A 212,503-nucleotide genomic window follows, 5' to 3' on the forward strand; every position below is an offset into this window, starting at 1 on the left:
ATAGGAAATCACACTCGTTGAAGCAGTAAGAGCGTTACAGCACCAGCCCCAATTTTGTCACATGAACAACGTACGGCTTCGAGCTGTTTCTGGCAGCAAAGGCAGCACAAATCATGCTCCTAGCAAACCATTCGGTTTACCAACTAAAATCAATCAGTCAAACCATACTGGCATGTCAAAGGGTGTTGATCTCATGCATGCACTGCGGTATACTGATGCATGTTCATATGGACTTAGGTGCACTCGTATGTTTGTAAGTATGTATATACAGTGGGACTTACCTCAACTTCGTTCAATTTAAAATGTCATATATCCATATAAATTGCATTCGAATAATTTAGTTATAATTTCAATCCTATACCCTGAAGATGGGGTAAGGTCTGAGGACAACTTTTAAAATATGAAAATATTTTTTAAGCATAACCCTGAAAACGGCACACGGGTTTCATTCACGCAAACAATTATTACTAGTTGGAGTTTCGTTGCGATCTTCTATAAGTTATTGGCACATACTCTGAAATTGGGCTCCAAAACTGCCCACGTATAAATACGTAAATATTCATACGACACCACATGCGCAACTATTCAATAGCTGACCGTGCATTATCATTCTTGGGAACCAACAGAAGTCACCTGTCAAGCAACGTGGCTTCGTAGAATAAGTAGAAGTAAGAAACATATTTTAGTTTCGTTAATAAGTTGCTTTGAGTGAATAAAGAAGCTTCTGCTTCCAAAAAAATATTATTTGTTTAGTTCCTCAATAGAGAAACCCATAACTTATATAATCAATATTTGTGTGAAACTTATCAAACTTCTTACCTTCGCATTATAAAGCCACGCATACTAAATATGTATTTGTGGTTCTATTGCTCGCGGCGTCGATTTCTAGCTCATATCTGCTGGCTGTAGTTTGCGTTTACATTTCCTCTCGAGTATCGGAACATCTAAATCTCCGTGTAAACCAAATTATAAATCAATTGAACCATCGCATTTTTAAACCAATATTCTAGCTTTCCTGACCAACTAAATAAAAGTTTTAAAATACTTTTATTCAGATTTCATTAAGTTCTTTCTTTCTCCGATCAGTTCAACATTTAGATCTTTAACAAACTCTTACCTCTTACGACACGTCGCCGAACACAAAAATATCCATTCATGCGAGAGTGGAGAGCTTATTATTATTAAAAACATTTCATCTTTTTGATAAGAGAGTTGACGTTTCAACAGGTTTCAGTGGCTGGCAGACTTTATTTACACCATCACCACATACGAAACCTATTAGACTTCTCACCCTTTTACAGCGAAAACCGTTACTAAACGAATACAGAAGTGTCTAAGTTCGGGCGAAATCAAAATTTATTATCTCTAAAAACGAAAATGTATCTATGAGCCAATTTACATGATAACTTTTCATCTTGGGTGGCAAAAAGTGTAGAAAAGTCAACGGCGGGCTAGACATACATGCACCGTCAGCGAAATCGAGGGATTTTTTTGACACTTGGATTTTCGAAGACTTTTTTTAAAGAGAATGTGCAAAAAACCCAGGGTGAAAAATCATCGGGTTAATTTACTCTATCTATGTGCACTAATAGCTATGTCCACATTGACTTGCTATTGTGTTTTGAAGCTAATCTTTCCTGGAAGGTTCTTTCTACCTTTATTGCATAAACTTACAAAAAAGGCGTACCTGCAAGCCGAAATGTGTTAAAACATCAGAAAACTAATTTTCAAACTGCAACAAATTAAAAGTAACTCAACCGATTGGAGAATTATTTTCTGTTATCAAGCTTTGAATATTTACTATAATGCCCGAATTCTGTAAGCGAATCTCATCTCAAGTCACTAAAATTGAGATTATAAATTAGTGACTCTTTTTGTGACTTGAGACGATTTTGCTATTCAGTAAAGGAAAGTCACAAGAATTTCACCAAATATCATGGTGAAAATAAATAGAGACAGTCAGCTGATGGCACGTATCCGCTAGAGATGGTTGAGCGAAAATTCACTTATCGATTCCATATGTAATCTAATTTTTTAAACTCATTTAACAAGCGAAATTCTTCATCAAAAACATAAAGAATATGAATGATACTAAGCTCATACAAAATAACCTTTTACCTGAATCGGTTTATCAACAATTCAATTGAGACAAACAAAATTAATAATCGATAAATGTTGAATTGCATCTCTATATACATTCCGTTGAAATGAACGAGCTGGGAATTCCGCTCAAACTTGTCAAGTGGTTTGAGATCTTGAATAAGTTCCCAGCAGAAGGATTTCGGGAATCTAAAAAACCTCCTGAAAACGTCTTCTTCCAGAAGGAATGGGTTTTCCGTGCTGCGTAAACTTGCCGGAATCCGTCTACGCATATTTGTAAAACGTCAATAAATACACAATTATTCGTATGCTTAAGAAATTTTTACCCAAAACATATTACTTCGCTTCATTTTCGCGCTTTTTTTGCAATATATATTGTATATAATAATTAACCCATATTTTTCGTTTTGTGAGCTGCTCAGAAGTAGATCACTAATTAGTGACTTTTTTTTTTGAGACTAATGACGTGAGATTGCTTACTGAATTGCAACTAGTCTCAAAATCAAATTTCACCACGAAAAGTCTCAATTAGTGACTTGAGACTGCTTACAGAATTCGGGCATTAGCGTAGCTTTTCTGATTACTTGTTGACAATTTATTTGTTGTTGACAATCAACAGCAGGCAAATTACAAGCAAATAATATTCGTTTTGCACAAGAAACTCTACAAATTATCAATAATTTAGAAAGAAGTTGTTTATTTGTAACAAAGAGCTTCCACGCGTTACTTCTCAAATATTACAAACGAAAAGATTTCACTTCAAAATTAATTTTATTGTAACTATAAAATGTCAGCTGGAAGCCGTCCCAATAGTGTTTCCTATCTCCGTCGCAATTGTTTTTAACTGACCGAATTTTCTGACGGAAGTAGATCAGCTCATCACCAACCGACAACCCATTACCCGCGGACCCGCTGCAACTCTGCCACAGGTCTTACTTTAATTGTAAAGCAACGTATGCCAAGATTGGAGTTTAGTTTAATTCGACTGTAAATAAGGAACACAAGAATATTTTTCAATAATTTTTTTTATTCGAAAGAGTAATCCTTGCTATTAAGCAATGACTATAATTTCAATTAAATGGCTTTTACCCAATTTTTGAGCACATTTCCGCGAGCTTCGGCCCTTCTCTCATCAATATCATCTTCAACTCCTATTTCGTATCTGCATAGTTGGCGTAACATTTACTTTAAACGGCGCCTAACAAAAATTAGTCTTAAAATGTCTCATTGTATCATTACGCACGGGTATAAAAATTCCGAAATGGTGAAGTCGTACACCACAAGCGGACAAGTTGCAAATTTGAGATAACTTCGATGAATCCTATTGTTTTCTAATACTTTTTTGGCTCAATAAAATTCAGTTTCGCGTAAAAAGTACAACATTTTGAGTAGTTGCTTCTCAATTAAGGGGTAACACCACTGTACACGCGTAAAATAAACACGATTTTTAATGATTTTTTTTGTATAGAAGGAAAGGAGAAACAATCACTCTGATTTGGGAAGTTATTACTTATATACTAAAATACAAAACTACAAAGTTTGATCGAAAAATTTTACAAAATGGCGGCATTGGAGACATTTTTGTAATGTGGTTTCTCTTGAAGGAGCTCCGCGACACGCAGCACAGAGGGTGCAAATTTTAATCTGGAGCAAAGAAACATTTTTTTTCTTAATCTAGATAAGAATAGCTAGAGAAACACGTAGGGGATTTAAAAAATATTTATTTTTGTGGAATTAGCAAGCATTTGAAGGAAAAAACTCTATTTTGGACTAAAAAAACGGCACTTAAATAATTATAACAATCGTTTAAATTAATCTATCGAAAATCCCCTACGCTCTTCTCTTAAGAAGGTTATTATACAGACGTAGTGAAAAACCTGATTAAAAATATTTAAAATTGTTTAAGTTATGCTGCGTGCCAATTTCAGAAAACGTGTTTTGAGAAAAACGCGTTTAAAGTTTAGAAATTTGGAGAAGTCGTTAGGTAGCAGTCACTAACGCTTGGTTAAAAGCTTAAAATCTTTATGAAATAGACTTCGGTAACGTATAAAACTTTTTGTTCTGTATTTTAAAAGGTTCAAAGAATTTTTTAAGCTTATAAAAAAAAATCAATTTTTTGAAATTTATACAGTGGCGTTACCCCTTAAGTCACCCTGCTGTACTTTTGTATAAGTATACATAATTACATATGTTCCGTAAGTTGCAATGTTTGCATTAAGAATTAGATATGATGATAAATGTGATAGTTGCTGTGAGTGCTCTATTTTGGTTTAATAACCGTTATGGGAAATAAAGTGAGAAATATTAAAGCACTACTAAACTACTCATACAAGAAATTGTCTTCACTTTGCACTCATTTTTACTCTATGCCCTGAAATGACTGATGACATTGTGAGCTATTTTAGGAATGACATCAAAGTGGCAAGCAGCCATAGTAATACAGACAGACATCGACACTTTGCTCGGAATTCACCTTACTCGCCTATCCTCCAGTTGCGCTGTTCATTGCATTTTCTGGGCTTGCTCTGGTGTCCTTGTAAATTGCGCACTTATTCAACTATGGTATACTGGCATTGCGGCTACATGGTTAATGGCATACGACCGAACGTGCTAAACAGCAAGTATGCTTCCTTAGAGCTGCAAGTGTTTGTGCATACGATTTGTTTGCATGTATATATGTATGTACTTAAATACATGCATTGGACGCGTAAGCTCAAGTGTATGCACATATTTATTTATTGAAGCTGAAAGTTACTGCATAAAGTGTAAAATTGGAAATTGATTTCTGCCATGCAGCTGACAGTAGTTCTAATGATATTTTCATAGCAATACAAGTAACTGGGGAAGGACTACAACACACAGTGCCTCAAGGTAATTTCTGTGATTATTCGAGATTAAAATAGTCTGCATTTAAGTACTTATATTTGTTAACTGGCGAATTCAAGTAGACTGGGGCGGCGCAATAAAGAGGTAGTAAGACTTACGAGGGATTGTTGCTTCATTGTGCTACCAATTGTTCGGTCTATTGTTACTGCGTGTGGTCATTTCTAATAATTTCTGGAGAAGTGTGAGTCTCTTTATCACTCTAGTATGAGTCTAGACCGAAGGAACATCGAGAGTAACGAGAACGGATGAACCTCCTATGTTCGGACCCTCATTAAGCTCGACCGAAATGGTGGAAGTTCCTTTCAGCCGGATTAAGATGGACTATTACAGCATTGCAAATGGCGGGACTAATGGAAGGTCTAGGCACATGTGCCATGTCCATGTCCATGCTGACGTACGGACAGCGCAGATTGACCGCAGTCCTCACAGGACATAGTAAGATAGGGCAGCGTGTAAGGAGGTTTAACGTAACACATAACAATATATACCGCAGTTGTAGACAAATGGGGAAGAAGGAAGCTCATATCCACTATTTATGCATTTGTTCAGCTTTATCAAGAGCATAATTACGTGCTTTTGGCAAAACATTCTTAAACACCATTAACGAAATTTCAGGCGTGGAACCATTAAATCAATCAATGAGACGATGCCAAGGTCAAAGGTTGCACAGGAATACCGGGACGCCCTAAATGATATTCGTGTCGTACTTAAGGTCAGCCTTACTTAGGAGATATTGAGGGAAGCCATAAAGCCGTTAAGCTAACCAGGAAAGGGACCACTCTTCCACTGCTTAGTGATAGAAGTATCATTGGGATACCTATCTCCACGAGCAAACTAATAATTAAAAATAACATTATCCAAGAGGTCAATATTCCATGGGGAGATGAAGACACATGAACAAGTGAGTTGGTCGTATAGACCGATTGGTAAGTACATATATAGAGAAAGGTCTATAAGAAAATACTAAGTAGAAAATACACTTTTTTGAAATCTACATGGTTGGTATAATATACATATATATATTATATATGTATATATATATTGTATATGGGCTGATTGCTCTACTTCTGATTACTTGGAAGTAATATTTTTGAAACTATGTTAAGATGTTTTTGCGTTTTGTAAAAAGTTCAATGAATGTTATTGAAATTTCTCAAATTGAGTATACAGGAACAAAGGGATTATATACTATAGGTCGTATTATACCAACCGTGGCCGCCGTAGCAGAATGGGTTGGTGCGTGATTACCATTCGGAATTCACAGAGAGAACGTAGGTTCGAGTCTCGTTGAAACACCAAAATTAAGAAACACATTTTTCTAATAGCGGTCGCCCCTCGGCAGGTAACGGCAAAACTCCCAAGAAAATATCTGCCGTTCGGCTTGAAACTGTAGGTCCCCCATTTGTCGAACAACATCAAGAGCAATCAACCTCATAGCCGCGTGTTTTGCTATGGAAAAAAACAAAGCACTTTACGAAAAGTAATGGAACTAAATTTCATTAAAACAAAAAGAGAATTTATTAAAAAATCCAGTTTATGAAAATTGTTTTCGTATAGTTAAGTATAATTCAAACTTTCTTGATATTTTATTTTAAGCTTACTTATATTTAGTAAAATTAAGAAGCTTTAATATCCTAAAAAAATTCTCGTCGTTTTTGAGCACACAGTTTTTTGGTTGAAAACTCATTATTGTTTTTTGTTTTGAAAATTTTGCAAATTAATAAGAGAAACGATCTGTAACACTGTGTGAGAGAGAACTAAAACGAGAGAGTCAAAATAGTCAGATGTTTGGTTAGGTTAATATGCACATGTGCATGTCACAGAGAATGTGAAGATCCCGATACCCAATCGTTGACGACGGAATTGTCGTTCCGCTACCCGACCATGACGAGGTGAGAATAGCGATATCGCGTCTAAGGAACAACAAAGTCGCGGGCGCCGACGGACTGCCGGCTGAGCTATTCAAACATGGCGGCGAGGGACTGGTAAGGTGCATGCATCAGCTTCTATGCAAATAAAGCTTGCCTGCCGATTGGAATTTAAATGTGCTCTGCCCAATCCATAAGAAAGGCGATCCTGCAATCTGTGCCAATTACCGCGGGATTAGTCTTCTAAATATCGCCTATAAGGTTCTAGCGAGCGTATTGTGTGAAAGGCTCAAGCCCACCGTCAACCAACTGATTGGACCTTATCAGTGTGGCTTTAGACCTGGAAAGTCGACCATCGACCAAATATTTACAATTCGCCAAATCTGGGAAAAGGCCCATGAAAGGAAAATCGACACATACCTTCTTCTCGTCGATTTCGATAGTGCACTCCACAGTACAACAAGGAGTTAACTGTATGCCACGATGTCTGAATTTGGTATCCCCGCAAACCTAATACAGCTTTGCACGAAGACGTTGCTCAACACCAGCAGCGCCGTCAGAATTGGGAAGGACCTCTCCGACCCGTTTGACACTAAACGAGGTTTTAGACAGGGTGACTCGCTGTCGTGTGACTTTTTTAACCGGATATTGAAGAGGATCGTACGAGCCACATAATTAAGTTCGCTCAGGCACAATTTTATGTAAGAGCGTACCATTATTGGCGTATGCTGATGATATTGACATCAACGGCCTTAAGAACCGCGCTGTTAGTTTTGCCTTCTCCAAAATGGATAAAGAGGCAAAGCGAATGGGTCTGGTGGTGAACTAAGTGCCTCCGGTCATCAAAGAAACAGTCAGCGCACTCGCGTATCGGCACCCACGTCACTGTCGACTCTTATTTGTTCGAGGTTGTAAAAGACTTCGCATATTTGGGAACCAGCATTGACACCAATAACAAGGTCAGCCTTGAAATCCAATGTAGAATCTCTCTTACCAACAAGTGCTACTTTGGACTAAGTAGGCAATTGAGTAGTAAAGTCCTCTCTCGACGAACGAAAATAACACTCCACAATACTCTCATCATGCCCGTCCTAACGTATGGCGCAGAAGTGTGGACGATGACAACATCCGATGAAGCGACGCTTGGAGTGTTTGAGAGAAAGATTCTGCGTAAAATTTTTGGACCTTTGCACGTTGGCAACGGTGAATATCGCAGGCGATGGAACGATGAGCTGTATGAGATTGACGACGACATAGACATAGAGGAGCGAATAAAGACCCAGCGGCTACGTTGGCTGGGTGATGTCGTCCGATTGGATACAAACGCTCCGGCTCTGAAAGTATTCGATGTGGTACCAGCTGGTGGTAGCAGAGGAAGAGAAAGGTCTCCTCTGCGTTGCAAAGATCAGGTGGAGAAGGACTTGACTTCATTTGGTGTGTTCAATTGGCGCCGGTTAGCACGAGAAAGAAACGACTGGCGCGCTTTGTTAAACTCGGCCAAAATCGTAAGCGGTTATCGCGCCAATTAAGAAGAAGAAGAATGTGGACAAGGAAGATAATAGAAAAAAGAATAGAAATAACTAAATTTCTCTAGATGTCAAAAAATTTAAGCAAAGCTTTACAATTACGTCAGCTTAACACCTGATGTCAAATTTACCGAGAATCTGGGAGATGCGCAACGTTCTGTATATGTACTATCAATCAACCTCTTTCCAAAAAATGTTAACCCAGTTGCTTGACAAAAATTTGTGCATAAGTTTGCGAGGTTTGCTAATAAACAATATACATGGCAGTCTCATACAGTGTGTCAAAGTTCTCAGATTATAAGCTTTCAGGACCCATTGGGCTCAGTAATTAAAGGCAATCAACCATCAGTTGAACCATCAACTGAACGTCACATTTGACCGGAAAATCATTTTTATTGAGGAGTACCATTTTCATCCGGATGGCTAACAAATTAGCTGCTTAAGAGGATGAAAGAAAGTGATTATCGTCTGTATTATGCGGGCGAGCAGTTTAGATTTATAATTTTATAATTTAATTTGGATGACTATAATTTTATTTAGATGACCATCGTCCGATCTCTATATGAGAAAGAGTCAAAAAGGCTTAGGAATTTGCATCACCAGGAGGCGCTACTGTAAACCTAGCTGAGGTAGCGACATTAATAAAATAATATATTATCATAAATAATAGGGTGTCTTTCAAAAGGGACGGTTAGATGTCAGTAGCGAATAATTCATAGGCGGTACCTTTTTTTATATTATCTTCAAGGAGATATATGTATAATTTTACGCGATAGAACAAGGCGTTAAAATCATTGAAACTTATTATAAAACTTGTCGGTCTTTAAGAACAAAATATCGCGAAATTCGTAATGTGTTGGTGGAAATAATCGAGTGACTGAGTCGAAAATTCTAAATAAGGCGAAAAAATTTGAAGAAACTGAATCGGCATTTGCAGCATCTAGGCGCTTCTTTTGAAAGATCCTTTTTAAATAAAAAGAACGTATGCCCTTTTATTTTTATATTACGTGGGCTGTTCTGCCGTTAAAGTAAAGTATATGGGAAAGAGTAGTGAGCAACAAATAATAAAACAGCAGGCAGAGAAATCAAGGATATATTTTTCTTATTGCGTTACCTACTTATCTTGCTTGGTGGAGTTTTACGATCAACGAAAACCCACAGAAATGGTAATTTTTTTTTAATCTTCCTTCTACCGTGTAAGTTTTCATAGTAGTAGAAAATGATTGACAAATTTAATTACTGCAGAGTTATAGTAAATATTTCGAAGTTTTATAGAAAAAATATTGGGTAGTCGAAAAAGTCTTTTCGTATTTCTAATCAAACTTCAACTCATTTTTTTTATATTTATATTGAACTTTATTAAACCAAATATGTACCAGTTTGGTATTTGCCTATTTGTTGAGAGCGTCGATATATCGATGTTGAAAGTTGTTCAGCAACATTTTGCCATTTTTCTTCTAGAGACATTATTCCATCAGTGTAAAACTTTTGTGTTTTCTCGGCGAAAAACTGCGACAAGTAATTTTCACAGGCTTCTCTTGAAGCCAACTTTACTCCATTAAGGGAGCTCTGCATTAACCGAAACAAATGGTAGTCCGATGGTGCAAGGTCAGGGATATATGGTGGATGCATCAAAACTTCCCAGCCAAGCTCTCCCAGTTTTTGCCGAGTCATCAAAGATGTGTGTGGCCTAGCGTTGTCCTGATGGAAGACGACGCCCTTTTTGCTGATCAGTTTTGACCGTTTTTTTTTTTCGATTGCTTGTTTCAATCTCATCAGTTGTTGACAGTAAAGTGTAGAATAAATCGTTCGAGCAGGCTGGAGCAGCTCATAGTGGATGATTCCTTTCCAATCCCACCAAACACTCAGCATAACCTTTCGAGGCGTCAATCCTGGCTTTGCGACCATTTGTTGAGCTTCACCACCCTTGCACCATGATTTTTTCGCACATTATTGTCGTATTTGATCCACTTTTCGTCTCCTGTTACCACTCGCTTCAGAAATGGTTCGATTTCATTTCGTTACAGCAAAGAATCGCAGATGTGAATTCAGTCCATTAAATTTTTCATATACAATTCATGTGGTACCCAAACATCGAGCTTCTTTTTGTAAAGCCTTTTTTGAATGGTTCAAAACCGTTTGATGATGAATGTTTAGTGCCTTGGCGATGTCATGGCAGCTTATGTGACGGTCCTGGTCAATCTTTTCCATAATTTCATCGACTTTTTCAACGATAGGTCGACCGGAGCGCGGTGCATCTTTCACAACGAAATTTCCAGAACGGAAACGAGCGAACCATTGTTGTGCTACACGAACTGATACAGCATCGTTTCCGTAAACTTCACAAATTTCATTGGTAGCTTGCGTGGCATTCTTCCCTTTTTAATACAAAAATTTCAAAATATAGCGAATTTCTTCATTATTTTCACTCATTTTTGAACAGCTTTAACTTTTTTTCAAATTCTCCGAATTTAATTTTTTTTTTTTTTTGTTAAATGAAGCTTAAAATATCACCTTTCTAACATCATATGATATGACACAATGTGATTGGTAGCACTGGAGATAGATGACTCCAACGACATCTATTGACAAAATACGAAAAGACTTTTTCGACTACCCAATATCACTCCAATCAGTTAAGTCAATTTAATTTGTTGCAGTTTGAAAATCAGTTTTATAATTTCTTAGCTCATTTAGGCGTATAGGCAAGCTTCTAGGTAAGTTTATGCAATTTATGTAAAGATTGAACACTCCTAAAACTCAATGCTAATCAAATGATGTTGTGCGTAATTATTAGTGCGCACAGATAATTTGTGACTTCATTTTATAAGAATGTCCCTATTAAATTCATAAAGAAGAATCTAGTAACAATAAATTTCTCCCAAGTTTTTCTATGCATTAATTGCTTGTATGACTGACGTCCGCTCAAAACTTCGAAATTGTCAAATACAAAAAATAAAATACCTACTATTTGTTGCTACTGTTTGTTATTTAATTAAATTTTAATGTATGTACATAATGAATATTTCAAAACCAACGACATTTAATAATTTTCATTGCATAGCCAAAGAAGTCAAATAACAAATTTATAATTTGGTGAAACTATTTCATTTTACAAAAAAAACAAAAACAGTCTAGTGCAGGAAAATACTGATTGAGCACATACATATTTTATGCTTACTGCATCCTGCTAATTTCACTGCTCTACTTTATTTCTATTCTTTCTTTCTATTCAAATTTTTACGCCTTTCACCTGCTCAATTAAGTTCTTCAGCATCCGGCCTAAAGCGCAAGGCGTATGAGACATTTTATGATCTAGTGCGTGTGTGTGTGTTCTTTAAGATGGTTAACCTTGTATAAGTGACACCAACATTTCGTATTCGTATCTGCGATAAAAAATTGTGATAAAAATATCTCGGCGCTTACTCGCACGAACCGCTTCAGCAGCCGAGACACACTGTTGGTATAAATCCATGTCTGTGTACGGCATCCAGGAACCTTCATACCTATACTTGAATAGTTAGGTCAAACTAAACTTACCACTGTGTTGACTAAATGGTCACTAGAGGGGACTACACAAATTCAACTTCATGCTTTTACTCAGCGGTGACGTTGCTTGAGTGAGTGCAAATGTTTTCGAGTGCTTTTTTGAGTGATTTACGTATGGCTGCATCCTTCACAGCTCTCGATGAAGCAGCAGCGTTTAAGGATAAATGCTATAAAAATTACCGTTTTGTGTTTAAATGAAAACGCAATCTTCATTTTTTTATGCACTAACTATTTTCATTATGGTGAAATGATTAAGGGGTAACACCACTCTACACGCGTAAAATAAACACGATTTTTAAAGAATTTTTTTGTATAGAAAGAAAGGGAAAACAATCACTCTGATTTGGGAAGTTATTACTTATATACTAAAATACAAAACTACAAAGTTTGATCGAAAAATTTTACAAAATGGCGGCATTGGAGACATTTTTGTAATGTGGTTTCTCTTGAAGGAGCTCCGCGGCACGCAGCACAGAGGGTGCAAATTTTAATCTGGAACAAGGAAAATTTTTTTTTTCTTAATCTAGATAAGAATAGCTAGAGAAACACGTAGGGGATTTAAAAAATATTTATTTTTGTGGAATTAGCAAGCATTTGAAGGAAAAAACTCTATTTTGGACTAAAAAAAACGGCACTTACATAATTATAACAATCGTTTAAATTAATCTATCGAAAATCCCCTACGCTCTTCTCTTAAGAAGGTTATTATACAGACGTAGTGAAAAACCTGATTAAAAATATTTATAATTGTTTGAGTTATGCTGCGTGCCAATTTCAGAAAACGTGTTTTGAGAAAAACGCGTTTAAAGTTTGCAAATTTGGAGAAATCGTTAGGTAGCAGTCACTAACGCGTGGTTAAAAGCTTAAAATATTTATGAAATAAACTTCGGTAATGTATAAATCTTTTTGTTCTGTATTTTAAAAGGTTCAAAGAATTGTTTAAGCTTATAAAAAAAAAATTTATTTTTTGAAATTTCTACAGTGGTGTTACCCCTTAAACTTTCTGAAATGGTTAAACATTACACAACACACTGGCTGTGCTATAGCACGCGTAAAAATAGTGTTTAGTTCTTTCTATTTCTTTTATTTATTACTGGTATCGGTAGTTGTCTTAAATCTTCCAGGTTCTTACTCTTTGTGGATGACTTTAATTTTTCAAATAGGATTACCTGCGCGCCTGACGCACTTGTCACGCAACATGGAGTCTTAGATAATATTTTTCATTCAATATTAAGGAAAGGGTTCATATGTCTTTTTCTAAAACTTCCAATCCTATGCATTCTTTTTACTGTATTTCCAATGTCCAGCTCACCGCAGTTCAAGACGTGTTCCAATATTCCCAATAAAGTCTCACTCAATAAAAAATAAAATTATTTTGTTCTGTAAAGGTGAATGTCTGTACGTTGTCCGCGCATCACTACGAAACGACAGCACCAAATGGCGTAAAAATTTGTATACATTAATATTTTCCCCCAATGAAGGTTATAGACATGTTTTTATGATGGAACTCCCTTCCCACAGCCCCCAGGCCGCGCCACCTCTCTCATTCGTCACTAATAATCGAATATTTGCTTAAATTTAATCTAAAAAATCTCAGTTTTTCCCATTTCCCACTATTTATAGCACACTCTAGACTTCATAATCCACATAAGCTGTTCAACTATGACCCAAATGCAAAGTTCAAGAACGGTTTGAGATAGAAAATTAATAATAATTTTGCTTGATATTCTTCTGATTTGTTGTTTTGATTTTATACAACGAGACATAGCAACGGATGCCGGGTATTGTTTGGTTTATTAATAAAAAAATATTTTCTATGAAATTATTGTTTGTTATTCTTTTATATACATACGTATCCTAAATCTCTCAAAACTACTCCTACGCGAGCGGGGCCGCGGGTTAAAGCTAGTAAAATATAAAATCTCAAAACAAAAAAATTAAGTTTTGGATGAAGGGATTATTATACTCTCAGATTATTTTTGGTAACTTACTGCTTTTTTTCTTATCCGATCTGCAAGACTATTATAGACTTTGTCAGCCGTAAATGCCTCAGTTAAAATTTAATCGAATCAGTTAAATTCACGCCATTCACAAGAATATCCAGTCCTTATTGGGGGGGAATCTTTCATAAAAATCTTGACAATTAATACTTTGAATTTAATTTAAACTAGTTTTCAATGAATATATAGTTCACTGTTCAACAAAGGTCATATGAATAAGACTTTGTACAAATTCCCATCAAAATTCATCAAGCTTTCCAAAATTTTGATCAGAGTTTTCAAAAACTCTTGAGTATGCCTTCTATAGCCCCTCTATGTTAATTCGTTATAATAAAGTGAATATATGAAGTCTCACAAAAGTCGCTTTCATTTTTGAAAATGTATTACTTGTTTCTGTCATACTTATTAAATATTCAGACGAAATTATTTAGCAGCCGTGGCCGAAAGTATCAGGCACTCCATTATACCTATATTAAGGGGGGAGCCTGGTTTATGAGGTCTAAAAATTGCATCTCTTTCCGATTTTTTTTTTTAAGGAAAACATTAATTTAGCACTGCAAAGTTTTTTCTATCCTTTAATGAACATTTAAAAAGTATAAAAAATTTTTGTACGGGTTAAAATAAGTTGAAAAAAATGTTTAACATAGAAATTAGTAGAGCGCTGCAACGCTGCAGTTTCCAACTGGCGTACGAGATACAGCTCGTAATTATTATCTAAAGCGAAAAATTCAAATGGGTTTCTAATTATCATGATTTTTTATTCTAGATGAACTAAGAAAACTGAGAGAAATTCCAAAATTTCAACTTTTTGGAGGTTTTAAAGAAAAAAATGCCTTTCTATCTTTTATCTATTTTGTTAGTTCAAATAGAAGAGAATTTAATACTGAAGGGAACAAGCTATGATTTATTTCAAAAGGTTCATTAGTTTTTTTTCATTCATGTACGCCAATTCAAAGAAATCATAAAAATGAAAAGTCAAGAAAAGAAGATAAAGTTTGTACTATAGCTGTCCGGTCACAGCGTAACTACCTAACGCTCGCATACCTTTGGCTTTGTATCTACGGAAATATTGAGAATTAGGCTCTGTAACTTTGTGTGAATATTCTGAAATATATTTGGAATCACTTAAAATGAAAAAAAAAATTGATTTTTTTTACCTTACAAACCAGGCTCCCACCTTAATTACTGAATTTTTCGTTTGATGTTTTATTAATAAATCAGTACATATAAAAGGAATTAGTGATAAAAACATTAATAATTAGTTAGACCCTTTTGATTGGATAACAGCAGCAACGCTTCGGTTGGTTGTAACAACAGTAAGTAAGTGGCGCTCTACTCGTGAATTAAAGCATTTTTCAGGGCTATTTGCGATGGTATACTGTGTTCCTTTATTTTACCTTTCAAAATAGCCCGCATTTGCCCTATGGCTGGCCAATCTAACACAACATGTTATTGACTATAAACAAACATTGTCTTGTTGGAATTGCACTTTATCTAAATTAGTATCGCGGAAAAGGTACCTTATCGCAGCCAAAAGTACAGTTTCTAATGCATTTATGCTCTTTTGACTGTTCATGCGACCCTCGCAAATGAACATTTCTCTGACACCATAAGTAGCCATGCAGCCCCAAACAATAATGCTGCCTCCTCCATGCTTGACAGTGGATACCACGCAATCCGGATGGTATTCCTCGCCAACCCGTCGCCTCACGAACATCACATCAGGTGTTCCACATACCTGTAGGCGAGGAAAAAAATGAATAATGAATGAAAAAGATTTATGTTATTTCCTTGAATTGGACCAGGGTAAGAAGCTATAGTGGTTGATATTTTAAAATCATGCAAACTAAGCCTTTCTCGAAGTTCGGTTCATCAGAGAACACAACATTCCACCAATCCTCGTTCGTTCGTTACTAAACAATATATTTAAGAAGCTCGTGTTAAAGTTTGAGACTTATTGGTTTAACCGTTTTCGAGTAATGTTGGTCACCGACTTTGAAAGCACCATTTTGAGAAGAACGCGTTTAAAGTTTGAAAAGCACTATCAAGCACTGAAACGTCTTTAAAAATTTGCGTGTAATTTCGAAAATATTCACCGGAACCATATTAAATGCTCTGAGTGTAAATATACATATGTACATTAAGAAAAAAAATCGATTTTTTGAAAATTCTAACTGTATATAACCCCTTAAAGTAAAAATAAAAAAATCTGGTTATAAAATTCCTATCTCATTCAATTTTCATTTAGCGTTGAAGCAAGAGTCTGAAGCGGCTCAAAGCTTCCCTTGATTTTAAACAATTTTGTTTTCTGTTTTGCTGACGTGTTGCGGCTTTTCGTCGGTATCAAAAAAAATGTATAATACATTCGCTAAATAGAGAAAGCGCGTAACACAGTCAGGAAAAAGAATTAGTGCAAGTCCACGGGAGCTGTGAACTCCTAAAACTTTTTCACTTTGTTAGACTAAAATAAAAGAGCTATAAAACTGCATACCCAGAAATTTTTTTAGAAATTCTGACTAAAAAATTAAAATTGAACTTTTGCCGAATACAATAATTGATATCAATAAGTACATAAATAAATAGTCACATAGAACCCCACATTACTTACAATTTTGAAGCAGAGTGTAGATATAAGAGAGACTTCTGCTAAATTAAAAAATAATTATAACAAACCTTCATATTTTAAAGCAGTAATGCTAACGAGGCACATACAGGTATTTGAAAGATCTACGGGGTCAAAAGTCCATTTAACAAAACAATAAATACATTTACAATACTGAGGTACCTGACCCTTCCGAGAACAAAAGCCAGCCCCTCCCGCGCAAGTAGAATTAAGAAAGTCAGGAAAACGAGATGCTTCGAATGTGCTAAAAGAAATCATTACTTCGCCAACTCGCGCAACCAAATATAAAAAGGCCTATTATCGAACAAAGTCATCAAAAGATAAAATTTGCCCCTTATCTGTCCAGGAAGCAATGCAAATGTTCATCGATGCAGATCTAACACGAGACCAATACGAGACAATAAGAAGAACAAATAAGAAATTCTTTCCTTGTTATAGTCTTTTACAAAAAGAAAAAAAGAAGTGTTATCCGCCACCAGAATCTTGCACTGTAAATAGTACAGGTGCGGAAGCCGAATTGCAACCTTTGGTCTTATCGAACCGTTAGACGATTATCGGACTACCTGGAAGAGGTACTAACAACATTGAAGGTCCAAGAATGTGAGACGCTTAAATTAATTTGTAAATGGGGTTGCGACGGGTCCCAACAGACTCAGTTCAAACAAAAGATTGAAAATGATACGGATTCAGATACGAACATTTTTCAAAGCTGCTTTGTTCCTGTAAAATTAGTATGCGGCCAAAACATGGAAAAGACTATATGAGAAAATCCAACACCATCTTCTCCTCGATTTTGTCGGCCTATAAGATTTAAATTTGTCAAAGAGACTACTGATGTAACGGAGCAAGAAATTAATCACGTCAATAATCAGATAAACAGTCTGGTTGCAACAGAATTTAACTTGAGTGGCAAAAATTATTCAGTGAAACACGAATTTATAATGACAATGGTTGACGGAAAGGTCTGTAATGCTGCCACAGGAACCACATCAACCAGTCGTTGCTACATTTGCGGCACAACCTCAAAGGATTTCAACAATTTGGATAAAACAATAGATGTTAATTTCGAGGCTATTCAATTCGGCCTTTCGGTACTACATGCCAGGATAAGAATATTTGAGAGCATTCTCCATTTGGCTTATAAGTTGCCAGTAAAAAAATGTAGAGCAAGAAAAACAGAAACTGAAAAAAGCCTCGAGAAAGAGAGAAAACAAGAGATCCAGAACAGGTTTCGCCAAGAAACGGGATTGTTAATAGATATGCCAAAGGCGAATTTCGGTAATACCAATGACGGTAACACAAGCCGAAGATTTTTCGACAATCCTCAATTAGCAACCGATATAACAGGCATCAGCTACGAATTAATATATAGACTGAAAGTTATTCTAGAAACAATTTCTAGTGGTCATAAAATTTTTTTTATTTTTTATTTATTTATTTAAAAGAGTAACAGTTATTAATAACTCTTCCACTTACGAAATAAGCACTGGCTACCGGGGCCTTCGGCTTATGGTATCTTAATTAGAGTAATAATATAAGTAAGTAACTATACAAGAGGATGGGAGAGAGGAGTTGAGGGAGTATTAAAAGATTAGTGGGTAGTGTGAGTTTGACCGGGGTATAATTTTATATATGTATATCTAGTTTTCGCAAAGAGTTAAAGATTTAATTTAGTTAGTTTAATTAATTAATTAATTTATTTATTTTTTGTTGGAAGGCATGTGTGTAGGATATATCGGCTTGATGCCAGTAGGGTTGTACTTTTTGTAGTGGTGTTGATAATTAAACCATTGCCTACAGTAGCATCCTGAAGAGATTTTTGTACTCTAGTATCAGCGCATTCGTTGCCTTGTTTTCCGGCATGACCCGGAACCCACATGATCCTTATGGAATTTTTATTTAATGCGATATTATTTCGGATTTCAGTGATTATTGGAGTTTCGTTAGAATGGTTCAATATAGCGTCAATTACGGATTTACTATCGCTGCAAATAATGAATTTTTCGCCTTTGTTGGAGGTATAAACTACCGCTTCAAGCAATGCAGCTGCTTCCGCTGTGAATACTAAGCAGTAGGAAGGTAAAGCCCCGACTGAGATTGTGACACCAAGCTGGTTTGTGACTGCAAACGATGTACTGGTGTCTGTTTTAGATCCATCGGTATAAACGAACTCCCATTCGTTTCTTAAAGGAGCAATGATTTCATTAAAATGTTGGACGTATTCATTAGAGGAGGTGGACTCTTTGGGCAATTTCAGCAAATCCTGAAAAATATGATATTTAAGCAACAGAAACTGCTCGATTATATGTGCATCTTTATCCGTGGCATCCCATGACACCCACAATGCACAAAATACTTATTCATGGAGCTGTTATAATAAAGAGTGCTTTGTTACCAATTGGCCAGCTCTCTGAAGAGGCTGCAGAAGCCCGAAATAAGCATTTCCGCTCTTACCGGCTAGATTTTGCCCGAAAATTTACTAGAGAAAATTGCAACAGGGATATTTTTAACCGCCTCCTTTTAAGTTCGGACCCCTTAATGAGCTCTAGGAGGCAAATAAAAAGAAGAAAGTCCCAATCATTTCTGCCAGAAACATTGGAAATGCTCATGCCTGCCGATCCAAACCTAGAATTTTCTTCACGTAGCGATGAAGAAAATCTAGATAATACCATTTGATTGGATGCTTTTTTAATTGTTTATATTTTTTTATGTTTGATCTTGTAAATCTTTCTTCATTCTCATATTATATTTCATTCAATAAATGTTTTAAGTTCATTATTTTAGTTGGTTTTATTCAGAAACATCCATTAGCACACGTTAAACCCAAAAGATACTGTTGGCCCCTTAGATTGTTCAAATACCCCTATGTGCGAGGGCTTAAAACATAAAACTATAAATTCGGTTAGTTCCGATAAAATGGATTCGACTGTAGTGGAAACCGTTTACAAATTTGTCTTTGTTTCTCCTGCGATTCTAATCGAATTTAATGACCAAAGTTGATACAAAAAGACTCTTGTCCCATTTTCTGGCATAAGTCATTATGATGAAAAATATGTTTGAGTTATTTTTTCGTTCCAAATGAAACATATTTGGCTAAAAAATGGTCCCCAATCGAACAAACTAATCTAATATAGCCATTTACATAACTATGGGCGGAAATTCGAGTACCACTCATGAATAAATCTGACAGCTACACGCACTTCTTTTTCATTCTACCCTTCTGCTCTTTTAATTCGCAAGTGTGCTTGATTTAATTTAAGAATTTCTACTTTATCGTTGGTTTCTTTTATGTTTGCGGCTTAACTTCCACTTATTTCAAGCGTAAAACGAAAAGTGGCTATTGCGGATATGCCTTTGGCAGCCGACACCAGAATCTCTCAAGCGGCAAATTTGCTCTTGTAAGTTATTTTCATAAAAAATATTGATCTAGGTGAGATTTTCTACGAAATGCACTAACAATTATAAACAAACATACCTTTTACTTGTTTCTATGTACAGGGTGGCGCACGAATCGTGCTACAAAAACAAAACGTAATAACTTTTTTTCTGTGTGAGTAATCGGCTTTTTTTTTTTATTTTGCAGATTAGTATTTAGATTTACAAAAAATGGAGGCTTGGGATACCGAAAAGAAGATTTGGATAGTGCAGCGGTACCATGCTTTGCAGTCCATCATTTCCGTCCAAAGGGAATTTAGGCGGGAGTTTGGCGGCACTCCCTCGAGCAGATGGACCGTTATGAGGCTGGTGAACATGTTTGCTGAATCTGGAAGCATCGCACGCAGACCGTACCATCGAGATCCCCATGTTCGGGTCGAAGCCACAATCGCGGCTGTAGCATCGTCAATTCAGGCAAATCCAAGAGTTTCGACTCGTAACTTGTCGGCGCAAATTGGAGTTAGCAGACGGTCATTGCAGCGGATAGTTCATGATGACTTAAACTTGTTTCCGTACAAAGTTCAAATCACAAGCAAATTAAACCCTCTGGATTTGCCTATTCGCCTGGAATTTTGCCAAAAAATTATTGAAATGGCCGCAGAAGACAACAACTTCATAAATTGCTTGTTTATGTCTGATGAGGACCATTTAGATCTAAACGGCAATGTAAACAAGCAAAATTGCTGTATAAATTATGGTTTTATTAAAACACCAATTTGTTTTTGATGCAATTTTTATTAACCTTGCTATGCAAGGGCAGCCGTAACGCTGAGCGAGTTAACATAAACTAAACTAAATCGGTGACTGCACCTGAATACCTAACTTTGAAATTTAGCTATTGCATGTTGCATGTGGACAACGCGTGACTTAAAGTTGCTGATAGAGCGTCTGCCGTATGTTGGTGATATCGGCTTACGCTCGCTGCTTGAACGTGGGATCGCTGCCTAACTGCCTGCTGCATTGCATGCTCTGCGGATATGGTGGATATTGTTACATTTATTGTTGGTGTTGTTGTCATGAGCCAAAAATTATTATGTGTTAACTTATATGCATTTAAACTATGGCACATGGTATTCATATGTCACTCATCGGAGTCATGTGTTAACTGCCCCCCTCGTAAATTTAGGCCGTCCTCGGCCGCTTTTATAATCTTTGCTGCTATCTCATCTCTTTTTATCTTATCCTTTTTTACTTTGGTTGCTTTGTATTTTTTGATTACAAAGATTATGGCAACAACGATGACTATGATAATTAGTATTGATCCTCCCTGAATTGAACGAGTTTGAATGTCGTCATGTAATTTTTCAATGTATCCAAGATTCTTCAAATTGATTCTGTGTAGGTACGGTAAGCTTAAAATCTCCAAATCTTCCGTCAAATTCACAAACTGGGTTGAAGGAACTCCTGGGTAGAGTGTTGCTATTGCCTTTTCGTTGACAAAAGTCGTACCGTTTACGTGAATTGTTTTATCAAAAGTTATTAAAAAGGTGCCAGATATCGTGACTGATGAATTGTCTGCTTCTTGAACTTCAACAGTTTGGTCATTTATTATAATTACCCCATTGTCTACCTCGGCAACTGGTTCGAGTTGGTTGAATGTAGTTTTACATGTAGCCTTGTGATTGTTAAACAGTTGTTGCACACACGTCGCATCTAATTTTACTCTACAAAATTTAGCTGTTAGTGCCGTCGTGCAATTTGTGACAGGAATGGTTGAGTCTCCACAGTCCGCAACTTTATTAGTTTCTAAAAATATTGTCCTTTGATTGTGTGCCACTGGAAACACCCTAACTAAACTGCATAGTTTTTTTATTCTTGGAAACTTAATTATAAAGTAAATTAATTCATTATTTTGAAACATTTTCAACTTAGAATTACTTATAATATCACTTATACTAACATTTGCAGCGAGCTCAGTGATTAATATTTTTGAAATTTCTTTTGTGTCAAGAATAATAGGATTTACTATATTTACTTTCCCTAAAACTATAGAATAAATTATATTCTCTAAGTCAGTTATAACTGCCCTGTTTCTTGCCGTCAATAATCCGAATAAATTCCCTGTATCTATTTTACTTTCCTTGGTAGTTCTTAAAATTTGGTTGACTGTATCAGTGAGTTGGTTAATTTGTACTTGTATCTTTGTATTAATAGTGAATTGACGTTCATTAGATTCAATGAGCGCTTTTTCTCTGAATTTTACCTCATTGAAGTCGTCAAAATCCGGGGTTCCGCCTATGTATTTGAGTGCTGTACCAATTAAATTTATACTTCGTGCATGTCTATGATGAATCTGAAGTGTGTCCATCAGTCTGAGTATGTGTTCCATGTCCGATTGAAGAATTTGTTTCATATGAGATTGAGGGAAAACGTGAAGTATTTTTTTTGTTCCCTCTACAACATTACGGTAAGTAGTAAGGTTTGTACAATGTGTCATGTAGTCAAAATGTTCCCAAATTGCAGCTTTCCCGTCCGATATCGGTATATAGTTTGATTTTGAAAAGTCCGTTATTTTACCGTGTAACCCCTGAATTAAAAGTAGTATAAAAAATCTGAAATATAAAAAAAACTTATTACCTCAGGTTGCCTTTGTGGACCTTCCTATTATCTATTAGAACGGTGGATCCTAAATCCTTCTGTACCGTTTTTTCTATAAAAACTTTGGAAAACTTATTGCCTATTCTTTTATTAGTCTTAACATAGACTTTATCTCCTGGATTGAAAAATCGTGTCACTTTATCCTTATTATGTGTTTCCAACTTATTTTCCTGAGCTTTTATTAATTTCGCCTTAATTTCAGTTTTAAGCCACGTTGGCATTGAAGAAATTAACTCAATCGGTTTCCATCCAGTCACTGAATGAATGGACCTGTTGTACTTTGAAGTGGCAAGGAGTACTAACTCATCAGTGTCATTTATTGCCTGCTCTATTTTAGCGCACCTAGCAATTTCTGTAAGAGTACTATGGAATCTTTCCACTTGTCCATTTGTTTTGCTATGGAAAGGAGGGGTTGTAAAAACGTCCGCTCCGAAATGATCTTTTAGAAGAGACCTAACGGTCTGAGAGTTGAGAGATTTTTCATTATCAAATGTTATATTTTTTGTATTTTCGAAACAATTAAGAATCTGTAATAAAGCCTGTTTAACGTCAACAATGGCCCTGGATTTAATTGGAATAACAACGGCAAATTTCGAAAATTTGTCTACACAAGTTAAAAAATAGTGTTTATCAGTAGAATAAATATCCATATGTAACATTTCCCCATGTCGAGATGGCACTGGGGTCTTTCCCATTTCAGGATTAACTGGATGTCGTTGATACTTGGCTTCTTTACAAATTTTACAGTTCAATATAATTTCTTTTAACTTTTTTCGCATGCTTGGGAAATAGTAGTCATTCAAGACTTGTTTTAAGTTTTCCCGGACAGAGCGGTGAGCTCTAGTGTGCTCCGTTATTAAAATTTCATTCTGGTCATCCTCATTAAAAATATCATCTACTCTTTTCGTAGTATACCGAAATTTTACTGATGGAAATTTCCTTACAATTTCATTTTGAATTTTGCCCAAGGTCAGTAAATCGCAATGAATAGCATTTACAACGTCAGGATTAATGCATTCCCCAACTATCTCTATAAGATCCTGCAATGTTTTAAATGTGATTAAATGTCTTATCCTGGATTTGAAAATAATTTTTGTAACTTTTGTTGAAGTATTCCCTTTTTCTAGGATTATTTGATTCCGAAATGAATTCACTGGGTTTTCAACCGTTGGAATTACTTCCGATAAAGATTCTTCGCTATGCATCGTGACGGATGTAGAATCTTCGGAATGTTCTATAGCATTTAAGTGTTGCCGGGACAACGCATCGGCAACAAGATTGTCTTTCCCGGGTTTATAAAAAAAATTTGGAGAAAATTCTTCGACAAACGCTCTCCAACGCTTAATCTTTGTATTTGGATTTTTGTCCGAAACAGCAAAGGTTAAGGGCTGATGGTCTGTAAAAATATTCAAATGCCTTACTCCATACAAATAATTTCGGAGTTTTTGAAGGGCCCATACAATTGCTAACAGTTCCCTTTCATTGGTTGCGTAATTTTCTTCGCTGGATGATAACGTCCTGGAAATCATAGTGATTGGTCTACCTCCCTGCGATAAGACTGCTCCAACAGCATGTGCTGATGCATCTGTCGTTAGATCAAAAGGTTTACTATAATTTGGATAAAGAAGAAGCACGTCCTCCGAGGACAAAATCTTCTTTACTTTTTCAAAAGACAACAATGCGTCGTTATCCAGTTTAATTTTAACATTTTTTGATTGATTAGCCCTTATGTGGCCATTTTCTCCTCTTAAATATTTCGTGAGGGGTTTTACTATAGAAGCATAATCCTTAATGAATCTTCTATAGTAGCCTGATAATCCTAAAAATGATCGTAGACCACAAAGCGTACTAGGAATTTGATAATTGATTATATCATTGACTTTATCAGGACATGTTTTGATGCCTTCTTTTGAAACAATGAAGCCTAAAAATTCAACTTCCTCTCTTACAAATTTAGATTTTTCTGCTGAAACCCGCATATTTGCTTCATAAAGTCTCGTAAGGACTCTTTCTATGTCTTTATAGTGTTGCTCCTTGCTGCTAGAAAAAATAATCACATCGTCAATGTAGACGTGACAGCATTTTCCTATTTCTGCTCTTAAAATATCATCAATCGCCCTTTGAAAAATTCCTGGAGCATTTTTTAATCCAAAGGGAAGCCTACAAAACTCGTACTTCCCGTTGTTCACTGAAAATGCGGTTTTTTCCCTATCCTTTTCTGCAAGCTTGATCTGGTGAAATCCAGATTTCAAGTCAAGAGTTGTAAAAAAAACTGATTTCCCCATATTTGCCAAAATGACAGAAGTGTCCGGAATGGGATATTTATCAGAAATTGTTTTCCCATTCAATTTCCTAAAATCAACTACCATGCGCATTTTCTTTTGTCCATTGTCGTCGAATCCCTTTTTATCAACGACCCAAATAGGGTTATTATAGGGTGATCGAGAGGGACGAATGATTCCATCTCGGAGTAAATTCGAAATTTCTTCATTTATAAATTTTGAAGCTGCCATTGGATATGGATACGACTTGGAATACACCGGTTGGCTATCCACAGTTCTTATTGTGCCAACTACGTTCGTATTAAACGGCAATGCTTCATTCGGGTTCGCAAAAGCCTTTGAGTGTCTTTTTAAAATAAGTGAAATCATATCACTATCATCTGATTTAACTGTAGGATTTCCACTTAATATTACACTATTCACATCCTTGCAGTTGTAATATCTTATTTTTTCCTGACCACTTTCGTAATGTAAAATTCCTGTTTTTAAATTCAATTTTGCCTCAATTTCTTTCATAAAATCAAATCCTATTATACCGTCAAATGTTTTTAAATCAGGAAGGAGGTAAAAAACCGAGTTCCTTCCGAAAATATTCACTACACATTTCTCATTTATTTCGGCGGTGCCATGAATTGACTGTACCTTAAACGGTTTATCAATTTTTTTAATCCCTTTTAAATTTTCATCATATTTTATGTAATTCTTCCCCGCGCCTGTATCAATTAAAAACTTTATTGGTCGCCCTGCCAGCTCCCTGCTTACATATGGCAGGAGCGACTTCCTCCTAAAAAATTTATTTCCTCAAAAAACTCGCTTTGTATTTTATTTTCAGAATAATTTCCTTCATCGAGATTCTGGTTTAGATGATTTATCCTCTGAATTTTAGGTAAGAGCGATTGCCTATCGCTTTCACGCTGTCTTTTGTGTGCTTCCCCTCGTAAATTCTGCTGGTTATTACTGGTCAATGGTCTCTGAAACGGTTGACGAGTTCTGGAGGAGTCCTGCGGTGACCTCCAATTTGGGTTGTACCTAGTCCTCTGTCCGAAGTTTGAAATGGAAGGGTCGACATCCATTGGGGTTGCCCTATTTTGATTTTGCCTGTTAGGTTGCGTATAATGTGGGGAGTATTTCGGCACATATGACCTTCCGTTGTTATGTCCTGACTGAATTTCACCCCTGTTATTGAAAGAATTCGCGAATGAATACCGGGCATGATTTGCCTCCAACTCCTGTGCTAGTGCTAAGGCGCTGGGCATATCTGCGGGCTGCGATGAAAACATTATATCGCTCATAGGCCTACGCAAACCTGATATAAACACCCTCAGAGCGTCCTGCCTATATTTTTGGCATAGTGACCTAATCAGCTCATTGTTACCCTCGTGTGACATTATTGTTTTATTTATTATCAGCGTTAACTTCTTTTCTACCTCATCATAAAAATCAGCAATAGAAAATTTTCCCTGGCGTAGAGTCGACATTTCTTGTTCAATTAAATAAACTGGCCTTTTGTCCGCATATGTGAAGTCCAGACGTGCTAAAATTGCCTTAAAATTAAGAACGGTATTGAATGACGATAACACTTGATCAGCAGAACCGACAATTTTGTTTCTAATTATCGCTACAGCTTGGTAGTGCTTAGAGCTACCGTCGAAACTTTCAAAGAGTTTATAAGCTGCAAATGCTGCTTGCCTCCAGCTAACATACCGCGTCCTGTCGCCATTAAATTCAGGCAGCGACTTTACGATTTCTAGGGACTCTTCACATCGCACAGTTTGATCAATTATTACTGGTTGATATTCTTCAACCCTAGTCGGGGTTTCTAGGATCCTAAGCCTATCAGTTAGTTGTCCTATCGTTGCTTCAAACGAAGCTCTAGTCCTTTCTGTAGCAGCTGAAACTGCGGCTGTCACTATTATTCTCAACTGATCCTCGTTCATTTTAATATTTATCACTGAGCACTTGACAGAAATTTCTTTTAGAAACGCTATTAGCTTAAAATAATTCTCACAAAAAATTTTAGGGAATCCTTGCTTATGCAAGTTTTAATTTCACAACAATTTCTAAATTATTTTAATTTCAAAACAATTTCTAAATTATTTTAATTTCACAACAATTTTTACGGAATCCTTTTCTATCAAAATTTTAATTTCACAACAATTTCTAAATTATTTTAATTTCACAACAATTTTTACGGAATCCTTTTCTATCAAAATTTTAATTTCACAACAATTTCTAAATTATTTTAATTTCACAATAATTTCTAAATTATTTTAATTTCACAACAATTTCTAAATTATTTTCACAACAATTTTTACGGAATCCTTTTCTATCAAAATTTTAATTTCACAATAATTTCTAAATTATTTTAATTTCACAATAATTTCTAAATTATTTTAATTTCACAACAATTTCTAAATTATTTTCACAACAATTTTTACGGAATCCTTTTCTATCAAAATTTTAATTTCACAACAATTTCTAAATTATTTTCACATAATTTTTTAGAACTCCTTTCTAATCAAAATTTTAATTCACAAATACTCGTTAAATTAATACAAAAATTCTTAACAACTAATTTTCACTTGATTTAACTTACATTGCAATCATTTCTGCAGCCGTGCAGGTTTCTTTCGTTGGGCTTGGTTGTTCTTCCACGTTGGGCTTGGTTGTTCTTCCACGTTGGGCTTGGTTGTTCTTCCACGTTGGGCTTGGTTGTTCTTCCACGTTGGGCGCCAATTATGGTTTTATTAAAACACCAATTTGTTTTTGATGCAATTTTTATTAACCTTGCTATGCAAGGGCAGCCGTAACGCTGAGCGAGTTAACATAAACTAAACTAAATCGGTGACTGCACCTGAATACCTAACTTTGAAATTTAGCTATTGCATGTTGCATGTGGACAACGCGTGACTTAAAGTTGCTGATAGAGCGTCTGCCGTATGTTGGTGATATCGGCTTACGCTCGCTGCTTGAACGTGGGATCGCTGCCTAACTGCCTGCTGCATTGCATGCTCTGCGGATATGGTGGATATTGTTACATTTATTGTTGGTGTTGTTGTCATGAGCCAAAAATTATTATGTGTTAACTTATATGCATTTAAACTATGGCACATGGTATTCATATGTCACTCATCGGAGTCATGTGTTAACTTATATGGAGTCAATCAAATCCGCAAATACTCCATGAGATGGAACTGCACCCAGAACGAGTCACAGTGTGGTGCGCAGTTTCATCAAGGTGCATTGTCGGGCCATACTTCTTCGAAGAAAATGGTGTAACAGCGACTGTAAATGGGGACCGTTATTTAAACATGTTGAAGGAGTTTTTTTATCCAGAACTGCGGCGAAGACGTGTCCCTTTTATCAGCATTTGGTTCCAGCAAGATGGAGCAACTGCACATATAGCCAGACCGGTTATGGAGGAGCTCCAACGAAAATTTAGAAATAAATTGATATCCAGAAATTCCACTTTCCGCTGACCTCACTGCACCAGATTTTTTTTTATGGGGTTATCTCAAACAAGAGGTGTATAAAACAAAACCAAGTAATTTGACTGAATTGAAGCAGTCCATCACAACAATAATTGAGGCGATCCCGACTTCAACCCTTCAGTGCGCAATGAACAATTTTCTCATCAGGTGTCGCATATGCGTGAATGAGCATGGAGGTCATTTACGTTCTATTATTTTCAAAACTACAATAATTAGTTACGTAAAATTATTATATACAATAAAAAAACAAAAAGTTAAATACATTGATTAGAAAAAAAGTTATTACGTTTTGTTTTTGTAGCACGATTCGTGCGCCACCCTGTATTTGAAAATTTACGATGATCTGTTGTTTTAACCATGAAATTGTGGTTTTCCTGTCCAGAAGTAAAATAACAGCGTAACAATAGAACTCTTTGTGTTAATATCGCTACAATAAAATGCAAGGAAAATTTTATATTCAATACTTTTTATACGCAATACTTTTTTATGAAATAAGTGTTCATATATAAGTGTTCTTCAGACTTTTCAGAAGCTCCAAGGAATTGAAGTTGTTTTATTTTAAATAATATTTTAGTAATATAACATGCTAGCCTGTAATTTATTTTAATGCATTCACTAAATTTTCTCTCTTAAGGGGGGACCCTCATTTAGACGGTCGAAAAATGCATCATTTTTGGGAATTTTTTTCTCAGGTAAAATAACTTCAAACGTTTTGTAATTCATAAAGTACTTTAATAAATGTCTTGACTGTCTACAAAAATTTTCGGAGAAGAAAAAAAACATTTTAAGTATGGAAATATACACCTCGTCCATGGCACCTCATTCTATCTGTGTACATTCTAGCGCTCTGAATTTTTTTCTGAAATAAAAAAACCAAATTTTTTTTAAAACTTTAGGATAATACCTTCGATGTGACATTTTGATTTAAAAAAAAAATGTCGAAATTGATATTTTTTACCCAGTTTTATGTTAAAAGTGATTTTTCATGCATAAAAATTGACTTTAAAATTACAAAAAAATATGAAAATCTTTTTTTTTAAAAAAACACTTAATGTCACATTGAAAACAATTTAATTATCTTTAAAATGAGCTATTGTAAAGCCTGATTGGTGCAATACAGCGTTCTCAATTGTGTACACAAAATCGAAAAATGATGTTTCGAGAAAAACGCGTTTAAAGTTTTGGATACAGGCGATCAGGCCACCCGTCGCGTCCTGTTAAAAATTTTGTCACTCCTTCAAAAATACAGATATCGACTTGAAATTTTGAAAGTATATTCTTAAATAGTTGTAGAATAGATTAAAATTATTTCCAAAAAATCGATTTTTTTGACCCGATAAATGAGGGTCCCCCCTTAATCTCTTAGAGAAAGTCAAGTAAGTAGTAGTGGTGGTAACTGCATTAGTGAGGTAACGGCATTAGTGATACTATGTAGTAGAAGTACGAAATTTATTTGCCTCTTGGAACTTTTTAATTATTGGCCTTATTTGTTACACATACCATTTTCTTATATGGAGGAGCGAATTCAAATGAATTTTGAGTTGTACACTACACACTAAAAGTTGACGTAGCGTATACGTAGTAAACTTTAAAGCTGCTCAAATGAAACGAAATGTATTAGAATTATGGGCGCATAGTCAAAGTCCTGAGTTACATCACACTTTAGATAATAGTCAATATATACCATATAGATAAAGTCAATTTTTTTTAAGTATAACACAGTCAGTTAAGTGTCCTGCTCTACCTACTTGCAATACCTTGCGATACTGTCAAATATAGTATATGTGTAGTGCAAATTAGTTACTCGTTACGATTGGCAATTAGCAAATGAGCTGAACAGCGATGCCACTGCTAAAGCGTACTGGAGAGCACTCCAATAAGTTGCATGCCAATTTGCATTGTGGTAATAAAATTAATCCTTTGAGAAAAGTTTTTTTTTAATAAAACTTTTAAATCTCCACTGCTTTCTATTGAAACTTAAAACTATCTGGTGCAATTCAGATAGAATAATCTTTTAAATGCCACTCAATGCATAGAGTTTGCAAGAGCTCTACCTACAGTGTTGCTATACCAGCTCGCATAAAAATTTGCAGAGATATTATTAGTCGTGCCTTTATAATTTGAATTTATTGCCCTAATCAATTTAAATCTTTTTTTTTTTACTTTACAAGCGTATGTCCAATGCAAATCTGAGTTATTTTATTCTCAAGCGAATAATTTCTATCTTATCTACCCTTTTTAATACTGCTATTTTAAAGAAAAAATTTCGGAACATCGATTTCTTACATATTTCTTAAAATATAAATCCAAAAAATGTATGATTTTGCTAAAGAAAATTCACTTTTTGAACAATTAAAATAATTTGCAAAAGTTGGATTTTTTTTTTAATTAGGTAAAGCCAAAGATAGAAAATCGAAGCGCCTTTAATTTTTTTTTTTTTTTTTTTGTTTGTTAATGGAAAATCAGAAATGTTTTTCTTTAATCCAATACCGTTAGTTGACGATATATATAATTGGCGCTTACACTCTTTTTGGGTATTTGGCCAAGCTCCTCCTCCTATTTTTGACGTGCGTCTTGATGCTGTTCCACAAATGGAGGGACCTATAGTTTCAAGGCAACTCTGACCGGCAGCTTTTTCGTGGCAGAAATACCCTCGGAGGTTTGTAATTACCGAGCGGTGACCGGCATTAGAAGAAAATATTTCTTCATTTTGGTGTTTCACGGAGTTTTGAACCTACGTCTTCCGAATGGTAGTGCCACTAAGCTAATTATGCCACTTATCAATAACTCTGAGGTACTTGTCAGGATACCTAGTAGAATAAGTTTACAGTCAAATATAATGATTCAAATTAGGCTCTAATAGCACAAAATCAAATTAACGTTAAATAAAGGGTTTTCCAATAAGAGGTGTTATTTTGATATTCAAAGAAAAATGCTATTTTTTAATGTTTATTTCATAAAAACAGGAAGGTATGCCGTTAATAGTGGAAAATAACATGAGGCAAATGACCACCACGACCACGCTTACAGGACAATATCATTTTCATAAAATTTTCCATAACCAAATTGCAAAGTTGCTGCCCTATGCCCTCGATAGCCTCACGAATTCCATCTGTAAGGTCTTGAGCGCCGTATTGTTGAAAGTAAACGTTGTCCAGATCAACACCATCCAGTTCCGGCCATAAAAAATCGTTAGCGCAATCCTATTCAAAATAACATCTGTTATTGGAAAACCCTTTATATTCTTGAGGCGCGTAGATTCATTGGCGACCGTCGAGTTCATCGTTTGTTCATTCACTGCCGTTGACGATTCAAAAATATGTTGACAACCGTTTATAGTGGCCATGTATGGATGTCATGTAGGGATGCCATGTGTTTGCATACTGTAAAATGGATCCAGTATCTTTGAATAAAGTGAATATAGCTTAAGCCATGCCAGGCCCTACGTATATGGGTCAGTATTTATCATATTTCTGTTTGGCGCACTACTTGATTTCTGCCTTGAATATTGTTTGTTTGCCAGGAATTGTATTTTCATGAAGAAACTTCTAACGTGGAAGACACCTACTTATTTATTTGAAGTTGCTGCAATATGTCTACATGCATTGGCGAATGTTTTTCAAGTAACATTAACTTTCAATAATATTAGCTTTTCAATATAAATTCGTTTCCTAGAGTTTAATCTTTTTGTAAAAAAAAAATAAAAAGAAACACAATTATCTGTCACATGCCAATACATACATACATACATACATACATACATACAGACATAGTTGGAATAAGTAGTCCATTTGGCTCTTATGAATTATGCAAACGCCTTGCTTTTTTGAGGATTTCCAAGCAACCGCAAACGTTTATTGACACGAAAAAGCGTAGTTTAAGATTATGCAAATTAAGCAATTTGCCTTAGCATAAATGTTAATAACATAAATGAGTTTTAAAGTACATTCTGAATGCAAACAGGTTTTTTGCAAACTTCATAAAATGCACCATGAGGGGAAAATATCCAAATCAGTAGGACGCCAAATAAAGGTATGCTAAGAAGAATATCCAGAATTTATGGAAACAACTCTTTTTATTGCACATATTTACTTTATTGCAGAAGTATGTATGGAGTGTGGACATGCAAATGGTATTTGCGTACATATTTGTGTGGCGTATATGCATAAAAAGTATATTATATGGACTCACTGAAATCACCTATGGGCAAAAAGTAAGGTGAATTTGGTTGTAAAATGAAAAATATTTATTTATTGTTGTAAATCAATTCCATCCCCTTCAAAATAATCCCGTCTTGATGAAATACACTTATGCTAACGATTTTTCCAACCACCGAAACATGTCAAATAGTCCATTTCCGGTATAGCCATCAGCACCTTCTTCGATTCAGCTTTTATCTCCTCAATCGACTCGAACTCGAAACGCGTTCCCCGGAGTGGTATCTTGAGTTTTGGGAATAGCCAGAAGTCACACGGAGCCAAATCAGGCGAATACGGTGGTTGCGGAACGATATGCGTGGAATTTTTGGCGAAATGGTCACGAAGAACGAGTGCAGTGTGAGACGGTGCATTATCGTGATGCAAAAACTAAGAGTTGTTGGCCCATAATTCTGGTCTTTTTAAACGAATTGCTTCACGTAAACGACGCAATACGCTTAAATAATATTCCTTATTAACAGTTTGGCCAAGTGGAAGGAATTCATAGTGTACCACACCACGAAAATCGATAAAAACTGTCATCATGACCTTTATTTTTGAACGACTTTGACGTGCTCTTCTCGGTCTGGCCTCGCCTTTAGCACGATATTCGCTTGATTGCTCGGTTGTTTCAGGGTCGTAAGCATAAATCCAAGTCTCATCTCTCGTAATGATGCATTTGAGCTCGTTCTGATAGTCTGAAAGCATTGTTTCACACACATCAACGCGACGACTTTTTTCCAAGAAATTGAGAGTTTTCGGTAATAAACGAGATTTGACTTTTCGTAGGCCCAAATGGTCTTTCAAAATGATTTTCACAGATCTTTCTGATATTCCAATCATACTCGTATCAGTAAGGTCTTTAACAGTCAATCGACGATTTCTGACCACTAACTTCTTCACTTTATTGACGTGTTGGTCATCTGTTGACGTCGATGGTCGTCCGGAGCGCTCCAAGTCATTAACACGTTCTCGACCCTCTTTGAAGTCTTTGAACCACTTATAAACATTTTTCTGCGACATGGTCGAATCACCAAATGCCTTCTGCAACATGCTAAACGTTTCCGCAGCCGAAATTTAATTCCGCAAACAAAATTTAATGGCACTTTTCTGCTCAATCAAATCAGACATTGTAAAAATCGAAAAATGCACTCTTGGTCGTTTGGTAAACACAAGCATAAATATATTACTGATAATGACATTCACATGAAAGTTGGCCCAGATGTTATTAACAGTGCTGCCAACTCATGAAAAAAATAACTAGAGCGAAATTTTAATTCCGCGAAGTTTGACAAATAAATTCTCCTTACTTTTTGCCCACAGAGTATCTGTACATGGCTGTATAATTAGTGCGTTCACCCTTTTTGGGTGTTTGGCCGAGCTCCTCCTCCTATTTGTGCCGTGCTTCTTGATGTTGTTCCACAAATGGAGAGACCTACAGTTGCAAGCCGACTCCGAACGGCAGATATTTTTTTATGAGGAGCTTTTTCATGGCAGAAATACACTCGGAGGTTTACCATTGTCTGCCGAGGGGCGACCGCTATTAGAAAAATGTTTTTCTTAATTTTTGGGTTTTCACCGTGATTCGAACCTACGTTCTCTCTATGAATTCCGAATGGTAGTCACGCACCAACCCAACCGCTACGGCGCACACTGGGGATTTTGCGGAAAAAAGTCAAATTTGCAACATACCACCTACGCAATGTTTAATGGTATTTCTAAATTCCAGAATAGAACCAACAATAAAATCAAAAAGAATTACTAAACTCCGACTTACAGTTTTTTTTTTATAGATATGTCAAAAGTATAATTTTTTTATAGTATTGAACTGACCAAGAAAAAACTTCAAAGCCCAAGGTGGTTTTTTTTCTTTTTGCTTGAGCCGACTTCCAATTTTTTATTTTTCATTTAGGGTACGATATTTTTATATATTTTAGCCGGAAGAACAAAGGCTGTAAAGCATTTGATTATCTATTTATAATTAATTTTACGAAAAAAAAAAAATCATATTCCTTCATATTCTTGGATCTGCAAGTTGAGCTACATTTACCTACGGTCAGAAACTAGTATCAACGTGTTGCTTAATAACGTCTCTTTCAGTTTTAATCAATTGCAGGTGCCACCAGGCGCCACTGATTATTTTTTGGCAATGATAATAACTAAACGCTTTCTAGTGTGTGCATAATGATAACGAAACACTTTTAATTTTGTTTTGACATTTTGAGGGTAATTCAGAATTATGAACTTACATGTATCCTGTGCGTAAATATTTGCTGGCTTATATTAATAAAAAAAAAAAAATTTATGAATTAAATTTTTTTTTAATTTTTTAAAAAAATAGTTTTTAGACATGTTCTTTTCATACACAAATATATACAACTTCGTTAGTAGTAAAAATGTAAATATTTTTTGGGATGTATACTTTTTTCCGCATCTCTGTACAAAAATCTCCAGTGTGCGGCGGCCGCCGTTGTATAACTATATGGATTCAAAATCCTTATTTGTCTTTAAAAAAATTATTTCTGCATACTTTACTTTCTTTTTAAGAACGAATTCTATCACAGTGCGTTGCTCCAAATGACGAGAATTTACAGTTTTCATTAACATGGTGTTATTTCTTCTTATAGAAATCAATGTCAATGAGTCCCACTATTAATGATATCATTATCGGGGAGGTGAGTTATCGCTAGGTATCTTAAGTCGTAGAATCATTAGCCGCTCCTCGTAGTTTCTTACGTATAGGAATATAACTAAGGTATATTGAAAAGCAAGAGAGTAACTCTCTCCTACACATACATAGTCTCCAACTGCGCTCTCCGATACCGTACGATGTTACGAAACCTACTTTACCAATGCTCATATTGTGTTTGGAAAGCTTCTATAAAATTTTTTAAGCATTGTTTATTGAGAATCAGGCAGAATTTTTCTGCTAACTACCGAACAGTGAGAGAATAAGTGATGTTTAAATAAAGTCTCCTCTACTTCAGCACATCTGTAGCTTCGACAGTTATACGAGTATCATGCAATAACTCTCAATGTGTAAAAATACTTGTAAAAAAAGTATTCTTCTACTAAGGTCAAAGAAGATGATCATTTGCATTTTAACACTTTTTTGACCGATCACAAGCTAACTCGTGTACTTACATTAGCTAATTCAATTAAAAGTTACATAAAGCGTAATGTCACCTTCAAATTGTCATGTGGTGTGTTCCGATGTGATATATGCAACGTGACATATGGCTCACTACAGATATCTGGTTGAAAGCATTCCGAACTTTTTATCTCACCTAATATGTTTTATTTTTATTGGCGCGACGTCTATATACAGGTACATGTGTATCCCTACTACAAATACATATTTTCTTGTTTATATACATATGTGCATGTGTGTAATTTGGCTCTTAAAAGTAATGAGAAATAGCGAAGCTGAGTGAATGCTTTAAAGGTTTTGATTATCGCTTACACGAACAACCTTCAGTCTTCCTTTCACATCAAATTCTTAATCAATCACTTGAAAAAATAAATTACTAATCGAAACGAAGGGTGGCAAGAGAGAGCAAATTCGAAGTGCAACAGAAGCCAGCAATAATGGGCGGAGAAATGATGAAGCCCGTTTATGTTACTTCAGCGAATTAGTGCTTTATTGAGTACTCAGGTTTACATTATGTGTTTTAAGCGAGGGAAGTTATCGCTCAGCAATAAAAACCAATCGCAACATTAAAACATATTGCGTTTCTCCCCATTTGTAATACAATTTGTCATTTCTGCAAGACAAGAAGAAAATGGTTATATGGGTAATTGGGAATAATAAATGTTATTTCATTGTTTGTTGATTGAATATTTAATACGGAATATAAGTTAACAGTATATATTCAAAGCTTAAAGTGTATTGAGCAATCAAGCAAATATATTTAACATACCAATGAACAGTAAAATTATTCAGAAAAAATTTCACTTACAAGTGATGTTATGTTTATCATCACGATGATCATCAAATTAATTTTTTAAAGGGAATTAAAATTTCAAAGGACTAAATTTTCAGTAAATGAAATTAATACGTCCATAAGTGGTGAAAAACCATTATTGAACTCTCTGCCTATGAAATAAATTACCCCCAATGGATAGTATAAAAAATCTATATTTGAATATATAAAAAATCTATATTAATGAATCAATATTGCTCAATATATGGAATTACAAGTACAGGTGGGCCGTGTAAAATTTACTTTTTGAATCGGCTATAAAAAAAAAAACTAATCAAGATTTCTTCAAACTTTTTTTTTATTTTGAAGATTGGACATAGTCATTTATGAATGAAAAATAATATCGTTCAAATGACTGCCACGACTGGCTTTACAGTAGGCCATTCGATCAACCCAATTTTTAAGCACATTTTCGATTGTTTGGGCTCCAATTTCATGAATGGCAACTTCGATTTCGTGTTTTAAAGCATCAATCGTCTCTTGATGGTTCGCATAGCATTTGTCCTTAACGGCTTCCCACAAAAAATAGTCCAACGGGCTTAAATCACAACTCCGAGGTGGCCAATTGATATCGGAATTTCGACTGATTATTCGGTTTTCAAAAACGGTAGCCAAAAGTTCGAGTGTAACTTTGGCAGTGTGACAAGTTGCACCGTCCTGTTGAAACCAAATGTCGTCCATGTTATCCTCTTCAATTTTTGGAAACAACTCGTTGAGCATGTCGCGGTAACGCTCGCCATTTATTGTAACCGCGGCTCCTCGCTCATTTTCGAAAAAAAATGGCCCGATGATGCCGCCAGACCAAAAACCGCACCAAACAGCGATTCGTTATGGATGCATTTGCTTCTCTACAGTAACGTGTGGATTTTCTGAGCTCCAAATCCGACAGTTTTGCTTATTGACGTAGCCACCGATGTAAAAATCAGAAAAGAAGAAGAAGACTCACCACTTTGGAAATAGGTTTTCAATATTTACCAATTTTGTTCAAGCGTATAGCGTCCCATTTCGTAAATGTCAAACCTTTAAGTAAATTATGAACACATTTGACATGTCATTTGTGTTACCATTCTCAAAAAAATAGGTGGTTCAAAAAGCAAACTCTATATGGCCCACCCTGTATTTGCTTAATTTAACGGTTACAAAACTTATTTGTAAAACTAGAAAATATAGTTTGTTTTAAAGAATTGATGCAACTAATCTATGTCTCAGGATGGACTTTTTTTATAATACGAAAATAAGAAATATGAAGCTTATTATGTTTGATTCAAATTTTAAATCTTCTTGGTAAATCAATGGGTATAACTTTCTTAGTCTATGCGGGTCCATGTATTTTTCAGATCAGAAGCTATTGTAATATATCCACTTTTTACCAAACAGTTCTGACTTTTTTCGCAAGATGTTGTATATATTTTAATTATGTAATATAATGCTTTTGAAATAACCAAGTCCAATATTGATGACGGTTGGTAACATCCTCAACCTAAAATGTCTGAATAAATGGACTGTCGGAGACAGTTGCAAGTTGTCTACAAATGCCATATTGTGCAATTGTGATTATTTGAACTTTTTTTGAATAAAAATGCACATAACAGCTGTGAGTTCGCATGCCAATAACAATTTATTTATGTGAATTTCAATAATCATTTTACTACTATTTGGGCATGATTCAATTATGAAAGGTTTACTCATTTGTCACATTAAAATTTTGACACTCCCTTACAAAAGGTTGCATTTAAGAAGGTAAATAAATTGGAATCAATTAAATCATGTTTGGTAAAAATGGTTGTAAAAAATGGAAACAAACTATGAACGGTTTAAAAAATATTTTTTTTTAATATTTGAAAGTAAATAACATATTTTAATGACAATGTAAATATAAATATTTCATATATGTACATATTTATGTGTAAAAATATAGTTATACAAATAGAAGTTATTAGCAAAAAGAGCCAAAAGTGATATTAAAACAAGAAATAGTTTACCTTCATCCAAGATTATATTCTGTGAATTAATTTTCAAATTTAAAACCGATCGCGAAGTTTCAAAGTTTCGCTAATATAAAGCTATTATAATGCACAATCAAAATAGGGCCATAATAAATTCTTTCATAGAAGAAAGAATGAAAAATGAATTCATTATAAATTAATTTAATTGAGTAAAAAAACAACTGCTAAATATTTTTTTAATTAGCATATATTGGTGTACAATAACAGAAGCAGTCTACTCTTCACATGGTTTGCTGTTGGCTGGCGCTACTGTCTCACATTTTCGATCCCAGACAGTCAACAATGTAGCTATGGATTTAATCACAGCTTGGATATCGAGTTTAGGTGTCCTGCTGGACATAACTTCAGACTTGGACCATCAATTTGAGCGCAGACTGTTCCAGAATTTCTTCAGTGCCTGGCATTCGACACCTACGGACTACGAATGTGAAATCCAGGCTTTGCTTACAAGCCAGATATTGGTACCTCAGCAACCGAGTTGGTCTATGGAACCGCCTTACGGTTACCATCATAGTTATTCACAAATTGTAGCTGTCCGAGGAATGAAATAGCAGCATACCAAAAAACACCACTTATATATTCAAACGTGTGACCAGGCCAGTGCTACTGTCATTGGCGGCGTTAATAAAGGATTATACAGGGTTCTTCAACAACATTAAAAATACCCAGCAAAGAACATTGGCGATAACCCGGTGAAAGTGCCTTTCGACCGATTGAGGCTCCATACTAAGAACTAAAACCACATATAAAACACACGACCAGAATGCAACCTTGAAATATCTTGCATTCTTCTTTACATTGTAGTGTTTTGCCTTAGCGAAATAGGAAAATAAATGTTTACTATATCTCCTGTTTCAACTGAACCACATCTATTTTATAACAAATTCTCTTCAGTTATTTGTAATACATTTGTGGGTGCTTTTAAGCTCGTGGTTAGTCGAAGGGAGAGAAAGGCAGTTACATACAAGGGAACCGGGTATTTTGCTCACCTACATATGTACCCACTTTTCCAATACGTATATTTGTGCTTCTATTACTAACAAAACTTTCACCACAACGATTTGGTTTTAAGGCAAGTAACAAGTAAAAAGTTTATTTCCAATCAGAGGCTACTTATTTGTGCCACAGAAATCTCAAAGTTAAACCACTAAATAGTGTCCACACACCAACAGTACGAGTGGCATATCCTAATTGAGTAATTTCGATTACTTATTGATTGCTCTAGCCAGTGACATATTGATTGAGTGCGGCAAGCATTGAGTAAAACATACACGCGTACTTATATCACAAATTTTAGTTTAGCTTATACACATTTCCGAATTGCCGAAAATTAAAATCAGCGCTTAAGATAAATTAAAGGCATAACAGTAGATTTCCAACTCAATCCCATATCTTCTCAAACGTTGATCGAATAGCTTCAAGAGCTGCATCATTTGGATCTTAAACGGGTGCATACCAAAATCATTTAACCCCGCCTTCGAATAGCTGTAATTGGGTTGTTGTTATTGGAACAGCATAAGCATTCCCCGTACAATTTCGGGGAATGCTGTTGGAGTGACAATCCTTGTGCGGATAACGTAGAACCGACTGCCGTCGGAAAGATATTATTACAGAGGTCATTGGTCATACCTTCTGATGTCTAATTTAATACTTTTCTCAATATTTCTTTCATCTGTAGATCCACTATTGAAAGCAGTTCTCAAAATTACATTTTTGTATCTTCTTAAGTTATGCATTCACCACATTAATTATCTCCGCATTGCTACCGAAGACTTTTCTTGCACAAATTTTCTTAATTTATTGAAGCAACCAGAAATCACAAGCTACCAAATATGGCCAATTTGTCGTCCGCCGAATTTATTATTGCTTTGTAAAAAGTAGCCGCGCAGTTCGCCCTTTTTATTCTAATGTCGTAATAAATTTTCTAACACATTTGGTAAGCAGTTTTCGACATACTGTTTGACGATTGCTGCCTACTACCAGCTATAATTTTTACTCTAGTGAAGTACACCAAGATCACCTCTTTCGTTACTGACTTTTACTATCTGACTTTAACGGATGGATGGATCACAGGAAGCAAGCTTCCTACTCGTACCATGTGCTGTTATTTAGTTTCCGGATCATTATCATTATCCGGTATGAATTATCATGGCCTCTTTCCGCAACAACAATAACTGATCACATCGCCAGACAGGTGATCACACAACACATGCGCATCCACGATTTCAACATATTGATTACTTATATATAATTGGTGGTTAAACCTTTTTTAGGTGTTTGACCGAGCTCCTCCTCCTAATTGTGGCGTGCGTTTTTCATGTTGTTTCATTTTTTATAAGGAATTTTTCATGACAGAAATACACTCGGAGTTTTGTCATTGCCTGCCAAGGGACGACCGATATTACAAACAACTTTTTCTTAATTTTTGTGTTTCACGGGGGTTCGAACCAACGTACTCTGAATTTCGAATGGTAGTCACGCACCAAGCCATTCGGCTACGCCTACCCAGTAATATTGGGGCAGCCCTGGCAGAATATTTAGTAATATTTAAGTGAAAAATTATTTATTTCTGAACATGCAATGCCCACTGTTCGAGAGTGAAATAAAAGCTGTAAAAAAACATCTGACATGGCAGCATGTAAAAGCAAACGCAGGGAACAAAACGGAGTGGAAAAATTTTACGTTGGCCTTATGCCCAGCAACGGAGCTCAAGGAACTATGATGATGACAGATCACCTAGAAGGTTAAGTAAGGGTGAACGCTCTACGGATAAGATAATTATTTTGCCGCATTTAATCTTATATATAAAATAAAGTCAACTTTTTGTGTGTGTTCGCTAACCGGCCGTGTCTTTGCACCGAATTAAACCAAACTTACACACATTGTTAAGTAGGTATTGAAGATGGTTTACGTATAGTTTGGATGTCTATTGGTGGATAGGGCTCGAGATATAGGTCAAAACGTGGACCCGGGTAACCTTCCTATGTGTATGTACAATATGGATATCAACTGGAAGCTGTTGGTGAATGCTTTAGTACAGGGTATTTTTCATGCCGCTCCGTGACTGGGGTCTCGAGATATAGGTCAAAACGTGGACCCGGGTAACCTTTGGTTGTGTATGTACAATGTGGGCATCAAATGAAAGCTGTCGATAAGTGCTTTAATTGGCAAATTCAAGAATGAAGACGTTCTAATACCGAGAATTCCAATGATTCCACCTGAATTGCCATTTGAATTCAAGCGTTTGCAACTGCACATTCGTTTAGCATTTGCAATAACTATCAATAAATCACAAGGGCAAACTTTAGAAATATGCGGGATGAATTTAGAAGAACCAGTATTCACCCATGGTCAACAATACGTTGGCTGTTCACGTGTTGGGAAGCCAACAACATTATATATTTACTCAAAAACAAATAGAAAAACAAAAAATATTGTTTATGCCAAAGCGCTTGAATAAAGAATAAAGAAATAAATAATATGAAAACCATATCTTTTCTGTTCTAAACCATATCTATTCTATTTTAGTGTGCCCAGCGAAGCGGGCGGGGCTTGCTAGTTTCTTTATATATAAAGCCGAGTTTTGTAAAAAAAAATGTAAATGAGGTAGGCCATATCTTTTTGCGATATTAACGTTTGAAATTAGTTTGGAGAGTCCATAAATATATTTTTCCAAAATGCAATCATTTGTTTCGGTTTTCAAGAACTCTTTAAAAGGAGTAATAAGCAGTTACTCATAAGCACGCCAGTAGATATGTCAGGTGATACAAAATATCTTATGAAAGTGCCACATAAAGGAAAACTCAGTAACGCAGACATGAAAATCTTCTGCCGATCCTCAATCCCTCGCAGGAAGAAAATGAGTGGCAATATCAGTGGTAATATTGCTTATTTATACTTAATCAACATGTTTTTTTTTATTAATTTATTTTATTATTGTATTTAAAAACGTTATTATTTAAAAACGTTAACAAAACCTATAATCATTCGTTCCCCCCATAGGAAAGCTTCTAATTATGTTAATGTTTCTATCGGAAATTAAATACATGTACTAAATACGCATATGAATTTATTTATGTTTTCATAAAGAAAGGTTTCCTACAACTGTATACTACCATAATAATGTATAACTCTCTCAAATACATAAAGGTTACGGCCACAGTAGTCGACTGATGGCCAATGGCAACCTTTCAAGCGAATTTCTGTTATGAAAAGCTTCAAATGAAAACCATTTGCCGTTCGGAGGTGGCATAAAAGTGTGGAGCGCAATGAATTTATAGAGAAAGTCTGCCAAATGGCACACGCGCCTATTACACTGTACAACGAAATTCAACTTTTCTCAAATAATACCTGTCATACACTGTTCTTTAAATTTTATGGATTTACTTCATTTTTACTTTTTGATACCAATATTAAGCCTTATCTTAGAAAGAAACGGCGTATATAATCACCAGATCCTTATCTGAAATATAGAATACATTTAACATTTCGTTTGAATTAATATTAATAATAAAATTGTATCTATAGCGTGCCCAATGACCGACACCTCGACCTACCAGATCGTTTGTGTCCTACTACATGTTTTTTCAGTAGTTAATATCATACTAATCATTCATTTTTCTTCCAAAACATCCCGAACTTCTTTAAATCGTTCAGACAACTCAAAAATCGACGAGCATTTATATAATACATAGATACTTAAAACAATAATGTGATGTCTCCGCTGCCGTTTTACCCAATTTAAAATTCTTTGTTCAATATTAATTTTTCGACCGATGATTCAAAACTACTGTCACGTTAGATTCAATTAATCAGCAACTACTACACCAAATGTTATGAAATTAAGGCACAACATCTATGTACTTATACTTGGAGATGTGGGATCTAAAGATAACGCCGTGGTGGCTTGCAGTGTAAGCGGTTATACTAGGGCGGGTCGATTTAAAAATCGCTCATTGCTCTGTGAAAATTGTATTTTAGGGATCAAAATAAGAAACTTTGCCGAAGGAACCATACCTCTAAAACGAATTCTGATGTCCCCCAATTTCAAAATATCACCATTTTTGGCCTTTTCTTTATTTTTATTTATTTATTGTATAATAATATTTAGTATTTATTTATAGTATAATAATATTATATCTATTTTTGCCATTGAGAAATTTATTTAGTCAGAACATATGTAAATGAAAAAATTAATTTAAGTGAGTTATAGAAAAGAAACTAAAAAGTTCGACCCAAATTGGGGGACATCAGAATTCGTTTTAGAGGTATGGTTCCTTCGGCAAAGTTTCTTATTTTGATCCCTAAAATATGATTTTCACAGAGCAATGGGCGATTTTTTTGCCGCCCCACAAATCGACCCGGCCTAGGTTAAACGGTGCTATTTTGTTTGCCATTTTTAAAGGATATAGGGAATTACAAATTTATACCCATTTATATCTATTTTCCATAAAACTTTTTTAACATATTTTATATCTCGGATTTAAAGATCTTTCAATTTGGTATGACGTTTCGTAATAAGGTTAAGAATATCTTTGACTAACCCTCCTTAAAAATGCAGACGTTAACCTTTAACCAAGGGTCTCTTTTCAAAGATAAGATGTATTTTGCAGTTAAAAGTATATTATCACCATATTACCATAGTTTGGTTACAGGTAGATCCACAGTTTCTAATTTAGTCGTTTTCGCTGAATACTGCATTGCAGCTTTCGATCGAGCAGGGCAACAGGTCGATCGTAAATATACTGACATTTCAAAAGCGTTCGATAAAGTATCGCATTGTAGTGTTTCTCCATCATCGCTTAATATTAAAAAATGTTTTTAACTCTCGTTTTCAAAAATAGCTAATATTATTCCTACTTCTTATAACATTGGCGATAATATACTATATTCTTTTGAAGAAATCAAAGGTCTTCTTAATTATATATACAACATTTTTCTAATAGCGGTCGCCCCTCGGCAGGCAATGGCAAACCTCCGAGTGTATTTCTGCCATGAAAAAGCTCCTCATAAAAATATCTGCCGTTCGGAGTCGGCTTGAAACTGTAGGTCCCTCCATTTGTGGAACAACATCAAGACGCACACCACAAATAGGAGGAGGAGCTCGGCCAAACACCTAACAGAAGTGTACGCGCCAATTATTTATTTTTTTTTTATCCTCTACTCTACTCTGGGTTTTATAAGAAGGAATAGCTCGAACTTTGCAGACCCTTATACTCTTAAGTTACTATTTACAGCATTTGTTCGCTCTACATTAGAATATGCCGCGTTCATTTGAAGGCCTTACCACCAGTTCTCTATCGAAATAATTGAACGAGTTCAAAAAGTTTTCTTAAGTATGCACTTTCTTCTCTAAATTTCTCTGATCCTGTCCCGTCATATAAATCTCGCCTACTTCTAATTAATTTCATACTGCTAGAAAGTACAATAGAAGATCGATTTTGTCGCTGTCTTTTCTGTTTAATATTATCAGGGAGGAGATTGATTGTTTCTCTCTTCGAGAAATGGTTAACTTTTCGGTCCCTACCAGGTCTTTACGGATTAAATATCCGTTCCATTCGAAAAGGTGCAGAACAAATTATGCCTAAAATGCTCCCATTGCTCGCTCTCTTCAGGAACCGAATTAGATCTCGAATACTTGAATTTGACTTTACTTTACGAGGGGTGCCTTTTATATTTCGGGATTTGGCAACCCTGGTGTTGCAATCTGGCAACTGACAGCTGTATCGCAAAGTTTGACATTTTTTGGCTTTTACGTACTCAGAACGTTTTGAAATACCAGCGCTATTTGTGTTGTTTACACTAACTGAAAAGATTCATCTCGATCCAAAAATGGAATTAAATCGTGAACATTTTCGTGCGATTATTTTTTACAACTTAAGACGTGGATTAACTCAGCAACATTGCATGGACCAACTTAATTCATTTTTTGGCGATGAAGCTCCATCAAGGACCAATGTTTATCGATGGTATGGTGAATTCAATAGTGGTCGTAGTTCACTCCAAGACGAATTTCGTGAAGGTCGTCCAAAATCAGTTGTTGTTCCGAAAACCATTGATGCTGTGCGCGAACTGATATTGTAAGATCGTCATGTGACCTATCGTGAGATTGAGACAATCTTAGGCATTAGTTGGACCAGCATACATTCAATATTGCATAAACATTTGACTGTCAAACAAATTTGTTCGCGTTGGATCCCACATAATTTGTCAATCGCTCAAACAAAGGCTCGTGCCGATTGGTCGAAGGAAATGCTCAAAAAATACAATCGCGGGGCTTCGAAACACGTCTATGACATCGTGACAGGTGATGAATCATGAATTTACGCGTATGAGCCCGAAAGTAAACAGCAGTCGACTGTATGGGTGTTTCAAGATGAGCCAAATCCAACAAAAGTTGTTCGCGCACGAAGCACTTCCAAGCAAATGGTCGTCTGTTTTTTCGGAATAACTGGACATGTCGCAACCGTACCACTAGAACAACGCAGAATAGTAAATTCCGAGTGGCACACAACCATTTGTTTGCCAGTTGTCTTCCAAGAAATTAGGAAAACCAATCGCCAAAGACGGATAACTCTTCACCAGAACAATGCGAGCTCTCACACATCGGCTCAAACAACTGCATTTTTGAGCACCCAAAACATCAAATTAATGGGTCATCCGCCGTATAGTCCTGACTTGGCACCGAATGACTTCTTTTTATTCCCGTACGTAAAAAACAAACTGAGAGGTCAACGTTTTTCGACACCTGAAGAAGCAGTTGCGGCACTCAGAATGCATGTTTTGGAGGTACCTCATTCAGAGTGGCAAAAGTGCTTCGACAATTGGTTCAAACGCATGCAAAAGTGTATAGATCTTCATGGAGAATGTTTTAAAAAACAATAAAGTGATTTTCGATGATTAAAATTTGTTTTTGTTCTCTAATCCCGACATATAAAAGGCACCCCTCGTATCTAACCTATGCTTTTGTGCTGAACTAAACCGTTTATTGTAATTTAACTTTTCGATACAAATATTTGTGTAATATGTAGTGAGTAAGAATAATTGTAATTTAACTTTTTTTCTTTTTATTTAATATACTTTTGTTATAAGTACTCAGTAAGGACAAAAGTTTATTGATTTCAGAAATAAATAAATAAAAAGAGTACATTACAGATATTTTGTTTGCCAGATATTTTTCAAATTTTCTTTGTAGTACAGTGCTATTTATACATACAAACGTGTGCTTATGTGGAAGCACTAAACGAACTGTTTCTCGCCCGTCTTCAGCAATAATTATGTGGGTAATGTTAAGAAATGATGTAACTCAATTAATTAATTTCGAGCTTCTCAGATATAGTTGACGTTGGTATTTCAAAAGTTATGGGATGGTGTTGTATATAAGTATATGCACGTATGTATATAACTTGAAGGGTATCGAGTGCCAAGAAGAACTATGCGAAGTTGATTTATGAATGTTAGTGCATAAATTTATTATTTTTGATGAAGTAATGCAATGTTTACATATCAATTATTCAGATTTTATTGATGATAATTGTGTTTATCTCATTACTAGAAAATGTATACATTCGGCGGTTAAACTAAGTAAAATATTTAAAATTTTTATTTTAAAATGTTTAATCTCTATGCCTATTAATTTAATTGTAAGAATCCGCTTTGGGGTAAGTGTTACTTTTCTATATACAATCCACGAGGCCTTAGTTAACGATCGAATTAAACTAAAATGTGTAAATAGGATCGTTACACCGCGAAATCCATTCATCAAAAACTGTATATTGGCTTTTCATGCTTTTTCCAAAAAATCGCTTTCATTTAAAAATCGCATGGAGATATTTTTGAATTGCTAAACACATCTACGACTAAGGAAGGTATAAATAAAAGCAAATATGTACCTACTTCTGATTGCTCTGCAACAACACTTCCATAGCTGCAGGGTATCTAAAGTTATGAAAACAATAACAAATTTAAGCATCTAAATGTCATACTGTTTTATACTTACTTTGCCTTACTCCCATTTAAATAGCCCCAAAGTATATAATTTATTGTCCTCTTGATGTAACAGCTTCAGGCGGATAACTTAAAAGTTGTTTTAAAAGCTCGCAAAAAAACCAACAAAAACGGAAATTAAACGCATTTCAAAAACTAGAGAATGCTTAAGGTCGGTAATATACTTATATGTATGTTTACCCGTATGTATGTATGTATAGAAAATACTCTGTATTCTTTGTTTGTGCTTTGATACAACGAAGCCTGGAAATCTACGAGTATCTTGTTGATTGTATTCGCGCGCGAACACAAAATGAGTTGGGACAGGATATTTACAGCTATGTTCAGAAAAATAGCAGCAACATTGTGAAAGTGAAAGTATTACTTTACAACTTTGAGTAGAATATTAAGCTATAATTTTGATGTAAAAATCGTATATGGAAGGAAATGCTTAACACCTCAGCGAAAAAGAATTGTGAAAAATCATCAAGAGGCGTGAGCCACTTGGGAATGGCACTTTGTTGTACTAATATTGAATGGGATTTCGCATAAAAAGTCGGTTATTCTGATAATTTTTTTTTATTTTGTAGAAGATTCGGATTTTAGTGTTATGTAGCTTTGTTGTTTATAAAAATATAAAAAATCAAATATAAAAAAATAAAGCTTTATAATTCATCACGCGCGTATTATTTTGAATTTATGTGCATGCTGCGCTGTTAGAATACCCTGTAAGATAGGCTCGGAAATTGCTTACTTAATGATCGTTTCCGAACCCATTTTGACCATGTTCGCTGGCAGGCCTTTCAACAACTTGTCCATTCGTATATTTCCCTAGAACCAGTTTGCAAATGGATGGTGACAGTCAGATCCTACTTTTGACGTATTGCATCAGGACAATAACTGACGTTGAGCCTAGTGATAGGTAGGAGGTTTAGTTCGGTACACACTGACGGGGTTAGGCCTTCAAGTTTTCCTCCCCATAAAAAAAAGCATACACATTCTTGGGTGCAATGTTTCTTTTAAATAAAAGCTGTTTAGTTTTTCTCTATGGTCCAAGAGCCTTGGACAGAAGCTATTATAGTTTATATTTTATTTAGACATTTCCAGTCCATCTTTCAACTATCCAACACTGCTGTCAAATACTAAGAAATCCATGTGAATGGTTGTATTTTGCACTCCTTTTTCTGGATGTGTGGGTGTTAAAATTACTCTTAGAAACCGAGACCACAGAAAAACATTCAACCCAACATTATTATAGCCGACAATTTTAATTCTGTATGAAATCAAAAAAAAAAACAAAAAGTTGCATGTTCACTATGAATGTAAATATCGTGGGAACTAATTACAATCATTCGGGAAATAATTGTTTAGTATATTTTTCGGACCTTTAAAGTAAAAAAAGGTCAAAAAACGGTTTTTCATCTGTAAATGTCCGCGCCATTTTGTCAAATTTTGTTTTTAAATCTTGGTTCATATTGAACAAGAACCTGTTTATATTTTTGATTTCAAATACCTGTGAGCCCCGATATCCGTGTCGCCAGGATATGCCTTTTTTTGGAGGACCATTTTTTGAAGGCTCACAAAGCCTTCGTATGGCGAAAAAAAAGTGTAGTTTGTTGGTTTGTTAGTTGTAGTCCAAAAATATAATTGTGAAAATAGAAATAAAAAATCCTTTTTTGTTTCTATTTTACATGCTTTCAAAGAAATACCCAAAAAAGGCCATTTGAAATGAGGCGAGGGCCTGAAGCCATTAGGAAGAGCCACAAGGTGAAGGCCAAAATAAACAAGACTGACATAAAATATAAACGACAGGAGCTTTGTTCTGATAACCTGGAGTTTATTTATCAAAGATAGGCTCATCTGGCCTCGATACACATTTTTGCGCGATCTTAAAGCGAAAATAATGTTTCACGCGATTGATCGGAATGTCCTTCAGGATGTCTGTATAAGCCTTTCGGATGACTTCTACGGACGCAAAACGTTTCCTTGGCCAAATGTTATTTTCCGAATAGATAGAAGTTACAGGGAGCCATATCAGGCGAATCCAGTGAGTGATTGATGGTTAAAATGCGATTTCTAGTCAAAAATCGGTCACAAGAGTGGATCAATGAGATAGTGCATTATTATAAGATGGCGCATAAGCACCAGCTTCCTCCTTCGCGGTATTCCGAATTCGATGCATGCGATGAAAAAAATGCTTCAAAATGCCAAGTTAGAAAATTGCATTGACGGTTGCCCGTTGGCACGAACTCCTTGTGGACAATTCTCCAAACGGGATTCGGAATTCGGCACTTTGACGCTTAGTTTCAAGTTCATCTTGGAAACACCACGTTTCATCACTGATTAGGTATTTCAATGGAGACTTATCGCCGACTTTGTCTTGAAGAATATGGAACGTCTATGCATACTTTATTTAAATTTGCGGCCTTCGTCAGACGGAAATGCTTTAAATCTTGTGTAGTATTAAAAGTGAGGAATTTGTCTACCATGATCATTTTGCAGTCATTAGGGAGATTGAGTTGGGACGCAAGCATTATACAGGATACAAAACCAATTTTTTGGTCTATCGCCCATAATACAAGTATAAATTGAAACCGATTTTACATAGACTTTTTTAATCACATATTGGCAAACTAAGTACAAACATACCACTTATTACGTGTGCATAGTTTTGAAATCTCGCTACGATGATTAAAACTTAAACTTTAAGCTTCCTACTTCTGGCGTGTTAAGGCCAAATCGCTTTTGAGAAAGGACACAATAAGATAGAACTCCATCTGTCTCGCGCTTTTTTAAGAAAGAAATTGTGCAGTTTTCCTTTAACAAGGGTCAAGGGGACACCGATGTCTGAGATGAGGGCAACTGAAAACGGCTCCGATGACCCCTTCCTGGCAATTTCATTTCTCTCTATGTCCTATGCCCTGGAACCCAGATAAAAGAAATGTATCTTGCACGTTCGGGACGTTTGATCTCCTCCAACGGTCCTGATACTCGGTGGCTTACCGAGAAAGAACCACCATTACAAAAAAACGTTTCCTATAATTTGATGTTTCATGTCCACAAGGGACGGACAAAACCACACAAAACCTACTCGTAGCTGAGCTGATGCCTCGTAAAAATGTCAATACCTTAAATTTGGCATTTTCCACTTCACTATCAGCTTTCGTACATTGGAGCTGTAGCAAATTCGTGGACGTATATGCATTAGTACATATGTAAAGGGTATTCCAATAAGAGGTTTTATTTTGATATTCAAAGAAAAATGCTGCTTTTTAATATAAATTATCGGATGTTTATTTCATTATAAAGAGGAAGGTATGCCGTTAATGGTGGAAAATAACATCAGGCAAATGACCACCACGACCACGGACTAACAGAACTATATCCTTTTCATGAAATTTTCCATAACCGAATTGCAAAGTGGCTGCCCAATGCCCTCTAAAGCCTCAGGAATTCCATCTTTGAGGTCTTGAATCGACCCTGAGCTTTTGGCCCCAAAGAAAAATTCACAAGGTGTTAAATCGCAAGATCTCGGTGGCCAATTGTGATCACCTCTTCGAAAGATAACACGGTCTGGAAACTTTTCCCATAAAAGTTCAATGGTTTCGTTGCTTGTGTGGCACTTTGCGCCGTTTTGTTGAAAATGAACGTTGTCCAGATCAATACCATCCGACTTGGGCGGTAAAAAATCTTTGATCATCTCCCGATAGCGATAAATAACACCTGTTATTGGAAAACTCTTTATGTAAATTACGTGGAATTTGAATATGCTATTCACGTACGTGTTCAGATGCAGTTAGCAGGCTACCACAGCTTGGAAAATTGATTGTTCATAAAAGAGCTGTGAGGCCTCATTTTAGCCAAAAGTACAGCGATAAAAAAATATAGCCAAAAACCTTTTCGTATATTGAGTTTAGTAATGTGTGCATCTATTCTAAGATAGAGTGATTCCATGTCACTGTCCATGTCGGACCGATTAGAACATTGTCCATGTCTGACCGTAATTGAGTTACACAGAAAAGCACTTTATTTCATCAGTTTCCCAATCAAGAGGTGATGATAAAATCTCGAAATATTTCTTCCTTTTGAAAATTTCTGAAAAAAGAATTATTCTATGAATAGAACTCTTAAATTTATAGGAAAATTTTAGCGAAACACAATTTGCTCCGATAAGCTTAAACTTATATATTGGGTAGTCGAAAAAGTCTTTTCGTATTTTGTCAATAGATGTCGTTGGAGTCGTCTATCTCCAGTGCTACCAATCACATTGTGTCATATCATATGGTGTTAGAAAGGTGACATTTTAAGCTTCATTTAACCAAAAAAAAAATTAAATTCGGAGAAGTTGAAAAAAAGTTATAGCTGTTCAAAAATGAGTGAAAATAATGAAAAAATTCGCTATATTTTGAAATTTTTGTATGAAAAAGGGAATAATGTCACGCAAGCCACCAATGAAATTTATGAAGTTTACGGAGACGATGTTGTATCAGTTCGTGTAGCACAACAATGGTTCGCTCGCTTCCGTTCTGGAAATTTCGATGTGAAAGATGCACCTCGCTTCGGTCGACCTATCGTTGAAAAAGTCGATGAAATTATGGAAAATATTCACCAGGACCGTCACATAAGCTGCCATGACATCGCCAACACACTAAATATTCATCATCAAACGGTTTTGAACCATTCAAAAAAGGCTGGTTACATAAAGAAGCTCGATGTTTGGGTATCACATGAATTGTCTGTGAAAAATTTAATGGACCGAATTAACATCTGCTATTCTTTGCTGAAACGAAATGAAATCGAACCATTTCTGAAGCGAATGGTAACAGGAGACGAAAAGTGGATCAAATACCACAATAATGTGCGAAAAAGATCATGGTACAAGGGGGGTGAAGCTCAACAAATGGTCGCAAAGCCAGGATTGACGCCTCGAAAGGTTATGCTGAGTGTTTGGTGGGATTGGAAATGAATCATCCACTATGAGCTGCTCCAGCCTGCTCGAACGATTGATTTTACACTTTACTGTCAACAACTGATGAGATTGAAGCAAGCAATCGAAAAAACGGCCACAACTGATCAGCAGAAAGGGTGTCGTCTTCCATCAGGACAACGCTAGGCCACACACATCTTTGATGGCTCGGCAAAAACTGGGAGAGCTTGGTTGGGAAGTTTTGATGCATCCACCATATAGCCCTGACCTTGCACCATCGGACTACCATTTGTTTCGGTCAATGCAAAGCTCCCTTAATGGAGTAAAGTTGGCTTCAAGAGAAGACTGTGAAAATTACTTGTCGCAGTTTTTCGCCGAGAAACCACAGGGCTATAAGGTTCACTTCTAGGTAGAAAACTGCTATATTTTATAATGTTATATAATACAGGGTGGCTGATGAAAGCCGCTACCAAAAAAAAATTGAATAACTTTTTTTCTTTTTAAGTTATCTGTTCCATTTTTGTTTTAATTTGCAGATTGATCTTTAAAATTTATTAAAATGGATAACTGGGACACGCAAACAAGAATTTGGATAGTCCGCCGCTATCACGCACTGGAGTCCGTAGTTTTGGTACAGAGAGGGTACAGGCGGATGTTTGGCGGCGATCCCCCGAGCAGATGGACCATAATGAGACTGGTGAATAATTTTGCTGAGCAAGGAACAGTCGCAAGAAGGCCTTATCATCGAAACCCACCAGTTTGGACGGAGGAAACGATCGCTGCTGTAGCTGCAGCTATACAAAGCAATCCAAGGGTTTCAACAAGAAGCTTATCTGCTCAACTTGGTGTCAGCCGACAGTCTTTGCAAACAATAATGCACAAAGATTTAGACTTATTTCCCTACAAAATTCAAATGGTTAACAAACTGAATGCAGCAGACTTGCCGAATCGCTTGGAATTTTGCCAGAAGATCCTGCAAATGGTGGAAGAAGACCAAAACATGTTAAACTGCGTTTTCATGTCTGATGAGGCCCATTTCGATTTAAACGGCAATGTGAACAAACAAAATTGTCGAATATGGAGTACTTCTAACCCACAGATACTCCACTAGACGGAATTACATCCTCTTCGCGTGACAGTGTGGTGTGCGGTTTCTTCATGCTGTATTGTCGGGCCTTATTTTTTTGAAGAAAATGGTCACACCGTTACGGTTATTGGAGACCGTTATTTGAAAATGCTGAAAGAATTTTTCTATCCAGAACTACGCCGAAAGAGAATTCCTTTCAACTCTGTGTGGTTTCAACAAGATGGGGCAACGTCTCACATAGCCCAGACTGTTATGACAGAGTTGCGACGAAAATTTCCCAATAAACTGATTTCAAGAAACTTCGAATTTCGTTGGCCCCCCAGGTCGCCTGACCTTACTGCACCTGACTTTTTCTTGTGGGGTTTATGTAAACAAGAAGCTTATAAAACAAAGCCAACAAATTTGGATGAACTAAAACAATCCATTCGGGCAACAATTGCGGCTATTCCTGTCGCAACTCTCAAAGCAGCAATGAACAACTTTTTACTAAGATGCCGCACTTGTGTCAACGAGCATGGGGTGCATTTAAATTCAATTATTTTTAAAACTAGTTAAGCTACATTTAATAAAATTTAATGACCTTCAACTTGAAAAAAAAAATAAATGAATTTTATACACTAAAAAAAAAGTTATTTGAGTTTCTTAATGTAGCAAAATTCATCAGCCACCCTGTATTATAAATTTAACTGATATAGTATTTTACGATACCTGAACATCAATATCGATTTCCGTATTTAAATCGAAAATTTCCAGCTTCCCTGCATGGAAGTGTAGACACTGTTGCGGCTTTGAGCTCTCTGGATCAAAACCCGCATGCATTCATAAAACAAAACAATGTACTACAGTTTCGAAGTTGTTTCCTTGTTCAGCAGATAAAATGTAACGCAAGTAGCGATGTATTCGTAGCAGGCAACATGGCATGCAGTGTCAACTAAAGCTCTCCGCTTTTCCATGGTGGTTACAGTGTATACGAGCACGAGTATACTGCTAAAAATAACAGTTTTATTTTAAGATCAAATTTGAATGAAAAACCAGGATGTTTTGGGAGAAATCGCTTATTCTCCCAACTTTAGCCTCAATATGGCATGTGTTGTTCAATCACATTTTCAAGCTTTTCGGCACATCCTAGGGAAACGAAAATTGATATCTCGTGAAAACAATAATGTCACATATTGCGCATGTAGCGTCTCTCACAATATATGTATGTTTATACACCCTACAAGACAGGCGACTATCATATATGCACTCACATTATCATCATCACTATCCTCATCCAACTACACATTTTTGTTCTAGCCATGGGAAAGTTCTGATAGTTTCCCCTTGTCGGTGTGATATTCTATCTCTCTTTTACCAATAGCAATTTCTTATAACTGAAAAATATATCTACCCTGCTCTAAAGGCATACTAAACTCCTCATTGTTGTCATCACAAACTCATCAGCACAAACGAAATTACATTTATATTATTATATTCATTTATTGTTTACAAACTAAGTATTTTAAAATCTTATATTATATATTAACATATTTAAATTTATTCTAATAATATATATATTTTTTTCATTTCTTGTTTACAAACTAAGAATTTTCAAATTTTATATTACATATTTACAGATTTAAGAGAATAAGAGAGTTTATTAAGTAGAAAACGTTACAATATTTATGTTATCGCACAATTTACAGAATATGATATAAATCTTAATTCTACATCATTATATTTATATATTTATCACAGGTTTGGTTTACAGATTTAAAGTTTTTCTATTAATATATATTTTTTGGTTGCATCCATCGAGCTCCTCCTCCTATTTGTGGTCTGCGTCTAGATGTTCTTCCACAAATGGAGCGATCTACAGTTCCAAGCCGACTCCGAACGGCAGATATTTTTTGGCTTAGCAGAAATACACTCGGAGGTTTGCCATTAGAAAAAACTTTTTCTTAATTTTGGTCTTTCACCGAGATTCGAGCCTACTTTCTCTCTGAATTCCGAATGGTAGTCACGCACCAACTCATTCGGCTACGGCGGCCTGAGTCAACCAATATGTATTTAGGTGTATTTTCGATTTTCTTACTAAAAGTTGGGTACCCATCCCATGTTTGCCTCTTGTCACTTTAGCTGTTGTTATTGTTGTTTTGCACTGCTGGCATTTCATGAAGGTTACACAAAGTGTCAAAAGTTTTAATCCTCATTTAACTGCATACACTCGAATGCGTTCGTTATTTGCTTAAACTTATCCAAATACAGTTGTTGATCTATTAATTAAAGTGGTACTTCTCTTGAATGTCCAGGAAGCAAAACGCATACAAATATCGCATATAAATAGAGGCTGATCTTTCAGCTTTCATGCACCTGAAATATTAATAAACTAATTATTAAAATAAGATAATTTAATTTCTCAATTGTAGCGCCGAAATAGTTGAAGCTAAAAGTTTACAATTTCGTTAAAATTAACTAAAGTTAATAAATATTTAATTACTATTAACAAAAGGCGCAACAGAGACGCTTGGAGATTAAGAGATGAACTAATGAATCACATATAAATACAGTAACGTCTACAAGATTCCTCAGAGACTTTCAGGTTGGTGTAATGCCGAGTAACTTAAAAATTAATTACCACTTATCACCATTAAATGTCGATTTATTCAAAAATTCTAGGAAGAAAATGTATAAAACTTTGAAATGCAATGAGGAGGTGCCTTTGGCTAAAAGTAGCTTGTGTCTAATTAAAGAAAAATTTATTCCACGAAAAAAGCGGAGTTAGTTGAAATATATACAAACCAAAATGTAGTAAAAGGCATGGCAGAGACTATCGAAAATAAACAAACAATGCTGCTGTTAGAAGAAAAGAAAATTCTTTAATATTTTGTAATAGTTTTTAAAATAAAGATTTGTATGGGACTAAAGTGTAAGATTCTACTCACATTCTCATGAACACCCAGCATTGGCGCATGATAAACAACTGTCACAGAGAATGTGAAAACATAATTTGCATAATGGACATAATGCAAAAGTGTATTGACTTGCAATAGCATATCTTAAAAAGCAATATAGCTATTTTTGTAATTATTTGTCTGTGTTTCCATTATTGGGAGCAAAATAAAAGAGCCCTCCCTCGTATCATATCGATATTATGAATTTAGAGATGAATCGTGCCTGAACATATTTAGTGCGTCCCTCAAACGGGATGATGACGTGAATATGAACGCTATTCACTATCAGTATTACAAACTTAATTTCGGCCTAAATTTCTTTCACATAACGCAAAGCAGTATCTGGTTGGTTGGTTGGTTAAAGTGGTGATTCTTCCAGAATCCAAATAGCGCTTCCGCGCCATTTTGTTGCCACATCCTCGTTGCCAACTTGTTTAACCGTTTTTACAGCATAACTATATCCAGTCTGTGCGGTTAAGAAACCTTATTAGGTTGTTAACGTCTAAGCCAGATAGTTGTTCGAGATTCTCGAACAGCGGTTGGCCTAGGGTTAACATTCTGTCCTTCCATAGGGCAGGGCATTCACAGAGAAAATGGAAGATTGTCTCCTTTTTCTCTGGTTGTTTGCAACTGTGACAGTATGTATTGTGAGGGATACCCATTTTGGCTGCTTGTTATCCGATAGCCCAAAAGCCAGTTATGACTGCCGTTATGACAACCCATGGGGACTCTGCTCTATCGCGTGCACGTGTTTTCCAGTGGTACAAATCGTTCAAAGAGGGCCGTACATCACGGCCAAAAAACCACGCCAAAGTCGCTCAAAAATTAAGGTTATGCTGACTGTTTTTTTCGATTACGAAGGTATGGTGTACTCGGAGTTCCTTCCGCAAGGCATATCGGTTAACGCTGAATATTATTTAGACGTTTTAAAGCGTTTGCGCGAGAACATTCGTCTTAAAAGGAAGGAATTGTGGGACAACAAGTCATGGTTCTTGCATCACGATAATGCACCAGCTCACACATCACGTCTTGTTCGCGATTATTTGAACAAAAATAATGTTAATATCGTTCCGCAAGCACCGTATTCGCCTGATATGGCTCCATGTGGCTTTTTCCTGTTTCCCAAGCTCAAGTTGCCGCTCCGTGGAAAACATTTTGAGACAATTGAAGTCATAAAAGAGAATTCGAAGAACACACTCGAGCTTGACTTGTTTACAGTAGCACAGAAAACAAACTATGTGACATATCACGCTGAAATTTGCCATGCAAGCTTATAACAGTCCTACCAAAAAACAAGAAATTTATTTTTGCCATATGTCATCCGCGGACCGTTTTATTGATAACGTCTCGTTCATATTTGAGCAGAAGCTATGTACAATGTGTTTACTTTCCATTATTTTTGCACACAGTATCAGTAGTTCTGAGAATTCAAGTTTGAAGCACATATGTATGTATGAGTAGGCATTGTCTGTATGACGACGTTTGCTAGATCAGATTATTAGGAATTTAGTTTCGCAGAAGAAAAGGAATTTAGTTTCCTAGAAGGAAAACAATTTTCATAAAAATAAAATAGTTTTGTTAATTTTTAATCAAATATTAACAAAAATCGATGTTTCCGAACATTGATGTTTTCCCCAGCTGTAGAAATGTATGTATGAGTAGGCATTGTGTTCATATACATTTTTATATGATGACGTTTCCTCAAATACGATCAGTTAGATTAGCAGTCACCAATGCGGTACAGTCACCGATCGTCATCGTCTAACTCATCTAATGCTCGGCCCAGAAAGCGTGCTGTTTCGACATTGTATGGTCCAGAAGCAGAGGGGTGTTAGGTGAGTGGGTTTGAGAGCTCCCGGACATACATGTATGGAATATGTCGGGGTCGATTCTGAATAAGTATGAGTTTAACCTGTTACAATATCAGTGGTGGTGGTTGGACTCCGATAATGGCTTTCGGCGGTCGGAAGCTTAGGAAGGTGGTGAGAGTCTCACTATGAATTTCATTTGATGTTTCTCTATGTACTGTCCAATTCAGCAATAGCAGTCGTGTTTGGTCCTGGATCTCGTCGGTGTAGTCCAAGCTCCGGCTCTAATAAATTTATGCAGGGGTGATTCCTGTGGTGCTTGCTGAGACTGAATTGCTTGCTGATAATTATGCTGTGCTCGTTGACCAGGAGCGTGGAAGCCCAATTGAAAAGGTGTTGCAGGGCAAGCATCATAAGGCATTCCTTGCCTGTTCTGAAAGCAGCATTCTGTCCACTGCAAATCACTAGTAACAGGCAGTGGAAGTGTAATTTAGTACCAACCGGCATTAAATATAATATATATCGTCAGCAATGTCTTTATATTTTTTTGACATGTGCTGCCGGCTAGCGTTTTGAGAAACTTGTTGCAGTTTTGGACCTTAATGGCAACTGCAGTTGTATGCGCCGAGAAGGAGAGCAAACTGTCAAAGGTGACGTCCAAAATTTTGGGGTTGTTAACGATCTATATTATGTGTCCTCGACTTTCACCTTTAACTGCAGTTTGAAATCCTTCATCCAGAGAGTGAAGGAAAGCTGAAGATTCCTCTGTCTGCCTGTCTCTGTATAAACGGAGTCGCCTTTTTGCTTCTCTCCCCTTCTTCCCCGCCTTTCAAAATAGAGTTCATTTGCGTTAAAATCTATGTTCTGGGGTGCCACTTGTTGTGATTACTTTGCACAACTTACGCTTTTGCGCGAAAACCTGGCAGCACTTCACAGTCTGCTGTTGATGAAATAATAAATAGTATCTCAAATTAACGTAGACACAAAAGTCTAGAAGGCTCAGATCACACATCAGAGAAAATGACTCACAGGATTCACCAACTGCTTATTTTTCAAGCTTCGAGTATTGAATGACTAATATTTTGAATCACCTGTAAACTTAACTTTTAAATGAACTTATTACCTTACCCTTATATACATACAATTAGAATTTTCAAAAACCCGATTTATTTTTATTTTATTTTCTTAATGTACATATATTTAAGAATACACACAGAATATTTAATATCATTTGGGTGAATATTTTCGAAGTTACACACAAATTTGCCCGTTTCAGAGGGCTTGAAAGCACAAAGCCGGAGCGCTAGCGCTTACCTGGAACGCCGTCCCTATGCACCTGCCTATTGTAAATGTTCCCTTCTAACGTATTTAGATGATTAAAGCCAAAAAACAATATCACACCCGAAAGGAAAATTTTTATTTTTTTCTCCCAAAACTGGAAAATATTTAAGAGTGGTAGTCAGTATAAGCAGCTAAGCCAAACATTAAATTTGCAGGTTTGTTCATATTTTTTTCTGTAATTTTTTCGTGAAAATGAAGTATTCTAGAGAAATGAGAATATCTCTTAACATACGTAAGTCGAAAACATAAAAGTGCAAAAAATGTGTTTAATCTAAAAACAGCTGAAACGGATGAAAGTAGTTTCTGGCGTTAGCACATGGAAAAAGTGAAGGTTTACTTCCTTGCACGGTGTGACATCATTGATCGGCTACTATTCGGGTAAAATCATTGATATTATGTAAAAAGTGCCTACTTCAAACACTGTGAAGTTTGGAGGAAGAAACTCGATACCGAAGAATGTAATGAATAGTACGCAGAACATAAAAATAGTTGCACTGCAAATTATTATGGTTCCTGTGGGAAAATGGAAGTAGATTCAGTCGTCGAAATGTTCCTATGATCATTTCAAAAATTTGGAGTCATGTACAAAAATTACATCGGAGACGGTGACTCCAAAACGTACTTCGAAATTTTAAATGCTCACCTTACGGTGATCAAGAAGTTGTGAAAAAAGAAAGTATTGGACAGGTAGAAACAAATGGGCACGCGACTCCGAGATTGTCGAAAATGTCGAAACAGTTGAAAACCAAAAAAGGAAAAAAAGAATACAAAACGAAATTCTTGGTGGAAAAGCAAACTTCTGGAAAGATGAACTTCTTTTTTAGTAATTAATCGAAGATTTTTTCTCACCTACAGAAATATTTTTTTTTATAAACAATTTAAGGCCGAAATTTCGAACAAAAATCGATTTTTTTTAGAAACCGCCATTTTGTCAAAAAATTTATTTAGCTTATTCCATCGATTAATAAACTATGTTTTACTGTAATAAACTATGTTGTGTTCGTAAAACCATAACTAAATACAACCAAAGGCAATAATGTTCTCTTCTACGAGGGGTGCCTTTTATATTATATGTCGGGATTAGAGAACAAAAACTAATTTTAATCATCGAAAATCACTTTATTGTTTTTCAAATATTCTTCATGAAGATCTATACACTTTTGCATGTGTTTGAACCAATTGTCGAAGCACTTTTGCCACTCTGAATGAGGAACCTCCAAAACATGCATTCTGAATGCCGCAACCGCTTCTTCAGGTGTCGAAAAACGTTGACCTCTCAGTTTGTTTTTCACGTACGGCAATAAAAAGAAGTCATTTGGTGCCAAGTCAGGACTATGCGGCGGATGACCCATTAATTCGATGATTTGGGTGCTCAAAAATGCAGTTGTTTGAGCCGATGTGTGAGAGCTCGCATCTGGTGAAGAGAGATCCGTCTTTGGCGATTGGTTTTCCTAATTTCTTGGAAGACAAGAAATCGTTGCGTTGTTCTAGTGGTACGGTTGCGACATGTCCAGTTTTTCCAAAAAAACAGGCGACCATTTGCTTGGAAGTGCTTCGTGCGCGAACAACTTTTGTTGGATTTGGCTCATCTTGAAACACCCATACAGTCGACTGCTGTTTACTTTCGAGCTCATACGCGTAAGTCCATAATTCATCACCTGTCACGATGTCATAGACGTGTTTCGAAGCCCCGCGATCGTATTTTTTGAGCATTTCCTTCGACTAATCGACACGAGCCTTTTTTTGAGCGATTGACAAATTGTGTGGGATCCAACGCGAACAAACATTTTTGACAGTCAAATGTTTATGCAATATTGAATGTTGTATGCTGGTCCCACTAATGCCTAAGATTGTCTCAATCTCACGATAGGGCACATGACGATCTTGCAATATCAGTTCGCGCACAGCATCAATGGTTTTCGGAACAACAACTGATTTTGGACGACCTTCACGAAATTCGTCTTGGAGTGAACTACGACCACGATTGAATTCACCATACCATCGATAAACACTGGTCCTTGATGGAGCTTCATCGCCAAAAATTGAATTAAGTTCATCCATGCAATGTTGCTGAGTTAATCCACGTCGAAAGTTGTAAAAAATAATCGCACGAAAATGTTCACGATTTAATTCCATTTTTGGACCAAGATGAATCCTTTAAGTTACTGTAAACAACACAAATAGCGCTGGTATTTCAAAACGTTCTGAGTACGTAAAAGCCAAAAAATGTCAAACTTTGCGATACAGCTGTCAGTTGCCAGATTGCAACACCAGGGTTGCCAAATCCCGAAATATAAAAGGCACCCCTCGTATTAACAGATTGTAATTTAGAATGGAAATAATAAAAAAAAAATTTCTAGATTTAATATTACTTTAACAAAATCTGTTTGGTCTTTAATTTCAGAGAATCCAGTTCAGAGATATCGTGGTCCCCGCAAAACGTTTTTTTGAGAGAGTTCCTTTCCAAATAAATATTTTTACTAATATTAAGTCTTAAAATACGTTTAAAAGATCACTTAAGATGTGTACAAATTTTTAGATCAGTTTATAGTTTTCTCAGAAAAAATTCTGGAAAATTCGCTTTTTTTTTTGGCCTTCTAACTGTATATCCCCTTAAAGCTATCATCAACCACTCTTGTGCAGGCAATGGCTCCCTTCAATTTGTGTGCTGCTTTGTAATATAGGGTGGGCCATGTTAAATTTGCTTTTTGAATCGGCTATAAAAAAAACTAATCAATATTTCCTATTCCACTTGTACACCTTACCAAGCGCATTGATTTGACAATTTTCTACTCAACTGTGCTTATTCGCTGGAAACGGCTTCCTCCGGTGGAGGAGCTAATCAATCAGGATTCAATCATATGTGCTGCATTTGAAGTATTCTTAAATTTTTCCCCCTTTTCCCATTCGAAAATATTATTACCACACTAACAATAAAATTAATTTTATTCTGAAGAAATGGAAAATAATTGCAAATATCGTAAAGAAATATTTTTTAAGCTTAATTTGCGTGTTTATTTCGTACCAGCTGGTGTTGAAACACTAAAATCTGGCAGCGAATTTTCTGAGTTCAAACAAACTCAGGCACAGAACTGTAGGGGAATTCACTAACACACTTTAACCAGAGAATGTTAATGCAATGAGAAGGAGCAAATGTTAAAAGAGCTTTTTTCGAGTTCTAATTTATAGCAGAGAATGTTAATGCAATGAGAAGGTGCAAATGTTACTGTAAGCTTTTTTTAGTACAATTGAGATCTGAAAGATTTGTAATAAGGTCATTTAGCACACCGAGTTTATAGACACCTCACTGACTTTTGCCCACACAAAAATTAGAAACACCACACATCTTTCACCTCAACACACAACACATTTCTCACCTCGACATTAAACCAATTAAATTTGTACTATTTTCGTATTTTTGAAATAATAACCGAATACGTAAAATTTATTACATAATTTTTTTTTTTCAATTACATTAAAAAAAAAACGATTTTAAAAAATAAAATTTATAAAAAAAAGTTTGCACCGGGAATTGAACTCGAGTCTAACATGTGGCGAGGAAAAATAGGCGGTGCGTTTATTTCTTCGACTGCTTATTTTTTGACCATTTTGTTACTTTTGAAATGATAAGCGGATACATAAAATTTATTAAAAATTTTTTTATGATTACATTAAAAAAAAAAATTTTAAAACGAAAAAAAAAAAATTTGCACCGAGAATTGATGCCGAGTCACGTGGGGAGGATAAATACATTAAACTAAATAAATTTTTACTATTTTCGTATTTTTTGAAATAATAAGCGAATACGTAAAATTTATTACATAATTTTTTTTAATTACATAACAAAAAAAAGCAAATTAAAAAAATAAAATTAATAAAAAAAGGTTTGCACTGGGAATTGAAATCGAGTCTAACATGTGGCGAGGAAAAATAGGCGGTGCATTTATTTCTTCGACTGCTTATTTTTTTACCATTTTGTTACTTTTGAAATGATAAGCGGATACATAAAATTTATTAAAAATTTTTTACGATTACATTAAAAAAAAAACACATTTAAAAAAAAAAAAAAAAAAATGGGCGCCGAGAATTGATGCCGAGTCACATGGGGAGGAAATACGCAGTGCGTTTATTTCTGCGCCTGCGTTGTGAACCAAGGTTTTGTGCATGCGCGCGACGCGAATTAATTTTAATAAAGTTCTGAAAGTAATTCATGAAGTTTTTCATTACATACATTCATAAATGAACGTATACTCTATGTATATGTACATAAATGATGGTATATGACAATATACACAATATGTATGTATGTACATGTCAATAGGAGGTATTTGCATTCAGAAAAAAAAACGGTTTAAGATAAATCAACACTTATTTTATATTGTATGTCAATTTATAGTTTATGTATTCGACAGCATTTACATACATATGTAGGTATGTACATTTGTATATGAAAAACAATAATGCACAAGCGCAAGAACATCATCTTCCTTTCATACATATGTACATATGCATGTATGCCCAAATAACCTTGACTTATGTATGTACACAAGTCACAGCACATCACATTCTTACAAGACAAATACACATACGCACTAGCGAGTTTCTTCCTAACAAGTGCAAAAACAATTCTGCTCTATGTATGTATATATACCGACTTTATGTCCTAGCATATATACATACATACATATATACCTACTTGCCTTCTAAACTTCCTACAAAATAATTGTATTCATATGTTACTACATCCATGCACGTTCATACATTCATGCATACATATGTATATGCGCGAGCACAGCGCTCCCTTCTTGCTTCCGTGTACTTTTGTCTTTCACCAGTCGATATTCCTAATATTGTACTTACAAAAACACGATATGTACTTTGATAGACGCAAAAGCAACAGCAAGCGCAACGCCATGGCCGCTTTGCCACCGCACATTCTAAAATGTTCTAGAACACAACAAAAACACATACCTCACATGCGCATGTCGCCCAAAGCTAAAATCTAAGCCTGGCGACTACAAAAATAAAATACATTCGTAGACGCAGTCGCAGCGGCCATGATTCTATCAGCGACTGCGCTGAACAATTTAGAAGAAAACAAAAAGTTCATTCATAAGTTAGAGCTCATATTTCAATTTCATTCATAAAACGAGCCGCCCATATGCCAATTTTCGCGACCATTCGAAAATAGTCAATATTGGAATATTTCGCGTGGAATTATTTGCCAATATTTGATAAATCTTAAATTTTTGTCATGTCGAGTGGCCGCGGCTCCGTATGTATGTATGCACCCTTATATGTATGTAAATATGTCTTCTAACTGTGCGACAGTCGAGAGTTAATGCGACTTCCAGCGAATCACACATTGCTGTCCGCAAAGCTGCAAGTATGTACCTTATGATCAGAAAGTACCGGGAATGTTTAAATTAAACAAAACAGAGTTAAATTTAAGGCAAATTTATATTATCTTCTTCAAAATATGACCCGTCTGAAGCAACACACATGTGCCAACGTTTAACCCAGTCCTCCAAACACCCCCGGCAGGCCGATTTGTATTCTCTTTGATCAGTGCGATGGCGCGTTATCATCATGCAAAATCTGAGAATTGTTTGCTCACATTTCCGGCGGTTTGCAACACACAGCATCTCCAAGGTTTCAAAACGGATAAATAATATTCTCTATTGACTGTCTGGCCCGATGGAAGGTACTCATGGTGGACTATGCCTTGGCAATCGAAGGAAGCAGTCAACATCACCTTCCCGGTTCTTTTTGCTCATAGGGTATACATATCCCATGTGTCAAGTGTGCGCAGAAGCTTGTGTTCTGGGTTTGTTAGAATGGTGGTGGTTTGTGCATATATTTAAACACATATGTGAGTATGCGCGTTAGGCTTCCTGGATGGATATTAGAATATTTTCTCATCAATATGTGTATGTAAGTAGTTCAGATTTGACTGAAGAGATTAAATATAGGAATGCATATTCATATGATTGACTTTATGGCTGTTTTACATATAAATCAATTCAAATGAATAATGTTATATAGAAAATAAATTTCTAAATAACTGGTATTAGAAAAACCTGAATACACTATTTTAAATCAATTTCAATTAAACCAAATATAAAAAATGAAATAAAAATATCGAATAAAAAACTGTGCACAGGATTTGAACCTGAGTCAAACATGAGACTACGTACTGCATATACGACACGTCTTTCACGATTGCGCTAATCTACAATTATTAATGATCTTTTCTAAATCACTCATTTATTCGATTCGCAGTTTTATATGTACATATTCTGCGTTAGTTGAAAGTTTGTATGCGTAATTACAGTAGGTTCTGTTTTTATGCGGCTTTTTTTTATGCGGTTTTGAAATAGTGCGGTTTTTTTTTTAAATTACAAAATGCATGTCGACCTATCGGGAATTGTACATATAAACAAGATTCTAAACCAGCTAAGCAAAAACTCATCACAGATTACATCAGAAATGCTAACCCTACAAGTATGGAACCGCCTGCATAACTATCTAGATCAGACGTGTACATTTCCTAAAGTGACGAAAGTGGGTATTGCCTGATTCTATTTCTGACTTAAATTTATTTTTCGATTCTGACGTTTCTTAAATAAAGATATAATTTTCAAAAATACAATATTTTGTTTATGCGATTTTATTTAATTATTTCAGATTCATGCGGTCTATGGAACGTATCTATAGTTATAATATGGGACTAGTGCCCTTTTTTATGCGATTTTATTACATTATTTCAGATTTATGCGGTTTTAGCATTTGAAACGTATCTATAGTTTTACTATAGAACTAGTAGCTTTTTTTATGCTGTTTTTTTTTATGCTGTTTCTTGCGGAACGTATCTACCGCATAAAAACAGAACCTACTGTATATGAATATGCATCTGTGTATGCGCGTTTGGCTTTCTGGACGGATATTAGAATGATATTTTCTCATCAATATAATTTGGATTTGATGAAATAGATTATAGACATATGTACATATTTTCTGTTTTGATTGATTTATATAAAAATCAGGTCATATCCAGTATGAACTATTTTATACCGAAAAGAAATTTCCATTTATAAAATACAAAAAACAGTATTTTAAAGAAATTTTAATTAAAATAAACTCAAAAATTTTACCAAACTTTCCTGGTTTGAATTGTAAAAAAAAAAAATGTGCAAGAAAAAAAATATGACTTCAGGATTTGAACCTGAATTATATACGTGCCAAAAAACAAAACGAATAATTCCGCCGACTTTAGCTTCTGCACCATAAACTAACTGCCGCGCGGCCTTCTTAATCGCAATTTTATTCGCTTCGATTTCCTTAGTAGTGTGCCGAAAAATCTTATGAACGTCCTCAGTAGTATGGTAAACGCAGAAAATATCTGAATTCTTGGCCTAGCGTGGTAAGTAAATATAGAAACCCTCCACTCGCGTCACTCGCGTGGTAAATATCTGCAATTCCGACCTCTTCGGGAAAGTTGAATTTGAAATGACCTTATTATGAATCTATAAATTAGAACTCGAAAAAAGCTCTTTTAACATTTGCTCCTTCTCATTGCATTAACATTCTCTGCTACAACTGTTTAGATGTGGTTACATCAAACCAGAAAACTGGAATTAGTACGAGGTGTTTTCAAAAAGTATCGCGAATTTTGTGTTATCTCAAAAATTATTTTTTTATTCATTAATATCTATTTTGTCCCCTTCAAAGTAATCCCCATGAGATATTATGCACTTCTGCCAACGTTTTTTCCAATCTTCGAAGCACTTCAACAAATCATTTTTTTATCTTGTTCAGCTCCTCCTTCGATTACGTATTTATCTCGTCAATCGTAGCGTAGCGTCGTCCTTTCATGGGCCTCTTCAGTTTCGGGAACAAGAAAAAGTCACAGGGAGCCAGATCTGGCGAATACGGTGGCTGTGGCAACATTAAAGTGCTGTTTTTGGCCAAAATTCGCGCACAAGCAACGATGTGTGAGTAGGGGCGTTATCGTGATGCAAGAGCCAATTTTTGTTCTTTCACAAATCCGGGCGTTTCTGACGAATTGCTTCGCACAAATTGCGCATAACTTGTAGGTAATATTCCTTATTGACCGTTTTACCCTGTGGCAAGAACTCGTGATGCACAACGCCCCTGCAATCGAAGAAAACGATAAGCAAAACTTTTACATTCGACCGCATTTCGCGCTTTTTTCGGTCTTGCTTCGTGCGGCAGCTTGAACTCGTCGGCATGAGTGAGAGACATCTGTACCAACATGTCGCCACAAAAAAAATCATAATTCGAATATACGTAACCTGCTAAAATTCAAAATTCACGATACTTTTTCAACACACCTCGTATGTGAAATTATGAAAAGATTTCAAAAGAAAGATGTGTTAACGATTTAAGAAAATCATCTGCAGTTGGGAGCCAGTTTATAACTGTAGGCTCCTCGGCCAAACATACTGCTAAATGCTCTTTCAACTTTCTTATTTGAGTTGGCTGTACGATATACTTAATTAACAACACGTTTCGGTTGCTCTTTATTACATTGGGGGAGTAGAGTCACTCAAAACATTAAACTAAGAGTAATTACATACGATTATTATAGTTTTGCGGTGGATGCTCAGCATTGTTGGAGTTGTGACAGTAACAAAACAAGTAGAGATAGCAACAATTACAATCAAGGCGCACATGTGAATTTAAATTACAAAAAAAGTGCGGAAACGCGAGATACCAGTTACTATGAATTTTTTAATTTATATGAAAGTGCAAGTATATCCACATATATAAAAATTAATGCTATATTAAATACAATAAATATTAAGCATAAATGAAATTTAAAACAACTATCAAACATTGCCGGAGTTATAAAATTCAACAGATAAAGCGCTCATCATCGGACTTGAATTTTCCTTTATTAAAAGAATTAAAATGTACAAAAATGCTGCATGTACTTATGCCGTGCTCATCGAGACGAAGACTCTACTTCAAACCCTACTATCAACAACTGACCAGATTAAAGTAGTCGATTGACCAGAGGCGTACAAAATAGGCGGATGAGGATCTTTTTGTGCTCCATCAAGTCAATCATAAGACATACAAATATTTAACAATGCACCAGAAGCTCTGAGAGATTATATATTATATATATGTTCCACAAATGGAGGGACCTACAGTTTTAAGCCGACTCCGAACGGCAGATATTTTTATGAGGAGCTTTTTCATGGCAGAAATACACTCGGAGTTTTGTCATTGCCATCCGAGGGGCGACCGCTATCAGAAAAATGTTTTTCTTAATTTTGGTGTTCCACCGAGATTCGAACTAACGTTCTCTCTGTGAATTCCGATTGGTAGTCACGCACCAACCCATTGAGCTATGGCGGTCGCCGTATGGTATGACTTATATCTCAAAAGATGTTTAGTCCAAATCTGGCGCCTATGACCTTTTTGTGATGATACAAAGCTAGCCTTGAGAGAGTCTTTTTAAAATGGACAGTTCAACTGTTCCTCCAATAGGGCCGGCAATCTTTTCAATCAGAATATTATAATGTTTTCTTTGAAACGGGCAAAAGTTATCGAAAACAACGACGTATATTTCATCTTAATCGGATGATTCTAACTGCATACGTGCATACTCGTATGTATCATACATTCATAGCTTCATCGTGAAAATAAGGCGAAAATGGTGCTCAGCACCTTTTACTTGACCTAACTGTATCTAAGATAGCAGCCGATTGTGTATTACACCACATTGGAAAATAACAAAGACAAAAATATTAATATATTAAAATATATAATGCCATGAAAAACATGAAAAAATTATTGAAACAGTTCCAGAATTCTAACTAAGTCTGAATTTGTATTGCTTTATGCTGGTTCATATTTTGCTTACAACTTCACTCACTTGACTCACTTTGCCCATTTGCGTGTGCTGTTTGTGTGCCCTTATCTCTTCATTAAGCGTCTTTTGTGTCGGTTTGAATACATTTGTACCATTTACGCCTTTTTGTTGTGCCACAGTGCAATGCCAGCAAATGAAATGAGTACACAGAGAGCATAAAACTACAAACGCACAATTGAACAGCTTTAGAGCCACCAAGCCTTTTGTACTACATGGCAGTCGCATATTGAAGGATGTCTTTCATGGCACTAAGTTACGCATGTAACATACGTACATTTCATCGCCTCCCCTTGCCATCCTAAATATGATATCATCGATTAATGCACACCCGTCACGTCGGCTCGGTTACTTCGATGCAAATACTCACCAAAATCTGAACTAACTAACTAACTCTTGCTTAGAAGCCATATATTTTTCCTATAATGTTGAATAATTTCTGCAGTCGACTCGATGAAACTGAGTGCGAACGTAAGATTTTGAGTGGAGGCTGCGCCAACTCGAGTGAAAACAGTTTGACCCATTTGTTCACCATCATTTTCTGTTTGTATGTACAGTGTAGATTTTTTGTATGCACTCAAAAGGTACTCTGCGACACATAAAGCAGCTTGATAGAAGTAAAGCTCACTCAGCCGGCACTCATTTCGTTGCCAGTCAAAGTGTTAAAGTTAATTTATATCAAAGTAATAATTCTAAACACCTTGGTAATTTATGTTGGCACCCCTTGTCTCTATGCAAACGTGTAGCCTGCGGGTGTCGACTCTGCCAACGTCTTACATACTCGACACATTAGAACGGGCGATGACCTATCATCTTGCTACCGATAAGAGTTATAGGCATAACTCGTTGTTAATAAACAAATATGGAAAGTCCATGCAAAAATAAAATATTCTTAATTGTTTGGGGTACATTTTTTATCCTTCGACATAGTCTCCTTTTAGTCTAATACACTGCGTCCAAGGCTTTGTTGATCCCTTCCGAATAATAGGATTTGTCTAAATTTGCAAATCAAAAACAAAAACTAATAGTTTTTGCAATCACCACCATTACCTCGATACGATACCATATGTTGGCCCGGCCAGTAATGCCATCTCTGTGATTTTGAGTGCACTTTTCAAAAGACCCTCGCAACATCTCCCTTTTTATTTGGTTCATTAACAGATATTCCTGAAAAAAGCCACAATGCCTCGCTGTGATTAAATTCTAATTTAAAAGCAAATGCGACGAAACGAATTTTTGAAGAAGGCACTCTCCACTTTCATACATGGTCTGGTACAAAGGCAAAAAAAATTAGATTGGTTATTTAAACAAGGACGAGGGGCATATGAATACTTCCCTCGCCCAGGTTGCTGAGCGACGGTAATGATCGAAGAAAATGTCAAACAAGTCGAAAAGGTATTACTGACTAAGCAAAGAATTCAATTTTCGCACATAGCCGATGATTAACCCCTTGATCGTAGTGTAATGAATCGATTTCAAATAAATAATAAATACAAAAGGTATTAGAGTTTATTTCTACAACAGCAATATTATGCAAAGTGTCTATATCAGAGATATTTAAATTTCGGCTCGTATTGTGACCTTTCTCGCGCATCGGTCTGATCTGTTTACCACGCGTTGACACGTAACACTTGGCCTCGAGTTTCGTCGAGCTAAATGACACGGGAACGGTCAATATTATTATAAGTTACTCGATCAGACACGTCAGTGGTTCATTTCATTGTTCGTTTTGCGAAGAATGCCTTAAAAACTATAGGATTCGCAGAAATTTACCCGTCAGCCTACAGTCCAAACCTAGCGCCCGTTTTTTCTTTCTTCAAATTTAAGAAAGAAGTTACTCGGGCGAAGATTTTCGAGGGTTGAAGTGGCTGTAGAAAACCATTTTGAGCGAGACCTAAAGAATACATTGTGACACGATGTGAATGCCTAATTTACTTGAAGGGGAGTGATAAAAAAAATTAAAAACCTAAACCGTAGTTTTCCATTAGTAATAGCCCTAGATCGCGGAATCTTTTCAGTCTCTCCTCATATAATGAACAAAGTAAATGTTAGTATTAAATAAGCTATAATAATGGAGAGAATCATGCAGCACACTGCAATAACTGCTCTATATATATTATCAGGTGCTTTTTTAGCTTTATAAGAACTATCGGTATCTGCATATATCTATGGTTTGACAACTGCAAATTGGAAACTGTGTTGACATTCCTGTTCAGTAAGTTTTGGCAAATCATCACAAATCGTTTATCGCCAGAACAGCTCGCGAAGTTCATAAAGCACAGAAGTTCGTTATAATCGGTCCTTATTTCTTTTTAAATGAAAAAGTAGCTATCGTTACAAGAGTCGTACTTGAAAAGAGATACAGTGTAGTGCTACCAGAGGCGCAGTTGTGGGGAGACTCAGAAAATGAGCCCGGTAAACACTGTTTTCGCATTTTTACGGATGGCTCCCGGACCGAGCATGGCTCTGGCGTCTACGTGGAATCCAGCGGGACAAAACTGCACTTTGCTCTTTGAATGCATGCATCTGTGTTTCAAGCGGAGGTGTATGCAGTTCAAGAAGCGATGAACTTTGTTGTGGAAAAACGATGGAGAGGCAGATCTATATGTGTCTGCAGCGACAGCCTAGCTGCGCTTATGGCCTTAGACAGCCCTCCAACCACATCAGGGGTAGTTAAGTCCTGTAAATCCAGGCTGAACTATATCGGTAGACATAATAGCTAACATGGGTCCCGGGACACGTGGGTATCGCAGGTAACGAGACCTCTGACTCCTTAGCTAAGATGGGCTCTGAGGCCAACTTCTTTGGCCCAGAGCCCGCTTTGTCACTCCCCTCTGCGGCCATCACGGCCACGGTTAGCAAATGGGTAACTACCACCCACAAGCGAGCTTGGCAGGCTGAGAGAGGCTGCAGATGGACAAAACTGATGTTACCTGTCATGTCCAATCGACTGTCGCAAACCCTTCTGTCATTAGGCAGAGGGGAGTGTAGACGGCTGGTTGGACTGATGACGGGCCACTTTCTGTGGGCAAAGCGCATGGAAAGGTTGGGCATCTCAGACAGTGTACTCTGCCCAGCAAGATCTACTCAAATTTTTTCGGAGATCGGGTAGATTTAAAGAAAATTAAAAGGGATTCCAAGTGTAGTACAATGGACTCAATTAATGTCTGAGTGCTGCACTTGCTAGTTGTCCCGACAAAAAAAAAAAAAAAATTCAAGCTGATTGCAACAAAATAGTAACTAAAGAATTAAATTGTAGACCCAGCGATAAATAACACAATTACATACATATGCACCAATACCGAATATGAACGAAACGGCATAAGTAGATATGCTTAGGAATAATAAATATCAGGCAAGTGGAGGCATAAAAAGAAGGGCAGCGAACTTATCTTACGTTCTAATGAGAAATCATCTAAATAAATAATACTAAACAATAATGACCGAGATTTAAACCCCTGGCATTTTTCTATTACAGAGAAATAACTTATCAAAGCCATACGCTGGGACCTTATCCTACCACCGTAGGACTGGCACAAATAAATTTAATAGCAAAAAGATTTGCAAGTAGCAGAAGTTCGGTTAAGGCAATTTTGGAGCAATTTATTCTTCATAATTTATTAATTAAACTAATAATGCCATAAAACTACCAATTCTAAAGTATTATAATTTCTATTTTGTTTTTTTTTTGTTTGTTTTTTTTTTCTCAGTCAGCGTCTAGCATTCAAGGTGTTTGGTCGTCTTAGGTGCGCTATCGTTGTGTTATTCAGTGCGGGTTGATCCGTTATATTTTTCTTTTCTTTGATTAGCTAAAAGCATTGCGATATTTATTCCTATTAAAATATAAATCTTAGTTTTATTCCGATTTGGTGAGTTTTCTCTCTTCCTAATTGCAATAATGCCCCCCGGGGCAACTGATAACCGGGAGAATCGCTTTGCTTTGCTCGCAAGCGGTACCCCACGCAAGAAAAAGAAATTAAGTAATGGTTCATCACTTAACCTTTTCCCTGAATTACCAAGTGTTACTGTGGCAGATCCTAAGTTTCTGATATTATCCTGCAGTGATGAAAATAAAAAAATGTCAGACTATTCATGTTTTGCCGTCCATAACGCAATTGAACTTATCAGTAAAGAGGTAATATCGATCTCCGAACTCAGAGATGGTAACCTTCTGCTACTGGTAAAGGACAAGAAAACAGCACTCAAATTTTTGTCTACCACGCAATTACAAGGGGTGTGTCGTGTTACATTTTCATTTCATTCTTCACTCAACAACACCAAGGGGACAATCTATGCCCCTTATCTTAATAAAGTATCTGATGAAGAAATTGTGAACGAACTCAGCAGCTAGGGTGTAACTTCTATTTATAAATTCAATAAAATGTTCAATGGAAAACTAACTCCCAGTGGTGTTATCCTACTATCTTTTGATTCTTACAAATTACCTACCAAAATTGATGTGTCATGGCATTCTGTAAAAGTTAGGGAGTACATTCCTAATCCCATGCGGTGCAAACTGTGTCAACTGCTTGGTCACACCACAAAATGGTGCAAGAATCAACCAATATGTGTTGGGTGCGCACTAACCCGTGTAGCACAACAATGCTTCGCTCGCTTCAGTTATGGAAATTTCGATGTGAAAGATGCACCTCGCTCCGGTCGACCTATCGTTGAAAAAGTCGATGAAATTATGGAAAAGATTGACCAGAACCGTCACATAATCATCACATTCATCATCAAACGGATTTGAACCATTTAAAAAAGGCTGGTTACAAAAAGAAGCTCGATGTTTGGGTACCACATGAATTGTCTGTGAAAAATTTAATGGACTGAATTAACATCTGCGATTCTTTGCTGTAACGAAATTAAATCGAACCATTTTGAAGCGAATGGTAACAGGAGACGAAAGGTGGATCAAATACCACAATAATGTGCGAAAAAGATCATGGTGCAAAGGAGGTGAAGCTCAACAAATGGTCGCAAAGCCAGGATTGACGCCTCGAAAGGTTATGCTGTGTGTTTGGTGGGATTGGAAAGGAATCATCCACTATGAGCTGCTCCAGCCTGCTCGAACGATTGATTTTACACTTTGCTGTCAACAACTGATGAGATTGAAGCAAGCAATCGAAAAAAACGGCCACAACTGATCAGCAGAAAGGGCGTCGTCTTCCATCAGGACAACGCTAGGCCACACAGATCTTTGATGACTCAGCAAAAACTGGGAGAGCTTGGCTGGGAAGTTTTGGTGCATCCACCATATACCCCTGACATTGCACCATCGGACTACCATTTGTTTCGGTCAATGCAGAACTCCCTTAATGGAGTAAAGTTGGCTTCAAGAAAAGCCTATGAAAATTACTTGTCGCAGTTTTTCGCCGAGAAATCACAAAAGTTTTACGCTGATGGAATAATGTCTCTAGAAGAAAAATGGTAAAAGGTGGTCGACTAAAATGGTACATATTTGGTTTAATAAAGTTCATTATAAATAAAAAAAAAAGAGTTGAAATTTGATTAGAAATACGAAAAGACTTTTTCGACTACCCAATATTTTCCTTCATTATTTGCAATGTCTTCCCAACGTTAAGCCAAAATTTTTAATTCCCTGCTCAAAAAATTGTTTGTCCTTGGAGCCAAAATACGCTTCGATATCCCTTTCTATAGTTTTTTTTGAGGAGTAGTTCTCGTTACTCATATGGGATTGAAGTCCACGGAAAAGGTGTTAATCACAAGGTGCAATATACAGAGAGTATGTTGGATGCGGCATTAGCTCCCATCCGAGCTCGTTCAGCTTGCCTAATGTTTGCCTTGCGGTATGAGGTCGTGCGTTGTCGTGGTGAAACAAAACTTTGCGTCTATTCACTAAATACGGTCGATTTTTGTTAAGTGCCTCATTCAGGTTTGATAGCTGATGGGAATAATAATCAGCAGTTATCGTCTGGTTTGGATCCAGAAGTTCATAATAAACCATACCGGCCATATCCCACCAAATAGACAGGAGAATCTTTTTGGTGTGAAGGCCATCTCTAGGGGTCGGTTCTGGTGTTTCATCTTTATCTAACCATTGGCGTTTGCGAACAGGATTATTGTAGGGAATCCATTTTTCATCACCAGTAACGATACGGTTCAAAAAACTTTCATTTTCAAGCCGTTGCAGCAGCTGAGAACACACATTCACTCTCTGCTGAAGTTTGGCGACGGAGAGTCTATGCGGAACCCATTTTCCCAGCTTTGAAACCTTTCCCATCTGAACCAGGTGCCTGTGAACTGTTCCAAGCGATGAATTTAACCTCTGAGCTATCATATCGACTGTGAAATTTGGTTCAGTCAAAGACTTCAGGACGACCAGCGCGCGGGGCATCCTCCACGTCGTAGTTACCACTTCGGAATTTTGAAAAAAAACTTTTGCGCAGTCCTTACACTCACGGTATCCTCTCCGTGAACAGTGTCTCGTTCTGCAACAGCAGTTATTGCATTTTTACTACTATTATAAAAAACAATTCAAAATATGCCTCTTATACGCGTTCGAAGATTCCATTTTATTTTTTAACAACTCGTGCTTCTATCCGCCATTAAAATAACTTGTTGAATGCACAATATATCAAAGAAAATATAAATAAATAATTGGCGCGTACACTTCTGCTAGGTGTTTGGCCGAGTTCCTCTTCCTATTTGTGGTGTGCGTCTTGATGTTGTTCCACAAATGAAGGGACCTACAGTTTCAAGCCGTTTCAAGCTCCGAACGGCAGATATTTTTATGAGGAGCTTTTTCATGGCAGAAATACACTCGGAGGTTTGTCATTCCCTGCCGAGGGGCGACCGCTATTAGAAAAATGTTTTGTTTTTATTAATTTTGCTTTCACCGAGATTCGAACCAACGACCTCTCTGTGAATTCCGAATGGTAATCACGCACCAACTCATTCGGCTACGGCGGCCGCCGTTATATTCCGCGCATAATTTTTTGTATACAAAAATCGTAAAAAAGTGAAATTATGGGTAAAATACGCCCGAACTTACGGACTGAGCTAATATTTTGGAAGTACAAGAAAAAGGTAAAGAAAATAAGCCGTTTCGGAAAAAGCTCTGAATGGCAAATGATTTTTTATGAGAAGCTTGTTCTTGGCAGAAATACATTCGGAGATTCGCTTTGCCTACCGAGAGGCGACCGCTGTTATTTGGTGGTTTTGCCCAGTGTAACAGTGATGGTAAATGGTTTTTTGAAAAATCCCTACACAACCCAAAAAAATTCCCTACTTTTCCCTACGCTTACAACAAATTTTCCCTACGAAATTCCCTACATTTTTTTCTCCTGTGTTTACACTATAATGAGGCAATTGCAACGTCAAAATTGAATTGTTTGCTTAAGATTTTTTTAAAATTCCGTACAGAGCTTCTGCAGTGCAATCAGTTCTTATTGGAATTAGATCCAGCAGCTTAACCACAAGCCGCTCGCTTTCCTCGTCGAAAAATCTCATCATGAGACACATATGCTTATTGAGTCCGATGTCTGTGCTCTCTTCGATCATTATGGAAAATTTGTTTACTTTTAATTTTTTAACTAAATTGTTTTTTTCTTCATTTTTCATTCATTTTTTATTATGCTGGTGCACTTCTTTCTTCCAAGCTCAGATTTTTTTATTATTTCGGAATCGGGCACGATTTCTTTTAAGAGTGGGATTAAATGGTCCTACACTTGCAGCGCAACATTATGCTCAGCGTAGAACATGCTAAGTCTTATTTCGAAATTTCTGGAGCCATCGGTTTACTCGCTTTTTCTAAAAAAAGCTGTTTATTTTAGATGTCTTTTTAATTTGGTGAATTTTTGTTTCGGCGTGCTTCTGTAAATCAGACTTGCCACAGCTCAAAACTTTGTCGCACGCAGTGCATTTGCATTTGAATGGATCGTTAGCCACAGCTTCAAACTAGCCACTCAAATTTCGTCGTCAAGCCACTTATTATTGAACTTTTGTTTCCGATACTTGCATTGTTTTTCCTGGTGTTCCTCCGAAGAGTCAGTCGAAGAGCTCATTTCTGTAAAATATATGCATTTTAAATATAAAAAAAGCTAAAACTAAAATAATTGCAAACTTACTTCAAAAGTGAAAAGCACCAGAAAACGTGGAACAACTAACAATTTTCGCGCAAAGAAAAAATCGTGCTAGCGTTAACGAAGTAAAAAAGGCAATGCTGCCGTATTAACGCTTTTAAAAGTATGCTGCCATAAGGAAAAGAAGTCTGGCATGAAATCTTACTGCGGATTTTTATTTTAAATAAATTTTTTTAATTTTACCTCGCTATTTTAAAATTTTTTCTGTCCTTCTTGAAAATTCCCTACATTTACAGAATTTAAAAAAAATCTGTTCTTTTTTTCCCTACACGCACATTTTTCGACAAAAATCCCTACATGTAGGGAATTTTCCCTACATTTACCATCACTGCAGTGTAATAGGTTCGCCAATATTAAGGAAAAATGCTCGTTATTAAGTCAAAGAGCTCGCATCGCTATTTTTATATAATAGTTTTGATTATTTGGTCACTATTGGGTAATCTAAAAATATCATTTTAATCATCAAATCAACTTCATTTAAACAAACCGCTTTTTGAATGGTAAAGCCTATTGCAGTTGAATGTAACAGAGTTAAAATGGTGTTCAGTTTTAAGATCAACTATAAACGTTTTCTTAACTGAAGGAGTATGTCTTAAAAAGAATTAGTTTGTAGCCAGAAAGGCTGAATTTCACAAAGGGCCCAGGCTCGGTTTAGTAAAGCGTGCTTATATAAGAATTCAGTACAAATTTTGCCAATTCCGTAACAGTATCAAATAGTACAATATATAAAAAAAATAACGGTGTACTTTTCACTTATGAATACACTTATCTGACGTTCTGCTCCGCTTTTCAACAAGTATGTTAATTCGATTGCTATTCTAAACTATGCGGATGTTAATCAGGGTGGCGCTACACATTTTACAAAGAAAGAGGTTCACCCATAGGTCTATGTATGTAAGCATGAAGACAATGCACTCAGACATTAAAGAACACTGGCGTTAATATTTGAAAAAAGAGAAAATCCTGTAAACAGAATAACCCATTATTTATGATATTTTAAAAACCTTCATCTGAACTTGGACATGAGCACTTGGCCAGAAGAATAATACAGTTCGTACTATGCTCTGGAGCAGTTGGAGGTGGTATGCTAACTAAAAAAGAAATTTTATTGCCTTTTATTCAAATACTCAAATTCGATAAAATTCACACAATTAGAAACTGCAATTGGCAACCAAGGATGATAGATTTACAAGTTTTGCTCTTTAGCTATGATGAAAAAGAAAATTAGGGGGAAAAAGGGGAACTTCGGCTGCCACGTCACTTGGCGGATTCGGTACCCGCACGATCATTTCACATACATACATTAACACACTCGTCCAATCAGTCGTTGTTCAGGTAGCAACGAAATGTCATTGGTTGATTTTTTTCGTATATCACCAGCACAATCTCAGTTTTTTGTAACATATCTCATCATCTGATTCTGTAAAATTCGCTCAGAGCGGAATAATGGTATGTTGAAGAGCACAATGAGTACCTCAGAAGTTCACATGCATAGGCCATGAGTGATATTCGGTGTGCTGACTCCGTGTCAGTTTCTGCCTTAGTAAATCAACGGTCCGAATTGTGAGATCATATTAAGAACTGTTTTCCTATCAGCACCCGGGAGATGGGCCTATTCTGAGGCATATTCGCATTCGCAAAATTGTATATATTTTAGTTCTTTGTTCTGAAAAGCAATAATTTTTTAATCACATTTTGTACTCATGGGTTAATTTTTAAAGCATTTTCGTTACTGATAATTGCTGTAAAGTTAATTGTGAAACACATGGATGCCATCACGGAACTATTTTGTATTTTTCATTTATTTTATATGCTAAACATTATCTGAGTTGCGACTCTTCAATAATTCACTGCACTTCACAACCTAATACCACTTAAAAGAAATAAAATTCAAAATGGCAGATCCAATAACAAGTTTCAAGCGAATTACATTAAATTTTCGAAAGATCGTCCGCCATATTGGATCAGCCATTTTGAATTTTAAAAAACTAACATCAGATTCGTAATCAGCGACACCAATGTCGAACATTCATAGTTTTTTAAGCATCTGTTGCGCCGTTAAAGAGGGCGTTAAGAAAATGAATTTGCATGTCTAAAAGTCTTAAATTCAAAATAGTATAACTTTTTTTTCATTCATCCTAGAATTCTTTTAAAAAATGGATTTTAAAGCTACAGAGTATTACTTTGCGATTCCGTTGTAGAAAATAAAAAAAAATATTTACCTTACTCAAAAAAAATTCAGGTTCTTAATTGGCCAGGAAACTCACCAGACCTTAATCCAATTGAGAACCTTTAAGAGTCAACAAAGACAGAAATATCGAAAGATAATATTACAAATAAAGAACAACTGAGCGAAAGACTGCAAAATATTTGGAAAAATGACGACCAAATAAAAACAAACTGCTTAAAATGCGTTGAAAGCATACCCAAAAGGATTCCGGTTTTAATTGCTGCACGAAGTGCTCACGCAAAATATTGATTTTTTGATTTTTTTTTTGATATTTTTTTAATAAAAGACTGGTTTGAATATTGTTTTTGTCGTATTATAGAAATTTAATAAACAACATATTAAAAATAGACTATTCTTTGATTATTATCAGTTAAATGGCTGAAACTTGAATTTTTCATAGTGATTCTATTAATTTGAGCACCAACTGTACACTGACTGTTCTTGGATACAAATTTTTAACTTTACCTGTTTTTCCTTCTTTTTTATTTTTGGTTCTGATTCTGGATCAAGGCGCTCGAAATAAGAAAATAATGTTCTCTTCATGTTAGGAGGCGTATTAACAATCACATTAACTACTTGTCAACAAATGCTCGACACAATGTATTCTGCTCGTTGAAAGAAACAAAAGAATAGAAGCATGTTCATGCATGTTTAAAGATAGCCTAGTTATTCACCAAAAAAACTTAGGGAAAAATCACTCGGCGCCGTCATCGCGATTTCGTTGGCGCGCTATTTAAAATTTCGAGTTAAGAGTACACAGGGTGTCGCCGTTACGATAAGGAAAAGCTGCAACGGCTCTTTCATGGTAACTTTCTTGCCGTTATATAGCAACACATGTTGTTAGAGAAAAGCGCAATTAAATATATAATATTATATATAAACACGACCGCTTCGTTTGAAGAACTTTATTGGAGTGAATTGAGTCACAGTAAGCATTAATACAAGAAGAAGAAGTAAAGAAGTTACAAACAGGGTTGATATTTTTTTCGTACTTAAACTATACATGGTTGAATTGCAAGTTGGCTCCAACACATGTTATAATATATTGTATCTTAAATAGGCGTAATTATTTATGAAGGTGTCCCACGATGTATAAAAACCGCCAATTATTCTTGTAATTTTGAATCAAAGTCCTTTACTATTTTTAGAATTTTTTTTACAAGATATCTAGAGCTATTAGTTTTTTCATCGGCTAGTCACCACATGCAGCGCGAATAATGCCATATTTTATTCACGAAATTGATTTTTAATAAAAACACCCTTCTAAAATACCCCGGACCCCCCCTTTATGAAATCCTGGATCCGCCACTGTGGCCAACTTTAGATTTTTTACAGGCTTACCTTATCAAAAATCGACTGCGTTTGCATTTGAATCATATAGGTCCGCCTGTATGAGTAAGAGTGAAGACCAAGTCTAAAGCCCGATGAGATGCATCAACAAGTTGTATGTGAATGCCCGGCTTTAGCGGTATTGTGGACTATTATTTTTTAAGAACTTTTTAGCATACATTAGGTGTTTGAAATGGCCTTGCGTGCGGGCTAGTCATGTGGTATGGTAATGTAAATATCTTCTATAGGGTTTTTTAATAAGAGGTGTTATTTTGATATTCAAAGAAAAATGCTATTTTTTAATATAAATGATCGGATGTTTATTTCATTATAAAGAGGAAGGTATGCCGTTAATAGTGGAAAATAACATCAGGCATGAAATTTCATGAAATTTTTCATGAATTTCCCGAATTCCAATTTTGAGGACTTGAATCGACACTGGTATGTTTGCGTAGACTTTCTCTTTCACGTAGCCCCAAAGAAAAAAGTCACAAGGTGTTAAACTAATGTTTCTAGCACAGCTGAATTCTGTTTATGAACAATTTCTATTTACATATTGATGAGAGTGATGAGTGATGAGAATTCTTTACTTTATGTAAGTAATTTCAGCTTAACTTTGAGCTTTATAAATTCGTTTTTAATTAAAAAATTTTAAAATTGATTGTTTAACATAAGAATCAACACTAACATTAACATAGCACTTATGTATATGTACCATACACACACATAAATCTTGCTTTGTGCTGTATTCCGTATGCATTAACAGCAGTAGAGCGCTCTTATTTGTGATTTGCAGGTGAGCACTGTTGATATGAGAAGGCCCATTCAAAATCTATAAATAAAATTAAAAAAATCGTTAGTACCGTTGTACTAACTTACATATTGTATATGCTTATATATAAGTCTTCTAAGGAATTTTAATTGAAAACAACGTTTATTTTACTTGAAATATGATGAGACCGACATTTATTATGTATTGTGGATATATAGCATACATTACACATATATAAATGACAACGCGTAGGCTAAAATATATGTATATATGTACATACTTTTGTCCTATTTTGCGAAGGAGATTGAAGTTTGAAACATAAATTAATAATGAAACACTTTTTATTAATGAAAACTTCGATCACGTTTATTTATTACAAGAAAATAAAAAAAAATGTGTTTGTAAAGTCCGTGCAAAAACAAACTAAGTAATTGTTTCGGGTAAACCCTTTTTTATTTTTCGACATAGTCTCCTTTTAGGATTATACACTTCGTCCAACGCTGTTCTAATTTGTTGATCCTTTCCGAATAATAGGATTTGTTCAAGTCTGAAAAATCAAGAATGTTTGTTTTTCCCAAATGCCTGAAGTGACACACAGAAACAGAAGTGGTCGTCCTCGTGGCTCGAACCAGTGCAGCTATAAAAGTAAAATCCCCTTAGATCCCCTTCATAATGCGCTTGAAAAAAATTAGACTCGACACATACAATCTGTTTCTTCAGTGTCACGCGGTCAATGGCCAAGAAAATATTCTGTGGAAAGATGCGATAATTTTCTCTGTTGAAGAAGTGTTTAATAAGCAAAACGACAAAATCTTTGCTAAAACTTCTAAAGACGTAAAAAATGTTGTTCTAAGGGTTCATCGGGGCCACCATCCAGCCTCCGTAATGGTTTGGTGCGGAATATTGTGTAATTCTCTTAATTTCTGCGAAAAAGGGGTTAAGACTGAGGCAAAAGTGTAGCAGGGGGATGTCTTAGAAAGAAGGCATGGGGAAACAGTTGAGCAGTACTCTCTTCAGTGAAGAGTGTTGGATCTTCCAGCAAGATTCCGTTCCTGCCCATAAGGCAAACACCACCCAGCAGTGGCTAAAAAACCATATTCCTCGGTTCATAGCAACAGAAGATTGGTCGCCTGGAAGTCCATTGGACTACAGTTTGTGGCCAGAATTGGAAAACATAGCCTATCGAAGACCTCACAAAAATTTGTGCTGAGTCTGAAACAATCTTTGGTTCGAGCAGCGACGTGAATATCTATGAAAACCGTGCGTGCTCTAATAGGTGAATGGCATAATCGTTTGACGGCTTGTGTAAAAGCAAATGGTGACCATTTCAAGTGATTTTTTTTTTTTTTTTATAATTATAGTACTATAATTTCATATCTATAACTTAACTTGTAACAGAACTTATGGCAGGTCTAAGAATGTAGATCGTAACCACCACCTCTGCATTACACTTCGTCATGGTGAGCATATTTTGAAAGGTGCACTACGTAGCAGACCGTTATTCGGCTCTAAGCGAATTTGACAGATATGCTGATGTCACATGGAATGTGTTTCACAAAATTTAGCTTGTACTGATAAAAATCAACACAGCCAAATACAAATGTGCAAAGCTACAAATCGTTTTGTTTAATTAAAATTGATATTTTAATTGATTTTCATTTAAATTTAGTTTAAAACATATAACTTTTCACGATTGGCTAACCACGCAGCAGTATCCGAGCACCATTTTCCAGCTTTGTACATTTGTATTCACCGCATTCGTAAACAAACCAATGGTAAGAGCATTGACTGTGTTGTTTTTTATCAATTTGTGAAATTTTGTGAAACACGTGACGTGTGGGTCCAAAGTTTCCCTAAAAAAAATTTGTTTTCACGTATCGAGCAAACCTTGAAATCTATCATCCTTGACTTCTTCCACCTTCACTTCATCATCGTCAGTCCCTTCGGATATGGTTGTAGCTATTAACAAATAAAAATGCAAAATAAAAGTGCTTAAATTATATAAATTTACACTTAATTTATTTCTCTTCTTTATAACTTATTACTTTCTTTTCTTTAGAAATACTTTTAATAAGCCTATTCTTTTGACGTTTAATAGCTTCGCGCAGTTGCATTTCGGCCGATCCTGAGGTGTCCGAAACTGGAATTGATTCTGAAATAAAATATACACACATCTTTTGTAAATCTCATATTTAAGTATTAGTGTTGGGCAGAATCCATACTTAAGTTAATCGGAAGTACCCGATTTTTAAAAGTGTCGATACTGAGTACGGAAAAGTAATCAACAGTATTCAGTACTAGATATTAATTAAAAAAAAATTGTTTTTTTCCTTGTTTACTTCTCTCGGGAGCAAAAGGCCTCGACAAGACTCAGCCTTGTATTGGTTTCGTTAATCTATTTTGCTTTCTGACAGGGTAGATGATTAGCCTGCCGCTACCAGTCCTAAAGTGTGGGAATGCCTACCTGCCGTTGCTTAGAAACAACGCCTTCTTACTGCTGAGAGCGCCATCTGTGTTTCACATCTTTCTGGCAGAAGAATCGTACAGATGGTTGAGGACTTCGCTAAATTCCGTGTGTCTGCAGTATTACTGCGGTCGCCCGCTTCATCTTGCTGGCACCACTTAGGCAATGTGTGACTGTGTGTTTTTCTTTGTTTTTTGCTTGTTTTAGCGGCCACAATGCAAGTAAGACGCAGACTATTGTGCGGGAGTAAGGATGCAAAGGATAAGTTTTTGGGGGCGAGGAATGGAATTGGAGGATTTTTTTGTGTTGTTTTTTAGAAACAGGGAAAGTAGGTAAATTTGTAGAAGTTTGAGGACCGTGCTCTGGGATGGCAGCCTCGTGCACTTACGCTAGACTACCGAGGCCGGTAAAAAATTTTACTCAGTATGAATTCATTGCGCTCAGTGTCAAGTCCCGAAAAAGCATTCTACTTGTCGTGAGTGAATACTTCTTCTTCTTGAAACGATAAGACGTTTACACAATGCGATAAACGTTAACGCAATTTTCGCCGAGCTTAACAAAGCGCCAGCCATTTCTTTCTCGTTCTAACCGGCAGGTGTGTTCATGTCAGTGAAGCCAAGTCCATCTCCAGCTGATCTTTTCAACTTAGAAAAGGACTTCCTCTTCCTCTGCTATCACCACCTGGTATCAGGTCGAATACTTTTAGAGCCGGAGCGTTTGTATCCATACGGACGACAAGACCTAGCCAACGAAGCCACTGGATCTTTATTCGCTGCACTATGTCTATGTGGTCGTAAAGCTCATACAGTTGATTGTTCTCCTACAATACTCATCGTCACCAACGTACAAAGATCCAAAAATCTCCTACAGAATCTTTCTCTCTCTCTTGTAATGTTTCAAGGGATGCCTCATCGGATGTTGTTCAAGTTTCTGCGTCATACGTTAGAACGGGCATGATGAGAGCTTTGTAGAGTGTTAGTTTTGTTCGTTGAGAAAGGACTTTACTACTAAATTGCCCACTTAGTCCAAAGTAGTACTTGCTGCGAAAAGAGATTCTACGTTGGATTTCAAGGCTGACGTTATCGGTTTTATTGCTGGTTCCTAGATAAACGAAGTCTTTCACAACCTCGAAATCATAACTGTCAACAGTGACGTGGGTGCCGACACGGGAGTGCGCCGACTGTTTGTTTGATCATAGGAGGTCCTTCGTTTTGTCCAAATCTATTCACTGAACTTCTTTACGCAGTTTGGAAAAGGCAGAAGCTTAGTGATGAAACTCAGTGGTGACTTACTTTACTTAAAAGTATATTAACTCGTCTACTCTATTTTGAAATCAGTAATTCTCTACAGTGACTAGCACTTATCGTAAGTTAGCGCAAAGTAATTTTTTTTAGTGTGAAATGTTACCTTGACAACGGGCATAAACTTTAAATTGTCTGATCGATACTTTACGAGATATTTATCACTAAAGTCATCTGCTGAAAAAATAATGGATTTCTTTTCCCCCAAATCTAAGGGGATTGGATACTTTTAAAAACATCCAATTCTGAAAAGAACCGACACCGAAGTACTTGATTCTCAAAAGTACTCGATACTTCCCATCACTAGTAAATATTCAACATAGAGTTTGGTGCAGAACATAGCATTTTGTTGCTTTTGTTTAGCACAACACTATATGCATATGCATACCCAGCAGAGCTCCATAAAAATTTCTAAAAATTTTCAAAGATTTTTTTCCTTGCACTCCATCCACATTGAATCCCATAATTAGTCGGTCCGTTAGGATGCATTTCATAGATTTAAGTACACCAGCTGGTTGCAAAATGATTCTCATTGTTTTAATCTTTAATACAAATAATAAATGGAAAACAATGCTCGTATTAGCAAAAGCACAAATTCGTATTTAGTGTTTACAACTTACATACGAGTCTCTATTGGCTTCATTTATTTCCTCATTTAATTGGGCTAGCTCTTCCTCGGAATTAATGGGGAAATTAAGGCGGAATGGCAGTTCTTCTACTTGCTGACACAGGAGTTGGCCTATCATGACTTTCTGCTCAGCGAGTGCCTCCACTACAACTTTTAACTGGGCTATAATAAAAAAAATTAATTCAATTAATAGAATTTTCTTCTTGGAATGTCTCTGAAAAATCATTATGTACATATGAAAAATCTGTATACTAAATACTTTTTTTTTATTTTGATTCACTGTACTCACTTTTCATGTCCTCGAATTTTTGCGCCATAAAAGGTAAAATTTCTTCTTTGTAGTTAGAGGGCTCTGAAATAAAACGTTTATAATTTTAATAAAATATCATTAATCTTAAAAAATAAACAAATAAAGAAGTGCTAAAATTCAGTCCGAACCGAACTTTCTTTATCCGCACGCGTTTTAGTAAAGTTTACTTTGGGTTGGCTGTTAATTTTTGGAAACAAACGAATTTAAAAGCAAGACGAATTTATTGAAGGTGGTGGCCGTAGACCAACAACAATGTTTTGTACGCTTGATTGTCACGTCAAGGTATTGGCGAAGTAGAAAACAAAAAATTAATTCGCCTTGAAAGAAAAAAACAAATCACCTTTAATAGATTCGCCTTGCTTTAAAGTGAGCGTGACACCGTTCATTTTCCACAATTTTATTTGTTTCTTGTGAGTAATTTTGGTTTATTTATAATCGAGTTATGACGTTTTTGTTCGTTTGAAAATGACGGCTATTTGGGAGATGGACAAGGAGGTAATTCTCCTTGTGTCCCAAGTGTCATTGAAATTTATTAATTTTTGCTCGAGTTAGCACGGACCGACATCGACTACTCTCAACATTTTAAGCCTTTTGGAGCATATAAGTACACTGTAATGGCGTAGTCAGACGGCGGCATTAATCGGGATTACCGGCGCAGTTAATTCTGATTAAAATTGTAATGTAACAGACAGTTGTCTTACGCTAGCCCAACAAGCAAAATACTTAGGAGTAACCCTTGACACTAAACTCAGCTGGAGACCCAATGTGGAATACAGGGTAAAGATAACTAATATAATGGGTGATTTTTTAAGAGCTACAGGAAAGTTTTTCAAAAAAACACACGTAAAATTCAGAAAAATGTATGACAGTTTTATTTAAATCGATAGTACAGTCCATATAATTTAATGTTTTAAAATTATTATGGCCAATTGACACTAAAAAGCTTCCTGACTTAATCGACTTCTGTATTACGAAAAACCTGACTCATGAAAACTGTTGAGTTCAATTTAATATTAGATAAAATACTTTATTGTTTTTCAACTTTTGTTAAATTGTTATAATTTTCTGTGAGTTAAGTAGGTTTTGTTTGTAAAGAAATGTGTATAAATACGGAACATTTTTGTAAAATATAGTGAGAAAAAATTGTAACTTTGTCAATTGAAGCAGCAAGTTTCATTATTTTGGGCAATTGTTGGATACAGGACTCTCCCCGCAGCATTAAGGATAGAGGACTCTCCCCGCAATGGATTTATAGCCGCATACAAGATTCTTCCCGAATTATTTTTCTTCCTGCAACGTTATTGATCCTTCCCGCATCGGTTTCTTCCTGCAACGTTATTGGTCCTTCCCGCATCGATTTCTTCCTGCAACGTTACTGGTCCTTCCCGCATCAATTTCTTCCTGCAACATTATTGGTTCTTCCCGCAACAGATTTGTAGCCGCACACAGGATTCTCCCCGCAACATTTTTGAACAGGATTCTCCCCGCAACATTTTTGGTCCTTCGAGCCGGATATAGTCACTCCGCTTGCCTTTTGCATATACGCATTCGCTTGTGTACATACATACGCGTAGCAAAAGGCGCAACGATTATTAAGAAAATTATTTTTGTGCATTGTGTGTACGTTTGTGCAGCCGTTCCTGCATTTAACATCGCGAAAATTCTAAAAACCCGTCGTTTGCTTTTCTGTCATATTAAAAATGTCGAATTCCACTAAAACGCGCGATTCCGCTCTCAATGCCATTAAACGGTATATGGCAAAAAGTATTGATGAGGCATTCACTATGGATGCAGAAAATATTGCAAGCTACCTTCAGTTATTGAGTGAACAGTGGGTTCGTTTTAACGTTGCTCAAGACGCTGTAGAAATTACGTGTGGTGCCGATGTTATTGAAATTGAAGAAAATGTGCGTATCCAAGCCGAAACTTGGTACTCTACAGCTTCAGCTAACTTTAGCCGCGTGAAAAATTGTCGTACTAATTCGCAAGATAGCTCCACAAAGGCATCTGTGTCCACGGTTATACGTTTACCGAAAATGGAGTTGCCCACATTCTCCGGTGACTCTACAGAATGGATTGGTTTTTTCGACGCGTTTTCTTCGTTAGTTGATAATAACTCTGCTTTAACAGATGGACAAAAGTTGCACTATCTCCGAAGCTGCTTGAAAGGTGACGCGTTGAAAATTATCAGTGGTTTTAAAATATGTGACGCAAATTACGTTGAAGCTTGGGGTCTATTAACATCGCGGTATAAGGTTATTCGTGTAATTGTGGAATCTCATCTTCGCGCGTTGGCTGAAATTAAAAGAGCTACGCATGACAATGCTGACGCAATCAAAGGTGTAATTGATGCGTTCCAACAGCATATTCGCGAGCTTAAAGCGTTGGGTCGTCCGATTGAGTTTTGGGATGATTGGTTGGTACATGAGGTCGTCAGTAAGTTGGCATTCGAAACGCGTAAGCAGTGGGAGTTATCGCTCGTTAGTGATGATCCTCCATCTTTTGAGCAACTAATAACATTTTTAGAGATAAGATGCCGATCGTTATCGATGTTTTCGTCGTCAACAACATCAGTACCAATTAAGGTTAAAACTGCATCATCAAGCAAGTCGACAAATGTGTTCCACACGATATCAAAACAAAGTAATGTGTGTGCATATTGTAGTGGACCTCATAAAATTTACAGTTGTGAAAAATTTCGTGAATTGGACTTGTCTACAAAATCACAGTTCGTGAAGCAAGGACACATATGCTTCAACTGCTTAAGTTCAGGTCACTATAAAGACCGTTGTAACAGTGCTTCCACTTGCCGCATGTGTAAACAACGTCATCACACTCTGTTGCACGGTGCTTTGCAGTCAACGACCGTTACCGCAGTGAACAATTACGCGACGCATTCGTTATGTGCTGCTGACGCCACATCAAAGGTAAGCGCAAAAACTTGTGAATTTCCAGCAAGCGTCGACGTTCCACGCGTTTCTTCATGCTTGAACTCGAGCTCCAATCCACCCATAGCTGTAGAAAGAGTTGTGCTGTTATCCACCGCATTAGTGAAGGTACGCGACTGTTCTGGTAATTGGCAGCCCGCACGTGCACTTTTCGATTCTGGATCACATGCTTCCTTTGTAACTGAAGCGTGTGTGCAACGCTTAGGCCTGCCGCGATCAACATCTGAAGTTAACATTACTGGAATTGGGTCAGCGCAAGGAGGACGAGCTAGAGGTGAAGTATCACTTTCTCTTTCTTCTTTCTCTACAAATCAATGCTTTACTGTCAAAACGTTAATTATGTCTAAAATTACAAGCGACTTGCCAACACAGACTATAGCTACTTCATCGTGGCCACATATCCGAGGTTTGTTTTTAGCCGATCCCCATTTTATGAAGCCTGGACGGGTCGATATATTGATTGGAATGGACGTTATGGATCAACTGATCTGTACAGAACTTCGTAAGGGTCCATCTGGAGCTCCTATGGCTCAACTGACGGTCTTTGGGTGGACTCTGTTTGGAAGCGTGAATGGATCTGAGCCTGATATGCCACGCTTACAGTCGTTACATTGCGATGTTCATTTGGATCGAGCATTGAACAAGTTATGGGAGTTAGAGGAAGCTCCGCAAAAAACGTATCTTACGCATGAGGAGCGTTACTGTGAAGACCATTTTGAAACAACGCATCGAAGGGAACCTAATGGACGGTTTGTCGTCGAATTGCCGCTGAAGCCCGATGTAGCTCTGGGAGAGTCGCGAAACTTTGCTATCCGGAATTTGTTACGACTTGAAAGAAGACTCGCTTGTGATTCCGATCTTCGTTTACGCTACAATGAATTCATGAATGAACTCATTGATATGAAACATATGCAGGTCACGTCAGAGACTATGAATCCAACGTATTATATGCCTCATCATCCTGTTTTAAAGGAAAGTAGTACCACGACCAAATTGAGGGTTGTATTTAACGCGTCCGCAAAATCAACTTCCGGAAATTCGCTGAATGACGCATTATTTATAGGACCTCAATTGCAGGAAGATTTATACTCCATCTTACTTCGCTTTAGAACACACCGCTATGCTGTAACAGCAGATGTCGCCAAAATGTATCGTCAAATCTGCGTATCCTTAAAACACGCCGATTTGCAACGCATCGTATGGCGTAGCCACCCATCCCTGCCTATCCAAGATTTTCGCATGGTTCGCGTAACGTACGGAGTGGCAGCTGCATCTCATCTAGCTGTCCGATCACTTCAACAGACGGCAAGAGATTCGTCGAATGATTGTGCTAGGGCTGTTAGTGTTATTCTCAAGGATTTTTACATGGATGATCTACTTACTGGTGCATCTAGTAAAGAAGAACTTCGATTGTTGCAGCAAAATATTTCCGAAATATTGAGGGAAGGGGGGTTTGAACTTCGTAAGTGGGCATCGAACTGCGCTGAGCTAATCGCAAGCATTTCTAATGCATCTACGAACATATCACATTATATTGTCGACGATAAGGATGTACACGCTTTAGGTCTTATCTGGAACACAGAAGGAGACTATCTCACGTTTGCTATTAACTTGAGGGAACCGCCAGTTAAGTTGACCAAGCGCATGTTTCTATCAGATGCAAGTACGCTCTTCGATCCTCTGGGCCTGCTTGCTCCCGCTACTATAAATTCAAAAATTTGGTTTCAAGACATATGGCGCACTAAGGTAGGTTGGGATGATATCATTCCTGAGTCTATCGCAACGAAGTGGTTGGAGCATCGCATAGAACTCAAGAAACTGGCACATTTGAAGGTGAAACGTTGGTTTGGTACTGAAGTAGCTGGGTCATTTACGCAATTGCACGTATTCGCAGACGCGTCCGAGCGGGCTTACGCCGCCGTTTTGTATGCACGAACAACACAAAGCGACGGTAGCATTATTGTGTCATTAATTTCGTCGAAAACCAAGGTAGCTCCGCTTAAGCCGACAACGTTGCCACGTCTTGAATTATGCGCCGCTCATCTTGCTGCTAAACTAGTGCGAAGCGTGCTGCACTGCTGGTCTGATCTCCGTTATCCGCTTTTCGCTTGGACTGACTCTACTATAACATTGGCATGGTTACAAGCTCACCCCAGCAGATGGGTGACATTTATAGCCAACCGCGTCGCTGATATTCAAGAAGTTTTGCCTCCCGAATGTTGGAACCACGTTCGTTCTGAACAGAATCCTGCAGATTGTGCTTCAAGAGGTATAACTCCCTCCGAATTATTACGTCATCAATTGTGGTGGGCTGGTCCTATTTTCCTGAAAAGCACTGAACAATTGTGGAAGCAGAAAAAATCTAAAGAGCACACTACAGAGCTGGGCATACGAAAGAGTATTCGTGCCCATGTGATTAATTCTACAGATCATTGGTCCGTGATGACAAAATACTCATCGTATTCTAAGCTGCGTCGAGTTATTTCCTATGTTTTACGTTTTTTGACTAACATTCGGGCTAACAGACGGCTTAATGTTATAAAGCGTTTTGGTACACCGAGTTGCCAAGAGTTATTTGAAGCTGAACTTCGCTTAATAAGGTATACGCAACAGTTTTATTTTTCTAATGAAATTTCTCTTTGCAGCGCTAAAAGACCAATCCCACTTCGCAGTAGTCTTTTGCGTCTGCAGCCCTTTCTGGATGGGACTTGTGTTCTACGTGTTGGAGGAAGAATAAAAAACGATGAAATCGCTCCAGATGTTAGGCATCCCATTATCTTGCCTAAGAATTGTCCGCTTGCTAAGTTAATAATCTGCGAAATACACAAGGTCACTTTGCACGCTGGGCCCCGCATTATGCAAACTGTCTTACAACGTCGTTATTGGGTTATCGGCGCTCGTAGCTTGATCCGTAATATATACCATAAGTGCGTGAAATGCACTTATTTGAACCGCAATCTTACCACACAAGTCATGGGTGATCTACCTGTCATTCGTACAACCTACGCCCGTTGTTTTACTCACACTGCTGTTGACTTCGCTGGACCTTACCTCTACAAATTCACCCAAGGAAGAGGAGCTAAGGCTACCAAAGGCTACATTTGTTCGTTCATTTGTATGTGCACTGGTGCGATGCATCTCGAATTTGTTGGTGACCTGTCAACACCAGCTTTCCTAAATGCGTTTAAGAGGTTCACCAATCGTCGAGGATTTTGTAAGGTCATGGCATCAGATAACGGTACAAATTTCGTTGGAGCCGAGAAGGAGTTGCGCATTGCATTTCAACAGTGCATGGCTGATATTAAACTTCGCTCTTTCTTTGCGGACTCGAATATCGAATGGCGATTTAATCCACCGGCTGCACCCCATATGGGAGGTTACTGGGAGACCGGAGTCAAACGTGTTAAGTATCATTTAAAACGCGTATTAGGAGAAGTTCCACTATCATACGAAGAGTTCAACACACTTTTGACTGAAATAGAAGCTTGCGTAAACTCTCGCCCACTCTGTGACAACTCTGAAGCTGCTGGTGACTTAGAAGTTTTAACTCCCGGACATTTCATAGTCGGTGAACCGCTGAAGTCAATACCGGAACCTGAGGGTCAAGGGTTTCGTGGAAATCTTCGACAGCGATGGCAAGCAATTTCTGCCATGAGACAACATTTCTGGCGTCGTTGGAGAGACGAGTACCTCGTGAGCTTACAACGTCGCACTAAATGGTTTCGTTCTTCACGCAACATTGAAGAAGGGGATGTGGTTGCTGTGTTCAACGAGCCTAATCCTCCGACGAAGTGGACGATTGCACGAGTGATCAAATGCCATCATGGTACCGATGGACGCGTAAGAGTAGTTACGTTGAAAACACCGCATGGCGAATTGGTTCGCCCTATAGTCAAACTTTGCCTTTTGCCAACGAGAGGAGATTTATTTCATGAAGAAACTAATAACTTATCGTAAATGTTTTTCAAGGCTTTTCATTTTCTTTTTAATATTTTGTTTTGAACTTATTCAGATAGTTCAAGGGCGGCGGTATGTTGAGTTCAATTTAATATTAGATAAAATACTTTATTGTTTTTCAACTTTTGTTAAATTGTTATAATTTTCTGTGAGTTAAGTAGGTTTTGTTTGTAAAGAAATGTGTATAAATACGGAACATTTTTGTAAAATATAGTGAGAAAAAATTGTAACTTTGTCAATTGAAGCAGCAAGTTTCATTATTTTGGGCAATTGTTGGATACAGGACTCTCCCCGCAGCATTAAGGATAGAGGACTCTCCCCGCAATGGATTTATAGCCGCATACAAGATTCTTCCCGAATTATTTTTCTTCCTGCAACGTTATTGATCCTTCCCGCATCGGTTTCTTCCTGCAACGTTATTGGTCCTTCCCGCATCGATTTCTTCCTGCAACGTTACTGGTCCTTCCCGCATCAATTTCTTCCTGCAACATTATTGGTTCTTCCCGCAACAGATTTGTAGCCGCACACAGGATTCTCCCCGCAACATTTTTGAACAGGATTCTCCCCGCAACAAAAACATTGCAATAAAATCATGCCTTGACTTATTATCAGACCACTCACCATTAATAATAACGCTCCAGAATAGACCTGTTAGAAAAACCATCACCTCGCTATATAACCATAAGACGAACTGGAATATATTTCGTGATGTCATAAAAGAAAACATGGAAACTCGAGTCTCTTTGAAATCCTCCTCCGAACTGGACAATGCAATCGTATACTTAAACGATAACATAATAAAAGCAGTAACACAATCGACACCAATACTAGACACCTTAATAACAAAGAAAATCCCTGCTTTTATTTTAGACAAAATCAAACAAAAACGCAAACTCAGGAAAGACTGGCAACGCTCCAAACACCCAGCCGATAAAACTAAACTAAACAAATCAGCAACTGAACTCAAAAAATTCTCCAAGAACATAATGACAATCAACTGAAGAAGTACCTTAGCAGCCTCGAAACAACTACAGCTACCAACTATTCCCTATGGAAAGCAACTAAAACAACCATACACAAGCCTCCAATAAAAACAAGTTCCAACACATGGGCTAGAACAAGCAAAGAAAAGGCTGAAACATTAGCTGACCACTTTAAAACAATATTTACAAATAGCATGGATAATAAAGACATTGAGCTGCAGAACACAATTGAGAATGCAGACCACACAATACAAAACACGACAAAAGAAGAAATCAAATATTATATAAAGAAACTTAAAGTCAAAGAGGCACCGGGATATGACCAAATAAATGGGAAAATACTAAAGGAGCTACCCGATACTATAATATAATAAAATACATACGAGACCTCTTCAACGGAATAATTAGGTTACAATACTTCCCAAAAGCATGGAAAGTTGCACAAGTTATAGCGATCCCCAAGCCAAACAAGAACGCCACTGTTGCTAGCTCGTACAGATCAATTAGCTTGCTGCCATCCTCTCTAAATTGTTTGAGAAAATACTGCTTGACAGAGTTTACCCGATTCTAAAACAAAAAGACGCTATCCCCTCACACCAGTTCGGTTTCCGAAAACAACATTCAACTGTGCAACAGATTCACAGAGTAGTAAACAAAATTGCAGACGACTTCGGTAAGAAGAAATATTGCATTGTCGTGTATTTAGACATCGCGAAAGCTTTTGACAGAGTATGGCACAAAGGGCTTCTATATAAGCTAAAAACCATTTTACCACTTAACATATTTAATATCCTTTAAAGCTACATGACTGATAGACACTTCTTCATAAAATATGACGATGAGTGCTCTGTTATCTTGACGGCGTCTGCTGGAGTACCTCAAGGAAGCGTACTGGGCCCCATACTATACTTAGTATACACAGCAAATATACCAACGCCAACTACTCGAGGATCAATGATAGCTACATTTGCAGATGACACAATTTTAATGTCAGCTAACCACAATGAAGAAGCAGCAACAAAAACACTGCAAGATACGACATAAAAATACACTCAAGTGCAAAATATAAGGTTGTCAAAAAAGTCTTGCGGTATTTTTATTGAATTTTCAATTGTTCATAAAATTGGTTATAATAATGCGATTTAAGTCAAATATGCGCCGTTTTGTTCGATGACGAGTTCCCAACGAGATGCCAACTTCATAATGCCCCTCTTATAGAAGCTCGCTTCCCTATTGTCAAAAAACTCGGAGAGCCAATTTTCACAGGACTCTCTTGTGGACAACTTCCGACTACCAAGCTCGTTCGCCAAGGACAGAAATAGGTGGTAATCACTTGGTGCGAGATCCGGACTATACGGTGGATGCAAAAGAACCTCCCATCCGAGCTCCCGGAGCTTCTGGCGCGTCACCAAAGATGTGTGTGGCCTGGCGTTGTCCTGATGGAAGACAATTCGGTCTCTGTTGATCAAAGATGACCTCTTCTGCATGAGTGCTGCATTCAAGCGGTCCAGTTGTTGGCAGTACAGGTCCGAATTGAGCTTTTGGCCACAGGGGAGCAGCTCATAGTGGATGATTCCCTGCCAATCCCACCAAACACACAGAAGAACCTTCCTGGCCGTCAATCCAGGCTTGGCCACCGTCTGGGCAGCTTCACCGCTTTTCGACCACGACCGTTTGCGCTTCACGTTGTCGTAAGTGACCCACTTTTCATCGCCAGTCACCGTCCGCTTCAAAAACGGGTCGATTTTGTTGCGATTCAGAAGCGATTCGCATGCATCCATACGGGCAAAAATGTTTTTTTGCGTCAAGTCGTGTGGCACCCATACATCGAGCTTCTTTTTGAATCCAAGCTTCTTCAAATGGTTTATAACGGTTTGATGACTCATGCTCAGCTCTTGGCCGATGCTACGGCTCCTACTATGCCGGTCTCTTTCGATCAATTCAGCGATTTTATCGCAATTTTTGACGACAGACCTTCCGGACCGTGGCGCATCTTCGATCACCTCTGCACCAGAACGAAAACGTTGAAACCATCGTTGTGCGGTGGAAATGGAAACCGTATCGGGTCCATAAACTGCACAAATTTTATTGGTAGCATGAGATGCATTTTTGCCTTTATCGTAGTAGTACTGTAAAATATGCCGTATTTTCTCTTTATTTTGCTCCATGTTTGCGACGCTATAACTCACGAACGACTAAAAGCAAACAACAATTAATCAAACACGTGTTAGCACGTGAAAAGAGCTTTCCAAAAAGCTCTAGCGTGAACCGATGCGACGAATACAACTAGAACTACGCGCTTGCAAAGACAAGCTTGCGGAAATACCGCAAGACTTTTTTGACAACCTTATACTTAGACTTAACGATTGACTCAAAACTCACATGGAAAAAACACATACTGAACAAGAGAAACGAGATGCAAAACAAATTCCGACAACTCTATTGGCTACTAGGACAACAATCAACCCTAAGCTTACTTAATAAACACATGATATACAAATCAATAATCAGACCGACATGGACCTACGGACTAGAAATTTGGGGGACTGCCAGTAAATCAAACCTACAAATCATTCAGAGAAGTCAATTTAAAATGCTAAGGATAATCACAAACGCAAATTGGTACATAAAAAATGACGACATTCACCGCGACCTCGGCATAGACACTGTCGCTGAAGCAGTAAAAAGAAGCAGCAGTAAGCACATCTTGCGACTATTAGAGCACAAAAACCATGAGATGAGACTGATACCGGAAATGGAACTTAAACCAAAAAGACTAAAGCGCAAAACATTCACAGATCTTGCTCGTACTGTAATATAAAATAAAATATAATAATATAAAATTATAATATAGAAAACTAAGTATTATAATGGAAATTAAAAAAAAAAAAAATTATTTCATGCAAATGTTGACCGCGACTCTGCTTCAAATGGTCATCCGCTTAGTCCAATTTTGGCATACTCTTTCCAATATTTCGGCCGGTATCTCACATATAAATGCTTTAATGTTGTCTTCCAATGCGTTAATTGAAGCAGGCTTGTCTGAATAGACATGAACTTTAACATAGCTCCACCAAAAATAATCTAAAGGCGTTATATCGCACGATCTAGGTGGCCAATTGACAGGTCCTGAACGTGAAATAAAATGTTCACCGAACTCGCCTCTTAACAAGTCCATTGTTACGCGTGCTGTGTGGCATGTGGCACCGTCTTGCTGAAACAACATGTCATGCAAGTCAAGCTCTTGCATTTTGGGCAAAAAAAAGTTAGATATCATTTCACGGTAGCGCTCACCATTCACAGTTACGTTACGATTCGCAGCATCTTTGAAGAAGTACGGTACAATCATACCTCAAGCCCATAAACCGCACCAAACTATGACCTTTTCTGGATACATTGGTAGCTCTTGCAATTCTTCTGGCTGATCTTCACTCCAAAATCGACAATTCTGTTTATCCAAATCAATTCGACTTTCTGACTATGCCAGCGTATTCCAGACAGAACTATTAGCAATCAGGGAAGCTTGCAAATCACTGAAACACTACAAAGAAATTGGTGCAAGAGTAACTATCTTTTCAGACAGTCAAGCAGCTATCAAGGCCTTAGATTCCAATTCCATTTCATTTCACAGTGTAGGGAGGAACTAGAATTGCTTGGTCATCATTGGCTTCAAATTACTCTGATATGGGTTCCCAGACACAGTAGTATAGAGGGTAATGAGAAAGAGGACGCGCTAGCAAGAAAAGGTTCCGCACTAGACTTAGCAGAGGCGGTGGCAGTTGCTACCCCATTCAATACAAGAAATACATCCATTGCGTGACACAACTATGTTTTAGCTGAAAGAAGGTGAAAGCAATTAACTACATGTACTACAACGAGAAAAATATGTCCGTCGTACAACATCCAGACGACGAATTACCTGTTAGCATGCTCTCGCTTAAGCATTTCAAATATTACTGCAACCTTTACAGGTCACTGGAAGGTAGGGGATCATGCATTTCAGTAAACCTTTCCTACAACAAATTGATGGAATCTCAGATATAGAGATAAAAACAAAAACAATACATCACTCGGGAACAGTGGTAATAAAACGGCGCTGGCTAATTAAGATTACACAACAACACTCGTGAAAAAATCGACTCTTTGGACTAGTACTGTCTTCAACAAAGCTGGTCTGGGAACATTCTCTTACGTAATTAGTTAACGTCTGTTCATATTGAATAACCACTGTTGGACAGTGTTATTAGTTCTCGTTGAAATTGGCCAAAACTTTTGTCAATAATTAAGGCCATATTTTTTATTACCTAAAACTATTATCAGCTGCATGAAAACATTAAGATTTAGCTAAAAAGTTAACGTCTTGAGCCCTACTACTTTCTTTTAACCCTAATCCCATGTCGTTCCATTTGGCACCTCAATCCCATGTCGATGGGTCGGCGCTTATTTCTACTATAAACGCCAACAGAAAATTAAAAACAAAAGTCATAAGGTATCTTCTAAGCTTTAACTAAATATATCCGAATTGATTTTTTCACAATTTTTTATTTTAATAATATAATATTTTATCATTTCATAAAAAAACGGGTCGGACACGAACGACCATAGACACGGGATTAGGGTTAAATAAATACTTATCGATTTCCAAAGTCTTGGCCGCCATAAATAAAGAAAAACTGTAGTAAGAGGAATTCCTCAAATTATTTCTAAAGCAGACGGAAAAAACGAACCATCACTAAACACAATCCAGAAGCACCAACGCCTTAGTTTTTGCCCGAAAAGTGTGTAAACACTAATCATATTTAGCTTTTAATTCCTAATTGCGCCACCGGGTACCCTGTATATGGACTATACATATGTATATATATTGCCCTTACTTTCTTTATTCTTGAAGTGAACGCAGTTCACTGTTCAGTTTGAACTTTTTCCGCATTTTAAATTTAATTAAGTTATTGGTTTTGACTTTTCTTTAAGAGTTGTTTCTTGTTAGCTCTTAAACTTAAAAAAGAACTGTAAAAAATTGAATGAATAACACAGACCGACAAAATTTAACCAACATTCAGACCAAGAAACCAGACTATATATTTCGGAAGGTTTATGATGCGCTGAACCAAAATCTGGCCTCAGAATTGCTCTATCAGCTCTGGTTTTCGAGATATCCTAACCTAAAAGTGCAAAAAACACCGTTTTTGCCCATACTTGAGGTTATGTAGCCTTGCAGATGTTTTCTTTCACCAAAATTAAAGGATGGCATCTTTAAATACAAGCCTTCTCTTTTCAAATGGCGTTGAGTTTGCTCAAATATCATTTTTTTTCGCTGAGATATCGCATTTTGAAATTTTCATGTTTCTAAATTTTCCTACACCTGTAAATCGATTGAGATAACATAGACATGATATAGTCGATTACTAATTTTCTTGAATTGAGTCTTATTTTTCTTAAAATTTTGTCTCACACCATAAGAGTGCTGACTCACCCCTACAGGTTAGATAGTGTGAAAATTTCAAAATGCGATATCTGGGCGGGTGGTTTCTACCCCTATCTAGGGGTGACTCGGTACCCAAAGGTTAGATAGTGTAGGGGTGTGGTGAGTCAGCACACTTATGGTGTGAGACAAAATTTTAAGAAAAATAAGACTCAATTCAAGAAAATTAGTAATCGACTATATCATGTCTATGATATCTCAATCGAGGGCGCGTTACACATATGTACATGTGTCTACATTTTTTTTTTTGCTGGAATTTTGGTACAACTGTCCTCTACAGTCTCGCAGAGTTTGAGCGTGATTTGTCAATTAGCTTGTTTTTGGCATTTAATTATATCACTCAACCGCAGGTGTGCTCTGCGATTTTCACTAGGGATAAAAATATCGAACAAAGAATTTGTGTTAAATTTTGTGTTTTGAATGGGATTTCGTGTGCCGAATCGTTGAAAATGTGACAGAAAGCCTATGGTGAGTGTGCTTTATCAAAAATACGGGTATACGTGTAGTATAAGGCTTTTGTAGAGGGCCGATAAGACGTGGAAGATTTGCCCCGATCTGATCGCCCATCAACGTCTTCAACGGATGAAAATGTCGACAAAGTTAAGGAAATGGTGCAGGAAAACCATCATTTAACTTTGAGGGAGGTAGCTCGTGATCTAAGCGTGTCTCCGCCATCAGTTGGGCATGAGATGCGTGGCTGCTCGACTCTTTACAAGAAAGTTGAATTTCTTTAAAAAAAATTCACATGCTTGAGCAAGTGAATTGCGACCCAACGTTTATCCAGCGCATCATGACAGATGATGAGACGTGGGTACATGAGTTTGACATGCAAACCAGTCAACAGGCGGCTGAATGGCGTTATCCACATGAGCCGAAACCCAAAAAACCTCGTCAAAGTCGGTCAAAAGTGCAAGTCATGCTACTCGTTTTCTTTGATTGTCATAGTATTGTACACTCAGAATTCGTTTCAAATGGTTCTACTGTAAATAAAGAATATTATTTGGAAGTTATGCGATGTTTGAGAGAGAATGTGCGTAGGAAATGGCCCAATTTGTGGAAAGAAAACTCATGGAGCTTGCACTACGATAACGCACCGTCTCACAAGGCTCATATTGTTAACACTTTTTTGACCAAAAACTTGACTGAGTTTTTCCTTTTCCCAAAACTTAAATTGCCACCCCGCGGACGCCACTTTGAGTCAAAAGAGGCCACTAAGGAGAATTTGCTGAAGGAGCTGAAGAAGATCTCTTCAAACGCGTTTAAAAAATGATTTGATGACTGGACTAATCGTTGGCATTTGTGTATTGCTTCGAATGGAGCCTATTTTGAAGGCGACAAAATAAATTTTGATGATTAAACAATTATTTTGCGTTTTATTGAACAATTTCGGGTTCTTTTTTGACAGAATGTACATATACAGTGACTCTCAGCTTATTTGATGCCGGTAATACTTTAGAAAAAAGAAAATTACTCTATGTTTATTAAATTTAATAAAAAATGTGTACGACTTGTAATGAGATATGTATGTATGTACTGTTTACCACTGCAGAAAGAAAAGCTTGCTGAAAAAATAAAGAAACAAATAGTTTTCTTATTAAAATAGATCACAGCTTAAATGCGCAGTGTATTTTATATTTTCTCTGAGAATGCAATAACGGTGAAATGTATTTTTTTCTGTTTAGCTTAGCGTCTTAAGTCATTCTCAAATTTTTGTAAAGAAGAGTTGAAAGATAAGAGCAGATCTGCGCCAAATAAAATATTTCATGATGCAGATAAGAGGTGGATTGTTCGCAAAGTTAAAGAAAAACCCGATTTTAGCACTCCAAAATTAACGAACGAAGGCGAGAAATACGTAGGCAAGATCTATAAACCGGAAACTGTTCGTAGAGTTCTGCGCGAAGAAAATTTTTATGGAAGAACTGCCCGAAATAAGCCGTTGATTAATGCTCGACAATATTTGAACAAAGACATTTTGTTCTAGAAGTCCGTTGTTTTTGCGGATGAAAGCAAATTTAAACTTTTCAGGTCTAATCGGAAGTCCTCCGTTTACAGAAAACCAAACACCGCGCTTCAACCATGTAATTAGCGCTCTACAGTTAAACACAGCGGAGGCAGTGTGATGGTATGGGGTTGCATGTCTTGTCCAGACGTCGGAAATTTTACATTTATCGAAGGAAACCTGAATAAAGAGACGTATCTGGATCTGCTAAAAGATAATTTAGTACAAAGTGCGGATAGGGATTCGTTTAGGTTCTACCAAGACAACGATCCCAGGCATACGTCTGCTTATCTGGAACAGCCCACATGTAGTATAGACACCTGCACAGAGTCCAGATCTCAACGTTTTTGAGAATTAAGTGCTGGAAAATAAAATAAGAAACCACAATATTTCTAATGCTTCTGATCTGAAACGCGCACTACAGGAAGAATGGGATAAAATTAGTTCCGATTATACAGCAAAACTTGTAGATACTACGAATTCTCAATTAAAAGCTGTGCTAAATCAAAAGGGATGCTCCACTAAGTATTAGCCATAATCATCAAATCGAAATATAAATGTGTTTATGTTTTTTTAATACTTTTAATTAATCATTTAAGCTGTGACCTCAAACTGTAGCTGAATTAATTTAATTTGCCATACCTTTCTTATAAAGAAACATTTTTTGTTATTAAATAAAAAATGTTATTTAACAATAAAAAATATAAGATTTTTTTCTGTAATGGGTTTTCTGTAACAACGGTTATGTGAACAAAATTATAATACCGGTTGTAAATGCCACATGACGCGCAAACTACAATTGCATAACAAACAGAACGTTCAGAAATGCCAATATGGCAGCACTGCAATAATCAAGCGTTCAAAAAGACAACAATTCTATCAGTTGTCACTCATAATTCCTATCAAAAAATTATTTACTGCATTTAACTACGATGTCTGATGAAAAGTGCAAAACTGTTTTATTTTAATTTTTGTATTGAAATTTAGTTAAATTATGTTAATAATAATTGTATAAATTATTATTTTTAAATTTTTAGTGAAAATCTCAGTAATGCGGAGACACAGTTATTACTGAGAGTACGGTTGAATATGGAGAACGAGTTTAAATCGGGTAGAAGGAAAAAAATGTATTGTGGAAGAAAGTTGTGACCGAAGTTAAAAATGTAAATCCCAATATAAGACTGGACAGCACCACAGCGCAGAGAAAATTCTTAAATCTCTTGGTAACGTACCTCTTGCTGACGGTCAACAGACGGCCATTCTATTTCGCTTTTAAGATTACAAATGGCTTGGATTGTTTTGTTAAATACACGGTGTGATGTTCCTTTTGCAATGCTGAAGCGATCCGAAAGCTGTCGGAACGTCACCCTGCTATTGCATAGCTTCCATAATGTCATGTACAGACTGTTCTCTAACGAATGACCATCACGGCCAAGCCTTGCAGTTACCCAGTGTGGAGTCAAAGCCTTTTCCAAAGCCTAATTAAAGTGAAACTATAAATTATTAATTTTCATAAAACTTATAAAACCTTACTTTAAAAGTGGCCCAATTCATTCGGAAATGGGAATAGAAAATGTCCTCGGGAAACGACTTTATTGTTTTAATAAATAATTTGTTTTTAGGTATTTTTCTTTTTAAAGACAAACATTTGTACCTAAACATTTTTCTCTTTGACTTCAATAGCCTTCTTTTTCTTAAATTTAAAGAAAATCTATCTTTTCTTTGCTCACAAATTTCGTCTAGTGTTAGATTCAGCAAAATTTCCATTTTAGTATTATACGCATTCAAAAATGCAAACAAACGTATTTGCAAATTGTCAAAAATTGTATAAGAAGTATCAAATGTCAAACTTGCACTGATGCTTATGCTGCAAGTCATGTCGCATTTACGAACACAGCCACCCTTCTGCACAAATACGCGCGGGTGTCAGTGATGGTAAATGTAGGGAAAATTCCCTACATGTAGGGATTTTTGTCGAAAAATGTGGGTGTAGGGAAAAGAAGGACAGATTTTTTTTAAATTCTGTAAATGTAGGGAATTTTCAAGAAGGACAAAAAAAATTTTAAAATAGTGGGGTAAAATTAAAAAAGTTCATTTAAAATAAAAATCCGCAGTAAGATTTCATGCCAGACTTCTTTTCCTTATGGCAGCATACTTTTAAAAGCGTTAATACGGCAGCATTGCCTTTTTTTACTTCGTTAACGCTAGCACGATTTTTTCTTTGCGCGAAAATTGTTAGTTGTCCCACGTTTTCTGGTGCTTTCACTTTTTAAGTAAGTTTGTAATTATTTTAGTTTTAGCTTTTTTATATTTAAAATACAAATATTTTACAGAAATGAGCTCTTCGACTGACTCTTCGGAGGAACACCAGGAAAAACAATGCAAGTATCGGAAACAAAAGTTCAATAATAAGTGGCTTGACGACGAAATTTTAGTGGCTAATTTGAAGCTGTTTAAACTGTGGCAAGTCTGATTTACAGAAGCACGCAGAAACAAAAGAAAAAAGAAAAAGCGAGTAAACCAAATGGCTCCAGAAATTTCGAAATAAGACTTAGCATGTTCTTCGCTGAGCATAATGTTGCGCTCAAGTGGTGGACCATTTAATCCCACTCTTAAAAGAAATCGTGCCCGATTCTGAAATAATAAAAAATCTGAGCTTGGAAGAAAGAAGTGCACCAGCATAATAAAAAATGAATGAAAAATGAAGAAAAAAACAATTTAGTTAAAAAATTAAAAGTAAACAAATTTTCCATAATGATCGAAGAGAGCACAGACATCGGACTCAATAAGCATATGTGTCTCATGATGAGATTTTTCGACGAGGAAAGCGAGCGGCTTGTGGTTAAGCTGCTGGATCTAATTCCAATAAGAACTGATTGCACTGCAGAAGCTCTGTACGGAATTTTTAAAAACTCTTAAACGCTAAAAAAAACACTTTTTTCATGAATTTATTGTAGCGAAACGGTTCAAGTCAGTTTATTAAAAGTTGTTGCATATTATAAAGTAAGATTTCAAGAATATTTGATAAAATTTTCATGTAAAAATATTGCAAAATGAGCGAATGAGAGCACATTTACGTAGACGTCTTTTCAAAAATACATTTTGCAGTAGCATATCTCAGCGTAGAATCATCTGAAATCAAAAAAATCGAATAATTTAGTTAAAGTATGAGTTAAACTTCCCCCCCACCGTTTATTTTGACGATTTATTTTCATTTTCAGCCATTTGGTAGTCGTTTGAAGTAAAAAGTGATTTTTGACGAAAAAATGCCGCCATTTTGTAGGTGTAAAACCACCTTAATATAAAAAAAAATGGCGAAAAAAAAAACGTTGGGAGGAGGTTTTTTATATGTAAAATATGTGTGCAAAATTTCAAAAGGATCGGTTGAGTAGTTTTCAAATGCCAATGATTACGCACTTTAAAAAAAAAGGTTCGAGAAAACCGAGTTTAAAGTTTTAAGTTATGAAAACGCGCAACTGCTGCGTCTCGGCAGATGTTTGAGGCGGCTCGGCTTTATGCTCTATAACTTAAAAAGTTTTGCTCGGATTGACTTAAAATTTTAACACGGTATTTTTGAAATGTTTTACTACAATAACATGCAAAAAAAAATCGATTTTTATCCCTTATAGGGCGATAGACCCCTAGCACATATTTTCCTCTCCACATGTAATGCTGAGGTGGCGTTGGTCTACTATGTATGTATTGAGAGTAGGTTGGGCTGGATGACTACACATTTACTAATTGCACTTCAGAAACCATAAAATGTACTTCAGACAAGTCAATTGTACTTCACAAACTTAAGTACAATATCTTGTATAGTAAAATATATACAAGCACTTAGCAAACAGTTAACACAATTTCACAAACTTTTCACAAAAAATGCACTTACCACAAATGAGTGCTCTACCATTGATATGTCTTCTAAATCCAGTTTTAAAATGTAATCCGTTCACATTTATTTGAAAAAAAAGGAACACTTAATTGGCAGTAGCTAATAATAAACATAGGTTGAAATTATGTACCAACTGGCATATCAACTAAAGATAGTACATCCGGATGAAAGGAGGCAGTATGTTGAATGGCACTGGCACAATCGTCGGCAACAATCGTTGTTTTTGCCTCATCAATCAGACGCTCCAAATAAGAAAGCTCTTGTTCGACTACGCCTGTACCGAACGCAGTCGGAATGCCAATATTTACCTTCACATAGGTTTTTATTTTAGACCAAATTATTTCAACAGGGTTGAGTATTGGCGAATATGGTTCCAGGCGAAGGAGTGTTGCCTTGTCTGTGGCGTTAAAGCCATTTAATGCATTTTCCAAATGGGCGTGACACGGCGCATTATCGCACACCAAAACCAAATCCGCAAGTTTGTTCCTCATTTCAACCCATTTCTGCAGGACTATTTGGAGCCAATTGCATGCATCTGCAGGTTTAAAAGATCCTCGACGGTGCTCCATCGCTATTATTCCACTTGTCGTTATAGCTACGATAAGATGAATGTTCGGTCCACGCGCAGCTGGTAGTATTTGAACTGCTCTACATCCAGAGCGTGCGCGACCACGTGTGCGACGGCAGAAAAAATTAAAATTTGTCTCGTCCATATAGATTATTTGTTTTCCAGCTTGTAAAAAAGCATTTAAAGCTCTTACATATTCGGCGCGTTTTGCCTTGTTTACGTCGCTGTTGATGGTTGCTAGTTGGTGGTGTCTGTCTTTAATCGTATACAGCCTGCCCTGTAAATAATTTCCTATTGTGGTAACCGACACTTCCTTTTGGAAGGCATTACATACTTTCATTTTTATTTCCTTCAGTGTCAAAGTGCAATTTTCTTCAATCCATTTTACAATATCATCCACTTCGACCACCGTTAGAGATTTTGCTTTGACTCCTCCTCTTTTGAGCTTTTTATCTCTTCCCGATCTGACCCATGAATAAGCTGTTTTATAATTAATTCCCAAAGATACTGCCAAACCTATCCAGTCGTCGTTCCTATTTGCTGCTTCTACGACTCTGCTTCTGTCCTGATCCGAATGGACCTTATACTTTCTCCACTCCATTGCTTCAGTGTCTATGGAAATAAATAAAATTAAAATTATACAGGTACCTATACATATATACAGATTTTATTAAAATTAATTTGGGTTCTATGTAGTGAAAGATACATTACCGGTAATTATTTGTAACACATCGGGCAATATCCTGATTGTTATACCTTAATTGCAAGAAATATTTGCAGTGAAAAAGGCGAAATATAGGCTTTCGCTCTACACGTATCCTAGATCTGCCTTTCCGAAATAAAAATACCTATTTATAGTTTCTTTTTTAAGAAATGAATTCTTTTGAGCGCAAACAAATCACAATTGAATGAAACTAATAGAAAAAAACAGGGATCGCGAATAATAATTTATTTTTTATAAAGGGTGATTTTTTAAGAGCTATAGGAAAGTTTAAAAAAAAAAAGACACACGTAAAATTCAGAAATATGCATGACATTTTTATTTAAATCGATAGTACAGTCCATATAATTTAATGTTTGAAGATTATTTCATGCAAATGTTGGCCGCGACTGCGCTTCAAATGGTTCATCCGCTTAGTTCAATTTTGGCATACTTTTTCCAATGTTTCGGCCGGTATCTCACATATAAATGCTTTAATGTTGTCTTCCAATGCGTTAATTGAAGCAGGCTTGTCTGAATAGACATGAGCTTTAACATAGCCCCAAAAAAATAATCTAAAGGTGTTATATCGCACGATCTGGGTGGCCAATTGACCGGTCCCGAACGTGAAATAAAATGTTCACCGAACTCTTTTCTTTTCTGGATACATTGGTAGCTCTTGCAATTCTTCTGGCTAATCTTCACTCCAAAATCGACAATTCTGCTTATTTACGTACCCATTGATCAAAAAATGAGTTTCGCCGCTGAACACAATTTTTCGATAAAAAAGTGGATCTTCGGCCAACTTTCCAAGGGCCCATTCACCAAAAATGCTGCGTTGCGGTCGGTAGTTCGGCTTCAATTCTTGCACCAGCTGTATTTTGAAAGCTAATTCCTTTCGCAAAAATTTTCCACGTTGTTGAGTAACAGAGGCCCAATTGCTGCAAACGGCGACAAATCGATAATTGATAGTCATCATTAACACTGGCCAATACAGCTGCGATATTTTCTTCAGTTCGCACTCTACGTAAGCGATGGTTTGATGTCCAATAATGTGGTTTGATGTCCAATAATGTAAATTTGGTTCTAAATTTAGTCACAATAGCTCGAATAGCCACTTCAGTAGGTCGATTAAACTGACCATAAAATGGAAGAAGCGCACGATAAACTTTCTTAACAGAACACGCATTTTTATAATAAAATTCAATGATTTGTAAGCGTTGTTCGTTTGTAAGACGATTCATGGTTAAATTATAGACCAAACTGAAGATGTTTGACAGTGAAACAAAACACGAAACGCTGTTTAAACCAACTGTTTAAAAAGATAATAGCTAAAAAATCATCCGTTTTTTTTTATTTCATTTTATTTTATTTTTCTTTTTATTTAATAATAATAATAATTATTATTTTTTTTCCAAAAAAAATTGTCTATTTAACATTGTAATGCTTGTTTGATTTGATTTAAATTTGTTTGTATTTTTGTTTTTCTTAAAAAAATCAGTAATTAATCGGTCTTATAATGGTCTATGGATAAGTTCGTGCGGTTTTACAACAGATGGCGTAACTTGATTATTATTCCATCGATCCACATTTCCAAACATTCATTGGAGAGCTACTGTCGTAAGGCACAAACGTCAGTATAGGTTTTTTATTTGAAGCGTAAACAACAATATTTTTACCACACTTGAAAATGTCGAATTTCGTGCCAAATAATGTGTTTTTGCGGGGAATTCTTTAATATGAAGAAAAAAGCAGCCGAAAGTCATCGTATCTTCGTGGAAGTTTATGGTGAGCATGCTCTAGCTGAGCGAACGTGCCAGAAGTGGTTTGCACGCTTTAAAAGTGGTGATTTTGGCCGCGCCGCCAAAGTTCATGGATACCGAATTGGAGGAATTGCTCGATCAAGATCCGGCTCAAACGCAAGAAGAGGTTGCAAAAACTTTGGGAGTTGATCAATCAACCATTTCCAAACGTTTAAAAGCCATGGGAATGATCCGAAATTCAAATTTCGAAAAAAAACCGCACGAACTTATTCATAGACCTATTAAATAAGATCTGACTTTAATTTTTTGTGGTCAAAACTAAAAGTTAAAATTTTACTTTTACAGTCAAATATAAAAGTTAAAATCGGTCGTTTATTTCGGTTGAAAATGAGAGTTAAAATTTTCCCCTTATTTGCTCGATCAAAAATAAAAGTTAAAATTTCATTTGTACTTTTTCAGTCTAAAATTAAAGTTACGGTAAATCGGTAAAAATTGGTCCATAAGGGGATTTTTTTTTAACAAAAATTGTAACTGCTATTTTCTCAATAAAAAATAAAAGTTAAAATTTGACTATAACATTTGGAATTTTACTTTTATTTCTGAAAAAGTGAAACTCAAATTTTTATTTTTAGTTTCGACCAAAAAAATAAAAGTCAGATTTTAACTTTTAAATAAATAAAAATCAAATTTTAACTCTTATTTTTGACCAAAAAAATAAAATTCAGATTTTAACTTTTATTTTTGACCGAATAAATTAAAGTCAAATTTTAACTTTTATTATTGACCAAAAAAATAAAAGTCTGATTTTAACTTTTGTATTTGACTGTTAGATTTTAGTTAGATTTTAACTGTTATATTTGACTGAAAAAGTAAAAATCAAATTTTAACTTTTATTTTTGGCCAAAAAAAGTAAAATTCATATTTTAACTTTTATTTTAAACCGAATAAATAAAATTCAGATTTCAACTTTCATTTTTGACCGAATAAATTAAAGTCAAATTTTAACTTTTATTTTTGACCAAAAGAACTAACGTCAGATTTCAACATTTACATTTGACTGAAAGAGCAAACGTCAAATTTTAACTTTTACTTTTGACCAGAAAATAAAAGTTAGATTTTGACTTGAGGCGGTGATCTTTTATAATTGAAAGAATTATTTATTTTACTTATTTTTGTTGAATTGATAATGAATTATAATTATTATATTTATTTCACGAGAAGCAGGTCCAGGATAAAAGCAGAGATGGGCAGAGCATGAGATATCTAATTTTTTAATTTATCGCGAAAAGTAAGTCATTTAGAGCACATTTTTAAAACTTCAAAAAATAACAGAAGATATTTTTTTTTTTTGCTTATTCCAAAAATGCGTCAATTTTATATATAAAATATAATATATTTTTATTGCTATAAATAGAACTTAACATTTATGTATATCATTCACGGTTGCATTCAGGAAATAAATTTGACTCAAACAACTTTTTAATTAAATTCAAATAACGAAGCTATCAATTTATTCATTGCTGTATATTTACTGCAAAAAGCTATAGAAAAACTAAAAACCTTTTTTGTAGTGCAAGTATCCCTTACATACAGGGTCCGGCACTCGAAGTGTAACCAATTAAAAAGGCCATAAATTTAGTTTGGAAAATTACTTTTATTCAATTCAAAGCAAAAAATGTGTGAAAAGAATACAAAATTAAGATTCAATTTACTTTTGCTCGATATGACCGCACCTTTTGACTTGACTATGGCCTTGAGACGCACAGTGCGGCCGATTCCCAAAAAGCTGGCCAAAAGTCGAAAAAAAAAAGTTTCTAGATAGAGTTTTTTTGTCTTTGGGTTGGCTACAGTAATGCCTTGAGTAGTGAAAACCGTTCATAGCAACGTCCTGTACCCTAAGTATCCTCTGTATTTTCAGTAGCAACGTGGCCTTCGTTTGAGCATCGTATTACTGTCGATGAATAGTGAAAGTTGTACACATTTGAAAGATTTTGTAATGGAGTAAATTGAAAAAAACCAAATGGAATCATCTTCGGAAGGTTAGTAAAATACGAGAAATCTTTAGTACATATCAATACCTCGACACAAAATTTTTAGCTGCAGCAATACGTAGATACATTTTTTGCAATTTTTTTTATAAAATTTGAGTTTTCAAACTGTATAGTAATACAACGCCGTCATATGCTGCTTTGAAACCTATTAAAGGTTACTCAAAAAAGTAATGGTTACTGAATAAAACAAGATTCAGCTGCTACCACTTGCTATCTTGCGACCCTGAAAACATATAAATTTACATGCATTTTGATTATGTTCTTGAATATACGCTATTTCACGTGAGGGGGTGGCCAATAGGGGTGGAAGGGGGTGGATTTTCAAAATTTTAAGATCAAATTCGTAATCAGCGACCCGACAACCCCCGAGTAAGAAATTTTGAATCAATTACTTAATTTTTTGAGTTTTGGCCAGCTTTTCGGAAATCGGCCGCACTGTGAGACGGTCCAGAATCGAATCGCAAGCTGTCCGAATGTGACTTGTAGGTATTTTGGCCCACTCGCGTACAATGGCTTTTTTCAGCGCCTCGAGACCGGTGAATCTTTTAGTTCGGACCTTGCTCTCCAAAATGGCCCAAAGAGAATAATCTATCGGATTCGTGTCTGGTGAATCTGAGAGCCATCGTTTGGACGTTATGAAGTTCGGAACGTTGTTTTTAAGCGATTCTTGGTTCACTCGAGCTTTGTGAGACGGTGCCGAGTCCTGTTGAAACGTCCATGGTCTGCCTCCGAAATATTTGTCTGCCCACGGTTTCAAAGCAACCTCCAGAATACTTTCCCTATAAATATTTCACATTTACCTTGACGCCAGGCTCGAGGAATACGATTGAGTAGCGCCCCTCTGGGGTTACAGCGGCCCAAACCACTACCTGTGGCGGGTGCTGCCTCCTTGTAGCTAATCGATGACTCAAATTTTCGGTCAAATAAACCCTATCGTTTTGGGAGTTTACAAATCGCTGAATTTGAAAACACAATGTTCGGAAATTGACCGCTTTCGGCCAAGCGAAACAACTCCTTCGCTCTCTCAAGTCTGACTTGTTGCTGCTTTGGTGTGAGATCATGCGCCTTTTGGATCTTGTAAGGCTTGACTTTGAGATCATTTTTCAGTGTGCGGCGGATGCTACGGTCAGATATTTTCACTTCTTTCGCCATTTGATTGGCTCTTCGTCGGCGATTTCGCTCAAGTCGCTTTTTTACTTTACTTTAACCACCTCCATGACGTTTCGCGATGCTACCAGTATCATTGTAACGAGTAATGGTGCGATAAACAAAAAATGTATTTACTTTAAGGTACTCGAACTCACGGACAATGGCTGCTTGTGAGTTTCCAGCCAAATATAATGCAATCACACTATTACGTTTGAAATACATTACTGATTTTCGTTTTCGTTTACTCTCGGCAAAATGCTTCCGCGAGTTATGAGTTATGTTATTAATTATGTTACTATGTACCCTGTATTTATTAAGGTATTTACTAATGTATATGTATTATATTATTCACCGGATTCATATACTATGCGAGTTAATGACATAAAATATGAGTCGATGTAGTTTTGTTTTTTAAGTTGTGTTGAAAAAAGAAGATTTCTGAAAAATATAAAATTGAAGAGAAAAAATAAAATTTTCTTTGAACAATAAAATAAAATTTTCTTTGAACAATAAAAGAAAATTTAAGTGGCGCAGTCGGTAGGATTCCAATTTTTGTTTAAAAGGAATCCAGTGAAACGAAACGAAAACTCTAAAATAATTTTATACCGAAAAAGGACACACTGCTGGTTAATAAAAAAAAAAAGGCGTACTTTTTCCAAGTGAGCAACGAAGTTAGTTAAAACAAAAATTTAGTAACTAACGCAGAAACAACACTGTGACAATATTGTATGAAAAGTCAGGAGAAACGCGAACAAATTTTTGAGAAAAACCGTAAAATGATGGAGGGTAATCAAAGTACCATCGAACAGTGTCTAGCGGGTTTGACGCAGCTCGTAGTAGCGAATCATCAACCCATATCATGGAGGAGTAAAATAGAAAAGGAAATTCGGTATTTGCCGGAGTTCCGAGGAGAAGCAGGTACTCTGCCATCCTTTATAGAAGCTGTTAACAGAGCCCTTGCAGATTTCCCGTCAAGTTGTGATGACGTTTATAAAATAATTTTCAACCTGAAGATTCAGGGCATGGCCAAAAACATACTATCCGTGAGCCCCCCTTCGACGTGGGATGAATGCAAGCAGCGGCTAAAGAAGCATTATCGAGCGTCCAAAAATCAAATGGAAATAACGAGTATCATCAATAATCTTAGAGTAAGAAGTATAAAAGATCTAGATTATAGAATTACTCAAATATTAGAGTATATAAGCGAACTTGCACTGTTTGAAGATGATTCCGAAACTGTAACTAATATATTTAGTGGCATGCTTGTACAAAACAAAAGAATTAATTTCAGGTACTCTTGCATTCGCAATTATGAAAAAACTAAAAATTCAAGAAGTTAGAGAAATTATGGTTTCTTTTGTAGGTCAAGACGAGGGTAATTTAAAAAGTAGTCTACTTCTAAAGCAGACAATAAAAAATACTGAATGTCATTCAAAATATTACCAAAATCAAAATTACTACTCAGATCGTAATAGTCGCTACGAAAATGAAAAACCAAAACAGTTACAACAAAACATAAGCAAATACGATCGAGAAACTAGACATCATACTAATAGTTCACAACAGCATTCATATAATACTAGATCATACCACAATAACAATTATAACCGAAATCGTCACGATGTAACAAATAGCAGCAATGAACCATTGAGACAAGACAGCGATAGTACCCGTAGGCAACAATATAGGCAAAGCGAACCGATGGAGGTAGATGTTATCAGCCAAACCCCATTTGAAACAAATACAACTGAAGACATTTTTTTTTATCAACTAGCCTCGGACCGTAATAAAATATTACTTAAACTAACAATCGAAAACCAAGAATATCTTGCGTTATTAGATACAGGGTCCACTGTAAGTTTACTAAATACCAAAAAAATAGGAGAAAATAAATACAAAATATTAACAGAAACCACAACACCATTAAATACGATAGAGGGTAGAGTGCGTAAATTTAACAAAACAGTGTCTACTAAATGCCCAAAAGAGTTTCAATACCCCTGCAATTCTAGAATGAAATGGCTTGCGATATCAATGGATAAGCCATATGACCTTTTATTAGGTATGGATTTTGTTGTAAATAATATAGCAAAAATCGTTCTAAAAGATCAGTTAATACTCTTAACTAATGGAACTACTTTATATTTTATATCAAAAGAATTTGAAGTCAATGTTTTAGAAGAATGCAAAATACAAAAGGAACAATTAGATGATTTAAACAAAAAAGAGAAAGAAGTTATTGAAAGGTTATTGAAGAAATATAACAAATTACTTTACAAAGAAAATGACATACTGACGAGTACAACAACAATTACACATGAAATAAATACTACGACAGATAAGCCAATAAATTCAAAATTATATCGCTATCCACCCAAGCACGAAGCAGAAGTGAGACGTCAAATGGAAGAAATGGAAGCTCTCCTATAATAGTCGTCCTAAAAAAATTAGATAGCTCAGGAGTCCAAAAGTATAGAATTGTTGTTGACTATAGACGTCTCAATCAAGTTACAATCGATGATAAATACCCCTTGCCAAATATAGACAGTATTTTAGACAAGCTGAGAAAAGCGCAGTATTTCACCACCATCGATTTGGCAAAGGGATATCATCAAATTTTGTTAGCCAAAAAGGATATAGAAAAAACTGCGTTTGTCACCCCTGCAGGCCTCTATGAATACGTTCGAATGCCGTTTGGCTTAAAGAACGCGCCGGCAACTTTTCAGAGGCTTATGAACGATATTTTGAGAGAATATATTAACAAGATTTGCGTCGTATATCTTGACGATATACTTATTTTTTCTACCACCTTAGAGGAACATGAAATATCGTTAAGTAAAATATTTTATAAACTGCAGCAGCACAATCTGAAAATTCAGTCTGATAAATGTAGTTTTATGAAAAAAACTACATCGACTCATATTTTATGTCATTAACTCGCATAGTACATGAATCCGGTGAATAATATAATACATACATACATTAGTGAATACCTTAATAAATACAGGGTACATAGTAACATAATTAATAACATAACTCATAACTCGCGCGCTTGTAAACAATACCCAGGGTATTGTCATTTAGCCAATTAACACACAGCTCATGCCCGTGCATCAGCTGCGCGAGCGGTCTGAAGTTGGTTACACATCAAGCGCCGGTCCCTGTAAAGTTAGTTCGAGTGAGATATTACAATCATATATCGCAGACAAATAATTACCGGTAATATCTCCATATATTTTCAAAAAGGAAAGATTTCGGGCAAATAGAGAAATGGAACTGTAATGTTAAACGGATTGCAGAGCGGTGCTCTACTTCACTAAAGTTCATTTACATAGTGGTTTCTGAAGTACAAATTACACATTATGAAACCTATTTTATGGTGTCTGAGGTAAATTGATTATTCTGAAGTACATTTTATGGTTCCTAAAGTACCATTAGCTATTCAGAAGCCCAGTTAACGGGTTTCAAAATAAATTTGGCTATTCTATAGTACATTTAACGGTTTCCAAAGTAATCTGTCTATTCTGATGAGCTTATTCCGGTGTCCGAAGTACATTTGTCTAATCTGAAGTACGTTTTACGGTTTCTGGAGTACAATTGATTAATCTTCGTCATTTGGCAGAGTTTAACAAAAAGTGCCACTCCCTTCTTTCCCACCTCTTCCTATGCTACCAGCAGCTGGTACCGCATCGAATATTTTCAGAGCCGGAACGTTTGTATCCATTCAGACGACATGTCGTCGTAAAGCGCATACAGCTCAACAACTAAAGCAACAAAAACAATATATATTATATATTTTATTATATAAATTTACTTTTTATTTATTTTTCTTGATTATAATTTATTATTTCCTTTTAATAGAAATACTTTTAAAAAGTCTTTTCTTTTGGAGTTTAATAGCTTCGCGTATCTGCATTTCGGCCGATCCTGACGTGTCCGAAATTGGTATTGATTCTAAAACAAAATATATTATACATATACATAACATTTGTAAATATGTAAATATTCAAAATGCACTTTGGTGCAGAATATAAACAACAAAATGCTATTTTATTAAATTAAAACAAAAAGGTTCATTCATTTAGAGATAATTTTGTTGTTATGCTCTTCACAACACTATATGCTCATGTATACCCAGCAAAACTCCATAAAAATTTTGAAAGATTTTCAAAGATTTTTTTCCTTGCACTCCATCCACATTGAATCCCATCATTAGACGGTCGGTCAGAATGCATTTCATAGATTTAAGTACACCGGCTGGTTGCAAAATGATTCTCATTGTTTTAATCTTTAATGAAAATATTAAATGGAAAAATGCTCGTATTAGCAAAAGCACAAATTCGTATTTAGTGTTTTCAGCTTACATAAGAGTCCCTATTGATTTGATTTATTTCTTCATTTATTTTGGCAAGGTCTTCCTCGGAATTAATGGGGAAGTTAAGGCGCAGTGGTAGCTCTTCTGCCTGCTCACGCAGAATTTGGCAAATCATGACTTTCTGGTCAGCGAGCGAGTCTACTACAACTTTTATCTGGGCTATAATAACAAAAATTTAATTATTTGCACTTATGCCTAGTTGTAAATTTGATGATATCACCCCGCAGAATTGAATTTTCTTCTTGGAATGTTTCTGAAAAATCGTTATGTATGAAAAATCTGTATACTAAATACTTTTTTTGATTCACTATACTCACTTTTCATGTCGTCGAACTTTTGGGTCATAAAAGATAAAATTTCTTTTTTGTTGTCAGAGGGCTCTGAAATGAAAATATTATGATTTTAGTAAAACTTGATGAAATTAAAAAAAAAAAAACAAGGAAGTGCTAAATTCGGTCCGGACAGAACTTTATATACCCGCGCACAGTTTAGTAAAATTTCATTTGGACTGTTGAATTTGAATTTGAAGAGGACGAGCCAAGGAGCACCAGGAGATTTGGTGGCTCCTAAAACACTTAGGCTAAAAAGCCCATTGTATTTAAAGCTCTGGAAAGGGGGTAGATAGTCAAGGAGGGAGGGAGAAAAGTATCAGAGAAAGAGATAGGAAAGAATAGAAACAGAGATAGAGATAGTTAGTCCTGTGAGAATTTTCAGATTCTTTGGCAAATCTGTAAATATCCTCTAGTTTTAGAGAACGAATATTACTCATTCCCATGACATCGGAACCCAATACTCGTAGTCGCGCTCTAGCAAAGGCAGGACACTCACAGAGAAAGTGCTCAGTGCTATCCGCCTCCTCCAAGCATGACAGGCATACCGGGTCCTCGATGATTCCAATGGTGGTCATATACTGACCCCATAGGTTGTGTCCTGTAATGATGCCGACCATCAACCGAATGTCTTTCCTTCTAAGTTTTAGTAGAAAGTTTGACAGTTTTCTGTTCGGACTTGTCACAAAACATTTGGACTGTTACTTTTTGGAATCAAACAAGCCCAAATTTGAGCAAAGGTGGTTTATCATTAATATTGATTTATTTATAACAGAGATATCAGGCTTTTTCTTTTTCGGCAATTACCGTTATATGTGAGGTGAGAGTGGTTATGGACCGATTTCGCGCGTTTTCAAAGAGCAATATGTGTACCATGTTATCGTGCGCACAGACAGACGGGGGGCGCAGAGACTTACATGGTTGAAACGGCGCCTTTCATATTTTCTAACCCTTCCGTATAACACATATGAGGACAAGTCCCGGGCCTAACACATAGATGACACTGGTTTTGTGGCATTGACCTCTTTTTCAGTTAGTGCGAACATTAAAACGACAGCTGCTTAAATTTCATGATATTCTATTCATTAGTTCGTGAGTTATTGTGCTAAAAGTGACGTTATTTTCAAAACAATGGATCAAAAAGAATTTCATGCTTGGATCAAAAAGAATTTCATGCTCACTGCTTCTTGACCAAAAAACCCCGTTCAAGCGAAGTAATGGCTTGAAAAGTGTTATGGGGTTCCACTCCATCTGAAACCACAATAAAATGATGATTAGCTGACCTCAAAGATAGTCGTAAAGATACCGAAGAATCACAACTCAGTGGACGTCCGAATGAGGCGGTCATTCGAAAAAATGGTGAAACAACATGAATTAAACTTAGAATTGCTCCCACATCCACCGTATTCGCCAGATTTGGCTTCGAGCGACTATTGGCTGTTTGCAAGCCTAAAAAACTGCTCGCCGATTAGAAATTTCGCTCGAATGAAGAGGTTATCGCTGAAACTGAGGCCTACTTTGAAACAAAAGATAAATCGTGGTATTGAAATATTAGAACGGCGCTGGAATGATTGCGCTGTTCTTGCTGGAAATTACGTTTATGAATAAAGCTATTATTGAAAAAAAAAATGTTTTCTTTGTTAGGCCCGGGACTTTTCAGCCCATGCGTTACATACATTTGTTTAAAACTATCTGGATTCATTTATGCTGTTACAAACAAGCGTTATGTGAACAAAATTGTAATACCCCTATGCATAAGTGCGCGCGGGTATAACAACACTTACCCTTAAACGATATCCTCTGAATCATTGGTGTTTTGGTGGTGACATATTTCATTTATATTTGTTTAATTACCAAAATGCTTCCAAAATGATGTATGCACAAATTTATAACGTCACTGATCACGAAAGAAGCTGAATGGTTTTTTTTGGGGGGGGGGTTTTCTTCGCTTTCAACTTCACGCACTTTAAATACAGCAAATATACATTTTAAACGACAGTACGGTGGCCGCGTACTTGTCTTCACTGTTCGGAAGTTATTTTTCTTTGACTTCAATTCGTCTCCTCGTATGGAAAGAAACAAAAATGGGCAGTTACAGTACAAACGAAATGTAATGCAGAGGGGGCTATAGACCCCTAGCACGTATTTTGCTATCTACATGTAACGCTGCGGTGGCGATTGACACCATGACAAATTTCGTTTTACGAAACGACAATCGCAACCGCGCGTTCTGGAGTTTGATTTAAAAACTATGAGGTTTACCACCTAACATACACGACCTAAAAACCTTCCATTGAAGAAAAATTGTACTTTGTGAAATAAATAGAATTGATTCGTTTCTACACATTACCTTTTTACTTATACATTTAAATACAAATACAAACATATTTTTATATTTGCGAACGAGCTTTTTCGCCTTTGAAGCTCATATTGACCGACAATCGCAACCGAATTAGTCGTTAGCCACTAAAAGATGCACACACGATGCCATCAAGAATTTGTCGCTATTTGAAGATGAGATTTCAGAGGACTTAAGATGTGGATATACCTATGAACTATATGTGGATTACAAATTTCAATTCCTCAAAATGCAATTTAATTATTTGTTTATTTACTTATTTAAATATGATAAGTTGATACATACATATTTTACTTGCCAGGCAGTCAATAAATATCAATGGTGTTTTACGTATGTTTCCCTTTTTGCTTTACATTTTTTCTTGCTATATAATGGTTTCAATGAGATAATGATCAGGTTTTTTACTGTTGTTTACATTATGATTGAAATCTTGATCAACAAGCCACCAAATTGCAAAAACTATGCATTTAAATGTTTGTACTATCTTACTGTAATCACCTTGTACGGATTCGCCTTGAGCAAGAAAATGGCAGCAGCTATGGCAAATAGCATAGCAATAGCCGCAGCAAAAGTCTGCCTTATTCTAAAGTCTAAAATAAAACAATACTTAAATTTTATGTATACTATAATTTGGATCACATAAGGATTGTATGTAACAGCATAAAAAAATCGAGATAGATAGACATATATTATATATACCAAAAAAATGTTCCCCAACTGTCCGTGCTTGATGCCCGATAGCTTGAGTAAAAATTTTATACATAAATATTTCAGTGAAACTTGGTATACAAGGGTCTTCAATCTGTCCTTGGCCACTCTCATCATCCCTGACAAGTGGAAAGCAGGGAGAGTGGTCCCACTACTGAAGCCTGGGAAACCCGCCAACCAAGGGGTCCGATAACTCTCCTTTCCCCAGTAGTGAAGACACTTGAAGCCCTCCTACTCCCACTCTTCACGAAACACCTGGCCCCAGCCCCACATCAGCACGGCTTCCGACGAGTGCATAGCCCAGATAAATCGCGGGCTTAACCAAAACCGCCCCTGCGAGAGGACTGTCCTAGTAGCGTTGGACCCGCAGAAGGCTTTCGACACAGTCAGCCATTCCACGCTATTAGATGATATTTATCAGTCGACACTCCCGCCAGGGCTGAAGAGGTGGTCCGCAAACTACCTGAGCGGTCGTCACTCGTCAGTGATTTTTCGAGATCAAACATCAATGTAGAGGAAGATAAAGCAAGGTGTACCGCAGGGTGGTGTCCTTTCTCCCTTGCTGTTCAACTTCTACATCTCGAAGCTCCCCCAACCACCAGCGGGAGTCTCCCTGGTCTCATACTCTGATGACTGCACAATAATGGCGTCGGGCAATGACATCGATGGCCTGTGTTCCAAAGTGAACAACTACCTCACCGACCTTTCTCGCTTTTTTACTGCGAGGAATGTCCAACTTTCCCCACTAAATCCATGGCGACCCTCTTTACCACCTGGACAAAGGAGGTCAAGCTGTCCCTTAAGGTAAAAGTCGACGACACACCAATTCCGACGGTGAACAACCCCAAAATTTTGGGTGTAACCTTTGACAGTTTGCTCTCCTTCTCAGCGCGCACAACCGCAACTGCCACTAAAGTCCAAGACCGCAACTGCCACTAAAGTCCAAGACCGCAACAAGGTCCTCAAATCGATTGCCGGCAGTACTTGGGACAAAGACAAAGAACTGCCTGACATTTAAGGCAATTGGTCGGCCGGTTCTGAACTACGCAGCGCCTGTCTGGTCGCCTAGCACTAGTGACACGCAGTGGATAAAGCTACAGACATGACAAAATACTGCCATTCGGACAGCGCACAGTGGTCAAGTAGCCAGACGTTTTGGTCAGAAAACCATAAGTCAAAGATAATAAGTACGATTTTGATGAAATTTTTACATATAGGGTTTTTTGTGTCGCTAATTCTGAAAAATGAAAATGAAATCAGAATTGAAAAATTCAGAATGGCGGACAGTTTTCGCGAAAAGTGTTCAGATTTTACTGAAATTCACATTACCAAAGTTTTTGGGGTCGCTGATTGTGAATATGAAATCTGAATTTCAAAATTCAAAATGGCGGACCCAAAATGGCGGACAGTTTTCGCGAAATTCACATTACCAAGCTTTTTGAGGTCTTTGATTTCGACAGTAGACGTACGATTTTCAAAAGAATATGCCACATTAAAAAGGGGGAAAATATGTCGTGAAAAATAATACACTTAATCTGAAAGTGACGTATTATACATTTATTTATGAAATGAACTTAAATTTTAATAGGAAGAACATACATTTATTCATATCTCCTCGTCATTGTTCACATCAAGGATGCTGTCTGCCTCAGCATCTGCGAAATCATACCTTTCATAACTGAGAAGGGCAATTGCTTCCGGGGACAAACTTTTCCCCATCACTGTTCCTTGGTGTCGTTGACTTCAAACTATCATCAGCACTGACTTCTTGATCCATAAAGTTGACCTGGTTTAATGAAAACTTCATTAATGTATATAAATTAATGTAAATATATTTATATTAATGTAAATTTATGTAAACTATTTACCGTTATGCTCGTTGAATCGTCCAACCAGCTTTTATTATTCTCCAGGAAACGATTTTTCGTACTGCGAGCATTTTTCCATTTCTTTTTCAAAACAGAAATAACTTTTATCAAAGCCATTTTTGATTTATCTTCGATAACATATGAAGGTGTTGCGTCGTCCATTAGTTTATTACAGATAATTTGTATTAAATTATCAAATTTTTCTGACAGAAAAACATCATGGATGGCATCGAATATTTTCCTCCTTGTCCATGAAAAAATTTTTCTCTTGAATCCTATTAAAAAAAAAAATTACTTTAAAATAATAATTTAATTACCATTTAAAAATACTTATTACATTAATTATTTTATTATTATTATTACATGATTTTTATCACTCTTTTGCATTTATTAATAATTATTTATTGTTTTAATAACAATATTCACTACAGAAATTGAGAAAAAAGTAGAAATAAACACTCTGCATATATTACATTCATTCCTAGCATTTCCCAGGTATACACACAAATAAAACCAGTTTTGATCGCCAACCCAATGGTGAATCTGCAACTATTTTTGGGTGGCGCTTGAAAACGTGCACGCGTACTGTCTCGCGCGAGTCCCGACAAATGGCACTTTTGAGCGTTCACCACGGACCATCTGTTCAATATAAACATCTGTCCCTTTGGATGTTAATGCTCCAGTGCCATCTGTTGACGAATATATGAAGCTTTACCTCAAACGGTAACTTTCGATTTTGGGATTTTAGGCCAGAACGCCGGGCTACTTGACCACTGTGCAGCGGCCGGTTGCCTCCTGCTGTCCCCGGTTCAACACCTTCACAACGAGGCACAAATGCTTCCAGCAATGGAGCATAAAAAACTGCTCAGCAAGCAGTTCCTGCTGGGATGCTACCACAGGTTTCACCCCTGCAGACACCTGCTTGAGCCTGAGCCGCCTCCCAGGCACGTCAGGAGACATCTCTTAAACTACGCTGACGAAATTCAGGGCAAAACTGACCGAAATCTACTGGACCTGACAGTGTTTAGACAGTCAATAAACGACATTCACCGGAAGACCGTCACCACCTTCTTAAGCTCCCGTCTTGTGAATGCCGTAATCAGAGTCCAACCACCACCTATAGCAGATGAAGAGCTCCAGCTTCCTCGTGAGACAGGTGTAGCACTGGCACAATTACGTTCTGGATATTATAGCAGGTTAAACTCCTACTTATACAGAATCGACCCCGCCATACCAAACATGTGTCCGGTATGTGAAGGCACCCCGCACGACACTAACCACCTTTTCACATGCCCCCTAAAACCGACTCATCTAACACCCCTCTCCCTCTGGACCCATCCCGTCGAAACAGCATGTTTTCTGGGCCTACCTCTAGATTAGCTAGACGAAGACGACCGGTGATATGTCCGACACTGGCGGGCCTACTATTACTGTTAACAAACAAACAAAACAAAGCGCACGGGTTGACAGTCAAGTACCGATTATGCGGTCGCGGTGTATCCAATGTATGTGATGAGGGTCAATTAAGATTCTCAAAACTGTCATCCAGCCCTGTACGTGATATGTTACGTATTTATCGTTAGTTTATAAATTTCAATTTTGGCCGTAAATATAGAATATTGACCTATGTGCGGTGACTATATCGTGTAAACCAATTTAAAACGAGCTCTTGTTTGGAATAATTTCTATTAAAGCTTTTAGCAGAGTGTGTTTAACACATTCATATACTCACAATATTTAAATGAATATAAATAAAATTAATATTTTCAAGAATATTATTAATAATTTTGTACGGTGTGATATCAAACAATTAGAAATGTGCGGTGCAACAAGACATTTCTTACATTCCCATACAGTTTTACTGCATTTCTTCTGTTTCGCGCATAACTGACATCTTTGTTGAGGCTTTTGTTTACTTTGTGTAGGAGGAATTTTTCTTGGGAAACGTCGCACATACCGGTATTTTGATAATCTAGGCGGCCAAAACTATTTTAACGTTTTTTATAGTCTTAAATATTTTTATTCATCATTATTTAGACAATGGACTTTTTTTATTGAACTATTATATTATTAACCCTTAAATGACCGTGGTATCTTTAAAGATACAACCATTTTGTACTAGAATAAATAGAAAATGAATTTTTTTTTTGGGTATTTATAAGTTAAATTATATAAAATAGAAATCATTATTAATGTTTTAATTATTTATTATCAAATGCCAAGTTTCACAGAAGGTGTCAAATAAAATACATTATTTGAACCAAAAAAAAAAAATTTAATTCAATCAATAATCTTACGTCAATAAGAACTAAAGCAAAATGAAACAAATTAAAGGAAAACATTACAAATTTTCATTATCTAATGAATCAGATTCATAATCATGCATAATCAAGTTTTTGTCCTTTACTGTAGATCTGAGTTCCGCAGTTTTGCGTCTTTTAGATCTTTCTTTAGAGTCACTGAAATGTTTCTGAGGACGGCCACATCGTTTCGGTATTGCTGCAACAGTTAATTCAAAACCTCCTTCCAACCAAGACTTGTACTTTGATAGGAAAACATCTTCCTTTTTATGTACTTGTAGCCACTTTTTCTTGATTTGTGATTTAAAATGTGAAAATTTGCGCTTAAGAGCTGATATCTGTTCGTCAGAGTATTTTTCACTTGACAAAAGCTCCTGTTGTAAAAAGTTTAATTTTTCGTCCAAATTTGGTAAATTCTGAGCTTGCATGCGGTCGAATAGGTATTTTCGAGTCACAATTCGAACCCCTGAAGTGCCTTGAGAACCTTAAACAAACCAAAAAATAACAAGTATAGAAAACGCTTTTAAAAAAAACTGTGAAAAAACCATGAAACTTTTGAAATTCCAGAATTAATTAACCTGCGGCTAATTCTACTTTATTCTACATCTCAAAGCATATGTACACTATCTGAAAAAAATTCAAGCTTGGATGGACTTGGAAGTATAACTTTCAGATTAACAAATAAAAAAAATGTGTGTAAAAAATGCACTATTTCTCCTTGTACGGAATTCAATAAATTACGTTATTAATGAACAAAATCTATAAAATATTTATTAAATTTGGAAAAAATATACCTGAAGCTTCAATTAAAACGAGACGTATGTATAACTTTAAATAAGTTAACTTTACTTTTTTGAAGATTTTGAAGATACTCTATTGTGTTATTTTTCTATTTTTTGCATTATTAAAATCAATTAATGCACTTCACAAAATTGACTTTTGGCCGCCTAGATTATCAAAATACTGGTATGTGCGTCGCCACTCTTTTGCCTGCAAACGCAATGGTTTGTTGTCTAAAGTTATCCTTCCGCGTGTTGGGTATTCAGGAATATTAATATTTTGTAGAATTTCCATGCAATGCCCAGCCGAAATTTCGAAAATTAATATTTCTTAGAATTTGGAATTTGTTTTGCTTGCTGCATGCTTATTTACAGTTAATACAACAGGCGTATTTTGCACGTCATAGCCAGCCTAGAGGAGATAACAAGTCGACGTCTTTCTAGCGCTTTTTTTTTATGCACTGCACATTTGAATGCATGATAAAACTTTAAAATATAAAAAATATAATACATATGAATGGAACTCATGTCTTCGCCAGGTCCCAGTCAGTCCCATGTGTATGACATTTTACCAACAACTTTTAAAAATATGAGATTGAAAAATTATTGGACTAAAATTTACAACCTTTGGTGATTATAAGACTATAATTGATTTTGCCAAATTTCAAAAATATGGCTGATTATTTACGATAAAGAAATCACTAGTTTCCTCAAAAATTCCTTTTCGGTACAAGAAACATTAAACTTAAATCAGAACCCAGGTATTAATAAGAATAAAATTTAAAAAGTAAATTAATTCCAATAATATTTGTGGAACGCATTATTTTTTAATGATTTCTGGTCCTCTTACGGTTGTTGTTGTTGTAGAAGCATATAGATTCCCCATACATGTACGGGGAATGCTGCTGGAATGACAGTCCGTGGCTGGATATAAATACGAGTCGTTCCGGTAACGTAGAACCGACTGTCGGGGGTCTCTCCTCCTTAAGTTTACTTAGCTAATGGCTTGCCACTCAACTCATGCGGAAAACTATTGTTTGTACTTCTTGTTTTTGTTTTGATGTAACAACTTTGGGACTGCAATTCCATTTGTATGCTCTTTGCAATCATTTCACTGACTTGTTATTTTTAAATTTGCTCAGACAATACCAGTCACAAAGATCCTGTTTTCCAACTAAGATTGTGCTAACTCATAATTTGTGTAAAAATGTATGACAAATAAGCGTCTTACTACATGGATTACATGTTAATCAAATTCAAAAAATGTTTGCTAATCCGTTTTTTTAATTCGGATTTCTCAGAATATTCTTGTATGAATGTTCTATCGGTAATTAGAAACAGTTGTTTTCAGGGTTAACGTACTGACACAATTGAACTGAACTAATACAATTTTTTTAAGTATTTAGTAACTCAGAGAGTCTGAACGATTTTCTAGCTTTATCTTGCCAACTGCTTCTTCAATTGATATAGTGTTTTCCGTGCTGCTATTCTCACAGATCACTCCAGTTCACCGTGGTGTATATACGAATGGCATTGACTATAACGTAAACTTTTATGGACTTTTTCAATACATAGGAATGAATGTCATGAATGAATGCATTACAAATATGTATCTGATTATGAAAAGAATTATAAAATCCATGAACATGTTTGAAGCGTTTGTCCAAATACGCTTGATCAGCAGGCCTCATCTAAGTATCATTCATTTCTGAATAACATCGACTACTAGTGGCATCCAACCGTCAATTTTATTAGCATAAACCTCGAGGAAATACCAGTGTCATTCATATTTCAATGGTCTGGCACTCTATCTATTAAAGGACATATGGCTGTTGCCACTTACCATCAAAAGGCAGCAGTAGCGAGTCATCATTCATCGCATCATCCATTTCCACTTCGGCAGATACATCTGTTTCCTTTTTTATATCATTTATAATCAGCTCAGGTTCACACAATGTAGAATTTTTATATTCAAATGTTGAATTTATTTGCTCAGATGCAGTTGCATTATCGTTTTTTATTCGTACAGGAGCCAAATCCTTTTGCAGGGTTTGTTGCTTCTTTTTAATGCTTAACCAGAATTGATGGAATTCATTAAGATATTGCCAGCAACCAACGCAAATTTTATTAGAAACATTATCGTTGAATTGAACCTTAAATTTTAATAAAAGGTAAATAAATATAATAGATTGGAATCGAAGTACTTACCACAATTTTGAAATGATTCTCTATGACCTCTACGACTTCTCCCTCGACTATTTTACCATCATCCGCAAAGATTTCTAAAAACTCTTCTGATTTACCTAAGCACAATCTACAAATCATTTTTCTTTTTAAATTTGTGTGAAAATTGTATTTTCGAATATTTAGCAACAATCTCGTCTGTGTATGGCTGTGTTCACAATGACAGAAGTTTGTTTATACTGTGAATTATAGGCCTGACACAGTATATCCGTTGCGGCAACGAATTTGAGTGATAGCTAAATCGATTTTGTGTATTTGAGTCGAAGGCGCCACATGCGTGCCGTACGCCATGCCGGCAAGCACAAATATTGGCAACTTTCTATTTGTACCATGCGGAAAGTACGCGAAAAATTACAACTGTTTGAATAAGAACAATTTTGTATCGCGCAAATTTTGATCGGTGGTGTTTTTTATTATATGAATCGAAATGCAGAAAATAATATAATTGGAACTTAAATTAATTGAATCAATTCAAATGCATTCTTATCTTTTCAATAAAAGCTTGAAAAAGTAGAGAAAAAGCTGGGTTAACCCAAGTTGTCCTGAAAAATTAATGTGCGTCCCAATTTATGGTCGAATGTCTATTGAATGCTTTTTTCGCTTCAATAAGCATTTATTTTATAATAAATTTCACAATCAACAAAAACCTATTTATACACAACGAAATATAATATTTACTTTCACGACAAGAACATCTTTTGCTTGTTTGTTTATATGCGGCAATAGTGTCATTGTATGTTGCGGCAACAGATGAAACCAAGGTGGATTTATTATAGGTGACAGCAACCACATATAAGTAAAACCCTACATGTATGTATTTGTTGTTGCGTTTGGTCCAAGCATCACGTCAAAATCAGTAATCAAATGTAAACATACGAATGTTGGTACATACAAACAAAGCATATCATTTTGACGTAACCCATATCTACGGCGAAAAATTCAGCTGGGTGAATGCTGTCACCTATAATAACGGGTGATCAATCATGAGGTGCTTTTTTCAATAGTTAAAAAAAAAAACAAAAATGTAAATTATGTTCAAAACCTTTATTTATCATTTGAAAGGACATTCTTTGACATTTACTTTTTGAATATGACTTCATTCAAATGTTGGCCGCAACTACACTTAAGGTGGTCCATTCTGAAGGTCCAATTTTCAATCACTCGTTCGAGCATTTCGACTGGTATGTCGTGAATAACACGCGTAATGTTGGCTTCCAGAGCTTCAATCGTAGCTGGTTTATCAGTATAGACCTTGGACTTCACGAATCCCCAAAGAAAAAAGTCCAAAGGTGTGATATCACAAGATCTTGGTGGCCAACTCACAGGTCCTAAACGTGAAATCAGCTGCTCTCCGAAATGACTTCTCAATAAAGTCATTGTTTCACGAGCTGTATGGCAAGTGGCTCCGTCTTGTTGAAACCAAATGTCGTAGAGATCATTAGATTCAATTTCAGGTAGCAAAAAGTCCGATATCATGGTACGGTAGCGAACACCATTCACAGTTACGTTGCGGCCATCATCATTTTTGAAAAAATATGGACCGATGATTCCACCAGCCCATAAACCACACCAGACCGTTGTTTTCTCTAGGTGTAAAGGTAGCTCTTGAACCTGTTCTGGTTGCTCTTCATCCCAAATACGGCAATTTTGCTTACTGACGTAACCATTGAGCCAGAAATGCGCCTCATCGCTGAACAAAATTTTGCTTGAAAACAGCGGATCTTCTTCAATCTTTTCAAGAGCCCAATCAGCAAAACGGTGACGTGCAGGAAGGTCATTTGGCTTTAGTTCTTGTACGAGCTGTATTTTGTATGCTTTTAAATGAAGATCCTTCCGTAAAATTGACCAAGTTGTTCCATACGACAGTCCAAGTTGCTGAGAACGGTGCCGAATCGATTCATCGCGGTTTTCACGTACACTCTCTGCTACTGCCGCTATATTCTCAATGCCTCTTGCTGGACGTGGTCTATTCGGTCGAGAATTATCCACCAATGAATATTCGGATTCAAATTTGTTGATGGTATGTCGAATAGTGTTTAAGGCAGGCCGATTATGTTGACCATAATGCGGTCTAAGCGCACGAAAAACATTTGTCACCGAACGCTGATTTTCATAATACAGTTGAACAATTTGTAGACGTTGTTGCGGTGTGAGTCTTTCCATGATGAAATGCCAAACGCTGTTCAACAAATCCACGATGACAGTTTGCCACAACTCGCGCGCGATCTGTAAAAAAAACGCAAATGAAAAAAACTCCTCTTAATTGATCACCCGTTACTTACGGATCCTATATACAATAATCCCTCAAAATTACTGATACAAATGGTTATTTATTGAATATTATTTATTTAATGAATAATTTTAATATTTATTTAGTTAATTTTTGGTTTCTAAAGAAAATTAATACAATATATAATAATTTTTTTAGTATGTTCTATTTATGTACAGCTATTTATATTAATTTACTACTTACATTATAAAATTACGTTAAGTTTTAGTTATTTATTTTAATATTTACATTGTAAAATTAGGTTTGGGGTTAGACAAATTTTAGTTTTAGTTATTTATATACATTAATTATTTTAGTTATTAGAAAAGTTTACGTTTTAGTTTTTATGTACATAAATTAGTATAATATTTACATTCTTAAATTAGGTTTTGGTGTTAGCAAATGAACATGAATTAAAGTAAATTGACATTATAAAATTAGATTTGGTGTTAGTTAAATTAGCTTTAGAAATATTTTAGTTTTAGTTAATATTTTGAATATTAATTTTTTGTTTTTGCTTCCTCACGACTTGCTTATATCGGTTGTGGCTCATTAAAATCGCTTTGCGAATTTCTGCGGTGACTTCACTTTTCGGGGAGCTATTAAATGTGTCTGTTGGATATACATAAAAAACATGTTATATACATAAAAAAAAGTATAAACGAAAAAATGTAAATACCGAAAATGAGTTCCAGACTTTTGAGGCCCAAAAGCGCCGATTTATTGGCTTTCCCCTCAAAATTGTAATGGTACATCAGGGCATCGGAGTAAACGCGCTTCATCACCCCTTTGATGCATCCTTTAGCACCCCTCAGCTTCAGCAAAATATTTAGCTAGAAAAGATAAAATTAAGTTATTTATTTTATTAAAAATTTTTTGAGCTTATTTGATATTGAACACCCTATTGTACGTAATTTTTCAATCATAGTTGTTTGAGTGGAAATAGGTATCTCAAAATTTGTGAAATCTCTTATTTCGGCAAATTTTGAAAACGCTATACGGAGAATTCTTAGATGTTACAATTTTAATTTTACAATTTAACTCAAGCAACCATGATCACATGTGTATATTGTATAGTAGAAATAATAGTTACCATTGCTTCGGAGTATGACTTGGTATTTAAGAGCTCCTCCAGAGTATTAATCGCATCCTGCGATTTCATTGGGAGCATACTCTGAATCTTGATATACTCAGGACTCAGAGCATCTCCCGTGATGCGCGCAATACTCTGGTGAACTCTTGTCATCACCACTTTCACCTCCCTCATCAGCTGCCCCTGGACCTGACTTTCCGCTCTTTCTGGCATCTAAATAATAAAGAGCTTATAAAGTTATAATTCATTACTTCAATAAAATACTTGTATAACCTTCTTTACGAAGTCCTTGAAATTTCTTTCCACCTTACTTTCTTGGTCCCGTAAGGTGGTCTTTATTTCCCCCAGTGATTCACGGATATCGCTCCGCATTTCTCTCAGCTCCTTTTGCAACGAAGCCAGAGAAACTGGTTCACCTGAAATAAGTGTTTTTTTTAACAACCTCGCAAAAAAATAATGGTAAGAATTGAAATTTATTAAAATATAAAAAAATTTACTTGGAACCGCAGTAGCATGGTTGGATACCGTTGCGCTGGGGGAATCTGGGATTGCTGTACGCATTTCGTAGGGCTGCGATACAGCAAACCGCTTACGCTGCACGGCAGACCCTAAAATGGAATTAGTTTTAAGTATGAAAAAAAATGCAAGCTTGGATGGACTTGGAAGTATAACTTTCAGCTTAACAAATAAAAAAAATGTGTGTAAAAAATGCACTATTTCTCCTTGTACGGAATTCAATAAATTACGTTATTAATGAACAAAATCTATAAAATATTTATTCAATTTGGAAAAAATATACCTGAAGCTTCAATTTCCATCATTAAAACGAGACGTATGTATAACTTTAAATAAGTTAACTTTACTTTTTTGAAGATTTGTTGCTTGCCGAACGCCGAGCGAAATATGTGTAGTGTGATAAGCAATGAACTTTTGACTGCCAATACGGCGGTAGCGCACGCGACGAAAAAGCGTGAGAGGGGGTGGAGTCAAAATACTCTATTGTATTATCTTTCTATTTTATTCATTATTAAAATCAATTAATGCACTTCACAAAATTGACTTTTGGCCGCCTAGATTATCAAAATACTGGTATGTGCGTCGCCACTCTTTTGCCTGCAAACGCAATGGTTTGTTGTCTAAAGTTATCCTTCCGCGTGTTGGGTATTCAGGAATATTAATATTTTGTAGAATTTCTACTGCAATGCCCAGCCGAAATTTCGAAAATTAATATTTCTTAGAATTTGGAATTTGTTTTGCTTGCTGCATGCTTATTTACAGTTAATACAACAGGCGTATTTTGCACGTCATAGCCAGCCTAGAGGAGATAACAAGTTGACGTCTTTCTAGCGCTTGTTTTTATGCACTGCGCATTTGAATGTATGATAAAACTTTAAAATATAAAAAATATAATACATATGAATGGAACCCATGTTTTCGCCAGGTCCAAGTCAGTCTCATGTGTATGACATTTTACCAACAACTTTTAAAAATATGAGATTGAAAAATTATTGGACTAAAATTTACACCTTTGGTGATTATAAGACTATACATTCCCATGGCAGCCGGTTCTACGTACCGGAATGACTCGGGTTTTTCCCGACCAAGGGCTGCCGCCCCAGTATACTAGCCCTGTCTAGTGAAACCCATACCATCCCTCGCCTTACGTCACAGGAGCAAACTCCCGCAGCAACCCTGCTCCAAATACTTCTCCTCAGAGCTGGAATCGAATCCAACCCTGGGCCAGAAGTATTCTACTGCTGCGTCTGCCACAAACGGCTTCACCCGAACTCCACCTCGGTTAGGTGCAACAAGTGCAACGGGTGGAGCCACCTTAAGACCTGCTCGGGTCTTAAGTCACATAGGGAGTGGTCCACACGGTATGTGGCCACGTGTTGCTCCCGCCAGCAGGCGTCTGATGCCTCCACGGCTAACACACCCCCTGATAGGCCGGCACTACCAACCGCCACCACGACAAACACCTCCACGGTGAGGAGCCTATCGGAGCAACACAACTCCCCCTCAACCCCTCCCCTTCCTTCCAGCTCCAACCTCAGTGCGGGGACAAACCAGCAGCTCCTGGTCCCCCGCACAGTCTGTTCCGTGTGTCAGGTCGTAATACCTCGGAATCTGGTAACAGTCCAGTGCAATTCCTGCAATGGCTGGTGCCATTTTCGGAGATGTTCCGGCCTGCGCACCACCCGTGAGTGGACAACTGCCTACGTTGCCCCCTGCTGCAGAGCTCTGCACCCACAACCGCCCTCGGAGGCGCGGCCGCCCACCACCATCAGGCCGCAACAGCCACAGTGGATTGCGCAGCAGGCCCAACGCAGACAGCACCACGCGTCCCTCACCCCCCGGATTACACTGACCTCACCGAGAAGCTTCAAGCTTCTCCAGCTAAACTGCAACGGAATTACGAGTAAGGTCGACGAGATAGTCGACTTCATGAGCCGGCACAGTATCAAGATAGCTGCGGTCCAAGAAACAAAGTTGCACGCTAGGTCATCTCTGATCACCAGGGATGGCTATAACGTGCACAGACGTGATCGCGAGCGAGACAATGGTAGTGGCCTAGCGTTTATAGTCCACCACACTGTGCAGTATCGTCTTATCGATGAAGGAATCGACCGCAGGGACAGCACCTTAGAATGTCAAGGCATAGCTGTCCGGTCAGGCGATTCCGAGCTCGAAATATTCAACATATATATACCCCCTGTCACCTGCTGCCCGGCAGGATATCACCCTGATATAGGTGCGCTCCTCAGCGGTGAAAACCGATTGGTTGTAGCTGACTTTAATGCGCATCACGATCTTTGGCATTCAAGCCTGCCAAATGATCGTAGGGGACAGCAACTGGCAGAGCAGATAGACGACTCGACATTCAGCACAGTAAACGACGACGCCCCCACCAGGGTAGTGGGCAATTGCAGCAGCTCGCCTGACCTAACAATTGCTAGCGCTGGTCTGATAAATAGCATAACGTGGCGACCTATGCTATCGCTTGCATCAGACCACTTGCCCATTATCGTCTCGATCGAGAGACCTGCCGACTTCGTTTCCGCGAATCACCGGTCCTATTTTAACTTTAAAAAAGCTAATTGGGCCGGCTTCACGGAATTTACCGAGGACACCTTCGCCGCTCTTCCCATCCCCACCGATGTGCGCGTAGGCGAACGCGCATTCCGCAGGGTGCTCACAGCTGCTGCGGCTCGCTTCATTCCTGCTGGAAGTTATAAGGACATTCGTCCTCATTTCCCAGCCGAAGCAGCCAGTTTAGCAAACGAGCGTGACCACCTACGCCAGGCCGATCCCGGGGATCCCCGCATAAGGGATCTCAATTTGGAGATCCGGCAACTGGTAAACCAGCATAAGCGGACTAAATGGGTTGAGCACCTGAAGACCTGCAACCTCACCTCTGGGGTGAGTAAGCTCTGGTCCACCGTTAGGTCCCTGTCAAACCCGACGAAGCACAACGACAAGGTGGCTATCACCTTCAACGGTTGCACTTCGTCGGACCCGAAGAGATGCGCGAGCTATTTTAGCCGGCTTTTCATATTGCATCCTCCGGGCGACAGAACCAAGCGTCGTGCTACCAGAAGGCTGCACAAACTGACGAACAACAGTGCGCCACTTACTTTCTCCGGTGATGAGGTTCAGGGGGCCATCAACAGTTCGAAATCATCGAAAGCCATTGGCCCTGACGGCTTAAACGCGCTGATGCTGAAGCATCTGGGACCCCTGGGAGTAGGATTTCTCACAAGGGTTTTCAATCTGTCTATGGCCACTCTCATCATCCCTGAAAAGTGGAAAGCAGGGAGAGTGGTCCCACTACTGAAACCTGGGAAACCCGCCAACCAAGGGGAGTCTTATCGGCCGATAACTCTCCTTTCCCCAGTAGTGAAGACACTTGAAGCCCTCCTACTCCCACTCTTCACGAAACACCTGGCCCCAGCCCCACATCAGCACAGTTTCCGACGAGTGCACAGCACCACCACAGCACTCACCGCCATAAACGCCCAGATAAATCGCGGGCTTAACCAAAACCGCCCCTGCGAGAGGACTGTCCTAGTAGCGTTGGACTTGAAAAAGGCTTTCGATACAGTCAGCCATTCCACGCTACTAGATGACATTTATCAGTCGACACTCCTCGAAGAGGTGGTCCGCGAACTACCTGAGCGGTCGGCACTCGTCAGTGATTTTTCGAGATCAAATGTCAAAGCAGAGGAAGATTAAGCAAGGCGTACCGCAGGGTGGTGTCCTTTCACCCTTGCTTTTTAACTTCTACATCTCGAAGCTCCCCCAACCACCAGCGGGAGTTTCCCTGATCTCATACGCTGACGATTGCACGATAATGGCGTCGGGCAATGACATCGATGGCCTGTGTTCCATAGTGAACGACTACCTCACCGACCTTTCTCGCTTTTTCACTGCGAGGAATCTACAACTTTCCCCCACTAAATCCACGGCGACCCTTTTCACCACCTGGACAAAGGAGGTCAAGCTGCCCCTTAAGGTAAAAGTCGATGACACACCAATTCCGACTGTGAATAACCCCAAAATCTTGGGTGTAACCTTTGACAGCTTGCTCTCCTTCTCTGCGCATACAACCGCAATTGCCACTAAGGTCCAAAATCGCAACAAGGTCCTCAAATCGCTGGCCGGCAGCACTTGGGGCAAAGACAAAGAACTGTTGCTTTCGACATTTAAGGCAATTGGCCGGCCGGTTCTCAACTATGCTGCGCCTGTCTGGTCGCCTGGAACTAGTGATTCGCAGTGGACTAAGCTACAGACCTGTCAAAATACCGCCATTCGGACAGCGACCGGGTGCCTCCTGATGTCACCTATCCAACACCTTCACAACGAGGCACAAATGCTCCCAGTTGCGGAGCACAACAAATTGCTCAGCAAGCAGTTCCTGCTCGGATGTTACCGCAGGTCTCATCCCTGCAGACACCTGCTTGAGCCTGAGCCGCCTCCTAGGCACGTCAGGAGACACCTCTTTGACTACGCTGGCGATATCCAGGACAAGACCGACCGTAACCTACTGGACCGGACAGTATTTAGACAGTCTATAAACGACATTCACCGGGAGACCGTTACCACCTTCTTGAACTCCCGTCCTGTGAATGCCGTAATCGGAGTCCAACCACCACCTATTGCAGATGAAGAGCTCCAGCTTCCCCGTGAGACCCGTGTAACACTGGCACAACTACGCTCTGGATATTGTAGCAGGTTAAACTCCTACATATCCAGAATCGACCCCGACATACCAAACACATGTCCGGCATGTGAAGGTACCCCGCACGACACTAACCACCTCTTCACATGCCCCCTCAAACCGACTCATCTAACCCCCCTCTCCCTCTGGACCCAACCTGCCGAAACAGCATGTTTCCTGGGCCTACCCCTAGATGAGCTAGACGAAGACGAACGATGATATGCCTACACTGACAGGGCTACCTATGCTGTTAACAACAACAACAACAACATAAGACTATAATTGGTTTTGCCAAATTTCAAAAATATGGCTGATTATTTACGATAAAGAAATCACTAGTTTCCTCAAAAATTCCTTTTCGGTACAAGAAACATTAAACTTAAATCACAACCCAGGTATTAATAAGAATAAAATTTAAAAAGTAAATTAATTCCAAGGTATTTTATAATTATAATTCATAAAAAAACATGTGAGACCCACTTAGCTAGGAAAATATTTGTGGAACGCATTATTTTTTAATGATTTCTGGTCCTCTTACGGTTGTTGTTGTTGTTGTTGTAGCAGCATATAGATTCCCCATACATGTACGGGGAATGCTGCTGGAATGACAGTCCGTGGCTGGATATAAATACGAGTCGTTCCGGTAACGTAGAACCGACTGTCGGGGGTCTCTCCTCCTTAAGTTTACTTAGCTAATGGCTTGCCACTCAACTCATGCGGAAAACTATTGTTTGTACTTCTTGTTTTTGTTTTGATGTAACAACTTTGGGACTGCAATTCCATTTGTATGCTCTTTGCAATCATTTCACTGACTTGTTATTTTTAAATTTGCTCAGACAATACCAGTCACAAAGATCCTGTTTTCCAACTAAGATTGTGCTAACTCATAATTTGTGTAAAAATGTATGACAAATAAGCGTCTTACTACATGGATTACATGTTAATCAAATTCAAAAAATGTTTGCTAATCCGTTTTTTTAATTCGGATTTCTCAGAATATTCTTGTATGAATGTTCTATCGGTAATTAGAAACAGTTGTTTTCAGGGTTAACGTACTGACACAATTGAACTGAACTAATACAATTTTTTTAAGTATTTAGTAACTCAGAGAGTCTGAACGATTTTCTAGCTTTATCTTGCCAACTGCTTCTTCAATTGATATAGTGTTTTCCGTGCTGCTATTCTCACAGATCACTTCAGTTCACCGTGGTGTATATACGAATGGCATTGACTATAACGTAAACTTTTATGGACTTTTTCAATACATAGGAATGAATGTCATGAATGAATGCATTACAAATATGTATCTGATTATGAAAAGAATTATAAAATCCATGAACATGTTTGAAGCGTTTGTCCAAATACGCTTGATCAGCAGGCCTCATCTAAGTATCATTCATTTCTGAATAACATCGACTACTAGTGGCATCCAACCGTCAATTTTATTAGCATAAACCTCGAGGAAATACCAGTGTCATTCATATTTCAATGGTCTGGCACTCTATCTATTAAAGGACATATGGCTGTTGCCACTTACCATCAAAAGGCAGCAGTAGCGAGTCATCATTCATCGCATCATCCATTTCCACTTCGGCAGATACATCTGTTTCCTTTTTTATATCATTTATAATCAGCTCAGGTTCACACAATGTAGAATTTTTATATTCAAATGTTGAATTTATTTGCTCAGATGCAGTTGCATTATCGTTTTTTATTCGTACAGGAGCCAAATCCTTTTGCAGGGTTTGTTGCTTCTTTTTAATGCTTAACCAGAATTGATGGAATTCATTAAGATATTGCCAGCAACCAACGCAAATTTTATTAGAAACATTATCGTTGAATTGAACCTTAAATTTTAATAAAAGGTAAATAAATATAATACATTGGAATCGAAGTACTTACCACAATTTTGAAATGATTCTCTATGACCTCTACGACTTCTCCCTCGACTATTTTACCATCATCCGCAAAGATTTCTAAAAACTCTTCTGATTTACCTAAGCACAATCTACAAATCATTTTTCTTTTTAAATTTGTGTGAAAATTGTATTTTCGAATATTTAGCAACAATCTCGTCTGTGTATGGCTGTGTTCACAATGACAGAAGTTTGCTTATACTGTGAATTATAGGTCCGACACAGTATATCCGTTGCGGCAACGAATTTGAGTGATAGCTAAATCGATTTTGTGTATTTGAGTCGAAGGCGCCACATGCGTGCCGTACGCCATGCCGGCAAGCACAAATATTGGCAACTTTCTATTTGTACCATGCGGAAAGTACGCGAAAAATTACAACTGTTTGAATAAGAACAATTTTGTATCGCGCAAATTTTGATCGGTGGTGTTTTTTATTATATGAATCGAAATGCAGAAAATAATTGGAACTTAAATTAATTGAATCAATTCAAATGCATCCTTATCTTTTCAATAAAAGCTTGAAAGAGTAGAGAAAAAGCTGGGTTAACCCAAGTTGTCCCGAAAAATTAATGTGCGTCCCAATTTATGGTCGAATGTCTCTTGAATGCTTTTTTCGCTTCAATAAGCATTTATTTTATAATAAATTTCACAATCAACAAAAACCTATTTATACACAACAAGAACATCTTTTGCTTGTTTGTTTATATGCGGCAATAGTGTCATTGTATGTTGCGGCAACAGATGGAACCAAGGTGGATTTATTATAGGTGACAGCAACCACATATAAGTAAAACCCTACATGTATGTATTTGTTGTTGCGTTTGGTCCAAGCATCACGTCAAAATCAGGAATCAAATGTAAACATACGAATATTGGTACATACAAACAAAGCATATCATTTTGACCTAAGCCAAACCTACGGCGATAAATTCAGCTGGGTGAATGCTGTCACCTTAATAAATCCAAATTGCTTTGTGACAACCCTTTTATGCGCATTAGCTCAAGCCAAGGCGAATTCATACAAGGTGACTTCAGCTGGGCAACAACAACGTTTACATGTCATTTGGTAGTTCGAGTGCCAAAATTTCAAACAAACAAGGCAAAAACAAAGAAGCAGAGTATTTTAACGTTCAAATTACCAAATAACAAGAAAAATTCACCTTGTGTGGACTCACTCATCAAATAAGTGCTTGAGACCTTCTAAATACAATTCTCGCAAAGAGAGAGTGGAGAGTGGTTTTCATCCCCAAAAGAGGCGGATGTGAAACCAAAGGATTTTAGGCCAATAAACCCCACCACTTCGTTTCGAACTCACCTCACCGTACCAGCAAAAATTGTCTGGTTACGGCAATTTTTAAAACGTTAATTTATTTTTACTGCAATTTTATTGGTAACGTAAGATGGGCACTATGAATATAACTAAGTATGAAATAGTGCGGTGCTTAACAAATAAAGTATAAGTTTGAGTCATCCTGCTTAACATAAACTTATTAGCATTAATTTCAACGTTAGCGCTGTTGCTTCTGGAGTGCTCGAGTGACAGTTATTAGTCAGATATCAATATAGTAGAAGCGGCTGGCATGCGACACGAGGAAATTATCTCATTCCTACATTGTATTGTTACGCTTCTGTTTTACGAGTTTGGTTTAATACACTTTGTGTATACTCATTGGGTTGTGCGTATTTACGAACCCACTCATCTGAATGGCTGTGTATTTTGTGTTTGTGCATATTTGCATGTGATCGAAACGTCTTTGGGCAGAACGGACAAGTGTACAAATCGACACCAGTATGTGTGGCTTCATGTTCCTAAAAATAAGCAATTATTATCATAAAATCATTAAATTTATTTATTTTTGTATTACTTTCAATGAAATTGGAGTTTTAAATTCTTTTGCACACATCGTGCAACTGAAAACTCTATTTGAATGATGGTACCGTATATGCGATGCAAGCGAGTGTCTTGACTTTTTCTCCACATCACATTGAGGGCATTTAAATACTACGCCAGATGCTTCATCGCGATGTGATATCATATGCTTACGCAAACTGCGATCACTTTTTAACCATTTATGACAGAGTGTGCATTCTACCTCAGGTCGTGGTTCAGTATTATGAATATTATCCATATGATATTGCAAGTTTGCTGCATTTCTTAAACGTTTTCCACAAATCTCGCACACAGATTCAAATTCATTTCGATGCACAGCCTTTTCATGCTGAGCTAAAATCCAAATGCTGGAAAACCTAGAATATTTTTAACCAAGATTAAATAGCTCTTTTTAGTATAAATAAAAAATAATTCACTTACGCCTTATCACATAATTTGCAAACATGATCTTTTGGCATATGACGCATTCTTATGTGGCTGTCTAAAATATATTGTTTGGAAAACTTTTTTGGACAAAGTTTACACCCAAATTGAAGATTTTCCTCAGACGGGTGTAGTGAATGCATATGGTTAACATAATTCTTACGACTTATCAATTGTTTATTGCATATAGCGCATCTATGTGATAAAAATAAATAAATGTTAATACTCTGAAACAATTTCTAATAGGAAGGAAGTACTTGAAAAAGTCGGGATTCTTATGCAACTGAATGTGATCAACATATAATGTACGTTTGGTGAAACGTAAATCACAACAAACCGCATATCCAGTACATTGATGTTTTTGTCGGAAATGAGTTTTCAATCCTCTGAAATCTTTTAATTTTTCCATGCAAATGCAACAACTCAGCTGCGTGTTTTGCGCTAGAAATTCGTCAGCTTTCCGGATAGCTTTTAATTTTTCTTCGTAGTTCTTCGCACTTTCAGCGGTTTTGAGTTTGACTTCGTTTTGACTTCTCTTTATAGCACTTTCTCTTAATCTAGGACGCCCTTTTTTACTGTTCTTTTTCTCCACAACCTTTTTTTCTTTTCCTTTGTTGTATTTACGTTTCTGTTTAACATTGGAATCAATTTCTTCAGATTCAACATCTTTCGAAAGAACATCTGGAATAAGAATTTTAACAGTTTCATTTGTTTGTTTGTTTGAGTTGAACCCACATAATTAATATTGAGGACATTCACTCCGCAAACAAAACTAAAATAAACTTAAGCACTGACAAAAAAAAATAAAGAACGAACTAAATCTTTCCGAATAAATTTTCACTGTTCTGAGATCATAATCATATTTGGTTATACTGGAACGCTATATATATTTCTAATAGCGGTCTCCCACCGGCAGGCAATGGCCATGTATTATATGTATATATATTTATGTCTGAGGGTCAGTTGTAAGATGTTTCCTCATAAACGGTAAATGAAAATCTGTTTAACACTCACCAACTGATTCTGTTAAAGGCAAAAAAGAATCATCATAGGTCGCCGACTCATCCTCTTGTTCGGTTTTGATAGCAATAAACTCAGGTTCTCTTCCATATTGCCCAGATTCTCCAACAAATATATCTATTTCAGGGCCACATAATCCAGTGTGTACTTTTTCTTGACTTATTTCCATATCATTATAAGCAATAGCTTCCGCTCCAACTTCTTCGATGTCTCGTTTTATTTGTGTGCATTGGAAATAACTTTCGAGGCTTTTTTGTTTCTCTTCAATGCTTAACCAAAATTTATGGAATTCTTGTAGGTGATCCCAACATACTGAACATATTGTATTAGAAACTGCATCGTCGTATCGAATCTAAAAAGTTTGAGGCACGTCTGGATTAAAATCTTAACACTGTGTTTAGAAGTTACCTCAATTTGGAAGTGTTTCGCCACCACTTTCAATATGTCCTTCTTAACCATTTCTCCGGTCTCGGTGAAAATATTCAAAATATTGACCGCCTCAATTAAACATAGTCGACAAATCATTCTGATGTCTTGTATTTGCTCTATAATTTATATTTTATTAACCATTTGTAGACTAAACTTAATAGAATGACAACAAATGAATCAATTCACCTTGAATGACAATTTAAGGTCTTCTTCTTCTTCGCTGTTCATTCAATAGTCTTTCTTGTTTAAATTTTTTACTCTTTACTTGCTTAAATTACAAGCTTTTATCAAAATACCTTTTCTCTTACAAAATGGACAAAAATCAAGTATACACTGTTTATTTTTTTTATATATAAAATTTTATAAATAAAAACTAGTCAAATTTCCAAATTTTATTCGCTCGTTTTATTAAGTCTAAACAGGCATATTCGTCTAGATGAAAGCTACAGAAAATAGTAATTGCCATAAATTTTAAGTTTGCTGGCATATGTATGTTTACATTACAATTTCATTCCTTTGTAGTTTAAAAAAATGAAATAAAAGAAATCGGAATGCAGAAGATTGTGTATATAGCGGGACCGTTTATCCGGCTCAGTCACACGCTACCAAGCGCTTGAAGTTGAAGTATTAATTGGGCTATTAAATGGGCAAGTAGGAGTTTAACCTGCTGCAATACCCTGAACGTAATTGTGCCAAGATAACGCGGGTCTCAGAATCGTGAAACTCTGAAGCTCTTCGTCTGCAATGGGTGGTAGTTGGATTCAGATGAAGTCTTTCGGAAGGTGGGAGTTTAAGGAGGTAAGAGAATCCTCAACACCAAAATAAAGAGAAAGTTTTTTTTCCAACAGCGGTCGCCCCCTCGGCAGGTAAAGGCAAACCTCCGAATATATTTCTGCCATGAAAAAGATCCCCATAAAAAAATACCGAGCAAACGTCAGAACATGTATATATAACTCAGAAGATATAGAAGTTGAAGAACAGGGAGTAAAGGACACCAACCAGTAGTGAAATTTTATCTAAAAATGCTATAGCGGACCACCTCTTCAATCCCGGAGGAAGAGTGAATTGTTCAATTTCAACTAGTAGCTTGAAATGGCAAACTAGATCAAAAGTGTTGAATAAGTGTCAAAAGCCACTAGGACTACTCCCTTGCAGAAGCGGTTCTGGTTAAACCCACGGTTTTCTGAATGTTTATGGCATTAAGTGCTGTGGTGGAGCTGTGGCTGGCGCATCGCTTCGAGAATGAAAATGCAGAATCATACAAAAAAAAATAAGAGTGAAAAATATTTGTTGGTACAATACATTACTTTTTTATGAAAAATATTGTAGTAATCAATAAAAAATGATTTTTACTGCAATTTTATTAGTAATGCAAAGTTATCAGTTCTTGGTCAGGTAAAAGTTCTGGTCGTACCGGTATAGTAAAAGTGACCGGCATGCGAAATTCCAAGAAAAATATTACAAGGAAATTATCTCATTCCTACATTATATTGTTACGCTTCTGTTTTACGAGTTTGATTTAATAAACTTTGTGTATACTCATTGGGTTGTGCGTATTTACGAACCCACTCATCTGAATGGCTGTGTAGTTTATGTTTGTGCATATTTGCATGAGATCGAAACGTCTTTGGGCAGAATGGACAGGTATACAAATCGGCGCCAGTATGTGTGGCTTCATGTTCCTGAAAATAAGGAATTCTCATCATTTTATAGGCAAATAAATAATTTATATCTTTGTATTACTCTCAGCGAAATTGGAGTTTTAAATTCTTTTGCACACATCGTGCAACTGAAAACTCTATTTGAATGATGGTACTGTATATGTGATCCAAGCGAGAGTCTTGACTTCTTCTCCACACCACACTGAGGGCATTTAAATGTCGCGCCAGATGCTTCATCGCGATGTGAATTCATATGCTTATGCAAACTGCGATCATTTTTTAACCATTTATGGCAAAGCGTGCATTCTACTTCAGGTCGTGGTTCAGTATTATGAATATTATCCATATGATATTGCAAGTTTACTGCATTTTTTAAACGTTTTCCACAAATCTCGCACACAGATTCAAATTCATTTTGATGCACCGTCTTTTCATGCTTACTCAAAATCCAAATGTTGGAAAACCTAAAATATTATAATAACGAACATTAAATACCACTTTATACTACGAATAAAATAGAATTCACTTACGCCTTGTCACATAATTTGCAAACATGATCTTTTGGCATATGACGCATTCTTATGTGGCTGTCTAAAATATATTGTTTCGAAAATTTTTTTGGACAAAGTTTACACCCAAATTGAAGATTTTCCTCAGATGGGTGTTGCGAGTGCATATGGGTAACATAATTGTTGCGACTTATCAATTGTTTATTGCATATAGCGCATCTATGTGATAAAAATAAATAAATGTTAATACTCTGGAACAGTTTCAAATAGGAAGGAAGTACTTGAAAAAGTCGGGATTCTTATGTAACTGAATATGATCAACATATAATGAACGTTTGGTGAAACGTAAATCACAACAAACCGCATATCCAGTACATTGATGTTTTTGTCGAAAATGAATTTTTAATCCTCTGAAATCTTTTAATTCCTCCATGCAAATGCAACAACTTAGCTGCGTGTTTTGTGCTAGAAATTCGTCAGCTTCAGGGATAGCTTTTAATTTTTCTTCACAGTTTTTAGAACTTTCAGCCTTTTTGAGCTTATCTTCGTTTTGATTTCTCTTTACAGCGGTTTCTCTTAATCTAGGACGTCCTCTTTTACGCTTCCTTTCCTCCATAAGGTTTTTTTCTTTTCTTTTGTTGTATTTACGTTTCGGCTTAACAGCGGAATCAATTTTTCCAGATTCAACATCTTTCGAAAGAACATCTGCAATAAGAATTTTAAGAGTTTCATTACATTGAAAAATATATTAAAAATAAATCAGTTCCGTTTGCTTTTTTGGGTTGTATGGCACCTGCCAGTAGGACCTTCTATCATCGTTCAAGTTCTCTTTGCCTGTATACAATAAATTCCAATTGTGTGTATAAAAATCTTATTTTGTATGCACCCTTTAACATTAGACATTCTATGAGGCATAGGTAAAACAAAAAAAAGAAAGTGTGTGGTAGTTCACGGAACCCGCACGATTGAAGTGAAACTTCTTTTATCAACAAATCAATAATTTAACTATTATTTCAATATAATGCATGCAGAAGTCATGGAAAGCATGGAATGGAATTTTATTAAACAGAATTATTTATTTATTTTAATATAAAAAGAAATGAATTTATTGTACTCAATTACATTTGGTTCTCGGCATTGTCATTATCATTATTGGATTCGTTTTCCAAAAATGAAACAAGGGCTTTATGGTAACTGAAATACGTAAAAAATGATCTACATTCTAATCTATCAAGGTATCGATGAAATACTGCATCAATGGTAGTTCCGCATCTTGTTGTTGGTACTACAAATTATCACTTATCGTACAACCGGAGGATTCACTGTCACGGTGTTCAACAGTAGCTCTTAATTTTTTACGCTCCAAATACTCACGTTGCCGTTCAGCACCTGTTTTCGGTTTCCGTTTTTGTTGATTTGATGCCATATTTAACAGAAATCAATCAACAAAACAAAATATGTTTGTAAGATTTGCTCAAAACTACACACACACTCTATGACGCGTCTCGAGTTACTAATATAATATTGTGTTTGGGATAACTGTCAACTGTTTCCACCGAAATGCGTTCGCAAAGTGTATGGTCTTTGGTATGGTAAACAGATTTATGATACATTATTTTGCGGCGACAGCACAGCGCGATAGCCCAGCGGCTAGCAATGTGGGCTTCCGATCCGAAATCCTTGGTTCGAATCACAAGAAAATTTTTTTTTTTTTTTTTTTTATGCATTTATTTCATTTTGTTTTATGATATGTTTATGAGCAGATTTTTTTCATGGCAGAAATACACTCGGAGGTTTGCCATTGCCTGCCGAGGGGCGACCGCTATTAGAAAAATGTTTTCATTAATTTTGCTTTCACCGAGATTCGAACCAACGACCTCTCTGTGAATTCCGAATGGTGATCACGCACCAACCCACTCGGCTACGGCGGCCGTCAATCAAATGTCATATTTACAAATTACATTCGATAAGAATGCAATAATAAACGACCGCATTACATTCACGACGACACGCCACGCCAGTCTTTTAACAGATGGCGCTGGCATAGCGTGAGTTTTACGTAGTTTAGCGTAGTTTTACTCCTCACAGCGTTTCATCCACGCCACGCTTTTAACAGATGGCGCTGGCGTAGCGTCACATATCGATGAAACGCTATGATTTTACTCCTCACAGCGTTTCATCCTTCGAGACAAAAGAAGTTTCACTTCAAAAATCCAATTTACTTACAATAGGGACTTCTCCTAAAAACGGAAACTTCTTAAATGAATAAAAAGAGACTACTACTACTAACCACCCTTGAGTTCCTCAAGAGTATTTTCATCTTTCAACGTAGCTACAAAACAACCATGAAAAAAAAATTGTTAATATTTATTACCAAAAATTAACTTATTGAATAGACAACATTTTTTAGAGGCACGTTTTGCTTGAATCCAACCCAGTTCACATTGAGCAAACGCTATTCGCCAAACATTTCACAAATTGTAAAACATACTCTAGCAAAATATAAGAAAATAACATTCCCTATTACGAATAATAAGCAAAACAACGAGAATAATGTCAAATTCAAACGAAAGCAATTTTGCTATCGTTATGCTATATTTGAGATGGAATACAGCTCCAACTATTGTATAATAACACCACCAGCAACAACATTACCTACACCATTGCCACGAACATCTACACTATACACAATAATTTCCATAGGCATAAAGACACTAATAATGAAAAAAAAGCAAACGGCCAATATATAAAATTTGAAATTGCCCTCAAAGTTTTTTAGACGAAATTTAAAAAATGGCCCATAATTATATACATATGTACTTTATGAAGCACGTGAAAAAATTATCAAAAAATTTCAAGGGAGGTACCAATTGTTGCGTGTTGACCCTAGGATTAAATATTAATCTGATCTAGCTAAATTATTTTTTTCTCCGTTCAAAAGTTATTTTTCCTTTTATATTGTTGCTCTTTTCAATATGCATTTTTTCAATTAAATATGAATAATTGATTGCCTTCGCTATTTAAATTTTGTGCCGGAATTTGCAGTGATGTTTTCAGTTCGAAGTGGAAATATTAACGGGTGTTGCGTTAATGAACTGCTAACGAACGAACTTTCCGAAAAACAGGTATACACTAATATATAATATGTAAATAGCGCTTACATCCTTTTTCGGGTGTTTGGTCAAGCTTCTCCTCCTATTTGTGGCGTGTGCATTGATGTTGTTCTACAAATGAAGGGACCTTCAGTTTTAACCCTACTCCGAACCGGAAATATTTTATATGAGAAGCTTTTTCATGGCAGAAATGCACTCGGAGGTTTACCACTGTTTGCCGAGGATCGACCGCTATAGAAAAAACTATCCTTTGGTGTTTCGTATCCCGGATTTTGAATCCGTGTACTTTCGAATGGTACACATGCACCAACCCATTTGGAGGAGCTCCTATCTCGTTGTTGTTGTTGTAGCAGCATAAACATTCCCCATACTTACATACGGGGAATGGTGCTGGAGTGACAGTCCTTGGCCGGATATAAATCCGGGTCGTTTCGGTTACGTAGAACCGACTGTCGTGGAAACTCCTATCTCGTTCTACTAGGATGCTATATTTGGTACATGAAAATGCGTGACTGTGTTTGGGGGTCAGTTAAAAGATATGTTTTCTCTTAAACGCTAGGCGAAAATCCGTTTAACACTCACCAACTGATTCAGAAACCAAAAAAGAGTCCTCATCGATCGCCGACTCATCCTCTTGTTCCGTTTTGGCAGCAATAAACTCAGTTTCCTCTCCGTATAGCTCAGATTCTCCAACAAATATAGCGTCTACTTTTTCTGGACTTAATTTCATTTCATTATATGCAGTAGTCTCCGCCTCAACCTCCTCGATGTCTCGTTTTATTTGTGTGCATTGTAAATAACTTTCGAGGCTTTTTTGTTTCTCTTCAATACTTAACCAAAATTTATGGAATTCTTGTAGGTGATCCCAACATACTGAACATATTGTATTAGAAACTGCATCGTCGTATCGAATCTAAAAAGTTTGAGGCACGTCTGGATTAAAATCTTAACACTATGTTTAGAAGTTACCTCAATTTGGAAGTGTTTCGCCACCACTTTCAATATGTCCTTCTTAACCATTTCTCCGGCCTCGGTGAAAATATTCAAAATATTGGTCGACTCAATTAAACATAGTCTGCAAATCATTCTGATGTCTTGTATTTGCTCTATAATTTATATTTTATTAACCATTTGTAAACTAAACTTAATCGAATGACAACAAACGAATCCATTCACCTTTCATGACAATTTAATCGCGTCTTCTTCTTTTTCGTTGTTCATTCAATGATGTTTCTTGTTAAAATTTTTTACTTACTTAAATTAAAAGTTTTTCTCTTACAATTTCACATGATATAAATGGTCAAAAAGCAAATAAACTGAATATAAAATATATAAACTCTAACGCCTGTTTTTAAAAATTTACACTTATAAAATTCAAAAAGGATAATCGAACAAAAAAAAGTGGAATTGTCGTTAAAAGCAAAGTACGACTTTATTAGCCCAACATATCGACGATCAAATACACGGTGCTACAGCGAATTGACAGAACTTTGGAAGTGACATGATGAGCACTGTAGATCTAGCCGAGAACGACGCCGAACCGTGTTCAAAAAATTTTTAACACCCTCAAATATTTTATTTATCGTTAAAAAACCCAAAAAACCCAATTTTCTGGAACACAATTTACAAGAATAAAGCAAATTTTCTGGGTGCTTGGAATCTATATGGATTTGATAGTTATTTCGGCTCGCTAATTGCTTATTACAAAGAGTACATCTGTATATACAATAGTTATAAAAATATAGACATTAATAAAATTTAGCTATATTGCAAATGTGTTTAAGCACTGTGTAAAAATCCATTTGTATGCCTTAAAATTTATTTAAATTTTCTATTCTTACTTGAAAAAGTCTGGATCTTTATGCAATTTCAGATGGTCAACATACAATATTCGGTTTAGATAACGGTTGCAGCAAGGTATATAGCCTTCACAATGGTGTTCCTCTCGAAAATGTGTCTTCAAGTCATAGAAGTCTTTAACCTGTTAAGCGATTCGTTTTTCTTAGACAGCTCGATTTACTGTGCTGAATTAATCGATGGACTGTCGATGCAAAACCGGTTTTCAGCCAAATATTGGGTTCACCGTGCGCGTTGGCTGAACGATTATGATAACGATTATCAGGAAATTCCGTGTTCATGCTTACTTTATAATGTCAAAACAATAGGGAAATTTTCGTTTTTTGCTTAACTTTAAATTCGATAGCAATTGCAATTTCCTTTTTCGGCATGACACACATATACGACATTAACTAAAAAATTAACTTTTGAAATTGACGCATATATACGACATAATCACTTAACAGGTTAAGAGGTACCGAACATAAGCAACAACTTAGTTGAGTGTTTTCTGCTATAAATTCGTCCAATTCCCGAATTAAAACTTTTGTATCTTTTTTTCTCTAGTTTTTCTTTTATTTTAGAATGGGTGTCTTCATTATCATTGCGTTCATTTCTCTTCCGCAATATCTTTGGTGACAGTGAAGTTTGTAAACCTCTCTGATTTATTTGGTTTGGTTTTTTAACAGTCCTTTTAGTGCATTTCCGTTTGTTAGTAGCTTTTAATTCCTTTTCATCTTCTGATGAAACTAATAATATACACGTCCATTATATAGTAATTGTAAAATTGTAAATGAAGTTCTTTCTTACATTCATCGATAGCTGGATTTAATGGAGTCAATATTAAATCTCGGTCCATCGATATTTCGTCATCCTTCATTTCAGCAGCCACGAATTCTAATCCATTTGCGTAAATGTTAGGTTGAACAGCTCCCATGTCAATTTCCGGTCGCATAACTCATTATTTTTTACAGTCAATTGGAGATTTTGTATGTGATGTCGCGAAACATTGCGTTTCAATTTTATCGATTTTTTGTTTTATTTGTGTACGTACCAGATGTGTTTTTTAGTGTTTTCTGTTTCTCATCTATACTCAACCAAAATCTATGGAATTCGAATATATTCTGAAAACACTCTCCACAAAATTGAAATAGTAACATCGGGTTGCACCTGTTATAGATTACAAGTCGTTAAGCTGGCTCAAACTTATCATACATTATTCAGGCTTACCTCGATGTGGAAGTATTTGGCAATGACTTTAGCAATTTCCTGCTCGCCCTTGTCGGAAAATTTCAAAACTACTGTTTAATTCCTCCAAGCAGAGATGACAAGTCATAACTAAGTGCTTGTTCGATGGCCGGTATTGTTGTTTGTTCCGGTATTGTTTTTTTTTAGAAGTATTAGGAATTTTGCAATGAAACTCGCAGGAAACGTTGGTTCAGACTTTATTTTGCTACAACTAACACCAACACTATTCAGTTAATAATAATTTTTAAGTTATATTTGTAAATTTTTCTTTTATCATCACCAAATTTTGATATTATAAATACACTTATCATATATATTATTATCATTACTACAACTGTGTAACATATGCACACGTTTCAAACACTTTTTTATTTATATAGGTATACAATAAAAAATTTAAATTGCATTTATAAATTGCGAAACTCCTGGTTTAAGTGCTGCCAGACCAAGGCGAGTCTATTAAAGGTGGTATCTAAGGCGAATTGAGTATCTTAGGTGGTGCCAATAAATAACAGTTACTTTATTTTTCGCGATTTTAACAAAACGAACGGTTTTAACGAACAAAACAAACAAAAGAAGGAGGATTTACATATTTTTAAAAATTCCGTCAATTGTGAAAAGAAAAATAATATAGAGCTTCCAAATGCTGTTTGTTTTCGTATTTATGCGGAAGACGCCGAGGTAAGAGTGTATGTGTGTGTGCGTATAATTTCTTGTGTTTGGTTATTGTTGTAGTAGTAACTCATGTAACGGTAGGCCCAGGAAACTTGCTGTTTCAACAGGTTGGGTCCAGAGGGAGAGGGGTGTTAGATGAGTGGGTTTTAAAGGGCATGTGAAAAGGTGGTTAGGGTTGTGCGGTGTGCCTTCACATGCCGGACATATGTTTAGTATGTCGGCGTGATTCTGTATAGGTAGGAGTTTAACCTGCTACAGTATCCAGAACGTAATTGTGCCAATCATGTATTTGGTTATTTCCATTGCTTTCGCCTACTCTTCTTAACAAACAAGTAATTCCCTTCCTTTTGGTTTGTTTATTCATGGATACTTACGAGACGGCCAATTCGGAAGGGGTAATCTTTTATTCTATCACTCTTGGAACGATGAAGACATTGGGGTTTACACAAGGATGAAGTATTATCAATGCTTACAAAGGAGATTTCAGTTAAAATATTTTTTAATGTTTCATACTACCTGTACCTACTTATAAACAAAATTGACTAAGGGAGCATCAATATCTTTAGGATACATAAAAGATCCCAGTTGAGACAAAATAAGTTTCCAATTTTAATTTTATTTCAAGTTAAGTGTAAATTAAATAAATATAATGTATTAATACAATAGAAAGCGAACTAGTGGTTTGGATTTTAACTCTGCTCTTCATTAGGTTTTAAAATATTTAAAAGACTTTTTGTAATCTCGTTTGGTTGCGATCCACTGCGTACCCACTCATGCGAATGATTATTGACCTTATGCTTGTGCATGTTGCCATGCGACCTAAATGTTTTGGGACAAAATGAGCAGGTGTACAAATGGGTGCCAGTATGAGTAGTCTCATGCTCCTACAATTAAAGGAATTATTATTAAAATATTTCTTGCGTAGATTGTGGGAAAATATATAATTATTACCCTTAGAGCACGTGGATTTTTAAATTCTTTGTTGCACATTGTGCATGTAAATACTTTGCCTGAATGATGATAGCGAATATGCGCCGAAAGAGCATGCCGAGTATTCTTTTCCATGCCACATTGTGGACACTTGAATTCTTGCCCAGATGCTTGGTCACGATGTGCAATCATGTGCTTCCTTAGACAACGTGCATTTTTTAACCATTTGAGACAAATCTTGCATTGTTCTTCAGGACGCGGTTCTGTATTATGCATGGCCTCCATATGGGATAGAAGGTTCTGTGAAGTTTTAAGGCACTTCCCGCAAACTTCACATACAGAGTCATATTCATTTAAATGAACAGCCTTCTCGTGTTGCTTCAAAACAGCAGAATTTATGAATCTAAAAGAAAAACAATGTATCTAATTATTAGCATTATACTACAACTTAGGTGGAAGTAATTTCACCCCTTGTTACAAAGTTTGCAGATATAATTACGCGTTGTCGTATGTCTAGACTTGATGTGATAGTCCAAAATGTATTGTTTAGCAAACTTTCGGGGACACAATTTACAGGGATAAAGCAAACTTTCTGCATCTGGGTGCTTGGTATCCATATGGTTTTGATAGTTATTTCTGCTCGCTAATTGCTTATTACAAAGAGTACATCTGTATATAAAATATAGACATTAATAAAATTTTAGCTATATTACAAATGAGTTTAAGCAGTGTTACAAATCACGTTGTAAAAATCCATTTGTATGCGTTAAAATTTATTTAAATATTCTGTTCTTACTTGAAGAAGTCTGGATCTTTGTGCAATTTCAGATGATCAACATACAATGTTCTTTTTAAATAGCGGTTATTGCAGCAAGGTATATAGCCCACACAATGGTGTTCCTCTCGAAAATGTTTCTTCAAATCATAGAAGTCTTTAAGAGGTACCGAACATAAGCAACAACTTAGTTGAGTGTTTTCTGCTATAAATTCATCCATTTCTCGAATTAAAGATTTTGTATCTTGTTTTTTCTCTAGTTTTTCTTTTAGTTTCGAATCGGTTTCATTGTCATTGCGTTCTTTTTTCTCCTTTATTTTTCTTGTTGAACGGGAAGTTTTTTTTAAACTTCTCTGATTTATTTTTTTTGGTTTTTTAACAGTTCTTTTAGTGTATTTCCGTTTTTTAGAAGCTTTTAATTCACTTCTATCATCTGATGAAGCTAATAAAGTACACGTCTATAGTTATTAGGAATTATAAAATTGTAATTGAAGTTCTTTCTTACATTCATCGATAGCTGGATTTAATGGAGTCATTATTGAATCTCGGTCCATCGATATTTCGTCATCCTTCATTTCAGCAGCCACGAATTCTAATCCATTTGCGCAAATATTAGGTTGAACAACTCCCATGTCAATTTCCGGCTCACGTAACTCATTATTTTTACAGTCAATAGAAGAATTTGTGTGTGATGTCGCGAAACATTGCGTTTCAATTTCATCGACATCTTGTTTTATTTGTGTACATACCAGATGTGTTTGGAGTGTTTTCTGTTTCTCATCTATACTCAACCAAAATCTATGGAATTCGAATATATTCCGAAAACATTCTCCACAAATTATGTTTGAAATAGTATCATCGGGTTGCACCTGTTATAGATTACAAGTCGTTAAGCTGGTGCAAAATTATCATACATTATTCAGCCTTACCTCGATGTGGAAGTATTTGGCAATGACTTTAGCAATTTCCGTCTCACCATGTTCGGAAAAAATTTCAAAATTACTGTTTGTTTCCTCCAAACATAGACGACAAATCATTTCTATTGAATCAGAATATTGCTATTCCTAATGCTGCTTCCAATTTACATGTATTTATTTATTTTTCTTCCTCTTCTATAAGCGCATTCGCTTTTCACAGTTGCACGTCAACTGTGAATGTTTTAGTTATTATCTATTTAAGACACGTTTCCACTTTATACATGTGCAGTCCTCAAAAAACCTTGACAACCAATTTTTGTTCTCAGCGAAAGGGTCATCCTGGCAATATTGCAAATTCTGTTATTAAGATATAAATTGCCGGCACATAAATTTAATCTGATTTAACTTATATATGTCAATTAAATGACAGCTAACAAATCTTACGAGCGAATAAAAATTCGCTGTCGAAATTTCTCTGTTAAAATTAGAACAATTATAAATTTGCACGTTCAGGTTTTGCTTTTAAACTCGTCGAGGGAACAACTAAAAAGTCTCGTTGCGATTTCAGTGTTGCTTGGCAATGCTGCCAATTTGCAAACGTGTGTGTGTATTAGAATTTTTACTTAAACGCATTATAGTTCCTAAGAAATTTATAGAAATATTCAAATTTATTTAACTCTGTTTGCTTGTTGATATAGTGCTGTCATTGAAAAGTTTGCGAACATCCTCTTGCACAAGTATATTTTACTAGCTTTAACCCGCAGCCCCGCTCGTGTAGGAATAGTTTTGATGGATATGTATATAAAAGAATTACAAACAATAATTTCATAGAAAATAATTTTTTATTAATAACCATAATAGGTATTACAATACCCGGCATCCGTTGCTATGCCTCGTTGAATCAAATCAAAACAACCAATCAGAAAAATATCAAGCAAACTTATTTTTATTAATTTTCTATCTCAAACCGTTTTTGAACTTTGCAGTTGGGTTATAGTTGAACAGCTTATGCGGATTATGAAGTCTAGATTGTGTTATAAATAGTGGGAAATAGGAAAAACTAAGATTTTTTAGATTAAATTTAAGCACATTCGATTATTAGTGACGAATGAGAGTGGTGGCGCGGCCAGGGGCTGTGGGAAGGGAGTTCCATTATAAAAACATGCCTATAATCTTCATTGGGTAAAAATATGAATGTATAAACATTTTTACGTCATTTGGTGTTGTCGTTTCGTGGTGATGCGCGGACAACGTACAGACATTCACCTTTATAGTATAGAAGATTACTCATCATTTTACATGGTATATGTATATACATATTTCCAGGGCCGTAGAGAGCATACCCGGGCCCCGGGGGAAAATTGCAAATGCGGGCCCTTTCCAATGATGTGTAATTCATATAAATACGTATAATCTCGAGTCCGGGCCCCTCTGACAACTCCGGGCTCGGGGTAAAAAGTACCCGATCCTCCCCCCTCCCCCCCTCTCGTCGGGCCTGCATATTTCCATAAGGAACTAGTCTCTATATGTCTTATATTTTTGTAGCAGCCGGTCTGCTTTAATGAGTTTTCATTCATTTCATATTAAAAAAAATGGTTCGTATCAGCTGACTCCTTCTACGGTTATAAAATATTAGGCTGGTAGTTAGTGGTGGCCATAAACGTAACCATAGCAATCAGCCGTTCTGATCAAACAAATGAGCATCCGTGCAAACGATTATATTTAGACACGATGTTAACACGCGACACAATATAAAGCCTCTAAATGCAGTTTTTTGCGTTTTTATGCGGAAGATGCCGTGACTAGAAAGTATGCATGTGTGTGTATAATTTCGTGGGTTTGGTTGTTTCTATTGCTTTCCCTACTCTTCTTCCTTTTGTTTGTTTATTGATGTACTCTTACGACATCGCGAATTTGGAATGCGGCATCTTCTCTATCATTCTTGGGTACCCTATTCGTTTTTAATTATTGCTGCAAGGGGAATCTATGCTGGAATTCACAATAATGTATATTGGACAATTTTTGGCAAACTAGAATGTCTTTATTAATGAAACTTGGTGGAGATGTTAGGGAAGTGTTAAGGAACAATCTTTATAACTCCAAATTATTCGGGAAATAATAATTTCGTAATTATTTGCCTTCAAAGTTCCCGCGGAAACTTCACTATAATTTGGCACATAACACTATTTTTTTTTTTGAACACTTCACTAAATATATACTCACACGCGTGTTTTTACTTATTATTATACTTATTTTCGAATTATTTTCATTAAAATTAGATGCAAATGCATATGTCCATACAATCACTTTCCAATTTTAAACGCGAATAAGAAGAAGATTGGAATGACAACAGTATGATGTTGCCGGATGCCTGCAAATGAAAACAAAAATATGAACAAAAAATGAAGTATTTCAGTTTAGTGTTAATGATGGGGATGGGGGTTATTGTGCCTCCTTACTTCACACACACGCATATGACGTTTTAATTTTGGGTTCAATGGTTTTAACGCGGAAAGGAGTTCTACGCAAAAATAATGTGGATTGCGTGGCCGGAGTTGGACTGATGAGGGTTATTTCTTTGAAGCCCGGCCGAAGGCCGCTCACGCGTAATGGAGTTCTACGCAAAAATAATGTGGATTGCGTAGCCGGAGTTGGACTGATGAGGGTTATTTTTTTGAAAGGAAAAGAGTTTTTTAATAGACAATTACGACCACCCTATTTGTTTTGACATAATAATCGAATTTTTGTGGAGGAAATCTTTTTATAAAAGGCATGAGGACCCGTTTGTAAAACTGATCGAAGCAATACAATACTCTTATAAACCGTAATTTTTGGCTTTTAATTACTTTATCATTTTCTGTGATACGCTTAATATCATTGTTTTTAAGTTTCGATGAGTTGTATGTTTTTATTTTCAAAAATATTGCTTAATTTTAAATTACAGCAAAAAATACTGCAGTTTTACAATCAACCCTCTACTGAACATCTCCGCATACGAACTTCGTTTTTATATCAGGTGTATGGCGACACCAACTTTTCGCTTAAAAACTATAAGCCTCCGGAGGGGAAGGTTTTCAGTTTTAAGATGGGGATACACCCCTCTATCCTCCCTTTTAACCTTTTTTTTCAAGCAATAGACATACTAAATATTTCCCGCTTGCGGATATGGTCATACACGTTTGCCTATTTCAACAGCAGCACCCACCCATACTCATAATCATTCATGACAAATAATTTGTTGCCGCTAAGTACTTCTGTAAAAAAATACACATATGTATATGCAGTTAAGTTCAATAAAACTTAAAATAACGTGGCATTAAATTATATACACATATACTTTTATTTATACGAGTAACATACGATTTTCATCACAACGGTTTATTCTAAAGGAAATTGATGTGCTTTATTCCAATTTGACTCAAAAACTGCTTCATGAATCCATACACCATGAAGAGATTCAGCTTACTCCAATATATATATATATATATATATATATATATATATATATATATATATATATATATATAATTGGCGCGTACACCCTTTTTTTCGTGTTTGGCCGAGCTCCTCCTCCTATTTGTGGTGTGCGTACTGATGTTGTTCCACAAATGGAGCGTACTCCAATACTAATTGTATTATTTTCTAAGTTTGTGATTGGTTAAAGGGCAACAGATTCAAAAGCCCTGAAGGCATATCAGTACATTGAGCACGCTTTGCTAATTCATTAGTATCTGTGGACAGCTGTTCATTAGAATGTTGAGCAGCAGTCTCTTTACATTGTTGATGCACTGCATCGTCAGAATGATTTGCCATATGTTTACGCATGTTACGGATCGATCTAAACTTCTTAGCACAAATCGAACACGTGTAAAGATGTATTCCAGCGTGTCTAGCCTCATGTTCCTACAAAAAACGTACTTTATATAAAACATCACATTTTCGAAATACAAATGTAATTAAATGGCTATTACCCTTAATGCAATTGGCAATTTGAACTCTTTACTACATACAGGACATTTGAAACTTCGGTCGGAATGGTGGTAACGTATATGTGCCGCTAAAGAATGACGGGAATATTTTACAGCCCCACACTTAGAGCACGGGTACTCTTTTCCTGATGGCTCTTCACTGTGTGCGGTCACGTGTTTTTTAAGAGTATATGCATTTTTTAGCCATTTGTGACATATATGACATTGTGCTCGAGTGCGTGGTTCAGCACTGTGTATGGCATCTACGTGACGCAAAAGATTGTGTGCAGCCTTAAAACATTTTCCACATATTTCACATACAGATTCATATTCATTCAAGTGAATGTTCCTTTCATGCTTCTTCAAAACTCCAGCACTGACAAACCTATATAAAGAATGAAAATTATTTTAATAAAAATGTACATAATAAATAGTAGCCAAATTTGTACTTCACCCTTTGTTGCAGGTTTTGCAAATGAAATCTCGCGTTGTCGTGTGCTTGGACTTCATATGATAATCCAAAAGATATTGCTTAACAAATTTTCGAGGACACAATTTGCAAAAAAATTGCAAATCTTTCGAATCGGGATGTTTAGAGTCCATGTGGTTTTGGTAAGTATTCCGGCTTGCCAGCTTCTTATTGCAAATATGGCATCTATGTAAATATGCATATAAGTAAATAATGAAGGCTACGCAAATAGCAATATGTTGAAGCCGTTGGTAATTGTTATTATGAGCATATGCTGAAAACAATGTGTGTCGTACTAAAATGTATGTTTTGGTTCTTTCATGGCAAAATAAAATTTGAAAACGAGCCAAAACTATCTTCAACATATATACATATATCATGCGCATATTTACTTTAAAAAGTTTGGATCCCTATGCATTTTTAAATGGTCTACCCAAAGAGAACGTTTTAAAAATCGACTGTTGCAACAAGTCATATATCCCTCACATTTATGCTTTTCACGAAAATGCTTCCTCAGGTCTAAGAAGTCTGTAAGCGGTTGTTTGCACAAGCAACAAACTAATTCGGAATTTTCCGCGATGTAATCATCCATCTCAGCAATCAGAGCCAATTTAGCCATACGTCTACTCGCAGCTTCCTCTTCGTGTGACACCTCTTTAGCAATCTCATCCTCAGATCTACATTTTAAAGATCTTTTCCTATATTTTCGTTTCTGTTTTGGTTTCACAACCAATACTTTCCTTTTTAATTTAGCTAATTAATACAAGATTCTGGTAAATTTCCAAAAACTAAGCTATGAAATGTATACTCACTTTTGTCATTTGTTTGTGGTAGTGGTGATGATGCCGAATCATGGTCGTCTGTTGATATTTCATCATCATTATCCATATCAGCTGCATCAAATTCGACCTCATCTTCACAAATATCTGGTTGTGCAACAACCAAATCAATTTGTGGCTCACGCAACCCGACATCTTTGTAGTCAACAGAAGAATCTATGTGCACGGAGGGGAATTCTTCTGTCTCAATATCTTCTATGTATTGCTTTGTTTCTGAACATTCTAAATGATTTTGCAGATTTTTCTGCTTTTCATCTATATCTTGCCAAAAATGATGAAAATCCTCAATATGTTTCCAACACTCGTCACAAATTTCATTAGAAATTGCATCGTCGGTATGAACCTTAAATGGAATGTTATTATTTATTTGCACATACATACATACATATGAATTTGTGTGTTTACAAAAAGGGAATTGTTATTTACCACAATGTTAAAATATTTGATAATCACTTTAGCGACTTCAGTCTCACCATTATCGGAGAATATTTTCATGCCATTAGTTAGTTCAACTAAACATAAGCGGCAAATCATTTTATTAACCCAATTAAAAAATATCCAAAATATGTATTCCAATTAGATATAGAGATAAATGATACGTATCGATATATTAGAATAGTTGGTTAAACATACTGAAATTCCATTTCGATATTTCTGATATCGAAACGAATCTAATAAAGGAACTGCTTTATTTACTATTGGGTTGACTTTCGTACTTATGTTATTACTATTAATTAAAAAATTAAATCAAATGAAATTCGCACAACGAAGCCAATTAGTAATTCATATCATGGAATTGTGTGCATTCACTGCCTTTGAAATATATTATATTATAGTTGAATAATGAAGGTAGTTCTTTTGAAGGTCATTAATTTATTATTTCATCATTAATAATTAGTTCTTATTAATAATTTTTTGAAAGAGTTACAGTCTCTCACCATTGGACCACAGCTAATGATAGCATTGCCAACCTTACCACTAAATAAGAAACCTTAAACTGAAATACACAAGCGCTACATGAACACAGCCAGTAATTCATTTGCTTTCTGTTTTAATGTTAGCAGTTTACTTAACCAAACCGACTACTTTTACTATTCCACTATTTCATGTAAACAAAAACAGAGAACGTTCTCTGCACAAATAGTAAACCGGCCCGACTAGAGTAAAACATTTTAAAGTGTATAAATGCATGCACAACGGATTATTATAATACATCCTGGATCTTTGTTTTTAAGAATTGGCAGAGCTTCCGATCTTAATCCAGTTACGGTCCTACATGCAGTAGCACATCGAAGGCGTGAAAATAAAAATTCACAAGAACATAGAGATGCTCTACTGCCGCGAGTGCATAGTTCTGCCGAAACATTTGCTGAATTCGAGGAACAGAGGCGACAGGTTTCCCATTCTATACAGTCGTATGCACCACTCCATGAGTCCTATGAACGAAGTGCCAAACGTTTGCGCGTTGCTACGCCTCCGCAACAAATCGCAACTTTTAACAGGCGGAGCGTCCCGGAAGATTTGCCGCTCATGGATGATGAAGGATGCGAAGATATAAAGCGTGATAAAAATTTCTCGGAGAGTGAATTGCTTTTCGACAAGGATATTTTGCTTCTACGTGAAAGAGATTCTAGCGCTTACAATATTCATTTTCCATTGAGACGTGGAGAATTGAATCTTCACAAAGGTGTTGGTGGTTCTACCGCAGCTGTTATATCTAATATGGAGACTATTTGGCTTTATGCACTGCAAAAGCATTTGAATATTCCTGCCGATACCTTGCCACAATATAGTGCTGTATTGGTTATATCGGATGTATATAATCGCAGTCATTTACGTGAATTGGTAACATTGCTACTGCAGCGCTTGCGCTTTCGATCTTGTTTTTTATTACAAGATCATGTAGCAGCCACTTTTGGTGCAGGACTCAGTTATGCGTGTGTTGTTGATATTGGGGACCAGAAATGCTCGATATCATGTGTTGAAGATGGCATTAGTCATCCAGAAACTCGTGTACGCCTTTCCTACGGTGGCGGTGATGTGACACAAGTTTTTTTAAACCTTCTACGTAAATGTAGTTTTCCATACAAGGAGTGCAATGTAGAAACAGATTATGCGGATGCAGCGCTATTGATGCATTTAAAAGAACGCTTCTGTCATCTTACCTTAGATGTTTGTGGAGCACAAGAACGAAGCTTTGAGGTGCAACTATATACCAGCCATCATATTTCTTAATCTAGTACTTTTCTTTTTTAAATTATATACATACATACCTATCATATATCTGCATAAGAAACAAATTTAATTCTTATTTTAATGATTTCCCCTTGCACATCTGTAGGTGAGGAAAGCAAATAAACGCATGCGATACACGCTTCAAGTAGGCGACGAATGCGTTGTGGCGCCACTCTCCCTTTTTCACACGGAATTATTTAATATTACTGGTAAAACAAAACAAGCAAGGGTTCAATTACGAAGTAGCCAACAACCAGATCCCGAGGATTGTTTTGATGCCGAGTATATTCGGGAGACAGGGCGTCGAAATGGAGGGCGTGACCAATTACTTGAAGGAACGCTACCAGTGACAGGTGAGGTGGCTGACGACGATCTAGTTGTAGATGATGTGGTAGAACGTGACATTAATATTAAAACTAGTGATAAGGATGAGCTGTTGTACATAATGAATGGTCAGATTGTACCTCTAGATCATGCTATAGTACGCAGCATTGAACGATGTTCAACGGAAGAAATTAAACGTAAAATGTACAGCTGTATACTACTCGTTGGTGGTAGCACAAAATTTGCAGGTTTCTCAAAATGGCTGGAACAACGTGTTTTGCTGCAATTAGCAGGTACATCGACATCATCTTCAGCGTTTGAAGTTAATGCATTCTCCAAAGAAATGGATGCAGGCATGATAGCTTGGAAGGGAGCAGCAATAATGTCATGCTTGGAGAGTGCTCCAGAACTGTGGATATACTCCGGAGAATGGGAAAAGTATGGATTGCGTATACTACGCGAAAAAGCGCCGTTCATTTGGTAATTTGCTCAGTTACGAGCGTTGCTGTGTAATGGAGAAATGTATGTACATATGTAAGAAATAGTTGGTAATAATCGAAAGTGGCTTTCGTACACGTAACACAACTGACATTGTTCAAAAATGAAAATAAAAAACATCAAAAATACTACGTAACTTTATTGTTCAAATGTAGTTTCGCCTTATTTTCCAAGCAACTAGTTCATCTTACCGATTTTACGGAAATATTTTATTCGATGTGGTGTATTGATAGTAAACTGTTTTACGTTTTTTTTAACAATTTTAGAAATTAATTTATTGATACAGATTTTGCATAAAAGTTTGTATGTGTCTGTGTATATACATATACATATATATTTTTTTGTGCATTTTAAAAATACTCTGTTAAAATTAAATAAAAGGAAGCTATATACAATTAAAAGAGCAGAGGTATATCAACATTTCCCAGCTTGCTGTACACGTTTCGCAGATATTATATATCATTTTTCAGCTACTCATTTAAGATTTTTTGGCGTACTGGAACCCATATAATGATATAAATCTTGCAGCGTGGATTGTACTAATTTGGCCTTTATAGTAACACGTTTCAACCGTTTGTATGCCTCGTACCGATGGCAACCACCAAAGCTATAGAAATAATCGCCTCCTTCAGTACCCTTAATCCACAATATATCTATTGGGGGCACATCGTCTTCTGTTTCATTCTACTGCCAACAAACAAAACATGATTATATGCTGGTACATGTAAATATGTTTCCATAGCAATTTCAAGTGAAAGAATAGGCAAAAATTATGAAATTGACGTCAATATTGTTTTTGTAGCAAGTTAAAATATTCATCAAGTTACAGCCCTTGGCTGGGTCGCACCGGTAACTTAGATCTTCAATAGTATAAGTTTGCCAAATTCCTCCATACCTTTACCCGCAAGGGATCTATTTTTACGCACCTCTATAGTATTCATAAGCGACTGGACCTTTGCTTCGTCCAATACCGGTGGAATTGGTCTATGTATAACACTCATTGGCACTTGGTGAACTTCTGCCACAGAAGCTGAGTGTACGCTGTTACTGCAGGTATTGTTCGCCATTTTCTGTCCAAATCCTACTGCAAGCAAGTATCATAGAAAGTAGTTATTCCACTTATTGCTATATAGTAAGAACAAAATATATTTTCACCTTGCTTATTTGTTGTTATATGCCTGTTAAGTGAATGTTTGCGTCTACTCACTTGTAAAGCTCTGCGAATAATGAATGACATTGTGTGTGATCGTGTTAAACTCCACCACAACTTAGTCACTACTGCAAGCGTTCGTAAAATAATCAAAATAAGCAAATACAAAATTGTTTTTTTTTTTTACAGTATTGCACTTAATTAATTGCTTGTTGGGGGCAAACCGCTTTACAATTTTGGAAAAACAAAAATAGGGGGATTTGTTGATCAACTTTCTCGTAATCAAGTAGAGAACAAAGAAATTTAAATTTAGACTTTCAGATAAAGGTTGGTATAAAATCCTGAAAAATAAGAAGCAAGGCAAATTATTTATAAATACAATTTACATTTTATGAATTTTTTTTAGGGGTACTCACTACGGCTTTAAAGATAAAATTGGCCGTTGTTATGAGTCGCATTCGAGTTTGGACTTTTAACAAGGAACAATTGTTAGTGCAAATAAATGCCGATACTTCAGAGATATGTAGTTTCGGTCCAAAGTTACGCTGTTTCGACGGGGTGGCTTCAAAGGGTTGGATGGAAGAATGCTAGATGAGTGGGTTTAAGGAGACATGTGAATAGGGGGTTTGTGTCGTGCGGAGTATCTGCACATGCGACATATGTTGAGCTTCTTTGGGTCGATTCTGGATAGGTAAGGATTTAGCGTAATCCAATATCCCGAACGCAATTGACGTAGCCTCTGAAACTCTTTGTCTGCGATGTGTAGTGGCTGGACTCTGATGACGACATTCAGGGGGCGGTAGTTTAAAAAGGCGATAAGAAGCACCCGACGAATGCCGTTTATAGCCTGTCTGGTAGGTCCACTGGGTGTTGTGTTAAGGTCTGGTTGCCATCAGTTAAGTAAAAGAGATGGCTCCTGATGTGCCCGCGAGATGGAGTCTCCAGCAAGTGCCAACAGGGGAGATCCCGGTAGTAGGAACCCAGCAAGAATTACTTGCTGAGCATTCCACTATGCTCCCTCACTAGGAGGATAGCAGCCTCATTGTGAAGATGTTGCAAGGAGTATATCAAGGGGTCCCCCGTGACTGTTTTGATAGTATTTCTTTAGCTCCTCTTACCTTCTTTATGTATACAAAATCGTTGTTGTTCCAACAGTTTACTAAGCCCTGTTAAGCGTTGTAAAGTTATTTACCAATGGTCGGCCCAGGAAACATGCCGTTTCGATGAGGTACGTTAAATGAGCGGCTTTAAAGGGGCATGTGAATATGTGATAAATGTCGTACCTTAACATACATATGTATGTTGAGTATGTCAGGGTCTATTCTAGACATGGTAAAAATAATTCAGATGTGTGGCCAAGATCAGACCTTTAACCGGTTCTCAGCGAATTTGAAATAATCAGCTGCATGTAATTATCGTATAGATTTCGGCAGGCGATAAGATTGTGTTAGTGGTATACGAAACAAATCAACACAACCTTCACTCATGTTGCTTCGTTGCTATCTGAACAATGATGATATACAAATGATATACGACAGTGTTAGTGATATACGAAAAAAATTAACACCATTTTCGTTCGAGTTGCTTCGTTGCTATTATGAACAACCACTGATTGGACGAGTGTGTGAAATTAACGTACAGAATTCGGCTGCTGAATACCCAAGTGACGTGTCAGCCAAAGTTTCCCTCAAAATTTACTTTTTCACCATATTCAAAAAGCCAACCTTAAAATCTATCATCCTTGGGTCACACCTGTAAAAATCTCTCTCATAGCAGATTGCCAAACCTTGTAATCTATGATCCTTACAGAAATAATTGAAATATTCAATAATGACAAAACTGTACAATGTTTTGCAACCTGTCAATATCGAGACAATTACATCCAACCCACAATGGAAACAGTTGACAATTCTCTCAAACGCAAAACCTAGAAACCCAGGGTTTGGCTTGGTGGAAACGGATTATAAAGATGAATACAGTAGCGTACTCTCAAATCCGAAAACTTGTGAAGCGGTCAATTATTGTTGAATATTGACGTAAACAGAATTGACGGCTTAAATTGGTTATACAGGGTCCGGCACTCAAAGTAAAACATGTGTGAAAATAATACAAAATTAACCCTTTGCACTCGTAATGCCAGCACTGCTGGCATGAAGTTTTATTCCGGCAACTCGGAATGCCAGCACTGCTGGCATGAGCATTTATTTCGGTAATTCGAAATGCAGACATTGCTGGCATGAAAAAGATGAGACAGGGCGTAATAAAACAATAAAACGGGCGATAACATGAAAGAAAAAAAGATCCTTTTTGGCAGTTTTTCTAAGAATTGGGTAATTAGTTAGGTTAGATGTAATAAGGTACAATAAGATGTTGTTAAATTTTAAAGGATGTTGAGATTCATTAAACTTTTGTTCGGCAACGTGAGCAGTTTAATTTTCCTACAATTTTTTTTTTTTTTTTTTGTGCTTGTAACAATGGATAAGAAAAAGCAGAAAGTGGTTAAAAATATTGAGTTTGATAGTGATTCTGATAAGTATATCTGTGAAATGGACACTGAATTGCAATATTTATTGGAAGATGAGAATTTTCACAGTGAGTTGTTGGAAGGAAATGTGAAAATGGTCTCCGAGTGCAAAGGGTTAAGAATCAATTTACTTTTGCTCGATATGACCACCTTTTGACTTGACTATGGTCCAGAGATGAATCGCAAGTTGCCCGAATGTGACTTGCAGGTATTTTAGCCCACTCGCGGACAATGACTTTTTTCAGCGCCTCGAGACCGGTGAATCTTTTAGTTCGGACCTTGCTCTCCAAAATGGCCCAAAGAGAATAATCTATCGGATTCACATCTGGAGAATCTGTGAGCCACTGTTTGGACATTATGAAGTTCGGATTGTTGGTTTTTAGCCAGTCTTGGTTCCATCCAGTTTTGTAAGACGGTGCCGAGTCCTGTTGAAACGTCCATGGTCTACAACCGAAATGTTTGTATGCCCACGGCTTCAAAGCAACCTCCAGAATACTTTCCCTTTCGGTCAAATGAACCCTATCGTTTTAGGAGTTTACAAATTGCTCAATTTGAAAAATTTTCTTGTCAGAAAACACAATGTTCGGAAATTGGCCGCTTTCAGCCAAGCGAAGCAACTCTCTGAAGTTGGTTACACTTCGAGTACCGGACCCTGTAATTAAAATATTATTGTAAGCCCAAATCCTATCATATATTTTACAATGACAAAATGCTAATATATGGCAGTCGAGACAAATACGAGGTGTCAATATTTGAATATCTTACATTAAAGAAATGTAAAATAATATACAAGAGAAATTACATCACAATTAAATTTTTAGCAATTTGAACTGTGTCTGAAATTGGCACAGGTTATTTTAATAATATTGCCTTAATATAAACTCCTATTGTAAAAATATTTCTTCATCCGTACATCTCTCAAAATATTGAAATACATTTTTTCGCAATAAAGAATTTTATAAAGAAGAATTTTACAATACAGAATTTTAACATCCAGAATTATAAATTTCAGAATACTGTACCATAAGAATTTCGAATTTTCGCCTCCTAAACCAACTTTCAATTTCATAATGTTTCCAATGTATATGGCAAATGTACTTACTAGCTTACATACTATGTAGGTGCATTTTTACTCGCAGTTTTATTATTAGATATATAAAAATATAACATTAGGTGGAATGTTTTGCCGACTAACTGTCGGTCAGATTATGTTCAGCAAGTAAAGAGAACAAACGGACTTAGTAAGTAGTTGGCAACACTTGTTTTCGTAGTGTAGTCTGTAGCTGTGAGAAGTTGAACTGTCAGATTAAATAAAGAAAAAAGAATTGGCGAATGGAGTTGTACCAGAATAGAAGAGAAATTATCGGAAAATAATTAAAAAGAAAAATTTTAGTGAAAATACGAGTGCATTATCATATATATTTTCTCATAAATATTGTGGTAGCTGAGATGAGTGTTTTACCATATCAACCAACCAGCGATGAGGACATCTTTCGTTTATGTACGAAAGAGTGCGGCATCATCACAGCCACGGAGGATCAGCAATACTTTGCTTTGGGCTGCATGATTTGCCCGGCCAAATTCCTTTATTTCGATGCGTTCATTGGGCACATGCAAACAGACCATGGCACTCAAACAATGGATCAAAAGGGATTCTTTGGTGGCATGCTAGGGTAAGGTATAATTGCTGAAAGTAAGCTTCAAACTCGGCCAATTCAAGTCAGAATTGTACAAAAAAAAATATATATATATATATATATAAATATATATATATAATATACGTATATCAAGCAGAAAGTAATGAAGTTGTAAGATAAAAGGAAGCATAAAATATTAATTAAAAATCTTATACATTTCTTACGCAAAGTAAATTATATTTAACTAATAGATAATAAACGATTTTTTCAGGCTCGGATATGATGACTCGTATGGCGAAAACAATAGTGGTCGGAGTGGTGAAGGTGCAGAAGATCTTACTGATACGGATCCGTCACTTTTAGTACCACAAACAGTTATGATCAAGGAAGAAGTTGATGAGGTAAACATATTTTAAATAATATTTTCTTTGGTGTTTTTGTACGCTTTTAATATACAACTTTTTCACAGGAAGCATTAGAGCTCCCGCAAACTGATAATTCTGACATTACGAGATATCTGAATGAAAATGAATTACAGAATGCTGATGATTCAATGTATCACGTAAAGCAAGAATGTACTGAGCCTGAGGTCACTGTGGAGGGGGACCATGACAACTATATGAATGATAACTATGGAAATTACGAAGATTACACTAACAATGCCGATGAGGAAGATCCTATTTATCAAGAAGACGAAGATGAAAATAATTATGACGATTTAGTTGAACAATCTTTATTAGGAGGAAATAATGGAGTGGTATAACAATTTTCTTTTCATGTTGCAAATTGTTTTTTTTAAATGGTTTTCTTCAGGATTCTGGTCTAACAATGCACATAAAGGATCGCAAAATGATTCAATTTCTTATAGACGCGTATAGACGTAATACCTTCCTTTGGGACCATCGTCATCCTCAATTTCGTGATCGCGCCAAACGGCAGCACTTTCTGGATTGGATTGTAATGGAATTTAAGCGGCGCTTTAATTTATCATTAGCGAAGGATGCGGTTACGCGCAAGTGGGATAATTTACGTACGGTGTATAAAAGAGAATGCAATCGGATGTCATTGGAGAATACTAACATCAGCACATTATGGTACTTCAAGGAACTGCATTTTCTTAATCGGTTATATGGTGGTAATCAACAGATGACAGAAGCTGTGGTTAAGGTATGTTGAAACGATTTTTTCATTTGATTAAATAAAGTTGAATAGGATGTTTTATTAAAATTCATTTTTTTCATCTAAGTTTTCCTGAATGAAAAACATGCAAACTAGAAAACGTAATCTATGTGTTTATACATATGTATTTTAGGATATTAACTTACGTTTATTATTCTCAGTTTTTAAAATACGGATTTAAAGGCGGCCAAAAGCGGTCTGGCATTTTTTTCATATAACGAAATCACAAAATTTTTTTGTCAAAATCTTGTACAAAGTTTGAAGTTATGAAGTAAATGATATTTGTTGAAGAATGAGAAGATGAGTAGTCAAAATATCGCATTACTAAATAGATGCACGCTACTGTACACGTTTTTAAATTGAAAGGAGAAAGCCATGTAAGGCCTAGCAAATAGTAATTTTTTTGTATTGAAAATGATATGGTTTAATTTAACAAATTTTAAATGATTTTTATTATCTTAAGGGGTTAGAGGTAGCCAGAGGCCCGAACAAGGATGAATTTCAATAATTTTTTTTTTGCTAGTCAATTGCTTTATTTCACAAAAATAAAAATAAAAACATAGCATTAATCATGTTTCGACTTGACTGTACCGAAATTTCAACAAATAAAAATTAATAATTGTAAAAGTTATCGCTGTTTGTGTGGATCCCCTTTCTCCAGAAGTCCCTTGCGGTGATCATCACAAGTCCTTGGAGATTAATCTAAAATCAATTCGACAAGAGAAATTAATTTTACTAATAGATAATCTTGTGCCTATTTCAAAATTAACAATATGGCGGCCTCAGGAAAAACTTTTCAGACTTTCGAGAAAAATTGAGTTATACGAATTATTTAATTACTTACACTGTGCCATCTATTCCTGGACCATATAATACTTCTTCAGTCGTCATAGCAGCTTCCAAAATATCTATCTGCTGTTGCCTACTTAGCATTCTACCTTCTCGAGTGTTATCGTTAACGCGCTTATCTGCCACTTTCATCATCAATTTTTTCAGCATACGAACGCTCCGGAGCGCCCAAGTGCCCTTTGTTAATTGTTGAATAACTTGAAAAGTATTTGTCGAACTCACTTCAAATTTTCACACAATATTTTCAAGATATTATACTTTAAGAAAATGCAAAAAACAATCCAATTTTTTTTAATTCGGACACCCCTTAAGGGTAATAAATACGTAACAAATTCGTAACATATATGTAATAGCACAAAAATGAAAACGAAATTCAGGTACATCTATCGAGAACCACAAATTATCCCTCTAAGAGACGCATCTGGCTTGCGGGCCGCAGGTTGTCACGTCCTGTCATATAAATACATATGTACATTGTACTCCAAAGTAAGCAGGCCTTTTTAAAAATAAGAATTTTTAGTTAAACCATCTAAAAGCAACTCCATATACTCGTATGTGGAAGATATTTTTTGCGTTGATGTACTTTAAAATTTTCATAATATTGGAATAAATAGTTTTATTGTGTTGTTGTTGTAGCAGCATAACAATTCCCATACCTATACGGGGAAAGCTGCTGAAGTGACAGTCCTTGACCGGATATAAATCCGGGTTGTTGTTGTAGCAGTAGCTTAAAACCGGGTCGTTCCGGTTACGTAGAACCGACTGTTGTGGGAACGACATTATTGTATCTGAAGTGATAGTCTGCTTGTTTAATATAATATTAACTTGATTCCAATTCACATGTAATAGCAGTTTAGAGTAATTTAAACAAAATTTGACAAATTCGAATAAATAAAAAAATTGTAAATCTACTGCTTTAACACCTTTTCAATGCTTGGTTAAATTTTTGTATTTATGTATACGTCTCAATTTGCGAACCAAATTTCACGAGTTAATTTTTTACTTTGTGACGGAGTTCTTATGTGGTATAAGAGGCTAAAAACAGTCATGAAATCTAATTATGAGCAAATTATTGGCAAATATAAATCTCTGATCAGCGCATATTCCTCCACTCCATCAACTGTGGGAGGATTAATCAAAGGCGTGGTAAAATCAAAAATAAAAAATATTAAATTAACGCATTTTCACCTAAATTTGGGTTGAATATCGTGCATTCGGAAGCACGTGCTTTTTTGCACGGTACTGCGTGCACTAATCTGTCTGTACTGCCAAACAATATTTTGAATAAAAAAAATTGTAGCTGTCAACCACTCCGATTTGCCAGATTTAGGGAAAAATGCTCACCATTTAAAACATGAACTTTTAAAAGAAGACCACTATATTTTAAATAAAAAAATCGAATTAAAAAAAGTAGTTGATGTTCTTAGTTTGAAGAAATTCTGCTTATTTTTTTACTATATGCCTGATTTTAAATATTAATTTTTTTTTGACAAGAAAAAACAATTGAATGCCAATCTTGTTAGGATTGACTAAGTATTAATTACTAAGTGCAAATAAATTAGCAATTAACTCATTATTACATTTAGTGCTCAATTTAGTCGTCAAACAAATAGCGTAGTGAAAATTGCTGGTTATGCACTTTACGGTTGCTCTGAACTATAAATTAAATAAATTAAAAATATAAAATAAATAATAATAATTGTAAATAATCTTAAAAGTACAAAATGACTGTAGTCGCGAGTCATTTTATACTTTTAAGATGCCATAGCAAACATCGTGCATTGGTGGAGTGCAACATAATCTTTATTTATTGCTGAAAATCCGGTTTTTCGGTATTTGCTGCATTAACAAATGGAAAACTTCGCTCATTTTTACCTTTTTAAACTTAACGTTTTTTTTTTTTTAATTTTTATTGTAACTTTTGCACACTTTACTTAAAAGCACAAATATTTGGTTCATACACGAAAGTATTGTAATAAGTAAGAATTCAACAGCCTCAATAAAAATAATTCACTTAAATATAACAAACAACAAGCATTACAAGTAGGGTGATTTTGAAATTTCGTGAGCAATTTCCTCATAGCACGCAATTTCCTCTCGTGGATTAATAACACATGGGCTGAAAAGTCCCGGTCCTAACAGATAGATGGCACCAGTTTTATTGAATTCACCTCTATTTCAGTTAGTACTAACCTTAAAAAGATAGCTTTCATGATATTCTATTCATTAGTTCGTGAGTTAGTGTACTAAGAGTGACGCTACTTTTGTTATTTTCAAAACAATGGATCAAAAAGAATTTCGTGTTTTAATTTTGCACTGCTTCTTGATGTGGAAAAAATTACCATTCAGGCGAAGCAATGGCTCGAAAAATTTTATGGGGCTCTGCTCCATCAGAAGCAACAATAAAACGATGGTTTGCTGTCTTCAAACGAGGCAGTAGAGACACCGATGATGCACAAGAGGTGGAAAACCAGGAAACATCAAAAAATTTGAAAGTGAAGTTGCGTGAGTTAGCTGACATCGTAAAAATATCAAAAGAATGCGTAGGCTTTATATTGCATAAGCATTTGACTATGAGATAGCTCTGTTCAAAGTGTGTGCCGCGTTTGCTCGCTTCCAAGTCAAAGCTCCGTATCACAAGTCAATCAAAAAAATGGCAAAACTATATGAATTGAATTTCGAATTCCTCCCACATGCACCGTATTCGCCAGATTTGGCTTCCAGCGACTTCTGGCTATTCGCAGGCCTTAAAAAATGCTCGCCGATAAGAAATTTCGCTTGAATGAAGAGGTTGTCCCTGAAGGCCTGAGTCCTATTTTGAGGCAAAATATAAATCGTTCTCCAATTGTGGTTTTGAAATGTTTGAGCGGCGTGTTTTCTTTGTTAAGCCCGGGACTTTTCAGCCCATGTGTTATAACATAGCCCATCGTTTAACAGCCCAATCATTACGATCACGTCATTCGTTTAATGGTTAGACTGTCTTGTAGTAATTAAAATTAAATAAATTAATTCGACTTGGCATTAGATCTGTTCATGTAAAAATTATCCAGCAACTTGCCAGTAACTTAATTTCCGAAAATTCTCTCTCAAAGAGAAAAATATTGAAAAAAGGACATGAACGCAAAAACAAGTAAAGATTTGCAAGTTTTACGAACAGCAGGAAAAATCACAAAAATTAAAAACTTTTTCCCCGTTTAAATAAAATGCAAAATAACGAGCTTCGGAATCACGTCATTTCATTTTGTCCCCAATAATTTTTACCATTTCATCATCGCCGTCAGATGAGGAACATTCCATTAGCAATTACAATTCAAAAATTTGAATTCGTGTTTATTTTTACTTTGTGATCAGCTGTTTTTCTCACTTGCAAATTGTTACAAGTAAAAATTTATCCAGTAAAAACTTGCAATTCCCTTCAAAATGAAATGCCATTTCGTTTTTTCAACTCCTCTTCTATTCACCATTTCCCCACTCGCTATCTCTGTACTCGATACTTGACTTAACAACAAATTATCGACTAAGATTCGACGCTAGCGAGTATGGCTACAGCTCATTAGACGTACTGCCTTACCAACTCTCTCTTCCCGCATTGCCGACATATGTTCAGTTGCTTCATCTATTCGTCACTTGCTAAGTCTTGGCGAAAAGGAGGCCCTCACTTTCCTCTATTTTACAAGGTTTTTGGGTACATGAACACCAAATCGTGATAATTTGCAACAATTGGTACAAACTGTTTGCTTCATGAACAGACCTATTGTTTTCATATCAAGCGCTAAATTGCTTGGTTTTTATGCAATATTAACCCTTAACGGCCGAGAGCTTTTTTGTAATACTCGCCCATAGAACGACGGAAAATTAGGTGAAATTCTAAAACGTTTATAAGGGTGAAAACTTGAACTAATCATTTACACTGATTTATTTAGATATGAATACAATATATTGCAAACTACAGCGATGATAAATAAATGAAATGAAAACTGAATTCTTTTCATGTCCCCGTATTGGGAAATTTCGTTTTCTATCGCATAAACACCATGCCCCCTTAGCGGGGCCTTTCGGCCGTTAAGGGTTGTATCAATCAGTCATTTACGTCTTAATAAAATTTGAATAAAATACTAAATTATTCTATGATAGATCAAAATAGATTGACCTTAAAGCAAAACCTGTGAAAATCACAAAAGTCCATTTGTTTATAAATAAGTGTGTTTCCTATTTATTTCATTGAATTTTTAATTATAATTTTAGGAAACCGTTTACAGACGTCGCTACTCTGCACTTTGGAATGATGTATCCACTACAAAACTTTTGTCCATGGTGGAACAACATTCCTGTTTTTATAACAAGTATAACATCGACTACCGCAGCAAAGAGAAACGTGGAGAGGCGTTGCAACAAATGGCAGCGGAGTTACAGAAGATGATTGACGTGAGCACCATACAAATATCAAAACGTATTTCGCAACTGCGTTTCGATTATTCCAAACAAAAGCAGGAACGTTTGCTTTGTGAGCAGAATAATAAAGTATTTACTCCCAGTTACACTTACTACGATCAAATGCAATTCATGGATGCTGATATAGCACCATTTAAATGCGATTTTTGTCCAGTAATAGTGCAGTCGCCGCGAGAGCTGGATGTTCACCTCAGTACCCATCAGCCGGAGGGCAGTTATGCTTGCAATGCTTGTCCGGTTAGCTTTTTAGATATTGATCAGCTAAATCAACATAAACAAATACATACACCAACAAATAAAGATGTGAAATATTGGTGCGATTTATGCACGGCCAGCTTCCGTACAAAAGAAGTGTATGATGAACATATGCGCCGTCATAACGATGAACTCTTATTACCCTCTTTAGCAAATATTCCGCATCCTCGCAATGAAGATGTTAATCCACTAATGCATATGAACAGTAGCGAGTATGATGAATGCTACTCGTGCGACATTTGTGGGAAATCATTTGCGAATATGGTATACCTCAATGCACATCGTGCGCAGCACAGCAACGCCAGCGATCGTCCATTCCGTTGTGAAAGTGCACATTGCGGCCGTTCATTTACCTCACGGCAATCAATGCTCGACCATACACGACAACACTATAGCAACGAAGAGTATAATTGCGATATTTGCGGCAAAACTTTTAAATCGCTTAAAAATCTGCAGAATCATAAACAAATACATGACGCCATCAAACGATATGTTTGTAAGATATGTGGTTCAGCATTTGCGCAAGCAGCTGGTTTGTATTTGCATAAACGCCGACATAATCGACCCAACTCACGCATACGTCACACTTACTGATCCACTTACATAAACCTATAAAGGTATTGTAATCGGAGGTTATAAATTTAGTAGCATAAGCCTACATAACCACACAATAATCATCTCACTAATCTAACTATGCATGCAGAAGTAATTATTATTATATTTGAGATTTCAACGCAAATTAGGGGACTTAATATGGATTGTAGCCACAAAATTACGAAATTGTATTAAACTAACTAGTAATGTTAAGTGAAATTGGTAACGTTAATGCAACGCGAAGTTTAAAAAAATGAAGTAAGATTTCTTTAAGGATTTATTTTAAAATCTTATTTATTTTTTACACAGTTACCATGAAAGAGATTCTTTAAGACGTTAAGGCATATTCATACATATATCTATACATTTAGATGCAAATAAAAGGCCGTATTAATACAAAAGTTGAAAATTTCGAAGCCTTTCTTTTTTGTTCACTGATAGTAGATAAATCTCAAATGTTTTATTTATTTTCAACATAAGATTCCAGTTGCAATATATAGTAGATTTTACAATACTTATTTTAAATGGGATAATTTGGTTTTGAGAGGAGTGTGGCTGCCTTTGGCTTTTATAGGAGCAATATGGCATTAGTGATTGCTCAACAAAAGATCAATTAATCTATCAAAAAATCAACTTATTCAATAATACATTTTCCCTTACATATGGGACTCTTTCATTAAGAAGTGCATTAAGTGCATAAAAAAATATAATCGCGAAGTTAAAAATTCATTTTGAGACAAGAGTGCGCCTTTTTTTTGCATGTTTATGTATGCATATATGTATAGGCATATAACGGTTCACAAGTATTATAACACAATTTTTTATTATTTAATTTATTATGTGACATACATACATACATATACATGTATATGCGGCAAGTAAATTATTTTAAATTAGTTAATTCCAATGCTGCAATTGGATTGATAGTATAAGATTGTACTTAGAATTTATGTAATAATTGTAATCTTAAGAAAAATTAAAGGCAAATTTGCGCACATTAAAAGAATAATCATCTAGCAATTGAATTTTCCCACTTGATTCTTTCTGGTGTTGGTATCGACTAAACAACTTATCTTACCCAGGTATACATACATACTTACCTAAAAATTCATAAATAAATAAAATAATTTCGAAATCAATTTAGCCGTTTTTTCGAGTAGTCACAAATACTCATAATTTGTGTGAATTTTAATTTGTTCTCCATATACACATTATTTTCATTACATATTATATATTCACACTTATTGCGAACTCCGTGTGAACACTAATTCTCATAAATTACAATGAATGTGTTATACCTATGTATATATAAATAATATATAATTGACGCATGCATCCTGGACCCATGGTGAAAAGATTTTTAGAGGTGCACTACCTAGCAGACCGCTATTCAGCTCTGAGCGAATTTGACAGATATGTGAAAACAATTTTTTGAGGGAAACTTTGGATTCTACGTCATTCGTTTTGTGCTTTTAACTTTGTGCCTAACGAGCAAACTTGGTATATATCATCCTTGTCCTAGACCGAACTTCTCCTCCAATTTGTGGTGTGCGTTATTGTAACAGCATAAAATAATTCCCCTACATTTTAAGGGAAGTTGCTAAAGCGACAGTATCGATTTATGGATATAACCTTTTTAAAAGAATCATCAAACAGGATGAAAAAAGACCAGACCCAGGCCCAATTGAAGGTTTTAAAAAAGGTGTCCAACGGAGGGTTAAATATCATTGAAATTTCATGATAAACTATTTTCAAAAACAAAAACAAAAAAAATGTTAAAGGTATATAATATATGTATGTAGTAATGCATACCTCAACTTCGCTCTACTTGCTAATTATATTATAAAAACGTAAACAGATAGTTGAACTTCCCTGCCTTAAAATAAAGTATACGCAGTGGATACCTTTGTTGGCGTTTCCCCTTTGAAACTTTAAAGTCGTTTAGAAATTCAAATTGATGTGAACATGAAAAACTGAGTATGCAGTATTACTAATAAAATCTATAGTTTTACAGACATATGAAAATGTTCCTGTTTAACAATCTATCAAAAAAAAAAGGATCAAAGAAGTTGCATCAAATTTTGTGTAAAAAATGGAATTTAGTGCTCAAAAACACTTGAAATGTTGACACCGTAACCAGGTGAGAGTACTCTGAGTCAAAAAAATGTTTACAAATGGTACAAGCTTTTCACAGAAGGTAGAGCAATCTTTTCGAAAATTTTAGGCATTAAGCGTGTAGCAGCAAAGTTCGTTCCAAAATTGCTGAATTTTGACCAAAAACAACGTCGCATGATCATCGCTCAGGAATTGTTGAATGACGTCAACGATGATCCAGATTTGCTTAAAAGGTCTTAACTGGTGACGAATCATGGGCATATGGTTATGACATCCAAACCAAAGACCAATCGTCCCAATGGCAGAGTGCAGGAGAGCCAAAAGTCGATAGCAGAAAATCGCCGATCACGCAAAACACTTGTCTTATTTATGCCGCTCACAAGCAAACTAGACAGGCTATATTGCTGAAACTGTAAACATATCTTCGAGACGAGTGTACAAACATAAAACAAAATAATAATCGAAAGTCGAATGTACATAGGCCGCGAAACTTCAAAAATCGTCTAATTTTTTGAACAGACCTCGTGAACCGTCAATTTTTGTCGTGGCAAGTGTCGGCATCCGCGTAGTCTAGCCCACAATGGAATAAATAGGTATCAAATTTCATCCGTTTTTGTCCGCTGTCTATATTGAGCGTTTACTCTTTGTGTTTACGAGCGAAGCCATCATTGGTCGCTTTTATTACTCGACACGATGATTTGCGAATCCTCTTATTTTTATACTCCTTACTTTACGTACTATTTGAGTGGAAATGGGGTGCCACATACAAAATAATTTTTGTTCGAGGTTGTGACTCCATGTTATTACTTTCTCAAGGGTTAAACTATTGTCTAGCAAATTTAAAGCTGAGTTATTAGGGTGCTAATGTAGTTTATGAATATGTCTATCACTTCATTTTCGTGTTTCATCTTTTGTAAAAGGTACCCTAAGATTTTTACAAATTTCGGCGTTAGGAATTAACTAAGGCGCGCTTTCAATAGAGCGAAGGGTTTTCGATTGATATCTTCGTAAAATTTCTATATTTGAGTGACTTGCGGATATGCTAATTGAATTGCTATTTCATACACCTTCTTTGTCTCACTTAAGTCTGAAAGGACTATTTTCTATTTCGAAAAAGTGAAAAAGCCTACATGGAAGGGCTATTACTGGCTATTTTGAGAGATTAGGCAGTGAGCATTGCTGGGAAAGTCTCGAGAGTTAAAAGTGGAGCACAATGAATATTTTTTTTCCAATGATTTTTTTTCTTTCATTACCGCATTTGTGACCAAGAGTATTATAATTTTGTTCAAATAACGATTATATATATGTATGTGAGCATTAATTCATCGAGATAGATATAAAGGGTATTTTTTTAAAGCTTCAAAAGTTAAAATGATAAATGGCGCGTACACCCTTTTTTAGGTGTTTGGCCGAGCTCCTCCTCCTATTTTAGTGTGCGTCTTGGTGTTGTTCCACAAATGGAGGAACCTACAGTTTTCAAGCCGACTCCGAATGGCAAATATTTATTATGAGAAGCTTTTTCATGGCAGAAATACACTCAGAAGCTTGCCATTGCCTGCTGAGGGGCGACCGCTATTAGAAAAAAACTTTTTCTGACTGAAATATTGATGGAATGAATTTTTTATTATAATCTAATAGAATTGGAATTTGTTGAATATGATATCCGGCTTCTATTATTCCAAGTAACAGAAGTGTACGCGCCATTTATTTTTTAACGGGGGGGTAAGGGATAAAAATCGATTTTTTTTTTTGCATGTTATTGTAGTAAAACATTTCAAAAATACCGTGTTAAAATTTTAAGTCAATCCGAGCAAAACTTTTTAAGTTATAGAGCATAAAGCCGAGCCGCCTCAAACATCTGCCGAGACGCAGCAGTTGCGCGCGTAGTCCGTTACAAACGTATACCTGCGGTTTTCTCGAACCTTTCTTTTTTTAAGTGCGTAGTCATTGGCCTTTGAAAACTACTCAACCGATCCTTTTGAAATTTTGAATTTTTTTTTTTATATTATATTAAGGTGGTTTTACACCTACAAAATGGCGGCATTTTTTTGTCAAAAATCACTTTTTACTTCAAACGACTACCAAATGGCTGAAAATGAAAATAAATCGTCAAAATAAACGTTGGGGGGAAGTTTAACTCATACTTTAACTAAATTATTCGATTTTTTTGATTTCAGATGATTCTACGCTGAGATATGCTGACTACTGCAAAATGAATTTTTGAAAAGACGTCTACGTAAATGTGCTCTCATTCGCTCATTTTGCAATATTTTTACATGAAAATTTTATCAAATATTCTTGAAATGTTACTTTATAATATGCAACAACTTTTAATAAACAGACTTGAACCGTTTCGCTACAATAAATTCATGAAAAAAGTGTTTTTTTTTAGCGTTTATTCCTTACCCCTACATACACACATATAAGTACATACGATGCTTTCCATTTAAATTCAACCGGGCTATTCGGGTCATGTTCTTCGATTTCGATGTAACTTAAATATGTTGCTCTCTGGTCAAAATAATGAGACACGTATTTTTTTGTTCGCCCGAAAAAATTTTTTTTCAAGAGTTATCGGCAATTTTGTTTTTCGCCTCAAACTCGATTTTTTTTAATTATATAAGAAAATTTTTTTTTTAAATGCCCATAACTTAGTCAAAAATGAACCGATTTTAATAATTTTGGGTTCAAAATGATCGTAATTACATACACAAGCGACTTCATGTAGAAACAATTGCAAAAAAGTAGTTGACATTTTTTTATTTAGCAAAAAAGAAAAAAAATTGAAATTTTTTCGAAATTCAATATTTCAAAAAGTGTATTTTTTTTTTTTTATAACTTTTTCCAAATCAAGAAAACATCTCAAACTTTAATTGAGCTGCATGCCTAGTAGCTAAAATGCGTTGTTTTTGAGTAATGAATTTTTGAGTAAACACCCTGTTTCGCACTTTTTGTTTTTTGCAAAAGAAAAAATTTTCAACTACTTTTTGCAAGTATTTCTCCATGAAATCGCTTGTGTAAGTAATTACGATTATTTTGAACCCAGAATCATTCAAATCGGCTTATTTTTGACTAAGCTATGAGCAATTAAAAAAAAATTTCTTGTATAGATTCTTTCCATTTCAATTCAAAAGGGCTTTTCGGGACATGTTCTTCGATTTCGATGTAACTCAAATATGTTGCTCTCTGGTCAAAATAATGAGACACGTATTTTTTTTTTCGCCCAAAAAAAATTTTTTTCTAGCTTTATCGGCAATTTTGTTTTTCGGCTCAAAATCGATTTTTTTTAATAATATAAGATTTTTTTTTTTTTAAATGCTCATAACTTAGTCAAAAATGAACCGATTTTAATAATTTTGGGTTCGAAATGATCGTCATTACTTACACGAGCGATTTCATATAGAAATATTTGCAAAAAAGTAGTTGAAAATTTTTTATTTTGCGAAAAACAAAAAGTGCGAAACAGGGTGTTTACTCAAAAATTCATTACTCAAAAACAACGCATTTTAGCTACTAGGCATGCAGCTCAATTAAAGTTTGAGATGTTTTCTTGATTTGGAAAAAGTTATAAAAAAAAAAAATACGCTTTTTGAAATATTGAATTTCGAAAAAATTTCAATTTTTTTTCTTTTTTGCTAAATAAAAAAATTTCAACTACTTTTTTGCAATTGTTTCTACATGAAGTCGCTTGTGTATGTAATTACGATCATTTTGAACCCAAAATTATTAAAATCGGTTCATTTTTGACTAAGTTATGGGCATTTAAAAAAAAAATTTTCTTATATAATTAAAAAAAATCGAGTTTGAGGCGAAAAACAAAATTGCCGATAACTCTTGAAAAAAAATTTTTTCGGGCGAACAAAAAAATACGTGTCTCATTATTTTGACCAGAGAGCAACATATTTAAGTTACATCGAAATCGAAGAACATGACCCGAATAGCCCGGTTGAATTTAAATGGAAAGCATCATACATAAACATAAATAAATAAAAAATGTATAGCATACGTGCATGTATGTATGTAAAATACATGCATACCTTATATGGTCTTCTAAAATAGTATTAACTCCATAGTACTTACAAGCTATACTTAATTCCATTTTGACTGAATTATTTCGAAATATGTAAATACATTATTCCACATTTTAAATTCAAAATATTAAAATAATATAAAAAATCGAACGAGCTGAAAATGTATGCATATACATATGTACAAGTAGGTACATTAATGTTTCATACTGGTAACTGAAATGAAAATAAATAATAATAAGACATGGATATGACCACATACTTATTAAACGGATGTTTTGTTTTTATTAAATTTTAGATCCTTGTGAAAAGATCCAAGCACTTTGAAAAGATCCAAGCACCAATGAGAGTACTCTTTACGAAATTTACAATGTTGTTGTTGTTGTTGTAGCAGCATACATATACGAGGAATGCTACTGAAGTGACAGTCATTGGCCGAATATAAATCCGAATCTTTCCGGTTACGTATAACCGACTGTCGTGCGAACGAAAAATTTACAATCTCCAAATATGCTTAGAAAAATATATTGTGTCCCCTTCAAATGAGATTGCCCAACAACAAAATGTGAGTTGCGATTATTAAATAAGGAGGCCGAAGCTATTATGAATGCGCCCAATGCTAGCGTTGTTGTACTTTTCTGTTCTGTAATAAAGGAACCTCAATCATTTTTTTTGCTAGTCAATTGCTTTACTTTACAAAAAATAAAAACATAGAATTAATACATCATGTTCCGACTTCGCTTTAGCAAAATTTCAAAAAAAAAATTATTAATTGTAAAAGTTATCGCTGTTTGTGTGGAGCCCGTTTCTCCACAAGACCCTTGAGGTGATCATCGCAAGTCCTTGGAGATTCATCTAAAATCAATCGGACAAGAGAAATTAGTTTTATTAATAGATAATCTTGTGCTGATTGAAGCTTTGTTTTCAAAATTAACAATATGGCGGCCTCAGGAAATATTTTTCAAATTTTCGAAAAAAAACGAAAATTAATTGTTAAAAACCAAAATCGAAATTTAGAAAAAAAATCCTTCGATCAGTTTTTTATGTTTTTCAAAATCAGTATAAATTTTATTGAAATCTACCAAGCGGTTTTTGAGTTACAGTGATCACCAGTTCAAAAAACATGGTTTTGAGAAAGACGCATTTAAAGTTTTGGTTTTCGTTTGTTTTTGCCCGGGCGCCCTTTGTTAATTGTTGAATAACTCAAAAAGTATTTGTCGGATTCACTTCAAATTTTCACCCAATATTTTTGAGAAAATGAAAAAAAATCGAATTTTTTTAAAATTCTGACTTCCCCTAACCCCTTAATGAAACAGAAAAGCTGTGCTTTTAAACTGAGCTAAGAGTTTGTCTTTACGTTGAGAGATTGCGTTTGCATTCAAACTCAATCCTTTACGCATACTGAAGCAACAACATATCTATTTAGCAATAGCTCCATTTCGACGCCTAGAATTGCTGTTATTATTGCAATTCTAAGGAAAACAACACGCACATCACAGTACATTAAATTCACGAAAAACCTGCAGCTACCAAATTCAACAACAATCCTGGTTCGGGTAAGAGCTGGCAGCGGTCTCTTGAACGAAAAACGGCATTAAGTAAATGCAAATAAAGCGACTAACATCACAGTCAGCGAAAATAAAGATTTACAGGTATTTTTTATTAATTTGTACATTCTGCCTTCGGATGAAGCGCAAAGTGCCAAACACTTAATATTGAAAAATCACTGAAGTTTCTGTGAGTTGTATTCACGTACAGTGGTGTTTACAATAACAGGGACCAAGGCTATAAATTGTTAAATTAACGCTTTTCAATCAATATGCTCTTTTTGTAATACAAAGTATTTGTATTTATATAATATAACAACTCATATCCCAAATAATAATTAATAAAAATTGTCTAAACATTTTGTTGATTCTTCATAATTCATAGTTTTCGGCACAAACCGGGGTCTACGCATGTAAGCTGGATTCCTAGAGCATTTTTAGCGAGTCGTAATATTTTTACTGTGGCAAGTGCGCATTGCCGCGTATGTACATATATCAGTTTGCATATGTATATGTATATGTATATAGGTATAATTAGCGCATACATATGTACATTCTTATTCCTGGTTTTTTAGTCGAGTTTCTTCTATTTCTCTTTCAAATTGTTGTGCCGATCTCGACGTTGCCCTGCAAATGTTATTTCGCCTCTAAACGCGCAGACTATTTCCATGGTCTACCAAGAGGCGACCGCCACTAAAGTTCTATAATTTGATGTTTAGTGAAGTGATGTCTGCAATTAAGCACATTATACTTGATTGTCCCTATAAATTCATAAAATATTTCAAATATATTTTATAGATGAAAAATCAAAATTGTGATTTTATAAATTATGCATGCATATTAATACATATTTAATTTATATTAATAAGGGTGATAGCACAATGTACAACCCCTCATTATGATATGGATTTAGATAAGATTGTGAAATACTTTGCCTGTTACGCAAATAAATTATGTCAATACGATACGAAACAAACAAAAAAAAATAGGTTCATATATGTATGTATGTGTATACATAAGTGCACTGTGTCAGCAAGATCTATCAGGCAAAACAGATATGTACGTCCGTTAATGCTAACTCTTTTTGAAAATTAAAATATTTTAAACTACGGGGATGTCAAACGCATGGCTAATTAATTTTCTTTCTTTTTTAATACATTAAAATTTTTCATAAGCCATTTATTGTAAAATATATATGTATACATATACCTATATATTTTTTAAGCAAAATTTTATTTCAGCATGTTTTTTTTACACAAAAAATCTTAGCATCCCTTCGTAATGGGCTGTATAAACATTAAGTGCAATCATCTACATGCATACATACATATATGTACACATAAATAAAGTACAATGAACGCAAATATAACTGTGTTTGATCAAATCTTTTTCGCCGTTTATGATATAGAAGCGATAACAGTGGAGCCACTATATATTGAAAGTTACTTCCTATACATATATAAGTCTACTATAAGTATGTGTATATGTGCATATGAACACACGTATTAGGATTTCGAGTATTTTATAATCATTCAATTATTTACATTTCATTAATTGAACTAAATAACGCGTATGACGCTGCGAAAATCGCATTTGCAAAACCCCATATAACCCATTTAAGTATACATATATTTCGTCATGCCAGGCGACACAAATGTTTCTGTTGAAATTTTTTTCTAAATCTTATATATAAAAATGGAGACGTTTTTTTGTGTTCGTTAGTCGCCGATTCACGCCTAAACGCATTCACCGATTTCAATCAAACTTTCACAGATCATTGGTATTGGTCCATAGATGGTTTATGTGAAGTTTTAAAGAAATCGGTAAAAGTATGCGTGCGTTGTGTAAGTGTGAAAAATGCAATATTTGCGTGTTTCCCTTATACGGACATTAGGTATACGGAATGAAAATACACGCGAATGAATAGAATATACACAGACATGAATAACATTGCTTCGATGTCGAGTGACGTATGGGACTGTATTATTCGTAACGCAATAGTTGTCCTCTCTTTTGTTTCCCTTTTATGCATGCGTGACACGGCATCAAAGCACATTGCTTTTTTTTAAACTGGAAAAATTTTTTGAGCTTCATTTGAACGTTTTATGATTTAGATAAAATAAAAATTCGTTAAATATATTTGATTCCATTAATAACCATAAGACTGTATTTTTCGAAGTTCAAAGCCGACGAGCAAAATGTAAAAAATAAATCCTCCTGTATGTATATACATATACTCGAAAAAGTTATGCTAACACTTTTTTCATGCATTTAGGTAGTCAATTTTATATGGGCAAACGTACGTTTACGAGATAAAGGTATAGCGCTGAAGACAAATGCTCAGGATTAGTACAAAAATGCATATTTCACATAGTAATATTATCATTGTTAAAAGAGAACAAGTTTGTATTAGGTAATAATTAAATAATGCAACCTTATTTTCTGCTTTGACGAGTGGAAAAACCAAAATAAATAATTATATAATATTTGTATGTGTGTTTAAAAGAGTTGGATTATTTTGTGAGTGTAAGCGGTTTCAAAGCCAAAGAATAGTTGCAACATTAAAAAATTGCTGAAACACATTTTCATTTAACAACTAAAATAACAAATATGAGCAAAATATGTACTTTCTTCAATTTTCTTCTGTTGCCAAATTTCTGAAAAACGTGAATTCACCGCGATGCGATACAGAAACAAAAAGACAGCGACAGCGCGCAGAGGGTTTTGAGCAATAATATAAATTTGTATCAAACAACGCATTAAATAGTCATTTTAGTATACTTTTGGTGTTTACTTATTCAAGTAAATGCATGTATTAGTTTTTCTTTAAGAAATTAATCTAAAATTTGCAACTTTTTTTTTATGATTTCTAAAGATTACTTTATTTTTGCCCAAGAGCAACCTTGCGTACAGAAAATTGTGTTGTACCTAAAACTTCACCACTATAAACTTGGTCCTTATAAAGGACTTTCACCACAGTTTGTTTACTGGATATACTGAGGTCAAAATAATCAGCTGTATCAAAACCATTTGATGAGTGGTCAACAATTTTAAAGTGCGTTTTTCATTGTTTTTTTTTTTTTTTTGGGAAAAAATGTATAAAAATAAAATATATTGTGCGTAAAATTTTAATAATCAGTGAAAATAAAAAAACGGTGGTTTCGTTGTTGTTGTTAGCGATTGTAATGCACATTGTGAGTTTTTCATGTTTTTTTGACTAAATTCAAATGCGAATAAATGATATCGGTCGTCGGTCGCGTAGAACGCAAAATAGATCAAATGAAAGGCAAAATCAATCACAAGAAGAGCGAGAAATTCAAAACCAAAATCAAAGGGAACGTATAGCCAGATCACGTTCAGGCCATTCACCTGAAGAACGTATACAACGTAATGAGCAAGATAGATTAAAATAAACACAATAAACAAAGCACAAGGACAATCGCTAGAATTATACGGAATTGACTTAGAATATCCATGCTTCTCCCACGGACAATTATATGTATCCTGTTCACGTGTAGGAAAACCATCAGTTCTGTTTATTTATACCACAACTCAGGGCAAAACAAAAAATGTAGTTTACGAAAAGGCTTTGCGTTAGTTTAAGTTTAAAATTAACATTAATTTTATATTCTAAAAAAAGAATAAATACACATAGAGTGAATTTAAATCGAGTGTTCATTATTCATTCTTAATTTTGATATGCCTAGCGAAGCAGGCAGAGGGTCCGCTAGTATATAAATAAAAACAACGGGTACGAAAACCAAAAACTTACAAAGCCACAAGTACATAATTCGCTGCGCAGTATAATAAAGTCATTTTTGTTTGTTGCTGTTTGTTCTGTTAAAATTTGATCTTTATTCCGTTTTATTTTGCTTTTTTTAATATTTTATAAATGTTATCGTATAGTACAAAACCAATACTTTTAAATATCTACAATTCAATGTTCTTAAACTGTACTTAATACAAATTAAAGTTAATTAAAGCGTTTATGGCAATTATCACTTAATGTATTTACGTTTCCCTAGGATTGTTTCGAAATCAAGCTCAGCTCAATACAAATCAGCTTCATTCTCTATACCTGGCGGAGTAACCGTCGTAAGCATAATCAATAAAAATGTGCTACCGATGGCAAAGCCGTCATACATATCCAGTCAACCTAATTTTGGCATACAAAGTTTTCAACATTTAGCTACTCATTTAAGATGCAATATTATCCATGATAAAATAGTAATTAAAGTAGTTCTTAATACAAAGCGTTCATAAGCAACATTTTTTCTTTCTAATAATGCGTTGGTAGATTTTAAGTGTCTTGTATTTTCTTGTTGTTTGCAATTATAGTAATTCACCATTTTCATTTACTTTGATAATCTTAATACGGTCACCTTTCTCGGCTAGCACTTGATCAAAACTCTTGCCTTTGGTTTTGGCAAACCATCCAGAATGATCGGCTATTAAATGGTTAACAGCACAACCGTCACATTGAAGGATTACCACACCGGTCCTGTAAGCAGCTTCTGACACCTGCTTACTATTTCGTGTGTTGCACAATTTACAACGATAAACCAATTCAATCTTGCGTTCCATGCAACGTAAGCGTTTCAAGGTATTAGGTGAAATTGAACCAGATGAGGATACGGCAGATTCACCAAACTTTTTACCCGTAAATGTTGTTGCATCGAGAATGGACTTTGGTATTTTCAGCGGTTGACATGATATTTTATCGACGCCATCGTTGATAGTGCGGTCCGTGACCGGTGCAGCTGTAGCCACACCTTCCACAGGTTGTGTGATGTTAAAGAGGACATTTTGGCCTTGTTGCCGTATACTGTTAAGCGTCCTCAAGCTAAAGAGATTACGCAACGAGTTCATTTTACACGCTCATCACGACGTATTTATGAATATTGCAAAAATAAAACAAAATTATTGAAACGTTTAGTATGTATGTATATGCTAATTAGATATTCTCTGAATTTCTATTATTGGATATGTTAGACACAAATATTGCTTCACTTCGGCAGCTAAATGTAAACTTGTCCAACAAGAGCTTTGACAACTTACCAGCTGATTTTTAAAGTTTCGTTAAGACTGGTAAAGAAATTAGCGAAGAAGAACGAAGGCACAGTGTTGCCAAGTTATTAATGGCTGGATCATTCTGATACTTTTTAAACTTTTGCGGTATTATAAATTTATTGGCTAAAGTTTGTGTATACCAGCTTGTCTCTCTCCCCCCTCCGTCTGAATCTTTAGTGACATTTTGATGTCTCAAATAAATTACATATATACATACATATATATATATATAATCGACGCGTCCACCCTTTTTGGGTGTTTGGCCGTGCTCTCCTTCTATTTGTGGTGTGCGTCTTGATGTTGTTCCACAAATGGAGGGACCTACAGTTTCAAGCTGACTTCGAACGGCAGACGCGCGACTGCTATTAGAAAAATGTTTTTATTAATTTTGCTTTCACCGAGATTCGAACCAACCTTCTCTCTGTGAATTCCGAATGGTAATCACGCATACGTAGCGCTTAAACCGAACGGTAGTCATAGTAAAATTTGACTCTTTCTATTTTGAGGTTACTGCTTAAAATTTAAGTAACGACCAGGTAGATAGAAGTAGGATACTAAAATTTAAGTTGAAATTTAAAAGTCAATTATGCGCCTTTTCTGTATTATTGATATTTTTCGTTCATACTCACAGCAGAAAATTTGTTCGGTGCCCTATTTTACTAACCGATAAATAACACACATTTAACATAAACAACTTTTATGTAGTATTAAGTTGTGAAAGTAAAAAAAAAAAAAAAATTCCTTCGATTTTAAATAACCTCAATTCAATAACTTTATTCTCTAAGCTTTATTTAACGTCTAGTTCATAAAATATGTTTTATAACTTTGTAAACGCTGTAGTGCATCTACGTAATGTGAAAATGTCACACAAACCACAGAAGTTGTATGTACTAGAGTATTATTTTGATTAAAATAATATATTTCATACTAGAGATAAATAGATAAAAAAAAAACAAACGATTAAGCTTTAATTGAGCATCACAAATAGTTTGTGCAAATATTATATGAATATCAATTGGTTTGCTGACTGTTTTCCGAAACTGCGAGAATATTCTCTTTGTTATGTTACAATAAGATTGTTTCGTATCGAAAGCAATATACTAAAATTACTTATGAATATTCATTTGCAAAATTAAAACTTATTGCAGCTAACCAAATTCATTTGTTGCTCCAGAGACCCGATCCCTTAACCTTGCATGTTACTTATGCCCACTTCAGGTATTGAGAATACAAACGACAAGCAACCGAAACGTATCAAAGTACCATGTGTTAGTATCGCCGTACCTTCCCAAGCGCCAGCAAGCATCGGGGGTTCAGAGACAAAAGTGCATTTGCATTCAGGTTTCATTGGTGGCGCCATTCTGAAGCAAAAAATTAAAACATTATAGAATCACCCACATGGGATTTTTACAGATTTCCTGACCTTGAATTCCTATCTAATATGTAATGCTGCCGTTGTATTCCACGCCGTTTATCCAAAATCTCTTGAACACGTTTTTGCAGTTCGATGTCTTCATTTTTAAGTTTTTTTGCAGGCGTGGGGCCATGGTCAGTGAAATCGCATGAATACAGTTGTCCGTTAACTTCGGTGCCATATTCCGAATAGTTGATAAGTTCGTAGGTTTTTGTGAAGTCATCATAAAAAATTGTTGCGTGTTTGGGCGAAATGCGGCAACAATGTCCGATGAAGGAAAGATTCACATCAACAGAAGCTTGACCAGACCCAATGTGCAGATTTCGATAACGCATAAAAAATGACGAATGTAACTCCACATTACTGAACCATCGATTGTCTTCAAGTATATCGCCTAACGGAGTTAGTACAGCGCGAGCGCGCACTTTACACCGCATCAACTTCAGTTCAAGCCGGGTTGCTATTTCGTACGCTTTTTCCGTGTCGGTGCGAATACGTGGTTTGTACTTTTGCTCTTCTTCGTCGGCAGCAACAATAGCAGCAGCAGTGGCCAATGCCGGGTGTAGCTGCGGTAAATCGTCATCGCTAGCGGTTTGATGTTGTGCTAAGATCGACGATGTTTCGCCTGTAAACATTATCGAGAGACGCCGTACATCTTCTGGTGAAAGTATTTGCGATGGCAATATTTGTTGTGCATCGGGCTTTGTGAGTTCACGTATACGTTTTGCTGCCGTGCGATTTTGGTATTGCACCACAATCTCTGGGTGTTCCTGTACAAGTTGTTGCACCCGTTGAAATGCTAATTTCTTTATCAAATCCACATCTAAATAACGAAGTTCTGCATCTATTTCGGCATTATATTTAGTATCATCGTCAGTTTCTTCGTCGTCTTTGATTTTGATCTTATCCATATCTTCTTCTTGAACTTGACTTGTAGGTGATTTTTCTGCATCATGATCGATTTTCACTTCCTCCTCACATTTTATATGCACTTCCGAAACGCTGCTTTTTGTAGATTCCCCCCGTTTGCTACGCTTTTTACTGCTCTTTGCCTTCTTATTTTTATCATCCTCTTCTGTTTTCTCTTTATCAGTAACATCATTGTCAGTTTTCGATCCTTCCTCTTGAGGTTTGTTATCCTCAGAGATTTCTTCAGTATTATCTTCTTCCTCTTCACTACTGCTTAAGTCAGCTATTTGACCCAGTTCTTTTTGAATTTCACGAAATTTAGCTTTGGCGCTTTGAAGTGCTTCTAAATCCTTAAAAACCGATTCAGCCACGCTTTCTTTAGATATTATTTCAGGTGAACTAGGCAGACATTTGCGTCGTTTGACTATGTCATAACGCAAAGTTTCACGCAATGATGGCAAAAGAGGTGGGGGATTTTCGTAGTGATATTTCACCATCGGAGGAATTTCAATTGTTTCTCGAGTTTTTATTGGCACTTTGATACGGAAGGGTGGATTACGCATGTGTACGCGTCTGAAGAATTCCATTTTCACTGATTCGTGATCGAAAGGCTGTGAGAACTTATCCCACAAGCGAACGCGCTCCGTAGCTGAAATACTGGTTACGAGATGATTATCCTAAAACAAAATCGTATTCAGATATTTACTATTATCTTAAAAATGTACTGTATTACAATGAAGTTTTCTACATGGTTGGGACACATCCAGAGACCAGTTGGTAAGGCGGTCATCGGTGGATTCAAGCAATCTTGATGAAAGTATAAAGGACAGTAGTCACACGCAACGAGAGGCGCTTTTTTACAAGATTTGCGGCAGTAAAAACAAGTTTTTGCGGGTAATGGCACGAGACCCTGTGAGTCTAGCTCGTATGGCTTAGAATTTCGACGTACATTACTTGGTTTTTTATTCCCATTTCCATTTTTTCGTATAGGCTCAACTAAAAAAAAAAAATAATCAGATATTTTTTAAATTTATAATTTGAAGACTGTTATAGCCACCTTTATCATTGCCAGGAAACTGAGAGTGTATTTCTAACTCTCGCGGTAACTCGAATTGTTTTGGATTTAATATACTAGCTGCTTTTATCAATTCATCCAGCGGTGTGGGTTTTTTATTAGGGTCTAGTGCTCTTTGTATTCCTACTGGTAATTTCGATAAATATTTTTCAGTACTGCTAAGATCGCTACAAAACGATGCCCGACTACTGCTGCGTTTTCGTAAATTACGGAACTTAAACGGTGCCGATTCCGTCTCAACCGAAACTGACGGAGTACTTGGTCGTGAACTTTCTGCACGTACAGATACTGCCACGCCAGAAGCATTACGTTCAACAGAGCTTGATTTGGAAGATGGAGTAGGTTTAAGAGTCATGCGGCAGTTATGACATAGCCATTGGCCGCTTGGTATATCTTCCTCTGTAAGTGGTGGATCACTAAGGTGAGAGAACACATAATTATTATATTAATGTATATATACACAAGTGAACACGTGTACTTACTGGCACTGCAAATGGAAACTAGAAGGACAGCGATCACAGCACAGCAGATCTCCACCTTCCTCACAGGCATCACAAAGATCATGATTGTGACCTCGACCTGGTCGTTTGTAATATGGATGTTTCGTATTCACTGGGCGCAATGTTATTTTTTCTTCTTCAGATGGAGGTGGTTTAATGAGGTTTCTAATTTGCTGTTTAAAAATATAATTAATATATTATAATTTTTGTTTATTTTACATGTAAAATTTTAATTTTCTCAGCACTTTACAGATTGAAAGAAATTTTGCGTTCCAGCATCTGGCGATGCATTAGGACGAACAACTTTCACTGCTTGTTGTTGATGTGAATGCAGTTTTAATTACCTCCATAATGGGCAAATTCGGATCCACTTCCACTTTTGACATGTCTGCTTTGTATTACCGAAATATTTTAACAAAAAAAACTTTTCGATTCCTCGTAATATCCAATTTATTCCAAAGGATCTTTAGCTGCAGTTAAATTGTTTGACATTTGTTCAATTCGATGCTGAAGAAGGTGTTCAGTGAATTTCTTAAACCCACAATTAGAGTTGTATTTGGCCGTGCATGGAATCTAATAACTTTATGAACATGATACTTTGTTCAGACATGCACTTTAATTGAGGCAATTCAGTTTTTAATTACATTATCGAATTTTGTGTTTGCATACACACAACTAAGCTAGCTCAATTAGAAATTAATAGCTGAAAACATTTTGATCTTGTATGAGAAAACAAAAAATGAGGGTAAATTTAGGTTCAAAAGAAAGGTCAATGCACTAAATGTAAAAGCATATTTTAATGTTGGATACGGAACCGCAAGGAAAGCCGCCACACTAATGTCATTTCGCCCCAGTCCCCCTCTTTTGATTTTGATGGTATATTGAATAATTTCAAAAGAATTTTATAATTGGAAATAAATTTTCATAATTTTTGTTTCAACCTAAATTTTGCCTTCAATCTGTTCTTATTTTTATGACCTCCACTTTCCATATTGAACACATTTTGTTCTTCTCCTTGAACACTCCCCATAGGGTTGCATGGGAAATCTATGTAGTGAAAATTGCAAAATTTATTAATTGCTCAATTAACGCATTAATTGCCTAAATATCTTAGTTGCGCAATTAATTTGCATGATCTGAACAAAGCGCAATCTTAAAATATAAGGACAAGAAATATAATATATATATCATATACAAGGCAAATTAAATACAGAAGGGGGCGTCCTCCCAAAATAGTCAATTTATTTTACGCGATTTTGACATGTGGGATGTCAAGCCCTTAAAAATACAAAACACACAAACAAGAAATTTCTTGTGTTTGGTAGTTTCTATTGCCTTCGCCTACTCTTCCTCTTCCTAAAATTTTTCCCTCTTAATTCTAATTAATGCGATATTCTATTTTGAATTCATCGGAACAATAATATCGCATCATGTGATTTTAATGGAATGAGAAGGGCATTCAACGGAGCTGGATACTATGTCTATTAGAAGAGTATACTTTAGGGTATCGGATTTGAGAAAAATTAATTATTGCGTCGTACAAAAGCGAGCAGTGAAAAAGATTTATTAATAGCATAATTCATTTGCGTGATAAATCTAAATTTTTGGCCAAATTTAAGGACTTTTTTACTATTTAAGCCAATTTAATTCAATCACATAGAAAAGTTGATATACATATGTATATAAATGTTGACACAATCAATTTAAATAATTAATAATCCTTATATAATATGGTACATATAGGCAACAAATATAAATGTCCCGAGAACAATTAGTTTCATTAAAATAATTTAGTGTACTTAGATATAATTCACATTGGCAACCCTATGTATTACTGAGTCAACTACAGAAATAGAACAAAAACAATACAACAGCGTTCGAAACGCAAAATAAATTGTTAGCATATACAGCTGCTTTACGAGTGTTTATTGAAGTTTTGTTTATTTATTCGTTATAAAATGCTTTCTTTTTTCTCAAAGAAGAAACCAGATCCACCACCAGAAGAGCCAATTCAAGGACCAACTGATCCCACACAAACAAGTGAAGGTGGGGGAGGTGATGATTTTATTTTTGTAGAACGTAAAACATCTGAAAACGACCCTGCTAGGCCTCCAACACAAGGTATGGGAGTGTATCCTCCAATACCACCTACGTTTGGAATGAACAGGTTCTCAGGACAGCCTGCTTACCCACCAACAGCAAGTGTAGCGGGTGGTTATAACAATGCAACACCAGTGCCATACGTGCAAGGAATACCGTTCGAGTTAGCGCCACAATTAAGCACGAAATGTGATTTTGAAGTAACGCAATTGCAGGTCGACAGCATTTTAGCTCTGTTAACGCGTCAAATGTCCGTGAACGAAACTGAGGAGTACAATTTTGCTCTGGAACGATCAATACAAAATGAGTGCTGCTAGCTATTGAGATTTGGATACGTATGCATTTTATTTTTACCGCTAGCCTAAAAACAACATAACTTTATAGTGTGAATTTTTAGTTATAAGAAATTACGAATGAATATAATTTAATAAGCCAATAAAATCTTATTAACTTTATTGAATTGAATTATATTTAGATAGTTGTAACTTCCATTTTGTTTCATGATCTTTTGCCGATGTTATGAATTGTAGTAAGATTTAAAGTTCTAAATTGGGTGTAGTTGCTATCCTTTGGTATTGATTTAGGCTAGAATTTAGTATAGTGCCGATCGCTTTGGAAAAAACGGTAAAAAGGGGGTGATAGAGGGGTGTATCCCCATCTTAAAACTGAAAACAGAACCCTCCGGAGGCTTATAGTTTTTAAGTAATTTAATGTTAAAGTTCTATAATTTAGCGAAAAGTTGGTGTTGCCATACACCTGAAATGAAAACGAAGTTCGCACGCAGGGATGTTCAGTGGAAGGTTCATTGTAAAACTGCAGTATTTTTTGCTGTAATTTAAACTTGAGAAATGAATTTGAAAATAAAAACATACAACTCATTTAAACTTAAAAACAATGATATTAAGCGTATCACAAAAAATAATAAGGTAATTAAAATTAAATTAAATTAATTAACACAGTATTTTTGCGTGGAACTCTTTATCGCGTAGGCGGCCTTCGGCCGCGCTTCATAAAAATAACCCTCATCAGTCCAACTCCGGCTACGCAATCCACAGTATTTTTGCGTAGAACTCCTTTTCGCATGGGCGGCCTTCGGCCGCGCTTCAAAAAAATAACCCTCATCAGTCCAACTCCGGCTACGCAATCCACAGTATTTTTGCGTAGAACTCCTTTTCGCGTGGGCGGCCTTCGGCCGCGCTTCAAAAAAATAACCCTCATCAGTCCAACTCCGGCTACGCAATCCACAGTATTTTTGCGTAGAACTCCTTTTCGCGTGGGCGGCCTTCGGCCGCACTTCAAAAAAATAACCCTCATCAGTCCAACTCCGGCTACGCAATCCACAGTATTTTTGCGTAGAACTCCTTTTCGCATGGGCGGCCTTCGGCCGCGCTTCAAAAAAATAACCCTCATCAGTCCAACTCCGGCTACGCAATCCACAGTATTTTTGCGTAGAACTCCTTTTCGCGTGGGCGGCCTTCGGCCGCACTTCAAAAAAATTACCTTCATCAGTCCAACTCCGGCTACGCAATCCACAGTATTTTTGCGTTAAACTCCTTTTCGCGTGGGCGGCCTTCGGCCGCACTTCAAAAAAATAACCCTCATCAGTCCAACTCCGGCTACGCAATCCACAGTATTTTTGCGTAGAACTCCTTTTCGCGTGGGCGGCCTTCGGCCGCACTTCAAAAAAATAACCCTCATCAGTCCAACTCCGGCTACGCAATCCACAGTATTTTTGCGTAGAACTCCTTTTCGCATGGGCGGCCTTCGGCCGCGCTTCAAAAAAATAACCCTCATCAGTCCAACTCCGCCTACGCAATCCACAGTATTTTTGCGTAGAACTCCTTTTCGCGTGGGCGGCCTTCGGCCGCACTTCAAAAAAATAACCCTCATCAGTCCAACTCTGGCTACGCAATGCACAGTATTTTTGCGTAAAACTCCTTTCCGTATTAAAACCATTGAACCCAAAATTAAAACGTCATATGCGTGTATGTAGTAAGCAGGCACAATAACCCCCATTCCCATCATTAACACTAAACTCAAGTACTTAATTTTTGTTTTCATTTGTAGGCATCCGGCAACACCATACTGTTGTAATTCCAACTTCTTCTTGTTCGCGCTTAAAATTGGAATGTGATTGCATAGGGAAATGAATTTGCATTTAATTTTAATAGATATAATTAGAATATTAGCATAAAAATCGGTACAAACACGCGTGTGAGTGTATATTTGGTGATTTATAGTGAAATGTTAAAAAATATAGAGTGTAATGTGGCAAATTATACTGATGTTCCCAAGGGCATTTTGAATGTAAATAATTAAAAAATTATTATTTCCCGATTAATTTAAAGTTATAAAGAGTGTTACTTAACACCTCACTAACATCTCCACCAAGTTTCATTAAAAAAAACATTATAGTTTGCCAGAAATTCCAAGATCGGCACTGTTCTAAACTCCAGCCTTGATTTAAGTTCAATAGCAGCTGTTTGGATCTTTATTTATGTAAAGTACTAATGTTATAATTGTCTATAAAATAGAACATTTAGCACAGAGTATTTTAATTAATCTATGCCAAATGAAATATTGGCCCCTATTATGAGTTACATTCGATCTTCGATATTCGCTGGTTGTCGAAGATCGAAAATCGAATGTCAATTTGGTATTATGAGCGGTGCAACCCTATCGATATTTTCGTTGTTTACCGAATTTAGAGTCGAATGCAATTTTGCTTTCGATTGTGTAGCGTATTGTGGGGAAACTTGTTAAAGTGTAAATTATTTGCGATTATTTATGGTTTTATAGTAACCAAATAATAAATATATACTAATTTTGTTAATTTTATGCAGGTCGAAAGTCGTGAGTACCAAACAACAATTAGAAAGGCGAATCCACAATTCACAAAAGGGATTTGCACCAAAGTTCAAGCAGCAAAAAAATGGGAGGAATTTACAACGGAGCTGAATTGCGTAGGACCACCAGTGAGAACGGCAGTAAAATGGATTAAGCTTAATAATGTTTTTTTTTTTTTTTTTTTTTTTTTTTTTTTTTTTTGTGATGTTTATAGAAATACATTTTTATTTTCCCTTGACAGGTATGGGCTGAAATACGTAGAGGAACTGAAATACATATTTTTTCGAATGACGAATAATTGAATAAAGAAACTTTATGACAAAAATAAAACAGAAACTGTGGCGTAAAGGTTTCTATTTAATACTTTTTAGATTTTTCTATAATATTTTAAAAATTTCATTTCTTATGTTTTCTGCTTCAATATCTTCAGCATCATCGTACACAGTGGGTTGAGCAAATCCTAGCATACCTTCATTACCAATACTCAATTGGTACGATCCTTGAGCACAAAATCGCAGAACTGTGGCTAGCTGCAACTGGTTTTCTGTACTGGACAGTAGGTTCATAAATGCCTCTTTAGATAATCTAAAGGTCTATAAAAATCTGTGAGGAAATTTCTGTAATATTAAGTACGTCAACACATTTTGAAAATTCTAAACTTACTCAGTGGAAGCCATTTCTAGGGGTTGGATGCGCCCCTCAACTGTTTTCTACTTCTAGCTAGTTCCACTAATCTTTTATCGTCCGATGAATCGTCGAACCACAACTCCGTTGTACTCATTTTCACGAAAATACTTTTTTTAACTTTTAAAAATGTTGTTAGCAAAGAATTTCAACACAATCGGTTGTTCTTTTATTTTGATTTGCTGTATCAGCTGAGAAAAAATGATCCATTGTAAATGCGTCGAGCGATCGAAATTCACAATAGTCCTATTCTTCAACGAATGAGCACCATAATACCAAATGAAAATTCGTTCGATCAGCACTTTCGACTGCTGTCGAAGATCGAATGTTGCTCATAATAAGGGCCATTGTATTCGCCAGTATTTATATTTCGTTCCTAGGACAGTCAGTTTTACTTGAACCGAATATGTTCAAGGTTTCCAAGTTACCGGAACAAACCGGATTAATATCTGGCCCAAGACGGTCACTTTAGCAGCACTTCCTACAAATTTATATTACGTTACAAAAACGATAATGTATCCAATAATTAATAAACTACAAGGCGGATTTATTACATTCGCTTTGATTATTACATTCGCCTTAACGCTAAAAAATAGTGGGTAGTGGTAGTTGGGTTGCAGGCAAGGCGAATAGAAAGTGGCGCCTTCCGAAAATAAGAAGAATTACTTGTCTGTAAATATTAAGCGAATAGATTGCTAATATTGTGATTTTTCAAGAATGATAGAGAAACAGAGTGCGCCTTCCGAGATCGCCGTGTCGTAAGAGCCCATGAATAAACAAGCAAAAGGAAGGGGAATTATCTGTTCATGAAGAAGAAGAGTAGGCGGAAGCAAGCAAACACAAGAAATTATACGCACACACATACTTTCTAACCACGCACCTTCCGCATAAAAACGCAAAAAATTGCTTTTGGAGCTTTTATATTCATTTGTGCTTTAACAATTTGACATGCGACCCTTCGTTTGCATTAGTTTGTATAGTTTTAATCTTACAAATCACAATACTACCAAGGCATTCATTTGTCTGTTTTGTATAGCGAAGAGAGCTGACGTCAGACTTTTCAAGAATGCGAAAAATAAAGAAACTGTTAAGAAACTAATTTTTTTTAAGCTTAAATAACAATAGAATTGCTAAATAAACAAAAAGATAACAGCGCTAGCAACGGAGGCTTTCGCTGGTTGCTGATTTTTTAACGAAACAAACTAATGAAAATGAAGTGCCGCACATTAAATTGTGAATCACAATTGTAACAATAAACTAAATGCAGTTTTTGTGCGTTTTTTGTTGATGTCGCTATGGCGAGAAAGTGTGTGTGTGTATAATTTGCGTTTGGAAGTTTCCATTCCTCTTCATTTCTCGAAATAAGTACTTTTTCTTACTTTTGTCTGTCGCAGAGATGACGTCGCAGCGAATGTGAAAGGCGCAATCCTGTATTCTATCATTCTTGATTCTTGCCTTGCTTATTTTTTGTACCAACGCAACTCTAAGTTTTGCAGCTGATTTTGACAATTGTGGCCTTGTATGGCAATATACATATACATATATATATATATATTTATATATTTGCGTGTTCATGCTATTCGTTCACAAAACGAAAACATTCCGTGTTTTGACCAGCCTTCTTCTGTTATTTTGCGCTCATACCAATTGAAAAATTACGCACACCTATTTTTTTATAGTGCTGACAAATTGCAGTGGTGTTGACGCAATTTCAAATTAGCATATTAGTAAGAATTAGATTTAAAAAAGTTGCTAAACATTTGCTAGCGAAAGCATTAAATACTCTGTTTACTTTTCGTTACAGTTGTGATATAATGAAATCAAGCTCCGTAAAAGCAGGCGATGAACACAAATCACAATCTGATTTGCAACAGCTGCCACAGCAACAGCAGCTCTATGTGGAAACATATTCGGTGTATGTGGTCACATGGAACGTAGGCACCCGTTTCCCAGATAATATTTCGCTACGTTCACTTTTGGGGCTTCAGGGTGTCGATGATCAAAAGCAGGAATCTTTACCTGATATTTACGCTATTGGGTTACAGGAAGTAAACGTGCAGCCACAGCAGCAGATGTTAGGACTCTTTAAGGAAGACCCATGGACGCACAAAGTTAAAAAACTACTACGAGACTATGACTATGTGGTTATAAAATCTGAGCAAATGCAAGGTTTGCTACTTACTCTGTTGGTACGTCGCAAACATGTAGAACATTTGCGAGACATTGAACCCGAATTTACACGTACCGGTTTTGGTGGAATTTGGGGTAACAAGGGTGCAGTGAGCATCCGGTTCTCTTTATATGGGTGTGCCTTGACGTTTGTCGTTTCACACTTGGCAGCTCATGATCATCATTTAGATGAGCGTATTGAGGACTATGAACAAATTATGGAAAATCACCATTACCATGTACCCCACTATCGAGAAATTTACGATCACGACTATGTCTTTTGGTTTGGTGATCTCAATTTCCGTTTAATGGGTGATGATAGTCCTGCTGACGTTTTGGCCGCTGTTAAAAATGACGAGCAACTCAGTGAACTCATTCAACGCGACCAATTGCTTCATGTGCGAACAAAATTGCAGAAAGCCTTCCATTTAATGCATGAACGATTGCCTGCTTTCCCACCGACATTTAAATATCATGAAGGCACATCCAATTATGATTTAAAGCGCCGACCTGCATGGACAGACCGTATACTATATGCATTACAACCGCTCAATAAGCGCCCCGATGAAAGGCTAGCTATCGAACAAAGATCATATAAATCACATCCAGCATATAACATTAGTGATCATAAACCAGTGAGTAGCGAGATCAGTATTAAACTTTATCCAAACTATCGAGCCACTTGCGTAAACTTCAAAGATATAGTTGAGTGGAAAATTGGTGAAGAAAATACGGTGGAATATATAAAGCCTAATGATTTTGAGGAGCGTAACCACGACTGGATAGGAGTGTTTCGTGAGGGTTTTGCTAGTTTGAACGAATACATTGGTTATGAATATGTCAACCAGGCCGAGTCACCACCATCTTCACCTGATTCGCCGGTAGATCCCTTCTTTGAAACACCGGGTATACATCGTCCAAGTCGTCACCACCATCGCAATCGTGAACGTTTGCGTCGTCAACAATTGCAGGACGAAGAAGATATTCGGCTCGATTTCTCCGATGACATCAACATGCGCGATGGTGAACGTTACTTATTAATTTACTTCCAAAATACTGGCATGCGTGGCATAACCAGCGTGGCTGGAATGAGCAACGTTTTCCGTGCTGTTGCTCTTAGAGAAAATGCAAATATTGCTTAACGAAAGTAAAAATATTATATTATATGTTCAACTTATTTATTTCTATTTATGACTTCTTTTAACACTTAATAATTTTAACAACCCGGATAAAGACATGTAAAACGTATATATTTTTTTGTTATGATATTGAAGTTAAACTTTAAATAACGTTGCTAACTCGACATCACTAAATTTAGTATTTTTCTAAACCTATTGTTGAAAGTATTAAATTAAGAAATATGCAAAAGGCATTTATTCATTCACTGTTTGTAAACATTCGTAAGTGAGTGACACTTGTACATATGTACATATATAGTCTAACAAGTGTCTGAAAAGTTTTATATAAATTTTACAAATGTTAATTTTAACAGTAAAATGACAATTACAATAACGAATTGTATAAAATTCTAGCGAGGTGCTACTGAGAGCAGAGAACGTAAACGCATAAAATGAAATGCATCAAATAAATTTCCGTTCTCTGCTGAGAGTAGAACCGGATACATACATATGTATATTGAATAAATAATCAATTTAGATTGACGACGTCAATTTAATTTCAGAAGTCGGTGAAGGAATCTAAAATAATAAAGTGGATAAATATTAACACATTTGTGACAAAACGCATTTTTCCTGTGCTAACAATATCGGAATGATAACGAAATAAGTCCATTATTTTCAAACAAAACTTGATAGACCAGTTTTATACCAATAATTTTTTTATCGATTTACCTTTGTTATGAAAACATCGGTAAGCATTTATTTTGTTTACTTACATATGTATGTGTGTACATATATCTTATCGGCTATAAAATATTAAAGCTTACTAGTGTTATACATGTATACATTGTTTACTTATATATTTTGAATGATAAAATAATGCTAACACTCTTACGCTCGGGCATATGATACATATGTACGTATGTACATACATACACAATAAAGGTCTCCGTGGTAGCAGAATTTACCTGCACGTACTTATTAATAGCCAACCGAGGGTTAATACTCGGACAATATTCTGCCAACAATTTTGGAAAATATTGTAAAATATAATATAATATGTTTTAAAAATACAAAAATCTACCAAATCAATTGAGTTTCCTTATGGGGTTAGGGGTAGTCAGAGGACCGAAAAAATTATGATTTTCAATAATTTTTTTTGCTAGTTAATTACTTTACTTTACAAAAATAAAAACATAGCATAAATACATCATGTTTCGACAAGACTTTAGCAAAATTTCAAAAAAAAAAAAAAAAAAATTAATAATTGTAATTAAAAGTTATCGCTGTTTGTGTGGAGCCCGTTTCTCCAGAAGTCCCTTGCGGTGATCATCACAAGTCTTTGGAGATTCATCTAAAATCAATCGGACAAGAGAAATTTGTGTTATTAATAGATAATTTTGTGCCTGATCGAAGCTTTTTTTCAAAATTATCATTATGGCGACCTCAGGAAATATTTTTTAAATTTTTGAGAAAAACCCGACAATTAATTGTTAAAAAAATCGAAATTAAAAAAAAAAAATCCTTCGATCAGGCACGAGTTTATATGTTTTTCAAAAGCAGTATAAATTTTATTGAAATCTCCCAAGCGGTTTTTAAGAGACAGTGATAACCAGTTCAGAAAGTTTTGAGAAAAACGCGTTTAAAGTTTTGCTATCGATTGCCGATTTTCCCGAGCATCCTTTGTTAATTGTTGAATAACTCGAAAAGTATTTGTGGGATTCACTTCAAATTTTCACACAATATTTTTGAGAAACATATACCTCAAACAAATGAAAAAAAAAATCAATTTTTTGAAAATTCTGAGTACCCCTAAAACTTTATGTGGGTACCTATTACTTATTTTTATTATACCGATAACTTAGACATATGTATGTGAGTGTGTTTGTTTGGATGAGGGACCGGCCTCGGAATTCCTTTAATTCCATGCATCGGTGAACATAACAAATCCTCTCTGAGATATGACCTGATTTTGAGAAGACTCACCCTGTGGGTGCTACACAAACTTAGCGATTTCCCAGATGTCTCATACATCTGCCCAGAATGCAGAAAAGAACAAGAGCTAAAATTCTCAATTGAAACACCAATTTGGGGCAACTCTAAAGCACACTCAATTGATAATACGTTCACACATACATACATACATATCTATTTATTCGTGTTCAAATAAAAATTATTTCTGGAAATATTGAACCAATATCTGATAATAGTTTGAGATGAAATATGCGTTATCAATTTTTTCTTTTAATACGCTGTACACACACGTACTATGTATACATTTGTACGTATGTAAGGTATGTTTTAATATTTTTTATTGAATACTCTGTAGCAAAATTATAAGGCCGATCAAATATTGGTAAGCATTTTTCGATAAAAATTTCTTAAAATTTCAAAGTGATTTTAATAATATAATAAAAAATTAATTATATTTAATACAACAATAAATTAAATTAACAATAAAAAGTCTGTTCATGTAAAAATTATACAGTACATTGTCATTAACTTAATTTCGAGAATTCGGTCTCAGAACCCAAAACCAAATAACAATTAACTAACTTAAACTGTTGGCTGGAAAAATTACAAAAAGTAAAAATCTTTTCAGTTGAGATACCTTGTATTAAATATAAAAAAATTAAGCTAGTACAATGCAAAATAAAAATGCTTAGCATCCCATGATTTTGTTTTGTCCACAATAATTTGTTCCATTTCATCATCGCTATCAGATGAAGAACATTCCATTAGCAATTCTATTGTTGTGGCAATCACAGCTTTTTTCATATTTTCCTTGCTTCCGTCTATGCATGTATGTATGTATATAAGTAAATATATTGTCAAATTTGTAAATAACTAAGAAGTAGAAGCACAAACACAAAAGATACCTTCAATGCTTTCGATTTGTATTTCGGAAAATGCAGCAACGATAACTGGAGGCTGGAGACACTTGCAATTCTTAGAAGTAAAAACTTATCCCTTAAAAACTTGCAACTCCCCCTCAAATTAAAATGTCATTTTGCTCTTGCAATTTTCCCTACTTGCAAGTTTTTTTGGATACATGAAAACCAAAATTTGCAATTTTTACAAAGGATTTGCTTCACGAATAGACCTAAAATGTACACAAGTATATGCGTAGATTTTTAGGTTATACCACGTTACCCTAGCGGTAAATACAAGTAAATTGGAAATGGAAAATTTACAGATCAAAGGTGTCTGGAATTCAAAAATGTTATACAGGTAGCGTCCACTGAAACATCAATACATTACTGTTTTTATTGTTCATTGTAATTACTAACAATGCAACGGACAAAATAAATATGCTTAATAATGTAAAGTTGTTACTATAGAAAAGGAAAATATATAGAAGCAGAACCAGGAAATACTGGGTGTTCTCCTAGCTTCTGAAAGGCGTCTTCCACAAAAAATCAGCTCAGGTTCTAAAGCCAAGTTTGAAAATAATAAAAATCCAACATTTGAATAAATAATTCTGATAATTTTGCATAATCTTGATCAATACAATTCGATAAGAGATTCATTCCAGATGGATGGCCGCTTAAGTAGAGTTCGTATGTGTTCGCCTTTAAAAATATGATACATTTATGTTAAATTTCTTACACTTCTATTGTTTTTAATGTTAATATTAATAAATCTCACATGACAAAAAAATAGTAAGGTAGACCGCTAAGAAACACTGTCAGCATTTTTGATGTTTGCAAACCATTGTTTGTTGTACTTTTATTGTTTCATTCAAATAAATTAGAAATCAATATATTTTCGTAAAATATTAAATTTTAATTTCATATATACGGTTGTGTATAATTTCTTTTATTTCAAGTCTAAAACATAATTACAGTTTCACAGACCACTTAAGAGTAAATATGAGCTTAAACTACTATGGAATGGAATTGATCGAGTTACATTTACACAAACGGGAAAAATTACGAAACATTTATCAAATTCGTGAAAGATATTTCCAATTTCGATTGTGCAACAGACGTTAATAAGTCAACAAAACTAAGAGGCACCATCATTGATTTGACTTTTTCAAGATACATTACACTCGAAACAATCCCATTCATTTCTACTTTTCCTAGCATCGTCCTATTCTCAACAGAGAAATTGTTCATTACCATGCACACAGGAAGAAGGCATATGCAAATACAAATATGTGAATTTATATACATATGCGCATATACATACATATATATGAGAGAGCCAGATGATGAACGTTGCCGAACGCGGGGACCGATTGTGCCTCTTTGTCGTTCGTTCCGCGCTCTCGCTTGCAGTTCAAGCAAGGTAACGACACATGAGCAAGATAACGACGCATTTTTTGGTGCGTGCAGCCGGCTGCATCGAATTATAAGACGTTATTACGTCATAAAAGAGTTTAGAATTTCATAAAATTCATTTTTTGATACCGAAAAGTCAAGCGGAATAGAACTCAAGATCTCATTGAACTCTGTTAGTGCTCGGGCAAAGGAGCATTACACGCTCGTTCGTGTTAAACAAAGTAAGTGGTGCTAGATCTCTACGTGAAGGGGCATGAAAGTGAATACTCCATAATATGGATGAACAATGAATTTCCCCTTTAATTACACTAAAAACAAAAGGCAGTGAGAATTTCATTGAAATTCACTGGTAAGTGAATTACAGAGCCTGCGTTTCATCTTGCATTACGAATTTTGCTTCATGAGACACCGAATTATCCCATTTATGATATTTCAAAAAATTTATTTCATTAAATTTATTTGTTAGATATAAGCAAATGATATCATCAATGCAATCAATGATAGTCCGCAAGTCGTGCGAATGAATTGACCACCCACTTTTCATCCATGCAAACATAACTGTGTACTTACCATATAAATACAGACATACTTACTATGTATCTTTTTATGAAACATTCCAATGTGTACTTTCAGGCTTAATTAAGCGAATAAATTATGGGCCACAATGTCTATATTGTACTTTAATTGTGAAAATTTCGCCTGAATAAGAGCCAATCAACCACTGAATATGTAGAAAATATGTACATTCATAGGTATTGTATGTACATACATACATACATATCACGCAGTCAAATCGGTATTATACCATTTAACGAACTAGTTACCACATACATGAGTATTATACCAGTTAATGAATTACGTAGTTTATAATGGCTAATACAAAGCAGATGATTGACTACGTCGAACTTCATTTCGTGTTTCTTTAATATTGGGAATATTCTTATTTGTAGTAATTAGAAGAATATTTATTTTACATAAATCCTTAACTGGTCTAAGTATAGTCACTATTGAACTAATATGACTTCTTTCATTAAATATCAGTTTCTGAACTAGAATATTTGCTGAGTATTTTCGTTTTTCACTGCAGATATCTAATTGGTAATTTTGCAACTAGACCAAGTATAGTCACTTTCGAACTAATATGACTTCTTTCATTAAATACCAATTTATGAACTAGTATATTTGCTGAGTAAATTAATTTTCCACTAAAGAGATCTAATCGGTCACTTTGCAACTAGTCAAATTCTAGTCACTCTCGAGCTAATATGACTTATTTAATTAAAAATCAGTTTATGAACTAGAATATTTGCTGAGTAAATTAATTTTTAACTAAAGAGATCTAATTGGTCATTTTGCAACTAGTCCAAATCTAGTTAATCTTGAACCAGTATGTATTTTTCAATTAAAAAGCAGTTTATTTATGAACTTAAATATTTGCTGATTAATTTCATTCTCCACTACAGAGATCTAGTTGGTAATTTTGCAACTAGTCCAATTCTAGACACTCTCAAACTAGTATGACTTCTTTCATTACATACCAGTTTATGAATTAGAATGTTTGCTGAGTAACTTGACTTTGTACTGCAGGGCATGGGTGAGCCCACTCATATTTGTAATATACAATATAATATAATATACAGAATTAATAAATTTATGCATACCAATGTAACTTATCTATCAATGGTAAATTAAGCACATTCTACGAAGGACGGAATTTTTTAAGGATATAATAATATTAATAGGGTGCTTTACATACACATTGCTGATGTGTCAAATTTCACACGAATTTCCAGAAGAACGCAAGCAGAATCGAAATATTCAACTTTATCACTTGTTTTTGGTCATTTAATGTTCCTCGGCAGACAAAAGCAAACCTCCGAGTGTATTTATGCCATAAAAAGCTCCTCACAAAAAAAATATCTGCCGTGCGGAGTCGGCTTAAAACTGTAGGTCACTTCATTTGTGAAACAACAGCAAGACACACGCCACAAATAGGAGGAGGAGCTTGGCGGTCAAACACCCAAAAAGGGTGTAAGCGCCGCCAATTATATATATATATATGTATATAATGTTCCTCCGTCCCAGTTCTTGTTCTTTTAACAACATAAACATTTCCATAAATGTTATGCTAATGAAGTGGCGGTACTTAATCCGACTGGTTCCAGTAACGTAGAATTGAAGTTGTGGTAACGGAAATATAGTTTGAAGCAAACGATTAAGGAAATACAGAGTGATCCATCAAGCGTTTGGAACTTTACTTAATTTTTTTACTTTAATTTTGTTTACTTCGACAGTAAAATAACATCTGCGATGTGACATAAATTTAGGTTATGATTAGATATGGGTCTAAATATTTCGCTTAGCGCTTGAAAAAAGTTGGAAAATATAGGGTGGGCTATATAGCGTTTGCTTTTTGAACCACCTATTTTTTTGAGAATGGTAACACAAATGACATGTCAAATGTGTTCATAATTTACTTAAAGGTTTGACATTTACGAAATGGGACGCTATACGCTTGAACAAAATTGGGAAATATTGAAAACCTTCTTCTTCCGCGGTTACAGTAAATGGCGAGCGTTATCGTGACATGCCCGACGAGTTGATTCCAAAAATTGAAGAGTATGACATGGACGACATTTGGTTTCAACAGGACGGTGCAACTTGTCACACTGCCAAAGTTACCCTCGAACCTTTGGCTACCGTTTTTGAATTCCGATATCAATTGGGCGCCTCGGAGCTGTGATTTAAGTCCGTTGGACTATTTTTTGTGGGGAGCCGTTAAGGACAAAGGCTATGCCAACCATCCAGAGACGACTGATGCTTTAAAACACGAAATCGAAGTTGCCATTCATGAAATTGGAGCCCAAATAATCGAAAATGTGCTTAAAAATTGGGTTGATCGAATGGCCTACTGTAAAGCCAGTCGTGGCAGCAGGGCCGTAGAGAGCATATCTGGGCCCTGGGGGAAAATTCCGGGCCCCCGGGGGAAAATTTCAAATGCGGGCCCTTTCCAATAATGTCTAATTCATATAAATACGTATAATCTCGAGTCCGGGCCCCTCTGAGAACTCCGAGCCCGGGGGAAAAAGTACCCGATCCCCCCCTCTCTCGTCGGGCCTGCGTGGCAGTTATTTGAACGATATTATATTTTATTCATAAATGACAATGTTCAATCTTCAAAATAAAAAAAAAAGTTTGAAAAAACATTGATTAGTTTTCTTTTTATAGCCGATTCAAAAAGCAAATTTTACATGGCCCACCCTGTATTAAAATCGAGTATCAAAATTGCAAAATTGAATAATCGGCCGATACGGTAATGCCAATTGATCGTCTATGGAAGCTGTTGCTTTACTCCAATAGACTATTTTTATGGAGCAGCTTTAAGTATAAAACTTATCCCAACCATGCAGGGGCGATTGAGGAGTTGAAACATGAAATGGTGAGATAAGTGTTCCAATTCGCAAAACTTGTTACCACGCTTAATACCAAGGTTTAGTATTTCCAATAAATAAATGACTTGGAAAATATTCATGCGTAATTTACTTATAGGCGAATTCAATTAAATTGCAACCATTATATGGACTACTCATAGATTTTCAAATAAAAAAATCGAATCAATCAAACCAACTTCAAAACTTTAGTTCCAGTCTCCTTCAACGTTTTAACACCTGCTGCCATCAAAATGGATGCAGTAAATAGTTTTTATTTCTGTGAGTATTCACATGAGGCCTGCAATATCGCAATGGGCCTCCAAGCCTAAGTGGCCCCTCCACATTCTCACGGTGGGTGGCAGCCACCGTAACATGTATGTACGTATGTATGGTGATATTTCAAGGTTCGAAAATGGTCTGAAAAGTTCCGCGACCAGTAGATTTTAGTTTGTAAGTCGATAGTTACTATTTCCATCTTCCTTCAATGGGCTTATTTCCTTTTGCTTTGCATTGGCAATTGTTGAGACCGCCAGCGGACCGAAACGATCCGGATTTAAAACCAAGTTCTGTCAATTCAACAGCATTCCCCAATAATTTTTGGGTAATGCCTTATGCCATTACAACAACCAAAACACCTATAATTTAACCCCTTCATCATTTTAGAATTTTTAATTAATCGCTTAACTATTCTTAGTCCACAAGAATTTAACTGTTCAATAAGCTACCAAATTAAACCAATAGATATTCATGCTTTGTTACATTTTTCATTGGAAGTGATAAATAAGAACCATATTTCCGGGAAAAATTGATGGGCCATTTGCTTATTTTAAAACACTTTCCGGCGCCATGGAAATAATTTCCCTTTATGTATGTACTACTGTGGGCAAAAAGTAAGGTGAATTTGGTTGTAAAATGAAAAATCTTTATTTATTCTTGTAAATCAATTTTATTCCCTTCAAAATAATCCCCTCTCGATGAAGTACACTTATGCCAACGATTTTTCCAATCCCCGAAACATGCCAAATAGTCCATTTCCGGTATAGCCATCAGCACCTTCTTCGATTCAGCTTTTATCTCCTCAATCGATTCGAAACGCGTTTCCCGGAGTAGTCTCTTGAGTTTTGGGAATAGCCACAAGTCACACGGAGCCAAATCAGGCGAATACGGTGGTTGCGGAACGATATGCGTGGAATTTTTGGCGAAATGGTCACGAAGAACGAGTGCAGTGTGAGACGGTGCATTATCGTGATGCAAAAGCCAAGAGTTGTTGGCCCATAATTCTGGTCTTTTTAGACGAATTGCTTCACATAAACGACGCATAACGCTCAAATAATATTTCTTATTAACAGTTTGGCCAGGTGGAAGGAATTCATAGTGCACCACACCACGAAAATCGAAAAAAACTGTCATCATGACCTTTATTTTTGAACTACTTTGACGTACTCTTTTCGGTCTGGCCTCGCCTTTAGCACGATATTCGCTTGATTGGTCGGTTGTTTCAGGGTCGTAAGCATAAATCCAAGTCTCATCTCCCGTAATGATGCATTTGAGCTTGTCTTGATAGTCTGAAAGCATTGTTTCACATCAACGCGACGACTTTTTTCCAAGAAATTGAGAGTTTTCGGTACCAAACGAGATTTGACTTTTCGTAGGCCCAAATGGTCTTTCCGATCATATCAGTAAGGTCTTTAACAGTCAACCGACGATTTTTGAGTACTAACTCCTTCACTTTATTGATGTTGGTCATCTGTTGACGTCGATGGTCGTCCGGAGCGCTCCAAGTCATTAACACGTTCTTAACCCTTTTTGAACTCTTTGTACCACTTATAAACATTTTCTTGCGACATGGTCGAATCACCAAATGCCTTCTGCAACACGCTAAACGTTTCCGCAGCCGAAATTTCATTCGGCAAACAAAATTTGATGGCACTTCTCTGCTCAATCAAATCAGACATTGTAAAAATCGAAAAATGCACTCTTGGTCGTTTGGTAAACACAAGCATAAATATATTACTGTTAATGACATTCACATGAAAGTTGGCCCAGATGTTAATAACAGTGCTGCCAACTCATGAAAAAATAACTAGAGCGAAATTTTAATCACGCGAAGTTTGACAAATAAATTCACCTTACTTTTTGACCATAGTAGTATTTCGTTAATTCTGAAACTGATATTCTCATAAAACTTCTGTAGCTGTTTAAAATGACGTTGAACGGTGCTACCAGCTCAATCGCTTTTGAGAAGTTTTTACATAAGTTGCACAAGTTTTAGAAGTTTGAGGGTTACAATATTGTAATAAAAAATAAAAAGGATGACCAGGTTTAAGTCTTATCTTCAACTAGAGTGTGATTTTTTAAAAGCTTGAGAACTTAAAATGATTATACAAAACAGAAATATTGTTGGAAATAGCTTTATTTTATTTTTGCATATTTTGGCATTTATTTTTTGAATATAATATCTGGCATATGTCCGCCGCGGCTACGAATTACTTGGTCCATTAGATCAGTCCAATTTTCTACTACTTTTCTCAATAAAAAATCTAAATGAGCCCAACGCAAACGATGGCGATTTGGCCATCTGCAGATCAGTAAGATATATTTAATCTGCTTATTCTACTTACACTAGATTGCAAATAAAAGTATGAAATAAAAAAAATATGTTTTGTAATACTTACTCAACTTTTGTTACTTTTTCTCCTCTTCGTACTACCGAATTTATGCCTCACAAAACACTTAGAAAAATATGTAGAAACTATGGCAAATGGAAAGGTAATAGCGGCAGTGTAGAAACTACAAAAGCAATGTATTTTTTTTTTTTCTAAAATGTCAAAATCTATAAATAAAATTGACAAATTAGTGTAATTTAAATCAAATTTGACAATTAAGAGCCCACTTAAATAGAAAATTTTCAATTAGGTGCTCTTCTGCTACTACCAATTCAATGGGTCTTGATAGAAACCTTTTTTCCGACATACGAAAATATGTTGGAATTAAAATTACCGATCATTTTAGAATTGGGAACAGTTAGCGACCGTTGAAAGCCGATGCAGAGCTGCCCTTCCTTATATTCTTCCCAGAAAAATTAAACGCAAAAATTTAAATTTTTGACCGCGTAAATTGCTAATATATAATATTTATTTATCGTTGTATGCAGTTTACAAATTTCCATATTATGCTAAGTCACGTGTATGCACGCACAACATTCGATATACAATAAATAGTAAGTGTATAGAAAATAGTGTTATGCATATGTATGTATATGTTCGGTTTACATTGCCATATCTATTTTATTTAGTTCGCTAATATGTATATAATTTTGTTAACGTAAATATAATACAATTGACACTTTTTTCGCTTTTTTATTTCTTTCTTACAATAAAATTTAAAACTTATACTAATTTTCAAAACCATACTAACAAACGATTTTTCTCATTTGGCAGATTAATTTTTATACAGTCCTTGCGAATACTCATAAGACATACATATACAATTCGTTTTCATAAGATTTTTAGTTTTTAGTTTTTTTTCCTCTAAAATAAACTTTTATTAAGGATTTTCACTTTTATGTATGTATAAGTGAATATCTACATGCTATATGTATAAATGAACTCAAGTAGTTTAATCTTCATGTTTTATATCTGCATATTTTAATATTTCAGATTACTGTTAACTTTCTTTTTCATAAGCAGTGGAGTTATACGCATACATATACTATGTATGTATGTGTGTATCTATATTTTTAAGGTGGAGTAAAGATTCACTTATGTTTTGAAAGTACGGCATATATGTATACACACACATTCATACGTTTATTGTCATTATACTATGTGAAGTTGATGAAAGATTTTAATGCTGTAAATGGGAGTACTTTGTGCAAATTTGAATACTAACTTAATTAAGAAACTAAACCAACGTTTCGTCATAAAAATATGCAAATATATGTATGCATATGCACAAACATATATTTTAATTATGTAAAAAGCTAATTATGCAGTATGTACGAGTGTATGTATGTATGAATATAATAAAGTAAAATAATAGCAGCAATATTCGTTGTTGTTGTTGTTTTCATTTATTCGAGTATAATTTAATGTAAAATGACTAACTACGATAAATGTAGTAAAATAACTTATGAAATAAGAAAAACGAAATTAATAATACATGTTTAACAATTTTTCTTTTAAAGCGAGTAAAGAGATTATACAATTTAGTAGAGTAGCTGCGCGCATCAGTCATTCAAGTTTTAGATACATATACATATTTATGTATATTTTCATACATTTTTAATTTTGCGCAAAAAGTAAATACATTATTTGATTTAAATAAAAAGGGTTTACTTTTAAAACTTATAAAAATAACCATGTCTTACATATTTCATACATTGCCAATTCTGTAGGCTAAAAACAAAAAAGTATAAACTTTTCATTAAAATCAAAAATCACGTTAAATACTCGAACAGTGTTATAGTATGTGTGTGCATAAGCGCGGGGAAATGACCACGGGCGAGTTTACATCTGCTGTGAAACTCTGTGAAATCACGAATTGTTGTTGCTTACAGTGCAAAAAGTTGTGCTGCTGTGGTATATTCACATATACACATGCACATATGTTTATTTTATTTTGAATTGCAGCCTCTCGCATAATGAATTTATTCTTTCAGACAAACAAAAACAAAAAAGAGAGAAGAGAACTATTGAAAAATGAATACGTTAGTGAAGTTAGTATTAAAGAAAATGTTAAAAAATTACAGCGATTTTTATATTCTTCAAGACGCATTATTATTATTATTTTGTTATTCGTAACAGTGAAGATCTGCAACATACTCGAGAATGAAAGAGAATGAATTTATTCTTTCCAACAAAAAAACAACAAACAGCGTTGATAGAAGAGATTTATTGAAAATTGAATGCGTTCGTTAAGTTAGTATTAGAGAAAATGTTAAACAAGACGCATTAGGGTAGAATTTTATACCGAATGTTAAAATTATTATTATTATTATTATTATTTTTTTTTTTTCTTTTTATTTGTTATTTGTGACAGTCACGTTTTAAGGCGTAAGATAATTCTGAAATTGATTAAAGAAAAAAATTTGATTAATATGCAGCCAGCTCTTCCTTTACGATGTGTAAAAATCTCGATATCTCATTAGATGAAAATGTTTCTTTACTTTTACTTAGTGTAACTTAGTGAGGTAA

General features: G+C 35.9%; 14 protein-coding genes across 15 annotated transcripts; 4 read left to right on the forward strand and 10 right to left on the reverse strand.

Moving 5' to 3' along the window:
• Positions 1-15,385: 15,385 nt before the first annotated feature.
• On the reverse strand, positions 15,386-127,314 carry LOC129238295 (uncharacterized). Its single transcript, XM_054873333.1, has 7 exons — positions 127,083-127,314; positions 126,718-127,027; positions 86,644-86,706; positions 86,347-86,516; positions 86,115-86,268; positions 84,007-84,113; positions 15,386-15,667 (listed from the first exon to the last, which is right to left on the reverse strand). The coding sequence occupies exons 1-7, from the start codon at positions 127,197-127,199 to the stop codon at positions 15,386-15,388; spliced, it is 1,203 nt and encodes a 400-aa protein (XP_054729308.1). The 5' UTR covers positions 127,200-127,314.
• LOC129237322 (uncharacterized) lies at positions 115,992-121,976 on the reverse strand. The gene is made up of 7 exons (XM_054871993.1): positions 121,796-121,976; positions 121,597-121,713; positions 116,849-116,911; positions 116,752-116,784; positions 116,521-116,690; positions 116,291-116,444; positions 115,992-116,110 (listed from the first exon to the last, which is right to left on the reverse strand). The coding sequence occupies exons 2-7, from the start codon at positions 121,601-121,603 to the stop codon at positions 116,001-116,003; spliced, it is 537 nt and encodes a 178-aa protein (XP_054727968.1). The 5' UTR covers positions 121,604-121,713; positions 121,796-121,976; the 3' UTR covers positions 115,992-116,000.
• Positions 127,315-129,769: 2,455 nt separating the features above from the next.
• Positions 129,770-137,783, reverse strand: LOC129237321 (uncharacterized). The gene is made up of 7 exons (XM_054871992.1): positions 137,601-137,783; positions 137,236-137,545; positions 130,978-131,088; positions 130,754-130,896; positions 130,481-130,693; positions 130,067-130,220; positions 129,770-129,999 (listed from the first exon to the last, which is right to left on the reverse strand). Exons 1-7 carry the CDS (start codon positions 137,715-137,717, stop codon positions 129,869-129,871), a joined length of 1,179 nt encoding a protein of 392 aa, XP_054727967.1. The 5' UTR covers positions 137,718-137,783; the 3' UTR covers positions 129,770-129,868.
• A 1,198-nt stretch (positions 137,784-138,981) lies between these two features.
• LOC129237323 (transcription factor grauzone-like) lies at positions 138,982-141,664 on the reverse strand. 2 transcript variants are annotated; one of them, XM_054871995.1, is made up of 7 exons: positions 141,565-141,664; positions 141,358-141,494; positions 140,944-141,301; positions 140,187-140,610; positions 139,927-140,124; positions 139,481-139,862; positions 138,982-139,424 (listed from the first exon to the last, which is right to left on the reverse strand). In XM_054871995.1, exons 2-7 carry the CDS (start codon positions 141,472-141,474, stop codon positions 139,236-139,238), a joined length of 1,668 nt encoding a protein of 555 aa, XP_054727970.1. In that variant the 5' UTR covers positions 141,475-141,494; positions 141,565-141,664; the 3' UTR covers positions 138,982-139,235. The 2 variants fall into 2 exon arrangements, with proteins under 2 accessions (XP_054727970.1, XP_054727969.1); XM_054871994.1 differs by lacking the exon at positions 141,565-141,664 and having other exon boundaries at positions 141,358-141,551.
• A 1,057-nt stretch (positions 141,665-142,721) lies between these two features.
• Positions 142,722-147,849, reverse strand: LOC129237325 (transcription factor grauzone-like). Its single transcript, XM_054871997.1, has 6 exons — positions 147,631-147,849; positions 147,244-147,574; positions 143,830-144,253; positions 143,570-143,767; positions 143,122-143,503; positions 142,722-143,060 (listed from the first exon to the last, which is right to left on the reverse strand). The coding sequence occupies exons 1-6, from the start codon at positions 147,745-147,747 to the stop codon at positions 142,872-142,874; spliced, it is 1,641 nt and encodes a 546-aa protein (XP_054727972.1). The 5' UTR covers positions 147,748-147,849; the 3' UTR covers positions 142,722-142,871.
• A 694-nt stretch (positions 147,850-148,543) lies between these two features.
• Positions 148,544-149,828, reverse strand: LOC129237326 (uncharacterized). Its single transcript, XM_054871998.1, has 4 exons — positions 149,728-149,828; positions 149,552-149,667; positions 149,308-149,454; positions 148,544-149,246 (listed from the first exon to the last, which is right to left on the reverse strand). The coding sequence occupies exons 2-4, from the start codon at positions 149,655-149,657 to the stop codon at positions 148,966-148,968; spliced, it is 534 nt and encodes a 177-aa protein (XP_054727973.1). The 5' UTR covers positions 149,658-149,667; positions 149,728-149,828; the 3' UTR covers positions 148,544-148,965.
• Positions 149,829-151,016: 1,188 nt separating this feature from the next.
• Positions 151,017-158,902, reverse strand: LOC129238296 (zinc finger protein 62 homolog). The gene is made up of 12 exons (XM_054873334.1): positions 158,745-158,902; positions 158,292-158,661; positions 157,872-158,232; positions 157,465-157,665; positions 157,014-157,395; positions 156,688-156,945; positions 153,055-153,183; positions 152,631-152,994; positions 152,147-152,567; positions 151,819-152,019; positions 151,372-151,753; positions 151,017-151,304 (listed from the first exon to the last, which is right to left on the reverse strand). Exons 1-12 carry the CDS (start codon positions 158,850-158,852, stop codon positions 151,110-151,112), a joined length of 3,372 nt encoding a protein of 1,123 aa, XP_054729309.1. The 5' UTR covers positions 158,853-158,902; the 3' UTR covers positions 151,017-151,109.
• Positions 158,903-159,459: 557 nt separating this feature from the next.
• Positions 159,460-161,629, forward strand: LOC129237324 (actin-related protein 8). Its single transcript, XM_054871996.1, has 2 exons — positions 159,460-160,520; positions 160,660-161,629. The coding sequence occupies exons 1-2, from the start codon at positions 159,504-159,506 to the stop codon at positions 161,359-161,361; spliced, it is 1,719 nt and encodes a 572-aa protein (XP_054727971.1). The 5' UTR covers positions 159,460-159,503; the 3' UTR covers positions 161,362-161,629.
• Positions 161,630-161,684: 55 nt separating this feature from the next.
• LOC129237328 (putative sulfiredoxin) lies at positions 161,685-162,657 on the reverse strand. Its single transcript, XM_054871999.1, has 3 exons — positions 162,531-162,657; positions 162,302-162,459; positions 161,685-162,059 (listed from the first exon to the last, which is right to left on the reverse strand). Exons 1-3 carry the CDS (start codon positions 162,610-162,612, stop codon positions 161,850-161,852), a joined length of 450 nt encoding a protein of 149 aa, XP_054727974.1. The 5' UTR covers positions 162,613-162,657; the 3' UTR covers positions 161,685-161,849.
• A 3,687-nt stretch (positions 162,658-166,344) lies between these two features.
• Positions 166,345-175,154, forward strand: LOC129238730 (zinc finger protein 569-like). The gene is made up of 5 exons (XM_054873880.1): positions 166,345-166,722; positions 166,958-167,087; positions 167,156-167,443; positions 167,500-167,853; positions 172,960-175,154. Exons 1-5 carry the CDS (start codon positions 166,499-166,501, stop codon positions 174,013-174,015), a joined length of 2,052 nt encoding a protein of 683 aa, XP_054729855.1. The 5' UTR covers positions 166,345-166,498; the 3' UTR covers positions 174,016-175,154.
• Positions 175,155-185,520: 10,366 nt separating this feature from the next.
• Positions 185,521-186,753, reverse strand: LOC129237634 (uncharacterized). The gene has a single exon (XM_054872507.1). The coding sequence runs from the start codon at positions 186,572-186,574 to the stop codon at positions 186,038-186,040; it is 537 nt and encodes a 178-aa protein (XP_054728482.1). The 5' UTR covers positions 186,575-186,753; the 3' UTR covers positions 185,521-186,037.
• Positions 186,754-187,513: 760 nt separating this feature from the next.
• On the reverse strand, positions 187,514-191,278 carry LOC129237631 (PHD finger protein 12). The gene is made up of 6 exons (XM_054872504.1): positions 191,018-191,278; positions 190,656-190,846; positions 190,156-190,589; positions 189,832-190,094; positions 188,199-189,775; positions 187,514-188,136 (listed from the first exon to the last, which is right to left on the reverse strand). The coding sequence occupies exons 1-6, from the start codon at positions 191,057-191,059 to the stop codon at positions 187,962-187,964; spliced, it is 2,682 nt and encodes an 893-aa protein (XP_054728479.1). The 5' UTR covers positions 191,060-191,278; the 3' UTR covers positions 187,514-187,961.
• A 1,239-nt stretch (positions 191,279-192,517) lies between these two features.
• On the forward strand, positions 192,518-193,238 carry LOC129237635 (uncharacterized). Its single transcript, XM_054872508.1, has one exon. The coding sequence runs from the start codon at positions 192,632-192,634 to the stop codon at positions 193,088-193,090; it is 459 nt and encodes a 152-aa protein (XP_054728483.1). The 5' UTR covers positions 192,518-192,631; the 3' UTR covers positions 193,091-193,238.
• Positions 193,239-197,887: 4,649 nt separating this feature from the next.
• On the forward strand, positions 197,888-200,679 carry LOC129237633 (inositol polyphosphate 5-phosphatase K). The gene is made up of 2 exons (XM_054872506.1): positions 197,888-198,031; positions 198,109-200,679. The coding sequence occupies exon 2, from the start codon at positions 198,119-198,121 to the stop codon at positions 199,613-199,615; it is 1,497 nt and encodes a 498-aa protein (XP_054728481.1). The 5' UTR covers positions 197,888-198,031; positions 198,109-198,118; the 3' UTR covers positions 199,616-200,679.
• The last annotated feature ends 11,824 nt before the right edge of the window (positions 200,680-212,503 follow it).

The sequence above is a fragment of the Anastrepha obliqua genome, chromosome 2 (assembly GCF_027943255.1).
Source record: "Anastrepha obliqua isolate idAnaObli1 chromosome 2, idAnaObli1_1.0, whole genome shotgun sequence".
NCBI lineage: Eukaryota > Metazoa > Arthropoda > Insecta > Diptera > Tephritidae > Anastrepha > Anastrepha obliqua.

What these genes read in the sequence shown, in the direction of transcription:
- LOC129237322 (XM_054871993.1), bottom strand. An exon ending in AAAGTTCGACGACATGAAAA is followed by an intron (nt 116,785 to 116,848) that starts GTGAGTATAGTG and finishes ACGATTTTTCAG; the next exon opens with AAACATTCCAAGAAGAAAAT. An exon ending in TTTTTATGGAGTTTTGCTGG is followed by an intron (nt 116,111 to 116,290) that starts GTATACATGAGC and finishes ATTTTGTTTTAG; the next exon opens with AATCAATACCAATTTCGGAC.
- LOC129238295 (XM_054873333.1), bottom strand. Translation starts at nt 127,199, where the DNA reads ATGATTTGTAGATTGTGCTTAGGTAAATCAGAAGAGTTTTTAGAAATC. An exon ending in AGAATCATTTCAAAATTGTG is followed by an intron (nt 127,028 to 127,082) that starts GTAAGTACTTCG and finishes TTAAAATTTAAG; the next exon opens with GTTCAATTCAACGATAATGT. An exon ending in GCTACTGCTGCCTTTTGATG is followed by an intron (nt 86,707 to 126,717) that starts GTAAGTGGCAAC and finishes GTTTTATTTCAG; the next exon opens with AGCCCTCTAACTACAAAGAA.
- LOC129237321 (XM_054871992.1), bottom strand. Translation starts at nt 137,717, where the DNA reads ATGATTTGTAGATTGTGCTTAGGTAAATCAGAAGAGTTTTTAGAAATC. An exon ending in GCTACTGCTGCCTTTTGATG is followed by an intron (nt 131,089 to 137,235) that starts GTAAGTGGCAAC and finishes ATTCCATTTTAG; the next exon opens with GGTCTGCCGTGCAGCGTAAG. An exon ending in CCATGCTACTGCGGTTCCAA is followed by an intron (nt 130,897 to 130,977) that starts GTAAATTTTTTT and finishes CACTTATTTCAG; the next exon opens with GTGAACCAGTTTCTCTGGCT.
- LOC129237323 (XM_054871995.1), bottom strand. Translation starts at nt 141,474, where the DNA reads ATGATTTGTCGACTATGTTTAATTGAGGCGGTCAATATTTTGAATATT. An exon ending in CGAAACACTTCCAAATTGAG is followed by an intron (nt 141,302 to 141,357) that starts GTAACTTCTAAA and finishes CAAACTTTTTAG; the next exon opens with ATTCGATACGACGATGCAGT. An exon ending in AAACTCCAATTTCATTGAAA is followed by an intron (nt 139,425 to 139,480) that starts GTAATACAAAAA and finishes GCTTATTTTTAG; the next exon opens with GAACATGAAGCCACACATAC.
- LOC129237325 (XM_054871997.1), bottom strand. Translation starts at nt 147,747, where the DNA reads ATGATTTGCAGACTATGTTTAATTGAGTCGACCAATATTTTGAATATT. An exon ending in CGAAACACTTCCAAATTGAG is followed by an intron (nt 147,575 to 147,630) that starts GTAACTTCTAAA and finishes CAAACTTTTTAG; the next exon opens with ATTCGATACGACGATGCAGT. An exon ending in AAGAATCCCGACTTTTTCAA is followed by an intron (nt 143,768 to 143,829) that starts GTACTTCCTTCC and finishes TTTATCACATAG; the next exon opens with ATGCGCTATATGCAATAAAC.
- LOC129237326 (XM_054871998.1), bottom strand. Translation starts at nt 149,657, where the DNA reads ATGTTACTATTTCAATTTTGTGGAGAGTGTTTTCAGAATATATTCGAA. An exon ending in AACACTAAAAAACACATCTG is followed by an intron (nt 149,455 to 149,551) that starts GTACGTACACAA and finishes AAAAATAATGAG; the next exon opens with TTATGCGACCGGAAATTGAC. An exon ending in AAATCCAGCTATCGATGAAT is followed by an intron (nt 149,247 to 149,307) that starts GTAAGAAAGAAC and finishes GTATATTATTAG; the next exon opens with TTTCATCAGAAGATGAAAAG.
- LOC129238296 (XM_054873334.1), bottom strand. Translation starts at nt 158,852, where the DNA reads ATGATTTGCCGCTTATGTTTAGTTGAACTAACTAATGGCATGAAAATA. An exon ending in AAAGATCCAGACTTCTTCAA is followed by an intron (nt 152,020 to 152,146) that starts GTAAGAACAGAA and finishes TTTTATATACAG; the next exon opens with ATGTACTCTTTGTAATAAGC. An exon ending in TGCAAACTTTGTAACAAGGG is followed by an intron (nt 151,754 to 151,818) that starts GTGAAATTACTT and finishes TTTTTCTTTTAG; the next exon opens with ATTCATAAATTCTGCTGTTT.
- LOC129237324 (XM_054871996.1), top strand. Translation starts at nt 159,504, where the DNA reads ATGCATGCACAACGGATTATTATAATACATCCTGGATCTTTGTTTTTA. An exon ending in CACAAGAACGAAGCTTTGAG is followed by an intron (nt 160,521 to 160,659) that starts GTGCAACTATAT and finishes GCACATCTGTAG; the next exon opens with GTGAGGAAAGCAAATAAACG.
- LOC129237328 (XM_054871999.1), bottom strand. Translation starts at nt 162,612, where the DNA reads ATGTCATTCATTATTCGCAGAGCTTTACAAGTGAGTAGACGCAAACAT. An exon ending in TATAACAACAAATAAGCAAG is followed by an intron (nt 162,460 to 162,530) that starts GTGAAAATATAT and finishes ACTTGCTTGCAG; the next exon opens with TAGGATTTGGACAGAAAATG. An exon ending in CGCTTATGAATACTATAGAG is followed by an intron (nt 162,060 to 162,301) that starts GTGCGTAAAAAT and finishes TGTTGGCAGTAG; the next exon opens with AATGAAACAGAAGACGATGT.
- LOC129238730 (XM_054873880.1), top strand. Translation starts at nt 166,499, where the DNA reads ATGAGTGTTTTACCATATCAACCAACCAGCGATGAGGACATCTTTCGT. An exon ending in TAGGAGGAAATAATGGAGTG is followed by an intron (nt 167,444 to 167,499) that starts GTATAACAATTT and finishes GGTTTTCTTCAG; the next exon opens with GATTCTGGTCTAACAATGCA. An exon ending in TGACAGAAGCTGTGGTTAAG is followed by an intron (nt 167,854 to 172,959) that starts GTATGTTGAAAC and finishes TTATAATTTTAG; the next exon opens with GAAACCGTTTACAGACGTCG.
- LOC129237634 (XM_054872507.1), bottom strand. Translation starts at nt 186,574, where the DNA reads ATGAACTCGTTGCGTAATCTCTTTAGCTTGAGGACGCTTAACAGTATA.
- LOC129237631 (XM_054872504.1), bottom strand. Translation starts at nt 191,059, where the DNA reads ATGTCAAAAGTGGAAGTGGATCCGAATTTGCCCATTATGGAG. An exon ending in ACCATGTAGAAAACTTCATT is followed by an intron (nt 189,776 to 189,831) that starts GTAATACAGTAC and finishes ATTTTGTTTTAG; the next exon opens with GATAATCATCTCGTAACCAG. An exon ending in ATATTAGATAGGAATTCAAG is followed by an intron (nt 188,137 to 188,198) that starts GTCAGGAAATCT and finishes TTTTTGCTTCAG; the next exon opens with AATGGCGCCACCAATGAAAC.
- LOC129237635 (XM_054872508.1), top strand. Translation starts at nt 192,632, where the DNA reads ATGCTTTCTTTTTTCTCAAAGAAGAAACCAGATCCACCACCAGAAGAG.
- LOC129237633 (XM_054872506.1), top strand. Translation starts at nt 198,119, where the DNA reads ATGAAATCAAGCTCCGTAAAAGCAGGCGATGAACACAAATCACAATCT.